This window comes from Cyprinus carpio, chromosome B11, assembly GCF_018340385.1.
Source record: "Cyprinus carpio isolate SPL01 chromosome B11, ASM1834038v1, whole genome shotgun sequence".
In the NCBI taxonomy this organism is placed as follows: Eukaryota; Metazoa; Chordata; class Actinopteri; order Cypriniformes; family Cyprinidae; genus Cyprinus; species Cyprinus carpio.
This window is the reverse complement of record NC_056607.1, coordinates 12,750,748-12,958,093: the sequence shown is the minus strand read 5'-3', so window position 1 is coordinate 12,958,093 and position 207,346 is coordinate 12,750,748. Positions and strand designations below refer to the sequence as shown.

At 36.0% G+C, this 207,346-nt stretch overlaps 11 protein-coding genes across 26 annotated transcripts in view; 6 read left to right on the top strand and 5 right to left on the bottom strand.

Annotated features, from left to right (window-relative positions):
* Positions 1 to 15,814: 15,814 nt before the first annotated feature.
* Positions 15,815 to 39,808, bottom strand: scml2 (Scm polycomb group protein like 2). Of its 3 annotated transcripts, none has more exons than XM_042733995.1 (15): positions 39,671 to 39,808; positions 36,213 to 36,300; positions 36,027 to 36,098; positions 35,872 to 35,942; positions 34,249 to 34,483; positions 33,846 to 33,934; positions 32,815 to 33,058; positions 23,995 to 24,293; positions 23,383 to 23,494; positions 23,060 to 23,263; positions 21,339 to 21,515; positions 20,059 to 20,184; positions 18,796 to 19,038; positions 17,407 to 17,570; positions 15,815 to 17,309 (listed from the first exon to the last, which is right to left on the bottom strand). In XM_042733995.1, exons 2-15 carry the CDS (start codon positions 36,232 to 36,234, stop codon positions 17,187 to 17,189), a joined length of 2,181 nt encoding a protein of 726 aa, XP_042589929.1. In that variant the 5' UTR covers positions 36,235 to 36,300; positions 39,671 to 39,808; the 3' UTR covers positions 15,815 to 17,186. The 3 variants fall into 3 exon arrangements, with proteins under 3 accessions (XP_042589929.1, XP_042589931.1, XP_042589930.1); XM_042733997.1 differs by having other exon boundaries at positions 18,805 to 19,038; XM_042733996.1 differs by lacking the exon at positions 39,671 to 39,808 and adding an exon at positions 38,196 to 38,343.
* Positions 39,809 to 41,344: 1,536 nt separating this feature from the next.
* Positions 41,345 to 77,308, top strand: cdkl5 (cyclin-dependent kinase-like 5). Of its 3 annotated transcripts, XM_042733991.1 has the most exons (19): positions 41,347 to 41,575; positions 42,578 to 42,850; positions 42,981 to 43,015; positions 58,025 to 58,070; positions 58,583 to 58,719; positions 58,821 to 58,941; positions 59,274 to 59,333; positions 60,871 to 60,961; positions 62,121 to 62,310; positions 63,250 to 63,330; positions 63,537 to 63,703; positions 65,210 to 66,314; positions 66,704 to 66,805; positions 67,465 to 67,570; positions 68,066 to 68,189; positions 71,514 to 71,619; positions 72,268 to 72,390; positions 73,538 to 73,753; positions 74,601 to 77,308. In XM_042733991.1, the coding sequence occupies exons 2-19, from the start codon at positions 42,787 to 42,789 to the stop codon at positions 74,976 to 74,978; spliced, it is 3,252 nt and encodes a 1,083-aa protein (XP_042589925.1). In that variant the 5' UTR covers positions 41,347 to 41,575; positions 42,578 to 42,786; the 3' UTR covers positions 74,979 to 77,308. The 3 variants fall into 3 exon arrangements, with proteins under 3 accessions (XP_042589927.1, XP_042589925.1, XP_042589928.1); XM_042733993.1 differs by lacking the exon at positions 66,704 to 66,805 and having other exon boundaries at positions 41,345 to 41,575; XM_042733994.1 differs by lacking the exon at positions 72,268 to 72,390 and having other exon boundaries at positions 41,349 to 41,575.
* Positions 77,309 to 79,526: 2,218 nt separating this feature from the next.
* LOC109081990 (retinoschisin-like) lies at positions 79,527 to 83,673 on the top strand. Its single transcript, XM_042733990.1, has 6 exons — positions 79,527 to 79,962; positions 80,183 to 80,208; positions 80,286 to 80,406; positions 81,926 to 82,067; positions 82,741 to 82,936; positions 83,038 to 83,673. Exons 1-6 carry the CDS (start codon positions 79,908 to 79,910, stop codon positions 83,188 to 83,190), a joined length of 693 nt encoding a protein of 230 aa, XP_042589924.1. The 5' UTR covers positions 79,527 to 79,907; the 3' UTR covers positions 83,191 to 83,673.
* A 1,708-nt stretch (positions 83,674 to 85,381) lies between these two features.
* Positions 85,382 to 109,088, top strand: ppef1 (protein phosphatase, EF-hand calcium binding domain 1). Of its 4 annotated transcripts, XM_042733989.1 has the most exons (20): positions 85,382 to 85,799; positions 86,116 to 86,187; positions 86,480 to 86,610; positions 86,839 to 86,871; positions 88,188 to 88,315; positions 88,467 to 88,527; positions 91,033 to 91,202; positions 92,285 to 92,399; positions 92,815 to 92,861; positions 93,006 to 93,172; positions 93,423 to 93,459; positions 93,722 to 93,871; positions 94,153 to 94,524; positions 95,265 to 95,450; positions 95,622 to 95,764; positions 95,873 to 95,979; positions 96,067 to 96,230; positions 96,610 to 96,694; positions 96,783 to 97,116; positions 97,911 to 98,213. In XM_042733989.1, the coding sequence occupies exons 3-19, from the start codon at positions 86,556 to 86,558 to the stop codon at positions 96,980 to 96,982; spliced, it is 2,220 nt and encodes a 739-aa protein (XP_042589923.1). In that variant the 5' UTR covers positions 85,382 to 85,799; positions 86,116 to 86,187; positions 86,480 to 86,555; the 3' UTR covers positions 96,983 to 97,116; positions 97,911 to 98,213. The 4 variants fall into 4 exon arrangements, with proteins under 4 accessions (XP_042589923.1, XP_042589921.1, XP_042589920.1 ...); XM_042733987.1 differs by lacking the exon at positions 86,839 to 86,871 and having other exon boundaries at positions 85,383 to 85,799; XM_042733986.1 differs by lacking the exons at positions 85,382 to 85,799; positions 86,116 to 86,187; positions 86,480 to 86,610; ... (13 more) ...; positions 96,067 to 96,230; positions 96,610 to 96,694 and adding exons at positions 98,250 to 98,423; positions 98,633 to 98,797; positions 98,971 to 100,203; ... (4 more) ...; positions 105,406 to 105,549; positions 108,812 to 109,088 and having other exon boundaries at positions 96,978 to 97,116; positions 97,911 to 98,089.
* Positions 109,089 to 109,981: 893 nt separating this feature from the next.
* Positions 109,982 to 125,744, top strand: LOC109109202 (UDP-glucuronosyltransferase-like). 2 transcript variants are annotated; one of them, XM_019122355.2, is made up of 5 exons: positions 109,982 to 111,128; positions 119,939 to 120,070; positions 122,146 to 122,233; positions 124,859 to 125,078; positions 125,163 to 125,744. In XM_019122355.2, exons 1-5 carry the CDS (start codon positions 110,211 to 110,213, stop codon positions 125,440 to 125,442), a joined length of 1,638 nt encoding a protein of 545 aa, XP_018977900.2. In that variant the 5' UTR covers positions 109,982 to 110,210; the 3' UTR covers positions 125,443 to 125,744. The 2 variants fall into 2 exon arrangements, with proteins under 2 accessions (XP_018977900.2, XP_018977901.2); XM_019122356.2 differs by lacking the exon at positions 109,982 to 111,128 and adding an exon at positions 117,567 to 118,460.
* Positions 111,137 to 112,993, top strand: LOC122138895 (UDP-glucuronosyltransferase 1-6-like). Its single transcript, XM_042733985.1, has one exon. It carries the CDS (start codon positions 111,944 to 111,946, stop codon positions 112,481 to 112,483), a length of 540 nt encoding a protein of 179 aa, XP_042589919.1. The 5' UTR covers positions 111,137 to 111,943; the 3' UTR covers positions 112,484 to 112,993.
* A 1,243-nt stretch (positions 125,745 to 126,987) lies between the features above and the next one.
* cflara (CASP8 and FADD-like apoptosis regulator a) lies at positions 126,988 to 133,087 on the bottom strand. Its single transcript, XM_019122357.2, has 11 exons — positions 132,951 to 133,087; positions 131,959 to 132,023; positions 131,306 to 131,857; positions 130,970 to 131,075; positions 130,748 to 130,883; positions 130,190 to 130,236; positions 129,997 to 130,060; positions 129,864 to 129,916; positions 129,666 to 129,744; positions 128,792 to 129,308; positions 126,988 to 128,162 (listed from the first exon to the last, which is right to left on the bottom strand). The coding sequence occupies exons 3-11, from the start codon at positions 131,644 to 131,646 to the stop codon at positions 128,036 to 128,038; spliced, it is 1,470 nt and encodes a 489-aa protein (XP_018977902.2). The 5' UTR covers positions 131,647 to 131,857; positions 131,959 to 132,023; positions 132,951 to 133,087; the 3' UTR covers positions 126,988 to 128,035.
* A 2,912-nt stretch (positions 133,088 to 135,999) lies between these two features.
* On the bottom strand, positions 136,000 to 139,455 carry tmem169a (transmembrane protein 169a). Of its 2 annotated transcripts, none has more exons than XM_019117837.2 (3): positions 139,011 to 139,455; positions 138,512 to 138,802; positions 136,000 to 137,211 (listed from the first exon to the last, which is right to left on the bottom strand). In XM_019117837.2, exons 2-3 carry the CDS (start codon positions 138,747 to 138,749, stop codon positions 136,577 to 136,579), a joined length of 873 nt encoding a protein of 290 aa, XP_018973382.1. In that variant the 5' UTR covers positions 138,750 to 138,802; positions 139,011 to 139,455; the 3' UTR covers positions 136,000 to 136,576. The 2 variants fall into 2 exon arrangements, with proteins under 2 accessions (XP_018973382.1, XP_018973381.1); XM_019117836.2 differs by having other exon boundaries at positions 138,512 to 138,839; positions 139,011 to 139,451.
* Positions 139,456 to 140,139: 684 nt separating this feature from the next.
* On the bottom strand, positions 140,140 to 143,296 carry pecr (peroxisomal trans-2-enoyl-CoA reductase). The gene is made up of 8 exons (XM_042733984.1): positions 143,142 to 143,296; positions 142,192 to 142,325; positions 141,852 to 142,017; positions 141,619 to 141,700; positions 141,439 to 141,535; positions 140,990 to 141,100; positions 140,626 to 140,737; positions 140,140 to 140,529 (listed from the first exon to the last, which is right to left on the bottom strand). The coding sequence occupies exons 1-8, from the start codon at positions 143,251 to 143,253 to the stop codon at positions 140,444 to 140,446; spliced, it is 900 nt and encodes a 299-aa protein (XP_042589918.1). The 5' UTR covers positions 143,254 to 143,296; the 3' UTR covers positions 140,140 to 140,443.
* A 265-nt stretch (positions 143,297 to 143,561) lies between these two features.
* LOC109105217 (mitogen-activated protein kinase kinase kinase kinase 3-like) lies at positions 143,562 to 202,210 on the bottom strand. Of its 6 annotated transcripts, none has more exons than XM_042733977.1 (34): positions 201,928 to 202,210; positions 189,746 to 189,803; positions 177,419 to 177,509; positions 176,299 to 176,363; positions 174,082 to 174,137; positions 173,844 to 173,891; positions 172,975 to 173,017; positions 172,611 to 172,683; positions 172,039 to 172,170; positions 171,689 to 171,751; positions 170,210 to 170,291; positions 169,605 to 169,721; positions 165,386 to 165,464; positions 164,878 to 164,936; positions 162,091 to 162,153; positions 156,787 to 156,845; positions 153,495 to 153,533; positions 152,578 to 152,652; positions 151,503 to 151,554; positions 150,650 to 150,944; positions 150,057 to 150,154; positions 149,376 to 149,417; positions 149,130 to 149,214; positions 148,909 to 148,988; positions 148,675 to 148,735; positions 148,308 to 148,425; positions 148,173 to 148,231; positions 147,558 to 147,661; positions 146,423 to 146,591; positions 146,136 to 146,204; positions 145,899 to 145,991; positions 145,624 to 145,694; positions 145,130 to 145,185; positions 143,562 to 145,008 (listed from the first exon to the last, which is right to left on the bottom strand). In XM_042733977.1, exons 1-34 carry the CDS (start codon positions 202,021 to 202,023, stop codon positions 144,921 to 144,923), a joined length of 2,838 nt encoding a protein of 945 aa, XP_042589911.1. In that variant the 5' UTR covers positions 202,024 to 202,210; the 3' UTR covers positions 143,562 to 144,920. The 6 variants fall into 6 exon arrangements, with proteins under 6 accessions (XP_042589911.1, XP_042589915.1, XP_042589913.1 ...); XM_042733981.1 differs by having other exon boundaries at positions 150,779 to 150,944; positions 201,928 to 202,209; XM_042733979.1 differs by lacking the exon at positions 152,578 to 152,652.
* Positions 202,211 to 204,196: 1,986 nt separating this feature from the next.
* tmem178 (transmembrane protein 178) overlaps positions 204,197 to 207,346 on the top strand; it is a 9,675-nt gene continuing 6,525 nt past the window's right edge. Inside the window, exon 1 of one of the 2 annotated variants that reach the window (XM_042733975.1) lies at positions 204,197 to 205,123. In XM_042733975.1, the coding sequence (XP_042589909.1) occupies positions 204,712 to 205,123 (412 nt within the window). In that variant the 5' untranslated portion in view covers positions 204,197 to 204,711. Of the gene's footprint in view, positions 205,124 to 205,248 lie in introns of those variants that run through there. The other variant, XM_042733976.1, reaches the window with a different exon arrangement.

Sequence of the window (207,346 nt, the reverse complement as noted above, 5' to 3'; positions counted from 1 at the left end):
CTCGTCTGAATTGGCTAGAGGAGGATGAGCAGAATTCTGCCTATTTCTTTAGGTTGGAAAGGCAGCGAGTTAAAAATTATATTCAGCAACTATGTATTGACAGGAAAATAACTGATGACTTTAAAGAAGATTGTCGTCTATGTGATAAATCAGGATATAATCAGGGTATCATCCCAGTCTTTTTAAATTTGATACTGATATTTGAAAAATGTTTTTTTTTTTTTTTTTTTTTTTTTTTTTCGTTTGTTCAAACAAAACGAAAAATCAAGAATTCGGCTTCATTTGTCGTTTTTATGGTCAGGGATAGGAAATTAATAAATGGCTTTAATATCGGATCTCTACATGTGGGCGGGAATAAAACGCCCCTTTCTGCTGATTGGTCAACCAAACATTACAACACAAAAATAGTTATTTTTAAAAAATAATAATAATAATCATAATAATCATAATAATAATCATAATAATAATAGTCATCCGCTTCTACGGATACTTAATACGTTTTATTTTTACTACATTTAGTCTCTTTCTCTTTATCAAACAGCCAGATTAACGAATGGCTTGCCCAAAGCATAAATTCTGCAACCTACCCGTGAAATATTCGTTTATCTAATGAATTTACTTCATACCTGCACTCAAAACTAGAAATAAACCAGAGATGATTCTATCAGTGTCAGAAATGAACTTTCCCATTATGGGCAACTGTTGTTGTTTTTTTTTACCATTTAAACATAATTTCATATTAGGCCTAAATTTGTATGTCATACTTAATGTTAAATTCTTAAATGTTAATGTTAAATTAGAATACATGTAATATAACAATAGGCTGTTACCAGGTAAATCAGTATTAATCAAGCCTTCAGAGATAGAAGCTGCGTCTGAAGTTGATTTAGATGTAGGCCTATTACCAGTTTAATGCTGACCAGACGGCTGTACATGCCTCTACATAGCAATTACAACTGTATAATGAAATGAGATTAATGTTTTATACAACATTTTAACACAGAAATACGTTATGACAACATGAAATGATAGAGAGACCTATTGTGATACTTATGAAAGTGATATTGCCACTAGGTGGCAGTAAGTCATTGTATTAAGAAAAAAGCCTTTTATTCAATCTATTCGTTCAAGATTCTGATTCATTCAGGAATAAATTCAAGTGTCTGTCTTTAATAATTGGTCATTGAATTGTTGTCTATAATAATGGGTCTTTCAAAGACCCACTTAAAATGTTTACTATGTGTGTGTGTGTGTGTGTGTGTGTGTGTGTGTGTGTGTGTGTGTGTGTGTGTGTGTGTGTGTGTGTGTGTTTATATAGGCTATATAAAAAATAAAAAACCTTGCTACGTTTACTGCGTTGGGCTAAGTGAGACTTGACAAGTTATCATAGCATTTTATTGCTTTTTTGTTGTTTTTGATTGCTTCTTTTGTCCTCATTAGTAAGTAAAAAAGCATCTGCTAAATGACTAAATGTAAATGTAATAATCTACAAAAAATTACCACTATACCAATAAAAGCGCTAAGTGTTATTTCAAAGGACATTTAAACCATCTCTGATTTTTCTTATATCGTGTTTTATTGTAGGCCTATATTGTTATTGTACATAACTATGTGATCCCTAAAAAAATCGTGTTCTTTAGCCCCGGAATGAAAACGCAGAAGTGACAGCATATTGGATACAATATTCTAATGTTCCAAATATAATTTTTTTTAACTCTACTTTAACACCGGGTTTTGCTATAGGCCTAAACCATAAATATTTGACTGAAACTTGTCTATTAATATCTGTTTGCATGAACTTTAACTTTGAAATGTTTTAACTGTTGCCCCACCTTCTATTTCTCAAACCTCGTACTTTCTATGGTATTGTGCTGGAAAACAGGAAGGAACATTGTGCTTTGCGAGTTACCCATCGCGTGTTGGTAGTGGTGTACCACAGTCTGCTTTGCAGATTGAGAAACGTGATTGGTAAACAGTTTGCCAGAATATACCCTGACCCATCTTGTGACGGTCTTTTTAACTATTTGTGGCACCTCTTTCTCCAGCTGCACTGTGAAGCTTCAAGGAGACCAGGATGAGAATTACATAGAAGGTAGCGGATTTGACAGAAGGGTGGAGCGATTTCATTGAGTTCATGGAGAATTAGCCTCCAGTTCATGAAGAAACAGCCTAATCTTGTAGCGCGTTCAATGAGGTATTGACACACACCATCAGCCTTCAGTTTTAAGGTTGATGTATACTTGTATAGTGAAATTTAGAGGGTGGAAAAACTTTCGCCTGCGAAACTTCGCTTAACAACTTTTAATTATTTAACTCGGACATGATTATATTGTGAGGGGACCAGACATGCCACTTCCCGTGGACACGTTCTGCGCACAGGATTTTTACCTTAGTCGTATTGTTCTTTAATAATAATAATCATTTAATAATACATAGGGCCTATATATATATGTTTGGAATTAGTGTTTAGGCCTGAAAATGTTCATGCATGGTTATTAATATATATATATATATATATATATATATATATATATATATATATATATATATATATATATATATATATATATATATATATATATATAAGCCCAAAATACCCTGCAACAATTTTAACAATCCTATTATATCCATTGACGTGTGTAGTCTGTACTATGATCGGTGCATTCTAAACGAGATATATCGCTCTCCAAAGGGCACTTTGAAGTAAAAACAATCATGGCCGCCATATTGAAGGGTCGTTCAAAACCAAAGTGCTTCAAAGGGCTATGGAATGAAGGATTTCGAAGGGTACAACCATAGACTAAAAAAAATATGGACGTAGTGTCTGTGACGTCACCCATAGACTCCTCAATAGCGGTTTTGAAGCTCAAAGTGTGCAGAGCATAGACAGTAAAAGAAATGGACAAAGCGACCCCATTAGAACTCAATTGAGACAAGTGAAGCCCATTTTTAGCGATTTTTAGCACTTCCGTTTCTGACGCGCAGACTCAAACTAAGCTTGATGACGTCAGCAACCTGTCTGACAGATGTAAATCTTCTAGTAGATGTGCGTGCAAACTGCCATCGTTAATCTTGCAGAGAGCGACGGCGAGCTTGAGCGGGGAGTTCTTTGGCGTTTAGTGCCAGTACGCCATACATCTTGCAGGAGAGCAGATACTGGAGTATTCTGATTAATTATTTTGTATAGTATTTTGAAAATGTAACGCCAGTACGCCATACATCTTGACAGAGTCGGAATTGTGACGAGTGGGGCGGCGGCCGAGAGCCGTGGGAGCTGTACGGCAAGAGTCAGTTAGAATGGGACGGGGTTAGCTCCAAGATTATTATTAGAATTGTGACGAGAGCAGATCTACTGGAGGGGCATTGGATCATCGGCGGTGGGGGCACTGTCGTTTGATAAATATTTTTTGACGCATTGGCAACATCATAGTAGCATGGAAATCCAGACCTAAATCTGAAAGATCTAATATAGAATGACAATGAACGATTTAGACTTGGGTTTTTATCTAAAGGAGGAACAGAAGACAGCGCTGAAATTTGTTGTTTTGCCGAACTTTTCAACTCGCGGATACGCGCAACTGAGTCAGTTAGCTCCAATGATCTATTTATAGAATGACGATTCTACGCAATTCTTTAATCTAGAATTTTAATCTCCAATGATCTATCTAAATGCATAGGATGATTGTGAAACGAGCTGGGTTGTAACGTCTCTAGAACAGACATAAGTCAAAATAATCACTATAGTAAAGGCAAAATTTATAGATTTATGGCAAAGAAATATAGCCTAAATAAATAAATCCCGTGCCCAGGGAATGCATTGGAGCGATTAATTGTAGGTGCCTCAGGTGTTGAAATAGATTGTTATACATTATACAGGTTCAGAGTGTCGCAGTGTGTATACTAAGCGGTGCAAAGCAGAGAGAGCATTAATGTAACGCTACTATGCGCGAGCGCGAATCAGATTTCCTTTGCTATGTTACAAAACCAGACGTGCTTGCTCAGATACACGCTGCTCTCGCACTGTGTGAGACTCGTACACTATGCGCACTTAAAAGTGGTCTCCTCTCACTTGCGTCCTGTGCAATCATACAATGCTCATGTGCTAGATTTTCGCACGTTTTTATTCTAGCCTTTTATACCGCGTGCAGTTGTGAACGCTCTGATCCGTTAACATGGGCTGAAAAAAGATCACAGACAGAGTGTGTGAACCTGGAGGCCAGCCCTGCGCTGCAATCTGCTTTCAGGGCCGTTTTGTGCTATAAAGCGATTTGGTTTTGATTTTGTGACGATTTCGATGCACAGCCTGAATGCAATGAACAGAAAAATAACTCGGTCTGGCACCGTGAAAATGGGGCTCGGCAGTCGCGGAGCAATTGTTTGGCGGCCCACCTGGCATCCACCGCGGCCCACAGGTTGAAAACCACTGCTTTATATTTAAAGTTTGAAACCCTAAGAAAAAAAAAACGGCGTTTAAAGAAATTATTTTATTTGAATGTTCGTATTTTCTGTATTTATTTTTTCCATTTCCCGCCTCCTCAAGTTCTACAAAATTTGCTTCTACGCAAATCAAAAACTACAAAATGAAACCTATGGTGAGTGGCTTTGTTGTGATTTTTAGTCTTCTGATTACAGACATTTGTGTGTGATTATGTCCAACTCGTTTTATGATGAAAAAAGCCTTAAGTTTTCAGAAACATCTATACGAAAAAACTTTGTCTGAAGGGGACATTTTTTTTTGCCGGTTTTTCAAAGCTTCAAAACTGATTCAGTGTGTTTATTTTTTGTCTCGTAATTTGTTAATTATTTAAAGTATAAAAAATATATAGCTATTTCATTGTAGGCCTATTTTATGTTTTTTGATTTAGCCTATATTATATTTATATTATTATTTGCTGTCGTTTCTGTTGTTCCAGGAATCTGTTCCCGATGGGGATGTAGATAGCCTATCTTAGCCCAGGACAGCCTGAGCGCAATTTACTCGGTTCCCAAAAAGTACATTAACACAGATGAAATCGTGTCATTGTTCTGGGGCTATTACTATTTATTCGACGTTTTTTTTTATTTTTAAAGATTTAGCCTGTCTTGATTCCTCTAAATACACAACAGATGACGATTACTGTTAGGTTAACTTGAGCGTTCGCTGACAACTAGAACTACGATATATATATATATATGACCATATAGATCATTGCGAGCTAACATTCTAGATATAGCCGTAGTTCAAATTTCAGCGCTGTCTTCTGTTCCTCTTTTAGCACTTTGCGAATGGACCAGCGACTATGATGTTAACAATACGTAGCACGTAGCCTATTCTCGAGTTCTACGAGTTCAGCCTACATTTTTGGGAAACGCGCGCTGTTTTATCTTTATTTGGTTAGTTTTATTTGAATTGCGGCTACTATGTTTTTTATTATTACAAGTAGCCCTAAACAACAGAACAGGACAGAAAATAAGGTAATATAAATATAATATAGGCTAAATAAAAAAGGAATTGCATAAAATAGGCCTACAATAAATAGCAAATTAAAATAGGCCTTTTTATACTTAAATAATTAACAAATTACGACGACAAAAATAAAACACTGAATCAGTTTGAAGCTTTGAAAAACTGGCAAAAAAAATGTCCCCATCAGACAAAGTTTTTTCGTATAGATGTTTCTGAAAACTTAAGGCTTTTTTCTTCATAAAATGAGTTGGACATCATCACACAAATGTCTGCGTATTAAATCTTTTGGCGGTTGTCCGGAGCTAGCATTTGCAGAAGAAGCGCCAGCTCGGCTCTCATAGACCGTGTTACTGGTGGTCGTGGCTGGAGTATCTAAGTCTGCTGATTGACGAGTCTGCGGAGGTCTAAACCATTTTCGTAAATCCATTTTTTTTTTTAGATTTTTTTTTTAAATTAGCTGCTAACAACTGTCTATAATATAGACGGACAAACTGTTCTTCAACTTGAAATGGATTTTGCCGCGTGCTGCAAATCAAATGTATCAAGTTTACTTGGCGACCAATAAGCATTCACCATGACGAAGCCTAGTAACGTGCCATGAACAACCAAAATTATGCATTTTCCCCATTCTTTTTATTTTATTTTATTTAAGTTACAGTTTGAACATTTAATATTAAAATAATAACTAAAAGGGATATTTTTTTGGGGGGGCCACGCCATGGCCTGTAGGAGGGGCATCAATGACCGCTAGTGGGGGCACGGCCCTCGAATGCCCCACCACAGCGCCGGCGCTGCATCTGACGTCTCCCCGATTGCCTGCGAGCTTCTCCTCCTGTATGTACGGTAATTTCTCTACTGTGCGACAGAGAGTCGAGTGGTTATGACGCAGTCGTTAGCCTATTTTTACAAAAACTGTTTCTACGGGGCCATAATGTAACATAGAAGGTAATGGAGCCCTTTATACATTGTCGTGTATCTTTAGAAATGAATAATGGACAAATGGAGTCTTTAAACGCCTCAGATGTAAAGTTATTCGCTGTCAAAGTGACGCCGAAATGAATAGGAGTCAATGGGAAGCTAACGCAAGTGAAGTTCTGCTACAAGATGGCGGCACGCGGCCGACTTCAACTTCCGGTCGACTTCCTTGCCCCCTGGTGCAGAGCGGGCCGTCGCCATCTTGGCAGCGCGTCACCGCGCGACTCTCCCGGATAATCGAAAATGGGCAAAAAGGCGGGGTCTGGTTGCTGAAGCCACGCCCACCTAGCGCGCCGGCATTGTCAGCAGCGGCAATCCATCTGTCACTCACGTGGCCACGCCCTTAATTATGTGGAACTTTAAGGCTTAATATAATTTAAACAGATAAAAAATAAACAGTTATAAAAACATTCACCCCCCTCACAGTTGTCATGAAGAGCAAAATTAGCTACATAGACCAAAATAATTTTTTGTACCAGGCTGTAAACATTTTTTTTTCTGCTGTAAAGTTGAGCATTTTAACATGGGGAGTCTATGAGATTGACTCCCTTTTGCAGCCAGCCTCAAGCGGCCAGTCGATGAATTGCAGTTTTAGTCACTTCCTTATTGGCTTCACGAGAGAGAGCGGGAGGTTGCCGCTCGGGTACAACTGATGGACACTTCAGGCCCCCATGATCCTTTGCACAGATTCTTTGAACATGCACAGATGACAGCACCTCCATGTGGGCACAGGATGATGATGCAGAAGGGCACTTCAAGAAACAGTTGTTTGGTCCCCTACACCCTTCAACCATTCAAAGCACTCACTCTGGAGGTTAAACCCTTTGAAGGGATTAGGGCATAAGGATGAGCCCTACTGAATGGAATGCAGGGGATGACACCTATTGACTCGTAGGACGCCCGTTACTATAGAAGAATAAATTGTCATCAACATGCGCTAGTGACAAAAAGAGCATGATAAATCACACACAGCAGTTGTAGTTTTTATGTGTGCTGAAAAAAACTGGAAGCAGCGAAAGATGAAAGGAAAGGATAAGAGCTTGAGGTAAGCAGGTTTATGTTTTAGCGCCATGTCGCGTTGAGTTAATGTCGCATTTTTATTGGTTGGTCAGTAAACGTGGATCGTAACAGCAAACACGCTGTTCGATGATCATGATGTATCGTAGGCTATCTTTGGTCGCAAGACCATGACACAGTGAATCCTCTCTAACTGTACGACACAGGACCACTGTGACTACTGTGCAGACTCAGGCTCCAAATGAATCACTACTGCTCAGACTCTGGCTCCAAATGACGTAATTTTTGCAAGATGACAGCAGCCATACTGAGATGTTTTGGCTTCAACTTTCTATAGTGGAAGGAAGTGGAAATGGATCATCCATCTTTTTTTTTTTTACAGTCTATGGTAATGCTATACACCCTTCAAAGAACACGCTTCAAGGGCTCTGCCCTTTCAAAAGGAAGAAGGGCATAGGGATGCACAATTCCATTTGGAATGCACCCATTATTTAAAAAAGCTACTCTTACTGAGTGAGACGTCACTGTGACAAAGTGAACAAAGCTCCCATGATCCGTGAGGCTTTTCGAACTTTATATAAGAGATTAGACAGGAGCCATTGATAAGTTATTAAGCGCCAGACAAGATATGGCTGGAGGGGGTTAGTCAGAGGTGGACCCTTTGGCCCCAGAGGTTAGTGCACAGCATTGTTGAAGGTCATGGCAGTCTTTGAGGTTGAATGTGGGAAAATGGGTCTTTCAGAAGCAGAAGACCAGAGACGACATGAGGCAACAGACCACCATCACTTCTGACACAATATGGAGTTACTTTGTCTTTTTTATTCAATCAAACATTGTGCTTGAGAGCAAAACTAATTATATTGCAACTGAAAGATAAAATATTGCAAATAAAAATTCTTGCTTGGATTTTTTAATTACCAAAAAAAAAATAATAATAATAATAATAATAATTAATAACAAAAATCTAGATTGCAAATATTCTATGCAGTTCCTGAACTTTTCATTAAGCACCCATTTATTTTGCTTGTGAGTGAGCTGCATCTCTGGGGTAACTATGCACCAGAATGAAAGACTTGTTTCTATTGGTCACTCTCACATTTGGCACAATAGTTTGGCCACACCCACTGCGTGGTCCTGGTTATGGAGATGGTGCATTTTAATACAAGGGCTTAATACACAGTCTAATGTCCTAACAATCTATTTCAATAATTTTTCATATAACAATTTCAGTGGACCTTCAACTTAATATGTGACCATGGTATAATTAGCATGGGTGTATTTGTAGCATTATCCAAAAATACATTGTATGGGTCAAAATTGTAAAAAATGTATGCCAAAAATCATTAGGATATTAAGTAAAGATCACATTCCATGCAGATATTTTGTAAATTTCCTACCATAAATACATCAAAGCTTCATTTTTTATTAGTAATATGTGTTGGACAACTGTAAAGGTGCCATGTGTAAAAATTGAGGTAAAAATATCCAAAAAATGACCTACACGCATCAAAAGAATGAGAACAAATAAGGGCGATGATGTCATTTAAAAATTGTCAAGTTATAGTGCTGCAGAGATATCAACCTTAATTAGCATTAGCATTACTAGCCACGGCCCGACAGGTGTCGTAATACCAGTTTCGGCCATGGGAGGCGGTATGCGGGCAACATAACCACCAGCCAACCTGCAATACACAAATAACTCGCACGGCTTGTGGGCGTACTTGAAGCTGATGTCAAGCAACCGCGCTCGGAATCACAAATCAAATCCAATAAGAAAAGGAGTTGAAACAGAGTAAACATCGGCACTGCTTTCCATCGCTGGAGACAACTGATGGACTTTAAAGAAATGAGCTTCGACTCCGAACTTGCACCATTTCTTTTGGATTGGTAAGTAAGATGCTGTTAGTATTTCGCTAGAAGTTTGTTTTATATGTTTGCGTATTTTTTTCGGGAAGTTATAACATAGAAATGTATCGAAGGCTGTTCGATAAACGTGCTAATGTTAGCGATGGCTAACCGTAGCTGCGTTTGATAGTAAGCTAGCTATAACTTACCCACAGATCCGATCCGGTTTTCACCTGTTATCTACCAAAGCCCATCTCTACCAAGCTGATGCTAAAATGTAACATTACCTAAGAAGCTTGAAATGTCTTCGATGATAATGAACCCGAGAGAGAGAGAGAGAGAGAGGAGAGAGAGAGAGAGAGAGAGAGAGGGAGAGAGAGAATCGAGAGAGATGGAGAGAGAGAGAGAGAGAGAGAGAGAGAGAGAGAGAGAGAGAGAGAGAGAGAGAGAGAGAGAGAGAGAGAGAGAGAGAGAGAGCGCGCCACGGCCGTGCGCGCACTCACTCACTATATTCAGAGCGGTCAAGTTTTTTGAAAGCGTGTGAAAAGAGTCAATTGCGTGTGTCTCACGGTGAATGCTTGAGAGTTGGCAGCTCTGGTTACGTTGGTTGGCGCTAGCTTGGTCAACATCAGCTGTCTAATTCTGTTAATTCAAATAATGTGTATATACAATTCAAAATGTAATATGAACAAAACGAATATGAACATATTCACTGGTAAAGGTGAAGGGGAGTAGCTTGAAGATGTCATGTTTCAAACATCACCCAACGTTCCTCTGGAGGCAAAACGTCCTTTAGGCTTCGGCTATGGCTCTAGGGTTGTTGTGAAGGTAGGGGCGGAGCATAGAGACTATGCCGTTTCTCGTTTGTTACTCTAGAGTTGACCAATTCACTTTATTGAGGCATACTGCCCCCATCTGGTATGGAATGTGGAGTATGACTTGATTTTTTTGCCAGACATTACACATGGCTCCTTTAAAGGTGATTTTCTTAGTATTTCGATTTTTTGCACCCTCAGATTCCAGATATTTAAATAGTTGTATCTTTGCCAAATATTATCCTATCCTAACCAACCATGCATCAATGGAAAGCTTATTTATTCAGCTTTCGTACTGTATAAATATCAATTTAAAAAAAACTGACCCTTATGACAAAAATAACTCAATAGACCTTCATCTACAAGAGATGATTCCGATGACAAAGCAGCACAGAAGGGGCCGTTCTAAAGTTAATTTAATGCACCAGATTCTCTCTCAGACCTGAAGCTATAAGACAGACTGAACTGAGTGTTCTGCAAGACTGTGCTGTTTCTATCTGGTGATGAACTTTTAAAAAGCAATTGAGTGAAGCTATACTAAATTAATTTGACAACACAGATAAAAATGGATTAAGACGGCACCTGAACCTCCAAACTCAGAAAAAGGTGTGTGTTTTTTTTTCCACTATTCATGGATCATTGTATATTGAAGCATTTTAAACACATCTCAAATGTATTTAATTTTATCTTTAACTTGTCTTACAAAGCATTGATTTTTTGCTGAAATGTGTCTCAGTTTGTACAAATTTAAACTCAAATTAAAAAAGTTAAAACAGACACAAATAAGCAAACATACCTTATAAATATTTTTGACCCTGAAGGTCAGTGTTTTCTAACTGATGATCAATGAAATGTCTAATGACTAAATGAGATTTAATAAAGAATAGTCTTTTTGTGACGTCATTCTGTTTGCTTGCATTGGAAATCATTACTTCATTATTTGCTTGCATATCAGACATGTTCCTAAAGATATTAAAATACCCTTGATATTTCTCAAAAGACGTAGGTCCTTTGGAATTTTATTTCTTTGACAATTTATTAAAAATAAAATCTTATTTTTTTTTTTTTTTTTCGGGAGTGAATGTTTGGACTACAACTGGGGTATTTATCTCAGCGGTTTGGGTGATGTGGCTTATAATCGTACTGGGTTTGTGGTTTACTGAGACTGAAGTGTATGGAAGCCATTATGGCACAAACATATGGATGAAAAAAACTTCTATACCACCACCAGCCTGTAAACACTCATACATACACCACTCTTATCTCTAACACTATTGTAATTTGGTAAGATGGACCAATGTACACTTATATATATAATATTTTGCTAATTCCCACACTTGGGTAAATCATCATCATCCTTTGTGGAATATTGTCTCGCTAAATCCTTACAATGAATAATTTAACTTGCCACATGGTGAACATTAAGTTGCAAATATACAGTTTAATCCATGCTTTGGCAACAGAAACACTGTGCATATGATCTGAACTTTCCCATCAAGTCCACAGATCTCCTTTGGCACACAGCATTTACTGGTTTTTGATCCATTTGGTTATAGAGTAAACATTTAGTTGCACAATAGTTAACATGTTGAGTTAATAAACCAGTGGAGGCCAGATTGAAAATCATCCTATTCATTTTGAGAAATAAATAGAATAATTAATTGTTTTTTGTTTTTTGTTTTTTTTTTTAAATGCATTTAAACCTTTATTAACAACCTGGTAATAAACAATGTTTAACCTGAAAGTAGACCAAACACTAGACATTCTGAGATTTTTTGTATATTTTCCAGTTCAAATTTCACTCAAATTGTTAATTTGAAAAGAAATGTTTTAGACTTTCGGAGTCTGCTGTATCTGGCTTGTTACGAATCAACAGATTAAAATGAATCTGGATTGAGAAGACTTTTGCTTCTGTACCCTCTCTGAGCTATAGGCTATCTACTAATACCTTATTTTATACTGTTTAACATTTTGACCGTATGTGATTCATGATAGAATTACATCCCACATCAGAGCTTTAAAGAATTGTCAAAGCACTCAAGACGTTTCGTGATAGTTTGCAAGGCCTGTCTCCTCTCATCATGCAGATTTGTTCTCTGCAGTTTATCTCAAAGCAGCTCTAACATCTGCTCAATATTAGTCTAATTTATATTAATGCTAAACAAGAGCTTATGTGGATTAAATTTCTCAAAACATATTGACGGCCCAGGACCATCATAAATTAAAGAGAAAGAGAGATGCTAAAATGTTTCCCAAACCATCAATAAATTCTCCCCAATGTTAAACTAACACCCACATTTGTGTTCACAGTTCTCTGACATTGGTTAATGGTCATATGGCATGCAGGTAAACATAAAATATTTAATTTTTTTAGGTGTTTTAATTTATTTTAAAATTATTTATTTTAGTTTTACATGGTTTATTATTTAATTAATTGTTAGCTTTTCATTAAACTCACAAACCCCCTGCAGTTTCTTTGCGAACCCCAGTTTGGATGTAATGTTTAATACACATTATGTTGTTTATTACAATGAATGGAATATATTTTCTAACTCTTTGTATTTTTACATCATTATGGTACAAGATTTTTCTATTTAAATCAATGTGATAAACAATTTACGACAAAAGTAATCTAAAAGTAGTCTGATTACATTACCTGAAATGTGTAATGTTTTGGATTACGTTACTGACTACAATTTTTGTCATGTAATTTGGAACCAGTAACGGATTACAATTTGTAAATTATCTATAAGTATTTATAAATTTAATGTTTAAAAGAGCCTTATATTTAACATAATATAATGGAGTAGTGTATATCATTCTCATTGTTTTTCTTTTAACATACCAGCTAGCTAGCTGAAGTGAAAATATTCCATAGCCTACAGCAGGACAAAAATGATTGGTTTAGCAGATATGCAGTTTGAGCTATCATCAGCTTGATTTACATATTACATTAATGTTGTAGTGGAAAATGGCCAAATTATTTGGGGTTTTTGCCTATGTGTGTGAATGTGACAAATGCACTGCAGACCTCTCAACTAATGAAATATTGCATTTTCCCTCGAAGTATTGACATATGGGCCTATTACCTTGGGCTTAACCTCCTCCACTGGAGACACCATTCGAAGAGAGGGAATGAAACTGTTTCCAACATGGAAACTGTATACTGCTCACAAGAGGGAAAATTGGAGTTGAAATAGCATGTATCAGGGTTGCAGTTGCACACAATTTATTGCACTGTTGTTAGAGTATTTGTGGTCAGGGTCCGGGATCCACAGAGCTACCTTTAAAGGAATAGTTCAGACAGAAATCTTTTTTTTTTTTACTGATTTACTCACCCTTAGCTTTCTCCAAACCCATCTGATGATCTGAACCTTTAGTTCAAGAGTGATTTGAGTACAGCTGACTCAGCAGCTCACTGGAGGTGAAGATTATCTGTAAATAACCATTTAATCTGAATAAGTGACTAAATCAAACTATCCCAAAATCCTCTGGAAGCATATCAACAATCGATTGCTTCTTTTTCCGATAAATTTTTCCCTGATTCTCAAACTCAAGTTTATAATATTTTTGTCTGTAGGTATAATGACCACCTGTTGTTTCTCAGTAAGATGGCTGTATGAAATGTTTATGCTTTTTTGTGTGTCCTAAAGGGATTTGCTATTTATTATGAATTAACCTTGCTAGACCTCAGGGTGACTTGACATTTTTCACTCAACAAAGTAAATTACTTAGATTCCTTGTAAATCAAAAGCAGAATCTATAAATTATTTTGCTGTTTATATAGGACATATCACATTTGCAAAAACTTGTTAAAGTCATTCAAGGAACACAAACATTATTTTGATGTCAAATACCTCTTTTTTCAAACCAGGAACACATAGAGCCCCACCATAAGGACTGGTCTGAAGTTTGGCATCTTTTTGAGTGGAACCTTCAGGTCTTAAGGGTCTACCTTGGCGGACCAAACAAAAGAGGTAATAAAACATCAGACCAACACAGAAATGCCAGATGGCAATGGATCGGGCTGTTCTAATCTCAATTCCAAAGAACAAACAAGAAAAACTTCACCTGAATGTAATCCTTCTAATGAACACTCAGTGAATCTTGCTCTCAAAGTGGCCACATCTTTGCTGCAGTCAGTCATTCTTGAAAATAGGCCCGTTGTACTTCCTGTTAATCTTCAGTTAGCTGGGGGTTTGCCACCTCAACTTGATGAGACAGGGCTGTCTCCCTTGATCTTGCCTGCTTCAAGCACAGTCTCCATGCCACTGGTACTGGATGAGCCTTTAAACTCCCAACTTCCACCTTCTTTACGCTCTTGTCCATTTGCCAATATTCAGATAAGCACTTTACTTGAAAACCTGCTTTCGAGTCAACCAGAAGCTTTGGTTTACCACACAGATGCACCAGTGTTTCAAAGCCGTGAAACTGCCACGTGTTTGCAAGATCTAAGACCATCTCTGAGCAATTGTGCTTCAGCAGAGTATCAGATGACTGGTCCAGACCAACCAAGCTCTTTACCTTCAAACTTCTGGCCACGTGAAATTGTTCAGCCCACTAGCACACCAATGACCTCACTGACCCCACCAGCAACCTTGTTGGTCCCTTATCCATTTGTGGTCCCGTTACCAGTGCCGTTACCCATACCAATCCCTATCCCTATTCAAATTCCTCAGAGTTTAGACTCAAAAACTTTTATTAAAACGTCTGAAAGTGGTTCTATGACTGACAAAAGCACCAGAAGCATGGCCTGCCCTGAATTTCCACATACACCATCAGTCTCTCAAGACGAGGTGCTTGACCTCTCACTTAAGGCAACCCAAACTAAGCGGGAATATGATTTATCTGCTTCACCAAACTCAGCACTGGATCTGTCTGTGGTATGCTCCAATTGTAGACTTCAGAATGGACGAAACACATGGACAACACATGAAGGCAATAGAAACAACATCACACATTCAAAGTATGAGGACTACAATGTTTTTCCCCCTTTATGTGACAAACGAAGAGGTTTCTCAAGGGACTACATGATAAATTCACCCATGAAACCAGACAGGATCCATGAAACTGTGCCACAGGACAGCTCTAGCAGACTGTCAACAGCTCACCCTCCTTCTAGTGAACAACAGAGACAGATCTTAAATAACAAAAAAGTATATTTCAAAAGGGACAGGTCACAAAACATGCATGGAGACTCTCCTCCATGTAAAAAACAGCATCTGGCTTATTTTCTGCCCTGAAAATAGTCAAAATTTAGCACATGCTAAATCACATTATAGTTTTTGTGATTGCAGATAATAATAAATAGTCTTTAAATAATCTTTAGTCATAATATTGATTATCCTAAATTAATATACATAATGTTAGAATATACAAAAGTTAAATTAAGTTAAAGTTAAATTATAGCTACCAAAACAAGGTACTAAAATGCAATAATTATATCTTTCAATAACAGAAATATAAATGACATTGGTAAATTAATTAATTTTTTATAATTAATTAATTATATACATACATACACACACACGTCAACATTTGAAGTGGATCAAAACCGAAGTTGTCATAAAACCAAAAAGTGTTCTTGTCTTAGGACAGCTTTGATGAACTTTTTTTAACCACTTCAACTGTTATAATATATATATATATTTTACCAAGCATATTTCATGAGGTACTGCACCTTTCCACTCAAAATACAGTGAAAATGACAACGTTATAAATGCAATCATTTATTCAAATGGTAGAAAAGTGTTCAAATAAGTAAATACAAAATATTCCAACCTGAGTATAAGAGCAAAGTAAATACAGTTTATCTAAAAGGAGCTAAAAATGTATGTATATAAATGTGTATAACAAAAAGCTCCATCCCCCAAGTCACAAAATCCATTATCAATGATATAAACAGACAATGCGCTCAAAAAAGGCAACACTTTCTAACTATTAAATAAAAAAAGGACAGAATACTGAACTAAATACAAATTTGTATGATACACACATAAAAAGAACCACATACATATCTGGGATTGGTGCATGTTCTGTACATTATTCAGCATGCAGATAAACCTCTGAATTTCAGGACCATGTGACATTACGTCCACTTCATGGATCACCTGAAGTGCTGGTGTGGACATTAATATAATCAGTTTTTAGAGGGAAAAGACATTATGACTGTTTTAACAAAATATGAATAAATGAAAACGTATTGTACAAGTGTCCTGAGTAATGATCTAGAGTTAAACAGCAATAGTAATGACGTTTTCACTAACAGTCAGAAGTAAAATTTTGTGCTTTTAAAATTGATGCCTTTTATAGACCACAACAAAGCCATTTTTGGTTTATATCACTTAAATTAAATATTACATTTTTATTATTTTTTTCTCTGTTACTTTATGAAACAGCAGAACATTTTGAAATATGATTGTGTATTTCCATTTATGTCACAGGAAAAACAAACAAAAAACAACTCAATATAACTCCAATTAAATAAACACTATGCCAAATGGTGAAATTTGATTAATTGGCAGCAAAAACCTTCATAGTCAGTCAACGTCCATAATGTGTTTCAAATACATCTTCATCAGATGTAAATGAAGTGTGAAATACAGTGGAAAGTGAACATTTGACAAGCTGTCTGTGCGTGTAGACAGTACCAGAAACAATACATAACACAGTGAAATCCTTTGGAGTTCAGCTTTCTCTTCCATTGTCTGAAAACGCAGAGCATCGTATCGCTGAGGTACTGAGGTCTGTAGCTGCAGTTTTACACTGATTTTTTTTCCTAGATGAGAGCCAGTGAACATTTCTTGTATACAATGTTCATGCAAAGTTAGGTAGTTTTGAAAAGTCAATCTGGTGATGTTAATTCTTGCATTTGCCACAAAAATGACAATATTTTGCTGGTCAGTTTTTTTCCCCCACCGTTTGAACCAGCAGGAATGAGTACAGCTGAAATGGGTCAATATGTTGGACCTCTGACCATCAATGTCACAGGTAATAAATATCCATGTATCTTGAATGAAGTCTGTGGTTCGACTCTGAAATGTAGAGAACCTGCGTTTTCCTCCGTTGCCCTCTAGTGGATCCAGCTACTATTTTGCCTGTTTGAGTCTCTCAATGTGATGGCAAAGTTTAAGAGCAGGACCCAGTTTCAGCCCCATGTACTTCATGATCATGTCACTCCTTAAAAGCATCAAGGCCTTGCCATCAATCTCCTGTGGAAAAGCAAAACAATCAATCAATCTATTATAAAATCTACTCGGAAATCTTGTTCTGAAAATGCAAAAAAACATGAGAAATCCAGAAACTCACGTGTTTCCTGAAGAGCTCTGCATGTGGGCCCAGTGCTTGTGGATCAGCATCACGCACAAATTGCATCACTTCCTCTATACTCCAGGATGATGGACTTTTACTAGACGTTTTGGTCAGATCCTTCTCTGCTGCTCGATGATCAGGCCCAGTGGTTGAGCTAGCAGCTAGAAAACGACCCAAAAATTAAATGTAGTTATGGCTAATAAATTAGTTTTTTTTTTTACACATTCAGATTAATTTTCATTTATAATTTGTAAAATATATGCATCTTTTTCAGACAAAATTAAAATTGCAAAAGTTAAGATGATGCCTACAGTTTCACTCACTAAAATTCTTGTAAAATATTATATATGATAATAGTGTGCTATATTAAATTAAATTATTTGTATTATATATTTTTTAATATTTAAATGTGCTTTTCTATTTGTGTGAGGCAGTATTCATTCAACACATTATTCAGAACATTTTCATTTTGTGCACAATACATGTACCACATATTGCAGAAACAATAAGAGTAGTATGATAGCATCAAATACAGCAAACAACTGAAAGTAGTAGATGCTAGAGGTCAAAACCCCACAAAATGTTGTGAATTATATAGATGTCATCACACAGTAATGAAGCATTACATGCTTTATAATCACAAAGTAATTAAATCCATGTTCATCCTTTTTTCTGCCCGCCTCAACCGACGCATGTATTTTTTGTGAAGCTGAACATGAGCTTTCCAGAATGGGAGTGTTAGTCTAGGATCAGTCCCTCCTTGACAGTTCTGGACTCGGTCTCTCTAAAATGAACCCCAAACATCACTCCCACTCTGAGATGCTATTTAAAGAAATATGGCCCCCTGAGCCGCTAACAGGCTTTAATCCATATCAAAGCCTATTGTGTCACTTGACATTTGATTAGAGAAAATACATCTGGTCCTCATACAAGCACTCTGTGCGGAACTGATATGGGTGTTTATCCCACGATAGAAATAGATCTCAGTCTCTGAAGAGCAGCACTGATCGTGTAAGCCAAGCTGCTAGACCCAAAGCATTCTGAAGAAGGTGAACAATAAAACTGCTCTGCTTTCAGGGCTCAAACACAAACGTAATGTCTACAAGCACAGACACTAAAAGCTCACTGACTTTCAATACGATTCCATTAATGAGTAACTTTTTAAATACTAAATCCTTAAAAACACACTATCCTTCAGCTTATAGAATGACCGCTTATTCAAAGTTTAATGACATTTCTAATGGCACATGAAATAACGTTATAAGGTTTAACATAGAGCTGTAAAAATCAATTAATTGGTTCCAAAATAAAATAAAGTGGTTATCTACAAAAGGGACTTGTAATCTTGCATGTGTGTGTGAAGGTGTCTAAACAAAGCGTTCTTACATAGCCTACCTTCCACTCGTCTGTGTGTGCGTGCAGGTCCCAGCTCAGAGGGGTTGGAGGTGAGTCTGCGGAGGGGTGGGGGGTGAGAGGGGTAGTGCGGGCTGCTTCCGGCCGGGGTGTGATACTCAGACGTGCTTCTTAGTGCGGGGGGTCGCGGGGCAACGGAATTGGAGGCCGAGTCTATTGACTCTTCGGAGAACTGCTGGTCCGTGGTGGCACCATTTTCAGCATGGGCGATGGTTTCTGTTACAAAGAAGCACGAAGTGAAATGTTTTAGTTCATACTTAAGGTATATACACATTAGAGATGTGCATCTCTGTAACAGAGGCCGATGCAATACGCATCTCGATGCACAGTCAACGATACGATACATTAAAGATACATATGAAGCGGCTACCAATGCGATACGATTCACCCCTATTATGATGCAGTGCTACCTGATTTCTATTCGATTCAACACAATACAATCCAATGGAAACAAATACAATGAATAGAAAGATCAAAAGAACAGCTTTTATTTGAAAAAAATAAATATTTTTCAACCAGGTAAAAATCTTGTCACTGTCACTTTTGATCAATTTAATATTGTGTAAAATAGTAATAATAAAGAAAGACTAGTTGTGTGTATAAACAAATACAGGTTTATAGAAGGTTTTATTTATTTGCTACAGGCTAAAAGTTTACACACCTACAGTATTTTACACAAACCCCCATTAAAATAAATGCAGGAGAGTATTCTTGTGTTCTGAATGATTATAAATCTGATGCATCAATTCGTAACATGTCTCAGTTTATAATTGGCTTCCAATACACATGTGCAAACACTAGTAGTACAAATCATTTTGTAATGCTTTTAACACAATTTATGGTTTCTTCAGTTTGTGGCAATGAGCTTGATCTCTGAAACATTTAATGAGAGCTAAAAACACAACACCTATGTCTGGCAAAATATAACAGCAGTAGAAAAATAACCCAAATTGGCAGGTCATTCACAACTTCATAAAAATCAGACACTTAATTAGTTACAATGTAGACAATTTAATTAGGGGTCTGTCTGCAGTAAGAGTTTTATTATGTGCAGTTAATGAACAGAGGCGTCTAACTCCACCTAAAGAAACCCCCGTCCTCCTTTCACCTTCAGTGCGACCAATCAGAACTGGCTTGGTTCTGCTGCAGTTATTGTGGCATAAAACACTCGATCGCTATCATTCACTCTCAGACACTAACAAGCGAAAACAGTCAGAGCAGCTGAACGAACCGTACCGTCTGAGGGCAGAGCTTCTGTTCTCTGTAGTTTTGGTGACAGGGCAGCAGTGTAGGCTGCTGAATCTCTGTTGAAACGTCTCGTACCTCGTGCTACAGACAAAGCTTCTGATGTCTCCTCTTTCACTGCAACAGAAGAAAAGAGAAGATATAGATCACTTCTGGAAGACCATAGGATTTACTTCTGAAATAAATTATTTTGACAAAGTTTCAATTCAAACTAAAATGTAAACATATTCATCTTAAACTGCTGGTCATACATCAAGACCTACAGAATGCAGTTGAATTCCCATAGCATCTGAACTTTAAAGGGGACTTGGATCTCTTTTTGGTCCACTTTTTATTCATACTACTATTTTTAATGAATGAAAGAATTTAAAGGGATACTCCACGCCAAAATGAAAATTTTGTCATTAATCACTTACCCCCATGTCGTTCCAAACCCGTAAAAGCTTTGTTCATCTTCGTAACACAATTTAAGATTTTTTGGATGAAAACAAGAAGGCCTGTGACTGTCCCATAGACTGCCAAGTAAATAACAGTGTCAAAGTCCATAAAAGGTATGAAAGTCGCGGATGATACAGAAGACCATACACAGCATACGGTGATGATGAGAGACACAGAGGAGACTGTTGGAAAAGGAATTGTTGAATAAAGCCGTTATTTTTGTTTTCTTCACTTACAAAAGGTGTTCCCGTCGCTTCATATAACCCAGATTGCACATCTGATGGCAGATGGAGTATTCTGATGACGACTTTCATACCTTTTATGGACCTTGACACTGCTATTTACTTGGCAGTCTATGGGACAGTCACAAGCCTCCCGGTTTTCATCCAAAATATCTTAAATTGTGTTCCGAAGACGAATGAAGCTTTTACAGGTTTGGAACGACATGGGAGTAAGTGATTAATGACAACATTTTCATTTTGGGGTGGAGTGTCCCTTTAATGTATTATTGAATATTGGTATTTTAAGAAAAATAACATTTGAATTATTACACAATAGTAAAACTTTTTGCCACATTATGATTTTAAGTATGCAGCTCTAACAAAGCATATATAACTTATATACTATTGTAGTATTTATTTATATAAAAAAATATATATTTCAGTAATTTTATGACTTCAGCAGATTCAAAATTTCATTTAGATGCATTTCTAATTTATTTTAACTTTTCTATTAAATTCAATTTTATTTTAGATTTGTTTTAATTACTGCAAATGTCTAATACTTCATTTCCTGTTAACAATAAAAACATAGACACAAACATGCACATATACCTGATTTACTCCTTTCATATGGCTTGTGAGTGTTAGTAGTTAGTGGACTGAACGGCTGGCTGCTGAACAGGTTCTCACAATGCAGGTGGTGACAAAGAGTTTCTAGAAAGCGCAGAACGAACGATGCACTGGAGGCAGTGGGGAGCTTGACATAGTGGATTCCTCCTTCTGAGCGAACTGCATGAAAGTAGAATTTGTGCAAAATTAAACATACATAATTGCATTACTCCTAAACATCACATGGAATGCATAGCATACAACTGGTAATGCATGTATAATCTAGGATGCTTTTCATATGCATTTAAAAAACAGTCCCAACCGTCAAAATACTTATATTTTTTGGGGGGGGCACTAAATGGGTGCCGATTAAGGGGCCATGGAGTCGCAGCAGATGGCCCAACAGTCCTAGCGTGGGGCCCACCCCCTGCGCACACACAAATATAGACACACATATGCATGCTTCCCTGGGGACACCCCAATCAAATGCTCCAAACCAGGTTACACACAGATGTCATCCCTTATTACTCGCAGTCTGATGACATCAGTTGCGCACACACACACGCTTCTCTTTAAACATACACACACCCTTCTCTTTTCAGGGCAACCACACACCCATGCTCTTCTCTTTTCCCTTTATTGTAAAGCACACACATGCTGACAACCTTAAAATAACACATTCAAATGGAGCCCCAGTCTTACAGCAATATGCCATTCAGCTCTCAAAACACTTCAGATTATGGATCATTCTTCCTTTAGGAGCACTTCTGACTCCCTGACGTTTTGAAAAATTAACTTCTTCAAACAATGCTTCATATTTGTTAAAACATGCACCCCATGCCATGGCCTTGATCAACCTTAAAGTAGATTAATGTGTGATGAGGATTTTTTATTTATTTACTGTGTGTGCTAGCCATTGCAGTTTTCAGAAAACCCAAAAGTAAACTACGAAAAAATTAACTAACTTAAAAATCATATTTTGACTTCATTTCTTCTTTTATCTTAACTATATATACACAGTCAAACCAAAATGTATTCAGACATCTTCAACATTTTTCACATTATCACAGTTTTTTTGCTATAGTTTAAAAAATTGTTCAGTCTGTGGTGCAAAAAGTTTGCATTAGCAATTAAAGAAAAACACTTCAAAGTGTTTATTCATTTTACTGGTAGGCCACTGTATGAAGAATTTTTGGGTATAATATGTGACAGTTTACTTTATTTTGCTATTCTCACTAACATAAATGTACTATAGTGTCACGCACCCACTAGTAATAAAATATAAGAAATTTTATCTGTGTATATGTCTGAATAATTTTTGGTTTGACATTTTTTGGTTTGGTGTGTGTGTGTGTGTGTGTGTGTGTGTATGTATAAATGTGTACAAATATACAAATTATAATACAATAATAAATATTTTTTAAATGATTTATTTTTTATGATATACATTTTTTACTTTTACTATTACTGAATTTAAATATATGTACACAAACACAAACATGTATGACAACTCAAAAATAGTAAAATTAAAAAAAGCATACATTTTAGTATAATATAATATGATATGATATGATATAATATAATATAATATAATATATTTTTTTTTATTTTAAAGCATTCTCCATTCCTGGCAGAAATGTTCTCCTAATCAAAGAATCACTCTTAAAATCAAACCCAGATCACAATCTAAAGTAGATCAAACTCTGAAGCTGGTCCAAACTAACCTCTGATGATTTCCCCTCCGTCAGACTGAGACTGCAGGAAGCTGAACAGAGCTTTGGGCTGAAACGCACAGTCCACGCAGGCTTGGACTGCATGCTGGAGGACCGTGTTCACGGGACCCGGCCCGAAATGATCAGGCAGCTGCAATAACAGTTTACGGTCCAGGTGTGGCCCTGGGTCTCCATGTTTATTCACATACACACAAACTACAAGAGGAGGGAGTGGATAGTCAGGTGAAGCATACAACACTACAAAGCCATCAGAATATTGAGGAGTACATGGCCCATGTATGGTAGAAAATAAAGGCAGGAAGATAAAAGCCTACCTGTGGACACAACTCCTGATTCTCTTGTTGTCTGCAGACTAGACAGTCTCCCATCTGACACTGAGGACAACAACGTGGGGCTTGAAAGTGAATGAGGAACCTTTTGTTTCCTCTGTAATGGTGGAAGACAGAGACGGAGAGATAAAACACCAATACACACTCTCACAAAACAACCCCAGTATTGTATGCCCACCTTCTCAAAACTATGGTAGAAGACTACAAATGCCTTATCTTGATTGCGACAGACAAATGAGGTGAATACAGCATGTTTAATGTACCAGAATAAAAGTGTTAATGTTTAATATGAATAATTGCTCATGACATACGACAATTAAAATCAAAACAAAAGCTGCATAATGATCAGTTCCAGAGGCAACCCCCCCCCCCCTTTATTTCTTTATACCATAAGGAGAATCCCATTGTGTTGGCTACCGATGACATCAAATTCAATCAAAAAAAAAAAAAAAAAAAAAAGTAAAAAAAACAACACTTGTCAATGACAACATTTTTGGGTGAACTGTCCTTTGAAGACTGTAACTGTAAGTATCACAATAAATAGGCTAAATTAAAACATTTTAACCAATCTGTGCAACCACAAAAATGCAGTTGTACCTTGCTGCCAGGTTTGGGTCCCCTCTTTTTATATGGTTTGGGTGTGAGCGGTGAACTCATGGGACTCTTGGCTGCATTGGACTGCGCTTGGCCATTCGGTGACGTGCCGGCTGCAGCTGCTGCTGCCTCGGCTGCTGCTTTTAGCATGGCGATGGTCTGGCTCTTGGGTCTCCTCCCTCGTACCCCCTTGCGCACTGGCAGAGGGGGCAGGGGGTGCGGCAGGCGGTACGGGGACTGCATGGAGCGCCAAGACTGACTGGACTGTCCCAGTGCCGGAGTAAAAGTCTTTGAAAACGTGACTGAAGGTGGGGAAGAAAAAAACAAAAAGATTATTTAAAGTATTATAATATTATATGATAATAACAAAAATGTTAAGCTAATTTAACTGTAAAAATTATTATACAAATCACTTGACAAACAAATGTTCTATAGTATTACTGCATGTATTATGGTAGTTCCATTGAAATGCTTATAATAAAAAATGTAAATATCAAAGTATTTGGATATGCTATACTGTACTATGGTATATACAGCGGTGGTCAAAATTATTAATTTTAATAATCCAGTGAGGTTTTTTTGCCTGCCAACAGCCAGTGCTGCACACAGAGATCTCAACTCATCATCATCCAGTCTGTCTGGAATGACATGAAGAAACAGAACAAACTGAGACCGATTAAATCAAGAAGAACTGTGGCAACATCTCCAAGATGCTTCAAGAAATGCTGTTGTCAGACTCCTTGTGCAAACAGAAATCTCACTGGATTATTACAATTACTGGCAAAGTGAATGTTTGGAAGTGTACACTGATATTTCCTACTGACACGCTACAGCAAAAAACAGAAATAACTGACTTAAAACCATTTTTAGCGGGTGAAAATACTAGTGTTCTAATCATTTCGGCCACCACTGTATTAAAGAACCAAGATTCCATTTCTGCACCATAGACCCACCATTTCATTTTCTTTTTTTTTTTTTTTAGAGGAGAATGCATTCTGAACATGGGTCTGGTATGATATTATTAAATATTCATCACTAGTCATTACTACTACAATGTATTAGGACCTACAAGATGATTTTATTTAACCATTATTGAGCATTATTGGTTATATATTGGTTCTTACGCTGAGTGAATTGAGTGAATTAAACAGAGTCGAGCCTCAAACTTTGATATTTTACCCTTTGAATTATTTGACCACTCAAAGACTCTTCATACTGCTGAATTCTCTTCCTCAGAGGCCATTTTAGATTTTGCATATTAGAAGCATCACATTACAGCCCTGAAAGCAGCTGTTTAAAAACAGGCAGCACAAAAATTGAGTTATCTAAGGATCCTCTTCAAGACAGTTTGAGGCGAGACTGTTTCAGCTGGCCATTGTGCCCCACAGAAGGCATGTGCTTTTCAGCACCCTATTGTTTTGCAGGCCTCCCCCCAATGGCTCTCTGATCAAAGGCTTCTTTTCAGGGGCCAACAGGTAATCCTCATTAGAAAGAAAGACTAACGCTGTTCCCCACCCAGATGAGTGCGTTATGAGTGTGTGATTGGTATATAAGAGCTATGAAAACAGTTTGCAGCTAGCAGTGCATCTCCGCAGTTTATTTCAAAATCATTTTATCATGCACAGAACGACAAACATTTTTCTATGAATATTACTGAGCTGGCAAGTTAATGTATTATTCATTTAGTTGCTGGTTCAAAATGCAGTGCCTGCTTTATAGTCTCATTTAAAAGAGCACCTTATGGTTTTCATTTGAAGCGCCTCACATCATTAAAGCACTTTATATTTTCTTTAAAAGTATTTTCAGGTAATGTATGAGTGTTAAAAAAACACAAGTGTCATATATTGAATAAAAATGTTCTGGTAAAAAAAAAAATGTGAAAGCAGATGTACAAGGAACAGCTCTGCTAAAATAAATAAAATAAAGGGAAAAAAAGACAATAGACAGTGCTTTGCATTATAAGTTCATTGTAAATTCATCACATGCATCCAGGTGAGTTTGCTAATAAAAAATGTATCTCCAATGCGCACACCCTGCCTTGCAAACCAAATATTTTTAATATTCACAAATCCATTTCCCATTCCTCTCCTTGAAAACCCACAATATCAAATATCTGCAGCTCAGCATCAAAAAATCCATCAGTGAAGGTGTAAAAAATAAGTCGATGCTTTCTGAGTATCAAACAACAATGATGTGAAATCTCCAATGCATACACATCCTTCAGACCAATGGCACCAAATTCTCCTATTATTTCCTCTGTATAGGCCATCTCTAAGATCAGATAAACTTCTCATATTACGGTGCGGCTGACGGGCGGTCAGCAGAAGTCGGCTTTGCTAAGTACATCTGGGAGCTTTCACAGAGTCCTACGTGCAGCTGCTCTCCTGGGCCGCGAGAGGGGAACGGCAAGAGAAATGAAGCTCGAGACGCATACGTTTAATTAGGAGAGGAGAAAGAGCGCACAAGGAATGGACAAGTGTTTTCTTTCATTTAAGAGTGGCTGATTCTCATTCAAATATCTAATAATGAATATAAGCAGGCACACTGGGAATCAAGCACACATATGCATAATGGGCATGCAACAGAAGCAAAGATTTTCAAAAGCTCTGTCACTGGCAATGTACAAGCAAACTTTATCCAGCCTAATCGATCTGTGTGTAAGGTGAAGCGTATTTCTAAGCAGTTTCTCATTGGCTCAATCCAGTGACCCGGTGACCCCTAGATTGACTCCCAGTGCACAGACACACACCCTTCAGCTCAGTGCAGGACCTGAGGGGCGTCTGGTTATGGGAGAGGTTGCAACCGATGTGCAACGAAGGTGTCTGGGCAAAACCAGTCTAATTACTTCATCTCTTTCACAATATTTACATTTCGCCCCACACCAGACCCGAACGCCAGGGCAATCTGTCTACGACTGACTGCAGCTTCAACTCAGCAGGAACTAAAACCACATGTTGTGGGGGAGTAACGTTGAAAAAGAGTGTGTGTGTGTCTGTGTCCATGCATATGCATGTGTGTGGTAAAAGGGGATATAGGGTTCTCTGAGCCCCAGGCAATTTAATGAAACAATGCAATCTGTTTAAGAGCTGAAGTCAAAACAGCTACAGCAGTTCAACAAAAGCTTTAATATTTTTGTGGCTTCTGTACAAAAAGATTAATCTGAGATTTTACTTTTACTGGTCAACGGGATTTTTCCATTCAGATGGAAATTAGTTAAAGCTTAAAATCACTAACTGAATTACTCTACCTGATGCATATTTATTTTCTTGCTAAAACAAATTTCCGAAGTGAATTCAGCAATGCACTTTTTTTTTTTTTGTAAAATTTACAATACATAACTTTATGACTGACCACACCACACATAAAAATCTCTAATTTTGTGGCAAGCTATGTTAACAATTAATACTATATATTTTTATGTTACTAATATTATATTTTTGATTATTAGCAAGAGTGATTAGCATCGTAATATGCAGTGAATAAGTATAAGTAACCAGTTGAATACATGCTTAGTACTAACATGTTATTCCCTTGCTGGTATAGTGAAAATAACTATTCCTTCATTACTATGAAATATTTCATTTTTTTCCTGTTGAATTCAGTGGTGATCTGTGGTTCAGATATGAACTGCATAGTGTGTATTCCAATTGTTGCTGGTAGCAATTTAATAATATTTAACTGAACTGTGCATTAGCCATTCTGATTCACTGCATACTAAAAAGTAGTGCAAGTAGTGCATTCTAGCATGCAAAGAATAAATATTAATTTATGACTAATAAATAAATACTAATTGCTTTTGGAATAAGTGCTAGTATCTAATGAACAATTACTAGTTAAATTGAAAAAGACACTAGTCACTACTGCATAACTTGTTAAAAAAATTGAATTAAAAGAATAAATATTAAAACGGCTTGCCACAGTCTTTAAGCTCAATGAATGGTTTTCACAAATAGAGAAATAAAAGTGGAGTGTTAGTGCACTACCACACGAAGCAAATAAAAGCAACAGGAATGAAACCTTTGCAAAAAATACACTCAGACTCAGGTCAACACACTCATGTGACCTCAATGCACAAGCCACTAAAACAAAGCAACAGACTGCAGAGACAAAAGCCTCGGAAATACACCAGAAGAACTCACCAAAACGCCAACTTTCAACTATATCCGCGTTGTGCACAAACGAATCCGGTATAAATCTATCTCTCAGTGGAGGATGACAGTTTTCACAGCAACAGAACAAACGGAGCTCGCTCTCACTTTCGCGCCCGGTTTGAACAGCAGCGGTAGCGGCAGAAGCGCATGACAAAGCCGTGCCGGTGGAGCCCTGATCGGGAAATATCTGATTAATATGGAGGCGGGGACGAGCAGAGGAGGAGGCGGGGGCGGAGGAGGAGCAGGAGGAGGGAGGTTGGGGGTCGTATTCATGCTATCAGCCAGACTGACAGTCCTTAACTATAAGGCGTCAACTTGTGATGCAACATTCACAAATAATAATTATATGTGACGATGGACCACAAAACCAGTCATAAGGGTCAATTTTTTTTTAAAAGATGAATAAAAAGCTTTCCATTGATTAATGGTTGTTATGATAGGACAATATTTGGCTGAGATAAAACTATTTGAAAATCTGAGGGTTCAAAAAATATCTAAATATTGAGAAAAGTGCCTTTAAAGTTGTCCAAAGTTCTTAGCAATGCACATTACTAATCAGAAATTATGTTTTTATATATTTACGGTAGGAAATTTAGAAAAACATCTTAATGGAACATGATCTTTACATGGTCTTATCCTAATGATTTTTGCCATAAAAGAAAAATCTATACTTTTGACCCTTACAATGTATTATTGGCTATTGCTACAATATAGCTAACTAATAAATTAATAAATAAATTATTAGTATTATTTAGATTTGGTCTACATTTAATACATCATACATAAATAATAATACCAATAAAGTAATTATTATTTATGAATAATAATAACATCATTCATTAATAATAATAATAATATTTATGAATGTTACATTAAAATGTAGACTTTACCTTGAAAATCTACATATAAAAAATAATTATTATTATTATGCATAATAATAAATAATTCATTAAAAATAAAAAAATGTAACCATGTATGCATTCATGAAAAAACAAGACATTTGAAAACTTTGAACAACACCGCACAATTAAAAAAAAAAAATATATAATATATATATATATATATATATAGTGTCTCTATAGTGTCTCATATATATATATATATATATAAATATATATACTATATATATATATATTATATATATATATATATATATATATAATATATAAATATATATATATATATAATATATATATATATATATATATATATATACATATATATATATATATATATATTTGCAAAATGGGGTAGTTTTATTAGTAACTGACAAACTTCCACATTTTAGAAAATCCAAACCCCTATAATTATCAGTCTCCTGCCATTTCAAAGCTTGTCTCAGGCTTTTAGGGCTGAAGGTGGTAAAAGGTTAATGGAGATCAGATTCAGAGCGCCCTGTTTAAAGCAAACAAGTACAGAGAGGCATGAATAATGCTCCCACTGAAGGTATTTATGTGCTTTCTTACACACCCGGCGGGTATATTCTCGTACCCACACCTCAGTCTGGTACCAGTTGTAATCCCAAACCCCATTCAGAATTCCAAACAAACCCTACTCAAGTCACTGATATTTGCCATGAAATTATCCAAATGTATGCAAAGGTTATTACAAATACACAAACAGGCTACAGCCAAATTGGTTTTGTCTGCTTTGTCTCACACATTTACTCTAAATGCATTAGGCCACCTTAGTGTAGGAGATGTGTGAAAGCACCAACACTGTTGTTCTCACTTTAGGTTTGAGAACAGGAGCAGAGATGAACGCATAACTAATAAGTGTCTTCACTACCTAGTGCTAATAAACAGCTCTAAAAATAACAAAATGAGGCATGAAGAAGATCATTTAGGCAAAGCATACCACATTATGGATTACTGTTTTAGACTAAATGAAGGCGTTTTATTATTATCACTAAGAAACAATATAATTAAAGTCATAGAAATATATTAAGGCATGCTGGAAATGTAAAAATACTTATTATTGGCACATTAGTAGGCGAATTGTTGCTTTTTTAAATTAATTATTAAATCCAGAAAAAATCATAAAATACCTATAAAAAAAAAAATCTATGGGAGATGGGAAGGCAAAAAAAGATTTGTGATAGACAATTTTGCTTTAATTCTCTCTGAAATGCTGTTACAACTGTGCAAAAGAACTGGGCTGGATCTTAAAGCTCTTTCTTAATAGTACATGAGAAAGATAAATTGAATGATTTATCGATGATCTGAATAAAAACAAACTCTCAGAAGAAATATATTCTAACACAAACCAGCACAACTCCAGATTACAGGAAATCTAAACACTTTTCTTTCTCTCTCTCTTTTTTTAGGAGAATTTAAGTTGAAACCTTATTTTAATTAAAATGAAAAAAAAATTTAACTAACTGAAGATCTGAACCACATGTTCATCCTTTGTCTTGTGTCCACAGCTTGCTTTCCATTGTCCTGTGCACTCATTACTGTTGTTCTTTGCTACATTATTAATAAATGCACACATGTGCACAACGTGCTCTGTGCCAGCTAGAAAAACTTAAAACATTAAGACATCCTTTAAACACCCACAGGAAAAAATGTTCATCACTCATTAGAAAGGTGGTACTTTCATAATGATCAGTTAAAACTACTATGCAAGGCAAATGAAGAAATGAAGAAAGGACAAATGCACAGCTCCTGCTCTCATGCCTTCATTCAAAGCTCACTAAAATACCATCAGAATTCATCTGAACCATTTGCTTTTTCATGTTTATAAATAAAATGTGCCTATGACCTTTCTAAACATAGTACTTAAATAAGTGTTGGAAAAAACATATATGACTGTTCTATTTATTCAAAGGAATAATGTCTACAATTTTTGGTGTAAAAATCAATTCAGAATATTTGGTGCAGTCAAAGATTTAAAAGCCCAGTAGTAGTCTTTTGCTGAATAAAGCTCTTCTAAACTTCAGCCTATAAACTAGTGCTGAGTCATGGATTGATCCAAGTGTTTTCACTAAAACTAGGGCAGTGAATTGTGATCAGTCTGTAAATAATTTATAATGATTGGTCAGGAGAAAATTTAATCCTTTTTGTGTCTGAAATTCTAAACATCAAAGACATAATTATTTCATTTTTCATAGAGAAATATTCCAAAATACCTTTCCAACAAACAAGCAAACAGTAGAATGCCATGACTGAGCAATTAATTGCTAATATGTACTCATTAACACTTCATACTTGAATGCCCTGGTGTCTGAATGGTAAACATCTCCCAACAATATTCTTTCTGTCTGGTCGTGTCCGCTTTGGTAAAAGCAGGAAGAGAGCAGTTAACATGCCTTGAAAGTATTCAGAAGAGGAAGAACTGATAGGATACACATAACTACCTTCATCCATCAAGAACTCAGTTTCCATTTACTTCACATTAATTATTCTGCCAGAGCCACACAAACTGCTTAAGCACGGGTTAAACATTTGAACAGCACCAACAGACAGCGATAAACCATCACATCCTATAGATTTACAGCACATCAGGAAATGATAAAAAAGTAAACGTTGCTGCCAAGTAGAAATTAGGTGTCTGCAGTGTGTCTGTTTGTTGCTCACATTTAGAAAAAAGGAGAGAGATGTCAGATTTAGAAATGAACTATACATGCATTCTCTATTAATTAGGTCAGAATAAAATAAAACACCCGTTAAATTTGACTTAAATTAAAATAATAAACTGAAAAAAAAAGATCTACCCTAAGTCTGGTTAATTAAAATCTATTTGTAAAGCAATGTAATAAAATGTAACAAAAATTGGGAAAAAAATTGCATGCACAATAAGGAAATTTTACAATGAGATTTTGAAATGAAAAAAGAAACAATAAAAATGCAAAAGAGAGTGTCAATCACAGCCACATTTCATAATATGAACAGCAATAAGCTTCTTTCAGTAGAATATATATATATAGACAGCAGCAATGTCAGTATTTATGAACGGAAACGTTATGACAGATGATTATATGTGTTAAATGATAAATTTTAAATTCTTAATATATTCTAGAACTTTAAAATTCAGTAAAAATATATATTGCATATCTTACAAATTTTCTAATATAATTGACATCAATGGTCTTATATTACAATAATTCTAAGTAACACTACTTAACAGTCTTTTTAAGAAAAGATAATTTACAATAAATTAAATCATGAAATTCAATGATTTTACCTTGGAAAACGTGTTCTCAGATTTTAAAATCATGGATATTATAAATATCAGACCTGATTTCATTTACATTATTAATTTAGCAGAAACTTTTAAAAAACAGAGAACATATTAATGTAGAGAACGTGAAGTTTAGAGAGTCAACCCTCACTGGAAAAAAAAAAAAAAAAAAAAAAATAGAAAGCATCACAGAAATGTAATGGTTTCCACTACAAATCCAATTACAAACCATCAACTTTTAACCATTAAAACCATTAAAAAAATGGTTTTCTGTAGTGTGTTTTGGGACATATTCTATTAGGATTTAGTGGTTTTAACAAGCCACCAATAGAAGGCGACCAATTACCATTAGAGATCCCCAGTGTCCATTACAGTTTCCATTAAAACCAATACAAATCCCATTATAACCAGTAAAACCAAGGTTTTCGCTATACTCACTGAGGAAAAAGCTCAACTGTAGTGACCTCTAGTGGTCAGAGACTGTACTCACAGCTGTTGCCGGGAGGTTGCAGACTGTGGTTGGTCAGTTGACACCAGCCCACGGGGAAGATGTCCCTGGAGTCATACTGACACCAGTAATCGAACGCTCCTCTCCAGCCATCAAACATGATGAATATCTTGTCCCCTCTCACCTCTCTGACGGTAGCGGGACAAATGAGGTAGGGATTCTTTCGGTCCACCGCTTCCAGTTTCAAACCAGGTTTAAAGAAGTTCTGAGTAGGTTTGGGTGGCTCCTGAGGCATTCACAGGGAACAAACCATCCATATACAAATTTAATTTTTTAAATATTGTATATAACAAATTAATTTTGACTCCTCAAAACATCAGAAATATATATTTTCTTTTTTAATATACTGTGTACACTACTGGTCAAAAGTTTGGAATATTTTAAATGTTTTTGAAAGCATTAAATTGATCAAAAGTGACAGTAAAGACATTTATAATGTTTAAAAGATTTATGTTTCAAATAAATGCTGTTCATTGAATGTTCCATTAAATAAAAAAAAAAGTAATAAAAACCATTATAAAGAATTGAATAATAACTGATAACAATTGAGCACAAAATTAGCACAAAATTAGCATATTACAACTATCATATAACTCATAAGACTGGAGTAATGACTGCTGAAAAATCAGCTGTGCCATCACAGGAATAAATTACTTTTCATTTAAAATATATTATAATAGAAAACAGTTATAACAGTAATTATAGATTGTAATAATATTTCACAATATTACTGTTTCACTGTGTTTTTGATTAAATAAATGCAGTTTTGGTAAGCATAAGAAACTTATCTTAAAAACATTAAAAATATATATTAATTTAATTATTCCAAACTTTTGATTGGTAATGTATGCTAAAATGTAAACATTTAAGGGGAAAAAAACAGTTTGTTGCAATATTTATTACTGTCTGAATTTATGTTGTACAACAAACCAACCACTTTCCATTTATTTCAAAGCTTTATTCATGGATCTATGAAAAACCTGTTAACAAGGTTTGCAAATTGAAGCAATTACCTTTTTAAAGGCTGAAGCTGGAGCCATCTCTGCGCCACTTAATGTTTTTAATAAGAACATGGGCCATGAAGAGGCATTCATTCTGAACCCTAATAATGAGAAATAAATATTCAACCGGAAATGTTTAATGAACAAAAAAAAAAAAGAAAAGAAAAATTACATTGCTATAAATACAGCCAAGGGAAAAAAATCACTTTAAAATCCTGATTATGCTGCATTTAGGGAAAACAAATGCTAGATACTATTCTAACAATGATACAACTATCCACACGCACATTATGTGTGATCTTTGGAAATCACTTTAACATGACAAAAGAAATTGATCTCAAAACCAACTTATTTAGACCAAAACTGGATTTAGTTTGAACCCTTCTTGAAGTTTATTTTATTTAAACTGCTTTACCCAGTGGTGGCTGTAACATATCTCCACTCTTCTCACACGTGCCGATCGGCTGAATGTCAGAGGAGTCAACCAGTCGCCAGAAATCATTGGTGCTGTCACTGCCATCCAGTCTGAGCCGCAGACGCACGCCCATTAATCCCATCACTGTGGCGATACACATTGAGGTGGAATTTCTCGGGTCACAAGCCTCCACTTTCATCCCCACTTTAAAATCATTACTGGGAGGGACTCTTGACTGGAGAGAGGAAGAAAAAAACATAGAGGGGATACATAAAGACATGAAATGTTCATGAAATAGTGTGAAGATTATAGCAATAATGGCACAGGTTGGAAAACTTAAGTCTACTGTAATTTAAATGAGGAAAGCCAAAAAACAACTACATGTACACACATTATTTTGGGGTCTGTGGAGTCAGTCAGGGTCACATGATCATTTCAATATGATGATTTTTGCTCAAAAAAATTGGTTACTATCATCGTTGGTAACAAGTTGTTACTGTTACTTCTGATTGTTACTGTTAATCTTCAGACTTTTTAGTCTCATAAAGAATAACAAATATATTGGTTAAAACTACACTGTAAAAAATGTGGAGTAGGATTTACTTGAAAAAACTTTGCAAATTTTCTTTCACTCAGAAAAGGCTAGTAAATTTACAAACATTTGCCAAGTAAAAGCCTAAACATAATTATTAGTAGGTTTAATTAGACATATTTAAGTTAAATTTACTTGGAAATTCCCAGTTAATTTTGTTGACTCTTTGTTTGTAAATTTTACATTATGTAATGCTTATCACTATAAAAAAGTATACAAATTTTTCCTTCTTTTGCACTCATATATTTTAAGTAAAACTCAAACATTGAATTAAATAAAATCTGCAAGTTTATACAATTTACTTTAACAAGGCAACACTTGAAAACCACCATTCTACTACAGCATGTGATTCACTTGCAAACATGCAAGTAAGCATGTAGACAGGCTGTTGTCCTTTTAAGATAATATGCCTATTCAATAAAATGAATAGTCAAATGAACACAGAGACCTCAAAACTTGGTACAACACACACAATGACGGTAACAATCAGTGAATAGTGTTTGAGTATAAATGGGTCATTTTGAGTAGAAAATGAACTCCAGGTGTCACAAAACAGTATGTTACTAAAACAAACAACAACTAACAACTAAACTAAACAACTAACAACAAAAGCAACCATAAAACAGTGTACATTTTTAATTATTTATGCCCCACTGCATGATGGGAAATATGGGATCATAACTTTGATATTTACTTAAAGAATCCTTGTAAACATAACAAACGGTTCTAAGTAAAATATACTTATGAGTTTTTTAACTTTAATTTCTACTTAGGCAGTTCCATTTGAATTTACTTACGTATTTAAGTAAAATAAATAAAAACGAAACCTCAAGTAGCTTATTGAATTAAACGTTATATTTGGAAGTAAAAAGACAAAATAGTATTTGTTTGTAAAATTTACTTAACTGATGCTATCTTTATTTACAAGTTCAAAAAATCACTTTTTACAGTGTAATTAAGCCACAGCCAACCATAGATGACCCTTTATTTGGGCAGAAAGGCAGCATTGTGAATAGACTGAAGAGCTCTACCTGTCTGAAACAGCTGGGGGAAGCAGGACATGATGAAGTCTCTCTCAAGTACATTTCCCAGCTGAACGGCTCTGAGGAATGTTCATCAGGAAGAATGAGATAAAGTACACAGTATTTGTTTCTTTACAGGTTAATAAAGAAAGAGAAGGCGGTACCGCTGAGCTTTTGTGAAGGACGTGAATCCTCATTATTCCTCCCTGATTTCTCCTTATTACTGTGTTTTTTGTCTGCAATAAAAAAATGTCAAAACATTTCTGAGAATAATAACAAGCAAGTTACGTAATTATGAAAAAGGATTAACAAAAAAGATGAAAATTTGAATGGCAAAGTAGCACTTTGACCTTTCTGGTGGGTTTTGCCCATGGTGACCTGGAGCTCCACATGAAGTGGACAGAAACTGGACAGCCAGCACAGCTCTGAAACAGCCAACTGAAAGAGAGAAAGAAAGAGAAAAAGAAAGATTTAGTAATACTGTATCAATACAAATAACATTCTATTTTATTTTTCCTTAATTCTTTTTAATTTATTTTTCATTACACTACCATCCATACTGTAAGTTTGAGGTTAGTAAAATTGTATTTATTTATTATTATTTATTTTTTTGGAAATAAATGAATACTTTATTTAGCAAGGAATCATTATATATATATATATATATATATATATAATATATATATATATATATATATATATATATATATATATATATATATATATATATATATATATATAGCAGTAAGACATTTATAATGTTACAAACAAAAGTATCAGTTTTCAACATTAATATAATAATAAATGTTTCTTCAGCACCAAATCAGCATATTAGAATGATTTCTGAGAGAGACACAGAAGACTGGAGAAAATTCATCTTTACCGTTACAGGAATAAATTACATTTTGAAATCTACTCAAATTTAAAACTATTATTTTAAATTTAATAATATTTAAAAAAAAAAAATACTGTTTTTACTGTATTTTTAATCAAACAAATGCATCCTTGGTGAACATAGGATACCTCTTTCAAAAGCATTAAAAAAACACCACATTTATAACCCTAAACAGTAGTATACTGTAAATATAAATACAAAATATTCATACACATACAAAAACACCAAACTATTCATAGAGTCCAAACATTTCAGGATTCTTTTAAAAACATAATAAAATCTATATAAACTTATATTCAAACCGGTTTTAGTAAGATCCTGTTATTCATAAATAACAGTCTCTTTGTCTCTTTTATCACGAGAGATCAGCTTTGGCCCATGAGTTCATGAACCCACCACGGAACCCATATTACAGCATTACGGAAGACAGGGATTATACTTTATACTCCCTACTGGCATCTGAGTGCAATTTATTCCACCAACATTGCACTTCCCAAAAAAAAAAGATTATCACTAAATCACAAATAGCTTTAGAGAATCAAAGAAAAGCTAAGAAAAGCTTTTCTTCTATTTGACATCATAATAAGTTACTGCAGCTTCTGAGGGACCCTGTGCTCACTGATCAAAGCCCCGGCTCGCTCAGCAAGTCATAAGTCACATCTCAGTTTGGAGAAAATTGGCTGCAGCTGACGTCCAGTGTGAGCTGACAGGAGGATGAGGAACTTCCCTTTTATTCCTCTGTTAGTCCACTTAATGCCTCTCAATGGGATATTCAACAAAGCTAAATTAAAAACAAATACAGACTGAAAAACAGGGTCTTGGCTACCATTTTAGCCCCATCAACAAGTAAATGAATCTTTTGAAAATACTATTTTTTTGTAGTTTGCAAAAGTGAAATTAACAAATATAATAGAGTCTTCAGGATTTCATTTTTGTAAACTGATAAGATGTATATCTAATCAGCTCTAATTTGTAGTTAAGTGTTTTTAAGTTTTGTTTTATAAGCCTTGTTATAACATCTTTCATACACAAATGTTAATTTAAGACGATGTAAATATCAGGTGGTTATTAAGGTCCAACTACACACTAAAAAAATGGTGACTGAAAAAAAAATTGCTAGTAAATTTCACTAATAATTACAAAGAATTACATTTTAAATTCTAAAAAAGAAAGCCAGACAGCATGTTCTTGTAAAATATACTCTAATAATATTTATAACTTCATACATTTTTTTCTTTTTTTTTTTGCTCAAATATATTATTTAAAAATATATTGCCATAAAACTAAAATAAAAATCACTGGAAATATAAAGGCAATTATAGGCATATCGGAAACTACAAGGTTAATTTTAAAACGTTTTTTTTTTTTTATAGATTAAATTAAAAAAAAAAAAAAAAAATCAATAAAAAAACCCCATGTATTTCTAGTTTTTTCTTACTTGTCTATCCAGCCAAAGGATTCAGGGAAAACTCCAGATGATGCTAAAACCAAAAATTCCCAAAAAACAAGTCCTTTTTGCAAGGAAAAAGAGATACAGTCCTTTCAATGTCACACCAGTGTTTCTGCTCTGAAACTACTAGCCACTTGTGTCTAGATAGCAGACAACCTCTCTCTCTCCTCCCCCCTTCCCCTCCTCATTCTTCTGTCTTAAGCTGTGAATCCCATTCAGAGAGTCGTCATAAAGATTCCAAACCGCCATAAAAAGGTCATTAGCCAGTGTGCATTTGTGGGAGTCTGCAGCAGTACATGAAAAGGATTCCACCACTTCCCATTAACAGATGATGTCTACATTTTGTGCTCTCTCTCTGTCCGTCTGTCTTTTCAAGGCCCTTGCACCACACCCCCCAGACAGGAAGCTTCCTCTTTAGACGGCTGCTTTAAAGCAGGGAGGGGGTGAAAATGGCTCTTATGAATTCACAGATGAAAAGAATGTCAGAGATGCCTAGATCTAATTAATCTCATGCATTAATGTGATGGGCTCTTTTAATTCTTCAAAAAAAAAGTTCTGGTTTCATCGGATAGTGCTGGTTAAAAAAATAAGCAAACAAACAAAATCATTAAAATTATAAATGCAAAACCCTCAGATTATCAGTTCTATGTTGCTACAGGATGTATAAAAAATATTTATCTGCATTAAAATAATTATAGTTAACTATAACTACAACTAAAACCATTAAAAAAAGTTTATTACTTGAAATAAAAACTGAAATAAAATACAATCTAAAAAACAGCTGCCAAGGCAACATTTCTCATTTTAATTATAAATGATGTATATATATATATATATATATATATATTAAAATGGAAAATACTAATTAAAACTAAAATAATATCTCAATGATAGCGTACTAAAACAACACATATGAATGATGCATTGAAAATATTCAACTGAATGAAAAATGCAATTATATTAAGCATGTTAAAATGTAAAAATAAAAAATGTATGAGTAAATTTATAACTTTTTCTGAGACAAAATAATTGAAACAATAAGTGTCACAGCTAAACAGTGAACTGTCCTTCCATCATCATTAATGTGACAGATGCTTCTATCTGAAACGGCAGTGTTAACAACAATAATAATTATTTTCATTGTTTTACTAAGCAAATATATGCATGTAACACATAAAACATATATCAGACATAGGCTACTTTCCGATGCACTGAAAATAGTTTTTCGCATGCACTCAGCAGCACTGTACCAATTAGAGAGAAGCACGGAGCTTTTTTCGTTCAGGGAAGAATACACAGGACGCGCATACACAACATCATCATCTTACATGTAAACGCGCATTCAGCTTCCGCATCAGTGTAATCACTGTGAAATTTAGCAAACGCATTAGATACACAATACACTGCAGCACAATTGATTCACTATAACAAATATGAAAAACGTGCCACTAATGTTTGCTCACCGTGTAAGGTCGGATAGCTGCTGTACTGCTTTACTTTCCATTGGATCTATAGGCCGCCATGTTTCGCACATCCGCGCATGTCCAGCAGCATCTGCGCCTTCAAATTGATATCAGTGGAACATTGAAGAACTACAGATCATTTAAGATTGGTGAAAGTGATTTTCAAACGTCCAATATTCATTTACAAATGCATGTTTACAAGCGGAAACGTTCTAAACGGAATTGAATCTAAAAAGTATTAGTAGAATTAAATAAAGTGGATGTGTGCTGTATTGCTTACAGATTGAGTTAGAAATTTTTTTAAAAAAATTAAAAAATATTTGAGAAATGTGAAGTTGTTTAATGTGCAATGCTGTTGCAATTAAATATAAAAATGCAATTTATGAAGCATTCATAATAACTAGGCTAGATGGGCATCCATTGTCCATTATCTGGTTTGATATCGCAAAGACGCATAATTTGTCATCACGTATCATTTTTTAATTATTTAAATTATATATTGACAACTTAAAAAAAGGGTTTTGTATCACATTAAATATAAGAGTGTGCTGCTGTAAAGAACACGTATCAACAAAACCATAATATTTCTGCCATAATAAACCATAAGAACCATAATATAGGCTACCATTATATTTCTGTTGTCTAGTCTTGTTGGAATAATATTTATTAATTTATTTGTAAGTTTCATGCATGTCATCTGTACTGCGTTTTAAATCAGGATAAGCGCTAGATGGCACCATGCGCTTTTCCCGAAGAATCATTTGAGCGCAGTCTGCTTGTCCTGAGTTTTCCAATAGGCTATTGGAATCTAATTCTTAAAAAATTAGCCTACATTATTTTTAATGATTTCTACTAGGGGGAAAAAATTGGTTTTGCGTGTAAAATAGGTTTATTACGATCTGGAATGCTATAATACCAATAATGATAATAAATAATAATAACAATAATTACTAATACAAAAAAAAAGAAAATAAAAAAATAGCCACAAAACTGAAGATCGATCGCAATATTAAGCATAATTGCCTAGTTCAGAGATTCAATAGAACGTCAAAAATGAAAAATGTAAGTTTAAAACAAACACATGGGCTAACATATGACAGTGATGGATAGATAGATAGATAGATAGATAGATAGATAGATAGATAGATAGATAGATAGATAGATAGATAGATAGATAGATAGATAGATAGATAGATAGATAGATTGATTTACATCATATAATAATACGTAATATAATATTTCAGTCATAATTTACAGTCTTCTTTATAAAGGCTTGTTCTTCCTCTTCTCAGCAGAATAAACAGTGTGAGCTGTCTGCTAAATTGATCTTCCAGCTCAACCCACTCACACACACACACACACACACACACACACAAAGACACCAAGCACTGCCTAGCCAAACGAGCACATCAATTTGGATACATGCATGTATGAAATGTAACACATCCGAGCAGGAATGCATATTATCATTGCTCAACCGAACCCAGCCCTCGGTTCTGGACCATTCTGAGCATTCCTTCATCGTGATTGGCCACAGACGGGTTCGGTTCGGACGCTATTGGTGTGCGCAGTCCGCCACTCACGCAGTTTGGTGTCGCTTCGCCTGAACGCCAATTTATAGACCCTACTACAGCGAAGGCCTGGCTCATGAATATTAATTAGATTACGTGACCGGACTCACTCGCAAGGTTCCCAGGCAACGACAGCACGACGTGCTTAATATTCATGAAGCTAGCCTTCGCCGTATTGCGATCCGTAATTTGGCGTTGTTAGGTTGTCAATGGCTCAGAATGAAGGTGGATACTGTTGCAGCTGTGATGATGGGTTACCACTGCAGGTGAAAATGAAAACATCGTTAGTTGGCGACGCGAGGGGACAGTTTGCGCATCGTTGTCTTGGACATAAGTGAGTATTCTGGTCGGAGCTTTTTCCATAAATGTGCAATATTGACAGTGCGCTTGGTTTTTACGCTGGATGTTAGATGTTTGTGGCTGGTACATCGTTGGTGTTTCGCACAAATACGCGCACCTCCTGCCCACACACTCCAGGAGACCGAAGTCACCTGTTATCAATTATGCCTCGCGTTTAAGACAGTCTTGGTTATGTAAATTATCTTTATATTGGCTAGGCATTTTGTTATAAATCGTTGTGATTTTTTTTTTTTTTTTTTTTTTTTTTTTACCGCACTGTATTTTTTACTGTTCATTTAAGAGTGGGTGGGAGCGGTGTGGGCTGTCAGTCATTTTTTTTTTGATACTGTCAGGTGGATGAGATGCTTAAAATAATGATAGAACTTTCATCCACCTACGATTATTTCCAACGCGCGCACACGCACAACACATTAGATGCAGACATGCGCCGCGTTTATGCACAAACATACAAGGAGCTGTCGGTGTCACGACATGACCTGCTAAACGCATCTGAAAACGTATTTAAGTGTTAACGCAACGCGTACTGCCCTCAAATCGAGCGCAGATGGTACCTGTCGCACATCTGAGGTGATTGAGATGATGTCCATCTGAGTTTTCAGCACATTACATCACTGACTTCTGGTTTGGGGGAGAACATTCTCAGACTGTCCCTGTTCACCCACCTGTAATTCTCATTCAGAGCTGTGTTGTTTTGCTATTCCCAAAACTGCTGAAAAATTCATGATGATCCTTCTTGAAGAACTCTGGCCCTTGTTTACTGTCACCTCAGACCAACCGAATCATGACAATCCTACACATATCCTGTCTGAGTCAAATGAGACCGAATATGAGCCGCAATCAATGTATGCATTAGATGAAACATTGGATATGCCTCTGATTGGATGCATATGTGAAATATATAAGATGCAGTAGGTCTATGCATGAATAAGTCTATTTGACCCCTTCTGTGCAAAACCTCTGTACTCTTTCTCTTCAGGTGAGCAAGTGTGTGTGTGTGTGTACGTGCGTAGTGTGTTAGTTTGCAGGAATGTGTGTCAGTGTGTGTGGATTATGAGAAGAGCATTGTGACCAGCCGGGAGCAGATTTTTGCTGCAATGACCCGTTTAAGCACCGATTTCTGTCCCGTCCTCTGGCCTGCCGCTCCTCACAGCCCAGACATGCACCACCTCGGCATCTTTTGACTTCATGAAGATTCCTGACATCGGTAATGTGATGAATAAATTTGAAGTCCTTGGGATTGTAGGAGAGGGTGAGTACATTTTTATTCTTTGATAAAGATAAAGAAGCATTTATCTTAGTGCTTATAATACAGCTGCTTGTGCATAAAAGCCATAAATGGTATAAATCAAACTTATGACGCTTTTTCTTTCTTTGCAAAGGAGCCTATGGGGTGGTCCTGAAATGCAGACACAAGGTAAGATATGTTTATGCAGGAACCTGTTGGTCCGCATGCTAAGTAGAACTGCAGAAACGCCATATTGTACAGTGCATTTGATCCATGAAAATTTGATATTCTGGAAACTTGGTCATTTTTGATTCTTTTTTAAATCATAATGTAGTTTATAATCACCTGGACGAGGTCACTTATAGACCTGTACTGCTTATGCAAAAAATAAATAAAAAACACGCCTAGTTATTGCAATTTGAAGAGGTGATGCTAGTTTCTCATTGTACCCTTAAGACAAATCTGCCTAACAGAGTTAACCTTTATGGGCCTTGTGACTGTAACTTTCCCAGAAGAGTTGCACAACACATTAAACACCTTAAACGGTACATTTGTTGAGAGATTTATTTTAGAAATATATTTTCAATTGTAATATGGCATGGTTCCCTAGCAACTGGTTCTTTTAAAATTGTGGGCTTCTCCAAATGCATTGCTTGTGGCCTAGTTGGCAGATTTGCTTCATTGTTTGGGAGGCATTTTCAGACATTCGAACATTGCTAGACTAACTCACAATAAGGTAAATATAGGCTTATTTTCAACCAGTAGAAACTGCTTTTATTGAAATTACTGCTGTGCGGTTGGGAGGTGTGGGGCATTTTTGTATCATCCATTATGCAGTGATTTCTGCACATTTTAAAGCGTTAGGTGCTTAGTCCATGCTATTTAGCCTGTGCCACTGCTATTGATGTGTTTGTTCCGTATACCGAATAGCTTGCATCTGAACTGAAACAGTGACACAGAGTTTTGAAGTACATTTTCAGTTGTGAATAAATGGTACGCTGTTATTTTTATGGTTATTTTCATAGTCCCTTTCTGTGTGTCCTCGATGCTGTTGGTATTTGAGTCATGGTTGCATGCCCAGGATGTGTCTTCACGCCTGGGCAGACAGCAGCAGTGTGGCTGGATGCCTGACTAGATGATGAATGACAGTACAGTGCAACAGAATTGTTAGGGCTCATTACACTTTAGATTTCACTGACCTCGACGCACACAGGCCGGAGTTAACACTGATACCGTGCACAATATTCATGCTCTTATCTGTGCAGAATCATGTAGTTACGTATCGTTTAGAAAGCAGTTTAAAGGACAAAAAAAAATTAAGAAGTTTGTTTGTTTAAATGTTGCATACGGAACTGTCACTAAATCAGAGAACTAGTTGCATATCTCCAGTATATTTATTGATTTTGACGTAAGTTATGTTAAATAATCAGCCTAGATTTGAATGGCAAAGAATTGATGATGGAGAGGAAATTAAACAATTGTATTTCTATGCATAATTACATTGTTCCACTCAAAGTTCCCATGCATCATTATGATAATGAGGCTGATAAATTCAGCAGCAAGTATACTCCTCAGCCTGGGCCAAAACAGAAAACTAGGCTTGTGCTTTTAGTAATTGGTCATTCAGCGCTTTCCCTCCTTCATTAAATGCATTCAAAATTTCAGCTGAAATAAAGAGTGACTGTTTCTTTTTGGTTGCATTCGGTCTTGTTTTTCTTTCAACTATCATTTTTTTCCAATGCAAATATGCCTGCAATCTATTTACAGACATTCAGAATAAATTTGGATCTCTCTACATACCTGTGAAAGAACAGTAATTTGAGTCTGTGAAAATTAGACTGTTCAACATCATTAGGAGACTAGATAAAATTAGTTGGCTTTTGGTTTTTGTTTAGAGCTGCCGCTTGCCTTTGGGTATTTTTGTTATAGAATAAAATAGAATAGAGTTCTGGTCATTTAATTTGTTTGACAAGCTTTATTCCGAGTGCCATACTTTTTAAAACAGCACAGGGAATTTGTATTGTTTGTTTTTTAGTAACGAATTGTTACATTTACAATAAAATATTTGACACAAAATATTTCTATTTTAAATGAATGCTGTTCTCTTTAAAGGGATAGTTCACCCAAAAATGAAAATTCATTATTTACTCACCCTTATGTCATTCCAAACCGTAAGACCGTTCATCTTCGGAACAGAAATGAAGCTTTCTGACCCTCCATTGACAGCAAGGGTCAGGGTCCTACCACGTTCAAGGTCAAGATGGATACCAAGAACATCGACAAAATAGTTCATGTGATGACATTGGTTCAACCGGAATTTTTTTTAAGCTACGAGAATACCTTTTGTTGCGCAAAAAACAAGATCTGTATTCCACGTCAGCAGCACCACACGCATGCATTGTTTACGTGCAGTTCAAAGCACGCATATTCATCGTGATACTCTCCAGAATGGGACTAGGGTTACGCGGAGGAGTAGAATTGTTGAATAAAGTTGTTATTTTAGTTTTAAAATATTTGCACACAAAAAGTACATAGACGGTTGAGCTGCTGATGTTACATTGGAATATTTTGTCGATGGTCTTGGTACTTTTCTGGACCTTGATCGTGGTAGGCTGTCTATGGAGGGTCAGAAAGCTCTCAGATTTCATCAGAACATCTTAATTTTCTATAACAAAGAATAAAAAAAATCTCAACACTTTTTAAATAAAAAATAGATATTACATATAATTTGGTATAAAACAAAGTGCTACACGTTTCCTTCAACATTTTATTCATCAAAGAATCTTAAAAAAAAAAAAAATCAGGATTTCCACAAAAAAATATTAAGTAGCACAACTATTCTACAATTTAGCATAATGATTTCTGAAGGATGACGTGACACTGAGTAATGATGCCGAAAATTCAGTTTTGCCATCACAGAAATAGATTTTAACATATTAAAATAGAAAACAGTTCTTTAAAACTTTAATAATATTTAGCAATATTACAGTTTTTTTTATCAAATAAATGCAAACTGTAAAAAATATTTTTGAGGTTGTAAATATAAATTATTGGAGTATGTTTCACAAGAAAACACTATTTCTGAAAATTAGTTAAAAATTAATTTTTCAAGTTCAGCTTTGGTAAGCATATGAGATTTTTGATAACACTTTAGTATAGGGACCAATTCTCACTATTAACTAGTTGCTTATTTGCATGCCTCCTATTAACATATTGGCTGATTATTAATGCTTTTAAAGTACATATTCTGAATGACCATATTCTACATCCCTAATCTTACCCAATACCTAAATTTAACCACTACCTTACTATTAATAAACAGCAAATTAGGAGTTTGAGGCAAAAGTCATAGTTAATGGTTTGATAATAGTGAGAATTTGAGTCTGACCAGATTTGTTTCCCCATAAACATAAAAACAAATTTTACTAACCCCAAACTTTTAAGTGGTAGTGTATACACAAAGTAACTTGTCATGTTGTGTCTAAAATGTAAATTACTGAATATTACCTTGTTGTTTAAACAACTATTGGATAAAGGCAGTCGATACCAAATTGATAATTTTGTGCTGTTGTACTAAGCCATTCAGCTTTTTTGCATACATGATATTGCTTGAATAGAGTAGAATAGAATAGGGATTTATTTTCATGTACTTTTTTCCATACCAACATATATTGAAACAAGCACCATTTATGTAAATATTGATTTCCATAAAAGCACATTCCGTTCACATATTTGACAAACTTATATTCAGCTACAGTGTGCATCTCATATCCTCACATCCTCATACAAACAATCCATTGTCACACATCCACTAGACCCTTAATGGAGATTGCACGTATTGTTCAATATTTTAATAGGCACAAATAAAAACTTAAAGCGGTTAAGTCTGCTCTGGTAAAACCTGAATCTTGTATTAGAAGTTGCATCATTTGAGCTTGCCTGTTAATAGAGGAACAGTGTAAATGATTGTTTATTAACTCTAGTAACTGTCATAGTGTTTTTTTACAAAGCAAAATAATATTAAATTAGCATAACATGGGTATGTGCATTAAGGGAAAACATGTACACATGAATAAAGGAACAAATACATTATAATTAATATGTGTAAAGCAAAACATATTCATTGTACTATGGTATGTACGTTCCTAGAAGTGCATTTTGAGATGCAGACTTCACAAGCAAACCTTTTAAAAGCTCAGTGCTTCACTCCCCAATGAAAACACTCTTGTTTCTGACTACTGGCATTGGCTTTCTCTATTGTTTCTCTCAAGTCTACCCAAGTGATGTTATCCCAGCGAACAGGGGCCGTGAAAGGCCCTTTGTGCATGACCAAAAACAACAAAAACTGCTGTTTGTTCTCGCCTTTGGTTGAGATGTTCCTGTGTACTTTTCATTTAGTAGTTTTTGCATTTGAATATTCAAAAAAGCAGTTAATATTCTTGTGTATTTGTCAGTCAGATAGTCTGAAAGTCCTTCGGTCTAGTGCAATGGTCACTTAAATTCTATTAGTGTCTCCACACTTTGTTTTAAAGCTTGCTTCATTAAAATGAGTGAAAAAAAAACATCAAATGCATGCAGCTAGGCAGCAATTTATTTATTTGTCAGCAATGTGCAATCACACCCACACTGATTAGCATTTGAACATCTCATGTTTTAAGATCTATTAAATGACTCTTTGATTTTGCGGTTTATGTGAAGCTCAATAAGGGTGCTTTATATGCTCTCTTCAGATGTGTGTAGACGTGCAAGGCCTGTGCGGTCCTGTGAGTGACGGGGATCATCTGAATTTAAAAGCTTGTTCCCTTGGAGAAGAATATTTATTTTTATTGCGTATCAGTCAAATTGAGGGCAGAGGAGGAAGAGGGGACGTGAGTGTGCATTAGCATTAAATAGGTCACCTTGAGTGGGAACGCTGGTTGTGGAGGGCTGTGTTGAGATGACTTTGCAAGGCACCGTGGACAAGATTGTGTGTGACAGAAATGCCAAGATAGAGAGATATTGTTTCGTTAGGAAAGATAGCATTTTGGACGTGAAGCTGGATAAAGAGGTATTATGTTCAAACATGCTGCTTTTATTTGTGATGTTTTTTTTTATTGTTAATGGCTTGGATGACCAAATATGGTAATTGAAGTTGTATTAGTTCTTGCAAGGCAGAACTGTATTGATATTCCTCAAACATTTTAGTTGGTTTTTAAAGGCCTGCAGTCATTTTAACCAGAATCACTTAACATACATTACTGTTCTCATGTTTTGAGTCAGAAATGTAATTTTATTCATCAAGGATGCATTACATTAAACCACAGTGACCAAAATAAATTTATAATGTAACAAATGTTACAAGTTTCTTTTTCAAATAAATGCTGTTCTTTTAAACTTTGTTAAACTGTTCTTTTAAAAAATGACCACAGCATTCACAAAAATATTAAGCACAACTATTTTCAAAATTGATAATAGTAAGAATTGTTTTTTGAGCCTCAAATCAGCATATTAGAATTATTTCTTGATTTTTTGATCATGTGACACTGAAGACTGGAGTAGTAATGTTGAAAAAACAGCTATGCCATCATACACTGAAAAAAATAATATGCTAGATTTACTTAAATATAGTGCATCATTTTTGCATCCCTTTTCTTAAAGAGCAGGTCAGATGGGTTTTTGAAAAATCTCTCTTTTGCAGTTTATAACGTAGCTATCCTTAAATAAAAACAATCTGCAAAGTTGTTAATCAAAAAAGTGCATGATAAATAAAGATATTGTCTCTCAAAAGAGAGATTCGGTTCTGAATCGCCGTAACGAGTCGTTATATTTTCGACTCTTTTGCCTGTTTGCCTGTACGTCACTGGGTAACACATTTACATAATCCCCGCCTGCCCGCGAAATACGAACAGAGTCTGATCTGCCCACAAACACTTTTGCTATTAGTGCGTTTACATCATGTTGAGAAGACGCGGTGTTCAAGGATACCACAGAAATACAATTTGAGCCTTTTGTTGTGTGCATGTCATTTTATCAAGAACTGCTTCTCTAATCTGGGCTTTTATCTTCGTTGGCTTCTAATCTTCTTAATTTGGACTAACAAGCTCTCTGAACCATGACCTGTAAGTAGTACAATTGATACGTTAGGTGTTCATTTTCAATTGAGTGCTCAAAATATAATTATTTTGTGCCAATATGTGATGTATACCTAGTGCAGCTTTAGGTTTCCAGGTAAAGCACGATATTACTGTCTTACTGAAGTAGTTCTAAAAATTACCAGTGAACCTAAGAATATGTCTATTATTGTAGACTGACGTTGTTCTAATTACTTTGTTTAATAATAAAGAATGTAGTGTAGCACACAGACTTTATAATAATTGTGAAACTGCTGTTTATTGTGCTGCACTGGCAGTTACAGCGTTAACGCGGGAGAGATGAGTGATTTCGGCTGGTGCTCCTGTGATACAACTGTTCTGCGTTCTGATTAAAAGTTAAGACAGAGTGTCTTTTGTCTGTCGTTCTTCAAACATTACATTAGACATATTTTGGTTTATAAACTGTATTGTTTCATCAGTTAGTCACGTTAGCACTCGGCTAACGTATCCACCTAGTGTTCACAGTTTAGCAGCTAAACTTTAGCTGTGGGCACGATTCGCTTGCATAAGTGTCATTTATGTCATTATAAGAACGGATTGACTATATTATTGTTTTATGTAAAGGTGCTTTGTCAATGGTAGCGCTGGCTAACTGGCTCAAGGACTCATCTCTGTGCCAATCACAACAGGTTTGGCCAGCTGACCAATCAGAGCAGAGTAGGCTTGAGGAAAGGGAGGGGCTTGCTCCAAACTTGCTTGAAACGAATCATTTCCTAATCATTGGCAAATGACTCTAATATTAAATGTCTATTCTGAGAAAATTACAATGTTTTCTGACCTTAGATGCATTTAAACCTGATGTAGGGGACTCCAATACAATATTGGGACACTTTAAAATACCATCTGACCTGCTCTTTAAATAAATTTCACATGGAATTTTAAGCAGTGTTACCTTAAAATCTTTAGTTGGCAATGCTTAAATATTTGAGTATCCCAATGAACAAATTTATTAGTTGGTGTAACAATATTTTAAGTAGATTTTACTAATAAATTTAAGTTATTTCTACAATAAAAGTCTTGCTTATCCCATTATAAAATTTAAGCTCATTTAGATTGATAATTTTAAGCGTTTGTATTTTAAAATACCTAGGTACTGCTCAATACTTAAATTAGTTATATATAACAATGAGTGGAAGACAACAGACAACTGGTGAATATTAAATGACTTCTTTATTTTTTACAAATGCAACTTAAAAATCTTTAAAAAAAAATTGTAACAAGTCACTTAAGTAAAAAAAAATTCAACATCTTGTTATTCAAAGTTACCCCGTTTACACTGCAAACGTCTGCGGCGCGTTATGGCTCAGACTAGGTTTTGTTCTGTCCTCCACACGGTGCCAACTCACACCAGAAGCATTTCAGTATATTGGAGGTAAGAATCGCCTGTACTGACAGTGAGGAAGATTGAGTACATGCGAGCAAGATGCCTTGCAGACATGCATTTAATCATAAAGGTTAATCAAAAGCGTTTTTTTGTGTGTGTGTTCTAACATGGTTGGCTAAATGTTTACATTTTGTCCGGTTAAATTCGGTTTATTCCACTCATACAACTCCTACATTTAAACTCCACGCCTTGTCCTTTTTGAATTTGTCCTTGTAAAAAGGATTTGCGGTGTCATATAACCATGTGTTTTTCAACTTTGAGGATGAACCCTTTCATCATCTATTTCTGGCTTCTTAACTATAGTGATGTGAAATATGATCGGGAGTCTGCACAGGGTGTTTATTTTGAAATTGACAGGATTTTTTTTTTTTTTTGTATTTGCTGTGCGGCTTGGGCGCAGTGTCGGTTAAAAATAGACTAGGTGCCTATCTTTAGGGAAGTGGCGCAGAAAGCCGTGGCACGGCTGGTGTAAAATTCACCATATTCACTCACCTGGTAATAATGTGCAATCAGATTGTCAGTGTTCTCTGATAGGAAAACAATCAAGCTGTGATCCTGAGTACAAACAGAAATAGAAATTCATATTAATATTAAAAATAAAATAAAATGCATGACAGTAATGACAGTGAACAATGAACATTTAAATGCTAAAATAAGTGAGCGGGATTTTCAGAATTTTTGGGAACTTCAGTAGACTTTACTGTATGAATTCAGTATACACTGATTCAAATCAAAGTTAAAGTTAATCAGTCGAGAGCAGTGAGTGATTTTTTTTTTTATTGTGTTGATTAACATTAATGAAATTGCACAGATTTAATATACTTACACACCTACAGTTTTCTGTTTACATTCACTTAGGATGTAAACGACTGTTTATGTAAAACTTGAGTGAATTCAACAGTTTAAGAGCAATTAGCTGCGAAGATCTTGGTTCACTATTCGCGGTGTGTGACTGCTCATGTGTGTGCATGCGCAGAAACGCTTATGTCTGGACAGCACTCAAGTAAAATAATTTGATGGTTATTACTGGAATGGCTATAAAACGCCTGTCTACCGATATATACTAGCTACATAGTGCTCCTGTAGCTCAAGTGGTAGAGCATTGCGTTACAAAGCGCAAGGTTGGGGGTTCGATTCCCCGGGAACACATGATAGGTAAAAATTGATAGCCTGAATGCACTGTAAGTCGCTTTGGATAAAAGCGTCTGCTAAATGCATAAATTTAATAAATTTTAATTTAATATACGCACAGAACTACTGATACAACGCTAACATATGATGCGTATGTTGCATATCATGCAGTATGTTGAACTACCACTGGTAAATTTACGTCAACTGTATCACGATTACAATCAAAGGCAGACTGCTGAGAATTTTTGTTGTTGTTGTTGTTGTTCTTCGTGATCTTATACCGCACCGTAATTTCATGCATTTAGGGTGTGTCAGACAGCGAAATAAAACTACTGTGGACCATCCTGTTTTCGCATGGACCAAAAAATCTGCCACTCACCATTATTTAAAATTCTTCTCATAAAAGTAACCGTACAATGTGTATTTTGGTCTCACAAAAGTTGTGACTCTGGCGTGCACGTTCATGTTTAAATGTTCATTCGATATCTAAAATATATGATAAAGAAAAGCTCTACTTATTTCACATAACAGTCACATTTCACATAACAGCAGTCCTCTTCTGAGATCTGGTTTTCTAAAATGGCCATTACAAATTGTGTGTTTCAAAGTTAATCCAGTTCGTGACGTGGTATCTGCTTGGGTCCTAAAAAATTGTGTTAATTTGACAAAATTTTTGAGTATTGTTGATTTTACTCAAAATTACTTGTTGTGTTTCTTTATTAATTAAACCATGAACTCAATATGTTATGTAACAGATGTAGCTTTAAGAATAAATTATATTTTAATATATTTTAAAATGGATAATGAAACAGTTATTTGAAATTGTAATAATATTTCATAGTTTTACTGTATTTTGGTGAAATAAATGCAGCCTTAAGAGAGATCTTTACAAAACAATGAAAAAATCTGGAAGCTTTGTTTTGTAGATAATTTTAATTTTAGGTGTGCTATTTTTGGCATCTGTAAACTTCTTCTAAATTTTTATTAAACTTTTTATACTTTTAAGATCATTCTAAAGCAGTCATCTGAAGATCAAAAGTCTAATAAAAGACCATGGATATTAAAGCTACTAGATTGCAGACTCAAATTGTGAGCAGTGATTAATTTTAGTGTTTGGCTGGGTGGGCTTAATCTACAACCATCAAGTAAGCCTATGTTATAAATGAAATGGTTGGTTGTTTCTTTCACCCAAGCATTATTTTAGGAGCAGCATGGCGCTTTAAATCCAGCAGCCGGCATGGTAATAAATTGAAAACATCATGAAGGCTTAAAATGGATTCTAATCACCGTTTACAGGATATTATTTAGGACTTAAACGTGCCTGTGTCATTGTGTGGCTCTCAAGGCTATGCTGCCCCACCATGTGTCTAATGTAAACATGTCTGTGGTATTAATAGAACAACGGCTGCGTAGTCAATGGAACACAATCAATATGTGGGACACTCTTGTTCCATGGTATGGATCGTATGGAAGACAGCATGCGATGCCCTATACTCTACTGCTCAGAGCTAGCACAACCCTGCAGGACTGCCTGAGAATTTAGGGTGTGTGGGAATGGAAAAGCTGAATCAAATTGGTCAACAAAACTTTTTTTTGATTATTTATTTATTTTTCTTTCTTTTTTTGTGGGGGGGGGGGGGGGCAATTATGGTCCTGCTTACATTTCTTTTACAATTTTTAATTTCTCATCATTTACATTTAGTTTACCTTTGCCATCATTCAACACTCACTAAAGTTAATCTTTAGAAACACAAATAATTTAATTAACTGTTAAATATAATTTATGACAAACTTGTAGCATCTAACATGACTGATTTGAGTTTTTAGTGTATCTGAAATAGAAATGTATCTGTTCAAAAGTTTGGAGTCAGTAAGTTAAGTGTTTTTAATACTTTTATTTATTAAGGATGTATTAAATTGATTAAACATTACATTAAAAATATATCATGTATGAAAAGATATACAAAAATATGAAGCAGCAAAACTGTTTTCAACATTGATAAGAAATGTTTCTTGAGTATCAAATCAGCATTTTAGAAATGAAGACTGTAGAAATGGCTGCTGAAAATTCAGCTATCACAAGAGTAAATTGCATTTTAAAATATATCAAACCAGAACAGTTATTTATTAAAGTGTGATAATATTTCACACTTTTTACTGTATTTTTGATCAAGTAAATTCAGAGACCATAGGATCCTTCTTTCAAAAATGTTTGATTGGTATCAAATTTAAATTCAAAATTTGCACTTTCTTTACATTTTACTTTTTTTCTCCATTAAGAAGCGCTGAAAAAAGTCAGAGGATTAAATACAGATAACTCTTTAATAGAGACCACATGAATGGAGAAGATATCAAATTTAGCTGTGAAACTACTGTTTCTCCAACAAAACGGGGTTTGAGTTCACCATACCTTGCCAGCTCAGGGAACCCAGCTTGGCATGAGAGATGTTTTGTTTCCTGTCTTAGCAGCAAGGACAATTAAGTTTGTGCCAGCTTTGTTGGCAATATGAAATGAGATCTGTGCGGTTTTTCAACAGCGTAGTTGTACCAAACGTACAGATGTTAGAACAGATGCCAACATCATTATTAACGTAAGCGATACTAAAAGTTGTCTAACGTGTTCTGACATATTTATCTATAAAATTGCATCTAAACAAGTTACCATAACAGAACCATGCATCCAAGTAGGAACATGTCTATGCATGTAAAGTTAAATTATTGACTTTTTGCACTCATGTTAAGAGAAATATCTCGAATTATCCGACCTCCCAACCTCTGAATGCCACAATGGCTGTGAAGAAATCTGTGAAGCTAACGAATTATAACAACAATCTTGCCACTTGTAATCCTACTATCTGCCCATGCTAGATTTATAGACACACGGCTTTCATGGACCCCCTTGTGAGTCACAGTAATGATATATTAAGTGGTCTGAGTGCTTTGGACCCCCATCAGTCCCTTTATGTTCCCATCAACAAACCAAAGTCAACAGCTTGACCTGTCTTTAACAGGTACACTTGACCTATACCTTAACATACTGTAATCTAAAATGGAAACAACAAGCTAAAGATTGCATTACCTGTCACCAAATATCAGATATGTCACTCTGTATTATCACAGGATTTATGTCTGGAAGGTAAAGGCATATTTTTAGTACATATGCACCTTTGTAAATACAACCATGACTTGGTCTCCATGGTTATTAGAAATATAAGACATGGACGCCACGTGTGGTGGGTTTCGAAGCTATGAAACTCTCAGCTTCTTCATAAACACCTTTCAGATCTCCCCAACCTTTCCGCTTTCTTCACTGTCCATGACTCATTCAGCCCCAATATACAGGTACAGTGGGGAAAATATTTATTTGATCAGCTGCTGATTTTGTAAGTTTGCCCACTTACAAAGAAATGAAGGGCCTGTCATTTTTGTGGTAGGTTTATTTTAACGTATAGAGACAGAATACCGAACAAAAAATCAAGAAAAAACACATTATATAATGTTTAGAAATTCATGTACTTTCACTTTATGTACTTCACAAAGAAATGAAAATTGTCATTAACTCACTCTCATGTTCTTTCAAACTTGTATGCATTTATTTTTTTATTTATTTGTATGCATTTATTTCTCCTCTGAAACACAAAAGGAGATGTTTTGAAAGCGGTCCATTGACATTGAACTAGGGTTAATATTGTTCCTAAAACTATTTAAACAGGTTTGGTAATTCAGACAAAGCTGAAATAAAATAGAAATATTAGATGAAAAAGTCAAATAACTAAACAAAAATTGTAAAATTTATTAAAAACTTAAATAAAAATAAATTAAATGATGCGTAGGCAACTAACTGAAATTATTTTTAAGTTGAAAAGCTAAAATTACTTTAAATAAGCATTTAAACTGAAGAAAAAAAATAACTGAAATAATATATTTGAGGAAAACATGATTAACATGTAAACTAAATTTAACTAAAATGTAAACAAAATTTAACAAACTTATTTAACTTTTAAAAAATTTATAAAAAACTATAATAGTACAAAAATAATACTAAAAATAACACTGCATTAGACCCCCCTTGACATTCATTGTATATCCTTTGTGTTATACAGAAGAAAAAGTCATACATATTTGGAATGACATGGGGGTGAATAAATAATGACAGAATTTTCATTTTTGGGTGCAAGTTATCCCTTTGATTTGAGGAAGAAATTCCCAACTGTTGAAGAAGTGTGTTTGTGAATATATTTGTAGACCTACTTTATCGACCATGTTTGATTTGAACGGGTTTTTTATTTATTTATTTTTTTCCCCCCACCTTTAACATCCCCGGGATGCATAGTTCCGAATGTCAACAGATGCTCATTTAGGCAATACTGCTTTTTGCATACTTGCTAGCACAGATATGTGTGCATATTGGGACACAGGGCCATTGTCAAAACCCTGCAGAATTGTTCTAAAGAGACTTCCTGCTCAGTGCCAACCTGAAAAAGAACCCTTTATCAGAGTATATTGCTGCTGTACTCAGCTAACAAAAATGATTTTAATATCAAAGGACAATATAACCATGATCTGACTATTTTAGACCTATAATAAAATCCTGACCATGCAGTGTAATTAAAGCAGCCAGGACTTTCTGCAAGTAGCCCATGCAGGGGTCTGGGTAACTCAATATGGAAAAGCTACACTCTTATCCAGCCCCACATGCATGCTGTGCCTCTTAATCATTTCTGATCATGAATCATATCTGCTCATGACAGGCTGTGCTTAAGTGAAAATGACTTGTAGTTCCACTGCGGAGGATGTGTATGAGGAAGCCTTCAAGGCACTTGCTACTGCACCGGAGGCGTCAGGTAGAGCTAGTGCCTGGATCCAGCCTTGTTGTGGGAGTTTCAGTTGGGATTTTCTTTCAGTCTAATTGCAGCTGGTTCAAATTCTGGCCTCAGCCGTGTGCTGAAATCTTCAGGGTTTGGGCATTTTATGGATTTTGTCCAAGAGTTGTCTTTTAGTTGGAGAATTTTCTGAAAACAGAAAAATAGTGCTATAAAATGTGCATTGTTTTTGCTTTTTGACATGATAACCTTTATAAAAAGTACTGAGGTGGTACAGTGTTGGAAACTGTGTGGTGCTTTGAAATATATTACACTACCGTTCAAAAGTTTGAGATTGGTAAGGGTTTGTTTTTTGCTTTTTATGGTTCTGAAAGAAGTTTCTTATGCCCACCAAGACTGGATTTATTTGATCAAAAATAAACCTTGAATATTGTAAAATAAAAATACAATTAAAAATTATAACCATCTGCCTTAATATATAATAAAATTTAAAATTTAATTTAATCTTAAATCAAAACAACATAACCCCAGTCTTCAGTGTCACAAGATCCTTCAGAAATCTTTCTAATATGCTGATATGGTGCTCAGTAAACATTTCTTATTATTATCTATGTTGAAAACAGCTGTGCTGCTGAATATTATATACGTTATATATTTTTTGGATACAATGATATAGTTTCTTGGTGAATAGAAGCTTAAAAGAACATTATGAATGTCCTTGCTGAATAAAAATGTTAATTTCTTTTGAACAGTTATATGGTACTCCACGTTATCCAATATATATATATATAGAGAGAAAGAGAGAGAGCGCGACAGAGAGAGTACTGAAAGAATTAACATTAGATTTTATGTTACTCCAGGGTACATAGTATTACCATGGTAGATGTGGAAAAAAAAAACAGGGCTATACATCTAATACCGGATGAATACCTTATTCATATAACATGCATTTACATGGTTCACTAAGGTACTTCAGTGAATACTGTTGTATTACCTTGGTACAACAAAATGTGGTAAAACCTTTTCACAAGTAAGTCTATCAGCAACTATGCCAAATAATTCTCTCAGTTTAGATTTATCTTCCCTTTATATCAGACATGTTTGCTGCTGACAGTTATTATACTGCCTTTGAAATACACAGGCTACAGAATCCAGAAGAAAAATGGTTTAATATCCATTTTCCTGGGCAATATAGTCTATAATAATGACTGGAATTTGTCCGGAGTGAATGTTTACTGTGTAGAATTGTGATAAATGGATGGGTTTTAGCAACTAGCGTGGTAATACCATTAATGCTTTCACTGTGAAGGGTGCTGTAGTGCAAATTGAGAGCTCTGAATGACAAAGATAGGCAAAAGAGGCTTCGTCCAACACCACAGATGACAGGGACTCTGTGTGACTGGCAGTGGGTGAACATTTCTCCACCGCGAGGGCTGGTGAACCCACGGCTAAATATGTGCATGCAATGTTTCCGCCTAATAATTAGACATCCGAATATAAAATTATCCATTCTTTGAAAACAGGCACATTGTTCCATTTAGCAGAAGCATAGTCAGGGGCTTTGTCATGAAAAATACCCCATTGATATAGCCGGAAAGTGGTTGTTCTAGGTTCAGTCCTTTTGTGCAACTCTCAGTTGTTTGTTTTACATCTCGAGTCCATTAACTGCTTGCTAATAAAGCTTGTGTTTGAGAAAGAGCTCAGACTGATTTACATATCTGTTTTGCAGGAGACAAAAGAGCTTGTGGCCATTAAGAAGTTCAAGGACAGCGAAGGTAAAAGACTGCTACAACCAAATGCTTGCTTTATTCATCCATGCAGTTTACTAGTTGGAGATTTTGAATTGAACTACAATACTCTTGTGGTTACCATGACACGAAGTATAATTCACATCATTTACTCCAAGGCTCTGTTTGGATAGCTATGTATGCTTTACCCAATGATTGTAAAATGTTGAGCAGAATTAAAAGAAGTTTGCTATTTTTAAAAAAGGGACTTGTAAATACATTTTTTAACCTGACTTGTGTTGTTTTAATTCTCTAAAGATAAATATCAAAATTAAATGGACAAATGTCATCATGTTGATTCATTTGGTGATAGATGGTTGAGTTTCACAACAAAAAGACATGCGATTTGCATTCATAATACTTTAAAAAAGTGTACCTTGTTTGTGAGAAGTGCCTTTTATAATGTCATCTTACTTTGAGAGCTCCATAGCACATTTGTTTTACTCAAGGAAACACAAGCCCCTTTTCAATCTTGCCTAACCTCCTGTGTGTTCCGGCAGAGAATGAGGAAGTTAAAGAGACGACGTTACGAGAGCTCAAGATGCTCCGTACGCTTAAGCAAGACAACATCGTAGAACTGAAAGAGGCTTTCCGTCGACGGGGAAAACTCTATCTGGTGTTTGAATATGTGGAGAAGGTCAGCGCAAAACACTTCTTCTCTGAATGTTCTTATTTACTTCTAGTGGTCTGAACTATAGAACTATAGTGCCTCAGATTGTGTTTTGCTGCATATTTCAGAATATGCTGGAGTTGTTGGAGGAATTGCCTAATGGTGCACCACCTGATAAAGTACGGAGCTACATCTGTCAGCTGATCAAAGCTATTCACTGGTGCCACAAAAATGAGATCGTTCACAGGGGTATGACCGTCTCTGTGTCCTTGATAGATTGCCTTCATTTATGTAATTTAATGTTTGTTTTTATTGTGTTTTATTACGTATGTGTCTGTGTTTTGTTTAATTTTTGTATTTGAGTTGAATTCTGTAACTTTTTAAAACAGAATATGATAGTATTTAAGGAAGTTGTGATTTAACGGTCATTAGGACTCAAATTTGATAATATCTGTGATTATTTTATCTATTTTTATGTCATTTTCAAAAAATTTTATATACTGATGGTGTAATCTTTGTTTGAGTCTTCAACACAAATCGAGCTCACTAAGAAAATATCCAACTTTTTATCTAATCTGCAGATATCAAGCCTGAAAATCTCCTCATCAGCTCCAATGATATCCTGAAGCTGTGTGATTTTGGTGAGCAAAGGCTTTCACTCGTCTGATTCAGGACCCTCCACCCCCATATTCACACTGATCTCACTCGCTGAATGCTTGGTCTCCTTTCCAGGCGTCATGAGTTCCGCAGTGACGTCTGAAAACAAAACAAAAAAAAAAAGACCTGAAATTTGGATTTGAGTGGAAGGGAATTAAACTGTTTTTGTCCAAATCACACAGTACTCAGAGGTTGGAGTGACAGAGCTTATTCTCTGGAATGCAAATTTTGAGTTGATTTTGTGTCATTCCAGATATATGATTTCATAGACAGAAATGAAAGACTGGGGAAATATCACAGAAAAGGACTGTGTTGGGGAGTAATTTACTCATATTAGCAACCCTACTCTCTTTTTCATTATAGCATGACAGTACTTCAGTGTTTTTAGTAACTATTTTTACAATAAGCTATGCAGTGTTGTGTGACAACAACATTTTCCAACATCGCTATTTTTAATACTTTTCTACGTAGTTTTGTGTAGCATTATACAAAATCTAACTATGTATTTTTGTATGATATTATTTTTGCATAGAATTATACATCATAATATATTGCATTAAATGCTGCTGTTCATCTTAGTTTTTGACTGTTCAAGTTATGGTTTTTATGCTAGATAAATACTGATCTGGTTGCATCATATTTATATTATATTATTATTAATAAAACTATATATGTGTGTGTATATATATATATATATATATATATTATATACATATATATACATATACATATATATTATATATGTATAATTATTTATATAACACTAAACAAATCAAAAAAAAACAAACATATACATTGTATTTTTTATTTATATATTTTTAAATAAATTAAAACACTACACACTTCTTTTATAAATTAAGATGATATAATTGTAAATGATAAGATTATAGAATCATAGAAATGACCAATGATAATTGTTTAAATAAACTATATAAACACATTACATATGTTTATAAATGATAAATTAATTATAATTGATGATATAATGAATATAATGGATATAACATATTCTTATGGATATAAGAAATGTTATAATATGTTATATGTTTACAACATAATCCCCTTAAATAACCTTGCCCAATAAACTGATCAGTAGTAAACTCTAAATATAGTAAATTTTTTTCAAAAGAATAACTTCACTGTGATTTCAATTTTGAGTAGCTTGACAATAAGTTTCAAAGTAGCTTTCCCAACACTGGCTGGTAGTATTGTGACTCTGGAAGATACAGTCAAAACAGGATATCTATCGTCTCAGTTCCTGATCAATCACATATTGTGCCTCTGCTCCTGATGAAATGTATATATCCACTCAGGGTTAAATTTTGCCTCCACGCTGAATGCCATGAAAATTGAGCATGACTCACTCCACAGGCTTCTTTCTAAGACTTTTATTTTTAGAGGGACGAATATGACGAGATTAATTAAGACCTCTGAATGTTATGTGCAGTTTCTCATCCCCGATACCCTTTCTCTTTGCTCTTCTCCTTACAATCTTTCTATCCCGTCTGGTCAACCCCACAGGCTTTGCCCGCAATCTCTCTGAAGGCAGCGATGCTAACTACACAGAATATGTGGCGACCAGGTGGTACCGCTCACCTGAACTGCTCCTTGGGTAAGTCCTCATATCTGTACTTCCTGTTTTGTTTTTAAAAGTGATTTCTAATAAACTTTGTTTACAGAGACATGACAAAAAATCTCTTCATCAGTGAAGCCAAAAAGCATGAAAAAATCAAACTTCCCTCAAACCAAGCACTAATATTCAATGAGGGCACATCCTTTTTAAAAATGTTGATTTGATATAGCCATTAGATGTGACATCAGGAGTGCGGTGCATGATTATTTGTCCTTGTCGCCATTGAAGCGTTATTTTCTAGTGTGTGCCACTAGACTAGATGAATGCGGTGGAACATTTTTTTTGAAACTCTCACCATTTAAATTCCACCCACACAAATATTCTCTCCCTCCCTCTTGCTGTGTGTTAGTGCAAAGATTTGTGTCTCAGTGTTATGTCTATCTATCTGCCTCTGTCTCTGCATGCATTTCTCCTCACCCCTCTTTCAATTTTAATGGTGCTATTGTTCTCAGAGTTGGGATTTGAACAAAACCTTAACCCTAAGTATGTCACTCGTCCTGCACTGTTTGTGCTAGACATGAATGGCGCTTTGAAAAGTCTTTCTATTACTTTTCTAAGCAAACAGACTTGTGATTTCTGTCTTTCAGGTGATAAAAACAGGTGACTTGTTTTGAAAGGGCTATATTTAGGGAACTAAGGGCTACAGAAACATCCTAAATAGAAACATTTTCTATCTTTTTAGTAACCATTGTAATTTTCACTTAGGAAATGGAACTTTTTTTTTAATTTTACAGGGATAGTTCACCCAAAAATGAAAATTCTGTCATCATTTGCTCACCCAGCCTGTATCAGTTTATTATGAAAGCACAAAAGTAATGTTTTTAAAAATGCTGGTAACTAAACAGTTGACAGTAGCCATTTACTTTCATAGTATGGAAAAAGGCTACCAGCAACTGTTGGGATGCCAGCATTCTTCAAAGTATTTTATTTTTTGTTCAGCAGAAGAAAGAAACTCATACAGGTTTGGAACGACCTGAGGATTTTACTATTTTACTGATATGTTTAGAATTTACCTGCATTTACATTTAACATGTATTTAACTTCATGTATTTGAAATGCTAATAATCTTTATGGAAATCGAGAACTTGGATGAAGGTCAGTTCTTGACTTATATTTGTCTTCTGCTTGGCTCTCACAGAGCTCCATATGGGAAGGCGGTGGACATGTGGTCAGTGGGGTGTATTTTGGGAGAACTGAGTGATGGGCAGCCCCTGTTTCCGGGCGAGAGTGAAATCGACCAGCTCTTCACCATTCAGAAGGTGTTGGGCCCCTTACCACCAGAGCAGATGAAGTTGTTTTACAACAACCCTCGTTTCGCTGGACTAAGAGTAAGGACCTGTCTTCTTCTCTGTCCTGTTCTGTTCTGTGCTTTCCTCTCCTCGCCTCTTCTCTGCTCTCCTTTCCTATGGCACGGATCCCAGTATTCTGAATAAGTGGCTGTCTATGACTCATGTATCGCTATGTGCCAGTGTGAAACACAACTGGCTTTGCCTTGACAGGGCTGATCACAGTACATAATATTCACACACATGCGCATACACTGACACATACATTTGGACTCTTTTGGACACTCAAGTCACATTTTAAGTGCTACTTTGTTTTTAGGGATGTCCCTATCAGGTTTTTTGTGCCTCTGATTTTAGGTGTTGAATATTAAGTATCTGCCGAAACCGAGTTCAGATCCGATACTTGTGTTTTCCTAGTGCTTGGTGCACATTTCAAGTACATTGAAGTTATTAAAATCAATCCAATGTATACAGGGATGGACATCATTAATATCCAATATAACAATTACTTTATATACAACTACTATACAGTATACTGTATAATAAGAGACACACTATATCTCTCTATATATGCACACACTGTATAAAGACATTGGTAGATGTAATCATGTTACAATGATAGACATTGTAAACAGACTGTGTGGTCATAATTATTAATATGGGACTACTGATATAAACTTCTTGTATTTTATATGTACATTAAGCAGATTAATTGCAACATAAAGGGGAAAAAACTGAGATAAAGTTAGAAAGCATGAAGTTTGCCAATGTCAGTTTATCAGTCAAGTCCAAAGCAAGACGCAACCCATAGTTTTTATTTCAGTTTCAGTTTTTCTATTTAGTAATTCTAATGCTTTAGCCTTTTTTAATGCTTTCTCATCTTAAGTATTCTATATTTGTTATGAATTGTGCGATTGTTCTGCTCTATACTTTAGTCCTCCCTCTTTATTTAATTTATATATGTGTGTGTTTTTGTTGCAGTTTCCTTCTGTAAGTCATCCTCAAACGCTTGATCGAAGGTACCTGGGCATCATCAATGGACTCATGTTGGATTTAATGAAGGTAAAATGGTCTGTAACATTCTTTAGAGAACAGTATTCCCTTTTGAATTCCCGTAGTTGTGATATATTTGCTGTTGATTTATTGTAAAAATAAACTGCAGATGTTATATCACCCCCATGTGCAAAGTGTTACTAAAGACCGAATGCGAATGAGTTTTATTGTTCTAGTGTGGCATGACTCTCCTCATTCTCTTTTCACTGTATCAGAACCTGCTGTGCCTGAACCCCACCGAACGCTTTTTGACAGAACAGTGTCTGAACCACCCGGTGTTTCAAGGCCTTAGAGGGCCAGAGCGGCCAGCTGCCCCGTCGCCCACCCCACCTCGCTCCTCAAAGAGAAAACCATACCATGGAGACAACACCATACCCAGCCGGTCAGTAATAGCTGCTCCTATGAACTACTTAATGTGTGATTTCCAAGCCACTAGTGGCAGAAAATGGAGCTGCCAAAATGACATATGTTTCTTAATCACTACTGCATGTTGGCTACACCCCTGAATAAGCATTGTTCAAATAAACAGATAGTCCTGCACCATTGGTTGAGCCATGTTTTAAAAGTGCCACAGGAAGTCTTTTTCAGGAAGTCAACCTGTCCTGAATAACATATGCTGCCACTGAAATGTGAGAAAGTATGTTACAACAAAATTACACTTCACCTTTACGTGTGACTCATAAATAGAACACCTGGCTTTTTGTTAAATGTATTTGTTTTAAAGGTTTATGTGTACACAGTTAAAAGTATTCACTTAATTTGTTTCTTGTGTTCTTAAAAACTTTTCAAGCTCAAGGTTTGTTTAAAATTACATTAGTTTTAATAAGTTAAAATTAGTTTTCCAAGCTCAAGGTTGTTTTAAACTTTGAAACATTACAGAAAAAACACTTAGTAAGAATAACATTCAGTGTTATTTTAGTATTATTCATTTACTACTACAGTATTCATTAATATTTTATAATGGCTGAGTTTTCATTTAAATTGTAGAAATTGTGATGCATTTTTTCTTTTTTTTATATTTCTGTAAATTTCTTAAATATTTCTTAAATTCATTTGTATTTTTAGTAAGTTTAAATGAATAGCTTACCGAAAAATGAAAATTCTCCAAACTCCAAACCTGCAAGACCTTTGTTAATCTTCAGAACACAAATTAAGATATTTTCGATGAAGTCCGAGAGCTGACTAACCCTCCATAGACAGCAATGCAACCACCATGTTCAAGGCCCAGAAAGGTAGTAAGGACATTGTTAAAATAGTCCATGTGACATCAGTGGTACAACTATAATCTTATGAAGCTATGAGATAACTTTTTGCTGCGCAAAGAAAACAAAAAATAATGACTTTAATCAACAATTTTTTCTTTTCCATGTCAGTCTTCGATGCACGTCCATGAGAGTACAAAGACTACCGTGACAGAATTTAAATTTTTGGGTGAACTATCCCATTCATTAATGTCAGTATTCATTATTAAACTTATCTTTTTAGTCTGGTTAGTTGCAATTAGAGAAACATGTAATTTTTGTTTGTTATTTTTTTTCTTCAAATCTTCAAATCGTTTTTTTTTTCAGCCTTATTCAAATGATTTGTTTTATAGAATAGTTTTAGTTAACAAAAACAACAGTGAACCAGGAAAAGACAGGAACCAAAATGATCAGAAGTTACATCTTTAACTGAAAATTGGGAAGAAATATTGGAAGACAATGAATTTACATGAATTTCTGTACAAAATAAAATTTACAGTGTTATTTAAATGAATAGTACCAAACAGGAGTCAGTATACACTGAAGGGAGCTCTTTCATTGCTGTTTTAAAATCACCACAGGTTGCACCTCTTGAAGTCGGTTCAAAAAATGTCCAGAATATAACCATTTTGTGTTTATCCCTGCAGGAGCCACGGCAGTAAGAGTTCAGGTCACCGGTACACTAACAGCAAGGACTGCTCTTCTCTACCACGCCATGAGGACCTCCACCGGAGCACCGACAGCTTCCTGAACGGCAGCAACATGCCGACCTCATCCACCCTGAGTCCCACGCTACACCCCAAGAGCTACCAGGCCCAGACCCTGTCCCGCTCGGCCTCTAGCAGCAAAGACCTGGCCAACAACAACCTTCCCCACCTCCTCAGCCCCAAAGACGCAAAGGGCAAGACAGAGTTTGACTTCAACCTGGGGCCTAAAGCTGGAGGTGCCACTGTGGGAGGAGACACCTCTACCAGCAAGTACCTCAAGTCATCCAAACAAGGCCGCCACTCGTCCTTCCTGGAAGGGAAGACCAGCACGCTGCAGTCTGGGGACAAACACAGTCGCCATAACTACATGGAGTCCTCGCACGGATCCATGCCTTCCACATCCTCCTCCAAAAGCTCCTCGTCCTTCCTCAGCTTGTCCAAGAGCCACGGAGCACTGAACGATGCCAAGTCCGTAAGCAATCTGGCTGAGACACGACTCCACCTAGACGATCCCATGGTGGGGTCAGGCTCGGGCTCCCGCTACTTCCCATCCAGCTGTCTGGATCTAAACGCGGCTCCTGGAAGCCCCAGAGGTGAACGGCACGCTGGGACGGAGCGGCAAGGTCACAGCCCCAGCGGTCGGGGGAACACACGTCTAGAAGGGGGCACTCTGGATTCGCGACGTTCTTCGGGTCGGAAAAAGACACCGGATGAACCGAAGGCTACAGACACACTGGACCCAAGCAGGGCTGCGGGAGCAGGGGGCGGCCACGCTCACAACCTCCCCTCCCCCCATGAATCCTATCCTTACGGTCTCGGCTACACCAGCCCGTTTTCCTCGCAGCAGCGACCTCATCGCCACTCCATGTACGTGCGGAGAGAGCGACACCGGCCGCACGGCCAGGAGACGAATTTGGTGGTCGGGCAGGGAGTGCCAACACGTGCCAGCAGCCTACAACTCCTCTCGCCGCAGCTCCAGCATCGCACACTCCCACGCCACAACACCAGTTCCTCTCGAGAAGAGCTCACGCAAGATCTGAGCAGGGTCAGTGACCTGCTCTCGTTTTTATCTCCGTGTCCTGTAGCATATTACAGTAGGCACTGATCTTGCTCATCTCCGTTGGTTCCCCTGATCAGCATTTGAATATTTCTATCCAAGCAAGGATGCCCTCTTATTCATCTGTTCGTCTTTGTCTGAATATTACAAGTTTTCTCTACCGTTTGCAAACAGAAACAATAATACAAATGTTCACCGTAATAATTTCAGGAGATTTGATTTGTGATGTGTTTGCATGTGTGTATGTGATCTAATTTATGATATGGCTCTGCTGCATCCTGCATTCATGCATTTTGTTTTGTTCTCTCTGATTATTACATGCACACGCCCAGTGTCTCCCAGTGTCTGCTTATTTTGCTGTGTGTTTATGTCTGCAGAATGACCAGTCTCCCAAAGAGAAGCCTCATTCTCGACCCCCGATTAAAGATTCTACGAGGGACAACACAGCTTCCTTCCACTCACAACGCCCAAAAAACGAGGTCCGAGGTCTCAACAGGACCCTCAGAATGCACGCGTCCACTTACACACTCACTAGTGGCTACTGTTTTTCATGCATCGTCTTATCTTTATTTTTTTTTATCGATATGGATGTTTTGTAAATGTTCATGTCATCCCATTAACTGCTAGCTCATGTCTTTAGCATTAAATATCTAGGTTATTAGTTAAAAAGACAGTTCACTCAAAACTGAAATTTGTTATTATTTAAACACATCATGTTGTTCTAAATTCAGCTTTCTTTTTTAAGTGAATTAAATTTTTAAAATGTTATTTTTACGTGCAATTACAATGTAGAGACTGAAGCTTTCGAACTTCAAAATGGAGACAAAACAAAAAAAGTGATACGACTTGGCATATGTGGCTTATGTTCCATGACCCACAATAGCAGAACAAACCACAAATCCATAGTCAGAAGTATTTTCTTTAGTGTTCTATTGGAGAAAGAAAGTCACACAGGTTGTGATGACAGCAATTTCATTTTTGGGTGAACTGTCAGTTTAACCTCTCTTTCTCACTGATTCTTCTCTTCCTTAATCATTCCTTTCTCCCCAAGCAAATATTCAGTTATAGTAAGACTATATATGCTATCATATGTTTGGGATATGCTATCCTGTAGTGTGACCATCCTCTTGTAACTCAGGCTGGGATGTACCATGACACTCATATGGAGGATGGAACCTCATCCAAGGAAAACAGAATGATCTACAGTGATTCGATGCCTCGCAGAGTGGGAAGCTTTTACAGAGGTACCCAAAAAATGTACTAGAAATATTGTGAAATATAATTAAAAAAAATTGATTTCTATTTTAATACATTTTAAAATATAATTTATTCCTGTAATGGCAAAACTGAATTTTCAAAGTAGCCATTACGCCTGTTTTCAGTGTCACATGATCCATGATTAGAAATCATTCTATGCTGATTTGCTGCTCAAGAAATATTTCTTATTATTATTGAAGTTAAAAATCATTTGATATTTTTGTGGAAACCATGATAATTTTTTCAGTTTTCTTTAATGTATAAATTCAAAATAAATAGCATTTGTAACCACTTGTAACATTATAAATGTTTTTACTGCCACTTTTGATATAATTAATGTGTCTTTCTTGAATAAAAGTATTATATTAAAAAAAAGGAATACCCAAAAAGGCCCCAAACTTTTAAACGCTAGTGTATGTAAATACAGTTTACAATACAAATTTGACTTAAGCTTTGATATTCCTTTTGCACCTTTTGTGCAGTCCCCTCTCCTCGACCTGACAACTCGTTCCATGAGAGTACCGGACAGAGTAGAGTGCCAGCGGTGGCGGCGGAAAACACAGCCATGACAAACCACCCCAAACGTCAGACCAATTTCGACCCCTGGTGAGAGAACACACTTGTTAAGGCCCCTCGATCTAGACAAATTATTCTGTGTGCATATACTTTGGCTGTAAGATGATATGCTTTGGTAAGCTGGAAGTGACAACAGTAAATATTTGGCTTCAAATGAAAAACTAGAACATCAAAGTAAAAAATAATTAGTGTCCTTGACGGTTTTGTATAAATAATAAAGCATGCCAACTTTACATTCTCTCTAAATTCACTGGTGATAGGTAGAAATATATTAGAATTTTAGTTCAGCTTTTTTTTTTTTTTTTTGATTGATTGATTGATTTGCTTTCATTAGCCAATTCTCTGATAATATGCCTATGTTTAATGTAATAGGGTGAATCTTAATAAAAGTTCTGTCATATTTCACTAATATACACTATATGGACAAAAGTGTCTGGACACCTGACCATCATGCCAACAGTGACTTATCCAGTGACATAGCAATCTAAATACATAGACATTAATACAGAGTTGTTCCCCGCTTTGCTGCTATAATAAATTCTCATTTATTTATGTGAATTTTTGCCCATTTGTTCAGTTGAGCATTTGTGAGGTCAGATACTGATGGCATGGTCAGACTGAAGGCATGGCTCGCAATCTCCATTCTAGTTCATCCCAAAGGTGTTTGATAGTGTAGAGGTTAACCGACAAACCACAAATCCCCAAATATCATACAACATCCGACATTTTTCAAATATCAAAAACCGCCAACAAACTATAAATCTTCTCAGATTTGTTTCTATGTGACGTGACATTCAGCCAAGTATGGTGACCCATACTCAGAATTAGTGCTTTGCATTTAACCCATCCGAAGTGCACACACACAGAGCAGTGAACACACACACACACTGTGAACACACACCCGGAGCAGTGGGCAGCCATTTTATGCTGCGGCGCCCGGGGAGCAGTTGGGGGTTCGATGCCTTGCACCTAAGTCGTGGTATTGAAGGTGGAGAGAGAACTGTACATGCACTCCCCCCACCCACAATTCCTGCCGGCCCGAGACTCGAACTCACAACCCTTCGATTGGGAGTCCGACTCTCTAACCATTAGGCCACGACTAAAACACTGTGTTCGAGGCGGGACTTTTATTTTGACATTGCTGAGAGCGGCAGCGCATGAGCACACAGTGCTCACATTCTACCTCTTGTTTACTGTCATTGATAACAGTTCTGTCTAATATGGATAGAAGTCTTTCTAATAATCAGAACGGTTAAACAAAGGAATTAATGTATACAGAAAGTATTATAACAAATGCTTTTATATTATTAGTAATAGAAAGGCAAACATTGTAATACTTTCTCGTTTGCCGTCAGCATTAAGCAAATATGCATTTATACTATTTAAACAAATCTTTGAATGACTAATGAACATTTAATTTCACAAACCTTGCAAACTTAGTCGAATCCAGCTGTGAGATTGCGTGTTCTCTGTGTGACAGTCGGTCAGTGTTAATTAAATGCTTTAAAATTAAACTCGTGATTTCAAATTATGCTGCATTTTATGCATTTGCCCACTGTCATATTCATGTCATTTTCACTGTGTGCTGTATGTAAAATGAGTGTTACCCTGGCATTATTTGAAAAGTATGATTCCCAATGCACACACACTTCCCAGAATACTGAGTGCCCTGTTGGTTCCAGTGTTTACTTCCTTTTTAATTATATTTTTATTAAATATTTATTTATTTGTGAAAAATACTTTGTCATCTAAGGGATAAGTATGTTTATTTTACACATTTATCTTGTAATCCATTGTCAAATTATTTGAAATTTCTTAAATATTAATAATAAAAGAAAAAAAATTTTTTATCGGCTATCGGCCCCCCTGTTTTCTAAAATATCGGCATCAGCTGTCAAAAAACCAATATCGGTCGACCACTAGTAGAGGTATACAGTAGATCTTATGATCATGATGTCCTGGTATGCTGAAGCATTAGGATTTCCCTTCACTGGAAGTAAGGGGCTCAGACCAAGCTCTTAAAAACAGACCCATAACTGTATTCCTCATCCACCAAATTTTACAGTTGGGACAGTGCAGTCAGGCAGGTGATGTTAGGGCTGCAAAATGATTAATCGCCATTAATCGCATTCAAAATAAAAGTTCATGTCTACATATTATATGTGTATACTGTGTATATTTATTATGTATATAAAGACACACACATATGTAGGCTATATATTAAAAAAATATATTTGTATGTGTATATAATTTATATTGTATATAAATATAAATATTTTGAATATCAATCGAACATATTTTTCCTTAATATATACATATATCAATCGAACATATTTTTCCTTAATATATACATATATGTCAGCCTATATATATAAATCATCCTCCAAACCATAACCCAAATGAATACCCAAAAAACAAAATCGTTTTGCAGCCGATAGTTCTCATGTATCCGCTAAATCCAAACCCATCAGACTGCCAAAAAAATAAAGATGTGTGATTTGTCACTCCACAGAATGTGTTTCCACTGCTCCAGAGTCCAGTGGCAGCATGCTTTACACCACTCCAGCCTGCGCTTGGAGTTGCACTTGATGTGAGCCTTGAATGCAGCTGCTTGGACATGAAACTCACGCTGTATAGTTTTTGTGCTGATATTAATGGCAGTGGTAGATTGAGGTTTTTCAGCTACGGAATTAGCAGAGGGTAGGCCACTTTTATGCACCATCCTCCTCAGCACTCGGTGACCCCGCTCTGTGACTTTACATGGTCTTCCACTTCATGACTGAGTTGCTGCTGTTTCTAAACGCTTCCACTTTCCACTATCAGTGGAATATCTATAGCAGGGATGGAATTTCACAAACTGACTTATTGCAAAGCTGTATTTACAGCACAATATTACAGCATCACATTTGAATTTACTGAGCTCTTCAGAACGACCCATTTTTTCACAAATGTTTATAAATGCAGATTGATGTAGCTGGTATGATTCAAACACCTGAATTCAATAATTAAGAGGTATGTCCCAATACATATGCACCCCCAAAAACATACTCACCCTCAATCAGCATAAATAACATCCCTCACCATAAACCACATCAAGGATCCTTTAAAATGCCGGGTCCTTAGAATCGTCCCAACCTTCGGCACCCCTGCTTTTGTCCATATAGTGAACAATAACAAACAAACAAAAATGGTGAAATACAAATATTTTTTTAAATTGTGTTTGAACTTTTACAGTACATTAGAGTAATGAGAATTTAGTCAGCAGATGTGCTATAAGATAAAACCTTTTTATTTTATTTATGACCAAAATGCTTTTTTTTATGAGATTCAACTTTATGATAATTACATTTGTAGGAATAATTCAGAGGCCATGGTCATGAACCCACCAGAGGTCCCTAAACAAAAAGAAAAACAAGGTTTCTTTAGAGCCATAAAGAAGAAAAAGAAGAAGTCACAGCCGGTAAGAATGTCCTGTTCATTACTATTCATTCATTTACTCATTACATTTCCCATTACTCTCAAAAATGGTATCAAAATGCAGTAAGGATATAGTAATGCCTTAGCCAGGAGACCTTTTCTCTGTTTGTGTGTGTGTTTAATTATTATTTGACATGTATGTATATGTGTTGCTTAGCTGCTGTGTTGTGTTCTTGTATGTCTGTCTGCTAGTCATTGAACTTAAATTTTATATTTATACACAAGGCAATAGTCCTAAAATTGATAGGCGAGCTTTCACCTTTTTCATGGTGTCTGTTCAGTCATCTCAATCAGCATGTTAGGTGACCAGTGCAAAAAGAAAGGTGAGGTGGGTGTATCATCCCAAAAAGTAGGCCGTCCATTTGTACTTTTGTCCGATTAGTGCCTGACAGAATTCAACAGAGACTCTCAGTGCAGTTCAGTGCCTTCAGTAGCATTTCCCCATAATAGCCATATGGAGACCATTACAGACCCGAGCAGCATGTGTGTGGCAGAATCTGCCTCTACTGTGCTCTGTCCACAAATATTGAGCCAGAGGACCGTATGTTCATCTGCTGAATTCAACAACAAAAGATGTTTTGTGTTAATCCACAGAATTATCCACCGTCTTATATTGCATACTAAATTCAAGACGGACGGCAACGCGGGAAGGAACCCGAGCATCAAGAAAAGCCTTTTCCCCCTCTTTAACTCAAAGAATAGCTTAAAGCATAACTCTTCTGTCAAAGTGCTCCCTGTTGTCCCGCAGCCCATGGTATTGTTCGCATAAAACCGCACCGCTTTACCAAATAAACATATCTCCATTGCATGTCATGCTAAATGTATAGGTGTTCTATGACTGGATGTCTTTTTGTTATTTTTATATAGTTGTTGTTAGTGTTATTATTATTATTATTTAGCCATTTTTAACAAATAAAACACCAGGTCCAGATCTCTGTTTAAACGTTTTAATCAAATCGATCACTTGATATGCTAATTATTTTGTATAATGAATTTAATTTATTTAATTTGCTCAGAAATATAGAAATACAATATAGTATTGCAGTATACCTAATATATATTTCTAAATATGTTATTATTATACATTTTAGTTCTTATAGTTATGTAATTTTTTTATTGAATCATCAATCATAAAATGAATCATTTTATACATCAAAACTCATAGCTCATTAATTGGGTTGATGTGTAAATAAATACATAAAATTTAAATTTACAGCCAAAGTAAAACTCTTCTTTAACTGCTCTTTAAGCCTACTGCATATTTGCACACACCATGTTTTATTTATGATCTCAATAGCTGGTAGAAAAGACAACAGAAACATTGATAATGAATGACGAACCATATTAAGTCAAGATGAGATATATATATATTTTGATGTAACAGATCTGGTTCTGTGTGATTTATGATTTACATCACTGCTAGCATCGCAAAAGCATCAGCATGTGTTCTGTTAGATGCATGGACCCCATAACCGTCTTTAGCAGCACCTGCTCAAAGAGGATGCATATTTTCTCATTTACCATTCTCCGAACCTGGGAAAGAGTAGGAGAAGTGGTCCAAATGTTTTCATACCCAAACTCTCTGTCTTCTGTAAACAAACACTCACATTTTTGGTACAAAAGGTCAGAAACTGGGCACGTCCCGAAACACTCAGCTCTTTCTCTATCATCAATAATTCCTCTCTGGATACAGTTGCAAAAGCTGGTCATTGGAATTTAATCCTTTTTTAATTCTTAAACAAATCCATGCCGTGAACTGGTTAAAATATTTCTGTACGTTTCCAGTCTGCTGGCCTAATGCACGTTATTATGGGTGGACCTTTGTTTGAAGAGGAGATTTATTGTAGATAAATCCCGGTATTCAGGTGGTTTCACTGGTTTTGTGGTTTGATCTGTGTCAGATTCCTAGTGAGGCTCAGCAAGACCAGCTAGTGATACAAAGACCAGTCAAATCCTCGTCTCATCACAGCAGTCGACACCGCAACCGAGATCGTGACCGGGAACGTGACCTGGAAAGGGAAAGGGAGCGTGACCGTGATCGAAACCGCGAGAGGGATCGCGATCGTGACAGGGACAACACTTGGGCTCCTGAAAAACCGACAGATGTGCAGCCTCAGGTAAAAAAAAAAAAAAAAACCTTCAGTTGAACTGAAAGTAAAAACTCCTTGTTTGTTCCTACTCATTTTGGAGGTGTTATTTAATATAACTACATAAGCATCCACAAAAAAGTTCTGTTTATGTCAGCACCAATATAGTTTTGTGGGGTAGCGCGCCGACATAAAACGCTGTTGCGCTTCAGACATCCCGAGTTCGAGTCCCAGCTCACGGACCTTTCCCGATGTCATCACCCCTCTCTCTCCCTCATCAATTATATCCTAAAAAAATGCCTGTTCTGTTTATTCTAAGCCCATGCTGCAGTTTTGTTGTCGGCTGCTTTAAATGCAGAGTTCTTTAAAGCAGGATGGATTCTGATTTGCTGTCAGTGATTTTATTATTTCATCTGGAAAAAAATATTTTGAAATTGACTCCTCTGGACTAATTATTAAAACTTTATAGTTATCGTATTCTAGTTGGTATCTTTGGCGTGAATGGGCCTTTATGCTCACCAAGGCTGCCTTTATTTGATCAAAAATACAATAAATCCAGTAATACTGTGAAATATTTTTACAATTTTAAATAACTGTTTTCATTACTCCAGTCTTAAGTGGAACATGAATCTTCAGAAATCATACTAATATGCTGATTTGCTTCTCAAAAACATTTATTATTGTTATCAGTGTTGAAAACTGTTGTGCTGCTTAATATCTGTGGAAACCATTTTTTTAGAAAGAGAACAGCATTTAATTGAAATTGAACACATTATAAATGTCTTCACTGTAATTTTTTATGCATTCAATGCATCCTGGCTGAATTATCCTTAAAAAAACATCCTTTTTATTTTATTTTCTTGCTTTCCTGTTGCAGAACCAGCCTCTGAAGTCCCTGCGGAAGCTCCTACACCTCTCTTCTCCTGCTACGTCCAATCAGCCCCCACCTCCCGATCGCTCGGCAGAACTGCGCTTCCAGCCCCTCCCTAACCCCCCTTCCAAAGGAAACCTGAACGAGGCCAGAGGGCTCCCTCCGGGCAGCATCACCCCCAATACCAAGAGCCGCAAACCCCACAACTACCCTCTGCCAGGCCAGATCGAGTCCAGCTGGCATGTTTCCGCACTGAATCGGGCCGAGGGCGCACCGTACCCAGACCAAATGGCAAACAAAGGTGGGCAGAACGGTATCGGCTTTACCAGAGCTGCCCGCGCGAGAATGCCGAACCTCAACGATTTGAAAGAAACGGCTCTTTAGAGGAGGAAGGCCCACTAGTGGCCTCTAGTGTACTCGGTTTCTCCTTTTCCTTCCTGGCTACCTATGGAATGCTATTGTTCATACAGTGGTACACAATGCCACTTCTGGCCAGAAGGTGGCAATAGTTATGTCTCAGATTTGTTTTTTAAAGCATCCACATTTGATAGAATTTGTATTCTTGTTCATTACATCTGGGTTCAGTTTTCTGTTGAATATATCTTATTGACAATGATATGAATCTATGTATTTGTATATGGAAACTTAGGGATGGGGGACAACAAAAAAATCTGTGGAATTGTAAGAGCTTTAGTTTATACACAAGAGAATGTATAAATATTTAATGTGTAATAATTCTATATTTCATGGAGATTATTTAATGAATTATAGGTGTGTTAATAGTTACAATGTACAGAGTGCATTTTATGGTTGTAACAAAAGTACTTAATTGTTTCTGAATTATTTTCCTCTCTTTACCGAACATTGTTTTCTGATATGAATTTTCAGTGCAGACTAGGTCTAATATTCCACACTGTCTGGTTATTGAATCATCACTATTTAAAACAAACGTCAGCATATCAGCAACTACTGATGCTTCCCAACCAGGTTCTGTGTTACATTTCATGCCAGACCATTAAATCCACGTCCCATGATGGCTATTTGTCTCACTTTACCCGTAGCCTGTCTTACAGTGTTTCTCCACTTCCCATGAGCTTGGCATTCAAAACCTCACACATTGGGATCAGATAGTGCTGGTTTTTAGCAGGAGTTCATTAGAGCCCAGATCCCTGAAGAGCTGGATTTCCTGTGAATAATGAATTTCAACTGAGGGCCCCGGGGCCTCACCGTGTCTCCCTCTGCGATCTAAACCCCACCAGCTGGTGAATAAGTGTGACTTTGCCTGTGGCACAAGCAATGGCTTACAAGGTTGTGTGAGTTAAGTCTGTATCTCCATCCCGACATAACTTTTGCACGTGCGCATGATTCTTTTAACAAACTGAATAACTGGCGGGTTTATTTTAATCAGTTTAACGGCATGGTTTTTGAAGAGATGAAAGCATTGCCTCGGGACCTGGTAAAAGGGTTTCAAAGACGTAATGCAGTTATTGATCTGTTAACGCAATGAGATTTTGAAACGGCCTCTGAAATGCAGCACATTTTCATTCAGGCTTTCAGTATTTGCTTTAGATTTATTCCATTGTTTTGTTTAATTCTATTCTACTAATATAGATTGAAATAAGATGGGTTTAAAATATGCAAAATAGCTATATTAAGAATTCCAGGCATTTGAATGCAAATGCAAACAGAGCAATATATCATGACTTTGAGGTGAATTTATCGTCCTTCATTGAGTTACTTCGGAGTATTACATTTTTATTCATCCACATATTTATCATCACGTCAGGCACTTTGCTTAACACCTGAAGTTTCTCACTAAACCCAACCCCTCCCAAAAGATAGTGACAGGGCATTTTCATTTTAATAACTCTAGTGAAATGTGTCCTTTTTTTTAAATTAGTATTGTTTATCAATCGTGCACTTTAAACAGACATTTCCCAGGTGTTTGTGTTGATATGGTGTTTGATTAAAACAGAACTTTGTATCTATCTAATCTTCTACCTTACCTACTGTACCTACAGTATATGAGCTCTTGTCTTTCACAGGACTGGATTTGAAACTTTTATGTTCAAGTTACACAATCAAAAACAGTATTTTTGACATTTACATCGTCATTTTTTTTTTTTTTTTATCTCCTCTCATTTTTATCTTTGATTCTGTTGTCTCAGCACTATTTCAATGTGTTATGCATAATGAAGTTAATTTTCAGTAACATCTTGAACTATTTGTATTCCATACATCTTGTTAAACGTTTTCTTGGTTAAACTGCCATGCAATAACAAACTGTTGATTTTTGTCTTGTAGGAAGAGATCAGAGTTTCGCAAAGTTTAAAAGTCTATTTCTGGAACCTCTTGTTTCCTTGTTGCATATTTTCAGGTTAATATTAGTGACATGAAGTAATGCGGTCTGCCTGTTTGAAAGGCAGAGTGTGATTCCATCACTCCTGGACTAACACCTTGTCCATAAACGCTCTGACATCCTTTAATCTGCTGTACATTGGCCCAGTCTGTCTCTGCGGTGCCAGGTAATCCTCCCATCAGCCAGCTGTTAGGACTGCCAAGATAAATAGTTTGGCTGTGTCCAGCTGTAGTGGTCATCTGTGAGTGGTAATCTATGACCAGCCTTGTTAACCTGCTACAAAACCTACATCTGCAGCATGTAGAATGTCACTGATTCTGGTTTGCCAAGCCCCATTCTTTTACTTTTAATGTTATAATTTTTTCCTCATAAAAACAACTGAAATCAAACCAACAAAACAAAAGATAAAAAAAAAAACCACCACCCTATCCCAGAGTACAAAATGATTTCGAAAGCTAGTTTTAAGCACTAAAATACAAACCTGACCTTCGAAGGGCTGCGTCTACCAACATTTCTGTCAAAATGAAGCCTGATAGTCATGAAATATATAGATAACACCGTTTTAAAGTTTGGAGTGCGTCTGTTTCTTGTTTTTGTTTTTTAGAAAAAGAAATTAATATTTTATTTAGCAAGGATGCAATAAAATGATCAAAAGTGACATTTTAAACATTGATAAAATGATAATAATGTTTCTTGAGCACCAAATCAGTATATTGGAAAGATTTTCTGAAGGATATTGCGACAATAAAGTAGTGACTGCAGAAAATTTAGTTTTATCACATGAACAATTTGCATTTTAAAATGTATAGAAAACAGTTGAAATTGTAACTTTTTACTGCATTTTTGAACAGATAGAAGCATAAGGCACTTCTTTCAAAAACCTTACCAACTCCAAACTTTTGAACGGTAATATAGCTGAATCTATTATCGTATCGTAGTATATTCTCTCTTAAATGAATACAGGATGATGCTGTAGTCATTTTGATTTTGATTTAAAAACAACACTGACAAATTGTGTCCCACTTTACTTCTGTTCACCGTATATATGGACTGAATGAGCTGCCTTAAATGTATGTTGAAGGATATTTTGAAGGTGGTTTAAAGTGCTTCTTGGTTCACTGCCATACTGAAGTATACCTGCAAGTACTAACAACTCATCTGTCATGGTTTTATTAGCCATAGACAGCTTGTCTTATATTGGCTTGTAGCATCTATCATCCAAAGAGGATGCCTGTTAGCTTTCAAATGTCTGAGCTGTTGAATGCAGGGATATAAACATTCAGGTTCATCCCCAGAAGTGCATGGAATAGATGAAATATATTGGACATCTTCAGTGACTCTCATATTTGTTCATTTTCTGTGGCGTGGCAATGACTAGAAGCTGTATCCTCTTAGAATGTAATGTTTAACCCTTCTTTTTTTTTCAGTTTACCATTGGACAAATGTTTATATATGCATAAGAATGTAAGTCTTTAGCTCAAATAAGGCCCAGTGGTCAGCTGCATCTTTCATGGTTATCGAGAAACAGGTCTCTATTTTCTACTTTAGACATTTCATAATGTTTATTCCACCTTTAAGTATACTTTTTCGTCTAAAGCAGTTGACGTGCCAACTAAAGCCATTGTGAAGTCATGCAAGGCCAAAGGTTTACAATCTATCAGGAACAAGAGTTTATTCTGTCAGATGAGCATCTGTCCTATGCGTTCACAGACATATCTGATATTCTTTTTTTTTTTTTAGCGGACTGACTTTTGTGTCTGTCATAGAATGTACATGAAAGACATGTTTTTGTTTTGTTGAAATGTTAAGACTGTTCCTATTAGAACTGTTTGAATCCTGTTTGCTGAATTGAAAACATGATCCATCCCTAAATTGTGTCCTTACTCCTTCTGCTTGACAGGATTGTTGTCAAAAATCCAACCGATCAGGTTGTGACTTCCATTTTAGACAACAGCCATCATTTTGGTTACATCTATAAGGTCCACACAGAATCTGCAAATTTCTTTACACCCCTCACCGCTTGCATGATGAATTTCGGCTTTTAAATGTTGCTTTGAATTATCATTAAGGGTCTAGTATTCTTAGTTTTATTTAAAACACACTTTCATATTTATTTCCGCCCCAAAATCAGCACAGATAAAAGTGCAGATTCCGTCTGGGCCTTCATCTATCCAGTTAATTGAGTCTGTAAACTGAAAGTTATTTGCTTATAACTTTATTCACCAATGCACAAGATTTATCGCAAACGTATTCAGCACCACTCACTCAGCACTTTGTCTATGTCTTTTGTGAAGACTGTTTGTCTGTGTGTTCTCTTTAGGGTACAAGTGGGAAACAGCACCCTAACGTTTCATTCAAGTCCAGGCATGTCTGACTCCAACAGCATTTATAATGTATATTCTGCTGTAATTAATAACAATTAAAACGATGTCTACCCAACTATGTTCCAGCATGCATCATTTCATTGCAAACACCTGCCAACATATAAAAACCCATGTCTTTGAGATCATTAAAAAAAGAAAACAACGAAGACCTGTACATAACCAAAGCATAATTTATCATGAGCCACATTAGCAGCAACTACAGAAGAAAAATGACACTGAAATGAACAAAGAAACCTGTCTCTCCATCAAATGGCATATTGTATGTAGTGATTTGCATCAACAGATTGCTGGGGAAGTTAAACTGAGTTAATTGCATGCACTGAACCATTAACTGGGTCACAGAAGGTGACCATCCGGCTTTATAATCTGGGATCATTTGGCAATTTCTCTCTTTTTTTAACAGACAAGGGTCGGACTGGGATGTGAACAACTTCAAACTAGCTTTCAGCAGCAAAGGGAGGAGCTTTGAGATGAAGGGCATTAGATAAGGCCATTAGTGCTCTGTGGATTACAGTAATCCAGCCCCTTTAATATCAGTGCGGTGGTCCACCACTCGAAAAATAAACCATCATGGAGTACAGACTGCAGAACATGTTACTGTTAGCCATCCTGCTGGTGTCTGAAGGTATGTGTCATTTTCACAATAATAGCAGAAATGTTCAATTCTGGTCCAATTTTAAAATTTAATCAGATTTCATTTTGATTTAATCCAATTTCATTCTTGATTAAAGACAAAGAAAAATTTTAACTTCAAATAAAGATGATAGTGAATGTTAAATGTTAATAGAACATATCCCACCTGTATTACAATTTCTTGCTCTTTTACTCTTCCACACTTTGTCCAGGTTTTTTTGGGCTGCAAGCGCAAGAGGTAATTAAATGCATTTGATATTAATATCAGAGCCAATTAAAAGTGAAATATTGATGACAATATTCACATGTGCTTAGGCTGGCGAGGACAACGACACATGGGCTGGGAAAACCTGCAAGTGTGACTGTGATTACTCTAGCAAGTTGCTTTCCAAAGGTTCTTCATCAAGTAGGGGACAGGAGATGGACTGCATGCCAGGTAAGAAAGAGAAAGAGACTTTAAGAAATATGGATTCAAAGAATCACATTGCTGTTTTTTTATTTTCTAAACTGCAATAAGCACTTACCGTAACCTGAAGGGTTTGTAGGCTTTGTCCTGGTTTGGATGAACTCCACTCTGCCATTATGAAGTATTTTGGTTTAAAATGTGTCAAATATATAATGAATCGGTTTTCTTCTAGATAGTGTTGTTTTTACTAGCTTTATTGTGAATCAAATACCACTCAAATCTGTTTTGTCAGGAGAGCGAAATTTGTGAATGGGGCTTTGCGCTAAGTTTGACTCTTTGAGAACTGAGATGGATGGATTAGTTAGTGCTAGCTGGTGCCCTTTGGAAACAGAAGGCAGGACATGTGCGAATGAGCTGGCTCCCGGACAAGCCCTCGCCTGCAGCGATGCAGAAAGTCATTAATCATTTGGTTGCAGCTTCACCTGGGCCATGTGCGGCATCACCGCATCCCATTGGCACTTCACCACAGGGCAGACATGCTCCATTAACACAGAGCAGCTTGCTTTCTCAGCCCTCAGAGACTGATGTGTTAGAATCAAGTGAAAGGGAAGAAGATAAAAATAAAGACGGAGAAAGAATCAGCGATTGACCGGATGCTTGTTCATAATCCCATTATATTGAGAGTTCCCAAGATTACCAAGACTAGAATAGGACCTGCCAATCAAACCGTTGACCATTAAAATTAAGATCATTTATGTCATTCCAAATCTATATGACTTACTGTGCAAGAATGTTGGTAACCAAAGGGTTGCCGTTTACATTTTATTTTTTGACTATGGAAGTTAATGGGAACCAAAACGGTCTGGTTACCAATATTCTTCAAAAGACTGTCTTTTGTGTTCCACAGAGGAAAGTCAGTCATGAAAGTTTGGAACAACATGATGATGAGCAAATGTTGACAGAATTTAAATTTTTAGGGTGCTTTCCTGTTAAGTGTTGATTAGTGTTTTATTAAGAGAATTCATGATTTAAATTTTTCGTTTTCATTTGATTTGATCAGAACCGGAAGTTGGCATGTCAAAAAGAACATCCCAAATCCTGGAAAAGAGGGACTGTTATGTAAAAACACTGATGTAGGACTGGAGCTTAAGTGTGGAACGTGACCATCTGTCAACCCAAAGTCTTAATGGATGTTGATCTTTCACTATGGGGAACTAATGCTTTTGGTAATGCGAAGTCACAAGCAGAAGAGTGGAAGCACAGAATTACAGAGCTGCCAGATTAATGCTTTGTCGATTTCTCCTTAACACAACACGACAAAGAAATCTCTCTGATTGCATGACTAATGTTTCATTAAGCCCCGTCAGATATTTTAGAAATCCTGCAGGCTTTTGTTGAATAGGCCTGTTCATAGATTTGTGTTATTTGGAACTGCCTGTAGAGTCAGAAAGCCTGGTTTGAGCCAAACTGACAGAAATGCATATTTATAGTTTTACTTTAAATTATATGCAAAGCTAAATATTAACCACATTCTCAATTTACTGTCTAGAGTGTCCCTACCATAAGCCCCTGGGTTTCGAGGAAGGATCTGTGACTTCAGATCAGATCAGCTGCTCTAATGAAGACCAGTACACAGGCTGGTTCTCCTCATGGGTTCCAAGCAAAGCAAGGCTCAACAACCAAGGATTTGGGTGAGTTCTCTGAAATATTAATAATTATGGCAGCTGTTGAAACAGAAGTCATGAGTTTCAGTTAAAAGAGTTAATTAGCTTCTTTTTTGATAGAGACATTGACTTTTCTAACTATAAGGCGAATGTGCATTGGCATGATTTTTAAGTATGAATTTATGTAGTACCGAGAGATTTACAGATTTTATTGCAGATTCCACATATCTCAAACTCTTTTATAACCATTGAAGTAATATTACAAAAAAAATTTAAATATATATAGATAAATAATTACACTACCGTTTAAACTTTTGGGATCTTTATGATTTTTTAAAAATAAATGAATACTTTTATTCAGAAAGGGCATTAAATATTTTAATGATTTCTGAATTATCATTTGCCAATGAAGACTGGCTGCTTTGACATGATAAATTACATTTTGAAATGTATTAAAATAGAAAAACAGTTCTTTTAAAATGTAATATTTTACAGTATTAATGTTTTACTGTATTTTTGATCAAATGGATGCAGCCTTCGAGAGCATAAGACACTTCTTTCAAAAACTTTAAGAAATCTTACAAACCCCAAACTTTTAGTGTAGTATTATTGAAACAATCTTGACAAACAGTTTTGGAGACTTGGTTTCCGTGATCTGTGATTTTCTTTTGCATTTATAGATTATTCTCTCCTCTCCTAGGTGTGCCTGGCTGTCTAAATTCCAGGATACCAACCAGTGGCTTCAGATTGACCTGAAGGAGGTCAAAGTGGTTTCTGGTATCCTGACCCAGGGCCGCTGTGACTCTGATGAGTGGATTACTAAGTACACTATGCAGTACCGCACCAATGAGAAGCTGAACTGGATCTACTACAAGGACCAAGCTGGAAACAACAGGGTAAGACGACAAACAGACCCTCCTGGAATAATGAGGAGTGAAGAATTGCTATTCCTTTTAAAGTATTGCATAAATATTGATTTTATTTGTTTTTTCCTCAGGTGTTTTATGGAAACTCTGACCGCTCTTCCACAGTCCAGAACCTGCTGCGTCCACCTCTTGTAGCACGTTACATCCGCATCCTCCCTCTCGGCTGGCACACTCGTATCGCCATCCGCATGGAGCTGCTACTTTGCGTGAATAAATGCACCTGATCTGGAACATGTCAGCAAAGCCATACCCAACTACTTCCTGTTCCACCTCTTTTCTTGTGTCACAATATGCCAAAGTGAATATCACTGCCCAATCACTGCACTCAATTCATTTATTTTTATTCTCTGGTATCTTTCAAGGAAGAAATGATCACTAGCATGGGTTACAGTTACATTTATTTGTGTTCAATGTTACATATAAAAACCTTTTTTCATGTTATGTTGTATTCATTATATGAGGTTTGTTGCTTTGGCAAATCAGACTTAAAGGTTTTGCTTATCTGGAGAGAGGTGGGAGATCTCATGCAGTGTTGTATTATTGTGTGTACTAATGTGGTTTGTGATGGTGATGTAGCATGTTTCATTCCCACAGTTTTGACCAAATCCCTTTTTGTATTTACTATGAGCCTATATTGTTTAATTGTGTTTGTGCACTTACCTGAGAAACAATGCCTTTGAATAAAGGAAGTCTCTCTGTACCTTGTATACTTTGGTTGTATAATCTATTCACTAAATCTGGACAAAAATCATAAAATATAATAAATAATAATATATATAATATATATATATATATATATATATATATATATATATATATATATATATATATATATATATATATATATATATTATATATTTTTTTATTTTTTATTTAAATGTAGTAAGGGGAGCATGTGGTAAAGGCCCTTAGTGTATCAATGTACATGCACAGGATGATCCAATGTGTTAATAGAGGAAATAAAATTAGATGTTAATACTAAATTTAAATTTGATTTCAAATGAAGCAACCTGATTTCTACAAATTTCATAAAAATACATCTGATATAGCTTTTAATGATTAGCTTGTATATAAGAAAATTTAATTCTACTCAAGAGATGATTGAAATGTGTTTGAAATTACTTCAAAATAACTTAAACATGCCTCAGGGGTATTCTGCCCTATTTCAGAAGGGGTCATCTTACCCAAGGTTTCTCAATTCACTCATAATAATAATAATAATTCCCTAATGCCTAAATTAATTACTGTGCCCATGAATTATGCGTCAACAAAAATAAAAACGTGATATTCTGTAATACAAGATCCCAGAAAACGGTAACTATCAAATAAACTGTTCAGATGAAATAAATCTGACAAATGCTATGCTCTTGCTACACGCTTTTGAGTCGAGTGCGTGCGCATGCGCTTCAAGTCAAATTATGGAGGCATGCACCTGCTTGTTAGTCATTAGGGGGTTGATTAGACATACCTTAAATTGCAGTTTCCCTTCAGCGATTGCTGTTTACACACTCCTCTGATCATCATGAAAGCTCCCAGCCTTAAAAGCAAGCGGTGCACGTCACCCAGAAGTTCCATTTCAAGAACCAGAGGACACGCTGCGTTCATGTACACAGTCCGACAACAGGTGTGTTTTATAGATCCAGTAACTATAACTGAAGAACAATAGTTGAAAATGTACCTAAACTGATTGCATATGAAAACAACTGGCTTCCGTGTCCAGGTCAGTCAGACGGCAGTGGGAGGCGTTCGTGAGTCCACGGGCGTAAGCAGATATTTGCTGCAGAGAGTGGGGTCAGAGGCCGCGCGCCTCTCGTGTTTCAGCCGCCACAGAGCCATCACGCGGAGGGAGATCCTGGAGGCCTGGGATCCGCTGAGACGCCGCGGAAACTCCGCCGCACTGGCAGGCGCTTGAGTCTTTTTAACAGACGCTTTTAATGTATCTATTTTAATGGATCTGTAAATATTTTACTGTTGAAATAAAAGCTTTTTGTTAAAATTGTGAGCCTTTGTTTATTATATTCCATGCATGCTGGCTTGTGACATAAGTTCTTCTAGCACTGGACATTTTTCGCAGTCTCTCCCACATTCAAAGACTGACGTCAACCAATAGAAATCGAATGCGCGTTGTAAAGAGTTTTAAAGGTGAGAATTAACGAATTACGCCCCCTTCACTGAATGAGTACAGATAACCAGAGAATGTCTAATATGGGCCCTAGACGGGCTCGGGGATAACATAAAACCTAAATTAATATAGTATCGCTCATGAACAAGACCGGAACAAGGAAGAATTGTAAACAAAATAATTATTTATAGTGCATAATTATATAACATGACTGAAGACTCATGAATGAAGGAAAAAAATATAGATCTGAATAGTTGTCATGTATGGAGGAAACGCCTAAATACTCTTAACTATGTAGACAAGCATATTTTAATCAATTATAAAATAAAACTTGAATGGACTGATCTTCAAAGAATGGAAAGATTCAAATCGACTCAATGTCGCCACCTACTGATGTAAGTGCATAAAGGGTTAATAAACGAGTCAGTGAATGAATCTTTTACTGAACGGATCCAAACGATTCGAGTCACTTGAATGAATCAAGACCTTCTCACTAGACTCACACGAGTCAGTAGCGAGACATACTCTCAAATCGTCAGACTGTCACGGCGTTTCATGCAGACTAGCCTTGTCTGACACCTGTGGTGCTGTTTAGCTGTTGCATCCCTCCACATTCGGAAATTAATGTTTGATTTTTCATCATGTATTTCTTATCCAATTCTTATTTCTCAACGTATGCGCATATCATACTGGATGATGGACAACGGAAAGGTAACTTATGAATCTCGTTTCCAATACGCTGTTTTGTTTGTGTTCTGCGCCTAGTTATAAAATTGTTTATTCCGCATTCAGCCTTTTTTGTTAAGGAATAATGTCCGTGTCAATAATTTTTTATTACCTCTTAAAGAGTTGTTACTTAAATGTTACTTAATAATAATATGTTACTTAAAAATAATAAGCATCTTCACAGAAGTTGGGGCAACATATTTATTATTAGTAGTAGTAGTATTACTATTATTAATGTATTTGTAACGCTGTGAAGATGACAATCAACAGTCTACATCTCTCTCCCTGTGTTCCCTCCCAGAGATGGATCACTGTTAAAAGGGCCTTTTGAAAGGCTCTTAAGGGCACAGATTAAAGTCCGGCATGATTTGCAGTAAGTATCTTTTGTTGCTTTATTCTACAGAGACACGCTACTGTGATGCTGGATTAATTCCAAGCAGTATTGCTTTTTTCTAATGCCATTTCACTTCATTATGAATATCAAAACAGCACTGAAATATTAGAGCTAATAGCCATGAGGCTGCATCTCCCCAGATTTGTATTCAAATGTATTTTTATGAAACTATTACCCTCAATCCTGAATATGTGGTTGCAGTCTCAGTACTGATGAAGTTTAAGCTGTTTAATTTTAAGCTTAATTCTGTGTTATTTTTTTTTTTGCACAGACATTTCTGGATACTAAATGAAGAAGAGAACCTTAAGAATTTTGGGTATTCATGACAAGAAGCAAGAAGTACCATAATGGGGTGCGGCACATCCATTGCCATTGAGAACCAAACACGACCCTCCGAAACTGGTAAATATTGGTTCTTTATCCCTAATGCTTTAATGTGATTTGCAATATTGTTTAACCTCTTTTCCCTCTCCTCTTTGCAACAACCCTGGTTTCAAGAAGTTTGCATTAGTTATTTGTTGAAAAATATGGCAATGCTTTCATTACATTTAGTCCCCAGCGCTGTCTTTTTTTTCCACCCCCAAGGTATTATTTAAATTATTCAATTTAATTTAATCACCTCTCACACAGATGGCTCCATCAAGCATCCCAGCCCAGCTCTGAGTAAGGCACTATCTTCAGCATCTGTCATCACTGTCTGTGTCTCATTCGTGGCTATAGAGAAGTACTAGATGGCATGAAAGCACCAATATAGATTTGTTTACATACTTTTGAAACTACCATATGTTTTTGGGTAAAGCTATGAGTGTGATTTTTCTCTGTGCATTTAGAATATAAATAAAATGGATGAGCAATTCTCCCATCCTTCTCGAACACAGCTTGTAATTTCTCTATGGATGTGTACTCTTGAGCAAAGCCTTGTCTCTAATGTCTGTTTTGTGTTCTTTCTCCTTAACGGCTCCTAGCACTTCTTTAATTAGCACCTGTGATATTGACCTCCTGAGACGAGATGTATTTTTAGCACAGTCTTTGCAATCAAGTGTTCTGTAAAAGATGCAAGTGTTCCTGTACCAAGAGCTGTATTTGCATTAAAAGCATGATGTTAACATGGTAACGTGAATCTGATGAGACAAATGAGAATCAACTGTAGCAACAGAACATCTTTGAAGGGTCGTTGTGGTACTGTCTTAAAATTTTAAAAGGTTTTTAATCTTTCATATTTAATTTCTCTATATATGCACATATATTTCACAGAAATTTTACATTTGCCATTTTGGCATTGTCTTTTGACTCATTTGATCTCAGAAATAATTTGTTAAACAAGTACAGTTTAACCATGAGTAGCAACCTCCTTTATACCAAAGTGCTCTGCCATGCCCTCATGGGATAGCAAAGTGTCCAATGGTTGCAGACTCTCAGAGGAGGGAGTAGGTCATGCCGGGTCTTGTTTAATGAATGCTGCATATTTAGATAGAGGCTGTGTCTGAAATCGCATACTAAGTAAGTATGTACTTCTTTTGCATAAGTAAATAAATTGTGTCAGCTAAAAAAGTAAGTGTGAAGTATGAATGAGATATGGATGTACTACAATCACTATGTTGTCATTGCCATGCGACCTACCAGCATCAGTTGTGTCGCTTCACTACCTTTCACAAATTTGCTGCCGTGGCCTCATGGGATAGTTTTGCGTTGTATGCATTGAAGTAATAAGTCATATGGGTGTGTAAAGAGACATGCTGCTCTCTTCACACACTGTTTTTTATCTAATAGGAAAGTATGCGATTTCGGTTGCAGACGTATTACTGCTTTTTGCACACAAAGTAGGGAAGTATCCATATTTGGTGCGTTGAAAAACCTCATTGCCTGCATTTCTCTTCCCTAATAGTTTTTGTCTCAAAACTGTGGTCACAGAAATATTGCTTCAAGGATTCTGTTTACACCATCCGCTTGCGTTCTTTGTGTGTTCTTAACGTATTTAGCCATGAAAGCTGCCATACTGATCCAGCGTTGGTACAGACGCTATGTTGCTCACCTGGAGATGAGAAGACGCTATACGTGGAACATCTTTCAGTCCATTGAGTATGCAGGAGAACAGGACCAGCTACAGGTATAAAAGACACTTGCTTATTATGGCCAGTCCATACATAGAAAAAAACAACTAATATCTTACCCTACGCTTAATAAACTTGTAATGATATTAAAACACAGATTTTCAACATTCATTTTAATGCAAGTATACATCTTTTCAATTTTTATAGCTATCCAGTTTCTTCAGTTTCATGTTGGACAACGTCACACAGATGAATGGGAATGGACCAGGTAATAACTGTGTCCGATTAAAAGTGTGTAATTTAATTGCACAAATAATTAAACAGATTAAACACACTATTGGTTAAGCCAATGTGGTTTGTCAGGCTATAGTATTTTGATACAGCAAAATTTCATTTTCTTTAGTGATTGTTTTTTCTTTATCATCTGAATTTGGCTGTCCCTAAGCACACCTTTGGAAAGCCCCGGGATTTTTGCATCAAACGATCTCCCTCTGGAGTGTTGCACACCTATCCTTTTAGTGATTCCAAAAAAATGCTATATGGAGACACAGTTGCTTAGCAACCTTGGGAGATACCATTTTGAGTGGTGGTAATGTGGAGAGAGCCAGAAATGCAGCAACCAGCCTCCACAGGCAGCTGTCCAAAGTGCAGTATTACAGAAGACAATTAGTCCCATCTTTAGTCAAGCAGAACAGGGGAAACTCAAATGAGATCACTAAGAGCACAGTAGAAAAATCTAGAGAGAGAAAGTGCATCAAATGTTTCTGAAGAACCATAACAGTAGTGAAAACAACATATTCACTTGTTTTACCCAATAGTGAATGTCAATGTTCCTTTCACTATTTTATATTCTTCACGTGGGGATCTTTGCTCCAGCCTGTGATGACACTAAATTGGCTTTCCTCTAGAAAAACTGTGTTTAATCAGTTCCTATTGAGTGCGCCGCAAGTGCACATGACTGGTCTTGTCAGGTAATCTAGGGATTGGATGGCTTTCAGCTGCTTGTTTGTGTGGCTTCAGAATCTTTGCCTGATGGCAATTAGGAAGTATGTAATTATAGTATAGTAAAGTTTATCTTCATATTTATTATTGAAAGGTCTACAGTCACAATATAGTGGAGCTTAATTGGGTTCCATGGGTTCTGATCACTAAGGCTTATATTTTGTTTATATACTGTATATATACTGTATATATATATATATATATATATATATATATATATATATATATATATATATATATATATATATATATATTAATTCTCTCATACTCACCAAGGCTGCATTTATGGGATCATAAATACAGTAAAAAAAATAAGATTATTAGAAAGTAAGAATTATTATTGAATTAAAATAGTTATTAATATCTGAATTACCATTAATATATGTGTATAGTATATATGTGACCTTGGACCACAAAACCAGTCATAAGTAGCTCAGGTATATTTTTAGCAATAGCCAACAATGCATTGTATGGGTCAAAATGATCAATTATCTATCTCAGCTAAATATTGTCAGATCCTAACAAACCATACTTCAATATAAATCTTATTCATTAGTCTTTCGGATGATTTTTAAATCTCAGTTGAAAAAAAAAAAGACCCTTATAAAGATTTTTTTTTGTCCAGGGTCACATATAATATATTATATTATATTTTAAAGCATAAATTATTCTTATGGTGGCATAGTTGAATTTTCAGCAGTCAATATTGAAAACGATTGTGCTGCTTCATGCTTTTGCGGAAAGCATGATACTTTTTTTCAGGAGTCTTTGATAATTAGAAGGTTGAAAAAACAAAGCATTTATTTGAAATAGAAATTTCAAATTAGAAATGTCTTTACTGTGTTTTTTGTTCAGTTTAACGCATCCTTGATAAAAGTATCAGTTTATAAAAATAAAAAAAAACTTACTGACCAGCCTTTTGAACATTAGCACATCTGCAGATTTGTACTCAAAATCACAGAAAAGGCCTGAATATTGCCTGATTTTCGGTCAGACAGTAGAGCTGTTTGTGTGAAACCAAATGGAGCTTAATAATGTTTGTTTATCGCTAGCAATCTAAAGAAGCAGGGAATGATGTCCAGTAGATATTGGCTAAATCAAGGCAAGAAAACAATTATTTTGCATTTGCTCTCTCCCCAATACAAACATTTGTTCCTGAAATTCAAGTCTCTCTGCATAAATTTACGGAAAACACTGCAAATTTACATTTTCAAGAATGACACAATGGGTCAGCTCTCCTCAAATCCCTGTGCAGGGCCAGACGCTATGCAAATTGAAGTATGCTACATTGTGTTATGGCACTGTGTGCTGGGTGTTTTGATGGCCCATCAAAATAGGCCTTTCATAATAGACTCCAGCTTGAGAATTAATCATTTATTTAATAACTGAAAACTGAAACGGATATGCCTGTCCGTATGTATTCATGTTCGTGTGTGCTCATCTTGCCACATGCCCAGCGCTGCCTAACAATAACACAATCCTTTTGATGCTCCAGAGTGTTTCCTGATTCACATTTAAATTTTTTTAACAGGCTGCTATTTTTTGCTGATCATAGTAATAATTAGTTGTCACGTGATGATAGAGAAAAAGGTTAACATTTTTACGACAGAAATGATGCATTTTCCATACCAATTCCCAACATCCATGCACCACAAAATTGGTTACACTGATTCACACCAAAATCAAGTTGCATGTCACACTTGCTTTCCATGATTTTTCTTTCATTCTTCCCACACGAGTCACTGCAGCAGCCATGTTCTCTTTCCCCCAGACTTGATCTCACACCTCCTGGACTCTGTGGTTGACCCGTTAACTGAGGAGGTCAGGCAGTTGAAGTACGAGCAGATTGTCGTGTCGGAATCGTACAGCGGTCCTCGTCTCTCCTTCCCGCTGAGCGTGACTGATACCAATGCCCTACTCAGCGCCTTTAAAGAGGAGCAGGTACAACACTATAAAACTTTTACTAATAGTCTGAACAATTATGAGCCTTCTGGCAAAAACCAAGATCATCTTGTACATTATTTATCTCTGTCTAGCAGACTTTAAAATGTCTTCAAATTATGTCACACTACCGTTCAAAAGTTTGGAGTTGGTCAGATTTTTTAAATGTGCTGCATTTATAGAGTAAATATACTAATACTGTATATATTGTTACAATTTAAAATACTTAATAATTTTTCTATTTTAATACATTTAAAAAAAGTAATTTATTCCTGCATGGAGAAGGTGAATTATAAGCAGTCATTACTCCAGTCTTCAGTGTCACATGAAATCATTCTTAGATGCTGTTTTGTTGCTCAAGAAACATTTCTTTTTATTATCAATGTTGAAAATAGTTGGTCTTTTAAGGAATCTGTAATTAATTTATAATCTTTTTAATCTTGTTATATTATAAATGTCTTTACTATCACTTTTGATAAATATAATGCACCCTTGTTGAATAAATTACATTCTTTCAAAATAATTTAATGACCCCAAACTTTTGAACAGTAGCGTATATTTATAACCTTAATAGTTTTAAAAATATTTTTTGTAGTGCTGATTCATCGCATCCAAAATAAAAGTTCTTATTTACATAATGTATGTGTGTATACTTTGTATATTTATTACATGTATATAAATACAAACACATGCATGTATACATTTAAGAAAAATGTTGTTTATATATTAAATATATTTATATATAATATAAAATATAAGAATATAAATGTAAAGTATATATACATGTAAATATTTTCAAAATATATACTGTATTTGTGTGTGTTTATATATATATACATAATAAATATACACAATACACATACATATATTATGTAAACAAAAACATTTATTTTGGATGCGATTAAATCACAATTAATAGTTTGACAGCACTAATTTTTTGATCAATGTTATCAAAACATAGGCTTAACTAAAACTTGATCTCTTTTCTACAATTCTAGCCATTCTTCTGTTCTATTACTATTTAATTTATAAACAGCAAAAATAAAAATGCAGTGACCTATAAATGCGTGACTCATTTTCAGACTCTTCACGGCAAATATGTGCTGCAGCTACTATATGAAACCAAGAAGTTCTTGAAACAGATGCCAAACGTCATATACCTGTCTACGTCCTATGCCAAAGAGATAACTATATGTGGTGAGGCACTTTATATTTTATGAAAAAAATAATCCACCTCAGATTTGTTGCAAGTTGCAACAGTGCATTTGATATATGTTAAATATTTTTGATAGCTTGTATGGAAAACCAGTGATGTGGCATGAATGAATGAGTGCTTATTTATTTTGCACTTCATAAAGCACTTCAATGTATCTCAATGGGCTCCTCACAGCCAACCTGCACCATTTCATACTCAACAGCGCTCCTGATTCAATTAGTACAGAAAAGCATGCATGAATAACTGAATTCCCATCTTCGAATATTCTAAAAGAGATCCCGTTATACCATTTAAAGTGTTTATATTTTGCATATTTTCATCACAGATTCCAACATTTGATTTTCATTCCCTGGAATGATAAACAGCTTTTATGTGCCACCTTTCTCTTTCACGCAGGCGATCTGCATGGTAGCCTGGATGACTTACTGCTTATATTTTACAAGGTAAATGCAGATCGATTGTTTAGATGATTCGAGTAATTACATTTTAGCATATTGGTGCAGGGGTAATGTACCTAAGCAAATCCAGAGAATGAGTTCATTAAAGCCACTTGGGCATGACTCAAGATGTATTGCCTTGTTACCCAGAACGGTCTTCCCTCTGCGGAGAACCCCTACATATTCAATGGAGACTTTGTGGATCGAGGAAAGAAATCTACAGAGATTATCATCATTCTGTTTGCCTTCCTACTGCTGTACCCCGACCACATGCATCTGAACAGAGGCAACCATGAGGACCACATCATGAACCTCAGGTAACATGCTAGATCACCCATTAATAAGTAGTAGTGAGTAATAATGAAGGTATGACTTTTAATAAAGCAATACAAAAATTCTTCCATGCTCTGTGCATCCTTGTAGTTAAAAAAGGTTTTCTATGCATGGTATACCACAAATAGGATGCCCTCAAAAAGCTTTTTTTTTTTTTTTTTTTTTTTTTTTCTTTTCTTTTTTTTTTAAGTATGATTTATATTATTAGTGTGTAAGCTTTTGATGTTTTTGCAGATATGGATTCACAAAAGAAGTCATGCAGAAGTATAAGGTATATTTTTATATGTGCTTTTTTCTTTATTAATGTTTTGATTATAGGCTAGTTAAATGTAGTTGCTAACTTTTTTTCCAATTTTGTAAAAATTTTTGTAAAATCATTGATTTGAAAATGTCATTAAAACTGCTGAAAAAAGCCTTAAAACTCTCTAAATTAAAGAGGGTTACTAAAGGCTTACTGTCAAATATTAGACGACATCGCCACTTACTGGACATCTAAAGAAATGCACATTAACTTCTACTGTGTTTCTCAATAGACTCATGGCAGGGAAATCCTACAGCTTCTTCAGGATGTGTTCAGCCTGCTTCCTCTTGCAACTGTCATCGATAACAAAGTGCTTATTGTTCACGGTGGCATATCTGACAAAACTGATCTGGACTTTCTGAGCACTGTTGAAAGGCATAAAGTAGGCGTTTTTTAATATATTCTTTTTTTTCACATAATAAAATAATTTCAATTTTAAATGTATAATTCACATGTATTTGTTTATTTATTTGGCTTTCTGAGCACAGTTGTGAGGCATAAAGTAGGTCTTTTATTTATAGGAGAAGCCTATTTTAGAAGCCTATTTATAGGTTTCTTACATAATAAAATAATTTCAGTGTAAATATACAATTCATGTTTGTTTAGGTATGTATCCATGTAATAACCAGGATCATGTAAAAAGGGTTATCCCTCACATTGCAGGTGAAGTCTGCTCTCAGGTTGCCCAAACGCAGCACTGATCATCTCAATGTCCGCGCCTGCAGTCGCAGCAGCAGCAGACACAGCAGAAGATCCAGAATGGACAGCCCTTGCTCCTCAGGCCGCTCCAGTCGTGCTTCCCGCAGGAGGAAGAAGCACTCCACTAAGCAGGGGAGCTGCTCCTCATCTTCATCATCTTCATCCTCCTCATCATCTGTGTGCTCCCCTCGGGTCTCATCACGGAACACTCCACGTCGACCTCCGCCTTCCCCTAGTCTGCCGAGCCCCACCGATGTGCTCCAAGTACCCTTCCTGGACTCCTTCGTCTCCCTAGAGCCCCCCGAGCCACCCAGAGAAGAACTGGAATGGCAGCAAGTGAGTTGAAAGTTAGAGTCGTGTGGGTGAGAGTGTGTGACAAATAACTTCTTGGATGTGGAAACATTCTGCCTTGCAACTCCATTTAGCTTAAACCTACAGAATACAATATTTTTCTCACTTTATTGCAGGAGATGTGAGAATGTGAGAACTGAACTTGCACGAAAGGTGTTTATGAATTATAAAAGAGCATGGCACTCCGGGTTTTGTGCTTAGAAATAACCACACATTTCTATGATATTTCAAGAGTCAATATAAAATCTTCCAGTTTTTTGTATTTTAATTTTAGTTTAATCTTTGTTTTTTTTGTAATTTTTATATACATATTTTTTAAAAATATATCTAGCTTTAATTTACTTAATTTACTTTTTATTTCAGCTTTATTTCAATTAACAAAAATGATCTTTAATAGTTTTAGTTAGCAATAACAACACTGAAGTAAATATCTGATGACAGACACTAACAATTTCCGTTAAACTGTGGCTCAATGTATAAATTACATTTCTGGCCTGAAGCATTTTGCCATCTTTATATCTGTTTCAGCTTTTGACTTATGGTGTTAATGATTTTTAAAAATGTATTGATAATAATAGCACCCATTCCTATACAACTTTATGAAATCATTTAGTAGTTCCTAAACATTTAAAAATAGACAAATGACTATAGCAATGATCTACAAGTATAAGAAGATGCTTGTCAATTATGAGTTATTTCACATTGTCATAATATGTCTGATACAGGTTGTTGATATCCTGTGGAGTGACCCTAAAAATCTAAACGGCTGCAGTCTGAACTCTTTTCGTGGTGGAGGCTGTTACTTTGGGCCAGACGTGACGCAGGCGCTGCTGCAGAAACACGACCTCTGTCTGCTCATCAGATCACATGAATGTAAACAGGAAGGCTATGAGCTCTGCCACAACGGACAGGTGAACACAGGAGTTTTGATCCATGCTAAGCATGATCCATTCTGTCAAATTTCAGCTTTTCTCATAAAAATCTAATTAGAGGTGTCTTACCAGTTTTGATTTTATGGGGTCTGTAAACTTGTATATCTTTAGCACAAGCATTATTTCAGGAATTGTTCTCTTTTATTTAAGGTTATCACTATTTTCTCTGCATCTAACTACTACGAAGAGGGCAGTAACCGCGGGGCGTACATCAAACTGGGGCCTGAATTGGTCCCACGCTTCTTCCAGTATCAAGTTAGTCGAAGCACCAGAAAACTCACACTCCATCAAAGGTACACTTGTTACACTTTAACCAGTCATTATATGACTGGTTACATATGTATGTAGAAGTTCTCATGCATCCATATTAATTTGTTTGTGTGTGTGTGTGTGTGTTTAAGGGTTCGTGTAGCAGAAGGTTCAGCACTCAGGGCTCTAAAAGAGAAGCTGTATGCTCAGCGCTCTGAGCTAATGGCTGCCTTTCAACAGTACGACATAGACAACACAGGTTATGTTATATTAGGTTATATTATATTATGCACTTGCAGGTAATTGAAGGTTAAACTAAAATGGATCTTCTCTCCATTTCTTGCAGGTCGCATCTCCACTAGCGAGTGGGCACAGGTGGTGGAGTCTGTGCTGCGATTGGATCTGCCATGGAGAACCCTGCGCCCACGCCTGGCCCGTATTAGTGCAGATGGCAATGTAGAGTATGGATCCTGCTTTGAGGACATAAGCCCTGGAGAACCCATCCCTCCGGTCACTATCTTAATCTATGTTTATGTTATGTAAGAATGGGCAGTATGACCAAAATCTTATATCATAAATTATATGAGTAATTTTGTATTACATTAACGTTATATATCACATTATAATCCCTTCAACAGGGGATTTGGAAAATGGTTTGTATGTTAATTGTCATGTGGTAATGCTTATATTTGGATAGTCAGGTGGATTATTTATGAGGTAATGAACCATTGTTAAACAGCTCATATGAAAAAATTTGATTGCCAAATTTTAACCACATATACTGTATGTATGTTATACTGCCCATCTTTAACAGACATTTTGACATTTATTTAAAAAATATAGTACCTCACAATTCAATCTCACTTTTTGAAATGAACCTTTTTTTTAGGTAACACCAAACTTGGCTGAAACTCTTTATAGATATAGAACTGACCTAGAAATAATATTTAACATCATCGATAAGGATCACTCAGGTTAGTGTCACTGCTTTCCTGATTGTTCAAAGAGATTAATGCTGGTTATTATATGGAGATCATAACCCACCTCTTTATCTTTACATAGGTCAGATCTCCATTGAGGAGTTTCGACAGACTTGGAAGCTCTTCACTTCCCATTTGGGGGTGGCTGTGAATGACCAGACGATAGACGACATGGCTCGAAGCATAGACTTCAACAAAGACGGCAGCATTGATTTTAATGAGTTCCTGGAGGCTTTCAGGGTGGTGCATAAACTGGATGTCAAAGAGCAGCAGCAGGGTTAATTCTGGATGAGCAGATTACAGACAAGGCAGATTTACAAATCATTTTTGGCACTTCATCTTTTATAATTTTTTAGCGTCTCGTGGACACAGAAGTTATTAATTTTCATTTCCCAGGATTCACATTTTTCATAAAGGTAAGAGTTTTTAATCTTCCTGCCCTTTGTGATATAAATTAATAAGATTTTTTTTTAAATGCACTGTTTAAACACTGTCACCGCTATTGTGTAGCACTGTAATTCACAAGTGGAGTATAATTGTTCAGCAGTACATAACCCTATAATTGTGACATGAGTCATTTTTGTTGTAGATATTTCTCTGATATTAACTGTATGTGGTTTACAATGTACCGTCTTTTATTATCAAACCTAAAATGTCAATTCATGCCCTCACCAGACATGATGCGTTTCATAAAGTCAAGGGGCAGAAATGAATAAAGACGAATTTCAAAGAGTGGTCAGTTTTCTCTCTATGCCATATATAAATGGCATAAATATAATCACATTTAATATCCTTACAAGTTTAGTGTTTAGTATACAGTGTTTCGTTAGGCAGACAAAATCAGTGTTATCATTTAAAAATAAAGTATTAATAGTATAATAATAATACTAACATAATTGTGGTGGTTGAGGAGATCCCCTTCACAATGTAAAGCACTATATAATTGTAACAAATGATTATTATTATAACACTGGTCTGCATTCACACAAGAAAAAAAGTACTGGGCTTAATGCAATGGTTTTAACTGAAGTCATCTGAGCTGACTTGCTGTTGCTCCCTTTAACAAGAAAAAAACACGCTGTCTGTTTCTATATTTTCATCCTGTTTTGAAGATGAGTCTTCAGGATGTTTTAAACTCCTGTTATTCTGTTTTGTGTCTCCTCTCTTTTCACTCCCTTCCCTTTTTCTCATGTCTCATCTTTTTACTCAGTCCCTTCAAGACTCCTCTCTCTAGTGTTCAGTTTGCCTGAGTGATCTTCATTTACAGTCTGACACTCTTAGGATTTCGACAGCCTCTTTTTTTTCACGGTGGAATTTGTTTAATCATGCTAGGCTGGAGAGATGCACTGCTGTGTGTATTTTTGTGTCAGCTCTGGATGCAAACTCCAGGTACAGTATCATGATAATTAATATGATCACATTAAGCCAGGTAAATCATTGAAGCGCTTTTTTCAGACTTTCAGTCTGCCCTTGATTACCAATTTTAGTAGTTGTGATTTAGTTTGATCTGTGTGCAAGCATATGATGATTTCTGATGATTTTCACTTAGGCGTTGCTGATAAAGGCTGCAGTGGCTTTGGACACTTAGAAAATGGCCGTATGTTTTTTCGTTATGGAGGATTGTATGTTACCTTCACCTGTAATCCAGGATTCCGGATCCACGGTTACCGTACTAGCAGCTGTGTATCTGGACAGTGGGCCAGAGACCCACCGTTGTGTGTGGGTTAGTAAATATTTGCAAAGATTGTAAATATACACACATTGATTCTGTACTGTGAAATTTGGCCATGAAGTAGATTAAACTTTCTGAGATTTGCCAAGCGCAAAAGGTTGTTTAAAATAAACTGCAGTAGTTAAAATGGTTTTACACTGTAGTTTCTCTAATATAACGCTGATACTTACAGCCATACCATAAGTTATTTTGTACCCCAGCATCAGGATGCCCCAGCCCTGGTGATCTCCTGCATGGCAGTACTGTGGTTTCTAAAGACAAATCTCTGGCTGCCTTCAGCTGTGACACTGGATTCAGTTTGTTTGGATCTGCGCTTCTCTTCTGCAAGGGGAAAAGCTGGAACGGCACTAAGCCTGTCTGCAAAGGTATATCATCTGAATCAAGCGTAAATGCCAAAACTGTTTGATCTATTAACATATACTATTTTTTACCTTATTGTTTTTACATCACTGCTACAATGACTTCCTGTACAATTCACCATCTGTTTGCTTTGGCTCCTTCATGTTCCTCCTTACGGTTTGTTTCTTGGTTCTTACAGCGGCTGATATCATGAGTGTTCTTAATCTAAATCAAGACTCTTTACACGGTCCTGTCTCAGCACAGGGCCATGATGTTCCTACAAGCCTAAAAGTTCACTTACATAGCCATTTAAACACCGCTTCCAAGGATTCTTTTTTAAAAAGAGGGTTGCTTGGGGTCCCTCACATCAGACTTGACTTTACAGACCTCAATCAGAAAAATATAAGGAAACCAGTAGAGAAAAAGACCTCAAAGATTCTATTTGACAAAACACAAGACAGTGGAAAGGCTGGGCCAATCAACAACCTTGAAAACTTCAAGGATGCAATCAGGAACTCCGATCTTCAGAAATCTGTGACGGTGGCGTCTGCAAATGTCAATACGATCTCATTAGATCTTGAATCTTCATTTTTGAGCACCACACCAACCAGCTTCGTTACTCCAGCAGTGGGCACTCAACAAGTCAAGATCATGGATCAAACATACAGAAGAAACCAAACAGTTAATCAGTCCACGCTTGTTACAGACAAACTATTTCAAAGAGCCTCAGTCATTTCAGCTGCTAAGACTTTACCAGAATACAGTAAAAATAATTCACACTGGATATCAACTACACCTGCACCAAACATCAACACATTAATCACAGATGACCATCTACAGTCAGAGACTTTCATCAAAGTAGACACCATTGAGAGTTTTGCACCTTCAACTACAAGCTATCCTGGTTTTATGGTGTCTAAACAGGAGTCTGTTTCCTTTGCACTTGATCCATGGTCTACTTCTTCATCTACCTCCAGAGGACTCTTTGAACAAAGACCAGACCTCACTGAGACATCACCGCCACCAGATACCACTGGATATATATCATCAAGCAGGGAGGTCTTGACAACGGCCGCCCAGCTAGTGTCTGGCCTGCTTCTGAAGGCTCCAACAGACGTCCACAACTCAACTGACATTACTGATGATCAAGTAAATGAAAAAAGCAATCAGAGTGACCCCAAACAAACACTTGATACTCCAGCGTGGAAAGATCTTCCAAGATTTTCAAGGATACGTCGTCCAGTGTGTCCCTACCCCCCGTTCCCTTCTCACGGAACGTTCTACTTTCGGTCAATAAAGAATCCTGGCCCGCTTCAGTATAAGCACTATATTCAGTATGCGTGTTACCCTGGATACACATTGACCAATGGTGACGTCTACAGCTATTGTCAACACAATGGACAATGGAGTGGTCAAACACCTCTCTGCTTAGGTGAGATATATGAGACATATTGGATCTAAATATGTAGAGAGTTCATTTTTCCAGGAAATAATCTAGAGTTTTAAAGATTCTAATTTGAAACTGCAGCATGTTATATAGTGCACTCAACATCATTTTTACATTTAAATTGATCTATGAAAGCACATTTTCTTTCCATAAGAAAAAAAAAACATGCTTTCGTAAATCATTATTATGACAAAAAGTCAAAACTTTGAAATAAAAAAATATATTTTTTATGTCATAACTGTGAGATGAAAAGTAATAATTTAGGCAATAGTTTCGACTTCATAATTCTGATTTATCATTTTTTGACTTTTTGTTGTAGTTATGAATGTTATGTCATAATTATGACTTATTACCTAATTTTTAACTTTTAATGTGATAATTATGATTTATAAAAGCATGATTTTTTTTTTCTTATGTGGCAGAAATGGGCTTTCAGATAATTATCAGATACTTGTAAGCAAAGAATCAAATCAGGAATACGTCATAATCAGTTTATCCTAAGTAGACAGAAGAGAGAGTCCTTTATTTATTTAAGAAAGGGTTCATTAACAAATTTGAATCAAGTGCTCAGAGATTAAAGTTGCTGGGAAGATACATTTTTCATAATCCTGTGTTTTTATTGTATCGCCATTTCAGTATACTGACTCTTTCCTGTCATCACCACCCTCCAGTCTTATATGTCTAGATATTTGACATCTGAGTAATATCCTGCTCATCACTTCTCTAAGCAGGTGACAGGCAGAATTGATCACTAGAGCTGTTCACAGAGGGCCTCGGGATAGCTTTAAACATAATCAGACACATCTGGGAATATGTGTTTATACAGATGGATATTACTGTTTTGAACTCGGGTGTTCTGCTAAACACATTATCTTATTTCAAAAATGCACGTAAAAATATCTTAATGAATCAAATTCAGTTTACTATTGTGTTTAGTGGGTTATTTTTGTTAAGCAAAAAATACATTTAAAAATCATTAAATTGTCAAAAATGTTTCCTGTCTACACAAGGTAAATCCATTAACCCAGAGAATCTGTAAGTCACTGCAGATGTGGGATTTCACTCTCAGCAGAGAGCAAATCCTGTCCTGTTCTCTAACCCTGAACCATAACATGTAAATTAAATTATATTATTTGAAAGGGACCACTTCGTCTGTCACGTTCTGTTTCACAAGCAATTAAAAACATACTTTCTTTCATGCTTTCTTTTCTGTTGGATCTTAAATTCCTCTTAATATGTTTCTTTCAACTGCAGAGTTAACTCCTTGCTCCTTAAACAATGGAGGATGTTCACAGATCTGTCATGTCAATAAACAGAATCGTGCCCAGTGTCTTTGTAAACCAGGATTTCTTCTTCTGGAGGATCAGCACACCTGTCGAGGTGAGATAGGAACCACATGCACATGTAATCTTGTTATATACTGACTGTGGTAACCACTGCGATACGACCACGGAATAGTATTCTTTAGACATACAGACTCCAGTGATTATAGGTTTTCCACTTTAGGAATGGTGGCACCCATCATGATGTGGTCCTGACACTAGGTTAACAGCTTTGATTATGTATCCTTGACCTGAGTGTCGTAGATTTATGGTTTTGGTTGCAAACCAGCTGTGGTGTGTCGATTCAGCTATCCATCATATAAGAAAAAAAAAATAGTATATACTCTTAAAATTAAGGTTTCTAAAAGGGTTCCTTGATTTTACCTCCAACTTTTCCAGGTTTTTCAAATCATTCTAAAAGAATATTTTTTTCTTGGTGTGAAGAATATTTTGATAATCAGAAGTACCTTTTTTTCCCACTATAAAAAGTGATCTCATAAGTGGACAATGCTACAGTAAATACAAGTGTAAGCAAGGTTCAAAACATTTTATTATTCAATAGCTGTACAACTTCCCTTTTGAGCTCACCTTGACAAGTAATGGTTGTGTATGTGAATGTGTATGTTTACTGGTCATGCATCTGCATATGTTGAATATATACGGGTGTGTGATATAACTCTTCCACACTTCATCAATATGTTAACATTCATGCGTTTATGCTTGTAAAAATGCGTGCTGGGGTTTTCATGTGCTTGTCTGTGGTATTTATAGATTTGGATGAATGCGTGGAGGAGTTGCATCTGTGCCAGCAGGTCTGTCAAAATACCTTGGGCTCCTACAGGTGCAGTTGCAGTCCAGGGTTTCAGCTCTCTTCAGACGGGACATCCTGCTCTGGTGAGTGAATCAGTGTTTGCTGTGTGCTGATGCACTGCCAATGTCAGAAATCATTCTTGAAGGGATAGTTCACTCAAAAATGAACATTCTGTCATTAATTACTCAACCTGATGTTGTTCCAAAGACCTTTTTTTATCTTTGGAACACAAATTAAGATATTTTTAATGAAATCTGAGAGCTTTCTGACCCTGCATATATGGTAACGCAACTACTACGTTCAAGGCCCAGGAAGGTAGTAAGAACATTGTTAAAATAGTCCATGTGACATTTTGTGTGCAAAGAAAACAAAAATAAGGACTTTATTGTTTTCTTTGCGCATAAAAAGTATTCTTGTAGCTTCATAAAAGTAAGGTTGAACCACTGATGTCACTTAATATTGCTGTCTATGCAGGGTCAGAAAGCTCTCAGGATTTCATAAAAAATATTGTAATATTTTTGTGTTCACAATTTACGAAATTTGGCTATGTAAATACGGTACACCTATATTAAGTGTTTATATTTGGACTATTTTAGACTGGTTCTGGTGGAACTGCTGCGGAGTAGCCCGGTACCTGCGTGATTCGTCATAGACATAAACAGAGAGAAGTAGCTCCGGCTACAATGTTCTTCCGCAAGACGCATGCAATTCTGTTTATTAACTGCTAGAGCGCCAAAAGTTTTAATTACAGAATTTTCTTTATTTTTGGGTAAACTATCCATTTAAAGTTGCAGTGAGTCATTTTGTACCACTAGTGGCACCAAAAGGATTTGTAAGCAAGTGAATAAATAAAAAATAGTTATACTTCTATTTCATTTTACAATTATAATAATCTGTCCTTTTATTAAAAATTAATTAATTAATAAATTCTATTTCTGATTACAAGTTTCAACCCCATGGTCTTGATGTAGTTAATGTTAATATTTCTGCAGATGTGGATGAGTGTGAACATGTTGGCAGTGCTCTCTGTGTATTTGGCTGCATTAATACACCAGGCAGTTTCCAGTGCTTGTGTCCTGTAGGCTGGGCCGGACTTACCATTGGGCTTGAGTGGGCTGCAGCCCATGGGCCCCACCTTGGAGGGGGCCCCGCCTTTGCCCGTTTATGTTTGATTGATTTGTTCATTATTATACGCTATTCAGAATTCATTCATTATTAACCGCATTTCCACTGCGCAGGCGAGCAGTGTTGCCAAGTCAGCGGTTTCCCCGCGGAATTTGGCTACTTTAACACTGTTTCTGCGGGTTGATTTTCATGTCCGCGGGTTTAAGCGACCACAAGAACGTGATATTTATTCCTAAAATGCGATTTTTACCAGGGGACCCCTCGAAATGCGATTGGGTTAGTTTAGACTAGTTTTGAGTACCAAATTGGGCAGGTTTTGTCGTGAAAACCTGGCAACCATGCAGCGCAAGATCTAAACGGGCAAGCTGAGGCTACTACAGCTTATAACTACAACTAGACCTTCAAGTTCACAATCAAACAGCATAAACTGGTATTCATAAACTGACATTTCACATAGAAGGACACTGAATCGCATTTGCATCAATTGGTTTGTTATCACATGGCTACTTCAGCTCCATTAAGCTTTTAGCCCAGAAGAGCACACATTTATAAAGATAATCATAAATTCTCAAATGTTCACACCTCATTTCTTTACAGAGGATGATTTTATATTAATATATTAATGTTGCACTAAATTATGCGATCATCTGATGAGTTTTGAGCGCTCTTTCTTGTCTTACTGCCATTACACATAGTGGGGAAGATATGTCATTAAAATGATTTTAAATAAAAAATGACTATTTAATGAGTTTCTGTTTTTTTATTACATAGCTATGCCTATGATGTAGGACTTAGCCTATCACACAAACAATACCGTTTTTATATATATATATATATATATATATATATATACATATATATATATATATATATATATATATATATATATATATGCAAGATCGCAAATGTATAGTAAACAACAACTTACAGAATTCCGTTTTGCTATGTCAGAAAGAAAATAGAACAAACAGCAGAACCGCTGCATCTCCAAAGTGTTTTGTTCCTCAGGGTCACACGGACCAGTAAATGATTCAAAGTAGTCGTTTGCAAAGTTAAATGAATCAGCTTTTTAAAAAGAATTGGTTGATTCAACTCAATCATTAAGACAGTCACTTGCTGCCACCTACTGGTGGTTGTAGTTTCATATTTAAATAAAAGTAGCTTATTTTATATTTTTAATATTTCTACATTAAAATGTAATATTTAAACTTAACATTTATGCACAATCCATCTATAAATTTTGTTGATAGTGACTTAATTTTGATTTTTAATATCCAGCATGTCTTTTTATTTGATTGAATTTATTGATTAAATAAGAACCTGACATAAGAGGACACAGATATAACAATAACTTTTATAATACTAATAAGCCAACATCTGTTTTTTTTTGTTTTTTTTGCTCAAAGTTATTTCAGTGTTTTGATTTCTCAACTGAGAGAACACATCCTGTTTATTATATTATAATGAATATTTAATATTACATTTAAATTATGACTATAGCCTAGACATGTTGCATATTAATTGTACTGTTTAAAAACCTCAAAGCATGTTTGTTCATTTTGTGTAACTCCATAATGATGTTCTATTTGAGGGCATTTGTAGTGTAGGTATAGGGCCCAAACATAACCTCAAGCCCAGGGGCCCCCGCCTGCCTAAGTCCTGCCCTGCCTGTAGGGTACCAACTGGACAGCACCAATAGGCATTGCGAAGGTCATCATCTACATATCTTAATTTAATTTGTCTTGACATACCTGTAGACTAAATCAGGTACTGTATTTCATTTTAGAGTCAAAAAGGCTTATTTGCTATGTATTTTCTATCACACCTGCTTACTTTTTCTTATACCACAAAATGTATTTTTGTTTTCTATTCCAATGAACATTGCGATGAGTGTATTTTGAATTCTACATTTTTGTGGTTTGGTTTTAGACATTAATGAGTGTGAGGAGACAGCGGTCCTCCAGCAGAAGCAGTTGCACTGGTGTGAGTGGAAGTGTGTAAATCTGCCAGGTACTTACAGATGCATCTGTCCTCGTGGATACAGGCTGCACCTTAATGGACACCAGTGTGAAGGTCAGCACACAAACATATATACTAGGAGTGTAACGGTACACATATATGATGGTTCGGTACGTTCTTCGGTTTTAACGTCACGGTTCGGTATGATTTTTTTACAGCAGGGGGAAAAACTAAACTTACTTAAAAATTACTATTTATTTTTAAATAGATGATCAACACTCAACTAAAAAATAAATTAGTTAATTGTATCCAAACTTGTAAATTGCACATAATAACTTATAAATAATCAAACTTAGTTTCATAGCAGATTAATTTAAACATACTGTACATTAAATAATTAAGACTAACAGGTTTAGTAAAATATAATGAGTATGGTGTAATATTTTGCAAAATGCTCCTCTCTAGACTTAATTTCCTGCAGTGTTGGACAGTAATGGAGTAGCTTTACTTCGTTACTGTAGCCTACTTAAGTACATTTTTCAAGTACCTGTACTTTACTGGAATAGTTTTATTTTGAGCAACTTTTACTTTTACTGCACATTCCAAAGTATAAGATCTCACTTTTTTTACTTCACTACATTTCATAAAACATATCGTTACTCCTTATAATATATCACATGCTGCGACACGCAGAAGCGGTGTCTGATTCAAGAACGAACTGATTCTTTTCAATGAACCTTATAAATCGGTTCGCAAATCGCACCGAACGATTCAGTCAGGAATTATAATGATCCGATTGCAGCTGTTTTAGAGTCAACAACTCACTGATTCAAATTAAACATAAACAGATAATCCCCAAATAAAATAAACCAAAAAAAAGAAAATCACACATAACTTGTATGGAAGCAGATTAGTCTCAAATATAATTCACGCAAAAAACACGATTCACACATGCGTAGACAATTTCACGTGCATGAAACCTAATTCACGTACACACAAAAAAAAAAACCCAAAATTCACGTGCGTGAAAAAAAAAATATCTATTCACAAAAAGCAATTCACATGCGCAAAATAAAATTATATATTCATAAAATACATTTCACAAATGCAAAATACAATTCGTAGATATACAACTGTGCACAAAAACCTTTGAATGTTTAAAATGTACGTGAATGTACAAATCGTCATTTACTACGAAATCCACTCGATTTGTGCTGTGTGTGTTTTTTTGAGACTTTCCTGAGAGCTCTCTCTTCCCACGGATTAATACTCTTTAGCCAATCAGATGCGAGCTTACCATTCAACCAATATCATAAGCCACTGAGAGTGCATTCAAGGAGCACGATTCTGCACCTTTTGCGCAATTGGATTAATTAGAACGGAAATTAAGCCTTTACATCAGTAATCCCATAGACAGTAAAAGAAATGGACACAGCAACCCAACTGGAACTCAGTTGAGACAAGTGAAGCCCATTTTTAGCGATTTTTAGAACTTCCGTTTCTGACACGCAGACTCAAACTAAGCTTGATGATGTCAGCAACCTGTCACGGATGTAAATCTTCTAGTAGCTGTGCGTGCAAACTGCCATCGTTAATCTTGCAGAGACGGCGAGCTTGAGCGGGGAGTTCTTTGGCGTGAGTGAGCAGGAGTAAGTATTCTGATTAATTATTTTGTATAGTATTTTAAAATGTAACGCCAGGGCTTCTATGGGCTTCTCACTCATACATTTTAAACATTCAAAGGTTTTTGTGCACAGTTGTATATCTACGAATTGTGTTTTGCATTTGTGAAATGTATTTTATGAATATATAATTTTATTTTGCGCATGTGAATTGCTTTTTGTGAATATATATTTTTTTCACGCACATGAATTTTTTTTTGTGTGTACGTGAATTAGGTTTCATGCATGTGAAATTGTCTACGCATGTGTGAATCGTGTTTTTTTTGCGTGAATTTATTTGAGACTATCTGCTTCCATAATCTTGTGAGCGCGCGCGCGACTGATGCTGCTAAATAAGTTTACTAATGTCGAATTTTAGATTAATTATTGTAACTCAAAACCAAGTAGGTAAAAACTGTCTGTTGTTTGTGAATTAAATCTGCAGTAAAGGGTGATCTATTTGAGCCCACTGAAATGCTTGAATGCAGACACATCAACATCAGTGTCATGTTTCAGGTCAAAAAAAGGAAACATTAAAATAACACAGATTAAATAAAATAACTCATGCACGTTCAAATTCCCAGCTTTACAGTTTTATTAAAACGCTACGTGTGATGTCTGTTTTTATATTGTTTATCAACAGTATAAATGTTCATATTGTTTGGATTAACTAGCCGAGTAGACAGATATGAATGTTTCTTCAAAACTATGCTGAAAATAAGTAAATATTGTTAGCTGATGCTAACTGTCTAGCTAACCAGCTTGCTGGTGCTAAGTTGAGGTAATTTTTAGATATAAAATTCAAATATTTTTATTCATCTAGATAGATTACATCTGGCGGGAAAAAGAAAGGATGAGATGATCAGAACATGGTAACTGCAGTAATTATCAAAGTGGGAGTGATGCCCTCTGGGGGCATTTGGCCACGGGTGTTTTCACACCACAGACAAGGTTTGAGAAGAAAAAAATCATTATGAAAATATAATTATATTTCCCTTAAAATGTTCTTCCTAACTTCAGCCCTTATTCTCATGTCATATGTAACTGTGATGCTCTGCTAAACAACAAACTTTTAAACAATTTTTTTCTTACTGGTGAAAATCAGATGGTCAGCTCTGTTTTCTCTCAGGTAAGTTACATCGCAGTGTTAGCTTCACAGTGAACATTACTAACGTAACGTTACATCACTCTCGTCAACGTAGTCCATATCAACAACAAAAATATATCTTCACTCCGTATAGTGGTTATTTTGGGAAAATCCCAGGCATTTTGAGCAGTAGGATTATAAAACATATGTGCTAATATAAAATTAAATTAAGTAAAGTTAGCCTATGTACAATTGCAAAATAAATATATCTATCAGTACTTTTTTACTTAAGTAACGTTACATAAAGAAATCGAGTACTTTTGTACTTTCACTCGAGTGAAATGGAATGTTCGCGTTCACTCGCGCTCAGCTCTGCACAAATCTGCGGGGCGTCACGGCTCATTCTGTATTCGTTCGGTACACATGCATACCGAACCGAAAGACCCGTAGCGAAACGGTTCGGTACGAATACGTGTAACTACCGTTACACCCCTAATATATACCATACCAGCACACAGAGATACAAACTCTTATATGCATGCATATGGACATAACAAAATTCTGTGTAGATATTACTGGAAAGATGATTTTTTGCTCTTAAAGAGTTCTTTCTTCTTGTATTTGTCAGACATTAATGAGTGTGAACTGAAGAACGCCAACTGTTCTCACTTCTGCATCAACCACAGAGGCGGCTACAAATGTGCCTGTCCAGAAACACACCGAATATCCCCAAATAACCAGAAAAACTGTCAGCCATACAAACATAGCAGCTTCTCACACTGACTCTTTCATCCTTTTTTTTTTTAGTGTATGAACTTAAGTATCTTTTGTATTTAATACAAAATATTTCGCATTTATGGGCCGAGAGTTACGTACGAATAAGCTCTGATGATGATGATGTATTTATGGCAAGTTTTTGCTATTGCTTACAAAGAATGTGGTATTCTTGACTGCAGCAGACTCTTACCTTGTCCATTCTTCTTGATCCAATGTCACCACCTTGTGGTCACACTAAACACTTTCTGAGAAATGTATGCTATATTGCCAAAAATAATGGGACACCCCCTTCTAATGAACAGGTTTGATGACTACTTTAGTCGTTTCTATGAGTAGAAATTTTAATGTTTAATCTGTGTTTAGTAGAAATTACTGAAGTAGTCAAACATGTTCATTAGAAGGGGGTGTCCCAATACTTTAGGCAGTGTCAGTATTTTATAGTGTCATTTCTAAATATATATATATATTTCTGTCCCTATGGCAATGGGATTATTTAGCTGTTTGCTTGAATGTTTGCAGAATTTTGTAAAAAGTGCAGGTCACTGTGTCACTTGTACAACAACATATTAGCCAGTCACTCTGGCTGCATTCACACATTCTGTGTTTGAGGGCCAACTTTCTGCAAAAAATTTGAGCACTGGAGCCGTCTGGTTGATACAGTATGATTTCAGACTGGAGTTCCCCAAACCCCTGATGCCCAACATGATGCTGATACAAGTGATAAACTGAAATTAAGATCTCATTAACAAAGGTGAACATCTCATTTATACTCATACATGATACTACATGTAGGAACAGCTATAATAGGAATACAAAAAGTTGATCTGTATATGCTCTGAGACTACTGCCACTCAATATAAATAAATTTGTTAGAATTTAGAATTTGTCAGAATTCTGTGATTTTAAACTAAGGTTTACAATTTATAAACCAGTTGATTATTCATAGGTAAATCCAGGCAGAAATGGTAACAAAGGTCCTGGGATCTCATCCAGTAAAAAAAAGGCAGTAGTTAAGCAGGACTTTGTACCCAGGTTTTTGCAGAGGTCTTTGTGATACATGTGTTTGGGCTGTTTTTTTAACTAGTGATCACTTTTGTCTTTTCTGATTGTAAGTCACTTTGAAGAATGGTCCTTAAACTAACATATTTAATTTAATCACACAGTTGGTTAATCCAATTTGTTCCATACCGTGAAGGGGCGAGACTCCGAGAGAGTCAAATTACACAAGACGTTGACGACTCATTGCTAGAATGCATTTCTCCTTGAGTGCACTCTGTGAACATCGAGAGCCAAAGATGAAATTGGCTGCATTTCTGGGGTGCTTCATGCTCGCCTTTGCAGCTGTGGGAGCCAGGATACAGCCTAGAGAACCTGGTTGGACTGGTTCACTTTTAGTGGTGCCGATGGATGGTAGTCACTGGACTGGTGTGAAAGCTGTAGCGGAGGAGATGGGCCGCAGAGGACACAAAGTGATGGTGGTCATTCCAGAGGTCAGTGTACTGCTAGGACCTAGCAAACACTACACTACTAGAACATTCCCGGTTCCATATGGAAAGCAACAACTGGATGAACTCCAAGCTCGGAATGCTGAGGTAATGGAGAGAAAGCAGCTGCCTTTGTTGGAGAAGATCAGCACCAGACTTAGTAACATGAGGAAATTTGTGGCCCTCCAAAGAGCCACAGCTGAGAGTCTTCTATTGAACCATGAGCTGGTGGACTTCCTGAAGAAGCAGAACTTTGATGCCGTACTCACCAGCCCAGCTGTACCAACTGGTGCCATCCTGGCTTATAACCTCTCCTTACCTGCTGTGTATATGTTGCGAGGCTTACCTTGTGGACTAGACTCGACAGCCACGGCCTGTCCGAACCCTCCCTCTTACATCCCACGGTTCTTTACAAACAACTCGGACCGTATGTCGTTTCGTCAACGTGTGCTGAATGTTCTAGTGAGCATCGTAGAGCCATTGCTTTGCAGACTGATATATTGGTCAACTGAGGGTGTAGCATCCCGTTTCCTGCAGAGAGATGTAAGTGTGGCAGAGATCCTGCGCAGTGGAGCCCTGTGGTTGCTACGTTATGATTTCACCCTGGAGTTTCCTAAACCTTTGATGCCCAACATGGTTCTAATCGGGGGGATTAACTGTGCCATAAAAAACCCTCTTTCTAAGGTGAGTGTAAAATGTCTACATGGATGCCTAAACACAAGATAAAAATGTTTGCTTCGTCTGTGTGTTTGCTACACCTGGTCTAGAAGTGTGTTTAAAGCTTAAGCTGGTCCTAAGCAACTAGCCAGCCTAAACCAGCTCATGACCAACTAAGGACCATCTCAAACCAGTTGCTATCTTTAAACCAGCCTATGTTTTTTTTCTCAACCGGGTAGATGGATAGTTCATCAAAAAATGAAAATTCTGTCATTATTTATTCATCCTCATGTCATTCCAAACACGTAACCTGGTTATACTGAGGTGGTTTGTGCACTTCATCAAGGGGAATTAAGAATGTCCTTTTGCCTGAGAAGCTTCTGATTGCTTATGCTTTATAACAGATGAGTTATATTGTATAGAGTTTTAGAAATGAAATGAAAAAAACACAGCATCATGATATGTGGTGTTTTTGTATCTCTGAACATAGTTCAAGTATTAACAATGCTCAGCACTGCCAATAAATGATAGTTCAGTTTACACTGGCAACATTTTAATCATTAGTTAAAGAAAAAAAAAGGTTCCCAATTTTGTTGTACAAAGAATTTATTTATTTATTTATTTTGTGCTTGCTCTTTAATGAATTTTGTTGTGTAAAAAAATACCATAAATAGGTTTTAGTTAAATGAAGTCCCTTCCACATTCAGTGTCCAGGCAAACACAACATCACAAAGACGTTTCCAGTCACATATACTGTAGGCAGGATTTAATTGGGGAACATTCGTGAACTAACAGAGCCAGAGCAGTCCCTACTGAAGAGTGTTTCTTTAAAGGTGGATTTTATGAGAAACGCTTTTAACTATATGGCCTCTACAACTGAGAGTCTGTTAAAGAGCCGGGAGCTTATAGAGTTTCTGAGAGAACAAAACTTTGATGCTTTTTTAACTGATCCTGCTCTACCAATGGGAGCCAGTCTGGCATATAATCTATCTGTACCTGCAGTGTACATGTTGAGGCGATTACTGTGTGAAGCTGCGGCCACAGGCAGTCCTGACCCTCCTTCATATATCCCACGTTTCTTTACACAATACTCAGACCGCATGTCTTTTAGTCAGCGTGTACTGAATGTTTTTGTCAGCATGCTGGAACCACTTATATGTAAATTTGTATACTGGCCCTTTGAGGAATTTACATCCAGCTTCCTTCAGAGAGATGTGAGCCTGACTGAGATCCTAAGCAATGGAGTCTGGTTGGTGTGGTATGATTTCAGTCTGGAGTTCCCCAAACCCCTGATGCCCAACATGCAGCTCATAGGAGGAATTAACTGTGGAATTAGGAACCCACTGAAAAAGGTCAGCATTACCTTTATACCTGCTACATGATACTCAGAGTTTTGAAGCTCATAGTAGCAAGTAGAAGCTGAAAAGCGTGACAAAGTTTCTGGGTTTTCAATCAGGAAAAAAACAAAAGGCGAGCATGACTGTACCTACATATTGTAATTCATTGCCAGGGTTATTTTGGATGCACCTAGTTTGCCAGGTTCCACATGTATCGATAACTTTCTTGTTGGTTTTGGAACAACATTCCTGACAACCAATCAGATTTTAGGATTTGGTTTAGGCATAATTGTCACGTTGTTTTAGGACTGGTTTAGGGGCTTGTACACCATTTTTATTAACTGAAAATGTACATGTACTGTAGTTTAAAGCTTAGATTATGGTTAGGGGTAAGAATAAAGGTTGGAACTTTTTTTTTTTTTTTTTTACAAAATTGTTGTTCCAGGACCAACAAAACATGTTGATCTAGGAACATACCTTACTCTGCAAAATCAGGATGTCTCATCCCTAGTAAAAAAAAAATCTTATATTTAAAACACATTTATTTCATACTAAGTGTAGTTCAAATCTATTAACATATTTATTAACATTAAACAATAAAAATTTTAATTAAACTTTATTTGCATTACTACTTGCGCACAATGCACATTTCTTAATATTAAGCCTAAAATGTGCTTAATGTCCCTATTAATGAGGATTGTATGATCTTTAAATAATATCTGTCTTTAAATGCAATAGTTCCACTTCAGCGCAATCAAATATACTTCAGTATGTCTTTAGTTGGACCTCAGCACTACTTCCACACAATTAAATTGCATTAAGTACAAAATTAGTTGTTCCAATTTAGCAGACTTTAAATATACCAGTTTAGTATACCAAAAGTACAATTGCCAGGTATTTTATTAAGTACATAAATATGTAAATGTATTTGTACTGTAGTATGAAATAAATGTATTTCAAATACATTTTAGTATATTTATTTTCACTAGAGATTAAAATACCCTGAAAACTATACCACCATAGCCTGACCAGACACTGCGTCTTACAACCCTCGTTTCTTCACACAGATCTCAGACCGTATGTCTTTTCATCATTGTGTTCTGATATTCAAGCGCGCATCTTGCAGCCTTTGCTCTGCAGACTGATGTTTTGGTCTACTCGGAAGTCAAAGCTGAGATGATTTTCAGTCTTCTTTAGGGGGTTCAAAGATTATTCTTTGGGTAAAGAAGCCACTGCTTACTTAGGATGACAAACTGGTAAATAAGCACTTTAGAAAATCCATAAATCAGCTGAACTTCTACTGTGTGAATCTGTGATGCAGCTTGCTTGTATCTTTAAATATAGTAGCAGAATAAACAACATGAAGCACTGCCAATAATATAGATCTGTTTACACTAGTGTTATTGTAATAATTAACCAGCAAGTCTGCCTGCAACTGGCAAACTCTGTAAAATATTAAGTTATGCTAGTTATTTTTTTCTTGTGCTTGAGTTTTAATGGATTTTGCTGCGTTTTAATGGATTCCTAAAATGCTGGAAAGGAATCCACTTGCTTTCTACCTGATCGTTAATTGCAAAAGCAACTAGTTGATAAATATTGCAGATAATCATCCAAATGATTGTGGAACATACTCGTGAGCCAGAGCAATCCAAAGAGTGGGACTTCAATGGTGGCCCATTAGAGAAAGATTATTAACTATGTGACCTCTACAGCTGAAGGTTTGTTCAATAACCAAGAGCTTATAGATTTTCTGAGAGCAAAATTTTTATGCTGTTTTAACTGATTCTGCCCTATCAGTGGGAGCCATACTGGTGTATAATCTATCTGTACCTGCGGTGTACATGTAAAGGGGAATGCTGTGTGGCCACAGCCTGTCCCGACCCTCCTTTATATGTCCCACGGTTCTATACACGAAACTCAGACCTCATGTCTTTTGGTGAGTGTGTGGTGAACGTTCTTGTCAGCATGCTTGAACCACTGATATGCAAGGTTACGTTTTGGCCATTTAAGGGTGTTAGGTTCAACTTCCTTCAGAGAGATGTGAGCCTGACTGAGATCCTGAGCACTGGAGCTGTCTGGTTGATGCGGTATGATCTCATTTAGTAAAATAAAACAAAAGACAAATTGGACTCTGTATCTACTGTAGGTAATTTATTGCCAGGGTCATTTTGGCTAAACCTAATTTTGTAGCAACGTTTCTGACAACCATTGAGATTTTAGGATTTGGTTTTAATGTTAGTTGTAATTTTAGCAATGGTTTAGGGGCTCGTACACCATTTTTATCAGCCTATCATATTCCTAAAGGGTTGAGTTGTGGTTATGGTTTGAGTTAGGAGTAGGGATAGGGGTTAGAATGTTTTTTTGTTTGTTTGTTTGAAAAATACTGTTATTCCATTACCATCAAATCATGTTGACCCAGGAACATACCTTACTCAAGATGTGACTTATTGTGATTTTCTTTGGACTAAACTCAAACATCATATCTTTATGGACCTTTCATCTTACATCCTACAATTCTTAACACATAACCGTACTACTGAATGGTTGATTGCACCTGGAGCCTTTATTCTGCTGACAGATTTATTGGTCACAGGGTTCCTGCAGGTTTTGAAATGTCATCAAATGAATTAAATTCAGTTAGATCAAATTTAAGGCCATGAAAAAGCAAATGACAAAAGCCAATACAGCCCAGGAAAGAATAAGCATATGCATATTTTTTTTCTGGTTATTATTTGTATTTTGGTAACACATAGAACTGTACATGAAATTTAATTAATGTCAACTATAGGTTTGTTAATTTCATTTCTGTAGGTTTTAAAGGAGACCTATTATAACCCCTTTTTACAATATGTAGTATAAGTCTCAGGTGTCCCCAGAATGTGTCTTTTAGTTCCAGCTCAAAATAACCCACAGATCATTTATTATATAATTTTGAAAATGCTGATTTTGAGTGCAACAGAAACGCTCTGTTTTCACGCATGTCTCTTCAAATGCAAATGAGCTGCTGCTTCCCGCACCCTTTTCCAGAATAGGGCTGTGACTTTACAGTTTGTACCTCAGATACTCTGGCGGCGTTCCACTCCACTTTTAGACTTTTAAAAATGTAAAACTAATGCAATTCAAAAGACACTTTTCTGATAAATCCAGGCTGGAAAGGGTGACAAAGGTCCCAGGATTGCAGCCAGTTAAAAGGCAGCAGAATACTAGTGGGATTTTGGACCACCTTAGTAATTCATTGTTAAGGTCTTCAGCTTCATCTTAGTTAAAGTGCTTACCTTTTTTCCTCTTTCTAATTGTTATTCATTTTTTAGAATAGTCACAAAAAAAAGTTACTTAATTGCAAAAGGCATAAAATGTGTCCTTTTTTGCCACACAGACAGATCAATTAAAATTTAAGGTCTAAATGTTAACTTTAAGCTATGTTAATTTTAAACTTATTATAGCTGAACACACAACAATGTTTGAACAGGTACAGCAACTAAGATAGCAAAGTAGGCCATGTCCGTGTTTTAAATAATATTTCAGTGACAAAGCGTATTTTAATAGTAGGCTATGGGTCAAATCGAGATTGTCCTTCACCCACATGACTATGTAATGATTTGCAGCAGTTATATACTGTATTTCTATATTTATTCTCTGCCGTTCCAGGGACAAATGCATATATGCACATATATATATGGTAGACTATAGCTGCATGATTATTATGTGCTCTTTTGGTAAAACAGGCTTTTCTTTGTTTGACCCTTCACTAATACTTAGTTTGTTTTGTTTGTTAATTATTCTTTGTAGTACAACACAGCTCAAGTGGTATTCTGGTGGTTACCATTTTTCCTCACATATATATATTTTCCTTATTTGAGAATGTTTTTGTTTCATAAAATTACGACAGGAGTCACTGTTCTCTCTTATTTGCAGTCCCAGTCCTAAAGAGATAAACAGCAGTTCAGTTGTTAGTATAGTATTCCCACAGCATAGCTGGGTGGGGGAGGATTACAATTTGCATGTGGCCATGACTGGGTCAGTGGATCTTACTGGACACATTGTTAAAGTTTGGCACTCTTTTTGGATTTTTACTTTTTCACTTTTTAGATTGTTGCTTGTGTTATTTGTGCAGATTACACCAGTACTTGGGCAAGGTCAAAAAAATTACAGTTTGATTCCTACAAAGTTTTATAGAAAGCAAGTACCAACAACTGGAACTGGAACTGAATAACAGAAAAGTGGTGGATATCCCCCAAATCAGGAATCCGCTAATGTAGTCGTAATAATAATTATTAGTACTATAAGTATTTGAGGATTTATTGGTAAAATTATTGGTAGTTTAAATAAAATCAGTCAAAGGATTAACAGTAAGAAATAAGATAGAGCGAGAGAACTATACCACAGTAAATCTCACTCCTTTTGTTTTTCTCACCACAAATATACAGGTAATTTCTCTTTATTGGCAAAGTATGCTATGTGGGTATCAATGTTGTGGAATGCAATTTATAAAGCATGTGGGGTAGCATTGTTGGTCAGGTTATCTCTTGAACTGGGGAGATGGGAAGGAAAGGAGTGGTGAGCTTCTCACGCAAGCTGGGCTTGAGGAGAGGGGGGAGGTGCTGGTGAGAGTTGCCTTTTGCTGACCTGGCAACCGTTATAATTCTTCCTTCTTATGCGTTTGAGTTCATACAGCTGGTTGTAAATTAATCTTTGAGTGCTTGTTCTTAACTTAGAATTCTAAAAACTAAATCCATGGTTATCTCTGCTAAGAAACTGTGGTGTATTTGGATATGTACAACCTACGGCTTCTCTTTTAATTTTGTATTTAAAGATGTTTAAAGATCTCAGTCTCACAGATTTGTAAAACACTACTTAACGTGTAATTTAGGACTGTAATGCGAAGAGTTTTTCTTGTAAAAAATTTTACTTAATATGTAGTGTTTTGTAACATTGTGCTGGCCCTGCAAAGCACCTTTTCCCTTTCAGGAAATGTTTTTCTCGCGATCTGCAAACCAAAACATGGACAACTGTCGCGCTCTCGTGTTCTTCCTTTCGCTCCCTTGTTTCTCAGTCACTCATGGGAGAGTGTAAACACAGCCCCTTTTCCTGGAGGAGGAGTTTTCTCCTCTCCTTTTCTTTCAGTGTTTGTGTCTGGTCTTAGGCAGACCCAGTTATGCTGAAGGAAGGCTGGCTGTGGGGGCTGGGTTCAGGGTTGCTGCTGCTCTGGCTGGGTGCCTGGCTGAGGCCTGCGCAGGGTGGCCGGGTGCTGGTCATGCCTGTTGAAGGCAGCCACTGGCTGAGCATGAAGGTGTTGGCGTCAGAACTGGCCCAGAGAGGCCATAACATCCTGGTCCTGGTGCCCGAGACCAACATCTTGATCCAGAGTTCTGAGCTCTTCCGCACTGAGACCTTCCCGGTGAAGATCTCCAAGGAAGAGCTGTCCACCAGCTTGAAAGGGTTTCAGGAGGGGGTGTTCAAGCGTAGCCCTGCACTGATGGACATTGTCATCCAAGTGGGGCGTCTGGTGAACTTCACAGGAACGCAGGTCGAAGGATGCGAGTCACTACTTTACAACAAACCTTTGATGCAGAAGATGAAAGAGGAGAACTTTGACTTGGTGCTCACAGACCCTTTTCTGCCCTGTGGACCTATTATCGCTACTGCGCTCGGTCTCCCTGTGGTCTACTTCCTTCGTGGCATGCCTTGTGGCCTTGACATGTTGGCTTCACAGTGTCCTTCTCCTCCGTCTTATGTACCTCGGTTTCACTCTGGCAGCACTGACAAAATGACCTTTGTAGAGCGCATTCAAAATTTTGTCATGAGTGGTGTAGAGCTGGGGCTGTGTCGAATAATGTATGCCAGTTTTGATGAACTTGCTTCAAGATACCTTGACGCGGATGTGACATACCAGGAGATAATTGGCCGCGGAGCTATTTGGTTGCTTAGATATGATTTTACATTTGAGTACCCCAGGCCTCTCATGCCAAATATGGTCTTCATCGGGGGCATCAACTGTCGGAAGAGTGCTGAACTTTCTGCAGTAAGTCACCAGAGGTGCCTTTTGGATTTGGTCAAATAAGCTAACTGCAAAATGCAAAGGTTTTTATTGTTTTTGCCTTTTATAGATTTTTATTGTTAATCAAACTTCTTAAACATTTTCAGTAGTGAGTGGCTAATCCTAGGATGTAATTTCCTCAGAAGGAAATGTTACATCTGTGGCAGTTTTTTTAAGGTTGGGTTGGGGTCATTGTTGGTTCTGGAAATATGGGTTCCATTTTTGAGCTTTGACATTGATGCTTTGTCTTAACATGCATTACATTTACCCTCATACAAACATATCCCATGGTAATATGACTCCTTTCTCTAGGGCACTGGTAACCTGAGGCAATGTATTCTTTGGCACGCAACCTCCTCCATTTCTTTCCCTCTGTGTTATTTTCCTTGTCAGCCACCCTTCCTTCCGTGAGGACCAGTTTTTTTTCTTTGTGTATTTGAGGCAGGGGAGCTTTTTACAGGCAAAATAATGAGTCCTGAGCTCCGAAAACCCCAGACACTATGTAATTGTGTGATGTGTGCAAAGCATAGGTTCTGAAATATCATATAGGAAAGACACCGATGAGATGAAAAGGTTTGGTGGTGATTAAGGCATAACATGAGCCTTGCTGATGAAGCTGTACATAATGCAAACATGTCTGCTTTTTCTGTGCTACATATCTAGTTTATAGCAGTGTAATGGTACACAAACATGACATACCTCATACATACCTCAGGTTTGTTTTTGTTTTTTTATTAAACAGTGGTTTACTAATCAAATTGCTTTTTCTTTAAATAAATTCAGTTATAATTCAAATTTTCTTAGCGATAAAAATCCACCTCAGCTTATGCTGTAAAAGGGAGCTCTTTTACAAAAGATTACAACTAACAACAAAGCCCTATTATTACTACTATTACTACTACTGGTTATTTTTAAATATGAGTACTCAACTTAAAAAATGTATGCAAACCTGTAAATTGCACATAATGCATTTTTTAAAATTAACTTCTAAATTATAAAATTTCTTTTTGTTGTTGAAATATATTCATTTACACAGTGGCTGTCGTAACTTGTTTTATTATAACAGATTTATTTAAACATACATTAAATAATTGAGATATAATTAACAGGTAAAGAAAAACATAATGAGTATAATATTTCTGTAAATGCTCTTCTCTAAATTTAATTTCTCAAGCAAACAAACAGCTGTGGACACTGATGACATGCCTGAGGTAAATGAAATGCTACTCGACATTTTGTTTACAAGCTGTATTATTGATAATACTTTTTTTTTTTTTATTTCCTGAAGAAAAAAAATGACAAGTCAAAATTAACAATATATATATAAAAAAGTTTCCAATGAAGTTTCCAATGAAGTTCCATTCGTGCAGTGGTTAAAAAACACATGCGTGAGTTATACATGTAACAAGGTCATTATTTAATTTTGGCTTATTATTTTTTGGCTTGTTGTCTGTCTTTTGCAGGAGGTGGAGGAATTTGTCAAGGGCTCTGGAGAGCATGGTATTGTGGTGTTCAGTCTGGGTTCTCTGGTCTCCTCCATGCCAAAAAAGAAAGCTGCCATCTTCTTCAAGGCTTTCAGTATGATTCCACAGAGGGTAAGAAAGATTTTTTTCTTTTTTTTTTTACTTTTATTTTTATTTAGTTTAATATACAAGATTAACAATGCACATAAAAAAAATAATATTAACAAAAAAATATGGAGAGATATTAAACATATACATATCAGATTTATGCTATAGTCCTATACATACATACATACATCTCAGTGCATAGAATAAACACACACTCACACACACACACACACACACACACACACACACACACACACACACACACACACACACACACACACACACACATATATATATATATATATATACCAACTCCATAATTAAGGAGAGAAATGGAGAAAGAAAGAAAAAATATCCCACACACAAAACATAACAACAAAGCCAAACAGATGAGGTTACCATTTCTATAACATTTACAGTTTACTTAGCTGAGGATGTCTTTTTATTCTTTATATATCAACCACTTTTCCCAGTCCATTGTGAAAACACTTTTTTCATCTTTAACGTATACTTAAGTTCTTCCATCACCAGGATTTCTTCAATAATCTCGAAACACTGTAATATCAAAACCAATTCCTAGTTATAGTCTTTTTACATGCCACAAGAAGAATCTTACATAAATATTGGTCGCTTTTAGGTACTATGCTTTAATATTTCCCATAAGCAAAAATAAAGAGGTTCTGGGTACTCTATATCCAAGCACTTCAGACATAACTACCTGCACATCATCCAAAAAAGATTGGATTTTCTCAAAACTCCAAAAGATATGCATGTGATCCACTTCTAACTGTCCCCACTGTCTCCAGCAAACCTGTTGTCTGGAGACTTGTTTGCTTTTGATCTTAGGTTTTATAAAGAAGCGAATAAGTCACTTCCGAGAAAACTCCCTCCATATTTGTGAGCTAGTGGTAGTTTGGTGTATTAGCCACATATCGTACCAACCCGTAGGTATTTCAGTCTTTAATTCTGTATCCCATTTCAATTTCATAGTGTGGAGGAGGGGCTGCAACACATTAACACCTCATATAGGGAAGAAATTATTCTGGGTAGTGTATGATTATAGGCATCCATCATCGTATTAGTAAGGGAATGGATATAATTTGCTTTATTGTAGTAATTGGAATGCCATACATTTTAAAAACTACATACTGGCAGAAATCAAGTTATTCTGGTGCAATTTAAGTTGTCAAACGAGGTGTAAAATAATCCTTTAAACTACACACATTTACTAACCCAAGGCTTAGGGCTATATCTTCTGTGCAAACATTGTGGTGCGTGACCTGAAATCATTTTGTTCAGCCACCCAGATGTTCAGTATCTCAGTTAAGGATTGTAGGGTTCACAAGTCCACATTACCCACTTGTTTTCTCAGCTTGTAAAGTGTAAAACTAAGTGGAGGCTGCACGCAGAGCTTTAGCTATAGCTGGGGAGGAAGTCCAGGAACATCTTGTTCTCATTAAAGTTATTGTGTGTGCTGAAAAGGGGGTTTGGCACTCCACAGAATGCTCATTACTAGAGTGGATAGTATTTCTGTTAGACCGAGACGGAGCCTCTTTTTAAAGTTCTTAGATTGCCATGAATCATGTCGCAATTTTTTTTTAGTAGAGGCGTATTCCATAAGCCTCTACTAATATGTAGCCTCAACAAAATTAAATGTAGGATTTCACATATAGAAGTGTCTACTTGAATAGAAACTATTCTACAAAAAGGGTACTTCTAAAGTAATAGACTAAACTGGTAACCTGGTTCCGTTTTTTAACTTGTCTTCATAAGATAGCTTCAGTACCCTTACGAAAAAGAAGTTTATTCAAGTGTGCTATTAGTATACTTCTTTTAAACTAAAAATAGGAAAGTATGCTTTTAGTTTACTTTTTATGTACTTCTCAGAAATGGGCTTTATGTACTTCTCAGAAATATACTTAAAATGACATTTAAGTATACTTGACTTATACTTACAAAAAGTCTAAATATACTTGAACTTTACTTAAGTATACTTAATAAAATAAACTTGAAGTATGCTACTTTTTGGTAAGGGTAGGACTGCCAATAGGTTAACTGGGCTGTAGTTTGTTTTGAATGAAAACTGTCATTCTTTCTAGGTTCTCTGGCGGTATACAGGTGAGATTCCTGATAACGTCCCAGAAAATGTCAAGCTGATGAAGTGGCTTCCACAGAATGACTTGCTCGGTGAGTTTCTCTGGGGTGTATTCCAGAAAGCACGGTTAACTTACCGTCAGCTAAACCCTGAACAATGGTTGATTAACCCCAAACCTTGCTTACTCGAGGTATGTGGTTCCAAAAACTGGTCCGGGAGTAAGTTCATTCAATTCAGAGTATGTTCCTGGTTAAGACTCAAGACATCCTCAACAGAGCGACAAATCAACGAGTCACTATGAAAATGGACACTTAGAAAAAGCGCGCCATGCTGTTTATTTCTTCTTCTTTTGTTCAGTGGTCATTTACATGCTTAGTGCATATCTCCACCTAATTGGTGGTTGTGCAATCATTTTTATTTCTTTTCCATTTAATCTTTAATCCTTGAGAATATGAATTATATTGTTTGTTTGATGCTAATTATATATTAAGTCGTATCAGTTATGTATTTTGATTTAGAATTTAGACATTATAGAAAATGCTGATCCGTGTGAGATGATAATATAAAATGTAATAAATAAATATATATAATATCATATAATAAATTAAACATTGCCTTGTCATAGTGTTTTATAATTTATACAAATAACTGTTATATATGCCAATAAAATAAATAATTACCATATTAGAATAATATATTACCTTATTTATTACTGATGTTAGCGCTTCATCATTAACATAGCATATAAATATATATATATATATATATATATATATGCTATATTACATATTGTAATATTATATAATGATAGGCTGAAGGCTCGTCAGTAGATCACACGTGCGCTGAAGTGAACTAACCCTGGAACATAACCTGCGCCGGAGCAGTTATCTTCAGAGAGCAAGTTACTATGGGTACTTACCCTGAAAGTAACCTCCGATTTTGGAACCGAAAGCTGAGGCTATCTGCTCGCTTATCCTCAAACATACCCGCGTATGTCACATAACCTGCTTTTTTAATACCCCCCCTGGTCTGTTTAAAATGCTACTACAACATGTATCACCCACCTGGGTGTTGGTTCATTTTTATTTATTTTTTTAGCTATGCAATGAGTAGCTTAAAGGGATAGTTTACCCAAAAATAAAAATTACCCCATGATTTACTCACCCTCAAGCCATGACTTTCTTTTTTCAGACAAATACAATCAGAGATATATTTAAAAATGTCCTGGTTCTTCCAAGCTTTATAATGGCAGTGAATGGGTGTTGATATTCAGTAGTCCAATAAAGTGCATCTGATCCATCCATCATAAAAAGTGCAAAGGAAAACCAGTCTCCTCTTGGCTTGACTGGTGTTTTGTTTTGCTCTCTTCTCTGTTTCCGCATTTATTACTTCTTACCGGAGCTTATACTATCTCTACATCCTACGTCATCTGCTGGATGTCACTCTCTCATAAATGTGCGTATAACAAGTTTTAAATTTGGGTATTTGTCTTACAAAAACAGAGCACTTTTTATGATGGATGTACTTTATTGAACTTCTATTGGACTACTGAAAATCAACACCCATTTACTGCCATTATAGAGCTCGGAAGAACCAGGACATTTTTAAATATAACTCTGATTGTATTCATCTGAAAGAAGTCATATAAACCTACAGTAGGATGTCTTGAGTAAATCATGGGTTATTTTTTATTTTTGGTTGAACTATCCCTTTAAAGAACTTTTCTCATGCCATACAACATTTAATTTGGCTAATTTAATGCTTTGTATATGTAACGTTAAATTCTTCATGCATCCAAAAAAGAAAAATATGGTTCTGATTTTATTAATCAGTAGCAATGTAGAGATCTAGAAACTTAGAAGATCTATGTAATCAAAGAATTTATTTCATTATATATTTTGTAAAAATATATAGTTTGCTATAATGTATATTTTTGCTTTATTTATTTATTTTGAGGGGGGCTGTCTTCATTTCTTGTGAAAAGGATAGGATTTATTTGTAGTTAAGTAAACACTTCAGTTAGATTCAGTGCTAAAGAATGAGGGATTTCTGTTTGTCTTACCAGAAGTGCGTGAGGGAGTAAATTTATTATTGTGAAATCCAGGGATTCACTTGGCTTATCCCTTGGGTAGCAAGTTAAGGATCAGCCAACCACAAATTCCAGCAACAACGTGGATCGTTAAACCAAGAACACAGAAGCAGCTTTTGTTAAACAAACTGAGTAAAGTCTGGATTTTGCCTGGCATGTCAGGTATGATTGCAATGACTGGAGAGCAGAGCCCATTCTCACTCAGAATGTTAGCTAATCCTATTAACTGTGCTTGTATTGGTAAACAATGGTTTAGATGCTTGACCATTGATCAATCTGGTCAGCTGTATAAATACTGGAAAATTTTTACAGAAAAGGGTGCCCTAAGGTGTCAGAATATCGATAGATCTTGCAAAATTCTATTTAAATATCCTCAAGAAAAGTGTAGATTTATGTTTCTGACAGTGGGTGCCCATCCTTACAGGGGAAATCATTAAATATCCTGCTCATATGTTTTGACTTTTTATTTATTTAAACTATTTCCAGGTTTAAATAAATAAATAAAAATAATAATCTCAGTCATACTTTTGAACCCCATTTTTCCCTGGCATATCATCATCTGCTGTATATGCCAGCCACATAGTCCGATCAAAAGCAATGTGATCTTAATTCTTGTTGTTTATTAAAGGTAACCCCAAAGCAAAAGCCTTTATCACTCATGGTGGGACGCATGGAATCTATGAGGGCATTTGTCATGGTGTGCCCATGGTGATGCTTCCCCTCTTTGGTGACCAGGATGACAACGTGCACCGCGTGGCGACTCGAGGGGTGGGAGTGGTGCTCAGCATCCATGATATCACTACAGAAACACTGGTTGATGCTCTCAACACAGTTATTAATGACAGCAGGTTAGAGTTTGAACATTTTTCCCACTGTCGCTCTCATATTTCTCTTTCATAACCTCAATGTATTTCTTTTGCCGTGTTCTGCAGCTATAAGCAAAGAATGGAGAAGCTGTCGGCCATACACAATGACCGTCCCATGCAGCCCCTGGATCTTGCAGTCTACTGGACAGAGTTTGTTATGAGACACAAAGGGGCAGACCACCTGAGACCTGCTGCTCATGACCTGAACTGGCTTCAATACCACAGTCTAGATGTGATTGGGTTCCTGCTTTTTATTGTGCTGATTGTAACTCTAGCAACATTTAAATGCTGTGCACTTTGCTGGAGACGCTGTTGTAGAAAATTGCAAAAGAGGAAGAGAGACTGATCATATAGAGATTAAAAGGTGGTTTTGCTTATAAAAACACATTTTCCACATCTTCTGTTTCATTTCACGTTTTCAGAAATGTTACTTTCATCACCTGACAACTCAGCCAGTAAAGTCTCTTAAAATGTTGCAGTTTTGTAAAGGGGGAGCACACACTGAAGCAGTTTCACCTGTAAAGATTTTGTTTCTTAAGATATTAGTTTTACATGCTTTCGTTTTCATATCACTGACCACTGTTCCCCTAAAACTGCAGCCACCAGCAGTTTTTTTTTTTTTAATCATTCAAAGCAACCCACTGTAAGCTAAACAGGTTCTGCAGGTTCCAGCTCTCTCATAATCAACAGGAATTCTGGATGAAAAAAGTCTCCCAATTTACCCTAATCTGGGTAGATGGAGTGTTTAATATGACACAGATGAAAGGTTGTGAAAGAGAAATATAATCTTGTCTAATTTAACTAACCAATGTCTTAGGTCCAATAGCAGTATTTTCAATTTCCATGCTTCATGGACCTTATGATCAACATCAATGCATTCAGCATTTTTTATATGAACTGAATTGTGTTTTTCCCTGTAATTTCCCTCCTAGATTTTTCCTTAATTCCACTTCTAAATGACCAACAATCAATTTTTGTATAAACAGCAAATTGTTGTTGTGCACTTGTAGCCACGATAAGTTTGATAGCATCATATAATAATTGCTGTTAGTGTTTGTCTGTTTGATTATGTCTTTAATTGATTTTTCCGTACATTTCTTCCATATGTACATAAGCTAACAGTCACCACTGATAAGCTACTACTAAATATTGAAGAAACTTAAATTTCTGTAAAGTTGTTTTGCAACAATTTGTATCGTAAAATGCGTTATACAAATAAACTTGAATTGAATTGAATCTGAAAAATCACACTCATCAAGTCTCATTCAGCTGTATTTGTAGTTTCATTGTAACCTCTTGTATATTCAATACCTGGTCTTCCACAAGAAAATAGATACACTGTATTGCAAGTCATTATTACTAACACTTTCTTAAAATGTACTGTTTTACCGACACCTGGTGGAGAGGAAAATGTATGACGGCAAATTTATGTCAAAAAGAACCAAACGCTCGCGCCCGCATCTTCTCACCCTAATGCATGCTGTAGGCACGATCACATTTAAACTGCTAACCACATAAAACTTACACATAGACATTTGTACTTAGTGTCAGAAAATTACACACATTTCAGTCATAAGAACGATTGTGTTCTCTTACCGAAATAGATGGATCGGCCCTATATCTTTTCACCGTTTTTTTTTTTTTTTTTTTGTAAATGTAGTGAGCTCGCGCCAACTCTACAATGGTGGAGCATTTTAATATCACTTGTATTTATATTTGCTATTGATGGAGCGTTTTATCATCCCAATAATTCAAATCTTTTCAACGTATTCACTCAAAAGACACTCTTTTTGCAGGTTATTGTTTTTAATGTTTGTAGGTTGTGAAGGGTGACTCATTGAGCTAGCTTGGTGAAATTATTGAAGAAAAAAAAAAAAGACAAAACGCAAAGTAGATTTATAGCTTTTTATTCAAATACTCACTTTCTCTACACATCCCATGCTGCCAAGTGTAATGCAGTTTAGAGAGATTTTCATACTGGTCGCTATTGTTATAATCTGTTAATTCATTTTATTATCTGCTAACAGAAAGCATCCAGTAATCATTTTGTAAGCAAGTCTCTGAAGGGAGATTAAATTAATTATGTGAATATGATAAGTTATTTATTTAAATGACAATTAGATAAAGGCCTATGTTTAAATATTTTAACATTACATTACAATCTGGTTTGATATATATTACAATATACAAATTCTACATATGTCATAAAAACTGATTAGATCAGCCCAAATTGAATCATCAATTCACATCAACTTTTCAAGTCTATGGTCTACTCTATGTTCTGCTCTAGAGAGTGATCGATCGCGCTACGATCCACCACACTCATTAAGGTCACAAAACTCCAGCCTACTGATACAGTACATCAAAACTATCAGACAATAAGGATATATTTGTTAGAATGTGTATATGCATTATTATCAATGTGTATATAGTTTCATATAGAAGAGAAGTGGATTTTTGAACAAGATACTCAAATCTCACATCTTGCATATTAAAAATGTATTCAGTGTACATAATTAATACTACAGCATGATGGAACTATATTTAGCATGTAAATGAATAGAGTTGCTTTCCTTGCACCATTCATCTTTGCCTTGCAACTTTGGAGGATTAAGTCATGTTTTTTTTGTAAAGCTGCTTTAAAGACAATATGTATTTATAAAAGTGCTATACAAATAAACTTCACTTAGCCGGAGTAATGACTGAAGGTATTCTTAAATTAATTAGTGAGGCACTAGCACTGTGACTGCAATAGAGAACCCTGTATCAGCTGCCAATGGAGGTGAAGATACACAAATAAATATAAATAATAATATACAAATACATGAAACACAATGATTACTACGGCAGTATTCAGCTATGCTCTGATTATTCATCCACTATATGGAAAATATTTCCATCCTAAAAAACAAGTATAGGGTGTGTGTGGACATTAAGTGTTACAAATAAAGTTTCTTGCGTAGTGTGTGAGAGAGTTGAAGGTGGTACTGATTCTCAGGATTTTGTTGATTGTAACTAAACACATTTCTCGTCACCTCTTCCATGATGTCCAATAAAAGCATCTTTCTGCAAATTAAAAAAACAAACATTCATAAATATGGATATTTTAATTACAGGAGTTTTATTTTCTGAGAACTCAACTGCAAAAGCTGAAAACGATTAAGCATATACACTTTTTACAGTGACTTAAAGCGTTAAATGTCAGGTCACAAGCAATAATAAATAAATGCCAAAATGATCTCAATTTCGTTATATGTATTTCCAGGATATGGTGCTCCTGTGCGTCATCTAGTGGTTGAAAAATCGTATATAGCAACTTTAACATGCACTAAGAATGAACAATATATCTATAGCATTTATTAATCTTCCAGTAGTTAAATTTCAACATTTATCAATATGTATGCATTTAATAATAATGCACTGTGAACTAACGAACAACTGTATTTTTATTAACAAACAATAATAAGATTACTAAACGTTGTAAAAACATATTGCTCCCTGTTAGCTCATGTCAGTGAATAACTAAATGCTAACAAATAAGATCTTTAAAGTTTTGTAAAGTGAATGTACAGCGTTTTTTATGCGAATAAAATACTACTGCAAGAAAATGTATTATTCATAAAATTGCATGATTTAAAATATTTGCATTGACCACTTTTAAATTAAGTATTTTCTATCATAAACCGTGCCCATACCTCTGACATCCCATCAGAAAGGTAGAATTTAAGGCATGCAGGTAAACCGACTGGTGTCCAGACCCTTCCAGCAGCTTTGCCTCTGCTCTGCACACGCTCCAAAGGAGATCTGTCGACGCTGGGATAGTCCTTGTATTCGCACATAGCCTCCTAGAATAGTGGCATGCTGGCGCATCTGTCTCAAGGTATTCATCATCCATTAAGGGGGTATTTGGGACTTCTGTGGTCCTGTAGATCTGGGTAAAGAATAGTTTGGGTTTACCACATAGAGAGGGACACTGGGTTGGGCTGAAAAGCTGCCTGAGGTCCTCCAGCATGATGCCAAGTCTGCTAGAGTCCGTTGCCAACAGATGAGTGTCCGTTCCCCTGCTGATGATGCAGCAGACAAAGCAACTGACCCCCTGAAGGATCCTGTTGCGGGTCAGGTCTTCCAAGACCTTCTGGGTTTCTTTTAGAGCCAAGAGAGAGTGAAAAATGACCTTGAAACCCAGACACTTGAATGTCTGATTCATCATCTCTGAAAAGACACAACGTAGATGTTTAGATGCAGATGTTTTACTGTAGCACATTAAAGAGCTATAAATTGTGTTCTCTATTAACCATACTTTACCCAATTTGTAATTAAAGGAAAAAACTAAATGCTATGATGAAAATTATGACTTTCTTTAAAAAAAATCAGGGGTGGACAATGGGAGTTTTTAAAAACGTAATCATGAAAGGTGTTTTTTTTTTCTGAAACTTTATGACATCATTGTGGTTGCAAATAAATTTTCCCCAAAAAACCAAGGTCAAAAATCAATCATGTTTGTTATTTATCTCTTAATACATACTCTATAAGACACTTTCATTTTGATACATTGTGACACACACTTACCTCCATCAAAGCCAACACAGTCAATAATCACACACAGACCCCTCTGCTCAGGATTCATTTCATACTGCTCCATGAAAGCCTAGCAGACATACAGGGGGAACATCTTATAACCTACTCAAATAAAATAACCATCAGAAAAGATGATAGACTTTGGCATGATTACTATTTACAGGATTAATTAAGATGATAATTTCTTGCCTGTCGATGTTGTGTCCCTGTTTCAGGTACTGAAACCTTCAAATTTTGAAACTCTAGAAAAAGACCATGTGCAAGTCTTTAATGTTATTCATAGGTAGACAAATATATATTATATACACACACACACACTCACCTTGAGAAAAGCATAGTGTTTGTTTCACTTGTTGAACAGAAGGCTGGCATTGCACAGGGGCGAACTAAAATTAAGGAATAGAGAAACATTTTTATAATAATTAGTAAAAATGTACCCATTATTCAACAGACTGTGTCTACTATAGACTATATCTATTCAATACAGAAATGTATTTCCTTAATGCATGTCTTACCTTAAAGGATTTCTGAACTTTAGGAACTGCACATGGTACATTCTGACCTGAAATGGTAATAATTAATTCTCTTGATTAAATTATGTATTATTAATTTACTAATTATTTGATTTAAATATTTTCAATTTAAGCTTCTTAACTGGTGCCATGAACAAAAGCATCTACAAATGTCAACCATGGGTGCGCTTATGTTTAATGTCAGGTTTTTATTACAATTAAAACAACTCATGAACTTTGCAAACTTTAGTTTCAGCAACTTCTCACCTCGAAAACACTATTTTAAGCAGTCGGCAAAATAACAAAGTAAAAAAAAAAAAAAAAAAAAAAAAAAAAAAAAACACTCAGCCAGCCAAACTTTGTGACAGTAAGACAGGTTTGTTTTGGCAGGTAAAATCAAACATTGCACTATGGATATTGATGTACGTAACAAAACTGCAGAATTAATTTATACATAAAGGCTGCACCCAGTCGTTGCGTAAAATGTATCCCCTGTGTAATTCCCCTACTGACAAGCAATTCAAGCAACTACTAAAAGAAGTGATCTCAGAAATGACTGACCTCTATTCTTGTAGGCCTGAATCCTTTTGACAAGGTCCATTCTGTTAATGTTTGTCAAACACTGTTCAAGCAGGTCTACCTTGTCACATGATACTTCATCTAACTTCTCCAACTCCACTACCACATCTAGAAAGCTCTATGAGAAATCAAATTAAATGACAAACATGAAATAAAAATGCACATTACATAAACCCACCAGAAACAGACAAACTTTTGTCTTACAGTAGCTCTAGCCAGTCTTTCTTTGGGCAGGGTACTGCTCAGGAGAAATATAAGAGATTGTAACTCCTTATTCCCCAGGTTTTCGCTCACTTCTGCCATTAGAACCCTGTATAAAAGAGACCAATTCAAAATAGACATGTGTGGGTGAAAATAACATTCACGGGTATTTCTGCTTGGGTTTTTCACAAGAGAGTGCTCTAATAACCCCAAAAACAAATGTCAGACTATAAAATAAGGTTTTCATTACCATAAGTATTAGTTTCACCACATGGGTTGTTTTTCTCATACAAGAAGGAAATATTTTAGACACTGAGATATGCTATTAGCATAAATTACCTGTAATCTGAGAGGACAGCTCCCTTCTTCAGAATTCCTTCTACCTGTTGTCTGTTGGTACCAAAAACTTTCTTTAGGATATCAAAGCGCTTCATTCGGAACATGAGCTCCATCAGCAGAGCTTGACCTGCTTGAGCTTGTGTCTGTTTGGCAAATGCCAACAAAGCCCCTCTCAAATCTTCCATGCAGATGTTGTTGAACAAATCTGTACAAAGGTACAGTAGTGTTTTACACTCCTCTTTTTCAAGAGATGCAGTCACACAGTTGACTATGTTAGAAAATCCAGCTGCCATTTCACTGTATGACCCTGTATAGATGCTGTAGGTTATATTTTGGGTCATTTTAAAAGGTGGGAGTGTGGAATTTTATTATGCATTTTAAACATCTGTTTGTTTACTTAAGAATATAGTCAGGGGAACATAGCTATTGGTCTTTTTTCTTTTTTTAGCAATTATTGAATGAAAATTGCATTTATCATGATAGTGAGAAAAATCCACTGTAGCCTCATTCATCACATTCTTGTAGAAATCAATAGCCACTTTGGATTTACACCTGTAAAGGGCAAAGCACACACACAACATTACGTTTTTTTTCTCTCTTTCTCTCACAATCAGTGTGAACATATTGAGGACAACTGCAAAGGCCAGACATACCTTCATAGTCCTTAATTTAGAGAGCCAAAATTGTTGGTGGTGTTGCCTGCAGACAGGCTTATCTCCTGGTGACACCAAATAAAAAAAAAAATGTGGCACTTAAAAAGATAAAGCGATTTCATAACCAAACTATGCCTTTGATAGATAGCAAGCACCTGGATATCCTCAAGAAATACAGTGCCTTTAAAAATCTACATAAACTTTCTTATATTAGGATAGATTTAATTTCTTGGGATTTAGTTTACATTTTGGACAACATAATTCACGACTTTTGCATACAGATTCTTGGAATTTATATTAGCATTTCAAAGGCAAAACAAGCCTTAAAAATTCAAGGGGGATCCCGTTAAGAACTCGGTCGCTTTGTTAACCTTTCCACGGGATTTAGTCACATGACTTGGATCATATTCATGAGCGAAGAGAACCCACGCAAATGTCTATCGTGCTTTACAATATGATTCAGATTCTTGGAACTTTTCAAAGGATCAGTTTCACAGCTCGAGCGGTTCGTTCACACTGTATGTGAAAAGCTTCACCCGATACTGATTAGCTAAAAAGATCCGTTTCAAAAGAACGATTCGAACAAAAATGACGTCTTTTGATTAAACGACACGTGTCCAAAGCTTTACGTGTCCAGCTTTATTAGTGACGTGCGCATAGTTAAATGCAAACACTCTGTAAGCACAGATCAAATAAGATAGATATAACGTTAGTCTATTCGAAAAAGCACAAACTACGCCACTGCGTAGAGATAAATGACCTGTCATGCGTCAAAGAATATAACTTACATATCCTATTCTCATTTTAAAACTAGATCAAATTACCTTTGACTGACTGGCTGAATGGCCTTTGACTATGCAACTACGTATTTTACGGAAATGTTATGAAAAGCTAATATTATAAACAAACATTAAGTTAAACTATTACAATATTAATAAAATATACAATTACAACTAATAGAAAGCAGCATATGGCGTTTGCCTAAGTATTACCGTTGACGTGTGGCTTCATCTTTTCGAGGACGTCGAGAAAACAAAAACGAAAGTGAATGACCGAGCCACAAACAAACCACGCCTCACGGTACTATAAGGTAGGGTGGGTCAGATATTCACTCGCGCTTATTCACTCTAACAATATTGACTTTTTATTACACTTAATTAGTGGTGATTCTGTTACAGACCGGTTTAATTAAGGAGGGTCAAGGGAGGGACTGCTTGTTGACAAGCCGCGATGATAACATTTTTTAAAAAGGTTCAGTAATTATATAGTATGGAGTCCCGCACATGACATGCAAGAAAAAATAAATAAATTGTGCGCACGATTTACTAATTCGTTCCCTCAATGTACTAAAACGTGCACACGATTACTATTGCGTCCCCTCGATTTGCTAAATCGTGCGCACGATTTAGCAAATCGAGGGAATGAATTAGTAAATCGTGCACACAATTTATAAATCGAGTGAACGCAATAGTAATCGTGTGCATGTTTTAGTACATTGAGGGAACGAATTAGTAAATCGTGCGCACGATTTAGCCTACTATTTTTTCCTGCATGCCATGTGCGGGGCGCCGTAATATAGCACTGTGGCACATCTTTTACAGTTTGTGGGAGCTGCATAAACTTTAAAAGTTCTGACTTTTTTTACGGTGGAAAAACTGTATCATTGATAGAACAAACGAAACATTCTTTATTATAAATGGTTGGGGAAAAAAAACACACCAAGTGCATACTTGTGAAAACAAAACATGCTGTAAAAACAGTTTGTGCTTAGAAACCATGTTTACAGATAAACAGGAGACAATATTTCTTATGATATACAATATTTCATGTCATTCAAGTGTTGTGTAACAGTTGTAAGGCTGGCCTAACTGCGAAATAAAACAACACAACAGGTCAAGGTCTTGTAATAGGAGCAGCGAGATGAGTGTTGGAAAAGTCCCAAAAGATAAACAAAAAGCAATAATCTCTTGTGCAACAGACTATAATTACTCATTTTAAAAGGCGGTTTACATAAAAGCTGCGCATTTGCAGATCCAATACAATTTAAGCTTTTAATAAATGCATAAATCCAATATTTCAAATATATCCTAATAGTACAACCCTTTTTGTCCTAAAGATATTTGTGAACATATTCAAATGATTCTGATCAGATGCATAGATCTCTTCTAAGATATTTGGTCATTTACAGGGTTCCCACACTTTTTGTGAGACAAGTTTATATAAGCTTTGACTCAGACCAAATCTTTCAATGAATAATGAATCATTCCTTTGTGACTCAAAAGAATCATTCTTACAAATTGGAAGCATTTTTAGTAAAGGAAATCGTCATAGCTAGAAAAGTGTATAGCCTATTAACTTCCGAAGTTTTTATTAATTCTTGTGTTTTTTTCAGGCCATGGAAACCAAAATCCTGGTTTTCCTGGCCAGGACTCTTTTCTTTTTTAGTCTTCAGAAAAACATAATTTTAACATTTCAGTTACCATAGGAAGCCTGTATTTAGTAATGTTACAATACAACAGAATGCCTAGATAAACAAAAGATAAAGTGTATATGAAAAGGAGATGCTATAATTCATACCCCAGAGCTTCTCAGAGCTTAACTATCTATTGGATTTGAGATTTTGAGGTGCAATATGAGAACCAGACCTCACCCAATCAGAAATAGATGCATCGTCCAATAATCTAAATTTTTCTCATAAAAGGTTTTTGAAATGTAAGACGATCTTCTGGGACAACTGAGCCATTATCCTTAATGTGTGTAAAACAGCCTGTGGTTTTTAATGGCTGGCATCCTTGTTGAACACTATTATAGCACCATTGGTGTTACACCTGTGGAAATACAAAGCACCACACTGTTTCAAACACTAACACAACAATTCAGTGATTTAGGACATATCCATACGTGGATATGAACACAATATAAAAAAAGAAAAGTATACAAAAATCACAAAGTGTAAAAGTTAATTTTCCTGCTTATAGTGTAAAATGTCACTGTTTTTTAGTGGTTGATTCAGTTGAAAGTATCAGTCAAACTAAAAGAGGAAACATTATCTGCTTATCAAGTTTCATCAAAGAGTGTATGTAATGTGTGTAAAGATAAATATGAAGCATACTTCTGATTACACAGAGAGTAAACTCTCTAAAGATGAAAGGCATTTCCTTTCATTTCTTAAGATTGTTCATCTAAGTTTCAGTCTTAGATTCTTTATGGTCACTGCTGTACATAAAAACATTTAATCATTTTATGCTACTCTTCTGCATAGAGGAATCTGATGCTTGGAAGTATAAAGTTGCCTTTAATCATATCAGAGCAGACTGACTAAGATTACTGATAAATCCTACGAGAAAAAAATGTAGTCTAAGCAAGTAAGGAGCATATCTGCCATACCTTATTGTCTTCGGATAAAATCTGAAAGTATCAAACTTCCGACCAAATTGAACTTGAGTGCTCTGAATATAAATCATTACTGCAGGCTGACCGCAGTGATTCAGATTAAGGCTGCAGTTCTAAACATTTACACAGTTTTTATTTTTAATAAACTTACATCAGAAAACCTATTGATTATGTTCTAAAACTAATTATTTTAAAATTAGCTTTTGGATATCATCATGAGTAACTGCATCAACAACATTAGTGTTTTTGTCATTCATTTGTATAGCATTTCTATTTTAAATGTGATATGGAAAGATAATGTGCTGAATTCTCTGAGTAACTTGGCCCTATATTTCAGTTTTTGTAAAAAAATTTTTTTTACAATTAATTGCCAAAACGTAAAGTGTTTCAGACTAGGCTAATTCATGGATGATTCTCTGGCAATGTGTACAAATCAATAAAACTGTGCACTTCACCCTCATGTCATTCCAAAACTTACTTTCTTCGGTAGAACGTAAGTTTTTTTTGTTTGTTTTTTCATGTTTTTACAAACCAAAATTGTTAAGAAACCAAAATTCTTAAAAACCAAAAACACAAAAAAATAAAAACACAAAAAAAAGTTGTTAGGAACCGAAATGGTTTAGTTACCAACATTCTTCAAAATTGAAAACACAAATTAAGATATTTTCAATAAAGTCTGAGAGCTCTCTGACCCTTCGTACACAGCAATGCAACTGCAATGTTCCCAGACTCATAATTGTACAAGGACATCTGTAAATGTGTCCTCAGTGGTTCAGCCGTAATTTTACGAATACTTTTTCTGTGCAAAGAAAACAATAATAATATAATTTATTCAACAAGTCTTCTCCCCGAGTTACTGCTCTTTCACCATTTTGGAGAGTATCCCAGAACGTAATCAGCACTTGTTTACATTCAGCGTGCGTAAACAACGTAAACATAACCCTGAAAAAATCTCTTGTGTTCCAAAGATGAACAAAGGTCTTAGGGATTTGGAACGACATGAGAGTGAGTAATTAATGACAGAATTTTCATTTTTGGGTGAACTAACCCTTTAATATGAATGCTCAGGCTTGAAACAAGTTAAATGCTGTCAAAAATCATTTTGACTCATTTTTATGTTGAAAAGAAAATATCCTGTCCAAGTCAAAATGATCTTCTTCAGCAGCATGCCACAGATGCCACTGACAATACATAACTTGTATTAACCAAGAACATCTTTTCAAGTTCACAAAGTAGAAGTGTGCTCAACATCTTCCATCCTCTTCCCCTGGAGGGTCCCGGACAGAGTGTCAGAGTCCAGCAGCTCAACTACATTATACGGTGCACAGTCCTCCAGCCCCAGCTTACCACACATCCACCCACAGAAGCCCTTCTCCAGGTCCCTCACCGCCAACCACCATTCTTCAAAAACCCAGGACAGCTGGGTGACAGCGGCGTACACCCCCATACAGACGCACAACGTCATGATCAGCGCCGGATATAACAGAATGAGCAAGGGACACACCGTGATCTTGTGCAGAAAGCTGCGTTCCTCATTGTAAACCAGGAAGACGTTGTACCAGGTGAGTGTCCCGTAGTAAAACGATGTGATGAAGGAGAGTAGGAAGATGAACGGGGAGCAGGAAAGGCTCCAGAGGAGAACATGAGGCCCCTGGCTGACCCCCAGTGCACAGGGTTTTTGCTTGGCTTCTGCGACCCCGTCACACTCTGCATCTAGACGCTCTTTGGAGCGCGCCATGTCTCTCAGCTCTTTGTCTGTAAGCGTCATATAGATGTCTACCATTTGGCCTTTCCGCTTTCCCCGTGTGATGGTGCCAGTCAAGGTCACAAAACGGCTGTCAGGAGGGATATCCTCTTCTTCTGTGAATGAAAGATAAATATTGAGAAGGATATTGCATGAACAAGAAATTACTATAAATAAATCTATCAGTTATATGGGAAAGAAAGAGGAAATGCAATATACATTGGGTACTTTAATGCATATTAATGCAATATACATTGTGTACTTTAATGCATATTAAAGTTCATAAGCGCTGCTGATTTGTTTACAGCAGAAACCAATGAAACGCTTTACGCGCCACCTGCTGGCCTAGCGTGAATCTGCATCTAGTTCAGCGTGTCAGCTGTTCAATGCAGATAGTTTTATGTATAGTTTCACAAAACTGAAGTCAAACCATTCTGTTTTTGCTTCAAAATGTCGAAATTATACAATCTAATTCAAATTAAAAACTGCTCATGTTGCATGTATACAGCATCTTTGTTTGGATCATGATTAAAATGCAGTGGTTGCCTCTAATTTTAAATGGAAAGAGCACAGACAAAGCCTTATTTTGTTTATCTGAAGAGATTTATTTCATTTTTGTGTTACTTATTTATTTGATTTGGGGCTTGTTTTAAAATTTCAATTTAGTTTTGTTATTTACATTTACATTCTATTGAAATTTTGTCATTCAGCAGATGCTTTTATCCAAAGCAACTTACAAATGAGGACAATAGAAGCAATCAAAACCAACAAAAGAGCAATAATATGCAAGTGCTATATTAGTATATTATTATAGTTATATTCCAATTTTACAAAAAAAATGTACTGCATTTTGTCCAAGCAATAATAAAAGGACATATTTAATTTATAATTTGTCTTAAATTTCATTTTGTTTAAAAATAATAATAAAAAATTGTGAATCGAATCGTGAGTTGAGTGAATCGTTACATCCTTATATTATACCCTTGCTGATAAAATAATTACTTTCTTTCAATAAAATTAAATTAATTTAAATAAATAATTACTAGTACATAAATAGTACATTAAAATGCACTAATGTTTCTAATTTTCAAGACACCTTTACTAGGACTAGAAATTTACAAATATATTATTATTGTATTTTCTGGAAGAAAAATCTATCAACCAGGAGACTGTAAAACAATATCTAGATAGCTGACATAAAATGATCAACAGGTATAAAACATACAAGATAATATCATGTCATATTTAATATGAGGGGACAATTAGTCATGGTCTCAATCTGGTGTGTTCTGGATAGAAATCACACGTGCTGTGGAGCTGGTGACATCATCCGTTTAACCCATTACAGTAAACAAACAAAAGATGAACTGCACTGTACTCGAACAAACATCACAACCCCAGATATCATATTGTCACCTTCGTCAAGTGGAGGACTAAAGGCTCCGTCCACATCCGCCGAGGTCCCCTCCCCAGCATCCTCAGCCTCCAGGTCCGAGCGGTAGATGATCTCTTTCTTTTTCTTTTTCTTCTTCCTCCTGGTGGTGGTCCCCTCCTCCTCTGCTGACCTCTCAAGCGTGTTCACCGGGGTCTCCTCTGTCTCGATCACTCCCTCCAGCTCCACACCAGTGAGGTCTCCAGATGCCCCTTCTCTCATGACTGTGATCCCTGCGAGATTCCTTTATGAAGTCAGTGTACAGCTGGACACACCTGCGTGGAGTCAAGCACCCTTTTAAGATGTTTCCTTCTAGAAGGAGAGAAAAAAAAATCACAACCGTCTGTTATATATGTTACTTTGTCATGCACTGCATCGCAACACATCGCATTTTAGGACCTGGCCCCGTCTCAAGTCACACCCCACGCGAGACTATCTGCTGTTGATTTAAACAATACAGATGTGAGAATGCACGGTCCTTACCTCGAATAAATCCCCAAGCTAACGCGCGCAGCAGAGGTCGCTTGCGTATTTAGTCTATCCCTTGCAAGCGCTCACCACGTGAAACATTTTGGCGCTGGGTTTATTTTTTCGGACAGTACCACACCGAGGACAACGACCCCCCTCCTAGCGCCGCTAATACCATTGTTTGGCCAATCCCCGGCTTGCGCGCAGCGCTCAGTGCGCATGCGCGCGTTATGCGGCGCTCTGCCTAGCAACCGGTGCTCTGCTGGGAGCCTCACTTTTTAAACGAAGATGCCAGAAAAAACACGATTAATCATTTATTCCCCCTGCCTACAACATGATAATAATAATAATTTTAATAAAAGTATGATTTTATATTTTAACACAAGCAAAAATAACCACACTGACATTGACTATCACTCATTCATAATTTAACCACTGGTAATTCATTTAAAGGTATTTTCTGTGTATTGAGTGTAATTTTCTAGTTAATGGACCCTTTCCACATTTCCGGTTTCTCAGCAGCGGAAGTCGTCGTAGTTGGGTTAACTTGAAGAGCAGTGAAATATATTTTTTGTATTCCCATTTGCTCAAATAGCAAAAGTAAAACCCCACGACAGTATTTTCGTGACTTTCAATAAAAGTAAAAAAAATTGAGCGAGACTGATAAGGGTAATCAGAAGAGAGAACAATGTCAAATTTACCGTCCCTCCCATATACGCGGAATTAGAAACACCTCGCATAAGCGACTGTTTTTTTTACTTGATGCAAAGGTGATATAATACAGAGAATAGTGTTATAAATGTAAATACATTTAAAAAAAAAAATACAAATATGAAAAACTTTCGAAGATTTACGATGCTGATGACCGCTAAACGAGCATAATGATATACTGATAATTTATAAAATCGACATAACAAAAGTAAATAGATATAAAGTTATGTACTATACTACTGGGATTAATATTCGCGAGACTCAATTTTACAACTGTAAAAAAGTTAAATGTTCCTTATTTGTCTAGCAGCTCGTGCCCTCCCATGTTAGGTCCCCCTGTCAAAAAGGAAAATGGTTTGGAAAGAGAAAAGAGTCATTTTCTAGGTATATTAATTTCCAGAGAAGTTATACTAATGCAACGGCTTACAAGTTGTTACAACAGCAGAACATTTATTTTTTAAACAATACACTACATGTTTGTAATCTCCCTGGAAGAAATCTTAAAATTACAAATGTTATATTCACAATATCATACTGTTAGCATATTTACACTGATTAAACACAGCTCTGAAAGAACAATTAGAGCTCAACTGTGCAATGATAATGAAATTCAGTGAGCATCACTCAAATGCCACAGTCAAGATGTGTTAGAAATCCCAAGCAAAAAAACATTTGTGGTCCACCCACACTGTGATGAAGAGCAGCTGTTTGACGGTCTAGACTTGTTTTGTTACGATTCACAGCTTGGATTTGGTCATGTTCATGACTTCTCTCAATATGTCTGTATTTTCTCCCTCTGGGGCTGGAGGCCAGGCTGTGTGATCTGATTAGAGAGACAAAGTGAATCAGAAACATACTCAAATAGTAAGAGTCAACATCCGTCCTAATTTCAAAGCAATAATGGCACGGAAAAAGCTACCTGGTATTTCCCAAACAGAGTGGTAGAGGCTCTGTCCTGCATCCACTTTCAGGGTTGCTCCAGTAATGTAGCTGGCAGCCGGAGACAGCAAGAAACATACAGCAGGCGATATCTGACACAGTTCAAGTAAATATTAAACACTCATTTTGTAATTCTGTATAGTGTATATATAGTCTTTGGAAGGCTTTTGTCTTTCAAACACATTAGACTCCACAAAATCATGTTATTCTTCATTTAAACAGTATCACATTTGCATGTTCGTGGTCGTTATCTGATGTTGGTTAACGGTCACATGACATGCAGCAGGTATACAAATCAATGCATAAATAAATAAATGTTACTATTATAATAGGTTATACGATACCTCCTCAGGAACACCGAGTCTTTTAGCCGGACTGAATGGCACTGACATCTTAAACATTGCTGGGCCAATTTCTTTGTAGTTTTCCATCGCAGTTTTGGAGATGATAGTTCCCTGCATTCAGTAAACACAAAACAAATGCACATGCACTGTTTATGTGGTATAAGACCAAGTGGAAGTTCACACTGAATTTTACATAGTAGTTGAATTAGAATTACATTACAGATAATAAACACATGCCTTTTTAGCAAAAACTTATTTGGAAATGGAAACATTTTCACGCAAGGCTATTTTTCCATGTTTCATGTGCTTATATTTACATTTTCATTTTATCCAGGAACATACTGTAAATCAAACATGGATATATCAACCACTTTTTTCAATGTCCCTGAGTAGGGAGCACTATCCAAAAACAATACATGCTTTTAAATTGTTTCCTGACTGGCACTAACCGGAGCCACAGAGTTGATGCGGACCCCACTGTCAGCCCACTCAATGGCCAGGCTCTTAGTCAGGTTGTCCACCGCTGCTCTGGCCGCTCCTGTGTGCCTGTCATAAAAAAAGTTTTAAAAAATGAAAAATGTAAAGTAATACACAATATTTTTATTATATTGTTATAATGTCCAACTCACGCCATTCCAGGAAAACCCTTCCACATGTCTGCAATGATGTTCACAATTGCACCTCCGTGATCTTTCATCCATGCATTGTATGCTATGAATTAAGAGCAAAAACTGACTGAGTAGCCTCTGAATTTGTTATGCAGAATTGTCAAGTTTACAATTTGCACATTCGGATCAAAACAAACAGCAGATAAACTGCTGAACTGTATGTCTTGCATTTCACGTTGCCATTTCTGCCAAACCTTCTTTGCAGCATGAGAACGTTCCGTTGAGGTTAGTGTCAATCACAGCTTTCCAGCCTTTTGCACTCATCAGGTTCACTGGGCTGGAAAACTGCCCACCTCCATTATTCACCAAAAAGTCAATCCTCCCATGAAGCTTCAGAGTGGAGGACATCAGGTTCTTCACCTGGTAAAAAAAACAGGAGCTAAATAATCACACCACATTATAATCCAGACCTACAGTATACTGCTGCAGTATACTGGAGAAACCCTTCCAAAATGAACATGCTAAAAACAAAGACTACTTTACACACGCTTCTCTGGTGTAAAGGTATAAAATACAGCTTTATGAGACTGTCACCTCTTCTTCATTTCGGATGTTGCACTGTATAGGGGTCACTTTAGCCGGACTGGATGAGGGGATTTTCTGCGTCAGCTCTTCAGCTGCTGACTCCAGACGCTCAAGCTTCCTGGATGATATGACCACACTGCAACCTACAACATTAGTGATATTTGAGACTCTAGATTTTTGTAGAAATACTATTCATTGAGGTTTTTTTTAATAGTTTAAGTGGAAGATATTTATTTAACAGTTAAGGAAAAACTATGGAAGCCCATTTCTGCTACTGAATAAAAAACAAAACAAGTTAATTAGGCTTTTTAACTCACAGTTCTGAGGTATAAACAGAAAAAGAAAAAATGTCAGAATTGCGAGTTTATATCTCGAAATTCTAAGAGAAAAAAAAGCCAGAATTGTGAGATGTAAACTCACAATTGTGAGAAAAAAAGGTCAGACCTGTGGGATGAAGTCGCAATTACATTTTCTTTTCTTTTTTTTTCTCGTTTTATTTCAGTAACAGAAATCGGGTTCCATAAAAATAAATAAATAAATAAAACACCAGACAAAACGTGTTGATAGTATTTTTGGAGTGATTAAAAACTATTCCATAAATAATGTAAAAAAAAAAAAAAAAAAAAAAAAACTTTCATATATTAACAAAATGAAAGAAGAATAACTGACCTGGAAATATATTCAAATTAATGAATATTTAATAAGACTGTGCCTTATTTGCAAATTTAAACGTAACAGAAACGGAAATCATAATCTAAAAACATCATATATATTGCATTGGTATTTATTAAATATGTTATTACTAATATGTGGTATGTAAAATGTGAAAATGAATATTTTATAAATTAGTGAGTGACTGAATGCTTTGTGTGTTGCTCAATATCTGGACTAAAGTTCACTGAAGTCCTGATCTAAATACAAAGTCAAATCCATCAGTAAAACTTCCAGTAAATGCATACCTAACTGTAAGAGCTCAGAAGTAATAGCTTTTCCTATCCCAGTCCCGCCTCCCGTCACGATTGCAACTTTGTAATTGAAAAGACCTGCTTTAAAAACACTAGACGCAGCCATGTCTGTGACGAAACGGACTGTGAAGCAAGATAACGTAATAATATTTTAAAATAAAAGTCTTTTTCCGGTTGTGTTGAGCTAGCTTCCTATTCTAGGCACGATCATTTCACGTGCTAAATTATGAATATTTGCGTTTCATTATTGTAATAGCAAATTATTACTAATACATATTGTACATTTTCCTAAAACAAAAACACCTAAGCCATCTATAATGTAATCTATAATAGAGAACATTACATATATCAATTGTACTTAATTATGCACGTAATAAGATTACAATTATTAATAATAACACGCAAGGCATCTCAGTATGTAAAACCATGTGATTTTATTTTACAGTATATACACAGACAAAAAAGTAAAATTAATTCCATAACCGCATTATTATTGTCAATCACGAACAAACAAACTAGAGAAATTAGGAAGTATGTTTTTCTGTTCTTATGATGGAACTTCCTTTACTTTTAACAACTGTTTAATTTCTGAGAGTGATGTAATGCCAGTCCATGCTGCTAAACGTTTACAGCAATTTACAAATCCAAACATAATCTTCTAAATGGTGTGTACAGCACTCAAATTACAAACAAACACAACTGATGTAGACAGTGATGTCATCCACATCACAAACCTGTGACCCTGTGTATCAGCAGCCTTGCAGTCTGATTGATTTAAAACCATGTAAGGACATCCTAATGATTTATTGCTTATTAGGGTTGTACATGTCATGTACACATAAACAAAAAAAAGAAGAAAAAAAATGTGTATATATCTATATATGTTATTATCGGCATGGTTTTAAACATACACTGACATGTACAGTACACATCAACATTTTAATAACCTTGTGCAAATTGAGTGAGTGCATACCACAGAGTTAAAAACAATTAATTAAAGGGCCACTGAATTAAAAGTTGCTTAATAAAAACACCATTTGGCTTATATATATATATATATATATATATATATATATATATATATATATATATATATATATATATATATATATATATATATAAAATCAAACAAATAAAAACAGCAATGTTAAGAAGGCAAGTCTTGGAAAGATGGGCACTTCAGCTTTGTGATTCCTAAACTATTGCATATAACAAAAGTGATCTGGCCCTAGAGGTCATTTAAAATAGTACCCAGCATCTCACAGTCCTTTACAACAGCCAATGCTGCCACAAACCTGTACAACATAAATGTGCTGATATCTACACAACCAATACAATGAGTACGACTTAACAATACTGTCTGTATGTACATGAATTAAATATGTATCTTTAAGCACTTGTGTGGTTAGCGTCAAATGTGAGTAGTGGCTAAAAACAAAACAAAACAAAAAAAGTCTTACTTGGGGGAAAAAAAGAGCATGTGTTTATATGTGTGTTTCAGGTAAAAAATAAATTAAAACTGCTAGAAGCCAAACCAAAACAAGGCCTCTAAAGCAGGTAAGGGTGAAAGTGCATACTGTAGTATATCATGTGGTTACGGCCCGTATTTTCTCTACTCTGAGATCTTTATATCCATTCAAGCGTTCCTCTGTGCTCTCAGCGGTTCAACAACAGCATCTCTGTGGTTCTTCTGAGACGTGGCCATCTCATCGGGCTACATGAAATGAAACGCTCTTGGAAAACATGTAGTGTTTGTCCCATGATGCATTGCGGTCAGTAGCTGTTTTCGTGGCCTGCGAGGATGTAGAGATTGCTGTGTGCTGTGGGGTTGTCTGTTGGTCGGCTTTCCAAAACCACCACTCTATAAAGAATGACATAAAAACAAATACAGATGACCTACGTTATAAAATATGGATTGGCACACCTGTAATAAAGTGTATGATATTAATTACATCATGACTAATTATACTGCTTCTTCTCACCTGTCTGAACCTAGCAGCCGGAATATCCTGGAGTTGTCAGAAATCTCCTGTGTAATCTGGAATATAAAATGTGGACAGAATAATGGGATTGCACAATATGTATGCCATTTCATTTGTTTATATGATACCCTAGTTTTTTTGTATTTTTTACACTGCTCTCTGTAATATGTGACTCTGATTGATTATATTTAAAATATAATAAACTGTATATTTTACCATAACAATAATACTATGATTTAAAATGTTCGCTGTTGCAGACTATAGTAAAAATTATGATAATATGATATATAGAAAGATTATTGTGTATATATTATACATTTATGTATATACATTTGATATTTAAAATTGTATAAAATACACTCACTATTGTATGCACGCACACACACACACACACACACACATATATATATATAGTTTCTGTCAGGTTTTTTTTTAATGATATTATAGACAGGCTGTCTGTATATTATCTCTCACACATATACAGCAGGACTTGCCTCATTGGACTTGAAGCTGCGTCCTTGCATGCCATGCCTCCAGAAGGCCAACACACTGTCTTGAAGGCAAACTAAGAGGGACAGATAGATAGATAGATGCAGAGCACGAGAGAGTTATTAAAACAGAGATTTAAATCCATTCTTATAAATAAATTAAACCTTTTGCCCATACAAAAGAGTTAAATATGACTAAAGGCTAACTACTAAATTCAGTGGGCTTAGAAAATGGAGATATATGTACTTGAAGCACCCGTTAATGTACCAAGGTCTCATACCTATTGATTCAATCTGGAAGTTAAAAGTCAGTTCTGCTGAGAGTTTTCGACTGGACTTCAACCGACCATGCAAATTTACAATCTTAATGCACCCTTGAGAGGAAGAAGAAAAGCAATTAATATATATATGTTATATAAATATATAAATAAATATATTGTGTGTGGGTTTTATATATTTGTATATAAATATATACATGCATCTGTTATTAATCTATTATTGGCATGTTTGTTACTTACGATCTAAGCAGACTAAAATTGTATCTCTCTCCAGCTGGGTCACATGGATCACGCAGCTCTGTGGGGTATCTGAAATAACAACAATAATTTCTAGAATTTTGCATATCTTAAAAAACAAAAAAAAAAAAAAAACAGGAAAAAAAGCTAATTTAAATTAAAAAAAGAGATATTTTATATAAACAGATTATAAATAAACAACTGCAAAACAATTTATTAAATTAATATTTGTTAAAACATTTAAAGCTATTAAATTAAGAGATAATGGTGTCATGTTTTAAAGTACCCACCAGAATCAAACCAGTTGGAGGTAGAGTTGGGGTTGAGGGTCTCAAAACGCACCACCTGGTTGAGCTCCGTCCCTTTGCTCACAGCTATGCAGATGAGAGGATACTGATGTTCTGGAACCACCAGCATCTCAAATACCTCCAGCGGACACGGCAGGGGGAAGTCTATGCTCTGCAGGGAACGAGTCGGTGCTTAATTTGGAACAGCGTGCGTTTGAAAATGCCAAGTAAAGCCATTTTAATTACAAGTCTTATGTAGAAGATCAGCAATTTTAGAAGCTTAAAGGAGGCATGAATAGCTCATGTGGCTACATGCTGTTTCCAAAACCTTGAATTAAACACATCTCCTATGGATCTTAGTGTAATGCTAATCCACATAGCACTCGGTAACAAACCCTATCTCATTGCGCCCTCTGGAGGTCACATTTATCGGCCACATATTTCATTGAGGATGTCTTGTTTAAGAGTAATAATAACCATTATGAAAATTGACTAATTTATTGTGAGGCTTAAATTACTGTGTCTTTCCCACTTTCCCACTGAAATGAGGCAGCCTCAATAGCTATGTTTCCATCCACCTACTTTTTGGGATATCGCATAAAAAAAAACACTGGATGGAAACGCCAAGATGTGCATAAATTCTAAAAATGTGCATAAAAAATAAATAATAAATGTATTATCCGGTAAGAAGACATGCGCATAAACTCTGATGGAAACACCTTGAACTGAAAAGTGCTTCATTATAATTAACTCCCAGAACTGCGTTCCTAAACAGCAGGCTCCGACAAAAGGATAACATGACCGCGAATGGCTTGCATGCTCTAAAACTTGAAATTTATTGTATACAAAAAATATTATATAGGTTACAGTGCCTTCTTCTATACTGCAGCAAATGAAATTTTTCTTCATGATATTTAGCACAAGTTAATCAGAAAGTGACGATTTTGTTCTCTTAGGATGGAAACGGTGCACAAATGTTTCATGCGATATTCCAATTTTGCGCACAAGTTTAATTCGTAACTTTGCATGGAAACATAGCTAATGACACGTGATGCGGCCAACGAATGCGGCCTCCAGAGGGCACAGCCTTCAAAATAAGACACAGCTATTGTTTTGATAATGGGAACCAGTGGCTTACCTTGACCAACATGAATTTCTGCATGGACTCCACCCACTCAAACAGGACAATACTGGACTGAAAGGCACCGCACAGGTACTTGTGACCAGTATATGGATTCCTCACTGAGAATAAACAAGACAACAGATGGAAACAAAACCCAGTATAAAACCTTAAATAAAGTCTGTTTGATCATATCATCAAAGTCATCTGAATTAAACTGTTGCTTCAAATGTTTGTGGAAACTGAGATACACTATGATTTAAAAGCTTTGAAAAAAAAGGTACTTTCATTCAACAAGGATGCATTGATGCAAAGAGACAGCAAAGACATTTTTAATGTTAAAAATGTTATTGTTTCCACAAAAACACGTTTTCAGCACAGATAATAATGAATGTTTCTAGAGCTCTTTATCTAAATGATGAGCTTTTAGCTTTACCATCTCAGGAATAAATTACATTTTAAAATATCTAAAAATTTTAATTCACAATATTACTGTATTTTTGATCAATTAAATGCAGCCTTCTTTCAAATATATATTAAAAGATCTTAATTTTTACAAACTTCTGCCGATGCAGACAAAGTTCCTGTATATTCAGAAACACAGAAAGGAAGGAAATGACGGGATCTGCTCACCTACACAGCACTTTTGACACCCTCTTGTTTCAGGGATCTTAGTGGATACTGAGAATTTCCTAAAATTCAAATGGAGTATTTACATTTTGACTACTGGTCACATCCTTAAGCTCACACAGTGATCTGCACATTTACCTGGGGATTATTTTGTCAGGCAATTTAAGTGTTGGTATGGCAACAGGGAGTTTCTGCATTTGTCGAGCATGTTCAAATAGGCCCATCAGACTATGAGAGTACAGATGACATGCTTTTCCTGCCAAAAAAACAGTTTCATTATTCAAAACAGGGACAGGCTGTCTATGTCAGGTAATGCTTCAACATATATGATATGCTACTACGGTTAACTATTTTAATATGATCACATTACAAGCAGTTCAACTCTGTAAAGTGTGACTCAAAAATAAAAATAAAACACTAAAAATTGTAGCAATCATAAAAAAAGAAACTCAGACTAATCTGTAATCTGAAAAGCTAAACCTGATTTTTTTTAAGCACATTTTACCGGATATTGATAGCAGGCTGTTGCTCATGACATACAGCCAAGTACATCTCCTGGGGAAAAGCTGAGAATGACACAAAAATAGCTTTAGCACAAGACAAAAGCACAGCGCAATATAAGGATATACTTCACACAAACTGAGTTTTCCAGACACATTTGTAATTTTTTTTGCTACTACTACTGTTATGTAGGAAAACTAAACATCTGTTTGAAAATATCTGAAAAGTAACATCACACCTGTTCCATGGACGTCTCGTGCAGCTCATTAAGGTTTAATGTGTAAATACCTTCCTCTGCTCCAAATATCAGATACTGGTCTGAAATGCAAGAACGGGGAAGAACAAAACAGATTTAGAGGCGGTATCAGCAAATCGTTCCGTAGGCAATATTAATAGATATAATAATGAACCATCATATATTAACATTTTAGCTTGGGCAGATTATCTTAACAAGATCACCTCGTGTGCCTGGGTTGATCCATGAGGTAGCACAGTGTATTTTTAATGGGCAGCCATTGAAGACTTTTGAGAAACATGCTCCCATCTGGACATGGAAATACAACACATTGGATAACTCAGATGCAGCTAAATAAATCACTGCTCAGAAAGTTTATACACAAGAAAACAATGCTATCAAAAGGACAATATACATAAATAAAAATACCATAGATCTGCACGACTGAGTAAACTATGATGTCCACTTACATGAACCTTTGGAGTCGGTGGGAGACCATTGCTGATGGGTTTCTGTTGGGGGGGGGGCAAAACAAAGAATAAACATAAAATTAAAACAAAATAAGTTTCACTATATAACTTTCACTATTAGATAGATAGATAGATAATATGTAATAATATGAATATTATTATTGCTACATATACTAATATTGCATTATTAAAAAGAAAACAATTGTATGTATTATTATTTTTATTATATGATGTAATCAATAATATTATGTAAAATTTAAACAATTTATTTTATAAATACTTAAACACAATAATAACAATATATTATTAAATAACAAAATGTACATAAACAAAAGTTAAAAATGCTTCAATATGATTGTATGTAATAATAAAAATATGTAGAAATAATATATATTTACATATGTATTTAAATATATATACACACACGCGTTACACAATAATGATATTATTATTAAATAATAATTAAACAAATTAATAATAACAATTTCTTTAAATATCTGATCATTAAATACATTAATAATGTGCATTAAAAAGTGAACAGTGATTTAAGAGTATTCAAATATTAAATTATTTTAAAAAATAAATAAAATTGTTGCACTCAGCAAACATTGTCAATTTTTCCTCCAGGAACCATAAGTGTTACAAGACTCAATACTGGAATGCACTAAAATGAAGCCATACTGGAAAATCTCTCTTGTCCTTTGGTATAGGAACAGCAGGGGGCATTGTGGACTGTCTCTCTGTTGAGGGCGAGTGTTCAGATGGGCTTATTCCATTGCCTGTGGGAATGAGAAAAGATACAGCAAACAGTTTAGTTTTCTGTTTATAAGTCTTAACACTATGTTTTCACATAGGGATCTAGCAAGAGGTGCACATGGATCACATGTGTAAAGAAAATTTTCTTTTTATCTACATTCAGTTAAGAAGTTTAGCATTAGCAGCTACTGTTGCAATTTGCAGCCACCATACTACAACACAACAAAAACTAGACAAGCGTAATGAACCAAAAATGATGACTGCAACATCAACTGACAGGAGAACAATAATTTGACAAGGAAAAGAATACAAGGGTGGAGTGGGTGACTCATGATGTCTTCAAGTGGGTGTGTGACATTTTCACATGCCAACACTACTGACGCCATTTCTCTTAGAAAGGGCACGAGGAAAGAATGACATGCAGTCTCACTATGCGCTAACTAAAGAAACTAACAGTGGGACGGACTGGAGACAGGTTTGGTGACTGGGCTTGAACCAAGTTTAAAGGCCTGTCTTACTGTCTCCTTCCTCATCACGATCTTCCTCTTCATCAAACGAGACCTGTAGCCTCTCGTCAAACTGACTACATATCCCAGCATCCCCCTGGGTTTCCCAAGGGCCATGTTCTTCCCGATTGGTCTCATTACCTAAACTGCTGAGCTGGTTTGCGGGCAGTCGAGGAGGTGGAGGTCGAGGGGGTATGTTGGTGGATGATCGAGCTGGGCTTTCGGGCCCCGGGCAGCGCTTTATAGTGCCCTGGTTACCGTCATGATCACCGGAGGGGCTTTGATGTGGTTCGGGACTGGGCTTTGGCTGGAAATGGCAGAACAAAATTAGCAACACACTACCATTTCAGATCAATACTGTGATTACTAGAAAAAAAAGTGGATGCAAAAAAAAACTGTAGAAGCTGTTCACTGATTTCCAATAAGCTTGTTTCAAGGCAAAAGAAGGACTTGGTTGCTCAAAATAAATCTGCTAAATCAAAGCAACACCTAACCACACACACTACGGTTCATAAGTTCAAGGTTGTTTTCTATTTAAACATTTTAAAATATAATTTATTCCGGGGATGGAAAAGCTGAATTTTCAGCAGTCATTACTCTAGTCTTTTAGTGTGACATAATCCTTTAGAAATTATTCTACTATGCTGATTTGATGCTCAAGAAACATTTATTATTATTGGATGAAAACATTGATGAATATATATATTCTTTACAGCCACGTTTAATACATTTAATGCATCTTTGCGGAATAAAAGTAATAAAAAAAATCTTACTGACTTTGAAAGCTATTGCATCTTTTCAACACTAAAAAGGTTTATTATAAAACCACATTTTTAGATATGATAAAACTTTTTTGTATTCTTACTTTGGGAGGAAGCGGTGGTGGGAACTTAGGCCTCATAGTGGAGCTTTTTGTGCTGAAAATAATCAGAAATCCAATTAGATGAGTCACAATGCTAATCATGTATGCTAATTATGCTACAACTAATGAACATAATTTAGGGCATTAACAGGATGTTAATAGACCTTTGTGGTTGGTTTCATCAGATACTGGACCAACAGGGGTACAATACAGGACAGTAAACAGACAACAAACAAACATGCAATCAAATGCGCCAGGAATAATTCACTCTATAATGAAAATGCTGTTTTTATTTACTCACCCTCATGGTATTTCAAACCTGTATGCTGTTATTGTTTTCCATGAAAAATAAAATGAGATTTTTTTTTTAAAGAATGGAATACAGTGCACTAGTCATACTGACTACTTACATGGTGCTTCACTGTGTTGTTTTGGTAGATGCTAATAACAGCATTCAGTTTGGAAAAGGGGGGATGCATAAATAATGACAACGTTTTTATTTTTGAGTGATCTATTCCTTTAAATATAGAAGAAAGCTTGTTAGCATCATTAAGAGAGGACACTACGAGTTTCATGGTAGTAGTTCACTTGCATTTGAACCTGGAAAAATATTGCGTAAGAGGTAGTTGGATGAACCTTAACATTCTAAAACGCCTTCTAGCCATGGCATTGCTAACTGAAGGGAAAAAGAGATGGTGTGTCTAGTAAGAAAACAGATGATAGAATGTTTCCCATAGAACTAAAAAGGTCATGATACACTGGCAACATTTTCGGGGGACATTGAAAAACAGTATTTGAGTCAAAAGAAATATTCATGTGTGTCATAAATATATACGTGTGTGTGTGTGTGTGTGTGTGTGTGTGTATGTGTGTGTGTATATATATAATATATATATACACATATATACATATATACACATATATATATATATATATATATATATATATATATATATATAATATATGTCTCACAGAAACTTGAATTCTTTCCAAACAGTTGCCAGTGCATCATGATCTTTTAGTGTTTTAACCCCTAGAGCAGCAAGAAGGGATTGGCTACAGAATCAGAGGAACTTACTGTTGCAATTCATCATCATGATCATCACCATCATCTTCACCCTCATCATCATCCTCCAAATGAGCCTCATGCCCCCTAATGAGGATTGAGAAGGTTGCGGCGCTCAAGATTATTAATTTGAAGCAACACTTTCCTCGAATTCCCATGGGTGAGATTAAAGGTTAATGGGTCATTCACATAGGACATTCTGAGTTTTAATTGTTAGTCTATGTAAATACACACTAACTTGCGTGAACTTTGTAATATATACCGCTGTTTTTTTCAGCATCTTGTGCTATGAGCATCTTATTTTTAATACATCATGCAAAGAAAGTTACATTTTCTTTTCTCAATGTTCCATTTTTACTGTTTGTTGTTTTTGAACACAAGAGCATATCCTGTATGAATGAGCCCATATACAGTACATTAAAAGAAACTGTTCAAAGTGAACATCTAGGCACTGTAACACAAATACTACATGAATATATAATCCGGCAATTCAGGATGTTTCAGTGACATCCCCTTTAAAGATGTCCAACAAAGTGTGACTAATTAATAACTGGATGATCCCAAAGACCAATCTAGACATGCATCTGGAGTAAATTTCATTTAGAGAGACTAACTGGTTAATTTCCCCCTGAGGAATGGAAAACTAATACTGTGGCAAAAATAACACAGATCTAAAACACAGCTTTGCCAAGCAAATCAGCCTTTGGTTCCACTCGGACAAGCACAAAAGGGCAAGGTTAGGTCACATCAAATATTGATCAGATGAAAACCCAGCTATGCAGAGAGAGAGTGAGAGAGGTAGTTGTACAGGCAGAGTTTGACAGAGCAGCAAAAAGATGGAAAGATAGAGAGAGAGGAAGCCAAAGGGGAAAAAAAGCTAATGAAAGAGCACAGGAGTGAAGGACACAAACAAAGCAACGGCATCATACCTCTGATGCAGCTCCTCTTCAACAGATTTCAAGAGGCTCCTATCAAAAAAAAGAATTTATCAAAAGGGAGATGGTACATAAACAGGTGATTCTTTCACTGCAAAGCACATGTAAAAACACATGATGAACAGTTTTATAACACATCAAGGGATCCATTAGACCTCATTGATTTAAGGCTAAATAAACAAGCATTTACTGCTAATTTGTCTCCAGTGACACTGGGAAACAGTCCAATGTTTAGTTGTTAAATTTTAAGAGAATGTCTGCTTCCGACTGTCTGGAACCTCCGTTCAAAGTTGTTTATCTACACTGCACTTTAATTATTGAACAGTAAGGTTTTCTGGACTAAAAGGGATTTAAAATAAAAGAAAAATCTGAAGATAAAACTAGCTTCACATTTCCTCAAGAAAATATAGCTGCGAACAGTGATGACGGCCCCAAGCTCCAGGTGCCACCGCCACCCGTGTCTGGACAATTCACTTTAAAGACAGAAGAAACTTGTTTCCTTTTTTAACGTTACTTTAATAAATCGCTAAAGTAACACGGTTCAAGATATACATAATACATTTGCAATTTAACATCTTCAATATCTTGGAATCATGTTGACACAGTTTGTGTGAATTGCATAAATCCCTAGGAGGAGTATGCAATAACAGAGTCAGATTTTTTTTTTTTTTAAATCCATATTCAAACTGAAATAGCCAACTTCCTGTTGGTTGTAGTTAATGACTGTAAATTAGAAAGTTGTCTGCCTTAATGAGAACAATATATGTACCGAGTTTGGTGACTGTAGGAAAAAGTAACCCCGCCCCCACACTTTTGTCAAAAGGCGGCGTTATAGAGGCACCTGCTCCGTGCTCATTTATGGGCTTTTGCCAGTGTTTGTGATGGTTGAAAACGCTGGTGTGTGTGTCTCAATTTAAGTGACTCAAAAACACCTGAAAAGAATATTATATCAGTTTGATGCTTTGAAGATATCAAGAATCCCTTAATCCCCAGTTTTACATCTGCCTTGTTCTGACATTATTCTGATAAAGTTTGAAGTAAATCAGGTAAAAATAAGAGGCTGATTTCAAAGCACTTCATGTGCATTTACGGTCTTGGAGACCGCCGTATGTGTGTTTCATTAAGTCAGCGAGACCGTAGGGTGTCCCATTCATCATTTTAACATTCAGAAGGAAGCTTGCAAGTGCCTCCTTTATGGACACTATGTGCCCTCGATGCACAATTCTGCCAAGCCAGCACGGAAGCAAGCTCCGCAGCAGACTTCTACCCGACAGTCAAAGCGACATTGTGTCACAAAAGTGTGCACTCAGAAGAAGTCAAGTGTTTAAGGTGAGATTTGGGACAGGGCCTTTGTGATTGGCTTCATACAACGAACAGACGGCTGAAGTTTCATAAAAATCAGACATGTAAGCAGAAGTTATTAGACACTTCCTGTTTCCCTTTCTTCGCAATAACTTTGTTGCCTCTCCACAACCAAACCATTCTAGATATCAAAAGTCCTTTAGGAATTTAACATCTTCAATGTCTTAAGATCATGTCAACCAAGTTTGGTGGCAATTAGATGAAAAACCTAGGATGAGTATATCAAATTTCAAAGCATCTGTTTTTCACAAAACCCAAAATAGCTGACTTCCTGTTAGGTGGAGCTAATGACATGCAATGTGAAAGTTGTTCGGCTCAATGAGATCTATACGTTTACTAAATTTCATATGTATACATGCAATTATGTATAATATTTGACCCTCTGCATTCCAGGGGGCACTGCAGAGACCCCTTACCATGCCCGCGAAACAGTCTCTGGCCGGGCCTAATGGTCACAATCTCCAAGGTGTGTGCCAATTTTCAATAGTTTCTGAGCATGTTAAGAGCCCCAAAAGCCCCAACAACCTTGAACAATAATGAGAACAAGAATAATCCTTCGAAAAACAATAGGGCCCTTTGCCAATTATGCAGTTCTTAAAATCACTAAAAGACATGCTATTATAGTGATATTAGACGACAGCCACCCTAACATGAGAATTAAATTTCTGTGCACCGTGTGCTAGAGAAAATACCATGATGGAATTCTCCATCATAAAGCTAATTATTTTTTTCACTAAATTTAAGGTAATCCATATTTTTTTCACACTAAAATTTTCTTAAAAATGCAATACAACAATCCACCTGCAGTAAAAATACACAACATAACAGCTATAATATGTAAATTATAGCACAGAATAACAGTTCTATTGTTTCGCCTTCCACCAGAAGGATGGCATTTAATTTCCTCAAAAAACAAAAAAAAAAAACCTGTGCTTTATATTTATTTTCATAAAGCAGAGTGCATTTTAGCCATATTTAAATTAAAGCACAAACATGATCAGGAAAACTAAAATAAATAAAAAATTAACAATAAATAAATAAATATTGTGACATGTTATTCGTCATTAAATAAATTAAATTAAATGGCCTTCTCAATTCATTGCATTCAATGTCCAAAAGAGCACACGCACCTAGATCATTCATCCTGACAATACTATTCCACTGTTTCAGCTACAGAGACCAACATTAACCAAACAGAGGCTGATTACTGTATCTGTGCATAAAACTGACTGAATGAGAGTGGATGACAGCTCATATCTGGTGAATTGTGACGCTGAGGGGGTGTCTCTCGAAAGTGCTCGGGACCCATCTGTTGACGAGAGCTGAGAGCAACACCTCTGAGCACACGCACAGGCGCTCACACAAACACAGAGGGAATGGTTTCACTGCCACTCCATCTGGTGTACTCGACCTTCTGTTCAATATATGGCAAAAACAGTCAACAAGGCACAAGGTGCGTATATTATAAAAGAATGGCAATCATATAGATCCCACACAAGCTACCTGCAACATAGTGTCCCATTATTGAGACAGCAAAGTCAGGTGTGAGATAAATGGATGTACAGAGAAAGACACACATGTGCCTTTACCACTGAATGAACTCTCTCATGAATACAGGGAAAGGAAAACATACACAGCTTGACATACAACTGAACTCAATGCATCATCAAGCTGACAACATGATGATGCAATGTTTCTTCAAACCCACGGTTTTCAGACTCTATGGCTTTATGAAGGTACTGTAGAGCATATGAAAATAAAATATATACAAAATATATTTTAAAATAATTTAAATGTTTTTATACATGTAAATTTAATTGAAAATTTTAATTTTAAAATTATTATAGTTGAAAGTTCTATGAGGTGGATTGAATTTTTTATTGTCTGACTTTTTATTTAATGGCAACAATGTGCTGAAACTTACTTGTTTCCTCCCAGGATGGAACCTTTAGGGGATCCCTGCTCATAATCCATCTGTAAATCCTGGAACAAAGAGAAAGCAAGTCACATAGTGTATATCTTCATCTTAAGCTTTAAAATATGCGGAACACAAGTACGTTTACACAGAGCTTAGCTACATTCATGCACACGTCAAAAGATGCATGAAAAGAGAACATGAATGGTAAGATCTGCGTAACATGTCCAGCAATCATGAACTCTAGGTTCTTTGTTTGTAATTAGTGTTATCTACTATTAATCCACACATGCAGTTTCATAGCGGTTTTGAAATTTTGAGGTCTATTAGTGAGTAAGAATATAATGGAAGAAATGATGAGATGAGCATTCATCTACAGTGTATAAGCTCTACGTTAGCAAGCAAGCACACAGCTCTTGCAACTATCATCTTTGGATTTCACTTTTTTTGATGAAATACAATTACAATGTTGATTGCAGAAGACTGCTGGAAAGGAATTAATTCAAAGTTCTCAGTGTTCTACTCTTAATTAGGGCATTGTGGGAGGACTGGGCCATGTGCTATCTCTCCTCCCACTCGCCAATATGATCATTCAAGCAGGCAATGACTTGAAATAGCTTAGTGTTCATGAATTAATAGCATCATAAAACAGAGGCAGTATCTATAAAACCCAGTACCTCAGACACTGAAAATGTGCAATGTGAGGAATATTTTAAGAACAAGACGTTGTTTTTGACCTAATGTTTATCTGCGGCATGTCGATTACCACAACAATTTCAACAATCCCTCAGTGCATGGAGAAAACGTGTTTACAGTAAATAATCTAATCTTATAATGGAAGCTGGATGGGGAGCTAATGTAATTTCAACACGTCATGACAAGCTGAAACAGTAAACAAGGTTAATTTAACTTGGTTTTCATATGAGAACACCAGGAAAGGACGTGGAATGAAAGTTATCCGTATATGCATGAACAAACACCTATATCAGTAACAAATAAGCACATGTTAGACAACACAGAAATGTTCCACCTAAACCAGATGATTTTTATGTATTTTTTGTATAAATTATATAATATATGGTAATATATACTGTATTTATATAAAAAAACATATCTATTATTACAACTGTTATTAAAATTATTAGTACCACTTAAGTAGGGACCAATTCTCACTATTAACTAGCTGCTTATTAGCATGCCTATCGTCAACATATTGACTGTTCATTAGGACTTATAAAGCACATATTGTGCATGACCATATTCTACATCCCTAATCCTAACCAATACCTAAACTTAACAACTATCTTATTAACTATTAATAAGTTGCAAATTAGGAGTTTATTTAGGCAAAAGTCGTAGTTAATGGTTTGTAAATAGTGAGAATTGGACCTTAAAATAACTGTATAATGTTTTATTATTGTAAAATGTACATTTATTAACTGTATATATTTTTTATTATTTATTTATTTATGACTTATTCATTAGGTTTGAAATGTTCTAAGAATTTGAAGTGATTAAGATAAAAATGCTAAACACAACCATTCTGACTAAGTGGACTTTATATCCAATACATGCACTGAAGTAGTCACAATATTTCAAAGATGAGTTAAAAAAAAAAAAAATCTGGTCTATCCCTTTAAGGGAAACGGTGCGTCTTATTTTTTGAGGGAAGTTGGCAACAGTACTTCATCCATTACAGAAAATGTTCAGGCAGAGGATTTTGCTATAATAATCAGGTTACTGATGATTAATCCTGAGGACATTCTCTCTCTCAAACTCATTCTTTAATTTTTGTCTGTCTCTTTTTGCTGCTTCCACACCTCTATCATTCATTTCCCCCCTCTTCCTCTCTCTCTGGAATACAGCTTTCAGCCATGCAGAACCTCATTGATTTTGCCCTGCAGATTAACAAACCAAATTTCCTTTGCACAGCAAACTGTCATATCCTTATTCGCTTGCTGTCTTTCTGCTGATGGGAGGCTTTTCAGTAAGAGTGATGGAGAGAGAAAGGATGGAAGAGTAAAGGAGTTAAAGCTAACAGAACATCCCAGACTATATGCTTCACTGCTTCTGTCACCGCCTTCTTTCATCTCCCTCCCTTTGGTTTCTTCATAGCAGTCAAAGACACTGATTCCAAGCATGTGATTCGCTGTGCCACCTCAGTGCGTGGGCTTCAGACCAGATGGATGAGGTGTCACTCAAGAAAGCCTCAAAAATGCAAAAAGATGAAAAAGTGAAAAACGTTTCTTTTAACAGGCCTAACGATGTGAGGCTTTTAAAACTTGGCAAACTATGCAACAACATCCTCCAGTAGTTCCCTGTCACTGTCTAATGGCAAAATCGAATAAAAGGTCAAAAATTAAAATTAGTATCCACAATCTAACTAGGATGCATTACACAGTGTCCTAACCAGTGTTGGGGGTAATGCATTAAAAGTAACGCGAGTTACGTAATCAGATTACTTTTTTCAAGTAACTAGTAAAGTAATGCATTACTTTTTAATATACAAGAAAATATCTGAGTTCCTTTTTCAAAAAATTAACGTCAGTTACTTTGTTTTCCCATTTATTGACTGACAAGTCTCCAGTTCCCATACTGAGAGAAATCGGAAGTAGAGAGGCGTTGTGTGCGCTGTGTGAACATGATGTTACTGTAGTTCTAGACTAAATGTGAATGTGCATTAATTCCCACTCACAAAAAAAACAAAAAACAAAACAGATTTAGTATTCATCAAAATTAAATTAATCAAAACAGTGAAATGCAAACTCAGAATATGACGCAAACCTGCAATAACTAAAATATATTAAATAACACAAATGTATCTATTCCCATTTTATTAACAGTGCCTTTGCTGCTGACCTTTAATGATCCAGTTCAACCATACTAATAATCAAAAATGACTTTAGATAAACTAACAATTGTGCTTCATCGTTTTTTATTTTTTATTGCTGAAGAGTGTTGAACCTTCTTCTCCTGTGTTCTACTGTACAGACGTGGAATTTACTTTTCCTTCAGCCTGAGGTTTATTCATTACACTTTTTGGTGTGAAAGGGCTTTTACATTTGCTATAAATAGAAATTCTTATATTAAAAACAATCAAGCCCTGCTCATATTTAAAAAGTAACGTGAAAGTAACGCAAAAGTAATGTAACACATTACTTTCCATAAAAAGTAACTAAGTAACGTATTTAGTTACTTTTTTAGGGAGTAACGCAATATTGTAAGGCATTACTTTTAAAAGTAACTTTCCCCAACACTGGTCCTAACTACATGCAACGCGACAAGATTCCAGCGACAAACAATTTGGGTGTCCAGACTAGACGCGACGTGACAGAATCAATCAAATATCACAGCCAATCAGAAGCGTGTGTGGATGGGCTCTCTCTGAAAGCGCTCTGCACTCACAATGAAATGAATAAGTTTATAATCTAATTCATAAAATTAAAACGTTTTTAACATTATTGAATGTACATACTGAGTAACTGATACCATCTTTGTTATGGAATATGCTTGTTGGTTCACATTGAGTTCACAGTTTTAACGTACATCTTTGCTTTAATTTATTTTCAAGATCTAAGATAAACTATCTGTTGTTGCTTTCAGTATGGCTATAAGGTCATGCAAAATGACATTCAAACTCACATTAGACATGTTTAACTCTCTCACATAATCACCTATCACATTATCTACCGTCACATAGTTTGTATGTTGTTGTTCCAGCCGCAACCATTTCTAAAATAGAAATTTTGTGTGTCGCCATCGCAGCTAGTTAGGACAAAAACTAACATGGAAAAGATACCGTTTATCGCATGTAACAGCATCACGTTGTGTGTAGTTAGGACATGGTGTTAAAAGATTTAGGCCAAGTTTTCAATTCCTACTAATTTATTGTCAAAGTGTGTCGTAAGTATCCACCTAGTTTGACGTCAAATTATTTTAGTTATAAAACTTTTGAATGCACAATACAAACAAATCTGTACTATTTTGCCTTTATATAACATATCACCAAAACTGATTTGACGTTATTAAAAAAGCAAAAAAGGTGTGTGAATAAAGAGAGAGAGAGCATGAAAGAGAAAATCTTTAAAAATCTTTCAAAACATTACCTTTACCAAATATAACATTTGCAAAAAATTATATATAGAAAATATAATTAAAAAAATTGATTAAGATGTCAAATTAAAATAAGTCTCAATATATATATATATATATATATATATATATATATATATATATATATATATATATATATATATATATATATTTTAATTTAATATTGTGAATATAGTTAATATTAACTTAATTTACTCCACAATAATTATTCAAAATCCAATATAATTATTAATAAATGAAAAATCATGAATATAAGATGTTTAATATCAGATTTTTTTAGACTTTGATGATAATGAAATGATGCATTAGACACTCTTTGACACTTGTGACAGCTGTCTATGAAAACCAACACACAATTCTTTGCACCTAAAAAGATAAATCACAATTCAGTATGCAAATATAGGTAAAAAAGAGAGCCAATTGGATTTCAGTACCCAACTATTGTTCAGTACTGTAGTTGTTCACAATAAATTGGTGTTGAAAGGGAACGGTGAGGTTGTTTCCCTGCTGCATAATTAGCTGATACCTCAAACAGACCGTGTGTGCTGGGGTTGTTGCGCAAAGCGTTGCTTGCTGAGGCAATGTTTTCCCCTCCACTCACAGACCTGCAGAGCACTTTGGTTTAACCATCCCTGTGGGACGTGCACAGGCACTTCAGACTCTTTATTTTGCCTCTCTTTCTTTTCTTGTTTTTCACCATTCGCTCCCCTCCTCTGTCCCACTCAACATCCATTCCGTCTGTCTAACCCTAATCTCTCTCCATTCACTCTCGCTTGATTTAAGATGTGTCTGATTGTGACAAGCCCTAAAAATAAAGCCCCTCAGAGGCCTCGACTACATAAAATGCTTTGCTTTGCAATTTCAAAGTGCTTTTGATTACTGAAAAGTGCAGCGACATATCGACTTTGAGAGATATGTCTTGAAATGAAGCAAGAGGCTGAAATACCTAAACAAATGATCCGGCACAGAGATTTGGAGTGACAGACAGAGGCAATAACACTGATATTATATACAGGCAAGATGAAAAGACAGACTGCCATGATCTAAATAAGATAAGGCAAAATAAATGGCGATGAAATGAAAAAAAGAGATGAAAGTCACATATGGGAAGATGAGTACACTACACAAGCGTTGCGAAGCGGACATGATGCTAAAAAAAAAAAGGAAAACAAAGAAAGAGTAAAATACACAAAAAAATACCAGATTAGATCTTGCAGTGTAGTATATTTCTTCGGCACAGTCCAAAAAATCGTCAGTGTCGGGCTGTTTAGTAGAAGGACCAAGAAACTTCGGTTAATTACACACATACACATGTGATGCCCACGTGGTTTTACAGAAACAAAAATTGATGAGTTAAGGGCAGTTGAGGTGAAGAGGTGTTTGCAAAGGCCATGCCAACCTGAATTCAATAGGTTTTTAAACAGGCCTGTGTGTTAAAGAGGCAGTGCATAATTGCTGAAAAGTGGTGTTGTGGTACCATGATCACGAGGGTTACCCAAGTACTGTAGAGTTACAGAGATCATAATTCTGCTCTACTCTATTGCTGTTAAGTAAGCAATTGTTACTCTTTATTTTATTGATTAGTTATTTCTCTTTGAGACACATATACATATACACACACATAGTCACACAAATAGTCACACACACACACACACACACACACATATATGAATATGAATGAAGTGTTCAGTTGCTTTCATTTCACTCTAATGGCAAGGTTTTTTTTTAATTTCTTTAAAAAAGTGTGTGTGTGTATGTGTATATATATATATATATATATATATATATATATATATATATATATATATATATATATATATATATATATATATATATATATATATTATATATATACACACATACACATACACACTTTTTTAAAGAAATTAGTACTTTTATTCAGCAAGGATGAATTCAATTAATCAAAGTGACAGTACAGACCTTTACTATAAATAGTTTGTTTCATTATATTGATCAAAGAATCTCCAAAAAATTATCAGTGACACTGAAGACTGGAGTAATGACTGCCGAAAATTCAGCTTTGTCGTCACAGGAATAAATGACATTTTAAAATATGCTAAAATAGAAAAGTTATTTAAATAGTAATAATACTACTATTATATTACTATACCACAATATTACTATTTTTACTCTATTTTTGCTTAAACGCAGGCTTGGTGAGCCTAACAGGCCTTTCAAAAAGTGTAAAAAAAAAAAAAAACTGCACACACACACACACACACACATATATATATATATATATATATATAAGAGTGTTTAAATGTGATGGAAATCTACAAAAATGTTGTTTATTGCTTGAGTTGGCGGTTGTGAAAAAAGACCCGCTAGTTGCAGCAATTATGTACTGCTTCTTTAGAAACAGTAGGGCAACGCGATGTGAATCCAGAAAATACAAAGAAAATCAAAGCGTGGGGAGATCTGAGGTTCTTCAGATGTGGGGTTCTATTCAGAAGATGACATCATAAGCATGATGCTACAATGGGAATCGGCATTAATTTGATGTCCTGCTGTTAAAAATGATCTGGTTTATAAAAGGATGACAAATCCAGTTACAACATGAGAAAGTCTGAGTGCTCAAATGAGACAAAGATGAGTCAACGCTGCATTTTTCTGCAGCGCTTAAAGAAGGTCTTATTGATTAGATGCCACAGAAAGCTGCATCTAACCTTTCAATTATCGCGGTGGTTAGAGTGTGAGACAGACGTCTCAAATGCACAACAGTCAAACATGGTGTGAGAGAAAACAAGCCGCTGTCAGGAGACGAGCTGGGATTGAGGTGTACGCAAGGAAAGTGTTACATAACAGGAAGTGTCAGCTTATAGGAAAAATCATTTGGAAGTGTTCACTATACGAAGTTATGAGCACTGCGAATAGCTAGACAGGCAGTGTGATTTCAAATTAAGCTTGACATGACTGGGTGGTTCCACAGTTGCTCTGTTCCAAAACCTAGTTAGCTCCCTACGGAGGGATCATAGACAGGCTCCCGACACAAAGTTATTAGCTGTTATTAAAGGTAAGAATCCTAATTTTGAGAACATACTAAGAGAGCAAATTCTAAGGCAACATTGCATTTAGAAGCCAAAGGCGGCAAAAAAAATAGATTATACATAAAATTGTTATTTATTTAGTACTCAAATGAATCTATAAAAGTGCATGAATCTACACAATATTTGTGTTGTGTTGTTTTTAATCACACTGTTAGATTAGCAACAAACTCTATTAAAAATCAGTTGTGAGTTGAGCTGTTTGTGTTGCACACTAGGTCTCTGCTTTTGTAGAACTTTCTAATTTTTTGAGATTCCTTACAAAGCTCACTAGGTTTTGGAACAGAGCCAGTATGATGTAATGTTCTAAACCAAAGGGTTAAAGAGATTGTTCACTCAAAAAATGAAAATTCTGTCATTAATTACTCACCCTCATATCATTCCAAAGCCATAAGACCTTCGTTCATCTTTGGAACACAAATTAAGATATTTTTGATGAAATCCCAGAGCTCTCTGAATCTCCATAGACAGCAATGCAACTATCACGTTTAAGGGCCAGAGAGGCAGTAAGCAGTAACCATGTGACATCAGTAACCATGTGACATCAGTTTTTCATATTTACTTTCTTTGTGCACAAAAAGTTTTCACTTAGCTTCATAACATGGTTGAACCACTGATGTCACACTTATGGACTATTTTAATGATGTCTTCACTACCTTTCTGGGTCTTGAATGTTATCGTTGCATTGCTGTCTATGCAGGGTCAGAAAGCTCTCGGTTTTCATTAAAAATATCTTAATTTCTGTTCTGAAGTTGAACAAAGGTCTTACAGGTTTGGAATGACATGTGGATGAGTAATTAATGACAGAATTTTTATTTTTGGGTGAATTATACCTAAGTGTGGTCTGATTGGTTGATCTGACATAATTGTTTGCAATCACAGAAAATCCCAAAGCAAACAGCAGGACGATGATGGTGCTCACCGGTTCATGATGTGGTTTTGTCTCTGTTGTTAAAGGAGGGTCAAACTTCACCTGACCGACTGCAAGAAAACAAAAACAGTTTTAAAGGAACAGTCTTACTTTTTCTGTATTGCACGGAAATATATTGGCACATGGGTTTATAATGACATGAGGGTGAGTAAATGCTGACAAAATATTTATTTTTGGGCAAACTATCCTTTTATTTAAACAATCAGTCAGTTCACTGATATAACTGGTGTTTGAAGTCTCATGTCATGCTGGCATGTTCACTCAAAACCACACATTACTTTAAGTCAGCATACATGTCTGGTGGGTATGATACAGAATCGAAAAAAATAAATCCCCCAGCAGATACTGACAGACAGATCATAGGAGAGAATTTCTGGTATACTCCTGCAGACAGATTTATTCACTGAAGAACTGAGGTTGAGAAATTCACTCAGGCATGCTCAGGAGAGCGGGAGCACCTGTCAGGTCTGCCCAGGGGAGAAATCCAACAAACACTCACAGTTAATCTCTGACAGAGTCTTCCCTTCCCGACTGGTACGGCTTGTTGAGCGAATCCGATGTGGAACAGACACTGGAGGCTAGGGAGAAACAGAAACACACAGAGAGTACAAATAAACATAAATCAGTAAATAAAGTCTAAAAGAACAGTATTTCAGAAGTCATTTACAGTGCTAATGATCAATAAAAGTGTTTTATTAAGGTTTAGTGTAATTTATGGTTTACGTTCCTAAATGAAGTCCAATGCAGTGGTAGTTTGGTGAATTTCACATGAAATGTTTGAGTCTTATTAAAATAATAAAATTAAATTAAATAATAATAATTATTATTAATTTATTTAAAGGATCATCGCACATTTTACACTATTTTAACATCACTAATGTATAGTAATGAAAATTATCTTGTTCATTAAAAACAAAAACATTTATTTATAAAATAAACAAATATAAAATAACCATTATATTTTTATTATTATAATTGGTCTGTTAATTTAAAGGACCATCACATTATTTTTATTATTTTTAATGACAGCATTGTACACATTTTTTTAAAAATTCACAATGATAAAAAAAAAAAAAGATAATTATTAGAAGTGTCTAATTATCAATTGATACAATGTGAGAGTGCAATAATGTTTTAATCATCCTTAAAATATGCTAAATATAATTTCCTGTTTTTCTGTATGAATTTTTGATTGAAACTTCACTAAGACATTTAGCGATTTTTTTCTTCTTCCTTAGTTCACCCTTGAATCTGTGAATTTTGATTGAACATTATATCAAATGTATTATATCACAGTGTTTTAATTCTGGAAATGTTGGGTACACCTCATTTAGCATCATTTCAATGCATTATGCTGGTCATCTGGCCACACTGCACTCTAAATATCAGCCTTGGTTATTGGAAAACCCCTATCGGTCGATCACTATAGACCCCTTAAAAGTTTGTAAACATTGCAACGTCTCCGGGTGGGCGGGGCTTAGCTGGAGGCAAAAAGAGGCGTGGACGCAATGTAGACAAGCGTAAACTAGCATGTTTTAGGAGGGATTTATTAAACATGGATGCAGAAGAAGGTTCGGAACTGTCCGAATATGTACAGTAACTGACTCTGCGGGACCGTGACAAAAAAAATAATAATAAAAAAAGTGGGAGTTAGCATACATTTATCAATTAATTCAGTTGATCACTCAGTTCACTGACCAAACTGGTTATCTGACCGAAATATAATGACGAGTGGATAACATTACAGTAGCCTAATTTATTTATTTATTTATTTTAAGCTAAGCCTGGTGTAGTTCTTGTATCTTGTTCTCATTGGAAACATTTTAACCAGGTTTTGGATATTTCCTAGACAACATTACTTTCGGGTGGTTTGGGGAATTTTGTCAAGGCTTATTGTCTAATGTAACCTATCGCTGGGCTAACTATGATTAGCAATGTGGATTATTTTAAGAGACCATTCAAAGGATAGCACACACATCTATCGCTGTATGTTTGTTTACCATTTAAGCTAGCTAGTGTGCTGAAGGTTGGTGACTTTTCACCTATAAAACATAAACTTGCTGATTTGTACTAGATAAAACCAACACACCAGTACATATGCATAGATTATTTTACCTAATATGAAGTGTGCACTGCAAAACACGAGCATTATTTATGATCGTCTCTGTCTAGTCTGTACGCCGTATTGCATTCAACCACAATTGTCTTTTTGATTTCTGTGAAGGAATGTCTGCAGGGATCTGGTAAAACTTTAGGTTTGAACCAAAAGTGCTGTTCCTTCTATTCTGGCAGCCAAAAACACAACAAGACGACATTTTAAAGTCAAAACCTCAAACTTTTAGTAGCGCGCCTGCTATGAGTTCTTCCTTATGTTTTGCCTCCAGCTAGAGCGGTGACGTCACAGTGACGTAGGCGATTAAGGGGTCTATTAAGCAATCTTATTCGACATGTCGAGTTGAATGGCTTTTATAAGTAAACAACATTAAACCAAAAAAGTTGAGATTGTAGCTGTGCTCAATCGATAGCTTGCTTATTAGTGTGCCAATTTTAGCAGATCAGAGGACCAGTTAAGATAAAAACACCCCGTCAGCAAAATCAGCACACATCAATTCATTGAAGACGAGAGTGGCTTAAATGCTTACACTTCAGATATCACTTAGTGCCATTGCCAGAGACTCAGTGGAGGGCAAACTCTAGAAGCTAAAAATACATGCCAGGCATCACTCTCTGATAACAGCAGGGGTCATGATGCTGACCCTCTGAATCCCTATCTGTCTGACGCTGCTGTCCTGTCTCACTGCAGCCCAAGAGAAAATCATTACGGCCTACTGGGCGTCCGACAGCTGGGTCCCTGATGACTATCCTGAAAAGTTTGCTGTCATTCATGAATTAGAGAACACCTTCCATCAGCAACACACACACAAGCACAGATGCACACATGCCTATGGAAATGGAAGCGCATGCATAAGCACCATACACATAAATACACGGCACGCAGGCTTTGGAATCATGAACAGGTCCAGGAAACAAAATGGTCACTGAAGGACATCCTTCACTTCAGTTTCACAGCGGCAGGGCTGAAGTAGATGTGATGAGGAGAGATAAGACAGAGGAACAGACGCACGACCTTCAGACAACAAGGACACAGCAGGGCTCTGAAATAGAAATAGACAGCATGCCAAACACTGCGCCCTTCTCTCAGCAGACGCCTGTGAATATTCTATCGCACCTTTTAGCACTTGAGCCACATGGTACAGTGACTAAAAGATATTATCTATGCTTTCAAAAAACATACACATTATACACATTGCCAAAAAAACCAGAATGACAATTTTATAAAAACATATATATATATATATATATATATATATATATATATATATACACCCCATATATATATATATAATTAGAAAAATCTTAATGGTGTTAAAAACAAAAATAAAATTTTTGATTATTTTCATCATATTTACGGGTTAAAAATGACCTTGACATATTCTTGACAGGTTTTCATGAGATTCACCACAGTACTGAACATTATTTGCATTCAGTGACGCAAGAAATTTCTCCAAAAGCGCTTTGATGCTGATGTTCTGTTAAACCCTTCAAGCAAACCTCAGCACAAAGAGGCCAGACAAAAATCTGTTGTCAACGGATCCAAATCCGGCTTTTGAACTGAGCTTCCGTTTCCGAAACCGACCTCTTGAGGGATCAACACTCCGATCAAAAATCCGACAAGAACGCAAAACTTCCTAAAACATCCTTGGGCATACCTTCGTAACTCACACACAAACACAAACACAAACACACACACACACACACACACACACACACACACACACACACACACACACACAACCCATGAACGATAAACATAGGCCCAAACCCATGAAACACACACACACACACACACACACACACACACACACACACACACACACACACACACAAATTTTCAACTACTTGAGCAAACAAGAAAACACACATCATGCACAAACATGCTTGTCTAGGTTCTAAACACTTCTGAACAAAAATGATAAAGAAAAATAAATGAGACAATAAACAAACACAACACTTACAACACAAAATCATCATGTAGTCATCAACACTAAATTAACACTTTTTAATCAAAACATTTCCAGATGTTCACACACACACATGCACACCCCTGATACCTTTCTGCGAGCTGCAAACTGAAGGACTCGCCGGGAGAGAGGAGAGACTGGTAAAAACAACCCTCTGTATTTAAACCAAGAGCAGGAGGGGGGGAAATGAATAAGAGAGAAAGTGAGAATGAATGGATGCTTGGGGAAATGGGTAGAACAGGGAGAGTTGAAATGAAGACTTCATTCTCGCTGGGGGACTGTGAAGGAGGCCAAATGATTTCACGAATCTTTATCAGCAGAAGTAGCCCTGTAGCACAACCGGATGAGACGATCGAAATGAATGGCTGCCACTATAACAACTATTACAGGCTAATAATGGAGAAAGCAAGCCACTGAAAAATATCACCTTGATAAAACGGGTGACATATTGAATATAGAAACTCGAGGGGCTTGTCAAACTGACATCCCCACTCGTAGGATTTAGAGGCTAACATGTCGGTTCCATCTGCTGGCGTTTTCTGGGCTCTGCTTGTGAATAACAGTCCCGAAGGGGCAGTCATTCTTGAAGTGATAGTGGTGATAACATTGAGAATCACACAGGGAGATATACTGTACCTCCGGCTCTGGGTCGTCATCATCCAGGTCTGTGTAGGACGAGTGATCAGGGTTGTTCGCTTTATCCAGCAGCTCAATCGCCAAAATACGACTTAACGGCTGGGACACAAAGGGATGCTGAGGAGTAGACGGTTGAAATGGCAATGTTAGATTTTTTTTAAAGGCATGTCATTTGTCTTTTGTCAGTAAAGAGTCTTGATGTATAATTTAAAAATATAATTTAAAAATTAAATGATGAGTTTTAATATGAATAAAATTATAATTTTACTTGAATAACAATTAATAATAATTATAAATACAACTTAAATAAAAAATGCATTTAACAAATGTAATTCAAAACAATTACACAAAGATATTATATGAAATATTATTTATAAAAATAAATTATAGGCTTTATAAAATATTAGGTATGTGATTTCAAATAAAAATATACAAATACAAAATATAATACAAGTATAAATATAATTATATTATATAATTATATAAGTATATTATATAAATATAATATAAGTTCTAAAATAACTAAAATCAAAAGCAAAAAAAAAAATACATAAAATGACAAATGCAAACTTGAACAATACAAGATACAAAAAAGTCTCTCCTACCTGCAATAACTTGTCAGCTGGTGGCCGTTTCTTTGGATTTTTCGTCAAAGCCAGCTTCACAAAATTGTGGAAATTATTGGTCCTTTGGAACACAGAGAAGTATGGGATGAATTAGACTCAAAATGATTAATAGATGCACGCAAAATTTTCCATGTACTGCATAAATTTTATACCTGTATCTTACTAACCACAAACAAATACCTCTCAATTTGAGACTGTGGAATTCGGGATTAAATGATTGTGCAGCGATTTATACAAATACAGACATGTTTGCGAATAAAAAATTTATTTTCTGCATTAATATATCATAAATTGCTCATGCAAAAAGGAATCCATTCATATGTGGATCAGGTAACACACGTGCATTAATTGACGTCTAGTTCGAGTCGATCTTGATTTTGAGACTTCATTTTCGCAGTTTACAGCATTTCACGTCCTACACACACAACTACCAATGAACAAGGCCCAGTGCAATTCATTAACGTGTACACGATTTGAACAATTTGCAAATGCCCATCACTACACTAAAACAAATGCTTTTCAAACGGTGTCTGCAGAGTTAAGAATTACATTAATGTGCAGCATATTGTTCAAATAGAGACATATTTGTGAATACAAATGTTATAGTTTGTACTCACATGTGCGCATACCATTTTGTACAGTTTTATGAATGTTACATTGTGTTTTCTTTGTTTCTTTTTGGTTTGGTTATTCTCCTCTGCCCGTAGAAATATAATAAAGATGTTTTATGGAACGTGAAATGCTGTAAACTGTGAAAATGAAGTCTCAAAATCCAAATGAACCAAACAAGATCAACTCGAACTAGACATCAATCAATCCACGTGTGTTACCTGATCCACATATGCATGGATTCCTTTTCACATGAGCAATTTATGATATATTAAGGCAGAACAGAACATTTTTATTCCCAAACATGTCTGTATTTGTATAAATTGCTGCACAATCATTTAATCCCGAATTCCACAGACACAAACTGAAAGGTATTTGTTTGTGGTTAGTAAGATACAGGTATAAAATTTATGCAGTACATGGATAATTTTGCGTGCATCTATTAATCATTTTGAGTCTAATTTCATCCCATAGAGGAGAGTCTCTATAAATCTCATGTGTAAAGAGCATTTCCATTGCGACGCCTTGCAGTTTGTTAGCTTTAAATGTAATTAACTTAATTTGATTTAACAGAGCTGCAAGGTAATGAAGAATAAACTATTCGGTAGATGACCTGACCAGATTCTTAATCAGACAAGATAAGAGAATGTCAAGTGCAACCTTATTAAAATTCATAAAAGCAACCGTTTAGGGCAAATGAGAGTGCTTGGACCAAATTTCATAGTTGATTAATGAAATTAAGGAATCGGGCATATAAAACACAAACCAACACTGAAATCCCTCTTGGCATCAAGGATCTTACACACCTAGGTAACCTAATAATTGCCTGAAAATGTAATTAGCACTTACCATTTAACTTTGTCTTTTAATTTGGGGGGTTGAAAGTTGCTTTTCGTCATCAGAAACAGAGCCCTGGAGAGACAAAAACGGGTTGGCATTGTCACAAGCAAACCAAACAGTTTGGCCTAGCAAGGAAATATGGTCAATTCAAACATTTAACTCATTGAAACAGTGTGCCATGATTGATTCAGTAGATGGAGTTGGGAATCGAGAAGGTCTTATTCTGAACTAGATTCACACAATCTTAAGTCATTGGTTGAGTCACACATATATAAGATATATGGTATTTTTTTATAAGGAGATAAAAATGCAGCCCTCTCTGAATTGGAACAGGTCCATAAAGCTGTTTAAACTCTCACCTCATTGGATGAAGGTCAAACATGGGAGGTTGCAGTTCGGCTAGTTCAATGGCGGTGATGCCCACAGCCCAGATGTCACACAGGTGATTGTATCCTCCTTTTCTCTCCACGGCGGCCACCTCTGGGGCCATCCTGTTAGCATAGGTTACAGACTCATTCATGAACATCTCCTACCTGATGGTTATGTAAGATGTGAAAAAGGCATCTTTGGCCTTGTAGAAAACGGCAGAATTATAAGATTACTTTAAAAAAAAAAAAAAAAAAAAAAACACCACAACAGCTAAATCATTTCAGCTAGTTGACAAATAACATGGGATTTCTTTTAATATTCAACATCAAGATATGAGGTTAACATTTCTATCACTGTATAATGTAAAGAGTTTACAAGTAGTAATCATTTTTTTTAAACATTTGAGGATTTTTAAATCCCGTTTTATTGTTTTTTTTGTTTTTTGTTTTTTTTGTTGTTGTTTAAATAGTCCTTAAGTGTGACAAATTAATTAAAAATTAAAAATGCATTCATAATAACTATTAAAAAAAAATTGCATTTGTGGCACAATAGGGCTGTATACCAATAAGGAGTCCCGATGAAGGATTTTCTTTTAGCTAGTGTTGCTGTGATCTGTGCAGACACACCAAAATCAGCTGCAGAGAAAAAGAAAGAAAAGACCTTTACTACAATCCCTGAAGCCGCTCTCATTTGAGCTGTGTACAACTGATGCTACTATGTGTCTAATTCCATCTTATGAATTATGAAATATGAGAGCTGCATGATGCCACAGCAGATCAAATGTGACAACATGAGGTGGTACTCTCAGTCACCAACACAACACTTTTACACTCTCTTAATGATTTGAGCTCATAACATTGTAAGTAATTTAATTTCCCCGTTTTAAACATTAATTAGAATGGAAGGAAAGTCTGTTATTTTCTTACCTAGCTTGACGTAACCATTGTCCGTCAATAAAATATTGGCACCCTATTTCACACAGAAAAACAACAAATAAAATGACATTGTAAGGTAAGAGTAAAACAACTATTATAAGACATTATTAAATATATTACTGGTGGATTTGTGAGATAAAATGTAAAAATGAATCCGACAGACCTCAGAATCAAATTTTTTTCTTTCTATAAAATTGCTCTTTCATCACCTGCTTTCATCTATGATCAGAGATGTGAAAGCAGCATCTAAGTCATACTAATTACATCTCCCTAACACATTTTCTCTTGCTTTACCAGTGATTTGGCTTTGGCTCTACCAAATCACAATTAGAAGGTTCTAAGGGCTTTACTTAAAGGCTATTTTTGTAAACAGCTATGATACTCAGATGAAATACATAATTTTTTAGATGTAATGAGCACTTAGTTTGTATTCACTCCTCAAACTTTACTTTTAATTCAGCAAGAACACATTAAACTGATCAAACATGTTTAAAATACATTACAAAATATTTCATATTTAGAAGAGGAATTGTTTCAAATATGTTAATGCTTTATTATGTCTTTATTAAAACATACAGCAACTAACTAATGGTGAAGAGTGTCATTTCTGCACCACTAGTGGCCATACAGTACATAATTGCAAAATAATGACAGAACTGTTAAAGGAATCATTTCCTAAAATAATGACTAACTGTTAATGAAATCATCAAGGAATATGAATCAGAAAATCTGATGTGTGTAATTTCTGTGGCAAAAAAGGGTGTATGTGCTGTCACAATTTTTTTTTGGCATTTGAATACAATTCAACCAATCAACTCCTTTTATTTAAGACACACAAAAGCTAGAATGAATCATGGTACCTTTATGTCTCTGTGCATCTTTCCTTTGTTGTGTAGGTAAAATAAACCCTGAAAGCAAAGACACAAACACTAATTTTCATCCATAATCATCTTAAAAACACATTTACAAACTGCTTTTTAGAGAATGGGGAGTATGAAATATCTGTCAACATGTCTACCATTAAAAATTCAAAAGCAGCTTTCATGGTCACAGCAGATTGCTTTGGTTGTCAAAACAAAGTCCGGTAAAATGTCTTACCTGAAGGGTTTCTCTTGTTACATATGCTATCTGTGATTCTGTTAGTGGCCCAGTAACTGTGGAGACATATTTAGTGTGCATTAGCAGTAATATAATCTAAAAAAATCTATGAAAATCCCATTCATATTAGATTATTAGCTAAAATAACCTGAGTACAGTTTAAACATCTAAACAATATAAAAGTGTGTACACATCAGTTGAAAAATGAGGCATGAATAACTTCAGCACATTCGGCTTAAGCTTAAACTTGTTTAAATCACGAAGACACATAACACTGATTCTTCTCATGCAACATTGAAAAAAAAAAGTTTAACAAAAGCACCACTAATGGGTTTTTTTCCAGCAGACCAAAGACGAGAAACAATGTGACTGATTACACGTCCAACCTGAGAAAATATAGAGTTGAATTATACTACAACTCTAAATGGACTACTGATGAAAATAACAGACTTCAAACTTTACTAAAGAAATTTCAAAAGGCGCCTGAGAATCTCATTTGTCTGTTCTCCAAAACAATGCAGTATGTTTGATGGTTCGGAGCCTCTGACACTTCAGCAGTGCAGTTAATCTCCTTTAAGTCAACAGAGACATTTCTTGCTGATTAAAATGTCACAAAAACAGGAAATGTGCTAATGGGAAGGAGTGAATAATAAATGGGCTGAAGGAAGAGAGTTGGGGTTAAAATGACGAAATGGTGTCCGCAACTTATTTTACATTTGAAATGTGATGCAAAAAACAAGAGGGTGAGGTGATGCCACCTCAAAAAGAAAGTTATTGATGAATTAATTAAAAGAGGAAAGCAGGCATTTGGATCAAAGCACTGTGACGCAAGGGAGGGGGAGACTCAAAATGTTTCGAAACTTAAAACACATTTTTGCCCCGTTTGTGTTGTTTTACTACTTAAACAATTATTTAAAGTATAAAACATTGTTATTTAAAATACACAGTGTGGTTTTTAATCATATTTTTAAGAAAGACAACCCTCAGATGGGGGGTCCTGTCCCCCCGACCCCCCGACCCCCCTGGGATTTCCACCTATGTCTTGCTTAATAAAAGTACGAATTTCTTCAAAAAAAAAAAAGCCCAAACTTTGAGCAATATATAATCCAATCTCTTAAACAATACATATTAGACATATGTAAAGAATCTATTTAAGACAAGTTTTTACAATGTTTTTCTCTATTTACATCCACACAGGTGTAGCAGCTTTCATCCATTCAGCAGAGATTTTCAATATGTCCACTGTTGTACCTCACAATCCTTCTTCTTGATCATTTACTTGTTCAGAGAGTTATTTAAAGACACGTTTGACCAAGCAGAACCTGTTTCGTGTCTCTTTTGTGTCTTTCTCTTTTTGTTGTGTGTAGGAGGACTGGAGTCGGTCGACCTCGGCTCTAATCAGGCCTTTGACCCTGTAGCTGAGTGCAGACATGGCAGCGGGGGGTTGATAACGTGGGATGTGGGGCTGGGCACTAAGCTAACACGTTAGCACTATAACACCATCTACCCCGACCCTGCACAGAGAACCGCAGAACTGCCGACAGCTGCCGTAAAAATGAGCTCTAATGATCTGACAGGGCCACTCTACTGAGTTCTGCTAAATTTATCTCCTGGGAACATACAGAGCGACGCTTTCCAACAATGTAAGAAAAGATTTGTATATTTAGGCCATCTGTCAAGAATCAAATTGTTAACTGGAAGAGAGGAAAGTCTATTTATGTAAAAACTTGCATCAGAAATGAGAACTTTCAAAGCATTGCGGCCATTGTATCTACTCTACACTGTTAACGCTAGGACTTTTAGAGGAATGTTTGACCCAAAAATGAAAATTAAGTGATTATTTACTCACTGTCATTACATTTCAGACTTTCTTTCTTACATGGAACACAAGGAGACATTCTGAACAATGTACAGTTTGTTCTTTGACTCCAGCCGTCATGTGGATCACTTTTAGATTCTTAAAAGCCTCGTGGAAAAATAAATCTGACTACTAAAATTCTTCTAAAAGAATTATGTTGTGTTTTACAAAAGATATAAACTTATATGATTTTGAACAATGTGGGGATGAATAAATGATGACAATTTTCATTTCTGGGTGAACTATTCCTTTAAATAATGAATGGAAAGGGGATACTGCACTGCATTGCAATACTGACCACTGAGTGAGTTTGAGTTAGTGTTGCAGTTGATTGTTTACCTTTATATGGTGTATCTTACCGTGATATATGTCTTGCAGTGAACCTCCCCCACAGTATTCCATACATATCCATAATTTATCCCTCCTGAAAAGCCAGAGAAAGAAAAACACCAACAAATTATATTTCAATCGATGTGTCTCGAAATAGTCCCCTGGCAGCCCCATAGGGAGAGTGAAAGGATGCACACTTTTCTGGGTCATGACACAGCAAGCAGGAGACAGAGTCATAAGTCACAAGAAACCTGCTTTTATCAAAAACACCCTTCTCTTGTTCTCTAAGCTGCCTTGCACTAATGTCTAGACTAATATTTAAGAGACATACTACTAACCAGAGACAAATCACACTCCAGTTGCCTGTAGCTATAAGGAAGCTTGGGGTCAGTAAGATTTTTATTTTATTTTACAGTTTCTGTGCTGACTAAAGCTACATTTATTTCATCAAAATTACAGTAATATTATGTAATATTACAGTTTACAATTTAAAATAATTATTTTCTCAAAGAGACAATGCTTAAACAGTTGTGCTGCTTAGTTTTTTGTGGAAACCCTGATGCATTTTTTCAGGATTTTTGATGAATAGAAAAGAAAGTACATTTTAGTTAAAACAGAAAACTTGTTTTAACATTATAAATGTCTTTACTGTCACATTTGATCAATTTAATGGTCAAATAAGACCTCCATTGTTCGTGCATCAACAGAAACACAATTTAGGTTGTTCTACAAACTGAGGGATGTGTTAAAGTTATCAATCACTGTAGCTTAACTTTCTACTGTAGCTAGAATTTTGTAGATCGATGGTGGGCAATGATGGTGTCATAAAATTTGAGAAAACTATTTTGTCAATGCTTAAGTTCTTCTTGTCGTCCTCATGATCAAATGAGATCTACACCCTTGCATGATTCCTGAATTTTAGATGATCTAGTTAGGTCTAAGCCTGGCCACGAGGCATAGGTTGTACAATTAGCAGAAACAGAGGTGCTGCAGTCACAGCGGCTGTTCCTGCAGTGCAGCTGAGAGACTCAACAGACTTAGACAGGAATAGGAACTGACAGAGCAGGAGGAGAGAGAGAAAGAAGGGGTAAGTGAAGGAGAGAGCAGAGAACAGTAAAAGTGTGGTCAGGAAAGTGGTCATTACTATACCTTAAGTAACTACCGAAATAGGCCACAATGTTAGAGTGCTTGCAGTCTTTCATCATGATTATTTCCTGCTGAACCACTGCAAAGTCCTCTCCTGTCGAAGGAACACACAGAGAGATGGGGACAAGGTAAGAAATTACCAGTAACAACCCAGTGAGTTACCTAGACAGTTACTCAGCTATTTCATTCATGTTGATGAAAAAAAGTTGACCAATTTGTGCAACATTTTGGAATCTAAATCTATATATATATATTAAAAAATACATTAATAAAATTAAAATACAATAAAATAAAATATAAAAAAATAAATAAAATAAGATAAAATAAAATAAAATAATGCAAATTTAAATGATATTCTTTAGTGAAAATGACTAAAAAATAAATTCTGGGGGAAAAAAATTAATTATGAAAATTAAATTACATTTAAAAAATAAAATATAATTATATTTAAATTATTAATGTAAATACATTTAAATTCAAAGTTAGCAAATAAGTAATTCTGCCAGGTTGCCAGGACCTAGGTATTTATATGCGGTTATTGTTCTGGCTGGTTGTGAGCTAGCACAAGTTAAGAGCCCACCAACAAACACTGTGATTTTCTTCTATGGGATTTTGCTCTTGTGGACAGTTTAAGGCACTTACAAAAAAATAAATAAAATCATACCTCACCTCAAGAATGCAGTGTAAGTAACCACCAGAACCATGCACTTGAAATGCATTGACCAGGTATGTGTGTGTTTGGATGAAGTACATTTCTACCCAAAGTTGTTAAAGATTCGCAATAGTAATAGTGATGCAACACCTCTAATAAGGCAATTCCTAATGAAAAATGATAGCAAATCCTCATGAAAGCTAAATTTTGAAACATCGCATGCTTGTTTAATCATGCATAAGACAATAGGGGAGGGTCAGATGCTTATGTGTATAGTGGCATACAGCACTGAGCTCTCTTTAGCATTCAGAAAGCATCAGACCCTTAATGCATCACTGTGGTTTTCCCCCTGACTGCTGATGGATATTCAAGCCCCTCATATAAACTTTCTTTCTCTCTAAAACCAGTAATGCTCTTGGAAGCTCATTTGAAAGCCAAGAGGTAGAGTAAGGACCTTCTTCCATCAGAGACATATATTTGTTGTTGTAAAAGAAAAATAAGGATATGGAAAAACAAAAAGGGGAAAGACAAAGTAACAGGCAGGGACTGAATATCTGAGATGTGATGTGATCTCATCTCAGCTGATGGACACGAGAAGGCAATCACTCATAATGCTAGTGTGGGGGCTTCTGGGCCGACTCCATCTGAGCTGACCTTGATCTCTGGCTTTGCTGTATAAATGTGTGTGTGTGAGCAGAGAGGGAGACGAGTAGGAAGAGAGAGGGACAGACAGATTATGAGAGATGGAAGAGAGAGCGGGAGAGAACAAAGTCACTTTGTTGTGACTGCTTGCTTAATGATGGAAGCTGTAGGCTCATTAAAAGTTTTTTTTAACAGTTTTTCCTTGTTCTCTCCCACTGTCACTAGCAACACACTCCTCCTTTTACTCCCACATAGTGGGGCAGAGATAAATATTTTAACTTGCATAATCCACCATTAAATTGAACAGCCCAAGCTGGGTGCAGGCATCAATGATAGCATTTACAAGATGAAAGGTCAGTTATTATTGCATTTACCCTTACAAAACAGTACAAAGTAGAACATTTTAGAAGCTAGCATGATTTTATTGCCATGGTATTCTTTGAGTATCATGTAAAAACCCTGGGATGTTAATGAAAACATCCACAATCACAGTAAGTATTACTGTAACTGTAAACTAGTCTTAAATTTCAAAGTATTTATACAGATTTCTACACCACTATGCTATCACCAAATAGAATTGCAAAAAAAAAAAAAAAAAAAAAAAAATTACTGTTGTCTTTTTGCAAAATTGGTAAAATTTCACACATGACATTTAAATTCATTTATATTTATACATAACTATTTTCTAAATAGTTTATATACTATATATTTTAATACATATAAAATAAATCTGAGATTTTGTCCTAACCAGTTATAAATGTAACAAGTGACAAAATAAGAAAATAAAATAAAATAAACTGCAATAATAAAATATGCAATAAAATGCTATTTTATTTGGAGCAATACCACAAGCATCCATGAGCACTGAAATTAAACATTAATTGATTCTGATGCAAAGACATTTGAGCAAAGTGTTATTGTCTATTTCAATTCCATGTTTAACTAGATTTAAAATTATTAATTAACATTGTACGGTTTATAAAATGAGATGAAAAAAAATGCAATGCAATAAAATAAAATTAAATTACAAAAATACTGTTTCTAGGCACCATGAGATCAGCTTGTTTAAATTCAGGACCAATTCCAAGGAATGTTTTCTTTCCAAACCAACAGACTGAAGGAAGGACACGCTTTGAGAATTTCTGCATAATGTCCTTTGAGTGCAGGTCTGTGCAAAAGACATTTGCTCCCTGAGGGAAGTGTGAAGTCGCAGCAGTGGGGTCAGGTGACATGCACTTCCTGCCGGGGCAAGTGATCCAGAGAGTGTTCCACAGAGGCAGTGACATTTCCCTGCACATATGGGGCAGATAGCTGCAAGAGACAGCGGGAGGTACTGCCTCTTACCTCCTTCAGGGGAAACGGAAGCTGCTAGCCTGCTATTCACAGTGTAAGTTGCAGCAATTCATATCTCTGAGTAGGACACATGCTAATTGAAGTGAACTTCTTAGTCAGGGTCTGATGGGCAGAACAGCCAGCTTCAAGGCAGAGCAGGTCCTGCTGAGCAGCAGTTACATGGCTATTGTTAGCATTTATATGCAGTATGTGTTGTGATGTGTGTTATATATTTAAGTTTTTTTTCTGAGTGGTGAGATGGGGGAAAGCGTCCATTGCTTTAAGAATGGACAGTTAAGAGCCACACTAAAAAAAAAAAAAATCTTGGCTGCCTTTCTATGTGAAGAAGCGCTTAAGCCTGTCTAGAGGTCTGGTAAATTTCCCAACCAAATTCCATTACTGTACATGGACACAAGCAGGCAAGGCGGCAGATAACAGGAGGAAAATGAACAATGATTAGTAGGATTATTCTCTGTGTATCACCAGCGAACGACAAAAACAAAGGAAAGAGTGGGATTGTTTTTCTACTAAATTAAAACTAGTTAGACAATAAACAGACTCCAAACGCACAGTAACAACATCGCATGCATCCATGAGCTCTGAAATTATGCAGTTTACTCTGATCAAAAGACATCTGAGCAAAGTGTGACTGTCTATTTCATTTCTAAGCTCAACAAGTTCAAAATTACCCACACAGTATTGAAGACAGATAAAATAGACTATAAACTAAACTACAATGAATTGACTTGATAAACACAATTTTACATTGCTTTCCATTGCTAGTCAAGGCATGGCATCCTGGGAGAGGCTTTATCATAATTAAAAGAATTTGAATAGACTAAAATTTGGAAAATTTAGCTTAGCTTAATTATGCAATATTTTCAGATGGTAACATTTTAAAGTAAGGTTCACATTAGTTAATGCATTAAGTATCATGAAATAAAAATGAATAATTGATTAATCTATCGCAAAAATAAACAACAGTATTTAGAAATGTTTTCAATCAGACCCAAGTACAAAAGGACACAACAAACTATTGAGATTTTCAAACATTAACGTCAGAAAGCTGACTGAATTGACTTAGGTGCCCTTGAGCACTATAACAATCTGAAACTGCTCCCCCCCCACCCGGGCGCCGCAGCATAAAAATGGCTGCCCACGCTCTGCGGGTTAAAAAAACACAACAAAAAAAAAAAAAGATTTTCAAACATTAACGTCAGAAAGCTGACTGAAAATGAACTTATATAACATATCGAACAACAAATTGTAACATAACTTTTGCTTCTTAAGCTTAAATAACACAATACTATAAATAAATAAATATTGTTATTCAGGCATTGTCAAGTTAGAATAAGGTACAAACCTCTACTGTACAAGAGTGTAACCTTCAATAGCACTGTTCTAGCTTTTGTTTACAAACTACTGTGAATCAGAATTTTGACTACAAGCAACCATATGGTGCAAAGAACACCGTCATGGTTTTGCACAAAGGAAACAAAAATCTGAATAATAACAAGCAATTCTGAATAAATTTCATTAAAGCATGTCATTGCACACAGAAATGGGACAAGTGACGAACTTGGGCATGTTTGTAGGGGTTGGATAGCAAGAGAGACTGTCAGGGAGAGGCGCTCAACTGTCACTCTACTAGACATGCGTGTCGGTGCAAATATGTGTGTTCAGGGCTAACAGCGCCACTGACATAACAGAATGTGTTCTAAGTGTTAAAGTGTGAAAGTATGTGCATGGATTAAATAAGCTTGATTGGTATGAGGGTTATATTTACTTAGGTCTGATTTCCCGTCACCCATTTAACACGAATCATGTCCCCATTAGCACTCATGTCCCAAACGGGTGTGTTTTCAGTCCCACTTTGCTACAAATTTTGAATCCTTACTAAAGCATGCCCATGTCTGATGTCAAATGTTATATGAAGATGAAAGAAATCATAATTCTTTTCAATAGCTTGACAATTTTGACTGTTCTACATGGGCAGTTTTAAAATAAAACCACTGAATTCGGTTATAACGTACAATGAGATGTTCTAAAATGCTGAAATTAAACATATTTAAGACAATATTCATTCAAAATGTACTCAACATGCATTATCATATTTGACAAACAATTTTTTAATGTTCAAAAGTTGTGGGTGGTCATTTTTTTATGCACTTGAAAGAAGTTTCTTATGCTCAACCAGGCTGCATTTGTTTGATTAAACGTACAGTAAAAACTGTAAATTTATTATAATTTAAAATAACACTTTTCTATTTTGTTGTATTTTAAAATGTTGTTTGTACGTGTGACAGCAAAGCTGAATTTTCGGCAGTGATGATCCTTTAGAAATTATTTGAATATGCTGATTTGGTGCTCAAGAAGCATTTCTTATTATTATCAATGTTGAAAAGTTGTGCTGCTTATATGTGCAAAAACCATGATACATGTTTTTCTGGATTTTCCAGAATAATATTTATTGAATTAAATATTTGTGCCTTGACTGTCACTTTTGATAAATTTGAACGCATCATTGCCAAACAAAAATTATCCATTTTTTTTAGGGGAAAAAAAAATCTTACTGACAACTTTTGAATGTTAGTGTATATTAGGACAACCTAATGTTAGAGCCATCTGCATTTCTAGGTAACTGATTTACTGAAAATCAGATAAAAATAGAACTAGAGAGTTTATATCTGAAAGTATGAAAAAAAAAAATTAATATCCCAAAATGCCAAAGAGTTTAGAACAAAACACCTCTACAATTATTGCTTTTTAAAATGGTTAAATGGCATTAGTAAAGTCTAAGAAGGGCACTGACTGTCCAAGACTTTATTCAATCTGCTCCTGTCCATTATTCTATCCACAGGAATAGAATATTCTATTTATTATATTATATATATATATATATAGATATATATAATATATATATATATATATATATATATATATATATATATATATATATATATATATATAATAAATAGAATTATCTAGATTATCTATTTATTATAATATTATTCTATGATAGCAAATACAGCTGACCAAAAAAAAAAACTTGCTGTAGCCATTAACAATCTCAAAATATTGGCCAATGAATTTACCTCATGAGTATAATGGACTATCAATCACTTTTTCAAAATGTAAGAATACAAGCTTGTCCTGATCATTTACTCCCAATTTTTCCATCACTGTGCCTAAAAGCTTTATAATAGCTGACACGCCATCGAAAATACATTATCTTGTGCCTGAATAAATCTTCCAAGTGGAAATGTTTTGCATACTGGTCCCTGTCACATCGATCACATTTTGGAGGATCATTTTGTTTTGTAGGTCTGTGTTTTCCCACAGTAAGACTTTGGACCCACTTTTCCCTAATATTGTGCGTACATCAGCAGTTTCTTTTTCTAAAGCTCTTTGTTGACAGTGAACCAGCTGCACCTGCCGTGATGCAAGTCTCAATGCTGCGCACACACACACACACACACACACACATATAATATCCAACACATGCATTAAACACACACGCATCTGACTCTGAAGGGACTCTGGGCTCTGGCACTCTCCCCTCCCATTACAGAGAGTGACATTTCTGAGGGCCACCGACCTCCGAGCCCATGCATTTTAAATGAATGCCCTGCACGCCTGCAGTGCTTCAGTGCTCCCAGCCGGCTAACACCAGACCCACCTCCTGCACTTCCTATTCCCTTTATTTGCCTTACGGGAATCAGAGCCAACAAAGACACAGCATGCAAACACACACAAACACCTGATGCCACTCCGAATAGCGGCAGAACATTGTCCTGTCTTTTCAATATCAAGTTGGAAGATGAAATACAGGCTGTGTCTCAAAATCTGAGTTTTTACTGAATATATTTGAGACAAATCTTTTAAACTGGAAATACATTTACAATGTCCAAACATGCTGTCTAGATAGGTCGCTCAGTATAAAATGGGAGAAAAGTCCTACAGACTTACTTAGAAAGAGGGACCTGAATATGTGGGTTCTTTCGTTCTCTATATGTGGGGAAAAAAAAAAAAAAAAACCTTATATTCTATTTTACACATCTTATCAAAAAAAATAAAAATACATAGAAATCTGAATGCGATAAAATAAAAACCACACAGTCACTTAATTACATCTCATACAGACACACACTAAAACTCACTTACATGCATCCCGGTACTGTTTAAACTGCCCTGTCAATCATCTTATCACAGATAACATCCTCCATATTTCATTCCATTTAATTTCCTACTGCACTGGAGTGAAATTACATAGCATGTTGATCTGCCAGTCACAGGTCTTTGATACAGAGTCATGTCTGTCTGTCAGTTACTTTTGTTTTGAAGAATTGAATACTTTCATTCAGCATGGGCAAATTAAACTGCTAAAAAAATTACACTAAGGGCATTTATATTGGTACAAAATATATTTCAAATAAATGCTGATCGTTCTATTCATCAAAGAATCTCTAAATAAAATCACGGTTCCCACAAAAATTTAATAAGAAATGTTTTCTGAGCAGCAAATAAGCATATTACAATGATGTCTGAAGGATCATGTGATGTGACACTGAATAATGGAGTAATTCCTAGTAAAACAAAAAAAACAAAAACCTACATACTAAGTATGGTTCAAATCACATAGTTAACATATTTACTGACATACTGCTCAAGACTGATATGATTAAACTTTATTTGGAGTGCTACTTGTGGAAAATGCATTTCTTAATATTAAGCTTAAAATATGTTTTAATGTTACTGTTGAAGAGGACTGTATGATCTTTGAATAATACTGGCCTTAAATGTAAGATTTTTAAAGTGTACCTGAAGTATTCTTGCAATAGTTCCACTTTAGCACAATCAAATATACTTTGGTGTATCTTTAGTTGGACTTCAGCACTACTTTCACACAATTTAAGTGCATTAAGTACAAAATTAGTTGTTCCAATTTAGCAGAGTTTTCAGTTTAGTATAGCCTACTAAAAGTAGAACAACTGCAGGGTATATTATTAAGTACATAAATATGCAAATATATTTGTAGTATACTCAGCAAGCATAAATTAAATGTATTTCATTTACATTTAACATTTTTCACTAGGGATGAATGCTGAATATTCAACTTTGCCATCACAGGAATAAAGCACATTTAAAAAAAATCTCATTTGAAAACAGCTATTGTAAAATCTAAAAATATTTTGAAATTGGGCAAGAAGTACAAATCTGAAGCAGAAAGGTGAAACTGTAGCTTTCAAGTGTCCACACTTGGTTGGCAGAGAACATTTTGCCTGACCACACTTCCTACAGTAGGCAGTTCGAGCTTGTCACCATGAATATGCTACACCACGAGCTGACATTAAGGGGGAAGGAAAGGCAGGCTAAGTGCTTGCTCATGAGGTCGCCCTTCTTTTTATGGTAAGAATAGCCTTTGCTGGTCAGCAATACACCGACGCAGGTGCACAAACTCACACACATGCACGTCAATGTTTGCCTATGCACACCAGCGTCTGAGTACACAATCAGATGTGTGAGCTTGCATACACACACAAACCAAAGAGGAGGCTGAAAAAGATACCCTAAACTGATTCCATCTACAGCGCTGTTTCAAAGTGGCAAATCGCTGCTTTCTGAAGTCCAATATGATAGATTCATCAATTTTGAATGAAATGCATGAGACCAACATCGCTCGAGCCAACACACACACAGAAATAAGAGCACATCCAGATGTAGCCTGGTCGCTGCGCTTCTCATCTCAGGCCAAGAGCGAATCTCATTGCCCATCGACACGTCCCCAAACGCCCCCACACAAACTCACCCCAGGTCTTGATGTTAGTGTTGGCATGTCTGTTCGTAAACCCATTTATTGGGTCTTTTCAGACGATCCCCTGTTGATTATGTGAAACTAATGAGCCAAAAGTCAAAGCCGTGTCCTGAATCCCCACGGTGCCAGAGAGGGAGGAGACCTATCCTAAAAGTGTGTGTTGTCCTCCCCCACCATGATTTGCAAAGGCCAGCTCAGAGACATTAATGACTTAGAACGGCAAAAACGACTATGCGGTTGAGAAGACATGGCGCATGTTAATCAGAATTGTAAATTGATGTCAAAGAGGAACAAAGACATCACCGTAAAAACACATCTATGGGACATCCATGTTAATATCCTTATCTAATTAGGCTGACTTCCTACTGACTCGCCAGAGAAGTTAGGGTAAATATGGGACTAATAATTGATTAGTTTGTTTATCTTGGCAGCACATGTTCCTTGCAAACCAACACAATTAACGAGACATAATAATGGATAGCCCTTGGGGTCCGTGACTACTGTACACGGACGAGTAGTTAACAGCCTTCATTCGCACACCGTGATAATAATGACACGCCACTGACAACTAACGACGTGTAGCATCCTGCAAATAAACAGAGGTGTAAGCATTTGCTTTGACAATGATTTGATTTGATTCAAATTTGTCACAATTTGATTTTCTTTAATTTTGTTTCTGTGAATTTATAGAATTTATATAAAATCTATCTATACATATACACATATGTATATATGTATACAGTACACGCGCGCGCACACACACATACATATATAGTGAAAAAATTCAAATAATCTTCATTTTACAATATAATTATATAGATAGACAGATAGATAGATAGATATATAGATAGATAGATAGATAGATAGATAGATAGATAGATAGATAGATAGATAGATAGATAGATAGATAGATAGATAGATAGATAGATAGATAGATGATAATTATTGAAACCTACATATATTAATTGACCACAGATTTTTTTTTACAACTGAAAACACATCTCGGATCAGACTCAAAGCAGATTACTATTGATAATAGTGTAATAAAACTCATATTAGATCACTACTGATAATGTCATAGCAAGGCATAAAAGCATTTTTCAACCCTCTAAACAACTTCACTCAATATTTTGTTGTTTTGAACAACATTTGCAATATACTTCATCTACCGCTATGATCAGCATGTTGCACCCTTAAGATCAAATTTATGCTTGAATTCAAAGACACCCAATATACAGATCAGAAACAAAAAGGACAAAAATGAGATCCAGCATGTATCATTCACCTTTTAAAATTCAGTGGTTGTTTTTCCATATACTCTTCGATAAGAAAGACCCTGATTACAGCAAGGCTCTGAATCAATTTGTGTACACTATATTTTTTGTGCATATTTCCTGCCAGTTTAAAATGAACAGCTTGGACACAAGCCTGAGCAGGTGTTTCCAAAACACTCTGACTAAATCTAGCTCTTACATCTGAAACCCAGCTTAACAGATATCTGGCACAGCAACGTGTCCTGTTCCAACCGGGGCTTCTAAAAGCCACACAAACATAGAAAACCCTCTCTTATCTCAAACTACAGCTGAGAAAGCAAAGAGCAGGGCTTCCAGAAACCCCCCATTCCCCTCTTATTCTCTCGCGTCTCTGGAATGAGAGGCATGTAGCAATTACTGAGGCTAAAAGCTGACTAATGCACTGTGTGCATGTGCATCTATGAATGTGAGTGGTTACTGAATTCTTGGTCAATGTTTAAACCAAGCAGCCTAATCGTTCTCAGCGCAAAACAAACAGGCCTGTAGGTTTAGTATCATAAAAAGTAAGGTGAACAACCTCCAAGGTACTGAATAAAGGTATGGACAAGACTAAAAAATAAAAATTAGCTGATAAAAAATCATACCATTTCATCCAAGAATGTATAGTTTCTGCCAAAATATCATTGTTAATAATTTAATATGGGATCTCCTACAAAGAGCGTAAGAAGTTTACAGTACCTTCAAATGCTTATAATTCACAATGAAATAAAGCTCAAATTAAACAAACACAAAATTAGAAGTGAAATAACTGAACTGAAGTTTAAAATTACTAAACCTTTACTAAACCTGATGTTTTGCCCAAACCAAAAAATGCAATAAAATGCAATAAATGAAAGTGCAATGCACTGGACTGTAATACAATAACATAATATTAAACAAAAAAACACATAAAATAAAATAACATACAAAGAAAATTGCCAGTAATGTTAATAAAACATCCCAACCATGAAGAGGTATTCCGCAAGATTACACTTTTTGTTCAGTGCGTGAGAACATTCCAATTATTCAAATTTTCCCAAAGGTTCAAATATGTACTTTCTCCAGCTTCTAATACTATTTTCACAGAAACTATGGTTACCACTTGTTCATGTAATTTCTGTAATTTTGCATACTAAACATCAAAAGGAACAACTGAGGATTTAAGCCCTCGAAAAGAGAAGGCTGTGGGTTTTTGTCTCAAACCAGCAAAAAAAAAAAAAAAAAGGTTTGAGGTCTGCTATTGTTCCTGCAGGTCCTGCTGGCACAGCAAAACAGCAAACAAATAGAATTGCTATAAAATCAAAATGAAAGTCGCACTCCACTGGTTTCCTTTAGGCAAGGAGATGTCATTCATCAATCCAGGTGGCTTGTGGATAAAACAGGTACATCTTTTACTATGACAGTGATATCCAATATTGTCAAACCGTTTCAAACCCCAGACCCCATTTGATGTCGTCTCCTGCTTTGGTCTGGGTTTTATATCAAAAGCTTTTTCACTGACACTAATAATCTGGGTTTGCCTTGATCAGAGCGTGAAACCTCCATCGTGCATCTGGACACAGCGGATGGTATCCCAACCCGAAACATTTGGCCACTCTGATGGGTCTAGAATCTAGAGTCCTTATGTAATTAATTCATTTTAAACTTGCTCAAATATTTCATTTGCATGTAAAGAGTAAACTGTCACCGAATACCAAAATGAACATGGAAGAAACATAGAATGAATTTTCCAAAGGACTTTTCTGACTAAGAGCAAAGTTCTAAGTTTCCCCCCTCATTTAGAAAGGAAGCAAATGCTTTAGCAAATGCTTTTATCCAAAGAACATTTACTAGGTAAAATCCCCCTAGACCAACCTGAGGTTAAATGCCTCACTCAAGGACACTTGGTGAAAGCTCAAAGCTCACTCGACAAAGGCCTCAGCTTTAGCCACTTCACCATAGCAGCTTCTAAATCAATGTTTCCCAACCTTTTTTGTCCAACCTCCCCCAAAGCCTCATCAGTAATGCTCAAGTAACTCTTCATCGACATCAAAACTGGAAATGTTTTTAACTCATTTCAACAACTATAACATATTCCCCCCTAGAGAAACTCTTCATTTACACAATGTTAATAGAAAGAACTGCAAAGTAGAACAGTGCTGTTTTTGTTAATGGTAATTAAAAAAAAAGCTGAAAAAAAAAGATAAAAGAAATTTAAAAAATTAAACGAAAGCTAGAAATATTGCCTTATTGCTTGCTATTTACATGATTCAAATATTCCATTGTAGACCATTGTTTGATAATAGTTACAGAGTAATGTGAGTAATGTGATCACAAAATTGCAGCCCCCAGTACGAAATCCACTCCACTCCAAAGTATATATGAAATCAAAATTAGTTACTTTAATACATGTAATATAACCTAATTTCGGTTTTGAACAGGTAAACAGCTAAATGAAAAACTTCCCAAGTACACCTTGAAAACAGATTAAAGACCCCCTAAATAAAAAAAAGTCTGTCTAGAAGTGTATATAGAGAGAATATGATAATAAAAATCACAGAACAGAGACCAGATGAGAACAAAACCAGTTTCGTCTGAAAGGGAAGAGATTTTCTTACCTGGCTCCAATTTAATGACCTTGATAGCAGTCAGCTCTCCTGTAGTGACATTACGGGCCTGAAAGAGAAAAACAACAGCCTTACTCAACCGATCTCTCAACGTTAAAAGACTTCAGATGTGATCAGAGTAATCAGCACGCCCCTATATTTTGCAGACGACTTTTGCATTTTCTGGAAAACACTTTTCTAATTCTACTGAAAAATAAGAACTACACTCTTATTGGTATAGCAAAAATCATCATGAAATTAGCCAAAATATAAATCTGCAATGGTACTTCCTGGACAGATTCCTAACGAGTCTGCTGATTGGGTGAGAATTAGCTTAAAGCCTTACATTAACATTGATTTTCAATGGTTTAAGTGTCAACAATGCCTACAACTGAATTGTATGTTTAAATAGGGTAAACATACAATTGAATGTATGCTTACTGCATTAGCAGTGTGTCAATACGTACTGTGCATACTTTTGCCTTTTCTCATGGTTTTTAAAAGACCGCTGATCAGCGCTCATAGAGCAGAATGCTAATTCATTCGCATACTGCAAATCTGAATAGTCACATGAGCAGAAGCACAGATATTTCACGATTCAAGAGAAAGTTTCATCACCTTTAAAACCTAAATACAAACAACCACTGCTTTACTGATCAATGCGGAGGAAAATATGCCAGCCTCAATATCCACACCAATGGACAGACTAATTTTGGCTACAAGACAGTTGTACAGTCCATAATGACATTATTCAATCACAATGTGGCAGCAGGAAAAACATTAGACAAAATTAGCCAGGATTCAATTAAGATGTCATCGGCGAAGTGGTCAAAGTATTTTTTATTCTTTCTCCTAGCAACAGCGTGAGATCTAACAGCTAGGCGTTGGCAGCAGTGAAAACAGGGGGGTGGGGGTAGACTGAGCCGAGTATTACTGGGCAGACCACGGCTGACGGAGACCCACAGGAACAGTACACTGATGAAATGCACTTTGATAGAAAAATCTGTGTGAAAAAAGCATCAGGAATCATAAAATTTCAAATTAAAGGGTCTAAATTCTCATTGACAGTTTGTTTGGGTTGAAAGAGTAGATGTTTTCAACCACCAACAAAAAATGTGGTTAAAATGCTAAATGTGCAATCTATAAAACAGTCCACGCAGGATTTAGGATGGCCATCCAACACTATACCTTATTTACCCTGCATATTGATATCTTAAAGGATTAGTTGACTTTCAAATTAAAATTTCCTGATAATTTACTCAACCCCATGTCACCCAAGATGTTTACTGTACGTCTTTCTTTCTTCAGTCGAAAAGAAATTAAGGTTTTTGATGAAAACATTCCAGGATTTTTCTCCTTATAGTGGACTTCAACAGCTACCAAACGTACATGTAATACGTAATCACGCTGAAAAGTTTGTGCATGACATAGGTGGAAGTACCAACTCAGTGTTTACAAATCAAACGTTAAAAAACGTTACATTAAATTACTTTAACATTAAAGTTAAATTACTAGTAAATTAGTATTAGTAAATTAGTAAAGTAAATTACAGTTTCAGTGCAGTTTCAAAGGGCTCTACACGATACCAGACGAGGAATAATGGTCTTATCTAGTGAAACGATCGGTCATTTTCTAAAAAAAAAAAATAAAAAAAAAAAGTTTAGGCTTTACAAACAGAAATGCTCGCCTTGATCTGCTCTGCGATGTGCGTCCATAACTTCACGTAATGCGTAATCACGCTGAAAAGGTCTCGCTTGACATAGGTGGAAGTACCGACTCAGCATTTACAAATGTGGAGAAGGAGGACCGTTCAAAAGTTGTTGTACATTCAATGACACATATTCAAATTCTTTGTAAATTGCGTATGACTTAGTTTTTGCATGTTTGACTTGTAAACACTGAGTCGGTACTTCCATGAACTTTTCAACGTGTATTACCTGTATTACGCGTACATTTGGTAGCTGTTTAAGTCCACTATAAGGAGAATAATCCTGGAATGTTTTAATCAAAAACCTTAATTTCTTTTCGACTGAAGAAAGAACATCTTGGATGACATGGGGGTGAGTAAATTAACAGGACATTTTAATTTGAAAGTGAACTAATCAAGTACACGTTATAATATGATTTATCATTTTATATTACATATTGTACATGTTTCGCTATATTAATATTTATATAGATATTACTTGTTAGTACTTTTTGTGCTCCTGTAGCTCAAGTGGTAGAGCATTTTGTGCTCCTGTAGCTCAAGTGGTAGAGCATTGTTTGAGCAGCATGCGTTACGAAGCGCAAGGTTGGGTAAAAATATATAATATAAATAATATTTATATATATTATAGTTCGATTCCCCGGGAACACATGATAGGTAAAAATTGATAGCCTGAATGCACTGTAAGTCGCTTTGGATAAAAGCGTCTGCTAAATGCATAAATTTAATTTTAATTTTTAATTTACTTTTTGAAAAAGTACCACTCCAGTTACTTGTTTTTTCTTTTTTTTTTTTTTTTGTGCGGTGAGAGAGTGGACACCCGCTTGGTACTAATAAGTAAGTGAGGCTACGTTTACATTGATAGCCTGACAATGATGTAGTCAAAAAATTTTTAATTTTTCACGTATACACAACAATGTTTTCAAAACGTGTCGCGTTTACACATATCCCCAAAAGCGTTTTTAAAAAGTTTCACGTATACACAACAATGTTTTCAAAAGGTGTCGCGTTTACACATATCCCCAAAAATGCTGTATTACGTATGCCAGGCCAGTAGTTGGCCTTGCCACCTTGTTAGTAAACAGTACCTGTAGGGAAGTGACTATTATATGTTGTACATAATGCTTCTCCGCTGTTGGTTGCAATATTGGTGAAGTAAATCCACACTTTTCTAAAGAAGCGATAGCAAACTCTTGAACAGCAATGACAGTACCATGTATTCCGCCATTGTTGTGTATGTTTGTTCGCGCTTGCCTTTAAAATCAACACGTACTGTGCATGTCTACATACCTAACACATACTACGCACACGCATGACGTCACCATTTTCAAAGATTCCCGTATTGGGTGTTTACATGGAAACAATAACTGTGGCTTTTCAAAAACTTGCACTTTGAAACCCGTTTTCAAAAATATGCATTTTCAGTCCCCAAAACGACGTTGTCGTGTAAACGAACAGGCAAAAGCATATTGTGATGTACATCATACAAACTGAAACAAATGCATGGATGAATCATTCACAATAATGTCCAAAATGTCAATGGCATACATTTAGAAAAACTTTAAATTGGTTCATTCAGATCGATGTGTTTGGGGGGCCTTTCACACATGTTCTTACTTTTGAAAGTGGTGGGATGCAGCATTTTTAAAAATTGAACTATTTCTTATTTGACATGGCAAATGCAGCATTCTTGGTGCAAAATGCTAAAAACATGGGGTGCAATGGTCAAAAATGTCCATCTAATGCATGTTTATATTGAAAAACAAAAACACAGCTCAGTGAAACTGTTTTTGAATGAAACACTTCCATTAAGTCAAGCTATTTGAACACAAGAGTAATGAATATTTAGAAACACCTTTAGGTCAGGCAAACCCAAAGACAGCCTAATTATGCAGGACTTCCTTTAGACAGATTAGTCAACTAATCATTCTGGAAATGACTAGTTGATTTTAAAAACATGTTGTTTTGCAACTGATCAATGTAATTTCATATAACATGATTCCACTGCCTTTAAACAAACATCTATTATGGTCTAAACTAGACAGTTGCAGTTAACAAATGGAGGGAGTGAAAACTTCTAATGCAAGAATAATAATCAGTATTGTTCAAAGACATTTTGCTTATCGAAAACAACTCTGAAAAACATCAGCAGCTGAGTGATATGATCTGAAAAGGATGCTGCACAACACAGAGACATCCTGGGTAACTAATGCGAAGATGTCAGGAGCGATACAGCTTTGCTGTGCGAGAATTCACTCCGAGGTGCATGTCAAAAATGCTAAAACACAACTGAAAGCTCCCCTCCAGAAGGCTGCTGATTCTCCGCCGTATATTCAAATTCCTGTTGCGAACTGCTTTGAAGGAAGCCCACATGCTGAATCCTTTCAGCTCAAAGATATGAGGCGCTGAAATCGAACCTAGATTATAAACACATAGCGGTTGGTATGTCTCATTAACATGTAGGAGATGCATGAAGTGTTGGGTCATATCAGCACATTACATCACATCCCTGCTTTGAATCATCAGTACAAATCACACAGCGAAATATATAATTAAATTATGTTATACAGAAACAAAGGACTTTCTTCTTTGCTGGAAGACAAAAAAGAAACTTTTGAATGAAATGCACATCTCCATGCAGTTATAATAAATGGATTCTTAGATTGTACCATAAAAATACCATAAAGCTAATAAACGCAATCCATATGATTCATGCTGTATGTTGCAACTCTTTTGAAGCCATATGACAGCTTTGTATGTGAAACAGACTGATATGAATGTCTCATGTAAAAAAGCAACCAGTGACATTTTTCAAATTTTCTTCTTTTGTGTTACTGAAGGGAAAATAAGTCAAAAGGATGATAATAATGACATAATATTCGTTTTTTCTAACATACCATTACTTACAACTTACAACAGAAGCTGCCTGCTGAAATGTTTTTAATTAGACCAAATCATGATTAGTAAGCAAAAAATAAAAAATAAACAAATAAATCTGGGTGAAAAGCAAAATATAATTCCTTTCCAGGATAATCTGCTTATGTCTACATGGTGAAGGGATGCAGATTAGTGCTAATCAATAACTAGCATCCAGGCCCAGCGGTCAATACCTCGCCTTGCAATCAGGCACATCATATTGTCTGGTGTGGTTTAAAATGATGCGTTAATGATCCTTTATAATGAGCCCACCATCGGCCCAAGAAAGGTGAAAGCTAAGGATCGTGGGAACCAACCAACCAACAACAGCATGACCGGAACTGATGACTGTGAAAGTGTGGGATAAAAAAAGGTATACAAAACTGTGACTCATCCTGACCACTCTGAGTTTTTACACCTTTTTTTTGGTTTTAGAAGTTTAGGAATGTGATAATGGATTGATGTAGAACATTGCGGGTTAGAGGAATATTCAGGGCTCAGCACAAGATAAGCTTAACTGACAGACCTTGTGCCGTAATATTGATTACCACAAAAATTAATTTCGGCTTACTACTGCTTTTCTTTAAATAAAGCAAAAATATGGATGACAGAGAGACACTTAAAATGGAAGTAAATAGGTTGGATTCATGACATAAAAAAAACTCGCTGTTTCTGAAATACCCTAGTAAAAAGTTGTTTTTTTTTTTACTTTAAAAAGTAATACATTTATTTCACACTAAAAAAAGTGGAGTGTTCATAATAACATGCGTCATCTTGTGGCTATATATAGCCACAAGATGACGCATGTTATTATGATTTAAAGGAACACTCCACTTTTTTGAAAATAGGCTAATTTTCCAACTCCCCTATTGTTAAACAGTTTAGTCTTACCATTTTCGAATCCATTCAGACGATCTCCTGGTCTGGCGGTAGCACTTTTAGCTTAGCTTAGCATAGATTATTGAATCGGATAAGACTGTTAGCATCTCGCTCAAAAATGACCAAAGAGTTTCTATATTTTTCCTATTTAAAGCTTGACTCTTCTGTAGTTACATTGTTTACTAAGACCGACGAAAAATGAAAAGTTGCGATTTTCTAGGCTGATATGGCTAGGAACTATAATCTCATTCCGGTGTAATAATCAAGGAACTTCGCTGCCGTACCATGGTAAATAGTCCCAGCTAGGTAACTTCCAATAAGCCTATTTTCAGGCACTGCATAATATCATTGCGAGCATTATGTAATTTCTATGGTTTATTTAAATCAAAAATAACAATATCGTGATATATACTGTTACCATAAAATAATATACCTCATATCGTGATATGAGACTTTGGCCATTTCGCCCAACCCTACTCATACGGCTTTGGAATAACTTGAGGATCAGTAAATGACGACAAAATCTTCAATTTTGGTTTAACCATCCCTCTAAAACCCAGCCTCCCTGAGCGTAATCCTTTGACTTCCACACTTTTCTATGCCTTTTTTCCCCAGCAGCGCTGAGGTGCAGAGCAACAGCCAAGCACTCCACCTGCACAGGTGCAGCACGCAGTGGGGCTGCTGCCATGTCAGGTAATTACAGAGAGGTGGATAAATCACTGCAAGCTTGGCCCCCGACCAGCCGAATCTAGGCCAATCATTTTCTGCACTGCCTGGCAAATTTGATGCCTTGTATTAACAATTTACTGTGCCAATGCGGCACTGACCTCCGATAAACAACCCGTTTTCCTCTCTTATGTTTTTCCTGCACTGGTGTTATCAAACATTTCATCGTATTCATTATTCATGGTGTATTGCAGTTAAATGCAGAGCACATAATGCATCAAGAATTCTAGTGCGCGCCGACAGGAGCGTGCCTGGGCTCGCTAAAACGTGATTATGATTATATAGTAACAACAACTGTGTTCTCTGAGTCTCCCATCAACAATATAGTTTACACATATGAATCATTACTACAACACGGTCGATTAGCTGTCTAATAAGTCTAGCTCTAATTCTGCTACCAACATAATTAAGTAAATCACATTCTTGTCCAAACAAAGGTAGAGTATCAGTCGCTCATGCTCACTATGGGAGAATACAATTTCTCTCCACGGCCGCATTTGTAGGACAGTAGATCACTCTGTCACGCAGATCTGTATTTCTGCTTACTCACTGAAAGGATGCGGCAAGGTTGAAAATGCTTTAGTCTCCAGAATATGGAGAAATCTCAAGGCTGCTCAAAAGTAGGCTAGATGGCAAGGACGTTCTATTAAAAGAGATCATGTAATCCAGTCTGTTGTGAATTTCTAAAAGGCGTGAAGGCACAAAACACATGAGAGTAAGCAAAGGTGTTGACAGTGACTTCGTGCAAAAAGTGTTGAAAGAAAGAATGTGTGATGGCTGGAGTACATTGACCTCAGCTTTGTGAGTCTCCTGCGGGGTTTCCGAAGGTTTCCTCAGGGAGAAGGTTCGAGGTCTGTGACTTTCTCTGACTAATGAATCTTGGTTGCCCACCTAGCCATTATGGTCTGACACCTCTCTGAACACACAGTCACAAAAACAAGAGAGAAAAGGTCCGGAAATGCTTCATACAACTAAAAAGAAACTTGCAGAAAGGGAACTAACCAAAGCAAAGCACTTCCAAAATCTGTAAATTAATATTTGATACATGAATATTTGGTCACACTTTACTTCAGGAAGCAATTCTCACTGTTAATTAACTATTAAACAGTGAAAAAAAAAATCTGTTCATGCAGAATAAGGCATTAATATGCAATTCATAAGCATTCATAAACAGTTAATATGCTAGTAATATGCATGCTAATAAACAATTAGTCAATAGTAAGAATTGGTCCCTAAAGTGTTACCAAATATTTTATATTTGATAGAGATGCCACCATTTAGAGAACAGAATGGTCTATATGTATGTTTGTTTGTTTGTTTGTTTTAAAGAAATTAATACTTTTATTTAGCAAGGATCCATTAAATTAACCAAAATTGACAGTAAAGACTTTTATATTGTCACAAAAAAAAACTATATCAAAAAAAAACTCTTCTCTCTACACTCTATACACAAAAAAATAAGATGAATATAAAGAGTGTCATGTTTTCCCCAAAAAAATGAAGCAGCACAACTGTTTTCAACACTGATTATAATATGAAATGTTTCTTGAGATCCAAATCAGCATATCAGAATGATTTCTGAAGGAAAACTTCAGATGACAATAATGACAGCTGGAAATTCAGCTTTGCATCAAATAAATAAATTACATTTTAAAATATATTAAAAACAATTATTTTTATAATTTATAAAAAGACTCAACATGAATCAAATGAATCAACCATATCAGCAAGGTAAATAAAGGAATTGTTCGATTTAGGTATACTGATAGCCTACTTGGTTCAATTCATTTTCATGCAATAATCAATATTAGACGGTTCCAGTTAATTCCACATATATCTTATTTATCTGAGTATATTTAAATAGTCAGGAGGACTATTGAAAGTCAGAGATTGTGAGTATGTCCCCTAAACTAGCCGATACCAATCTCTGAAGCATGATAGTATTACAGGATGGAACAGTGCCCAGCTGTTGAAACAGGTGAATAATTAATGATAATTTTTTCCCGACAAAGTCAATTCAGAAATGCCCTCACATCAGCTGCACAGTGGGCCTACGCACACAGAGCACACATATCACAGAAACTCAATCATCTTGAATTTCATTCCGTCAGAATGTTTTCACAAATGCATGATGCAAGCCACTTGGAGAACCATCTTCATGTGTAATCTGTGTGATTGAAGGGGACTATTGCAATCAGGAGTGACAGGATGACTGTTTTTCATCTTTAAGGGCAACACGAGACTTCCTGGTTGTGAAGAATGAAAGAGATTAACTGAATAAACGAGGAGTTGTGAATTTAATCCACAATAAAACCCTCCAGTCAGGTCAAACCAAGGCCTGCGATGGATGTTTCTTGCATGAAGACAGGAAATCCCACTGAGAAGGAAAACCGTAAGCTAATATGATTTGATTTCACCAAATGATGTGCATGCAACAACATTAGATTGTTGTTCATTCTTAAAAACGTAAGTGAAATCAAAACCCTCAGGCCAGAAATAAACAGATTTTGTTCTGCTGACAAGAACTAACATCTCCCTTTTTGTTCTATCCGATGCACTTTAGTGTCTGGAACAAAATCAACCTGCATTCAGATCAGCAGAGTCAGAACTACTGTTTAGACTGACCTGGCCGTTTTGAGCAAACTCATGTGGTGAGAAGCCAAACTTCCCGCGAGAGAAAGAAATCTGTGTCTGTAAAGGAGGCCAGGAAAAACACATTAGAAGTCACATACAGGCAGTGCCGTGCGAGAGATTTGCTTACACAATCCTCTTTCCACAGCAACCTTCTGAAAGAGAAGCAATCAATTCTGCCTCAACTCGATCACAATGCATTACACCTCACGCGACAGCTTAGACTTGCGTTCATTCTTTTACCAATAAGGCTCTCACTCTCACACATACACAGCTTTCCGTCGCTCACTGGTGACTCCTCAGACCATAAATGTAAAAATGGAATCAATACAAAACCACTCAAATGCAGGCAAGCCACAGAACTATCAAAATAGCCTCACCAAGGCTTGACACAAAGCCAATATAAACTAATCACACTGGGTAATTAGTCATATCCTTACTCTTGATGCAGCAGGCTTTTTGTTCAATACTTACTTTCTTTGCTCAATCAATACTTTACATCTCTGTATGCTTTCAAGCCCTTTAAAATCCATCAGGAGCAAGTTGTTACATTTACTTCAAACTCTTGAGAAAAACAAGCAGACCCAGTAGACAGACAAACCTGGAGAAACACCTGTTGAAAACGGTGTGTTATATAAATCAGCAAACAGCGCTAAAGCTAATGCCTGGTCTGCTTTGAATGAATTGGGTTTGTGTAAATGATTGAAGGGATAGTTCACCCCCACAAAAAAATCTGTCATCATTTATTCACCCTCATGTCAACCTGTATGACTTTATTTCTTCAGCGTAACACAAGACGACATTGAAAAATGCCTCTGTGATTATTTTTTGTCCATACAATGAAAGTCAGTGAGGTCCAAATGTTGCTTTGCAGCTCACTGATTTTCATTGTATGGACAAAAATAGTTAGAAATATTCTACAAAAACACAGAAGAAAGAAAGTTGTACAAGTTTGGAGTGACATGAAGGTGAATAAATAATGACAGAATTTTCATTTTGGGGGAATTCTCTCTTTAAAGTTGAGCAACTATAACTGGAAAAGTCTGGTAAACTTCACTGGAAAGTCTGTCATTTTCAGAATTACCACACGAATTCTGATCACAACTGTCTAGACATGAAGTGCTGGATGACTGACTCAATAAAAAAAAAAAAAACATCAATTACACTAAACCACCACAGACACTGAGGAGGCCACATACCCACCAATATTCAGAATAGCGGGTTTCTCACACAACGACCATCTCCTGCAATCTACAACATTCGGTTAAATTCTAGATTACAGCTGCTTATCAAAGAAAAACACCCAAGGACTGTAAATAACTGTGCAGCTAAACTGCACTCAATCAATGCTGTTAAACCAGACAGTAGCCAACATAATCCGTTATCTGTTATCTAAAATCCATCCAATCAGCATAAACAGAATATAACTTATCTTTTACATAATCCTATAACATGCTCTGTCAGATAATACACTGCTATTCTTCTGACAAGTATGACATGCTGATCTTATGCTGAAGATGAGACGAATGCAGACTAAATACATTCATGTAAAAAGTTGGCCATGTGCAACCCTTGACTGACAGGTGAAAGGCTTGCAGGGTTACACTGACCTACTGCTTAAGATTTACTCGGATAAAGCAGAGGATAATCCAGCACATTTCACACCACTTGTAACATCTTTCAAGTTAACTGCTCTGGACAGCAGCATTACTGATCATCTAGCCAGCTGTCACCAAACTGATCTTTCTGCAGTGCTTGGGTTAGTTTCAGTGACAACCACAAACGTAAGCAGTGATATCACAAGGCCTTCCTCATATATTTGTCATGTCTTGCACAATTTTGCAACAACTCATGGGAGTGACATCGAAACAAAACCACAAAATAATGTTATTCAGTCACACTCAGAAACTGGGAATAAACTCAGACATTAAATCATGTAAAATGTGTAAATATTTATTGCAATGAAAGTGTGTAATTGCGTGTGTCTTAAAGGGATACTCCATCCAAAAATGAAAATGTTGTCATTAATCACTTACCCCCATGTCGTCCCAAACCCGTAAAAGCGCCATTTGTCCTCGGAACACAATTTAAGATATTTTGGATGAAAACTGGGAGGCCTGTGACAGTCCCATACACTGCCAAGTAAATATCAGTGTCAAGGTCCATAAAAGGTATGAAAGTCGTCTTCAGAATATCAGACGTGCAGTCTGGGTTATATGAAGCGACGGGAACACTTTTTGTAAGCGAAAAAAATAACGTCTTTATTCAATAATTCCTCTGTCAACGGTCTCCTCTGTCTCTCATTATCACCGTATGCGGTCTATGCTCTTCTGTATCATCCACATCACAAGGATGCGCTGTTTCTACGTGTATTTAGCTTTGATTTGAAATAAAACAGCGCATCCTTGTGATGTGGATGATACAGAAGAGCATAGACCGCATACGGTGATAATGAGAGACAGAGGAGACGTTGATGGGACAGTCTCAAGCCTCCAGGTTTTCATCCAAAATATCTTAAATTGTGTTCCGAAGACGAACTGAGCTTTTATGGGTTTGGAACGACATGGGGGTAAGTGATTAATGACAAAATTTTCATTTTGGGATGGAGTATCCCTTTAACCACATAATGTTTACAGAGTTTGAGAGAACAGTGTTTTGATGCTATTGTTGTATTTCTGAGATGGAAAGTTCATCACAAAATTGAAAATTTAATCATCATTTGTTCAGGCAGAATGAAAGCTTCAGTCACCATTCACTTTCATTGACACAACAAAAACTGAAGTGATTATTTCAGATGCAACCTATGGTTTTGTTCTTATTTGTCTCAATAGTACCAGTAAATTACGTACCTTTTGGCCTAGATAAATTTTGTTCAAATAGTAAATAGTATGAGTTCAAATTTGTTCAAAAGTAAATATATTGCAGCAGTTTTTAATTTGTAGTAGTATCTCCAAAAACTGCATGACAGGTCCAGTCATGTGATATAAACATGGCGGTGCCCATGAGGGACCCACTCCATGTAGAATAAATCAGCTTTTACTAGAAGAATAATTGTTTTTTAGTCTTCGTATTAAATGAGTGTACATCATTTTAATTATACTTTTTTTTATTGCGATTAGTGTAAAAAATATTAATTCGCAAAAAATACTGTATACACCTTTAAGTGATCAGTGTCCTGGTCCTGTTCAAAGAAGTACAATCTTTATGACTGCATATCTAAAACATTTAAACCTCCCATATGCCTCACACTGGTTTTATTCTAAAGATCGGACACTTTAAATGTGGACTGCATAGTCCAAAACACGGGCCTTGTTTGTAGAAAACACATTTTTACCTTGTAAACATCCCCGTAGGTCCCGCTGCCTATCCTCTGGATAAGCTCGAAATCCTCTTGCGGATTTCGCCTGGATAGATCGAAACTAGAGTTCATCTTGGGGACTCCGGCCTCTGACTATCAAAGATAGATTTGCTGGGGGCCCTGACACGGACGAAAGGAGAAAAACGGGAAAAAATAAACATACGGCGTCAGAAGGGAATCTCACTCTCAGTACTTGACTGTAACTTTAACATGGCTTCCCGTGAGCTCCAGTGCGCATGCGCTGCGCTCGCAGAGCCGAGAATGCCTGGAATGGGAGGATGATGAAGAGAGGAGGAGGATGGGTTTGGGTCAGATGACCACAGGCGCACCAGAAGCTAACCTGCTTCTGAGGAATATTTTGCCCAAATTAAAATTGCAATATTCTTGTGTGTTTTATACTTTGTTTGTCTTGATCTGATATATATTTAATGGTAGTCCTACAGTGCAGAGTGAACTTTTAATTAAAAAGATACATTATTGATTGACCATATACATTTAGAATCATTAGCCTGTTTCGATTAATTTATAACAATGTTTTACCTGACTTAATTTATCACAAGCAGAAGTTTATTTTTGTCACTGACCTTGCAAAAACCTTTCTTACAAAAAGTTCAACTCATACAATGACTTCACTTGAAAAGACAAAACTCATAAAAAGTGAGGTCTTTTGGCCACCAAAAAGAGAAACCAAATTAAAATGGTTTAAACAATAATTAATTTATTTATTTAAAATTAAACCGGGGGGCAGTTTTGATGACCTTAAACATCACTTCACTGTTAAATACTTGCTTTGCATTTTTGTTTTATTTATTCTTACATTTTTTATTTACTGTTATTTTCTGTTTTTTATGTAATGATAACATTGATGGGTTGTGGTTTGCTACATGAATTTTCTTCATTTTGGGAGTTACACAAGGCAGTTTGAGGTCTGTTTTCTCACATATATCTCTCCAAATATGTGACAAAACACAGACAGCTGACAAATTAACAGTTGTCAGGATTCTCCATGTGGTTGTGACTTACAAAACAGTCTCATACTTCTTCCTCCATCTTCTTCTCTTTCAGCTCAGACAGGATTGTGATTCAGCGCTATTTATTTTCCGAATCACAGAAGAGTGTGTGCCAAGAGTGAGCTTCTGAACACATTTGTACTTACACCATGTGGTTGTTATGAAGATTTTATGAGCCAGGACTATTCAGTCTAATTTATTTCTCAAATGCGCGGCACACATCCAGGATGCAGTTTATTGACTGATTATTAAAGCATGCACTGGCACAGATCAAGGTCTCAGCATGATGGCAGTTATCAAACAACCGATGCACAGCTTAGAGAAGTATTATTTCCTGGCTGTTCTAGATGTGTTTTCCAATTCAAATGTTTTCCAATTACAATTGGTTTTAGACAGACAGACAGACAGACAGACAGACAGATAGATAGATAGATAGATAGATAGATAGATAGATAGATAGATAGATAGATAGATAGATAGATAGATAGATAGATAGATAGATGCTCTATCTATCTATCTATATCTATCTATCTATCTATCTATCTATATATGTATTTATATACACAGTGTAATATTTTATTTATTACTGTATATATATTTATTTAATATGTGCACTGTATTATGTAAAATGGCAAAATTTTGCCCTGATCCATATATCAGAGATGCAAATAAATGTCCTATATTTTGACCTTGTTATGAAAAAAATTTACAATACATTATGTAAAATGACCAATTTTTGGTCTGATGTATGTATCGGTCTGACATTAATGCATGCAAATAATGTAAAAAAGCATTTAAATATATTTTGACCTTGTTATGATAAGTCACTTGTGTTTAGGTTTAATGGATTAACCATATGAAAACTTTATAGAATATTTACACAAATATAATAAAAAACTAAATAAATAAAAGTTTACCTTGACAAATACATCTGAAAACTAAATAAATAAATGATAAAGCTGAATGCAGCCATACAATTACATTTTCATTACATTACAAGGTTCATTACAGTAAATAAAACAAACCTTTTATATAAATTGTATAAATTTATTTTTAAATTTGTAATTTTTAAACAAACATGCACTAAAATAATTATTTTCTACTTGGCACATACGGTTTAAAATTGATTTTAAAATATGTTATTTTTATCATAACAGACATAACTGTATATAACTGTATATTTACTATAGCCTACTACAAAGCATTTCTGCAGAAGATTTTGCAGTCTAATGAAGTTCCTGAGTTGTTTCCCCCCTTTTGCGTAATGTTCTTCTGCTGCATTGATGTTTGGCTGGTCAAACTGTAGTCATCATCATCATCATCATAACAGTTCAGTCGCGCGCTCGCAGGAAACCGCCTAGCCTGTCTCCTTGACACACCCTTAGCTATTGTTGGCACAGTACGCGCGCAACAACCTTGACATTCCCACACGCGCGTTCAGTTGCACGGTGAAATCTTGTGCTACGTGGATGCATCATCCTTCTCAAGAAAAAGGAAAGAAGAACAAGCGGCTACTGCGGATAAAGGAAGATGCACAAACGCCGAGCAGAGTGCAGGTAGCCTAAACACACACGCACGGCCATCGCGCATCCCCATATAGATGCCCACAGTACCGTACGCGCAAACACACTCCGCTCAGCCACCTGTAATGACAGATCGCTGCTCAAAGCCGTGCATTGTCCCGGGAAACGGCGAGGAAAGTACGCTTCACGTGAGAGATGTCTGAGTGAGCTGCGCGGATGTTGGAGACATGGAGAAACGGGCTCTTGTAACGGCGATCAGCTTGTCCATGAGCGTACTCGCGCTCATGCTGCTGGTAACGGCGATCTTTACCGACCATTGGTACGAAACCGACACCAGGAGACACAAGGAGAACTGCGACCAATACGGGTCGGAGTCCAACGACCAGAAGAACAGGGAGATGCCCATCTATCACCTGCCTTTGGTGGACAGCGGGAATGCGAAGCGCAACCTGGCTCTCATGAAGCCCATCCATGTAGGGAGTCGAGAGGAGGAACTGCTGGAGAACTGGAGAGCGATTTTGGGCATGGGCATTTTGGAGACGGAGTGCGGGCGCCCGCTTTTCTCCACCTATTCTGGACTTTGGAGGAAATGTTACTTCCAGGGAATGGATACGGATATTGACAAACTCATTTCGAAGGGTAAGACCGGAATGGAAAGTTGATTTCAACTCAAAACACAATACACAGAGCTGTAACGTTTGCTTAGCTATGGTTAAGATGAGAACCGGTTCTGTGTGTGTGTGTGTGTGTGTGTGTGTGTGTGTGTGTGTGTGTGTGTGTGTGTTTTCTTTTTAAGTACCAGAACAGAACGACTTTCGAGTTAATTTGTGTAAGGGTTCTTAAACGTGTATTCTTTCAGCATCTACTACAAACAGTGTTCCCTGCACTGAATCTCCAGCGCGAACACACAAGCGCGACTAGAGTAGTCCGGTTCTCAAACGAATGACGCTTATGAGTCGGTTCTTTTTAGTTAACTCAATACGACAGGGTGCCTGTCTATAATGCATTCAGATTCCCGAATGAATGATTCAACTGAGCCGGCTATTTTCAGTGTATGAGTAGCCAGGTTCTTCTCATTGAATCAAAACATTTATAAATCAATCGGAGAGGTTTTAACCCGCTACTGTTACTCAAGACTCGTGAGACTTAAATCAATGCAGCTTGGTTGTTTATATGATACGATGCTTTTAAAGATACACATTCTGAATCTTGTTGTGACAACTGGTATTTAAATGAATGTTTTTTTGTGTGTGTGTGAGAGTGTGTGTTTTGTTTAATAGGCTGTGTAGCCTATTTAGGACTGCATTGCCTAATTATGCCAGTTTTTATAAAGATAAAAACTGTGTAAAAAAGGGAAAAGTCTGGGGAAACAGACGTTTTGCAATAACTTAATTTTACTTAATTTTGAAATGTGAAATTATCTTATAAATATCAAACATAATGGTTAATTGAAGTGTTAAGGAATCGACACAGAACCATATATCGCTAGTTCTGGCTGTTTGACATGCTGTTAAATGTGTAGACTTTGAATTTGTGGGCGATGATGATGATGATGATGATGATTATGATTATGGTCTCTATGGTGTGTTGCGTCAAAAACACAGGTGAGTGTGAATGAATATTTAGCTCATGCAGACCCGTTTCCTGGAAGAAATATCGATTTAATCCTTTTTGTTCTGACACTTATCCGAACTTAAGCTTAATGGACTTTTTGCTGACACCAGTGCCAGCCATTTTTTTTCTCTCTCTCTCTTGACCTGTTTATTTTACTGCAAAGGCACATTCTGCAAATCAATTTCATGCATGATAAATCTCAACAGAACAAAACTTTATTAAATTGCTAACCTAGCCAGCTGTTCTGCAAAAGTTTCATCTGAAAGAGATAAAAGTCTCAAGGTGAAAAAAGGCACAGGAAATGAGTGATGATTCATAGTCAATACAGATTACAGAGATCTGATCATGTCAGGATTAAAAGCGGAAGCTGTGTGCCACCTTGCATTTAAATCAAGCCCAAAGTCACACAGATCACTTGACCTTCAGCACCCAGGCGTTGATTTGTGACACAGCCTATTACCGTGAGTCCCCGAATCAGCCCATCAAAGAAGAGAGGCACTCTAAAGAGCTTCTCATCAGAACTCAATGAAATTAGCTCAGGCTGAATGCACCATAGCAACTGGAAGATCAAATTCCTCTTTAAATTTTTGACTTTTAGATGTATCAATAAGAGTATACTATAGAACAAAATTATTGAGACTATATTCCATTTAATAACAATATTACATTGATGATTATATATATATTATTATATATATATCTGAACATGCATTCATATACACAATGTGTATAGATGTTTATACATTTAGGCAGTTTGCAGAAACTCAAATCAAAGCAAGTTCCACTGCATTCACACATTTTACCAGTTCATTCATTCCCTGAGAATTGAACCTAGCACCATGTGCTCACATTTAAGCTACAATTTAAAGGGGCTTGTTCATGATAAGCTAGAACAAAGAGATGTATTTTACAGAGTTCTAAGAGTCATGGAATCCCTGAAAATACATGTTTTGTTAACTTTAAATTAGATTTTAAATTCACTGTGACTGTTTGAACTCTGTAAAATAAGTTTGCATCTCTGTGTTCTAGCATGAACATAGACAGACAATGGAAGATGATAGATAGATACAGAAGAAGTGCACATCTAGCCTTTTTTTCGAGGTTTCTCGTTGGCTTGGCTGTGAATTAAAATGCAGTCAATTCAAAGAAGGCACATTTCAGTTTCACCCACACATTTCTAAGTAACTGATAGGATCAAGGCAGACTGAATTCATTTTTCAGAGTGAATGAAATGCTATGCAGCTGACC

Coding starts and splice junctions, on each gene's coding strand:
- cflara (XM_019122357.2), bottom strand. CDS start 131,646: ATGACCCAAAATATAACCTACAGCATCTATACAGGGTCATACAGTGAA. Junction 131,076..131,305: donor GCTGTCCTCTCAGATTACAG/GTAATTTATGCT, acceptor TCTTTTATACAG/GGTTCTAATGGCAGAAGTGA. Junction 130,884..130,969: donor AAAGACTGGCTAGAGCTACT/GTAAGACAAAAG, acceptor GATTTCTCATAG/AGCTTTCTAGATGTGGTAGT.
- pecr (XM_042733984.1), bottom strand. CDS start 143,253: ATGGCTGCGTCTAGTGTTTTTAAAGCAGGTCTTTTCAATTACAAAGTT. Junction 141,101..141,438: donor GCATCAACTCTGTGGCTCCG/GTTAGTGCCAGT, acceptor TACTGAATGCAG/GGAACTATCATCTCCAAAAC. Junction 140,530..140,625: donor CTCTGTTTGGGAAATACCAG/GTAGCTTTTTCC, acceptor CTCTCTAATCAG/ATCACACAGCCTGGCCTCCA.
- LOC109109202 (XM_019122355.2), top strand. CDS start 110,211: ATGCATTTCTCCTTGAGTGCACTCTGTGAACATCGAGAGCCAAAGATG. Junction 111,129..119,938: donor TAAAAAACCCTCTTTCTAAG/GTGAGTGTAAAA, acceptor TGTCTTTTGCAG/GAGGTGGAGGAATTTGTCAA. Junction 120,071..122,145: donor TCAGTATGATTCCACAGAGG/GTAAGAAAGATT, acceptor CATTCTTTCTAG/GTTCTCTGGCGGTATACAGG.
- LOC109081990 (XM_042733990.1), top strand. CDS start 79,908: ATGGAGTACAGACTGCAGAACATGTTACTGTTAGCCATCCTGCTGGTG. Junction 80,209..80,285: donor TTGGGCTGCAAGCGCAAGAG/GTAATTAAATGC, acceptor ACATGTGCTTAG/GCTGGCGAGGACAACGACAC. Junction 80,407..81,925: donor GGAGATGGACTGCATGCCAG/GTAAGAAAGAGA, acceptor TTTACTGTCTAG/AGTGTCCCTACCATAAGCCC.
- tmem169a (XM_019117837.2), bottom strand. CDS start 138,749: ATGAGAGAAGGGGCATCTGGAGACCTCACTGGTGTGGAGCTGGAGGGA. Junction 137,212..138,511: donor TAGTCCTCCACTTGACGAAG/GTGACAATATGA, acceptor TTTCATTCACAG/AAGAAGAGGATATCCCTCCT.
- cdkl5 (XM_042733991.1), top strand. CDS start 42,787: ATGAAGATTCCTGACATCGGTAATGTGATGAATAAATTTGAAGTCCTT. Junction 42,851..42,980: donor CCTTGGGATTGTAGGAGAGG/GTGAGTACATTT, acceptor TTCTTTGCAAAG/GAGCCTATGGGGTGGTCCTG. Junction 63,331..63,536: donor TCATGTTGGATTTAATGAAG/GTAAAATGGTCT, acceptor TCACTGTATCAG/AACCTGCTGTGCCTGAACCC.
- LOC109105217 (XM_042733977.1), bottom strand. CDS start 202,023: ATGAACTCTAGTTTCGATCTATCCAGGCGAAATCCGCAAGAGGATTTC. Junction 173,892..174,081: donor TAACAAGAGAAACCCTTCAG/GTAAGACATTTT, acceptor CTTTGCTTTCAG/GGTTTATTTTACCTACACAA. Junction 148,426..148,674: donor CAGCCTGCTATCAATATCCG/GTAAAATGTGCT, acceptor TTTTTTTGGCAG/GAAAAGCATGTCATCTGTAC.
- ppef1 (XM_042733986.1), top strand. CDS start 98,026: ATGCTAGGCTGGAGAGATGCACTGCTGTGTGTATTTTTGTGTCAGCTC. Junction 98,798..98,970: donor CACTAAGCCTGTCTGCAAAG/GTATATCATCTG, acceptor TGGTTCTTACAG/CGGCTGATATCATGAGTGTT. Junction 103,434..105,150: donor CCAGTGCTTGTGTCCTGTAG/GCTGGGCCGGAC, acceptor CCCTGCCTGTAG/GGTACCAACTGGACAGCACC.
- scml2 (XM_042733995.1), bottom strand. CDS start 36,234: ATGGGCAAAACCCACCAGAAAG. Junction 24,294..32,814: donor GCAACCTCCCGGCAACAGCT/GTGAGTACAGTC, acceptor CCCCACCTTCAG/TCACGTTTTCAAAGACTTTT. Junction 19,039..20,058: donor AGAAGCTCTGCCCTCAGACG/GTACGGTTCGTT, acceptor TCTTTGTAACAG/AAACCATCGCCCATGCTGAA.
- LOC122138895 (XM_042733985.1), top strand. CDS start 111,944: ATGAGAAACGCTTTTAACTATATGGCCTCTACAACTGAGAGTCTGTTA.